The following is a 288,358-nucleotide window of genomic DNA, read 5'->3' on the forward strand; positions in this document are numbered from 1 at the left end:
CGAGGTAGATGTTGAACAAGAGGGAGCTGAGTGCCGACCCTTGTGGAACGTCACAGCTGATGACTTTGGGTGTTGAAGAGACATTCCCTAGTGCCACCTTCTGTGTTCTCTGAGACAGATACGAATGTAGCCACCCCAGTGCTTTGTCACAGATGCCTGTCTCAGCCAGTCGCATCAAGAGCCTGGCGTGATCGACCGTGTCGAAGGCGGCCGACAGATCCAGGAGTACCAGTATCGCTGAGCTTCCTGCATCCATCGACCACCTTACTGACTCTGCCACCTCAATTAGTGCTGTCTCCGTGCTGAAGCCAGGACGAAAGCCTGATTGCGTCTCATGTAATATCTTGTTTTTTTCAATAAATCCACTCAGCTGGCGCTGTATTATTTTCTCGAACATTTTTCCTGGAGCGGCTAACAGAGTGATCGGGCGAAGATTGCTGAGGTCTTCTGGATCCCCATTGGGTTTTTTTAAGCGGGAGGAGGGTTGCATGTTTCCAGATGTTCGGGAATACCCCCGAGACGATGGACAAGTTCCAGATTTGTTGTACCGTGGGGGCCACGAAGTCAGCTATGGTACCCCAAAGTTTAGATGGACATGGATCGTCCGGCGAACCGGATTTGCAGCGGATAAGTTCTTGTCTCACCGCATGCAGAGGTATGATCTGGAATTGGGTTAGGGTTTCACCCATCATCTTTGATCGCTAGGTCCGATTTCAGCGTTTTTGTTTCTGGCCCAAAGGATTCGTAGACTTGTTTGATTTTTTGGTCAAAGTACTCAGAAATGTTTTCGCATAGAGTGAGTGACTGGGGAATCTCCCTTTCAATGCATTTAGGTTTAAAAGAAGACTGTACCACCTTAAAAATCTGCCCACTCGACTGCTCTGCCTGCTGGATAGAGTCCGCATAGAACTGTTTTTTTGTTTTTCGAATAGCTTTCTGTAGTTTTTTGGATGCTTCCTTGTATTTGGCTTTTTCTGCGAGCCCGTAGTTTACTCTCCACAGTCTCTCCAGCTTCTTGCAGGCTGCTTTCTCTGTTCTAAGGTCCTGAGAGAACCAGGGAGCGGAGGGAGAGTGTCGCTTAGATAATGCTCGTGAGGCTGGAGCGATGGAGGACACCCTATTCCGACCCAGTCATTAAGTAGCTGAGCGTCCGTGTTAGCGTTAGAGGTAAGAGATGGGATATTCTGTGCCAGAACAGGGCCCATAATATCGGGGACTAGTTTTTTCCAATGTCTTTTCAAGAAAGAGCATTTGCTAGACGCTGGACTATCATGTGCCATATCAAGTTTAAATGGGATTAATGAGTGGTCTGACCAGGTCAGCGGTAGTGGTGTCTCTGGCTTCACAGCTTTGATATTAGAAAAAATGAGATAGAGCGTGTGACCCGCTCTGTGCGTCGGGCCATCATTAATCAGCCTCAGCTTGGCCGTATTTAGTGTGGATCTCAGCAGCTCTGCAAGAGCGCAATCCGTTTTGTCCATATGGATGTTAAAATCCCCGACCACGATAAATTGAGGGTGGAGGAGGGAGCTCTGAACAATCATATCTAGCAGGGTAGATAGATTGGGATCCTCACCGCCAGGCGGGCGGTATATTACTAAACCTGCTAAGGAAAGCTGAGGGCTCACCTGAAAACAGAAGTGTAAGCCTTCGATTCCCTGAATCATGGTGGGGGTCGAGGAGGTTAATACTAGCTGTTCTTTAAAAATAACAGCCACACCACCACCTCTTTTAGCGCCTGAACGATTGGAGAGGCATATTTTAAATCCCAGGGGAACTGATAGAGCAATAGCGGTCATATTATCTTCCTTGATCCAAGTTTCTGTTAGAAACAGAACATCCCACTCATGTTCTTCTAGTAATAGCCAAATATCTTCAGAGTGTTTAACTAGGGATCTGCAGTTCAACAGACCTGCTCTGAGACCTTTGTTGGTAGATGGCTTGGATTTGGAGGGCCTCGTCGTGTCTCTGGAGCCGAGAGATACCCCACAAGTCCCACAGATCTGAAGGTGTGTGAGAGACTGAGGATCTATCTCAGGAGTGCAGCACTCAGATGTGGTATTAAGAGCCCATAGGTCCTCTCTTGACCACACAATCCTTCCTTGGCGCGCACTCTCACCGGCAGCATGCCTGGCCCCGGCCGCGGACTGGTCGCGGACGGGCGCAGACGGGCTTGCCTTAGGCGCGCCTTCGGCACGCAAACGGCGCTCCCGCTGCGCTCGTCCGCTGCGCTTCCGTTGGAAGCACATAATAAATAGGCGGTGTAGGCAGGGGCGTGGCCTGACAGGTGGTGGGCGTGGTCTGCGTGTCCCGGGGGGTGGCGGCAACACCAGGAAGTATCCCGCGGCAGCGTTCCAGCAGCTGCGCGGGAGTGCCCAGGGGAGAGAGGTAGGTTTAGTATCACAATCACTAAATTACACTCAAATACGGTAAAAAGCTGTTTAAAATCACAGTAAATTACACTTTTAAAATAATGAAGAGCGACTCTCCCGGCTTCCGCCTCAGGAGGTCAAAGTATTCAGGCTCGCGTTTTGCTTGGCGCGCTTTTAAGCGTTCGAAAAAGGGGCGTGGCCTGACAGGTGGTGGGCGTGGCCTGCGTGTCCCAGGGGGGGTGGCGGCAACACCAGGAAGTATCCCGCGGCAGCGTTCCAGCAGCTGCGCGGGAGTGCCCAGGGGAGAGAGGTAGGTTTAGTATCACAATCACTAAATTACACTCAAATACGGTAAAAAGCTGTTTAAAATCACAGTAAATTACACTTTTAAAATAACGAAGAGCGACTCTCCCGGCTTCCGCCTCAGGAGGTCAAAGTATTCAGGCTCGCGTTTTGCTTGGCGCGCTTTTAAGTGTTCGGAAAAGGGGCGTGGCCTGACAGGTGGTGGGCGTGGCCTGCGTGTCCCAGGGGGGGGTGGCGACAACACCAGGAAGTATCCCGCGGCAGCGTTCCAGCAGCTGCGCGGGAGTGCCCAGGGGAGAGAGGTAGGTTTAGTATCACAATCACTAAATTACACTCAAATACGGTAAAAAGCTGTTTAAAATCACAGTAAATTACACTTTTAAAATAACGAAGAGCGACTCTCCCGGCTTCCGCCTCAGGAGGTCAAAGTATTCAGGCTCGCGTTTTGCTTGGCGCGCTTTTAAGCGTTCGAAAAAGGGGCGTGGCCTGACAGGTGGTGGGCGTGGCCTCGTGTCTCAGGGGGGGTGGCGGCAACACCAGGAAGTATCCCGCGGCAGTGTCCCAGCAGCTGCGCGGGAGTGCCCAGGGGAGAGAGGTAGGTTTAGTATCACAATCACTAAATTACACTCAAATACGGTAAAAAGCTGTTTAAAATCACAGTAAATTACACTTTTAAAATAACGAAGAGCGACTCTCCCGGCTTCCGCCTCAGGACGTCAAAGTATTCAGGCTCGCGTTTTGCTTGGCGCGCTTTTAAGCAATCGAAAAAGGGGCGTGGCCTGACAGGTGGTGGGCGTGGCCTGCGTGTCCGGGGGGGGGGGGGGGGGGGGGGTGCCGGCAACACCAGGAAGTATCCCGCGGCAGCGTTCCAGCAGCTGCGCGGGAGTGCCCAGGGGAGAGAGGTAGGTTTAGTATCACAATCACTAAATTACACTCAAATACGGTAAAAAGCTGTTTAAAATCACAGTAAATTACACTTTTAAAATAACGAAGAGCGACTCTCCCGGCTTCCGCCTCAGGAGGTCAAAGCATTCAGTATTATGTAGTTATAAGCTCTATGGTGCTGTCCTGTCATTTGCGCTCTCTACTTGCATGACAGTAGGCAGCCCGCTTTATAGCCCCCTCTATAGTATTGTTGTCTTAGCCACAGTATTGCCTGTTCTGCCTTGTCACTATGTAGTGCCTTGAGTTATTATCTTACTAAAGTGAGTTGGTGCCATACACATTTCATTTAAACACTGTTTTATGGGCCCTCTCCAGGTCTCCAGCCTTGCTCTCAAGCTTTCATCTTTTATCACCTCACTATGCTGAATCGTGCCACCTGTGATATAAATCCTATTCGGATAACTGTTATCAATGTGTCCCACAGTATCTGGATGGTCATGTCAGGGATATCATTATTTCTGAGAAACTCTACAATGCTACATTAGAACGTGTCTATCACTGGCTCATGTTTCAGTGGATTGTCATTAAATCTCCATGTTCGTATCAATGGGTACCACACATAATTCGATGGTGATATGTGGGCGGTCAGGAAAGGTGAATGTCTCAATGTTGGCTCTTATGATTTTTGTGCGGCTCTTCATGATTCCCAGGAAATAAATCCTCCTAGCATACGTCTGATGGTATGCTGGAAAGAAAATATTGTCCACTTTGCATTGGGTGCAGGTCATGTCATATATCAACTAACCCCAGGCCCTGCAGTCATTAAAGGCTTGTGCTCGTGGGGCGCCCCGGTCTGCCCCACCCTTTAGGTGGATGTGTCTAGGTTTCATTCTGTAACTATGTTGATAACCCCTCTGTTCTTGTCTGGGGATGCTAGGACTTGAGCGAATTTGAGGAGTGAATCCTGATTGGTGTTCTGGACATATATTCGGCCTAGCATGAGGGTGGTGGGTTCAAACACAATGCAGCTCACCATGAGTCTTCTGGGTATGTCAATCAGTGTGTCCATCAATTTTCCAGTAGTCAACAAAAAATTGCAACGCCTTAGGCTTTTTGGGTCCCGAGGATACTAACTGTCTAGTGAGCCAGCCTGATTGGATACTTGGCTAGTCTCATTTTATAATGTGTTTTTCCTGCAGCTGTCAGATGTCACAGTCCATGCCCCACAGAAAAGAAAGCAATGCTAAGTGCTTAATCGGGTCATTTAGTCCTCTCACTTTAAAGCTTAGAACCTTCACCATTGTGATCTCAAAGAGACTGTGTCTAAACCTCTGAGTGTTTCAGAGCATAATGTATACCCATGCATGACTATGCATGGTAGGCGTGTAAAGATGCATTTGGTGATATTCCTGGATCCATCTTCCTTCCCCTAGTAACTGCACACTAGCAGTAAACATAATTCACTCCCCCCTCTGTGGAGCAACCATGTTCCCAATCAAGCCCCATATCTGGGCTCAAGAAGTCATAGTCCAAGGCCTCCAACACTTACCCCAGCGCGTCACACCACCAATGCAATGAGCTTACCATGACCCACGACACTTCCACTTCGGGTGCAGATCGATGCGGTTGCAGTTTGTCCAGCACGCAGCAGCGCTGGCTCCCCCACCATGCAGCAGCAGCTGAGTTAAGTCCGCCTTGATTATATCAGCAGCTTGTAGTTTTTTCAGGATTATTTGCTGTTCTTTATGTATTTCAACCTCGAAGGGATGATGGACATGCGGCTTGGTTTGCATTTTGGCCTAGCATACCTGATGTCAGCTGGCTGTGAACTCTCCAGTATGTCATGTAGGGCCATTACTGAACATGCCTCGGCTAGGGTGCGAACTGTACGTGTGGAGCCAGAGCTGGCAAAGGGGAGGCTAACCAGGCAGCACTAGTGATATTTCACATCCTTCTCCGCGAGGGTTACCATTACTGGGTGGAATTGTCATAGACATTGAAGGGTGTTGGGGGAAAGATCTTGGTAGAGATGAACTGTCAGCCCTTCAAAAGACATCGTTCCAGCAACATGGGCAGTCATCATTATTGCCTCTTACTGTTTAAGGTGGTGTTCACAAGTGATGACATCTAGGGGGTTCTCCTCGATTCTGATGGCCTGCCAGCTCATGAGTGCATTTGAGCTATGACCTCCTGCTCAAGCCCGGGGAGGATATGGTGAAAGAACGGTTTCAAGTTTTCGTCAATGGCGGATGCTTCCATGTTGCTAGGGATCCTGTGAATTCAAACGTTAGATCAGTGGGATTTTTTTACAGGTCGTCCAAGTGGCATTGGAGGTCTATATTCTGGTTGTGCAGTTCGAGAACCACCTCCCTGATTGCTTCAATTTCTTCTTTCCTGGAGTCCTCATCATTTTCCCACATACAGTTTTGCTGCCCCCAAGTCCCCCAACCTGTGTCTCATCTCCTTTAGGTCTTTAGAAAAGTCATAGTGCAGTGCAGTAATGTCATTGCATAGCTTGCTGAAGAAGTCCTAGATAAATGTGCCACCTACAACAGCCTGTTGGGACAGGAGTCCCAGATGCAGTCTCCCTCACTGGTACCATCCCACCTGCCTTCCAACTTCTTCAAGGCTGCTTTTGCAAGGATGTCCTTCAAGTTAGCATCTTTTTTGTTCCTGAAGGGCACCATCCTATGTACGTTCCAAGGACAGCTTGCCCGGTCTGGCTCCCCTTTGCGTGGCCAGGGGCATGGGCCCAGCCACTCCTTCCTGGAGCAGTGCTCGAACTCCCCACTTCTCCTAGGGGGGCATGTCCAATCCCTAGGGGGCCACTCTCGTCTGTGTCCCTCTCCTGCCGTGGACTGGGTGGTTATTTGCTTTATGGGCCTTTGAGGCCTCACCCCCCACCATCTAATCTAGGCTGGCCACAATATTACATCTGCCGGCAGAGGGGGAAACAAGGTGAGGGTAAGTTTCTAGTCCTCAATAGTGAGCCCGTAGTGTAGCTGTGCCTCTTCACCCCAGGGGCAGCGCGATACCTCCAAGCCAATCCGCGCCTCCTTAATCACTCCACGTGATGTTTGCAGACACTGGCACCACAGGAGCTCACGGGGTCCTTGGCCCAGACCTTCACCACCGCAGTCACAGGTCCTGGCCCAGCACGAGTTCCTTCTTCGCAGCAGGCGACCGCTCCCATGCACACCACTGAGGCGGATTTTGAGCACTGTAAACTGCAGTAGCGGGGGCTCACCATAAGTCTGCAGGCCAAGCACCCCCATGACAGCTCCATGAGCCTGGTAGGCAACTTTTTGAGGGTTCAGCAGGGAGAAGAAGCTCCTACTCCATCGCCAACTCGGACACAAACAGGGTATCTTGTTCATGGATAATGTTTATAGTATGGCATTCTGAGTCCTGGAAGTCATTAATGATTTTCTGCAGTTCTCCTGAGGGGAAGTTTCTGCTTGAGATGTGGGTTGTGTATTTAAGTCTCTTCACTTACTTATTAGTGGCTAATCACAAAGCCTTATAAAGGAACCCTTAAAAAATATGTTGGCAAAGACTTCCCACTGTGACTTCATTTCTAAGAACCTTGAACAGCCCACCTTATCCTCCAGTGACCCGCACATCTTATCCAATGTCCCTTTACTCTTTCCAACTGACATCCAAAATAGGAAGTATCAAGTAAGGCTCAAAGGACAAACGATTTTAACATTCCTTGGAAACCCACAGCGGAGTGACTAATGTAATCTTCCCATCTCTAGTGGCAGATCATACTTCTATGATCAACACTTCCTTTACTATGGAGTCACAATAGACACCTTGAAACACACCACCTTCACTTTCCTGCTAAAGACACTGTCCACCAGCCTGAAAGTCTTGATCATGCGCTGATAATCTCCAATCTCCATGACCCCACAAGAAAATGTAAAAAGGGGTTACACTATTTACATAGAACTTAACCTCAGTATTAGAGAAAAGCTGTTGCCTTCCCCAGACAAAAGTTAAAACCCAACCATATTGGTGTTAAACCTTTTAGTAGCCTAGTAAACTGTGGACCATGAATAACTGCTGAGTAGACTCACAGAATGGCTACATTCTCTTGCTCTAAAAAGGAATGGATTGTGTTTTTACTTTCCCACCGCACTCAGCAAGCCCAGGTCTCAAGGAAATTGGTTCCCATAGACTTCTGTGGTCTGGCCCTGGTTATATGTGCTCGTGCTGGACACGTCATCATAGCATAATTAGCTAAAGGCAAAAGGAGAGCTCTACCATTGAGGACAAATCCAGGAAGGCCCCAGGTCAGAAAACGACTAAGTCTAGACTCCTAAATATAGGTGCTACTAAGTATGATTAAGCAGCCCACCACAATACATAAAGCCATAGCAGGATCAAAGATTTACTACATATTCTATGGTCCCACGTGGGAGAAGAGTGCATTTGTGCATATTCCAAAATTACTCTTTTTTTTTACAGGGGAGTGTCTGCCAACATAATATTGACCCCTGGTGAACCGTCGGGCAATGTTGAGAAGCCCTATTGAAAGAAGGCCACTCTCGACACCCATGCACAGACTGAAACCAATGCATTACCTGCTTTCCATGCTGAAGGGCAGCAGTGGGGAAAGCATTAGAAGCCAGATCTCCACCCAGCTGCCCGAAGCCAGTGCCTGATATTGTGAACCTGCAGGACTGTCTGGTTATGTGACGCCATCACACAGTCCTGGCCCGAGGTGAAAGGAATTTGAAGAGTCAATGATTATAGCACAACAATGAGGTTGGAGGTTATCGAGCATAGAAGGTGGTGGCTAAGGGGATAGGTTAGCCATCTAGTACATCACTGCATTGGTAGTTCCTGCCCCGTTGACTCCTTCTGGGTCTGTGCTAATCTACCTGCACAAGAAGGCACCTGTTAGACCTGGTACCATTGGCCTGAGTCTCCCTTCTATTTTTTACTGTTTGCCTCCTCTGTTTTTGATATGTTTTGCTGGTTTAGATGCTTTGGGCACTGTGCCACTGCTATTCAGTGCCACAATGCAAGTGCTCCCTATGTTAAGTTGATGTATTGATTAGTGACTCCATGATTGGGTTATTTGTTTTACTTGTCAGACCCAAGTGCAGTGCACCATATGTGCCCAGGGCGTGTAAATCAAATGCTGCTGGTGGGCTTGCAGCACTGGTTGTGCCACCCACAGAAGCAGCTTGTAAAGTGTGTCTCAAGCCTGCCACTGCAGAGCCTGTGTGCAGTCTAGTACTGCCATGTCGACTTGGTAAGTGCACCCACTTGCCAGTCCCTTAACCTTCCCTATTCTTCATATCAGTCACCCCTAAGGTAGGCCCAAGGGCAGGGTGTATTGTAAGTATAAGGTGAGACATGCCCTGGTGTGTGTGGCATGTCCTAATAGTAAATTACAGCCATTTTAATTTTTCACTATTGCAAGGCTACCAGTCCTCATAGGCCAGAATGGGCAGTTTGAATATAACATCTTATAATCCTAACTGACCGAGGGAACATCGTAGAAATTCAAATTTAGTATGCCTGAACTGAATGATAAAATATATCTTTTAGTGAAGTTGGTTTTAACATTCTGTGTTTGAAAATACCACTTTTAGAAAGTAGGTATTTTCTTGCCTAATCATCCAGCCTGCCTCTACTAGCTTGTGTATTGTGTGTCTGGTTTTGTGAGTGACAGGGGCTGGGAGATTCCAGGAGACATGGTGAGTCAGCACAAGGCTGAATAGACCTATCTGCATGCCGATGGGTGGGAGGAGTAGCACCTGGTTCTGAATAGGGCTGTGCCTGCCTTCCACAATGCTGGCTCCACTTCTTGTGGTGTGTCTGATGGCGCTGGCCCACCCTGCCAAAAGAAAGCAGGAGTCATGTAAACAAAGTGCTCCAGGACTGCACAAAACTGGTTTTGACTGGGTACAGGACCCTCTGCCTTCAGAGGACAAAGGATTTGCTAGTATAAATGTTTGGACCCAGACCCCAAGACTTTAGATCACTTCTGGAACAAGACGAACCTCTGCCAAGGAGAAGAACCAAGGAAGATGTAGGAGTTGGACTGCCCCCCTGCCAGTGTGCTGTGTTGCTGGGTTGGCCTACAGTGGTGTCTTCAGTTCCAAGGAGAGGAGAGGGAACTTTCAAAGAACTTTCGTCATCTTGCAGAACATTACTCCAAGGGCTTGAACTTGTGTTTGCCTCCATTTTGAAGTCTCAGGGACAACAGACGTCACCACCAGCTCCCCTCTGAAATTTCTTGCTGGGAATTCTGTCTGCAGAAGCCTGCGTGTCGCTGGGAGCTGGAAGTGTGACTTAACGGGAAAAAGCTTGTCGCAGTTGCAGCTGTTGATGTCGCATCGCCAGAGAAGGGTGTCGCTGCCGCATCACCAGAGAAGCATTCCTTCGTTAAAGCTGTTACCCGAGGCATCACCAGAGAAGCGTGTCGCTGTCGCATCACCGGAGAAGCTTCTCACAGGGCCTGTCGTGGCTCCAAAGCTACAGAGCTCGCCGCACAGCCGCCGGGCATGCACGCATCGTCTTCATGTAGTCACATCAAGGGCGCCATCTTATTGCATCACTCGCATCGAGGTGCATCTTGCCGCATTGTAACCGGACCGCTGTACGAGAATCTACACATCACCCCCTCTCCGGTAAGGACTAAGACGCATCCCCTACTCTGCGCAAGCATTGAGGCGCGAAGCATCTTCTCCCCTAAAGCAAGGAACCGATGCATCTCCCACTCTGTGAGCCTTTTGTATTGTTTTGCGTTACGCATCCTGGTACTTTTGTGAGAACTGTGTCGCATTTATCATCAACTTGAACTAAGTGACTTCTACCATCTTTAAGTCTAGTTAAAGTACAGTATTGTGGATTTTGTCATTTGTGGTCTTGTGTTAAGTCTATATAAAGAATACTTATTTTTATACAACCTGTGTTGTGTCCATCTGTAGTGTTTTCGCTGTGTTACTGTGTGTGTTCACAAATGCTTAACACACAGCCTCCGAGATAAGCCTATCTGCTCGTGCCAAGCTACCAAGGGGGTGAGCAGGGGTTATCCAGTAGTGTAATCCCCTTTCCCTGACTTAGAAGCAAGGGTCCCTATTTGGTCAAAGGTGTATACCATTACCAACTAGAGACCCCCTGTTCTAACAGCACCTCATCCTTTCACCCACTGTACTGTGTGCTTGCTGTGGTTTTTCGCTACCACCTACATTCATTCCCAGCCTTCACACTTGAGTTATTTTTCCTTATCCAGTCTCTTTGTTCCTTGACGTCTGCTTCATCTAGCAAGTTTTTGTTTTTTGCTGTGTGCTGTGTCTGCTTCCTGCCTCTGGTACTGGTGCTTGAAATGTTGACTTTTGCTGAGTTCTTGGAAGTGTGTCCTTGTGTTGTATAATGACTATCATATAAATAGAGGTGTACTGGTAAAAAAATCACTAATTATATTACTGGTATTCCCTCAAAGTGTGGGGCATTCATGTGTGATTGTCAGCTGGGTTTTAACTTAAGGTATGGGTTACCATCCAGTATACGCTTACCTTTTGAACAACATCCACCACGATGGAGATCTGCAAGCATCCAGTATTTATTTATTTTATTTTGTGAAGTTTTCCGCAAACTACACCCGAAGGTATCAGAGCGCTTTACATGAGCACCAGTTTAGTTACAGACCGACACATACACTTTTTTTTAGGCATGGGGAGATAAAGTGATTTGCCCAGAATCACAGGATGTTGAGCGTTCCTGCCCAGACTCAAACTCGGTTACCAAGCTTCGAGGTCGACGGCCCATCCTTTCCCCTGTGAATTATATCCACCAGGAGGGAAGTATCTGAATGTCTAGTAAGTCTTTACCCCTATCCACCATGAGAGAGGTCTCCAAAGTATCCAGTATGCGATTAGCTTCTGAACGGTGCTCACTGAGGGTTGATCTCCATAAATTATCATCTCTCGCTCTCTCTCTCTATCTCTCTCTCTTTCTCTCTCTCTCTCTCTCGCTTCTAAACGCTGCTCACTGAGGGTTGATCTCCATAAACTATCATCTCTCTTTCTCTTCCTCTCTCGCTCTCTCTCTCTCTCGTTGGGGAGAAGAAGCAGTCCATGAGTCATTGGGTCAAAAATGTGCATATATTCTATGGTTCCACAGGAGGAATAAGATGTCACAAAATGTGTTGGGCCACCTAGGAGGAATAAGAGAGCTCCCCTTCATGCCCTCAATGCAGTGTGAAATGAGCATCCATAGGTATTCCGGGGAGGGGTGAATTAGTGAGTTTCGAGAGCTGGGTTCTGTAAGAAGTTGTTTTTAGGGTTAATATTTTGTGTTGATGTGGGAGTGTGTGAGAATCTTTAATGTTAAATGCCCTGAAAGATTTCTGGGAACCCTGAAGCTAAAGTAACAAGCATTTGCCATGCAAATTGGTCTCACATTTGTGAGAGTTAGAGGTATTGGCGTTGTAAACTATAATGTTTTTTATAAATGTGTTTTGGACTGGAGTGGAGTGGATGTATGTGGTGTGTTTAGGAATTATCTGGCTAGGATTGGAATTGTTAGTTGTGGAGTTGTGTGTGGTGGAATTGTGTTGTGTGGAGTGTATTTGTGTAGTGGAATTGCGTGCCATTCTGTGCAGTGGAACTATGTGGATAGTAATTATGTGGTATTGAGTGTATTGGAATTATGTGGAGTGTTATTGTGTTTTATGGAGTGTAATTATGTGGAATAGTATTTTGTGTTGTGGATTGGTATGTAGTGGAGTTTAATTATGCGGTGTGCTGTCGAATTCTGTGACATGATATGGAAATCTGTGGTGTGGATTGGATGTATGTGGTGTGTTGTACAATCAATGTTGCTGAGTTGAACTATGGGTCCTGGTCTTGAATTATGAGGTGTGGATTGCCAAAGTTTGGAGTTGAATTGTGTGGCTTGACACTGTGTAGATAATGATATGCACAGAAGGTTTCATAAGTGCACTCCGTTTTATCCATTTTCCCGTAGTTTATCGTTATTCTAAAGTTGTAGCGTGCAGCCAGATCGTGGTCTGCCCCAGTGCCATGTGTTAGAAAGTACTATAGAAAGGTTGAAGCATCCATTAACTCAAACTCTCGGACGCACTGCGTAATCCAAAGTGCGCAACAGAATTACACCAAATTCATCCCGATTTTAGTTCATTTATTCCTTTTATCAAAAGTTCATTACTTTTAATCATGTTACAAGGTAAACGATAATGTGTGTCCCAGAGTTGGAGTTAATGGATGCTTCAACCTTTCTATAGTACATTGTAGATAATGAACACTAACTTGTCAAAAGCAGCATACCATGGAAGCAACCATGTCTAACAATCACGCAAGATGACCTATGCCAAACAGAAAGTAATGAAGTATACACACACACACACACACACACAAAGGCACACATATAACGGATACAACTCCACTACCATAACCCTAGCACACTGATCCTCAACTTTTTGGTGTGTGCATATCAGAACTATGTAGCGACCCTTAGACCAGGCAGCACATAGTACTGCTGCAAAACACATTGCAGACAGCTCAGAGCCATGCCGCACACACAGCTTAAAGACTGCAAGAATAAATATGCCAGTAACATAACATCATCCAATGCATTTCATTCTGAAGGTGAAACATGTCGCTGTTCCCAGTGCTTCAATTAGAAATACAGAAGTGTAGGTACGCATTATTCAGAGTACCTGTTTGCTCCTGAGAAGTGCAAGTATGTTCCAAATAAATGTATTGCAGAAGTACTAAGAAGTGATAATATATATGGACATTGGATGGCAGGATTGGACAAGGGGTGGTGTAAATTTTTTGTGTGTGATGTGGACATCTGGAAGAGGAGAGGCATCTGTTAATAAGGGAGAGGGTGCTGAGCAGTGCCTTTACCTACTTGTGCTGAGAAAGTTGTGTGTTTTATGAAGTGCCACGTGTGCTGCGCACCCAAAGCGCAAATGAATACTACAGCACAGATCACATGCTCAGTGCATCCCGGTGGCACCGAGTAAGCATGCCAGGTGCATTTAATTGTAAGCTGTTCACTTAGCGCAAGGCAACCAACCGCTGCACTACTCAAGATTGCAAATATGTGCACTGATAAGAGCAGGGCATGTCTTTAATTTTCCAGAGAAATCCAGAACTGCCCCAATAATCCTGGTGGCTGGCTGTGACAGACGATGGTGAGTGGCAGCAGGAGTCTGTGTGGTATACTCCTGTACTTTTATCCAACAAATACTGCTCGTTTAATGTGCACATACAATTTACAGAGTGTGGCACACTGCGGCCCACCCAGATATTAACACAAATGATTGCATGTTGTTTTTTGGAAACCTGTAACAAAAGGGACTCTGACACATCGTCAATGTTGTCCCCATTCTGTATCACTGTGAATAGATAGTTGCGATACACTGTACTGTGTTGGCAACCCGTAGTGCCTACTGCAAAATAACTATTCCAAGGCACTGCAGCAGATGCCAACACTCAGCCGGAAAACCTAGGTTTGCAACCTGGCTGGTTTTTTACCTGCATCACAGCTAGTCCCCTGTCACAAAAATAAGCAGCAATACCTAAAGCCTGTAATTTAACCCCTTATCTGTAAATATTTCAAACAACTCCTATATATATAGAAAGCCCTTCTAAATGTGTTCCAAAGCTGTGTTAATGGCCACTGATTAATAATTAAAGGAAACCAAGGCAGAAAGGTCATGTTATAAATAAATACATACGATTCTGATTAAGTCCTATGTAGTATCATGTCCGGGCCTCTTAAGACAACAACTGGACAGAATTTTTAGGTCGAGCCTAGCGGCAGTGCGCATGCACTGCTCACTCTGTGAGAGTGCTGTAGTAGAGTATGGGAGGGAAGCCGTGCCCAATCTCCACCCATATTTTTATTGGCTTGTGTCATTGTCTTTTGTAAATGCTGCCTTCGGATTTGTTATTAGGCTTGTTGGTCCCTCCTTAGTACTGCCTTGTCTTCTTTTGTAACCTCCCACGGCTACTGACCCCTTTACTTCGGTTGTTACATGGGGCCTGTTATGTAGTCTGTAAGCACTATTTACTTGTTTGAGTTTCTCCTACTGCAGGTGGGACATGCTCAGCTTCAGCTGAAACTGCTTGTGTTTTTTTAAGCATCACGGCCACCCCCATAACACAGGCGCCCACTTTCAATCACTTTAACCCAAAATTATCTTGTGCCTGCTTCCACCCCTCCACTAAGTAAAATTGATTTAGAAATGATTATCAACTTAAGTCATGTGAAATCTAGGTAAACTGGGCTGAAGCTGACAACAGAACATCTGTGTTACATGTCATCTGTACTAAACCCACCTGATGGGTTGTTTTCAAAAGCCTGTTTTATTAACAATAACACCACCCCCAATACCACCACCAATTCCACCAAAACAACCACCATTACTGCCACCAATACCACCACCACCACCACCAATGCAACCGCCACCAATACCACCACCACCAGCAATACTACCACCAATACCATCACCACCAATACCACCACCACCAATCCAATACCACCACCACCAATACCAATACCACCACCACCAATACCCCCACCAATACCACCACCACCACCACTACCACCACCAATACCACCAATGCCACCACCACCAATACCACCACCAATACCACCACCAATACCACCACCAATACCAGCACCACCAATACCAATACCACCAACACCAATACCACCAACACCAATACCACCACCACCACCACTACCACCAATACCACCACCAATACTACCACCTCAGCACCTCTCGCTCACTAGTAATAGCAGGAGCACGGTACGAGGCCAGATGTGCAGCTGAGATCATCCCTCCTCTCCTCCATGCCTGCCATAAAGCACAGCCCGCACTGCACCAGGAGGTGAAGCCAGGGCCCTATCACAGCTGGAGCGTTGTTAATAGGACAAAGATAGCAATGACATTAACTATGCCACACTGCACACTCAAATCACGGAGAGGGCAGGAAATAACCCCCCTCCCCCTCTGAGCCGCGACAGTGTAATCACAGAGCAAAAGGTGTTGGAGTGCTTTGTTAGTGTTTATAGCTCGGATCATATGTAACTCTCAATTCACACTTTGTGTCTGTGTAATTTACAACACAACTTCTTCACTGCACTATTTATCACTACTTTGAAGACGTCGCACGCTGGTCTCTTCCTCTGATATTTACAATCTAACAAGCGGTCGAGAAGGCCCTTTATTGCAATGCAATAGGTCTTGCATTTGCGAGAGTTTAAGCTATTAGTATTGTAAATGACAATGCCTTTTATTTATGTTTTAAAACCCAAAACATAAATAAAAGACCTTGTCATTTACAATGCCAGTAGCTCAAACTCTCATGAATATGGATCTATTGCATTGCAAATGCTTGTTCTCTTAGAAAGGAAGCAACCCTGGGAACTGCAAGGAGGCAGTCGTTCTAGAGCAGGAGGGCTTTAAGGCCTGACAAATGCTCATCAGATAACGAATTTGGAGGAGGAATAGTAGCAAGAAATTTTACAGCTGTGGTTCGGAGACAGAGAACTATCTGTCTTCTCTGGAACATCCAAAACTAAATGATCAGCAGAAACACCCGACTAGGTGTTTAGCGCCGGATATTCCTATCACAGGCTGTGACTAATTCACAAAAGCATTTAAATGTCAGAGAGAGTAGTTTAGATTCAACTCACGAACAATGTGCGAAGCAACCCTGATCGATCTAAGGAAGGCGTGAACAAGTGTGCGTTTCTTAAACCAAGAAATCCGACTGCCTGTAGCATGGTTTTTATTAAAAAACCTTAAAATTCCTCTCTGAGAGCAAAGCTCGGTAGCATTTCAAACAGAGTTAAGTCCCATACAAAAATACCATTTTGGAATATATCTTTGTAAACAAGTCTCCCTTACAATGATCTATAAATGTCACCACCTTCCCCAGCCCACCACACTTACACAATGCATTAGAAAGTGTTTTCATCAGTCCAATATCAAAGTGCAAGCAGTGAGTATGGAGCGTATCGTTTACGTTCCAGGCATTTGCGCGTAATAGCATGAAAGGGGAAGAGTCACTTTCTACCTCGGCTTCACTTCCGGAAGGTCTCCTAAAGCACTTACAGCTAGATTCATGAAAGACCCGTTTTGCGAGTCTATAATAGCGATTCATAAGGAAACGCTATTACAGACTCGCAAAACGGGATTCATGTAGGAATCGCAATATTTATTGCGATTCCCACTGATTCCTTATTTGCGATTAGCTAATTGCTAATCGCAAATAAGGAATAACTCCCCATTCATTCCTATGGGCCTAAACGCCCATAGGAATGCATGGGGAGTCATTCCTTATTTGCGATTAGCAATTAGCTAATCGCAAATAAGATTGCGATTTCAAGGGTGCCAGGGTGTCCAAAGGACACCCTGTAGCACCCCTGATATGCAAATTTACACAGGTGTTGCGCACACACATGTCCAAAGGACATGTGTGTGTGTAACATGCAATTGAGAAAAATCCACTAAAGTGCTTTTTTCTATTTTTTTGCTATTTACCAGTAAGTCAGACTTTGTGGTAAATAGCGACCAAAAATTGCGAATTCGCAATGTAAAAATGGTTCATGAATTGCATTTAAGGAATCTCAAATAGAGATTCCTTAAATGCAATTCCTCGCAAATGTGCGAATTCTTTATTAGCGAATTTTGCATTTGGGATGATGAATACCAAATGCAAAAAATTGCACTCGCAAAGGGCCAGAATCTCAGAATCTGGCCCTTTGCGAGCGCAATTGAGCTTGATGAATCTAGCTGATTCTCCTTTTAAAAAGCATTAAACAGGAAGAGTGAGCGCCACTAGTTTTTGTGAGCTTTATTTAATTTTGACCCCTGTCTAAAAGCATTTATTTGTAAAATATGTATACCTCCCAGCTGCGGTCGTCAGTAGGAGTTCCTGCAGGGTGGTGACGTGGGGAGGGGGATGGGCAGGGTGGGGGTAGTAATGTATGGATTACGGAGTTTAACAGGTAAGTAAATATATAAATAAATAAAACGAATTTCGTTGCGTGCACTGCATCGCATTTGGTGATGCAGTGCGCGCAAATAAATTTGTTTCATTTATTTATATGTTTACTTACCTGTTAAACTCCATAATCCATACATTACTACCCCCCACCCTGCCCCTCCCACTCCCCACATCACCGCACTGCAGGAACTCCTACTGTCGACCGCGGCTGATACCTCTCCACCTCGGATAGTCGCTCTTGTATCTGCAGTGCACCCCCAGTGCCTCATTGCAAGCTTTACAGCCCAGCTGCAAATTTATATCCGTCCTCTCAACTCTATGTCTGCACTGTGAGAGTGGCTGTGTCTGAGCCAGTCTGTCCCCAGTGCTAGGCACAGCAGAAAGCAGTCAGTCATGCTACTGATGCCCTGTGTGCCCCAAGAAAGACACTCTCTTTGGTTAGAGCACCGAAACCCTCCAGTTACATATGTAGCACACCATATGCACTAGGCCTGAGCTGTGATATCCGCTCCGTTCGTGGAGTTTGTGGAGTTTTCTACACTCCGCGGAGCTTACGCAGTGCAGAAGACTCCACTTCATGTAGTGCAGCAGAGTTTTTTCCCCGCTCGCAAACTGTAAGTTCGCGAGCGCAAGCCTACCCAAGCAGCAGGCAGACCAGCGCGAACAGCAGTTCGCACTGCACTCTGCCACTTGCGGAACTTCGTGGAGTTTTTTTGTCACTTCACTGAGTTCCACATAGCAAAACTCAGCAAACTACGCCCAGGCCTGATATGCACATGCATGATGTGTGTTCTGCAGAGAAAGGATGAATGGTTGGAAGGTAAGTGGCCAGGCGCTATGTTCATTATGGGGGCGGGCGGAGACGGTGCATTTCATCTTGGTATAGATTGGGCAGGTGAGAACTAGCGTGTCTGTGGTCATCCCCAGTGCTGAGACACCCAAAGAGTGAGGTCTGACCCACTTGTGTCCCACGTGAAGGGCGGGAGTGCTGCTACTAGACCAGGACTCACCCTGATCATACTCCAAATTCTCCTGCTCTCGAATGCGCCTCCCTCCCTCTAGCTGCCCTGTTCCATGTGCTACTCTCCAAGGCTCAGGAAAAGAAGAGAGCAGAAAGGTTTTTAACAGTGGACTGAGGCAGGCTTGGGAAAAGGGGCCTTCTCTGGGCACCAAGAGTAACACTGCACTGAGTCAATGGGAAGGCAGCAAGAAGGAGCAAAGTCATTTTCTAATACAGCAGGTCTTACACAAGCACATGCGCCCTGCCTAGGCTCACCCTAAAATGTGTTCTAATTGAAATATTCATATTTGTTAAAAATGGATTAAAATCAATAGCTCTCGGAATTTTTTCACAGCAGCTAAAATATATGGATGGAATACTACTGAGGAGCAGTGTTACTGCTACATTTATAATTCCGATGGACATGGTAACTACTGTTATCAGGCCCATCTGTCTGTGCTGACATACTCGAATGCTTTCCATCAGGTTGTCTTGGTGTATCGCCGTCTACTCATCAGTGTCAGGGGAGTGAGAAGCTTCCAGGTCTAATCTACCTGGAGATGAAAGTGCTTCTAGAAGGAATGCAGTCCCTTTGGGTCCTATTTGCACTTGTGGTACGCATTTCGGTATCAAAGTGAACAATTTTCCTGTGAAATGTGTACCCCACCTTACTTTTACGTAAGTGGGAAGGTGCAAAGAAGGATCCAAGGAGGTAGCGAGGAGCTCCAGCACAGCCAATGGTCCATATACAGCGTCCTGGAATTTAGCATTTCTTATATTCATGCATGTTCAGTGCAGACAGGGCCAAACTGGCCGTAGCGGGCACTGGACGTTGTAGTGACCTGCTGGTCACTGGTCTAGTTGTTTGCTGTACCAGCTACTCCCGAGGGCTGGCTTACACCCCACCCCACCCCACACCCATCTACTACACGCATCACCGGACATGTGACCCTGCCAATAAAAGGGACTGGGCGAGCGTGCTCTGGGCAAGTTCTACTCAGTATCTCATGGTGTCTGTGTGACCATCATTTATGCATGAGGGCATAGGGTCCTACACCATTACAGGTGTTTTCCTGGTGGGCCAGAAGAGTGGGGCCGGTTTTCGACTGGTGGGGGGTGTTTTTCTTACTGGGGGCTAGTTTTGCAGCAGTGCTGCAAAATTATCCCCCTGTAAACAAATGCAGCAGCAGTGTCTCCCATCAGCACCCAACACACCCCCTCCCCGGGGCCAGTCCTACCTAGTTGCCAGGGCTGGCTGGTTTGTACTCTCAGTCCGGCCCTGAGTGCAGAGGTTCACCAAAATGAGTATTTAGTTCACCATATAGAAGTCTTGAAAATCCCTTAGCTGAGCGGTGGGGGGACTGAGGTAGATTACACAAAATTAAGAATTACATATTTGGACGATCAAAGAGTAGTTCATGAAAGGCTGGAGCTCGATGTGGACTTGTGGCTCCAAATTATAACAGACAAAAACAAATATAAAAACCTTGGGTCTATTTTGTGCAGAAACACAAAAAAAAACATTTTAATTAGTGAAAAACTGTAAAGAAGCCCCAGACTATAACACACAGACCTAGCTGTGGGAAATTCCCTTTTTAGGACTGAATCCCTCCCTCACCAAAGGTGACATGCTTCATCATATGGGATTCTCCTCTCAAAGGAAAAACCTAGTTCCTTTGAGGGCTACTACCCCCTCTCTGAGAGGGAGGAGCTCAGGGATGTTTTCAATATCTACTCTATTAGGATATTCTAAATCCACATGTGATGAACAAAATAGTGTGAGTAAGGGCGCAGCGCAAAGCAAATGTCTAATGTGAGGAATGTGAGAATAAAACTAGCTAGAGGGCGCACCGCTCTCTCTGTTGGTTGCAGGCTCATTGTAGCACGGAGTACCGACGGAGAGAGCGGTTCCACATCCTGAGCTGTCGCTATGTTGAGGTGGAGTTCCCTACCCAGCAGTAGCGGCTAAAGTCACCTTCCGGAGCAGACGAACCACGAACATTTATGGTTCCCGTATCCTTTTTTCGTTTATCCACTTGAGCACTTTAGCAGCAGCATCCATATAGGTCCAGACGAAAGCCTCGCCCGATTGGGGGCTTCTAGGCAGAAACATGTTGACCACTACCTTCTACCATACCAATGCAGCTTAAATCCATGCCGTTGGTGCACTGTTTTTAATCCTGGCAGTGGGTGCACCTGAATAAATCTTACATTCTGCACCCTCTAGCTAGTTTTATTCTCACATTTTTTTTACAGTTTTTCACTAATTAATATTTTTTCTTTGTGTTTCTGCGCAAAAGAGACCCAAGGATTTTATATTTGTTTTTGTCTGATACTATTGGGGATATAATCCTTTGCAGGTCTTTAACATTTCCCTAGGACCCTCCTGCTTAAAACTTGTTGTTGTGTTAGTAGTCCAAATGATAACACCCAGCAGGCTTGGCACCGGAAGAGAAGAGAAAAGCGTGGTTATTTATACTAGTGCAGGCATTATCACACATGTGTGTATGCTCCATGATGCATCCAATGTGGCATGATGTGGCCACCATTTTGAGTTTTTTCAATGTACAGTTCTGAGATGGTCGCCTCCTATCTTGGAGACGAATATAAAATGAATAAAATGTATGTATGTATGTATTGTATGTATTTCGATTTATATAGCGCACTAATCACCCAGGGGTCTCAAGGCGCTTGCTTAGGGAACCCGTCCTGGTATTCCCCTGTGAGATACCCCGGCAGGGTATTCACAAGGTGAAAGCCAGGCATCCCGCCGCGAGGGGCCGTAGTGGAGATTAAGCAAGCTATTGCCCAGAGTCGCAGAGTGTGATCCCGTGAGTCGAGTAGGCACCGGAGCGAGAATTGTCGAGTCCGTGGAATTTTTGAGCCCGAGACCCGCTGAGGCGGGGAATCGAACCCTGGTCCACGGCTGATCTCAGCTTCCGGGTCTGCCGCCTCTAACCACTGAGCCACGCTTCTCCACTGTACGTGAAAGCACCTGTTAAGAATGGAGATGTCCCGCAGCTAATTGCAGATGCTTGGCCATCTAGAAAAAAAACATGGGTAAAATAGGGATGGACAAGGGAGCAGCATTTGGGGGAAGGATAGTAGGCACATATCAGTAGATCTTAATAATGGAATTCATGATTTACCACCACTGAGATGGTTGTCTATAAGGCAAAGAGGAGAGTTTGGGCATGTAAATCATTTATCGTGGCCTAAAGGACTTTGTACGATTCATTTTATTGATTAGGTGACATATTCAATATCTCAGTGTTATGTGAAAGGAGCCGTCCTAACAGTTAAAGGCAGCAGCATGGTGAGCAAAGTGGAAAAATGCCACATTTAGTTAATATTTCAACTGTTGCTAGTACACTTGTATGATTTGTATCTCCTTGGCATTCCGTTCGATGGGTAAATCTTCACTGACAAAGTGCGGGATTCTGTCATATATTCAGCACATTCTTAGAACGGGCAGTGAAGACATGGATGGGGTCTGACCAATGGCTTAATGCCACAATATTGTCTTGTTGCCTGGAAAATGTGGCAATATGTTGCGTTGCTTTGAGTTCTTGGAAGCAGGCTTTGGAGTGCCTCTCTAATACAAGAAAAAGGCACAGAGCACCACCACACTCTGCAGCAAAAGACTCCAGACTATCACTCAAAACAATAAAGATAACGTGGGACCTGCTACATGAAATTCAGGGCATCCGCCGCCATGGTAAACTGAGAAAGATGCAGCATCTCTTACGCCACACCAACTTTGCATGCAGGGTAATGGCACATGGCCTAGGATTTTATGGGCAAATGGCTGAGCGATGGCAGTGCTGACACCTCATTATAGGATCAATAGGAAGATGGACTGGAGATAGGTGAGGCGGCAGATATTTCTAAAAGGGGAGAGGAATGTCAAGCATGGATGACATTTAGGGGTCACTAAAGGAAGCATCAGGTTGCCCGGCTTGCCCCTTGTGAACAATATCACTGCTCTAGCGAGCCATGACCTCAGCATTGGAAAGAGCAGTCTGTAGAACAGAAGGTAAACTGTCTCCTGATGAGCACTGATTATTTTCAGCAGCAGTCATTAAAACATTACATTTTCAGTTTTGTAAAGAAATATACGTTTGGAAGTGCAATGTGCACTTTTGAGACTGCATCATAAAATCAAACAAATTTAAAAAAACACATTTAATAAACTTGTTGCCATGCTTTCTTTTTGTGAATACATGAAAAATGCAGCGATTGAACACAATCTTCACCTCTGCTTCATCGAAGCAATTATTCCATAAAAGTGATCAAATATCAAAACCTTTAACAATGATAAGATGTAAATGAAGGCATAGTTCATATTCAATACATGACCTGTATGAATTAGAAAAGGGGGGCATGGCCCCTATTCTTTTTCTGAACACTTATTAATACTTTTTTCTGTTGAGTGTATTCTATTGTTCAGGTATGTCTGTTATTGTGATGTTTTCAGATTCAAGGTTATGTGGAATTATTTTCTGGAATTCAAGGTTAAAACGAATGCGATGTTGCTTCCTGCATTGCTACTGAGATTAAAGTGTGTGAGATGTCACTTCCACTGCCATTTTAATGAATCGATGTCCATGATATGGCAAAGTGATTTCCAACAGCCATGAAGGGTTAAATGTTTTCAGACACAGCAGTGGAACATCAGCTATTATGAAGATGGCCGGTCTGCCGACAAATGGCCCAGTACTTGGCTAACCAATAAACACTGAATTGAATGTACTGAATTGTTTCCCATTGACCTGTGCTCGTGAACCAGCAATTTGTCTAATCAGTGTGAACATTTTCATTTACAATGAGACAAAGGGGGGTATATTTATAAAATAGTCATGCAGCACAGTACAGCAAGTCGCCTTGCTGTGCTGCATCACAGGGAGAGGGCAGGAATGTGCTGTATTTTAACCCCCTGGCTGCGTCCGGAATTCTGCGCCTGTGCGGCACATTCCGATCGCGGGCGTGGTCATGACGGCTCCCGACCGTCATCAGCACACGCCCACTGTAACTGATGACGACCGGGAGCCATCATCAGCACCGAAGGGGTTAACAAATACGGTGCATTCCTGCCTCTGTCACTGCGCTGGAACTGTTTTGGCTTGCTAGCGCCAATGCAGGCACTCTTGCACCACTGTGCAGGGCGCCTGTGTTGCATGCAGGATTGTTTTTGTGCAGGGAGGGTCACCTTCACGCAAAAAAGCAATCCTGAGAGGCATATTCCTCTTTTTTTCTGAGTTGCAGAATGTAGCACACATAGAAAGACGACGTAAGCGGAAAAACTAAGATATTTCTACTCATTACGCTTCATTTGGGAGTTCATATCTTTTTCGCTCATTCCTAAGTATACCACTTTTGGAAAATCTGGGAATGCATAAAAACCATGGGAGTTGCGTGGGAACACTCACTCTCCACACAGGGAACGCCTTCCCAGGGCAGAGTAATGCAACAGAGAGATTTGTGCTGCATTGAGTTACTCCAGATTTATGAAGCCTCTCAGGTCGACCTAAAGTGGCCTTGTGTGGCTTTGTAAATCACATTTTTGGTGTGCGTCACACTTACATCACGGTGCATAATGCAAGCGCGACTGAAACACCTTCATAAATATGCCCGAAGATTAATATAATGAATAAGATGGCCACAAAGAGTCCTGGGATTTGAGATTACCGAGGATGTTGGCTTTCCTGGCCTAAAGCCTAATATAATGTTTAGGGAAAACACATCCCAGAACATTAGAAAAGCATAACATATTCTGTAATGGCTGACATGCCATCATTGGCCCCAGAGACATAGAGGTGAACATTCCTGGTATCAGGGGACACATGAAAAATGGAGAGTGAAGGCACCTTATTTCCCCAGATTTTTCAACAAAGAGATTGTTAAAACAGACAAAAAAGTTTGCTAAAATAAGAACAGGCGGAGTACACACCACCATGAAGGGTGTGACGCAGAGGAAGAACAATACTGTGGCATTTGTAATGATGTGAATAATATGTTTGTGTCTTAGATAAAATCTTAGAAACGCACTGAGACAGCTTTCCAAGGAAAGCATAATGAGGATATGATGCATCTATACAGAAATGTGGCAAGAGGAAATGAAAAAAGGCACTCTAATTCCAGTTTTGTGAGACGTTCTAACTCAGAGGTGATAAGTCAGTCCCACTTCATCTATGCACAAGGATCTGGAATTACATCCTTGTATCCATCAAGACCTCCTCAACCTTGCCACAATTAAATGAAGTGCAGAAGACACATTTGTTTTAAAGAAAAGCTTCTTTAAAGAACACCACTTCACGATGCATTGAGTCCACTTCCGCTATCAGAATCCAGCTTCCCAGTCAATCAGTTGCAAAGTGTATCTTTGTGCTTTTACCTACCAAGTGTATTGGTGGCTTTCAGCTAGGGTTGACAATACAATTGCATCATTTATACATATATATATTCACTGAAAAAAAACAAAGGTTACAGGGACAAAGGTTTCACTCCTACAAAACCAGTGAAATTCAGTTTTAATTACCTGAGCTAAATATAACTTACACCCCCACAATGTACTGCTTATGACCCAACATATTACATCACTCATGACATGATCAGTGACATCACTGATTGTGTCACTTATGACATCTCAAATGACATCACTGATGACATCATTCAGTCAGTGTAAGTATTTTCTAAGAGTTTTTGGGCATTAAACATATATACTAACCTAATCCAAAAGTAAAATTAGTGTAACAGGTGCACTACTATTGAGTGATACTACTTCTAACATATATTAGGGAGTGGCTGTGTGGCTATATGTGTCCTTGTGTGTATGGGTGTTTGAGTGGCTGTATGAGTTTATAAGTGGATGTGTGAGTAGCTGTGTGGATGAGTGAGATGCTGTGTGAGTGGCTGTATTGGTGAGTGAGTTGGTGTGTCAGCAGCTGTATGAATGACAGTGTGAGCGGCTCTATGGATGGGTAACTAGCTGTGTAGTGGCTGTATGGGTGGTGAGTGGGTGTCTGAATGGTTGTATGAGTGAGTGATTGGGTGTGTTAGTGGCTGTATGGGTGAATGAGTGGCTGTTTGAGTGGGTATTTGGTTAAGTGAGTTGGTGTGTGAGTGGCTGTATTGGAGAGTGTATTGGAGAGTGAGTTTCTGTGTGAATGGCTTAATGTGTGAGTGAGCATATGTGTGAGTGCTTGCATGGATGTGTGAATGTGTATATAAGGGATTGTGTGGGTGTGTGAGTGAGTGTGTGAGTGATTGTATGGGTGAGTGAGTGGCTGTGTTGAGAAGCTGTATGGGTGAGTGAGTGGGTGTGTTAGTGACTGTGTAGGTGAATAAGTGGGTGTGTGAGTAGCTATATAGCTGAGTGTGTGGCAGTGTGAGTGGCTGTATAGATGAGGGACTTCTTGTATTTGAGTTTGAGTTTTAAATTATTTATAAAGCGCGCGTTCACCGGAACGGTTCCATGGCGCTATGATGGGCCAAGTCCTCAGAGACAAGAAAACGGAAGGGGGATAGGCGGTGGTTTATTGGGGGAAGGCTTTGATGAATAAAAATGTCTTTAAAGCCTTTCTAAAGAGAGAATATTGGGTAGTACATCTCAAGTGGACTGGGAGGGAATTCCCAAAAATGGGGGCAAGAGTGGAAAATTTGGAGCCTCCCCATTTCTTACGGCGGAATCGGGGGATGGTCAGCAGATGTAGAGTAGAGAAACGGATTGTATTTGTAGCTGTATGGGTGAGTGAATGGTTGTTTGAGTGGCTGGTTGAGTGAGTGGGTGTTGGAGTGGCTCTATGGAGGAGTAAGTGGGTATGTGAGTACTGGTATGGGTCTGTGAATGGGTATGTGAGTGGTTATATGGGGGTGTGAGTGGTTCTGTGGAAGCTGTCATCAGTGATGCCGTTTGAGATGTCACTGACCATGTAATGAGTAATGTATTATGAGAGGTCATAAGCAGTGCATTGCGGGGGCGCTAGGTATAGTTACCTCAGGTAACATTAACTGGTGAATTGTTCCTGGTTCCGTACTATAGCTTCCCAGTAACCTTTGTTTTTTTTGTGAATTTCTAAGGATTTTTGTAATTTATTTTCCTAACTATACCGACCCTGTAAGTAACCTCTGTTTTTTTAAGTGAATTTCTATGGTTTTTTAAATTCCATTTCCACATATAACATCCTTGTAACCTCTGGTTTCGTACGTGAATTTCTATGGTTTTTTAACTAGTAGTCATAGCTGCAGAGTGGTGGAGAAAAGGGCGGGGCCTCCGACCAGCTCTCAGGAATCCTGCTGTTGGATTTACTGGAAGTAACAAGAGGGCTTCTGTGCCCCCAAGAACCCTTAGCATCCAAGAGGACGTCATCCCCTAACCAGCAGTGCGCCAAGAGGCACGTTTGCAGAGTGGTGGAGAAAGGGGGCATGGCCTCCGAAGTCCTCTCAGCAACCCTGCTGTGTGGGACTTACTGCAGTTAACAAGACCGCTTGTTGGCTCCCAAGGACCCTCTGGAGCAACGGGATTTAATCCTCCAACCAGCAGTGCACCAGGAGGTGCATTTGCAGAGTTGTGGTAAATTAATTTAATATTACCTCATCTCAGAATTTCTATACTTAATAATCATAATTTCAGTCAAAGCAAAGAGAGGAGTCCGTGGTTCTCGAGTACAAAAAAAAGGGTCCAGTAACTCGAGTTAAGGGGAGAGCTCCAGCACCAAGCGGGTACAGGAGTGGTCTGCAGCTTTATTCACACATCAGAATATTTATACAGTTTTCAGTCAATAGGCAAAAGAAGAAAAAGAGAAGTGACAAGAAAAAGGGAAGTGACAAGCACTAATTTCCAACAGATGTGTCAAGGTAGGGGCGTGTCTTGTGTCTCGTGAGAGGGCATGCAATGTGTGGAAATGTGTTCTCTTTCAGTTGAAGGCCCTTCCTCATTCGGGGGTTTATCTCTGGCTTAGAGTCAAGAACAGGAACTATCTTGCTGGTTCTGGGAATTGGCTGAACCACAAGAGTCAAAAAGAGGAACTATCTTGCTGGTTCTGGGAATTGGCTGAACCACAAGAGTCAAAAAGAGGAACTATCTTGTGTAAAACAGAGACCATCTGCTCTCTGTCTTACAGTTAAGAACAGGAACTACTTCTTAAAACAGGAACTATCTGCTGCTGGTTCCCAGAATTGGCAGAACCACAGAAATGTGTGGTCAATGAACGGGGGTGCCAGAGGCAGGGTGTCTTGCTTGTGGGTCTGAAGACAAAATGGATGTCACACACAAAATGGGTGCTTGTCTGAATGAAAAAAATAGCTGTCAGGCAGAAACAGGGAAATGATGGGGCACAATTGTCAATTTTATTTCCACATTCCCTCCTTGCCCCAGAGTGTACCTACATTATATCTCAATTTGCATGAGATCATCTATACATTCTTGTAGCATAATTCTTTGCCTTTTTCTCTGCTGGACAAGTGGTTTAGGAATGCAGTTTGCAGCGCATAGACTGCACAGGGCAGGACCACATTGGATGCAAAGGCAGCATCCAGTTATTATCAGGAATATTATACCTGCTGCTGACAGCAGTTGCCATCCCCAGGACGATATTATCTTCCAGAACCAATCAGACCACGTCCAAGTGCCAGGTTCTTGATGTAAACTTACGGCTATCTTGTGTAATTTTGTTATGGCCGTGTATACAGATGGGGAATTATCAGGAATACATATACAGCAGCTAGAGCCTATAATTTTACAGGCTCCACCTCTGTCAGCCAGGATGATGTCAAGGACAAGGCGATTTTGGAGAGTAACCAATCGTATGGCGGACTGCTCCTGGGTTAAGCTCCCCAGGGCAGACGCCGTCTGGTTTACAACAGCCTCTAAGGTCCTTGTCAACCTGCGTATAAGCTTGCTGTTCTGTACAGGGCCAACAAAGAAGAAGAACCCTTTGTTCAAATCTGTGTACTGTTCCCATGAGGTTTCTGTTTGGTCAACCAAGGAGGTATCGATCGTTCTTTTATGTCTGACATGGGGCACTAGGAGGTCTCAGTGGTAAGTGGATGGGGCCACAAAGACAGGGGGTAACAGGAATGCTATATAGCAAGTTCCCCCCCAGTTCAAGGGCAGCTGCACATAGGCCGTTTGGCCACAGACGAAATAAGTATGGCGAGATGCTAGAAATGAGGACTTTCCTCTGTCTTCAAAACTTATAGTGGTATCACAGTCACTGTGTCCTAATGGAACAGAGCCATTTTTCTGGATGCACAGGTGTCCTTTTACTGGTGAGACCGAGATGGAAGGGGGACCAGCATTCTTTTTAGGTTTGGTATTTAACATCTTGTAGGACATGGTCATGTTCCCTTGCTTGTATTCTTCACTTTCTAGGACTGTACCTGTCGCCTGAGGATTTCCATCCTCATTTGGGTAACAGGCAGCATTAAGAACCTTGTTTAAGTCCCCCCAAGGCCACCCATTCTTGCATGAATTATTTCTGTCAGGGCAGGAGGTGGGGGTAGTATCGTCAGCTGTTATTAGGGCGAACCAGGCTTCACAAGTCCCATTATAGGAAAATGGAAAGGGGAAAAGAGGCATCCCTCCCTTTTTCTGATGAGGTGGGAGGCGGCCACATATCCAGCAATTTGTGCTATTGCTGGCCTGATGAGTGTAGTGTAACATCTGTATAAAGGTATTGTTTTGCAAGGCTAGTCTATGGGCTTGTTCATGAGGGGGTAGGTCATGATATGTGTATTCCTGAGTGCTGTTGGGTGCATGAGAGGTGTGTGGTGTTGGAGGAAAAACAGTGTGGAGGATCCAACCAAGACACGTCATAATGGTTATGAAGAAAACCAATATCATTAAACATATGATAGAACTACTACGCAATTTCTTAAAGTTCTTGTTTCTGCGTTTCATTCTATCTTTTCCCCACATAGTCAAGGTGTTTAAATCCATCCCCATGCTCCAACCGCTTCACCACTGGACCTGCGCCCAGTGGGCTTAATTAGCCAGAGTCCGGATGGCAGACCTCAACTTTGATTTATAATCTTGTTGTGGGGTCAGCTCCAAGGGCACAAAAGATTGTTCTGTTACAATGTCACTAGGGTTGGCAGTGTTGCCGGCAACAGTGTCTCTTTGTCCAAAATATTTCCGGCAGTGGCTCGCGTGTAGCCAGCCCTTCCTGCCTTCGACCTTCATCGCCGTCTGCGTGGTTAGGAGCGCGAGCTTCGGAGTCTTCCACCTGGGCTGAAGAGGACTGGTCCTGTCGAAGTTTCTTATCATCACCCAGTCGCCGGGTCGAATGGTGTGTTCTCCAGGGGCGGTTTTGTCAGGGAAGGCTGCAGCGACCTGTGAACGACAAGATTGGAGTGCAGACATCAAGGAAGCCAGGTAATCAGTCAATATTCTGCTGTCTACATCAGTAATTCTTTTAGGCATTGGCGTACCCCACATATTTGGTGGTCTGCCAAAGACCACCTCATATGGAGATAGACCGGTTCTGGAATGTGCTACCATACGCATGTAGAAGAGGGCAACCGGTAAGGCTACCATCCAGTCCACGCCTTTGTCTGTACATATCTTGGCCAATTTTGTCTTCAAAGTCTGGTTGTGTCTCTCTACTAGACCTGCTGCTTGAGGAAGTCTTACACAGTGAAATTTCCAAGTGTACCCTAACAGAAGAGACACTTGCTTCATGAGTTCAGAGGAGAAGGGCTGGCCGTTGTCTGAGTAGATGACGCGGGGCAACCCATATCTCGGGAAATATTCTCTTACTAGTTGCTTAGCAGTTGTCGTTGCAGTGTAATCTGGGACGGGATAGGCTTCTGTCCATCTGGTCAAAGCACATACTACAACTAGCACATACTTGTGACCTCTACATCTCTCCATCTGGATTTAGTCCATTTGGAGAACTTCAAATGGATGATCAGGGGGTTGGAATCCACCCTGCTCCACCTTTGTGCCTTTACCTGGGTTGAACTGATTACAAATCATGCATGTTTTACATTTTTGTTTTGCTGCAGCTCTCAAATGTTTGTTGTGCCATATGTTCTGTATGCTGTCTAACATTGCTTTTTCTCCCAGATGCGCTGGTCCATGTATGGTGTTTATTATAACCTGTACCATAGCATCCGGCAGAAACCATACTGCTCTTTCAGGTGTCATCCAACCCTGATCTGTAAGGACCCCTCCATTTTCCTTCCATTCTAGCAGTTCCTGTGGTGTGGTGTGACTTTGGACATCCTGGATGTCAGAAAAGGGGTCTCGTATTGCGTATTGGCGGTGTAGTATATTCAATTCTGTGTTTGCTGCTAATTTGGCTGCACTGTCTGCGGAATAATTTCCTTTTGATATTTCATCGGTTCCTTTTGTGTGCGCTTTACACTTTAATACTGCAACTTTCGCTGGTAACTGACTGGCCTCTAAGAGGGCAGTGATGAGTGTAGCATGCTGTATTTTAGACCCGTGTGATGTGAGGAATCCTCTCTCTTTCCATAATGTGCCGAAGTTGTGTACAACCCCGAAAGCGTACTGTGAATCAGTGTAAATGTTAACTGATTTTCCTTTTGCTACGTGACATGCTCGTGTTAGTGCTATGAGTTCGGCTGCTTGTGCCGACAGTATCTCTATCTTTTGTGCTTCCAAAGTGTTTGTACCATTTGTGACGGCATAGGCTGCTGCTAGTTCTCCAGTGGGGAGTCTCATGCAAGAACCATCAACAAAAAGTGTAATTTCTGCCTTAGAAAGGGGAGTATCTTGTAAATCTGGTCTGGGTTTGGTCACTAAATCAATTATGTCAATACAATCGTGAAGTTGTTCAGTAGGAGAGGTCAGTGGCAACAGTGTTGCTGGGTTTAAAATGTTGCATCGTCTAATCTCAATATGTGCTGAAAAAGCGTCATCTAATATCCGGTGAGTCTGGCTATTGTCAGATGCTGTGTTTGCGTTCTGTTTAGCAGAAGTTCTACAGCGTGTGGGACCTGGACTATCAGATGATGTCCCAATACAATAGCATTGCTTTGTCTAATAGCTTGTGCAGTAGCTGCTACTGATTTTAGACCTGCAGGTAATGCTTGTGCTACTGGATCTAATGTACTTGAAAAATAACCACATGGTCTATGTCTGTCTGTTTGAAGTTGGGTCAGGACTGATAGTGCTGTACCTGAGTTTTCTGTTACAAACAAGGTAAAATCGTTTGTGTAATCAGGTGTTGCTAACACTGGGGCTTGACACATAGCCTTTTTAAGAGACTGAAAAGCTTGCGTGTGTTCATCTGTCCAGGGTAATTGTGGAGTAGCGCCAGCTTCGAGTGTTGTCAGCTGCACTAATGGTTTAGAAATGAGTGCAAATTGCGGGATCCACTGTCTACAATATGAGGTGAGACCAACAAAAGCTCGAACTTGTTTCTGTGTTGTTGGTTGTGGTATTTGTTGTATGAGCTGGATACGTTCCTGTGTAAGCTGCCTACCCTCCTTTGACAGCAAGTGCCCTAAGTATGCCACTTGCTGTAAACAAAATTGGAGCTTACCAGGGGAAACTTTATGGCCATTCTCAGCTAAGAATTTTAGTACCAGCAATGATGCTTCAGCACAGGCTGGGTCAGATCTGGCCGTAATGAGGATGTCATCAACATACTGCAACAATGCAGTGTCAGGGGGCATTTCAATAGTATACAATTGTCTTTTTAACGCTTGGCTATATACATTTGGGCTTTCGGTGAAACCTTGGGGAGCTCTTGTAAATTGGAAGCTTCGTCCTTGTAGGGAGAAGCCGAAAAAGTATTGGCTGTCTGGGTGAATGGGTATACTGAAGAATGCGTTTTTTAAGTCAATGACAGAAAAATGCGTTGCTTCTGCATCTATGGCTGTGAGTAAAGTGGAGATGTCTGGGACCACAGGGTGTTGTGGAATGACACATTTATTGAGCGCTCTCAAATCCACCACTAGTCTGTAGACAGGTGGTGTTCCTGGTTCCACTTTTTTATGAACTGGTAAAACAGGGGAATTGCAAATGTTCGAAGTTGTTTCTTTAATCACACCTGACTGTATTAGGTCCTGAATAATTAACATTAATGCTTGTTCAGCTTGAGGTGGAATTTTGTATTGTCTTATACGTGGCAGTTGGGCTCCCTCTTTCAGTGTAACCTTGTGAGGTGTTATTTCCATACATCCTACTGTGGTGGAATCAGTGGCCCAAAGGGTGTGTGGCAAATCTTTCAAACGCTCGTCTAATTCTCTACTTGTGTAGTGGCCCTTAAAATCTCGTAGAAATAAATTGACATATTTAGGTGAGCAAACAATAACAGCTCCTAATTCTTTCAATGTTTTTATACCAAGCAAATTTTCTGGACATGATTTTGTCAATATAAGATCTGTAGTTGTCGTGAGGGGACCAACCTGCAAGGGCAGTGGTTTTGACGTGGCGTTTGTCACAGGTTGTCCGGAGAAACCCAGAGAAATACTTTTTGAACCCGAGAGAGGAGCCTCTGGGACCTCTTGATGGCTTATTGTTGTTTTACTGGCCCCAGTGTCTAGTAGAAACTTTCTATCCTCCCAAAGAAGTCGGACCTCTATAAATGGACCTTTCTGATCTACTGGGATGGGGATTAGGGGCAGTTTGTCATCTTCTCTCCCTGGGCAAAATCATGAAAAATCTGGGTAGTATTCAGTGTAGCCGCTGTCTATAATGTTCATTTGGGCCATTTGTGTTGTCGGTGGAACTGAAGGTGTTGAACTGCCTTGGGAAACATTCTGTTTTGGCTGATATGGACGAGGCTGTGTCTTACCAGTAGCCAAATTGTGCTTTAAGAGAGGGCAGTCTTTAACAAAGTGTCCCGTTTTTTTTGCAATAATTACAAGTGCTCTTCACGTTTGTCTGGCTACCTGGTGTCTGTTGGCGCTGGGGTGCAGTTTGGGCTACTAATGCTTTCATCTTGGTGTCTTTCATGCGTTTCTTATCATTTTCTTCTTCATCCCTAATGCGATTTTGGTGATATTGTAGCATTTGTAACACCTGTGGTGGTGTATGTGCTTGCCAGGTACTTTCTACTTTTAGTACTCTTTCCTTAATAGCTGGCAAGGTGTTGTCTACTAAATTGGAAACAAACAGATGCGGGTAAGCTTCGCTTGTCGGCGTAAGACCGCTATTTACCGCAAAACATTTTTCAAGTCTGGTGTAATAATCTCCTATATCTTCACCATGTTTCTGTTTGCAGGAGGAAATGGTATCCCAGTCCTCCTTTTTCACTGTCATTAACTGTGGTAGCACCTTTAAAATAGTGCCAGGAAGTGATTTTAGTCTGTCTCCTATACCTTGACCTGCTACTCTAGTATTTTCGTCATTCTGAAGTTCGGTCCATCTAATGTGTTCACCTGCTACTTCCCAATCTTTTTCTCTTAGTTTGTCATATATACCCGATGGCAACAATCATTTCAGAATTGCTGTGATATCAGAAAGAGTATATGTTCCCATCATTAATACATCTCCTAATTCTTTAAAGAATCCAGCAGGATCCTTTGAGTGGGAGGGAACCATCTCTTTTATCCTTAGTAACTCAAGTTTTGTCAAGGGTACATAAATAAAAATGCGTTGTAGCGCGCCATTCGTGTCAGCTTTGGGGTGGACCTCTCTCATGGGGAACTGACGTGTTTGAGGAAGTCTATTAATTGGTCCACAAGTATTATTGAAATATTTATATTCAGTCGTTTTCTGGTATTTCTGTCTAAAATCTATAAATGTGTTGAGAAAAACTGAACTATTGTGGAGGAACATGTTATCAGCCCAGTCAGACAGAAAATCTTCGAGTCTTGGATCATGTTTAAAATGAGTGTCTTGAGTGTGATGAGTTGTTGTACCATGTAGAGACTTGCTAATCTTTGATGTGAGCGTGGTAATGCTAGAAAAAGTTGGGCTATGAGATCATTGTCATATATCTTATATTGAGAGACCCATAGGGTCGAAGTTCTGGATATTTCCTCCTCCTCCGGTGTAAGCGGAGGTTCCTGGTCTAAGCAGTAGTCTAATGCATTGGATGTATTTTCAAATAACTCATCTGGAGATGCCCGTTCAGAGTGACCTTGGAGGAATGTAGGCGGGAGTGTTCATGAATTAGGGGCGGAAGAACGAATGGGTAAGACTTTTTCAGTAGGTTCAGTAATTTCCTCCTCAAGTTTCCTATTCTCTTCATTTGTTTGCAAGTTTTGCAGAATACGGGTCACCTTACGGGTGAACCTGTCTAGTGCATCATTTATAAGTTCTAGACTAGTGTGGTCGGATGCGGAATCTAATAAGTCAAAAAGTGACTCTGGTACATTTCTTTCCTCTGCTTGTATGTGTTTTAAGAAACAGCAAAGGAGGAACCTATACATGTGCATTTTTACAGGGTGTGATCTTCTTGTAGTCATAGCGTTAATGGCTCGTGAGTTCTCTCCAGTACGAAGAAACTCAGAGGCCGCTTGAAGAAACGTGTCAATTGCTGGTAGATGTCTTATTTCTTCCCAGGAGTCATGAAGTATTTTACTTATTCGGCCCGCCTCCCCTGTGTTGCTCAGAGTCGGGTGATAGGGGCAGTCGGGAATTGTTTTACCTGGGTCTGGACCTATGGCACCCCCTTCTGGAGTGAGAGGTGGTGCGTTATGTTGTAAAAGGGGTGGCGGAGGCAGAGGGTGTTGAATTACTGGAACCTCATATAGAGGTGGAGTATCTAAGAGGAAATTGGTGAAAGTATCCTCTGGTGATGGGGCGGTAGGTTGTGTCTTAGGTGGTGCAATGTTAAGGTTTTCAGGTGCAGATGGCAATACAGGATAAAAACCAGTAGAAATGGCTGATTGTTCCCTTTTATTCCTTTCACTAACTACTTCTTTCCCTATTTCTTGTAACTGTTCTTTCTTGGCCTGCTCTGACATTCTCTTACCCTTTTCAACTTTATGCAATTCCTTCTGTTGCCTCCTATGGGCTTCTTTTCTCCATAATTCCACCGAGTCACTTTGTGACTGGCGGACTCCCTTTTTCTTCCACAACAGTTCCTCTAATTTTATAATACATTCCATGTCAAAAGTACCATTTTCAGGCCATCTATATCTGTGTTCTACGTTTTTAGTATAATCCACCCATAAATCACAATAAATAATTGCACCGACACCATGTTTTGCATACATGAAGTGTCCTGGAGTATCCCGAGGAGGAAGGGGAATTTCCTTCTCAAGAATACTCCTTTTGGTTGCTATCCTACGTATTTTCGAGAAAATAGGCATGATGGCAAGACTTTTCAAAGATTTAGAATTGAGAGAAAAAGAAAAACAAACAGAACATATATGTTTACCGTACCCACGAAAGTGGTGAGTCCGTCTTTTATACTAGTTTAGCAGTCCTCACAAAATAAGTGAGAAACCAACAAAAACATGTATCTTTACCGCACCCACAAAGTAGTGAGTCCGTCTTTTATACTAGTTTAGCAGTCCTCACCAAAGATAGGTGAGAAACCAACAAAAACATGTATCTTTACCATACCCACAAAAGCTGCGGGTTTGTCTTTATACTTTTCAGCAGTACTCACCGAAAAAAATAACTGGAAGGCCTCTTGAAGATCTTAAAAATGCGCGCAGCTTCTAAGGTGGGGCTCGCAGAACCTCGGACTCGTCTCTTCACAGGTTGGGCTCTGGTTCAGGACGTTCCGCAATTTTCCTCACCGCCTCGTGTGGATGCCGGGCCGCTGTCGGTCCCCCTCTTCGCCTCGAGGGAGTTAGCGGGAATTCCCCACGTTTGTGCACTTTGAAGTCCGTCAAAGGTCAGGAGAGGACAGTACCGGGTCCAATATAGCCGGTGCGTGGGGAAAAGGGAACGTACCTATTCGGGCGCCAATTAATGTGGTAAAATAATTCAATATTACCTCATCTCAGAATTTCTATACTTAATAATCATAATTTCAGTCAAAGCAAAGAGAGGAGTCCGTGTTGCTCGAGTACAAAAAAAAGGGTCCAGTAACTCGAGTTAAGGGGAGAGCTCCAGCACCGAGCGGGTACAGGAGTGGTCTGCAGCTTTATTCACACATCAGAATATTTATACAGTTTTCAGTCAATAGGCAAAAGAAGAAAAAGAGAAGTGACAAGAAAAAGGGAAGTGACAAGCAGTAATTTCCAACAGATGTGTCAAGGTAGGGGCGTGTCTTGTGTCTCGTGAGAGGGCATGCAATGTGTGGAAATGTGTTCTCTTTCAGTTGAAGGCCCTTCCTCATTCGGGGGTTTATCTCTGGCTTAGAGTCAAGAACAGGAACCATCTTGTGTAAAACAGGAACTATCTTGCTGGTTCTGGGAATTGGCTGAACCACAAGAGTCAAAAAGAGGAACTCTCTTGCTGGTTCTGGGAATTGACTGAACCACAAGAGTCAAAAAGAGGAACTATCTTGTGTAAAACAGAGACCATCTGCTCTCTGTCTTACAGTTAAGAACAGGAACTACTTCTTAAAACAGGAACTATCTGCTGCTGGTTCCCAGAATTGGCAGAACCACAGAAATGTGTGGTCAATGAACGGGGGTGCCAGAGGCAGGGTGTCTTGCTTGTGGGTCTAAAGACAAAATGGATGTCACACACAAAATGGGTGCTTGTCTGAATGAAAAAAATGGCTGTCAGGCAGAAACAGGGAAATGATGGGGCACAATCGTCAATTTTATTTCCACAGAGTGGTGGAGAAAAGGGGCATGGCCTCGGAAGTCCTCTCAGCAATTCCGCTGTGTGGGACTTAAGGGAGGTAAGAGGAAGGCTTGTTGGTACCCAAGGACACTCTAGAGCCAAGGGGATTGAATCCACCAACCAGTTTTGCTCCAAGAGGCACGTTTGCAGAGTGGTGGAGAAAGTGGTAATGGCCACCGAAGTCCTCTCAGCAATCGCACTCTGTGGGACTTTCAGGAGGTAACAGGAAGGCTTGTTGGCACCCAAGGACCCTCAGCATCTAAGGGGACTTCATATCGCAACCAACAGTATGCCAGAATGTGCCTTTGCACAGTGGTGGAGAAAGGGGGCCTGGTCTCTGAAGTCCTCTCAGCAATCACATTGTTTGGGACTTACTGGAGGTAACAGGAGGGCTTGGTGGCCCCCAAGGACCCTCTGCAACCAAGGGGACTTCATTCCCAAACCAGTTGTGCACCAGGAGGCACGTTTGCAGAGTGGTGGTGAAAGGGGGCGGGGCCTTCGGCTAATTGCTGGTCCTGATTTATATTTATTTATTTTTTAAGGGAGGGGGCCATCCCCTAGGGCCCAGCTTTATTTAAAAAAAATATTAATTAAAGTGTGGGCGGCTGAGTGGCCCCGCTCCCCAACACAATTTCATCCCTGGGGACCCCATCCCCCGTGGTCTGCCTTTTTTTAAATGTATTTATTTATTTTTAATTAAGGGACGGGGCCACTGTGACCCCCTTCCGCGCCGACTTCAACCCCAGGGACACCATCTGCCGGGGTCATGCCTCTCTTCTGGGTGCCCTGGTGCCACCCTGGGTGCCCAATAGTTAGTTGGGGACCACAGGGGGAGCCTAAAGGCCTCACAGTCCCTGTCAGTTCCCTGCCTCCTGCAGGAGCCAGCATTGCTTTTACGCATAGGGAGCTGCTAAACATGCAGCTTACTCTGTAAAAGCAATTTTGCGCTGCTTCTAGCAACCAAGAGTTTTTTTTATGCTCTCACTTGCTAGAAGCGGAGCATTTGCTACAGCTTGGCGGGAGCGGTAAAGCTCCGGCCAAGCCACAGCAAACAACTATGTCCCAGGGGTGGGTACCCCGGGACATAGCAGGAGCCCGCCTTGGGGGCTGGAGATCCCCAGGGCTAAGTAGGGCTCCAGGAGGGGGGCCGCCTTTCTTAGAATGGACCTTGAGGAGGTGGTGGTCCCTGGGCTGCAGGAGGGGTCCGGGTGGCCTCCTGCCTTAATTAAAATTAAAGCTATGGGAAGTAGCGGCTCCCAGGGATGCAGGGGTCCACGCACCCATAGAATTAAAGCCCTGGGGAGGTGGTGGTCCCCAGAGCTGGAGGGGATCAAAGAGGCACCCCATTGATAAATAAATAAGCCCCAGGGAGGTGGTGGTCCCCAGGGCAGCAGGGGAACCTATACGGGCCTCCCCTGCATTTTTTATTAAACAAGCCCCAGGGAGGTTGTGGTCCACAGGCATCAATAAGCCCCAGGAGGGGGGACCCATGTGCCATTTTATACAATTTTGCTGTGCATCCATCCACAAATTCACTCCCAAGTGTATTTAGAAAATGCTTTTAACCCCTGTCGGGGTCTCTGTGGGACCCCCCTTTACCATATCTGGAGGTTCAGGGTATTCACATTCTTCCCCCTTTTCTTTATTTTTTTATATTTTTGGCGCAGCTCGGCTTCAAGCCGAGTCCCAAGATGGCTGCCAACTATTCCTGGTTGAAGTATCAGAAGACAATCAAATTTCAGCATGGGGACTTCGGATCCGCGAGTCCACTGCAAGGATCCACGTCCCCAGATATCTATGATTTTTAATCTTAAATAGCTCTAAAACTACACAAAGACTGCTTTCTGGACTATCATCTAGCTTTCTGACAAATTAGGTATAATTCCATTCAGTGGTTTGGATGCTAGTCATGGACAAATTCACTATGGGAAAGTGCATGGGGGAAACGTGTTTTGGGACTCCGCCTTTTTTTCTTTGCCCTCGCTTCATGGATTACCCCGAAACTTTCAACGCAGCCGCTGAACCAACTAAAGTAAATTTTTTGAAAATGTTGTACATTTCGTGAAGATTTGTCAAGAGGTGTCAATGTTATTGGCAAAACAACAAATGCTCTTCCAATGATAACTAGGTCCTAAATATAACTTCCTACTGGTGACCGCCCATAAGTAGTATATCTATCTATCTATCTATCTATCTATCTATCTATCTATCTATCTATCTATCTATCTATCTATCTATCTATCTATCTATCTATCTATCTATCTGTCTATCTATCTATCTATCTCTACAGTTTTCCAATATCAAGATAAGAAATCACGCGCACTCCCAGCAGATAATTGCAGATAGTGATTATATATATATATATATATATATACACACACACACACGTAGAACTTATTTCAATAATTGTTGTCAGTGATACTATTTGGGCATTTAGAATGTTTTCAATATTTAAAGAAAAATCTGTTTGTTACATTTTCTGTTTAATCACAACTTTCATAATACATAACATAAATGCGTATACATCTGCATGCAAGTTACATGCAGTAACACCTGACTTCTCATCCTTCACAACAATGCTAATTGTTATTTGTGCTCTGAGCGTGGGGTAGGCAACCCTCCCACTGCTATGTGTTTGTCATGTAGTTCAGTGGACTTTAGTTTCTGGACTGGTACCAATACCATAAAAAACACAGATTTACGTTTACTTAACTGTTCTAAGTTTAATAACCAATCTAATGATGCAGGAACTCAGAATAGGACGGTCACTAGTATTAGGTCTCTTACAGTTCAGCATTTGTTGTCCAATTCTCTCATTCTGTGGTCTGCGGGATCAGTTTGCAGGCTCCTGCTCATACAGATCTGATTACACCTTCAACTATTGGGCTAGGACTAATTCTGGTGCCAGGTCCTGGCACTCGAAAGCTGTTAATAACTCTGCCCAAACCTCAGTGATCGGATATAACCTACATCCTCTGTTTTCTTGCTTCACAACTAAGAGGCAGATTTACAATAAACTAAAGCAGCGCGATGCAGCTAGTCATTTTGCTGCACCACGCTGCGTTAGTTTGGAAGCACAGGGATGCAACATAGTGGGGAGTGGGGGAGAGAGAGAGATTGGAGGGATGGATGGAAAAGAGAGATTTGAGTGAGGAGATGAAGGGAGCGGGCCAGGTTTGAGTATTTTTGCCAAGACATCTTTTGAGTCAGGCAATGGGTCAGAAACACCTGATATATGCACCACGGACAGGAAGTACAGATTAGAGCTTGGAGTCCAGCAAACATAGGTGCCATGGGGATAGCAGTAAGCTGAATGCGAAGGAAGTACTCATAGTGCTCTGCGAACACTTACCGCCTTCTGGGCAGCCCCAAATGAGTCATGTTTGCAAGCATGGCAGGTGGACCTGGCAGAGAAGGACAAGGGGTTTTGATAAGACGCAAAATACTCCTGTGAATATGGAGATGGAGCTCTGGCAGATTTAAAGGGGTTGTTGGCCACTGGCAAGGCGGAGGCATACAGCTCGAAGGAATGCCAGTGTCTTCTATTGCTGCTGTGGTCGACAGCTACACTACGTGGTAAACTAAAGGTGTAGATGTGTGGCTATCGATTGTAAAAGGGTTCAGGGGCCAAAGTGAAAAGATGTAATAGAGAAGAGAGTTGTGCCTCTTGTAGACGTGCTGGTAACTCAGGGGGCGGCTCGTCCGCTTTGGTGGGGGAGCATCGCCCCACTGCTCAAAGGCAGCAGACAACATAAAAATAAAATGACAACACAAATATTTTATTGTAATTTTATTTTTCACTTGCAGTCGTGGAGTGCAGGGCGGGGCGGGTCGTGTTGCAGCTCACACAGCAGGGGGAGGAGGAGTATTAGGCACTGAAAGTCCACGGCCGACCAAGCTGAGATGCGTACTTTGATATCTCCAGGCTACCTTAGAGATAGTAGCAGTGCTCAGGAGCTCAGGCTGCCAGTCCCTGCTGGAGCGTACACCGGGCCTACTCCGGCCAATCCCAGCACCTCTCTCAAGATGGGAGTAATAGCATGAGAGCAGCGCTGGGATTGCATGGGGAGTCTGAGAACCTGTCCTCATGGGATTAGAGCAGTGGTCTTCAAACTTTTTTATTCCGCATACCCTCCCCCACCCCGCCACCCCCAAATGTAGAAAAACAATTCGCCAGGCCCCCCCTCAAAATATTTCACAATTATTTTATTTAACTGGCAATGTTTAAATATGTCTAGACTTATTTAAACATTGCAGTTAAGTTCTGTCACTGTTTTAGAAATGCAAACAAATACATGATTTCCAAACATACTATTCCGGTGAGGCAGGCCTTATAATGTGCAAAGGATCCAGTGTGGTTATTCCAAATGGCAGTGTGGGTCTTGGAGAAAATTTGAAGTCCCTTCCCTTTTGACACCTTCTCCCAGTCAAGATTTAAATGACAAAGGATGTGAATGATGGCCCATTACAGACGTGCTTACTGCTGCACATTTTTTTAGGCTGAAAACAAAGCATAATGTTTCTTTTGGCCAAAGCCTGGCGCCCCCCCTGGGATCACTCGAGGCCCCCCTAGGGGGGCCCGCCCCCCAGTTTAAAGACCTCTGGGTTAGAGTGTCAGGAGGAGCGAAGCGCGGGAGCAGAAGATCGAGCCCGGTGCGGTGAAAGGTACGGATACATTTCTTTTTATAATTTTTGTAATTCCCCTCCCCCCTGTGTAGAATTAACAGCAGCTACTGCTGCCAAAGGGCTAGGAGAAGGAGCCGGTAGTTGAACACACGGGTCAAATTACAACAGTAATGCCCAGACCGGATCTCATTTTGAGACACCTGGAGCAGTAGATAGAGCTTAAATTGGCAGAGCATGCTAAGTAGGTTTTACTTGGGAAGCAAATATATGGGGTGAGCCAGAAGAGGTCTGAGCCTAACTACTGCCTTCAGAGTTTGGACAGGAGCCCATAGATCTGTGGTCATTGACAAGAAAAGCTGGCAAGTTAGGTGAGGTCCAAAAGTAATATAAACAGAGACTCATAGGCTGTGTAAAGCAAGAGCATAGATTTAAGTCTGCCCAACTCAATAAGTAAACAGGATCATTGCCCCGCACTACTACTCTCAGTCACAGTGGCTACTCTCCGTTGCCTTTATAAGTAATAACACAAGCACTCCAATAGCTCTCGAAGAAGTGAACACAACAAAACCTTAATTCATTCTTTCTTCAATTAAAGTCTTTTTTATTCTTTTCCTTCCCTATAAAAATGTACTTTGATGTTTATCATTGCGTTCCACACTTTACATTGACATAACCATCCATTACATAAAACAACTGGAACGACATGAAAGAAAATTACTTTTTAATTAAAGAAAGAGGGAATTAAGAATGTGTTGTGTTCAGCTGTCAGAGAACAACTGGACAGTTTGTATTGATTTAAGATTATGTTTAAGCCTTAGAACTGAGGCAAGATACAGAGAGTATTTCTTCTTTGGCAACTGAAACTTATTTGATCAAATTAGTTTGCAGAAGGCAGAATTTAGTGAGCAGAGACTGAAATAGCATTCCTTCTATTTCTGGAGGAGCAGTGGTTTGCCACCTGGAAGTGCATCAAGTTTGCAGGTAAACACGTGGAGTCGCGGCTGCATACATTTTCAGGTAAAAGAATAGGAAAGCTTGTTTTGCATATTTTGAAATTAAATTGTTTTAGAGTCGAAATTAGGGTTAATAGGCCCAGTACTCCTAACACGAGGCGCAGGGAGGCAAAGAAGTCTTAGGGCTCTACTGTAATGTGCTGTCAGATAAAAGGAAAAGGCATGAAAAGCTGCCTCCTCTTAGTAGACGGGGAGCACTCTAGTTGCAAATTTGCTATTTTTCCAGGAGTGTCAATTATTATTGCCCCGCTGGTGAGCATGAGGATAATATGAAATATGCACCAGCTATGGGATGGCTCGCAAAAGGCTGGTGAGTTCATTGAAGGGAGCTGCAGATCAACAGGAAGTAAGTATCAGTAGGTCTGATGAAGGGCTGGTGGACCAAGAAAGTAGACAAATGCCCAGGAAATGTGATAAAGTGGTGGCATTAGAGCCAAAATGGCAGAGGTAAACTTTATTTAGGGGATGGGAATGTGCATAATAAGCAATGTGTTATATCGGTGTATAGTGTCACATACATGCCATAAGAATTATGTGATCACAACATGTTCTGTATAATTATGAATTTGCCTCACTTGCCACATAACTCACCATCTGCTCCAAAGCCACATAACTCACCATCTGCTCCATAATTTTCAGATTTCAACAAAAAACGGTGCTACTAGTGCAAATGGATCAAAAGTTACAAAAAAATCGCCACATCGTGTGCTATTCAGTCGCAGAACGTTTACAAAGGTTAACTGGTCACCTTTCAGGTACTGATTGAAGTATTCATGAATAGAACTGGTGTTAATGAAGAGAAAGATTTGCACAGACAAGATTAATGTATGTTAAAAGGGCCAAATAATACTGGCCCAGAATATGCTGCATCATATGCCATTTCTTGTTGCATAAATTACTCAGCCCAACCACATAATTTGGTTGTTCATCCAATTTAATGCAGTTGCCCTCACTGCTTGTTTGCATTAAACCAGGGAATTAATGCACTTTTGCAACGCAATCTGTTTAGTTGCACATTTTTTTAATACAATTTGTATTGAATATTTTAGCTAGAGGCGCGGGTAAACGAAGGGGCATATTTACAAGTATTGTGACGAAGCAGTTTTCACACTGCTTAGCGACAATTTTTTCTTCGCTGCCATTCGTCAAATCCTAACGCCATGTTTGCTATGTATTTACAATACGGTGCTAAGTGGCGTCAGGATCAGCTAGTGCCCGGGAAAAATTATGCTAACACTAGCGTCAAGGTGTAACAAAACGGCACGTTAGCGTGAAAAAAGTGCCTGCCGGCAAATCAGCGGCAAGAAACATCACGCTAGTCAGTCTAACATCATTTTTCAGCGCCCAGCGGGAAAAAAAGATTACAAATACGCCACTAAGGGGGGAAAAAAACCTGAATGCAGAATGGACCAGCCAAGACCAAGTTCAGCAGAGGACAACAATCCCTCCCCCTCTAACAGTCAGGATTACCAGCCAAAGTCCGAGGGGAAGATGAAGAGGAAATGCGGAGGAGAATGAGATCCTTTTTGCGGGGGTGATGAAGCATCAACACCAGCTCTTCGTAAGCACCAAGGTGTCATTGGCGACCAAAAACACTATATGGTAGTCCATAGTTAACAAGGTGAACTCCATTGCAGAGGTCAAAAGGACAGTGACGGACTGTAAAAAGCACTGGCATGTTGCCAATCGCAAGACTACGGAGAAACTGGCTAGCAATCGCTAGGCAACACTGCAGACCGGGGTTGAGAGTCCAGCTCCACAGGAGACACTCAATGTCTTGGAGGACGAGGTGTCTGCAGTAATCTGTGAGGAGTTGAGGTTGGGGCAAAGGGACAGGACAGGGCTGACTATGACCAATTACATCAACATCAGGATAAGTAACAACAAGGGGGGAAATATGTCATGTCGTACAATCCAGACACTTATGCCTCAGCACTCCCACACTGTGTGCAGGTCAAACAATAGCCACCTAGGCACACTGGGGCTTATTCACAGGTCCTTTATGCTGCCAGTATGTTACTTTTTCTTTATCAAAAGTGACATACCGGTGGCTTGTAACTAATCCCTTCATGCGTACAAACAATGACAATTGAACAGTCATGTGTTTCTTTTCAAATGTTTGCATCAGGCAGTGTTGCAAGTCACACAGTCAGCCTATATTAACACACATTGTTATTGAAGTCATGTGAATTGTTGTCAAGATATGGCGCTTTCCTATACTAACTACGGGACATATATACCATAATGTAGCATAGTGTGGTGTTACCCCAAAATTGGTAGAACGGTGCTCCGACAGAACAGAAATGCCGTGATGTACTGTATGAACAAAAAATACAACACACCCCTGCAAGTGCCTTAGTGCTGTTTTCCTTAAAATTGAAGTGCGCCAGCGCAGTCACCCTTATGCCATGTCTGGATCTTTGTCTTCAACGCACAGAGGGATCAATGCATACATAAAAGTGTGTGTAAAAAATACATAAGATGTCTCACGCCCTGCAGAACACCTACTCTGCACATGATGAAATATAGTGGACGTCAGTGATTCCCAAATGATGACTTGGATAGGCCGTAGCCACTTAGTGTTGGCACACAGTGCTAATGTCAAAAACTCCTGACATGTAACATTCATGGGCGGTGTAATCTGCCATACACAGCTTTGTGTAACAGGTGTACCATGCATGCACTTTGAATGTCAAATGCTTAACAACATGTCAACATAAAACAGACAACAACAATAGTATTTGTCCTTTCATTGCAGAGGATGAAACCTTACCTCCTGGTCAGCACCCTGTCCCAGACATCAACAACGATGATGTTGAAAACCTTCCAACCAAACACCAGGACACCCTCCAAGAGCTCCGGGAATCCACAGGAAAACAATCTCCAGACCTGGTGAGGGTCAGCAGCATTGTGGCATCTTCACATACCTCGCCAAACAGCCAACAGGCACCACTTACCACCACAGCCACAACCCCGGACTTTGAGGTCCCATAGATCTCTTTCCAAAGGAGTGTGGTAGGAGTCCAGCAGGAGTTGGCAGATCAGGTGCAGGTGGGGTTGTTGGCCTTGGCAGCCACAGTAAAGGGGTCGTGGATGACTCAGTCCCAAAAGGGACAGCTCTGTTGCCATCAGAGGCACCTACCCTCCGCTCCGTGGCCTCCAGCAGTCCCTGGCTGACATCACTGGTGTCATGAGGCAGAGGCATCAACAACTGCCCTGCTAAAGTGACACCAGCTATGTGACCAAAGTGCTGGGAGCAATCTGCGAAATCTTGGAGACCATGGAGCGGAAGCAGGACTCCCACATGGCTGACATGGCTGCCGATCACAGCGACATTGCTGCTGTGTTGTAAAACCAGCACATCCTCCTCGCTGCAGTGATGCCTAATGTGTTGGCACAGATGAATGCTGCTGCAGCCACAGCATCCACATCTTCTGCCCCTGATGTGTCTGTGTCTCCCTTGCCAGCTGCATGTACCACAGCACCCTCATGGGAGACAACACACACATCAGAGGAGGAAGATGTGGATGGTACGTCTTTCCAAAGGAAAATCTGGTCGCAGTATTCATCTGTCAAATGTCCAGTTACTGCTTAGCCCTGTGCTTACCATCATGCCTCGGAACATCTATCTTGACTTTACCATGTTCACCATGAACATTTGTGGAATGCCAATGTGGCCAATACTCCCAAATGACACTCCAATCATCCTCCTGACTTATATTTTCTAATTACTCTGCATGTTTCTTGGCATGTTACCCACAAGGACTCTGTCTGGACATCAACTGCCTATATACATCCTTTGGGGTTGTTGTCAAATAAACTGGCCCAGTGTGAACAAGTGGGTTTTGCACATGTAAATACATGAACCTTTAATTGCCAGATGTGTGTTGTCTGTCACCATTTAACAGGACATGTGTCAGCAATGGCTAATCTGTATAGCTCTACACCAAATACAGAGTAAATTTAAAACGTTGGTGTCCCACAGACTCTGGGACCCTGATAGTCAGTGAAATGTCAGAACACAATGTCTGATATACCCTGAGTGCTAAATCAAGCTGACCACAACAACGTTTAATTGGAAATGTGCTCTCAACATGTATATAAAAATCAGTATATCGGCAAGTACCATGTCCAAACATAGTAACCAGTGAAAATATCTCATTAGGGTGACAAGCAAATGTAGAGATTGTCATAGATCATGAGGCAGCAAACTTAGTATCACTCAACATAACAACATTACATAAAGAAGTCAGGGTGTTCCATCCCTTCAAGACTCCGGCGGTGGTAGGTTGAAACGGTCCTGACGTCAGCATGTGGAGGAGAGCAAGTAGCTTGTTCTGCGGAGGGATGTTGGGGCATCGCTGAGATGTGGGCTGCGCCTTTGGCGCTATCTGGTTCAGGAGATGGACATTGAACCCCCTCCTGAGCCTGTAAAGGGCTATGACCTCCTCTTGCTTGAGGTGAATGAGGGTGATCCTCTGAGGGTAGATCTGCGCCCTTTTCCAGCGCCTCCTCTGTGGTGGTGGTCTCCTTGGTGCTCCTAGCTGCAATAGCAGTAGAGCCATAGCATAGTTGAGCTTGCAAAGGATTAATTTGCAGTGTTCTACCTTTATACAAATGTGTTAGCATCATTTTTAAGACCAGGTAATTCCTAGCGGTAAAAAACTGCTGCTAATTACAAGGAAATCCTTGTAATTATCACGTTGTGTGTTTTGCAGAAGTTTTACTGCGGAAACCGAACTGGGGATGTTCAAAATTGTCTCTAACTGTGTAAAAACGTCGCTGAAAGGGCTTTGCAACACTTTGTAAACATGGAGAGAAAAAAAACCTGCACGTAGCATCAAAAAAATGATGCTATGGAGGGGATAAATCATTGTAAATATGCCCCTAAGTGCCTGATTTAATTATTTACAGATGCCCATTTCTCTGCCAGGGCAACACAATAAATTACTCCATCGCCCTGACGGAGCTGATACCGGCCTAATTTATAACTGACTGCCAAACTGGCGGTCATTTATAAAGCATTGGAAGGAACCACCATCTAAATAGATAATACCCCCTCGCCATGGGACTCATCTCCCATGACAAGGGGGTATTTTTTTGTTTTATTATTGCCCCTTACTGCCAGGGTTTGCCTGCCAGTGACGGACTGTAAAAAAGAACTATATGTCTCCCCATCATAATTGGGTGGCCAGACAACTAGTCAATTCTCTGACTGCTTTTCATATGCTTGGCTTTCAAAGGCGGTTGGCTGCAGGGATGACAGAGTAGTCACCCCGTAGCCAAACCTATGGTCTGCCAGTTGCAAAAATCGGGTGGGTGGACCACATTGGTAGGAGTTCTCTCCCCGCCAGCAAATACATTAGCATCTAAGTGAGTTCCCCAGAATCGCAGGACTTTGTGAGACATGCTGGGATCCGAACCTGATTTCATAATTCCAAAGCCAGCAACTCTTACTCATCTTCGCCACATCATCTTACTATACGAGCATATTTCATTGTAGGTGTTTGCCTGTCAACGTTAAAGTGCGGTCATGACAACCTCAAGGTGTGTCATTATCAGAGGCAGCTAAAGAGGAGGTGCGTCGCCCCACTTGCAAAAAGAAAAAATAAATTACAACAATGCAATGTTATTATCATTTTATTTTTCCGCATTGTGCCAGTTTGATTTTAGAATTGGGTGGGGCAGGGCTGGGCTATGTCACGGGGAGAAATGATTGATGCACCATAAGTGCGCATGACGGTTTGGTCCGCCGACTAGGGCCGGTCAAACCATTATGGGCAATTTAGTATTTCTCCACCTGGCTGTCTTGTACAGCCAAGTGGAGAACGGTCTCAGGGTTCCAGCCTCTGTCTGAATGGTAAACCAGGCCACTCAGACCAATCAGAACGCTGCTGTCATGCTGGTGACAGCAGCGTCGTGATAGGCTAGCAACGTCTGTGTGCTTCCTGCTTCCGTGCTCTGCGGACAGAAGAAGCACAGAGGAGAGGCGGAGGCCCGCAGGTAAGTGAAATAAGGTTTTCTTCCCCCGCCCGACCCGTACTATTCAGTAGCAACCTCCACTGGTCATTGTTGATGTCTGCCCTGTCCCAATGTGGTGTAGACAGAAATGTCTATTTCCATGTATCATTCTGGGCACGTGCATGAATATATGGCTCTGTGTATTTTCATTTTTTCGAAATGGTGGGAAACAGTTCAGAGTGGGTCACAGACTGTGTTTGAGGTCGTAAAATTGCTAGTTAAGATATACAATAAAGCAGACAGTAGGCTGGCTGGCAAAAGATATGTATTTTTTACGCATATCAGTTGTCCTCTGTGGTCGAGACCACAGCTTGAAACCAGACTATTTGAGTGAAGCGCGTACAGCTGCTAACCCCTAGGCTGAAAATATCCTGTGATGAGGCGATTCTTAGAAATACATTTTGTTCTCAGAAAAGCATGACTGTTGAGTCATGATTCTGCGAGGTCTGTACAGTTTCCTTGATGACGATTCTGGTGCCCTCATTCTCACACAAAGTTCATGTCTCAGACATTATCTGTGACACTCTAGGAATTAACTATTTGTTGGACAGATCAGCATTCCGCCTTCTCCGTAGCGCCTAGAAGCAATTCAGTACTTCAGTCTGTGTGTGTCTACATATTGTATGATACGATGAAAAAGTGTATCTTGTAAATGTAAATTATAAACGCATTAATGCCATTCTGCAGTCACCTCTGGGCCCTAAAGAGCAAGGTATTGAAGGCGAGGAATATTGCTACCAGCCATCACATATGCAGTTCTTTTGTCAGCACGCACTTTCTGACATGGACTGCCCTGAGGCGCAATGGGTGGGAACTGACGGAAAGATGCACCAGTTTCAAGTGCTGTTTTAATATTGTTTGGAAACAAACAAAATGTCCGGGCAGATTGTTCCATTTACATTCAAAAGGGACCCTAGACCACAAATTCTAAGGTTCCAAGCTTTATTCAGCTTAATTTGAATTATTTTAATACATAAAACAGTTCCATTTATTTATACATGTCTTGAGATGAAACACGTGTTTGAAGACCACAAAAAAAAAGAAAACTGATCTAGTGGTGTCAAACAAAGCTCATCATGACCTAAAACACAACATATTTGTGAAAAAGAAATTACAAAAAACATTTGTGTTGAAAAGTACATATGCAAACATGAAACAGCTAAACCAGTCCTAGGTTTCAGAATAAACATTTGCGGACACTAACTCATAACCAGGCTACTGCCTGCTGTCCTAACTGTGATTTGAGCATAGGGGGTTACACAGTATCAAGGTGGTGCCTAGAAGAGGGAAACACAGTTTAGTTCATTCCTCATAGCAAACCCCATTGGAAATGCCCCATGCTCAAAGGTCAACGCGTTTTAAATCCCTAGTTGTTTTGGAATTCTCATCAGGGCTCGGACATGGTCGCAAGCACTACAAAAACAAATAAAAATAATATTATCTAATAACTGACTGAATCTTGTTTGAAACACCTTCATTAAATCTACCTTGAGAACAGTGTAGAGTGAATCCACTAGTTGTGAAGAATAGTAGGGGCATATTATCAAGAAACAGCGTTAAAATTATCGCCGCTTAAGTGGCAGAAAACTGCAGCTAAAGTGGCGATAATAGGCTTGATATTATGCCCTTGAGAGTTCCAATAGAAGCCCATGTTCTGGTGTCAACATGGGCTTCTATTGGAATTCTCAAGGGCATATTATCAAGCCCATTATCGCCGCTTTAGAAGCAGTTTTCTGCCACTAAAGCCGCGATAAAATTAACGACATGCTTGATAATATGCCCCAGTAGTTCTCAATCGTCTGAGAGTGAAGGGCTACAAAAAATGAGAAACAATAAAGGCACCTCGTCAGATTCTGACTGGTGTCTAAGCCACTGAAGTCTGCTGACTTTATAAACGGAAAATAGTTTCCTACATTCCAAATTTTAGTGTAAACAGGATACCGGTCAATTGATGTAGATCCTCAGTCCCTTCCAATTCTAAAATAACAGATACCAAAAGGTTAAAATGTGCTTACTCTGGCATATAACTGTAATTCATTCTAAATGCACAGATGCTGTGAGCACGTGGCAAAACACAGGATTCAAAGTTTAAAACTCCTCGTTACCTTGAAGCTGTTTGAAAGGCACTGATTTCTGTTGGTGTGGCTTCGCCGACCTCAATGCAATGGAGTAATCACTCTCCCTGCAAACAATAAATCAGCAGCTCTAATAACACTTGTATCACCCAGCCTTAGAGTTAAATTGGTGGTGATTATAAACATAGGGGCCTATTAGCAAGAAATAGCAATATGTATTGCTAAAGGTGGTTAGTGACTTTTTTTTATAGCTGGCTATTGTTGGATATTTTAGCGGAGAAAACATGCTATTAGCAACGTTTTTCTCCAATGTGTTAAAATAACCAGCGATAGCGGCGAAATGCGAGATTATTGCTGGAAAGCCAGCGAGATTCTCGCATTAACGCCAATGGGGGCTTAATCTGATAATCCACCCCCATTGACTATACAGGTAAGTCTACTTTTTAGCAGGCATTAGTTTATAGCGATAATCGCACTTAGCACAATTTTATTTATCGCTTCGCCTGCCTTGCTAATAGGGGATAGCTGTGTTAGCGACTGTTTTCAGTCACTGACAGTTTGGGTAAGCCCACTTTGCATGTCATTAGCGATAAATATCGCTGACATCCAAAGCGGGCCCCAAACCTGTAGCTATCGCCTAAAAGCTGTTGCTAACTGCTGTTAGCGACAGCTTGCTAATAGGGCGGGTCTTCAAAACAGCTGACCACCTCACCTGACAGAGAAACACTAAGGGGTATATTCACAAGAACGTGTGATAACTGCCACAAGAGTAACGCAACGCAACTTCCAACATCGCAGCCTATCGTGGGAAAATAACCCCCTGTCAACGTGGAATTCACAACACGGCGGTAGCATGCAATAGTCTGCCGAAACCGCGGACAATGTCCGCGATACAACCACCTTGATTGAGACAAAAACACAAACCACAACACCAAAAAACCTGCAATGGGCCAAAGCGCGATGAGGAAACCAGCAATAAGCAGCGCCAGGCCTGCAACACACACCTGGCAGGTGGGAAAAATCACTATAAAAGTAGAAAAAACACCCAAACACAAACTGACCAACACCCAAGCACCATGGAGGCAGCCGGAGCAGGCACAGAGGATGAGCGCAACACCACAAGCACCCCGGGCGACCAGCCCGGGTCCTCGGGGACAGGGAAGGGCAGGGACAAGAAGAAGAGGAAGTTAGCTAACAGGATCATAGCGCAACCCCACAAGCACCCCGGGCAACCAGCCCGGGTCCTCGGGGACAGGGAAGGGCAGGGACAAGAAGAAGAGGAAGTTAGCTAACAGGATCATAGTCACGGAGGTGATGGAACACCATCAAGAACTGTTCTTCACCTCCAACATGTCATAGGGCACCAAAAATGGAATATGGTGGGACATCGTGGACAAGGTGAATGCCGTCAGGGAGTACAAGAGGACAATGGACGAGGTCAAGAGGCGATGGAATGACATCAAGCAGCGGACCAAGGAGAAACTCTCCGCCAACCAGAAGGCAGCAACGCAGACTGGAGGTGGGGGCCCAGCGCCACAGCATGAGCTGGATGACATGGAGGAGCTGGTATCGACAGTCATCACTGTGGAGACTGTGGCCGGAGTCGGGCGATCGGACACTGCTCAACAGGACACAACACAACTGCAACAGGGTGAGTGACCACCAGCTATGGGTAGAGATGGGCACAATGGCGCACATGCACAATCAAGCAGAGCACAGTGCACACCCAGAATGACTCTGGGTCCTCGCCCAGATCTACAGACTGTCACAATGTACAATGCTATGCTGTCTGAATGTCAACAAGTACCATGCAGCTACATACATTTGGACACATTCTAATACACTATCTCCCCTTCACATTGCAGAGGCACCTTCAAAACTTCCTGCTGAGCAGTCCAAGCCACTTTTCACAGATGACGAGGAGGACAACACCAGCATCGACACCCAAGCTATCCAAGACATCATTGACCTCATCCGCCACTCACCTCCAGGATAAGGGCAGCCAAGCTATGATGAGAAGACCCCACCCACTACCCAAACAACCCAGCAGGAGGCACCCACAGCCCCGGCACTCCCCCAAAACACCCAGGAACAACACATGGCCTTCCAACACCGTGTGCTGGAGTGCCAGAGGGAGACCACAGAGGAGGTGCGGCTGCGCTTTGGCAACATGGCAACCAAACTCGATGCCATCCTTGGGTGTGTAGCCCCACTCCATGGTCTCCAGCGAGCCCTGACTGACATTGCTGGAGTCATGACGCGAAGAGAAGAACACCTGTCCGCTCAGAGTGGCTCCAGCGATACCAGCCGTGAGCTGCCACACATGCGGAGGCTCATGGAGGACATGGTGCGGATGGAGGCGGAAAGGATGGCAGCCACCGCTACACATCAGCTGGGATCCACCATGCCCTGCAGATCCTCATCATGGCATTGCTGCCACAAGGGGTGGCAATGTTGAATGCTGCTGCCCCCACACCTTCCACATATACACCCCCTGGTGTGCCTATGCCTCTCTAACCCTAACCCCTCCGACACCTGAGGTGTCAGTGGCACACAGTGCGGCCGACAGTCCACCCCCGGCACCTGAGGTGTCAGGTGAGGCCACCCACAGGTGAGGCAAGGCACACATAAGGGGATGAGGACGTGGATGGGCATGTGATCAGAAGAACTCAGTAGCATTCATTTTCGCCGCCTGGCCTGTTCCTGGTTTGGTCCCGCACATGGCCTCATGACCTTCCACTGACCCTCGATTCACCCAGATGCACTCACATTGGACAACGACATGGACCGCCACATCCTGTTTGATGACCAATGTCATGGCGACCAGACTGGGGACTGCATCCCTCCTCTTCCGCAGTACTTGTCTTCCACGGATGGACTCTGGCTGACCCTCCACGGGCCCATATTGTGTAATGTATTCGGCAGTGCCCTGTCCCGCTCCAGCTGCGGAACTGCACTGAATGTGCAATAAACATCCAGTGACGCACTGCTGTGTCATGTCTTTCATCATTGATGCATGTATGTTTGGATGAATATAGGGACAGTGATTTCCCTTGCGTCGATGATGCTTGCTGTGGGATGCCAGTCAGAGGGTGCTACATAGCAATTTGTGTCACGGGTCCCATGGACACCACACCAGGGACATAAGCATCTGCCACTTTCTTTTACGGACATGGACTGAACCACGCCCAGTGCCCACGAGTCATTTTTGCAAGCCCTGCACTGTTCCGGCATACAGCAGACTAGAGCACTCTGCTCACGCTCCCAGGTTGGGACCTCATTGCTACCTGTCGCAAGCGCTACTCACTGGTGGTGTGCAGGACACTGGTCTAGTTGTCAGGATGTCACAGCCTCTCTGTGAGGACAGGTTTGCATGGACACCACACCCACCCGGCACAGGCATCACAGGCCATGTGACCACACAAATTTAAGGGGCCGACGACACCACATACCGCTCTGCCGGTGGTGACTAGATGACGGACCCCATGCCTTGAGGCCGGCATGGGCCTACTACCATGTGTCACTGACTGGGGTTGAACAGGGTTTGTGGCACAAACTGCATTGCGGCTGGCACAGGCACCCCGCCATGGGACGCTGACTGGGGTTGGGCAGGGTTTGTGGCACACGCTGCATTGTGGCCAGCAGAGGCACCCTGCCATGGGACGGGACTTTGGGTGCACTGAGTCATTGGCACCTTGAGCTGCTGAGCGTGTGTGCAGCCCGCGATGATGCTCCGTCCCGGCGGTCCGGACTGCTCAGGATTTGTGTGCCTTGCTGGACCGCAGTGTAGGCCGCACCAGCGGGCCGTGCGGGCCTGCCGCTACGTGGCCTCGCTTCCGGGATCACAGAGTTAGTGGCACCCATTGGGCTGAGCGGCTGTGCAGGCTGCCATGTTGCCGGGTGCCCTGGTTTGTCCTATGCCATGGTGTAATCAAGTCCCAGCATCAGACGTGAGACCTGGTGGCCAGCGCAGCGTGGATGCATGGTGTGGAGGGTGCCATGTCTGCAGGCCCCGGGCATGTGGCTTGCAGCGGAATGTGGTGGGACCTGTAGTCTACACGCCGGTGGCAGAAGATGAGCAGTGAGGCCCGGGTGTGCATGGGCAGGCATGCTCCGATGGGTGGTGGGAGGGGCTGGGATGCCTCTGTGTGGGTGTGCATGGGCGGGCGGGCAATGTTATCTTGTGCAAGTGTGTGTACTGTGCCAGTTATGTCTCTGGACTGTTTAAGATGACAGCTCTGTCTCAGATGTGTGACCTGGTGTACTGCTATACATACCGGCAAGTGGTTGGAGACACACCGGTGGCAGCAGGTGAACAGTGTGACCTGGGTGCGCAGGGTCACTCTCTCTCTTCCCTCTCTTCTTCTCTCTCTCTCTCTCACTCTCCCCCTCTCTTCTTCTCTCTCTCTCTCTCCCCCTCACTTCTTCTCTCTCTCTCTCCCCCACTCTTTTTCTCTCTCTCTCCTTCGCTCTCTCTCTCTGTCCTTTGATGTGGGCAGGACACACCTTCTCATCATGTTTTTTGTCTTGCAGGCTGTGTGCCGACGGATTGTGTCGAGGGGAGCCGCCATGTGTCTTCATTTAATTTCTGTGTTAATTTCAATAAAGTTTCATTGTTTACTTCGTAAGTGAATGTGTGATGCTCATTTCTGTAACAAGAAAGGCATGTTACCAGTTGTGTTTGTGTGACATCAGGCAGACTATTGCGTACATGTTTCGGTGTAGCTGTCTTTCTGCAGCGGGTGCCAGGGAGGGGTGGTCCTGGGGGTGGTGTTGGTGGGTGCTGTGGCCTTCTTGGGTGTCCGTGCAGCATGTTCAGTTGCTCCATGGCATCTGTTTGTCTTCAGGTGTGGCTGTGAGCTGTGCGCCCTTTTGTGATGCAGGCTGTGGTCCGACTTTACACCAGGTCAGAGCAGGTGTTAATTTCATGCTGCTAATGTGCATTATCTCGTGTTTTTGTGTTCCTATCGCCAATCTGGCTGGTCGTTGTGAATGTTAAGGTGTGGTGTTGTCACGTCTTTTTGCACGGGAATGCCTACTCTGCAGCTCATTAGCGATAGTTGCGGGGGTCCTCTATGGCAATGTTTTTTGCGGCTGCTATCACAGGAAAACTGGTGCTGTGGGCTGTTAGCACCAGCTTGTGAATGGTGGGGTAAATTTATCACGACTTTGGCTGCGATAGAGAGCTGTTAATTCAGCGATAGCTCCTTGTGAATATGCCCCTAGAATGTTTGGGGCATATTTACAACGAAATGGCATTTGCGGCGTTTCAAGCAATTTAGCTGTGCTGTATGGCGTCATTTCAAAAATGCAAGGATGCACCAAAATACGACTCTCCACTGTGTTTTCCCTTGCACCGGTGCTAATGGAGCTGCCTAGTGCTAGCGCAGGCACACTCTCACCATGGTGCAAGGGAGCCTGCTTTGCAGGGATGATTTTGTTTGCGCAGGAAGGGGTACCTTCCTGCACAAAAACAATCAGTAATGGTGATTTGCTCCTTCTATGTGTGCTGCAGAAAGCAGCACACCTAGAAAGACCAAAAACAAGGAGAAATTAAAGTATTTCTCCTCGTTGTGCCACTCAAACGCCCCCTCTTGAAAGGTGTTCGTTTTTGGTGCGGCCTCAGATTTACAAATCCTTGTAAATCTGGGGCAGTGTCAAAAAGCAATGGGTGTTGCCTGGATACGCCCACAGCAACACCCATGTACACCCTTTGTCTCTGAAAACTGCGGTGAGGAGGACCATATTTACAAGGCGGTGTTAAGCCACACAAAGTGGCTCAGCGCCACCTTGTAAATATGGAGTAGGGCATTGCACCACTGGAGCATTGGAAAACGTGATGCTCCGATGGCGCAATGCCCTTGTGAATATGCTCCTATGGCAGCACACATAGAAGGAGCAAAACAAAATTAACCCCTTCAGTGCTGGCCACGTTCAACGGACGTTGCGTGCACTACCTCAGTAGTGCTGCGCACGTCCGTTGCACGTCGCGGCCCCGCCCACGCAATAGAACGTTCCGCACCAGCGCAGAACTTTCAGCAGAGGGGTTAATGTTTGTTTTTTAACAAGAAAGTGTCCCTTCCTGCACAAACACAATCATTCCTGAAACGCAGGCGCTGACAGTAGGCAGCTGTTTTAGCACCAGCGAAAGGGAAACCACAAGGGTGCACCGTATTCTTGTAAATACGGCGCATCACTGCATTTTTTAAATGACCCAGCGTGGCACAGCTAAATTGCTTCCAGTGCCGCGCTATGCAGTTTCATTGTAAATATGCCCCTTTGTTTCTTGTCTCTCACTATGGCATTTGCCCAATTATATCTTATCGTGGCTGTTGGCAAAGTTTAATTTACCTACGTCATTGACAGCTGGTAATTGTCAATCAGAACAATTCTAAACTTGTTTCAGTAGAATACGTGTATGGCTTCCATAATTGGTATAGATGGGGAAGACAAAGTAGACACATTTGGGCATTGTTGTATGAAAATTCATAAAATAGCCAACATCATATCCGAACTATGTGCACTTATCAAACATAACTGGAATTGTCCTGGCGCTTAGTTGTTTTGTTTGTTCTGTTTGGGTGGAATGTGCCAGAATAGGGTAATTTGTAGGTCAAGTAGCAGTAGCTACTTGACCTACTATTGCAATTCCTTATTTTGCGATTGCATTTAAGGAATCGCAAATTGCGATTTCTTAAATGCAATGTAAGTAGCAGAAAATAAAGTGCACTTTAGCCTTAAGGAATCGCTAATTACCACCAACGTTAAGTTGGTGGTAATTCGCGATTTCCTTTAAAAAAGCACTTTTGTGCTTTTTTAAAAGTGCCATGTGGCACACATTCATGCCCCGGGCATGTATGTGTTCCACATGTGCACACATGCACATTTCAGGGGTGCAACAGGGTGTCCTTTTGGAACCCTTGCACCCTTGAAATTGCGGCCGGAATTTGCGAGTGCCTCTTGGTTACTCGCAAATTGCGGGCGCAAATCCGATTCATTCCTACGGGCCTCTTGGACCATTGGAATGAATGGGATGGTATTTCTTAATTGCGAATCTTAATTTGCCATTCGTAATCAAGGAATATTAAGGAATCGCACATATTTTCGCGATTCCTACCTACATTTAATTTTGCGAGTTCTTAATAGCGATTCGGTAAAATTCTCTAGAAAAGACTCACAAAATTGAATTTACCTACATCTGTCCCTTAATTCCTGCAACCAAATACCTCATCTTCACTCATCTATCAGTTCATCCCCCAGCCATTGCATGAACTCGTATTAATTTAATCTACCACACAGAAACTGGAGTGAATACATTAAATGATTTCCTTGATAGCAAAAGACTAATCGCACAAACCGATATGAGCTTATAACCAATAACAACAAATGATAACCACTGGATTACACACTAACCTTTAGTTCAAGAGTAGCATTGTACCCACCTTAAAGTGCTTCAACACATTTTCAGGGGTAGCAGGCGCTGTCTAAATAAAATTATAATAAATGCAATCCACCAAAATGAATTGGGCAAGTGGTCTTGAAGCAGTTTGGTATATCTAAGTCCATACTACACAGAGATGTGGCTATGGTTGTTCTAACTAGACCGGGGCAGAGTTCGCAGAGTTCTGTGTAGCAGAACCCCACAAAGTGACCACAAACCTCATCCACGCTAAGCGGAGTTCTGCAAGTGGCAGAGTGCGTTAGGTTGTGCCACCGTTCACGATGATTTTTAGCACCGGGTGTTTGTCCTGTGTTGGAAAATCAGCGCAAACGGCACAATGTGCAGCACAAAAGAGCGCTGCTTCTATGTGCCGCTCAAGTAGATGTTCTACTCGAGCGGCAGCTTCCTCAATGTGAACAGAAGGTTTGTCAACGTGAGCGGGTTCAATGCATGGCTCAGAGGTTCAGAAAGTCTTGTAGCACTAAACTGTTGTTTGGACTACCACACCACCATTTTGGAGGCTTGGAAGGGGAGTCCGGAATGCAGGAGGTGACCAACTCAGAACATGCGACTGGCATGCAGTCCAAAAGAAAGAGAAAAGTAAGTTTCACAGAAGAGGAAAGACAAATTTTGATCACTGACATATAAAAAAAATAGAAACTTTTGTTTTTCACCTTAAAAAGACCATTAGCGAAGAAGGGCGCATTGTGGCAAGCAACAGTGGACAAGATAAAGTATGCAGCACTAACCAGAAGTAATGTAGTTGGATGTAAGAAAAGGAGGCATTACCACAAATGCAGGAGATAAATGAAACTGGCCAGGAAACACAAGGCTGCAAAGAGGATTGGAACAGGAGCCGAGGTCCAAGAGAAATCGACCACATTGGAGGAGCAGGTGGCATCACGTATTGCAACTGAGTTGGTTGCCAGAGTTGAGGACTGGACAGTGCTGGGCAGCGCTGACCTTGAAGACCAGCTAAATGTAGAGTGAGTTATAACATAATGCATGTAATATATATGTGTAAAATGCCAGTATGAGTATTTACAAACAGTACAGAACCATTATATGTAAGCACACATAGGACAACATAGGGCAACAGTGCTAGTCAAATAAGCACCCCAATATAATTACACCAATTGCAACTTCCAGCAACTAACTGTAGAAATTCCAATATGAATCAAGATGTGTGTATGTGTAGAGGTATACTTTAACACAGAGGACAGATGCGTATGGGTCTTAGTAACATTTCTCCACACCATCAGCTCATTTGTGAAGTACACAAATGTGGCTTCACTCAAACACAGGGCCTAGTTACTACTTTGGCATGTAATGTAGGCATACAAGCCAACTGTGAGTGTTCTGTAATTTGAAAGGTAGTGTAAAACAGTGAATGACACAGGCACAAAATCCATATATCAGCTAGCCATGGTGCATAGTATGCTGCCTAGGTTCAGGTCTTACACTCACACCCCAAAGTGAAAGGATGTCTGCAATGCAGGCCTGTTTGCATGTGTAGTATTGTGTAATAGCTTCACAATTTCCAAATGTATGATAGACACACAGAGTTGATAATAGTAAGTTCTGAGAGCTGCTTTGGCTGATACTCACTCATGACATAAAAACGGGATTTTTAAGATAGATGTCACCAGTCCACAATGGCACAAGTATGGATGTGTTGTAATGAACACACCTAGGTATACAGGGTGGTAATTGTATGCCATTTTAATATATCGGACGGGAGATAACCTGCCCTCCTAAACCACCACAATTCAATAATACAACATTTTGAAGGAGAATCCCTGTGCATCTACATGCACAATTACTCCCAATGTTGTGTAAAAGGTTCCATCTGAACATATCTTACAACTCACTAAGGAAATCAATGCAAATTGTAGTGCTGCAGTGCTGGAAAGTTTGAGGAGCTTCAGTTAGCACAATGTATTCATATTTTGTAATGGCTAACATCCATAATGATGCTTTACTGTGTTGTGAAGAAAAACAAATGTAGGACATGTTTTGAAATATGCTGGGCTGTGTGTGTAACGTTCAGAAATGTGAGTGTATGTTGAGACTCCAGTTTCATTGTTCAATTATAATGTGGAAATGTATGACGGGATACAAACCCACTCATGCAAAGTGGTATGGATTCAAATGTGTTTTCATTCCTGCTATCCCTGCATTATCTTTTTTTACATTATATTACATGGTTTTCTTTTTTAAAGGAATGGATGGGTGAAAGAATGGTTGGAAGAAAGGGTGGATATAGAATGGATGGATAATGGATTGGAAATGTTGATGAAAGACTGGATGAGAGAAAGTAAAGCTTAATCATGGTGGCTATGGGTGAATTAGAATAAAAGGATGAATGCATATTTGGATTGTTTGGATGACTAAGCAAGCCAGCTCTTCTCGTGGTAAACTGGGCCCCAGTGCAGACAGTCCCCCTCAACCTCCAGCCTCCCGGCAATTCCATCACTGGTGCTTCCACCTGCTGACATCAACTACTGCCACCCCCTCCCACACTGACAACCCCAGGCCATTGCTGTGGCATGTCCTGCAGCACGGCTGGACACCATAGAGAGCCAGCTCACTACAATGGAGCAAAACCTGGACCAGCTCCAGACCTAATTCTAGAATGCCCCCTTTTAACCCTTTTATAAGATTTTTGTTTTAGTGGAAGGGGCTTGTTGTGGCAAGGGAGTTGGGACCGGGATCTTTGGGCATGTCAGATTTTGAGACATTGGGCTTGGGCCAGTTTGTTTTTGCGAGCGGGTGGGCATGTTGTGTGGGTGAGGAGGCTGGGATTCTTTGTAAAAAATTAAGTGGAAACTATATTTTATTGCAATATATGCCTGAAGTAGTTTGTTTTGCTTCCACTTTGCACTGCTGGATTCAGTTTTTATTCAGCCTGTTTATGTGCCTGTAAGAGAGAGTGTACCGCTTAGTGATTGAGTTATGCCTCTTTAACTATCTTGACCGTAGGGGGGATGCTGCTATTATCTATATTCTCTAAAACAACCTAGATAAATGATTACTTGTTATAGCAGTTAGTTACTTACTAACTTAACTAGTTCACTCCCCTCCATAGTTGTCTTACCTGAATATAGATGAAACAATAACAGGGAAGGCATCACAACTTCACAAGCGAGGTCCCACTTCTACTCAGGTGAGCTTCAACTATAGGATTAATCAGAAAGATTATCCATTGTAGGCAATTACATGGAAATAAAAACACAGAGTTAGTGGGCTATATCAAAGCCTTACAAAGAATTGACACCAGACTACTACATTATGACACAACAAGAATTCCTAATAGTGATAAAATAAAAAAAAATAGAAAAAGTAGTAGGTTGGCTAATGGGGAGCTACTAGTAACTTCTAAAAACCTCGAGTCATAAAAAATTAACTCAAATTCTGGAGTAGACAAGCTTAGGTTACATGTTTATGGTTACGCAACACAAGGCCTGAAAATGATGCTGCCGACTGATATTCTTCATTCTATATCTAAAATATGGATACCTTTTTAAGCGCAGGTGGGTAAATGGGGCCAGTGTGGGCTATTGCTTATAAGATCCTGCAGTGCGTTTGTGTTGCATTCACCACATCTGCCCCACCAAGTGTATGATTCATTGATGGTGTAAACGAAGCCGTACCTCAATAAATCACATTGCCTGGGGTAAGATGGTTTGGGGTTTGATGAATGGATGGGAAAGGGGATTTGAAGAAAGGTTTGACAAAGACAAATACTTTACAAGGACAACATTTATTTGGGCAAAGGCAGCAGATCATTCATCAGCTATCTGTTATGGAAGGAAATAAAGAAAGGAGTATGACAGAGTACAGTTAAATACATTGCAGCAGTCCTTCTGCCCTGAGACCCAAGTTATCAGATATCCAAATGTTCTGTCTCCTAGGTTGGCAGTGAAACCACCCACATAGTACTCCAAATATGATTTCTAAAAGAAAAATGATACTATATTACAAAATCAGGTGGTGTATCTGCATTCTCCCTGGAAATGTCCATCACTCTTGGGTGCCTGTCTGGACTTGTCCGATAGGCAAGCAGGAGTTTAAGCTCAGCTTTCACCTTTCGTTTGTGCAGGAGACTAGAAATCCTGAGGATTGTAAAACAGAAACTGTAGTTTAGAGTCAAGGAGAAGGACAGAAGAAGGTAAGCTTCATGAGGAGTGTTTCAAGAAGACTCAGAGAGAGCAAAAAGACAAGAAGGGGACTCAAGTTTCACTTTTGTCACAAGTGCAACACACACACACAGAGCATCATTTTACAAATAAACGCACTTCTCTCTGTTCAACATATCTGAGTACTTGGCCTCAGACTCTTGGTTTGACTTTGAAGTCGATAACATTTTGCTTTTAGCTGTTGATGAGGTAGTCCTGAGGCTCTCACCCTGAATTCTTCCATCCTCCTCCTAACTCTGAGTAACTCCGTCCCAGACCAGTCATGACCTGATCAACCTAGACGTGTGATGCACTGCTGCGGTTGAAGAACAGGTAGAGAAACAGAATTGCAGTATTTGACATGGATTTTTGTTTGTTAACTAAAGTAAGTGACTGTTCTGGTCTCGGAAGAACCAGAAACAAGGAGAGGACCCTGCAAGTAAATTTGGCTAAGTGTGAAAGGGCCATTCAGCATCTGGAAAAAAAATATTGCCCATCACTCAAGGCCAAAACATTGCAAATCAATCGTCTCAAGCAAGTTCCCACATTACAGTTCAACACCCTCCCTTACTGTCTGCCACCAGATGAATCATCACTCATAATTATTCGATAATCAGATCACTCATCGGTGCAATGGCTACCTGTTCCAATCCAAGCATGGTGGTAGGTACACCATCTCCTCTTTGATGCAAGCAACAGTTTGGAATTTGGCAGTCTTGTAAATCAAATGGTTGTCTGAGGCAGTCATCCTAGATGATGAAAAAATATAAGGATCATAGGAGTGGACCATACAGGTTAATTAATTCTCACTAAGTAAGTATGTAAATACCAATAACCTCCAGGTTAAAAATGATCGCCTATCAATCAGGCACCAGACATTGCAAATAAATCAACCCTCCCTCACTCTCTGTCACCACATGAATCATCAATCATCATCACGCACACACACACTCACTCACCATTGAAATAGTTGTAGATATCTCTTCCAATCCTAGCATGAGTAGTTTAGGTAGTAGGTATTAATCTTTGACGAATGCAACCCATTGGAATACTCTTGTAAATCAACGATCTTCTAGGGAAAGCTTGCTAGTACTAAGTGATGCAAAAGGGGATAGGCAATAGGCATGCGAGGGGTGCAGGCATTGTCCCCAATGTCATGAAGGAAATGTGCAGGATTCTTCAATGTACACTGGTCAAACTGCAATCCGGCAATACATGTGACTAAAAATGGTGGGGCAGCATAAATCTGACACAAAAATAATAATGTTCCATTACCTAATTTTTTATGTTGCAAAGGTAGAAGTTCAACAAGAAATAATTTAAAAGTTCTATGGAGGCACTGGCATACTTAGTCCGGGAAGTAGAGTTCGCCCTCAAACTCAGGTGATTCACCAAGAAATTCATCAGCTATCACACCGGATTCAATTCCTGGCCCATCATCCTCCTCCTCTTTCTGTGCTGTTTCAGAACTAGTGTAATTGTGTGGTATAAAATGTTGGTTCATTTTGATCATAGTCAATCTCTCTATGTTTTGAGGTGAGAGAATGGTCCTTCTCACTGTAGCAATCACAACAGCTGCACTGAATGCACACTCAGCAGGCACCCTGGCTACAGGACAATCATGAGAGGACCATGCAGGTTAGAGCAGTGATGCAGTGGGGCGGGTTGGGGGCTATTCAACAGATGACCATGAGGAAAAGTTAATAAATAATGAATTTTCTCTCATCTTCTTACTTTCACAGGCCCCAGCTGAGGACAAGCCGGATACTTTATTGCCAGTCGGCTGAGCTCTGGCCATTGGCGCATCTTCCCATACCAATACATCAATGGATTGTGATCCACATAGACCTCTTTTGGATCACCCAGATACTCCTGGAACATCCTGTAGATGGCCACTGGTGCTGCCACTTGATAAACATGTTTTGCTATCACCTCTGCACTTGACTAAAGCGCTGCCAATTGAAACCAATTCAATTCAGAGGTTGAGTCTGGTCCTTCTGTTGCTGTTGTTGCCAGTGTTTTGGTTTATGGTGCTGTTGGCTGCTGTGAGACAAGACTTCCCTTTCTGGAAATTGAAGGTGGCATCCCAGAACTGCGGGGTGGGACTCGAAGCTCCAGCTATCCATCTTCCAAGCTTCCAGCTTGCTCTACAATCCACCTCTTGCATCATTTTAAAACATCCCCTTCAGAACAAGGAATGAAAGATGGGCAAAAAATGTTTGTACCGTGGATCAAGTAGTGTGACACAGATTTACAATTTGGATGCAATTATGCCATGATGCAACCTTGTATTACAAGCCAAGCAAAGGATTAAGCTCTCAAACGAGACATGAACTTCTGTGTTTTCATTCACACCTGTGGTGGTGAACCTTTCAGACACCATTTTTACCTTGTCCTATAGCAGATGCAACAGTGGGATAGCTTGGCCCATCGTACTGTCCTCCTTGCTACCTTCCCATATGAAAACCTCAAAAGGGAGTACCATCCGTGTCAGGCATTTGACTGGGCACCATTCATAGCTTTCCCAACCGTATCCCTTCCTCTTAGAATGGCATAGTCATTGATCTGTTTGTACTGCTCAAAGAGACATTGCAATATGTAATAGGTCGAGTTCCAACGTGTTGGCTCCTCCTGTAGCAGGGCTTTAACTGATGCTTTATTATTTTGCTGAATAATCCACAAATGCTTCTGGGCTTTTAAAGAATGGCTGAAATGAGTGCAGACACTTCTGCAGGTAGTGAGTATGTTGCTGACTATGTCTTTTTTTTGGAGAAAGTTTTGCACTACCAGGTTGATGCAATGGGCCAAACACAGGGCTCTGAAATAACACCTGTCGGACATGGTCTTGACTATGTCACTGCAAAAAATCCAATTCTGAGACCTCTGGGTTTCAGCCATTCATACACCTTGCTGTTAAATTCGTCCAAGATGTTGAGCTGTATGTGATTTCTCCGTGGCAAACATGGCCACTGTTGCATGCCGCTAAATGCTCTTAAAGCTTTCTTCAGGGCCAAGACCTGCAGATATTTAACCCTAAAAAAGAGATCAAGTGTGCAATGATACACATGTAATCAGTCACCTGACAACTGATCCACATGTCTGACGTCAGGTTGATAGTGTGAACAACAGTTTGTTGCAAAGCTTGTCCAACCAACTGCAGCACATCGTGATGCAGTGCTGGAACAGAAACTCTGGCAAAATAGTTCCAACTTGGAACCTTCCATTTCGGGCTGATGGCTGCCACAAATTCTAAGAATCCCACTCCTTCCACACAAAAAAGGGAGGAGGTCAAGCGCTAACAATTTTACCAGCTTCCCATTGTACAAACGTGCAGTTGGGTGGTCCTGTTCATTGTGCCCCTCCTGCCTAATCATGCCAATAATAGTAGCCTGGATTTTCTTCTTTTATAGGGCCACTGACCGAGGCATCTTTCAAGAAGTAAATGGCAGTGTTAGACTCAATGGGGGTTGTGGTGGGGCAATCACTGTATGCCTTGATGTCTCCATCTCACTTTAAGTCTTGTGCCATTGTGAAGTCGCAGAGGTGGGTGACTCTTTTGGTGCACTGCTGGGGAGGGCTGCTTTGCATGAAGATGTCACCCTCTTCTTCCTCATCATCACCTCCCACTGTGATTGGACTTGTAGCTCATGTTCCCCGGCTCTCCTCACCACCGCTACCATGTTCAGGAATTATTTTAAGGTGCTCCTCCCACTTGACTGTGTGGTGTTTTTTATATGGGCTGTTTGGTCTCCAGTACCATAATGTGTACCAGGGTTACCTCAACGAACATTTGTTTGGCAAATGCTGCATACTGCAATGCGCTCCAGCTCTTTGCTACCCGTAAAAAAAAGTCCCAAACTGGGGAGAAGTACTCTTTTAAAGTGGCACTGCCAATGTCTGAAGAAGAACTGAAGGTAGGTGGGCGTGTCGTTGACTGCCTCTCTGCTTCTTCTGAGGTAGGGGTTGGTACAGGTCTCATCTGGGACTTTTCAAATATGGGAGCTGGTGGTGTAGCTGCGCAACATCCCTTGGAGCAGTTTGAATAGCAATGTCAGTCTCTTCTGTGTCACCTTCCACAATGACTGCCTCATCGTCGTCATCCTCCTTACCATCCCCTTTCATAAGTCTAAGTCTTTCACAAACTTTTCTTTTCCATTCCCTCTCCTGTTGTCTTGTTGACTCTGCATGGGTCCACTCCATGTCACTATCATCATCAACATCAAAAGTGGTGCTTGGAGAAGATGGTGGAGTAGCACCCTTCTATTTCCTTGCTAGAGATCTGGGAGGCAATGATTCTGAAAGAGGAGATTCTTGCAAGGAAGGAAACTCAGCCTCCTGTTCTGCTCCAAGATTAGGAAAAAAATGTATTATTGCTGGCTGTGGCTTATGTCCACTTTGCTCTCTTTCCTGAAATGATTGTGTACTACTTTGGGAAAGGGACAAATCTAATTCAAAGGCACTACTCATTGGCTTCAACATGATTGCAGTGGCTGTCTCACTGATAGATATGATCCTGGGCTTAGGTTGGGGTGATGGTGTTGATGTAGGAGTGCTGCTCTGAGCTTGCTCCCTGTAGGCCGATGCTGTGGTGTAGTTCCTATATCCCTAATAGGCTCTGCGCATTGGAATAATATACACTATAGATTTGGCATAGGACTGAGGTCCGTATGTCTCTATCGAGTACATTAAACATAATTATGTGTGCCAGCTAACTCAGAGGTCACTAGAAAATTCTTGAATGAACAAGAAGGGATTAGTCTCTGACAACCGCATAAACATGACAACTTTGTTTCCCTTAGAGTCGGAACAATATCTTCAGAGTCGTGGAAACAATTGATAGCTATTTTACTCAGTCAATAGTGTATGCTTCGTTCCTTCAGAGTTGCACAGAAATAGAGAGACGGGCGTTTCAATAAAAAGGGTTTATTCAGCAGTCTTCTATCTCATGCAAGAGATATGAACTGCTACAATTGTGAGACAGAATACGAAGTATAATGCGTACAGCGTAAACAGTAATATAAAATAATACTGTAATAGCATGGTCTGTTGCTACGACATATATAAAAATACATACATAAATAACACAGGCTAAAATACTCAACTGGTGCTTCTAAAATACGCCTACCCCAATGTACCTAACCCAGGTCTAGTACGACGGAAGAAGTAGGTGCTGGTTTAGCATAGGTTTAGTTTTGCCAAGAATTGCCAAAGGTTTCTCTAGTTTCTAATCAGCTCCATACCTTAAAATGAGAGCGGTTGGTATCTCTTTCCCAGTACTCGATTTCCCATCACCCCTCAAGGGGAGTCAGAAACACTGGAGCTGGATTCTCGGCAGGAGGATGACAGCTTCTGGTCAGTGCGTCAGCTCGGGAGTTGGCTTCCTTTGGTACTTACTGTGGCGAGCTGCGTCGTGCAAGTAGGTAGTCGAACTGCACCGAACCACACCGTGCTTTGCCATAGCAAGTGAAGGTATATTAATACCTTGAAGGTGTTTAGGAATGCCAGTATTGACGTAAGATTTGGGCATATTAAAGTCATGAATGAACCTCTAAAGGATTAGATGTTCATGCATAATAATGAGTTTCTTGGAGAAATCAATATTCAAGCAAGGGGATGTCCCTAAAGGCTTGAGAGTCTGGTTTTCCAAGAAATCGTGGTGAGGTAGATGAATGGATGTAAGTAGCCATGCCTGTATTAGGTTAGCATGGCCTAAATAAGGACTGGGTTTCTATGCCTACATAAGGGCAATGTGAATTGTACCTCTATAAGGGCATGAATTGGGAAATTCATAAGGAATCTAAATCGATACACAACACCCACTCCACTTTCGTATGTACGACGTTACTAAATTCTAAACATGATAACATATCTAAAATGTATCTACACACGAAGTGCGTAAAGCATGTTACAAACATAATTTTTCAAACTATTGCATTGGTGCTGTACACATTAAAGCAAGCATTCATTCATAGCATATTTTTGACATTTTGAAATGCAAACATGAAAGAATCATACAAATATACATTTATGAAATGGCTCGTAAATACAGAAGAAAAAGGGCAGAAAACATTTCATGTCAGATTACATAAAACTGTTTGTTTGTGGACAAGGTCATATATTGCCTCTGGAAGTATTCAAAGAATTCTTGTTCTCTATGAATAGTTCTACTATAATCAGATTACTTTGTGCCAAAAAGCAAAAATACAAATTTGGAGAAAAAACATTAATCATAGGAAAAAGTTCTCTGTTTTGTAAAAAATGAAGGTCACATTCAAAGTCTCTCAGAACACTGTGTGCCAAAATCAAAAGTCAATGTTAGGGGGGGGAGGAGCCAAGCTCGCGTCCGAGATGGCCGCGTTTTAGCTCGGCTCCGTCTACTTTCCTGTTCGGAACATAAATCCTGCCTTTATCCTGCCCCGGGAAGAATTTTTTTTGCTGCGCTGTGGATCTAAGGCGATTTACAGGCACTTACCGTCTGCTCCGGTTGTCTCTGGGTGCCGTGGATCCGGAATTGTGCCCTCGCTCGCTTCGGGGCCTCCGGAGCGGGCTGGCCTGAGTTTCCTCGGCGGCGCCCGGACGGGGCGGAGCGCTATGGCCGGCCCTTGATGGCGCAGTGGGCTCGGCCGACGAGGCGGTTGTGCAGATAGGCCGGTTGCGGCTTTCTGGCCTGGTCCGGCGGTCCCGCGGCCTGGGGTGAGGGCGCTGCCTTCCGTTGACGGGGCTGACCGTATATGTGGCTTGTCCCCCCCCCTTTGTTCTCCGGTCCGGCCATTTTGAGTCCCTCCGCCCGGACTCGGAGAACAGGGCCGGTGGCATAGGGGGGCCGGCGAGCCTCCTTCTTCTGGTGGCCCCCCTTCCTGCTCTGGACTTGCCTCTGCTGATGGTTGGCTGAACTCCGTTTGCCTTGCTGCGGCCCGGACGGGGGTCGGGGATCGCTGCGTCCCCGCCGGGCTTCCAAGATGGCGGCCAACCTGGTATATCTCAGCCGTGCCGAGATGGGCGGCGGTGGCCCACTGTCTGGCACGGAACCCGGATACTGTAAAGGTGTTCCTACACTTGCCGACATCCTCGCCGCCCTGCGCTCCTGGGGTGCTCCTGTGACCGCACCCGCCGTTACCCTGGAGGAGGCTCGTTTCGCTGGGCCGTCTGAGCCCCCCCTTGCGTGTGCGGCTCCGTCGCTGCTGGGTACGGCTAGAACTGTTCTGGAAATCGTGGGCCAGGTGGCTGCCGTTTCTGTGGATGTGCGGGGTTCCGCTGGCCTTCATCGTGCTGTGTCCTCGCCTGTGCTGTGGGTCGGTGGGCCGGGTCCTGTCCGGACCGATCTCGATAGTTCTTCCTGTCCTTCATCGCCTCGAATGGCCGACCGTATATCCTGTGCTGACTCCGCTGGGTCGGTTTTCCTCAGATTGTCTTCGGAACTGTGCCTGCTTGGTGTCCAATGGTCTCTGACTGTTCCGGATCCTCCGAGTTGTACTCGAAACATCTTATGCGGATTGACATTTGACCTCCCTGTTCTCTGCCTCCTGTTCCTCGTGGTCCGGTTCTTCGTGAGGCGGACTGCTACAGAATTGGAAAAACAAGGACAGGGATGAGACGATCTTGCCTTTGTGGACTGTTGTCTTGTAATGGTTGGATGATCGGCCTGTAACGGTATGACCATGTCGTCTTTTTGTCGTGTTCCTGGAATGTATCCCTAGGACTTTTGTCTTCCCGAGGGCTCTGTTGTTTCGGACGGGAGGGTGGGAGCCGACGATCCTGTTTTATGGCCCTCTCCCGTGTTCTTTCCTCCCTTATCCCTTCTTTTCCCCCTTTTTGTCTTTATGGTTCCGTCTTGTCTTTGCTCTTCTATATTTCGGGTTCTGATTAGGGCGACAGGCACGCTGCTGGGGGGTAGGCCATAGCCTTCTGCAGGGGTGCAGGGTGGGCTTGCGGGGTTCCCCCCCCCCCCATTTTTCTCCCTTTTTTGGTTCTATGGCTCTTATGTGTCCTCTTTTTCGGGACGCGGTCTCAGCATGTATCCCCCTGGGGGGGTTATTTTTGATGCACGGGCCTTTCGGTCTTGCTGTGACTTTGCCTCACTACGTAGTTTTGCTCCGGTTGCTACCGGTTCCGTATATTGATTTGTGGTTTCCTGTTTCGTTTGCCACGGGGCGCATGCTTGAGACGGCGTTCTTCTCTTCACCTTTTGTCCCTTTCTCCCCTTTTTCCCTCCCTTCCTCCCCCCTTTCGTGGGGGGGTTCTGTCCTTTTCCCCTGGGTTGTGTGACGGAGGGCTTTATGTGATAAGCTTTTTCAGTTCTGTTTGTTGTGATATGTTCCTGCTGTGGTGGGTGGGCGCTGGACGGCGGACTCCGTTGCCTCTTACGGCGGGACTCCCGTCCTGCCTTTACCGATACGTATTTGTCATTGTTGCTTTATCCTGTATATGATACTGCTGCTTGTTCGCGGCCCACCACGGCCCTCCGAGACTTACTACCTGTCTTTATCCTGTTATTCCCGTTCTTATATTAGAAAATCAACCTTCTCGTATCCTGCCCCTGCTGGTTGCTCTATGGCTTTTAGCCTTTACTTCCTGTATGGTTTGTGTGATATTCTGTATGTGCTTCTGTACTGTTGAAGATGTTCCTTACTTGTGGTGGCCGGCCCGCCGGGTTGTAGGCCCGTATTTGTGAGCCTTCTCTGTACAATAAAGGTTTAAAAAAAAAAAAAAAAAGTCAATGTTAGGGCTGGGAGAAAACATGAAATCTTCTATGTCTGTTGACAAAAAGTCATCTACCATTGTAGGCGAAAGTTGGATTACCTCGTTTAGAAGATTAACCGCACATAAATGTGAAGCATAGCCTTCAGCATTGGTCACATCAGCAATGTTCAAATTGGATGGTATCTGCGTGCCTATTATTTCCTCTCATACCTCAGCATCAGCATTTTGCGTCTGTGAGATCTCAATGAATGCCGTCATCAGAATTGGTAGCCGCTGGGGACCCCGTTACGGGGTTCAGCAAAGTATCAACATCCGTTGGCATGACTGATGTAAGTGTCAGACAGGTGTCTAGCACGCATTCTTCTCCGCATAGCAGGCAGCGTAGAACAGGTAAGATGCAATCTTGCCAAATTGGGATGAATGACAGAAACCGTGTGGTATTTAATTCTAGTAGACGAGGTAAATCCAGAATTTGAATGATGCGCTCATAACACTTCATCGCCAGTATAGTTGTCTCCATGGAGAACTGGGTGGCTCTGGTGATTTGGCTTTCCATATCGCAGCAGTAGGAGCAGAAATAGTATCCCTGCAACGAGTCCAAAAAGCAGTGGCAATCCACCAAACACAGAGTGCACGAAGTTGGGAAATATTCCGAGGACTGCTTGAAAAGGTGCGAACAGTCCGTACTTAAATAGATGTACAATACCACTCATATCAGACATGTTTAACATACGACTTAACATTTCTGAGAAATGTATAGGGCAGTTTGTATTCAAAGGGGCATGTATCTCGGCAGATATCCTTGCAACTTGTAGATCATAGGTTTTCTTTGGCCGAGGTCAGTGGCACAGTTTTTTGCAAAAGAATGGCTTTCATTCTGCTTAGAGTATCAATTCGTATAGAAGAGATGTCAGTGAAGGCCATAGAGGTGACTCCCTGACTGTCTTGGTTTTTGGAAAGAATACTTGCATTCAGCAAGTGACCGTGCATGACAAAGTTACCAGATATGGTATACACGGCAACATGCCACAGTAGCTGTGATAGTTCAACATGAGATAACTCCCATTCGAAAGTTGTCCAAAAATTGGGTCAATCACTGCAGCTGGTGAACCTTGCAGGTGACAGGATAAGTTGTTAGAGGAACCATCACAGGCCCCGTGTAAATTATTACCCTGACAAAGGAGAGAACCGCTTAGTGCATTTTCACAGTTTGAACTGCTAAGAAATACCTCACGCCCCCGTGTGCGTATCGTAAATCCCAGGATGTCTTGATGTATTCTTTACCCAACCTTTCATATTTGCCTGCTGGTATGTGTTTTAGGCAATACTGAACATGGAAAATCGGAACAGGCTGAGTGATTATTCCATGTATAATCCATTCAGTAGCTGTTTTTTCTGCCACTGTGAATGGTAATCTTTCCAGTTTTTTAATTCTCAGCACCGTATAGTCTGCTCCCCTTTGTGTCAGTTTGATCTGTTTGTCAGTGAGATTGAATTCTGAAAACAGTGACGTAGTATTGTTTAAACGCCAAGGCACATTGCCTGAACGAAGGTTTTTGTAATGTCCAGCTTAATAGCATATTAGAACGTAGTTGCGACTGACCATGTTGCAACATGACCAAGTCTTGTTCCATGATGTCTATTGCAGAAGACACTATTTATTTATTTATTTATAAAGTTTTATATAGCGCAAACAAGATCCCGAAGGATATCAGATCGCTTTACAATAAATTGGTAGAGAGGACAAGATGAAGTAAACATAGTAATTGAGAAAAGGAGAAGAAAAAAAAGCTAAAACAGTAAACAAAGGAACAAATATAAGGTATAATATTATGCAGAGGGTATATCTGTGACTGTTAGTTGTGCCATGGAGCGAGGAACAAAGAGATAGATGCCTTACAGGTGGTGTCCAATGAATATATACTGGACGACAGAGTCAATATCCCATTGTCAACTACAGAGAGAGATTTCTCTAAATTAATACGATCAATTTCTCGTATTCGTTCTGCAGTCTCTGCTTGCGTAATCTTCCATATTTCATTATATGCAGCATATATACCGGCATATATGAAACGTTTTTGACGCAGTTTTCTTGGTCCTAGCAAGAATTCCCTAAGGTCTGCGCCATCTTTAGGTAAAGATAAGTGTTGCTTTACATCCTTAAGTGTAGATCTTTGTAGCCAATCAAGGCAGGGCTTCCCTACACTGTATGTAGTTACTATTCCAGGATGCTGTATTTGAACATATCTTGGGTCTAGCCTATTAATTTTAAACCCTTGTGTTTTGTTCAGGAATCTTATCTTGACAGTTGTTTGTGTCTATGGGCCAGATCAACCATTTATTCCAATCTGGATCTGTTCTGTTGTGTTGCAAATAGTATGCCCGTCGACCTCCCCCTCAGAAGTTTTATCACTCTCAGGTGTAGGTGTAGGTATGGACGATTTGTTCATGTCTTTTATCTTGGCTAACCCAAGGCAAGACGTCTGTTGGACAGTGTCATTCAAAAACATCATTTGCTCTGGGATAATATAGGCTCTAAACATAGCTTATATCCTCTGCACTTGCCAATCCTTTGAACCCCAGACTGTTTTTGTCTCAATGTTGTCTTTCCAAAAGTTGAAACCCTGTCTAGACAGTTGGGCATAAAAGGCTGCAGAATAAATCTGTTTTGTATTGGTCAACATACTTTTCATTCCTGCTCTGTTCACATTGCTAAAGTAAAATGTTTCTGGATTGGATACATTGAACCCTGAAAAGAATGGAAATTTCATAGCAAATGTTTTTGAGCTACCCTTTTGTGGCGTAGGACAATGTTCCCATTGGTTATACATTAATACTGTTCTAGGACTTTCAGATTTGTGCAAGAAATGATGACCATAATGGTTATAACAATACATTTGTTCATAGTCTGAAGAAACGTCTAAATATTTATGATTTGTGAATACTGCAGACATTTCTAAATCTGACATCATATTATTAACAGTCTCAAAGTCCGAATCATCAGAAAAGGTACTAGATGAAACAAAGTCACTTATTGAAATCTTGAATAAAGGTGGAATCTTCAACAGCTCCGACGGGCCAAAAATGTCATATTCTGTTTTGTCCCAGGCTATACCATCAGATATAGGAACGGCTGTGATGTTTACTTCTGACAAGTCTCTTCGGTCACGATGGGATGATTTGTGTGGCTTGAGAAGTAAGTTGATGTTCTTACTTGCTGTGTCCATTTTGACATATCTTCCATTTATCAACATATCCAGAGTTATTACTAGAGTCAACGAAAGTAGAAAAAAAATATTCCCAACAGAGTCCAAAGTTAAATCCATTGTGAAACCAGATAAGTCTTTTCCAGGTGATGAAAAAGTTCAGTTGCTGGTTCTTTGAAAGTTATTTTTGCTGGCGTCGTTTCAGGCTCGCTGGGATCCTCAGAAAACGTATCAAAGTTAATGAAATAGCCAGAGGCAGTTCTGTCAATAGTTGGGATTGCATCCGGATTTGTTGAAATCATTGGAACCACTTGATCACTTGTTACTTCGTTATAGACAGGTGTTTCATGACAAACTGTTATTTGGGTCTCAAGAGGAATGAGTTCCATAGATTTATTGCTTAGTCCTTCTTTTCTCACTGCAGATTCTTCAATGGTGATGAGTCTCTCAGTTTGAACCTCTTGGATTGTAGCTAGAGGAGTGCGTCTGCTACTTGGTCGGAGTCCACATGGCCTACTGCTTAGTATCGGCCACATAGTGTGGTTTGATCAGGTCGATAGACACAAACCTGTTCTCCTTTTTACCATCAAGGGGCAGCAGCAAAACTGTTCTTGATCCGTGGATTGCTAGGACAGGCACTGGTTGTCTGTAGGAAGATCCAAATTCCTTCTTGTCCGCAATCTTTTCTCTGACTAGATCACCAAGCTTTGGGATCCAGAGAGGCCTTGTTGGGACGGTTAGTTTTTCCCCAGTGGTGGTTGGCTTCAGAAACATGTTGCTTTGTTTCGTTCTTAGTTAATTTAAGTCCTGTAAAACAGCCAAACGATCTTTGATATCAAATGTCTTTTGTTCCACCACGGATGTGTGACAATCAAGGTCCGAGACCAACATTCTTGTCCCAAAAAAGACCTTATACGGAGTGATACCCTAGAGAAATTTTTGGCAAGTTGTTAAGACTATGTTGGACACTTATTAGATGTTTGACCCACCCGTCACCCAAACCTGATACCCTAGCTGTTATAGATTGCTTTATGTTCCTGTATTTTCTCTCCACAACCAAATTTCCCTCAGGATGGAATGGACTAGAATACTGCAATGCAACGCCCAAACTGGCCATGGCCTCTTTGTAAGCTCGAGAGCTGAACGCAGGACCCTGGTCAGAATGTAGCGTGCCAATTGCGTATGTGCCGATATAGACTCGCAAATCTTTTATAACAGTTCGAGCGCCAGCCGAGCACTGAGGCCACATCCAAAGGAACCTTGAACACGAATCCACTGCGACCATGGTATATTTATAGTTACATCCCTTTGTAAGGGACCGCAGTGGTCCAGGTAAACACGTGCTAATGGTTTATCTGAGATTAACAGGGGCGTCTGCGCAGGACGTATCACAGAAAAGACTTTCATCTTTTGACATATTTCACAATCCAAAACATAGTTTTGGGTTTGTTTCCTAATGCTTGGCCACCAGTGCCGTTGTTTTAATAATGATACTGTGGCGGAAACACCTGCATGAGCAGAGGCGAGCCCTTCATGTGCTGCAAGCATTAGTCCTAATCTATGTTCCATGTTTGGAATTACCCTATCCCCACTCCAGGGATTCGAGCAAACCGAACATTGTTTGTATCAGTTATACATGAGTATGTGAGTGGAAACCCTTTTATGTAACACTGCACCGCTGCCTTTGCTTGTAGCATTGACAGCCAGCATTATTTCACTGTCTATTTTCGTTTTTGAACGAGTGATTGCAGCTACGAAGCCGTTTGCACAGCTGCCTTTGCGGCTTCATCAGCCAATGAATTCCCTTCAGCGTGAACGCCATCACATTGATGACTCAGCGTGTTTTTGTAGTCCTTCTCATAATTGAACTACTTGTTCCCAAAGCGTTTTATGCTTGATTGTGCCGCCTTTTGCATCTTTGAAACCGTTTTGAAGCCAATTCTGTAAATATTCGTTGTAAGATTAGACACAATAGAAAGACTCGCACACTATGATTGTGAGGAATTCACGATCTGTATTTTCAAGCAGTACAGTGAGCTTGATTCTAGGGAAATGAGAGGGCTAGTAAATGTAGTGTTGGAGATTTATATACCATATTATATATTTATTTGCCATTGGGTCTGCATGTGTTCTTTGGTTTCCAAGACTCTTGCTTGTTGTTGTGACCATTTGGCTGGTGGACATTTTGTGTAGGCAGCCAGTGTGCGTTTGCCATTGGCATGTATGTCTTCTTTGTTCCCCATCCCTTCTTGCCCAGTGTTGTTGTTAACCATGTGGCAAAGGCTGTCAGCCATTCTGTGCGACCAGCCAGTGTGCCATTGCCATAGGCTTGCACGGAAGAATGGGATATCACTTCATTAATATGCTTGAGGATATTTTCAATTATTGTTAATTTTGTACTTTAATTATTTTTATATATGTATATATATATATATATTTTAAATGTATGTTATTTTTTTAATTTTTATGTATTGTTTTAAAATAATTAAAAAAATTATCACATTTTTTCAATTAATTTTTTCCCATTTTATCTTGGTCGATCCATCATCCATCCATCATAGGCGCACAGCACCGCAACAGCATTCAGTTTTTTAGGTATACAATTCAATTTCCTCCTGAACACCCTGGCTGCGGTGCACTTCAGAGTAGACCTTAGCATCATTTATTTGTGTAATGATGATGATTATTACTCCATTCCCCCCTGGACCACATTGCCTGCCAAGGGCTGACACTAACCTCCATTTTTAAAAAGATTACTATTCCATTTACCCATTTAGCCCTCTGAGTGCCAAAGGTGTCTCCTTTAGAATGTATGGACATAAAAGAAAGAGGGCTATCATTCTGTATATTGTGTGTTATTCTGAACTACGCAGAAAGGGTTGAACCTATCTATGAATTAATCAAACCTGATTTTAGTACTGTAAATTGGACACAACACGCAGAAATGTTGTGTTTGCTACAAACAGACATGTTAGCAACAACACATTTACAAACATGTGTATACGTAACTACGTAAGCAATCTAGTGATCCAAATCATTCCGGGTCAATGCGGATTCACCTACTTAACTTTTAACGAAGGTGAAAAAGTACCAATAGCATACAAATCACATTTGTACACACAACCCGAAATTAAATTCACTTCTCCAGAAAAAATTAGGACAGCTGTTCAGACCGCTGTAGCAAGAGACAGAGCTCTAGCACAAGGGACACACATTATAGTCGTAACTCCTGTACCTGCCTTAGAGGCAGTGACAAAAGTGAGCATTCCAAATGCTAAAGCTTGACATCCGAGATGGATACAATGGGTTAATTCTCTTACTGCAACTGATGTTGAATATGTTTTTGATCCTTATTTGAAAACACAAGCATTTCTACAATACGAACAAGAATGTCCTCTGCCTACTGAAATTCTGCCTCTAGACCAGTATGAATGTATAATTTATACTGACGGATCAGCACAACCCGCTACGGAGGATAAACAAGCTTATAGTGCTGCATGCGCGATCCTTAAAGGTTGTATGTGCGATGGCAAATTCAGACCAATGGTCACAAAAACGCAATCTCTAGGAGATTGTACAGCTCAGCGAGCTGAACTACAAGCAATCGAAATAGCACTTGAAAATACAGATCGTGAATTCCTCACAATCATAGTGTGCGAGTCTTTCTATTGTGTCTAATCTTACAACGAATATTTACAGAATTGGCTTCAAAACGGTTTAAAAGATGCAAAAGGTGGCACAATCAAGCATAAAACGCTTTGGGAACAAGTAGTTCAATTATGAGAAGGACTACAAAAACACGCTGAGTCATCAATGTGAAGGCGTTCACGCTGAAGGGAATTCATTGGCTGATGAAGCCGCAAAGGCAGCTGTGCAAACGGCTTCGTAGCTGCAATCACTCGTTCAAAAACGAAAATAGACAGTGAAATAATGCTGGCTGCCAATGCTACAAGCAAAGGCAGCGGTGCAGTGTTACTCTCAATAGGATTCTGACAGGGATCTAATTTTATAGCACTGGCTCATTAGGGGAGGTGGAAGTGTGATAAGAAATCTGCAGAAAGATTATGTATCAGACAAAGGGATAACTTTACTTACCTGTAACAGTCAGTTTGCAGATAGTAGTGCTGTAGATCACATGCTGTGCAGTCTGCTGCCACCTAGATCATTGGGTGCAGACATTACAAACAGTTTTTCTTGGTAGTAACTTGTGCTACCTCCTGTGAAACCCACAATGCATCAGGGCACAGACTCCACATTGTGTTTCTCCCCTACGGGTAAGAATAAGTGGTCCAAAAATGTGAAGTAAAGTGTATGTGTATTGTTAGAGCAATATGACTAAGCCATCCTCTCTATCACATTTGTTGATAGTTCCAACCATATTAGTGCCTTAATGTCCCTTACAATGAGCCCAGGCCAAAATGACCAATAACCCTTCCTGGAACTAAAGAGTATGTTGATGTGCACAGAGAAAGCTCCGCACCTCTCTCTTTAGTGTGTGGCCCTTCCCAGCCCCCTAGGAATCCAAAAATACACATCGCCTGTCAGGGGGTTGTAGTCCTCACCTCTCCAGTATCTCCAGGCCCTAGACTTTCAAAGTGGAACCCACAGGCCTCCATGTTATGTACTATGCACAGGCACACACGTGCAAATCAGCTTGCACATGCAAAAGTTTCATATGCAGTCTGACTCTAGACATACTTCATGCAGCCAAGGGGTTAGTAAAACACAAATCCATTGAACTTAACATTAGTTGGGCAGTTTGGCCCACTCCTGTGGCACAGGTAATTGGCCAGTAGGCCCCACTCTTGTGGCACAGGTAAAAAGGGTTGTTCACAGTTCTTTTCAACACAAACATTGGTATGCTGCCACCTCCATGCTCATATCACTTAGCTGTAGGTAAATGCCAGGGACTTTTCCGTCCCAACAATCCCAAGATATGCCAGTGGCGTCACTAGGGGGGTGCGGGGGGTGCGGACCGCACCGGGTGACACCGTCACATGGGGTGACACCGTCAGTTCCCGTCCACACTTTCGAAGCTGGTTACATTACCTGTTTCCCATGTCCGATAGGGGGGCACTTGGTGGCACCAAATTATACAGCCTTACCTGAATCTGCGCTGCAGAGTTTGGTGTGGCTCGGTGAAAAGTTTGAAACATTTACAGTGTGTTTGTTATTCGCCGCTAAAACCCGACAGGACCTCGGCTAAGCAGGAGTGGCGCGCCCATAGCTGCCAAGGTTTCAGAATGGATTGCCATGTATGACATTTTCATAATTTCTGTGTAAACATGAGTGACAATTTAAAGACTACGAGTGACACTTTCTCATTAGCAAAATTAAGCAATGAAGACGAGGGAAATAGATTAATATCAGAAATTACATCAAGGAACTCTTACAAGATTAAACACCAGAAATGTAACGGCACTAACCTGCACTTGTGTGTCGAGGTTAGGAGGTCGAAAACAGGTGTTGGCCTTTCTGTAATTTAACTCTGCCAGCACTGGAATGCAGCAGCAATTCCTGGGGGCCCCTGCAACGGGCAGGAAATTGAAATAATTAAATACATCGTGCCATCACCTGCGCCTACGTGATTCTCCTCACGCAGCATCACGAAAGTCAGTGAGACTTTCTTAAAGTAAGACCCGATCTGTGATAGCCCACGAGACACTGGCTTTATTATTGTATGGAAGTAGCAAAAAAGTTTTGTGTGATTATTCGCGCAAGAAATCATTGTCCACATCTCTCTTTTAGGAGCAAAAAAAGGCCACTTTATTTTAGGACAGGTGCATCATAATTTTCACGAAACACATTTCATTATTTATTTATTTACAACATCCAACTCTACAATGATCTTACAAAACCTGAATCCCAAAACCCAGAACGAAACTCCTACCTACTACCCCTAACCTACCCACGCTACCCTTCAGGATGGCCAACCCGCTCCAGGCTGCCCACCCCCACTACCAAAAACCCGCCTATAAGTAAAACAAAGGCACCCATCCTAACCGTGGCAAACCAAGAAAAAGGAGCAGCACCTAGGGTACCACGGAGGAAAAAACACCCCCCACCCAAATGGAAAAGAAAAAAGAGGGAGGGTGGGTGGGGCAAAACAAACCTCCCTACTAGCCTCCCGCTACGCAGTTACCCCACTGCCAGCCTGACCCCTTTATAACTGTTCCCTAATTAGTCCACCTGCTTCCTGCTTCTCGCGCGAACCTACCCAGGGAGAGACCGGCTCGCGCCTGGCTCTCCCTGGGTCCCCCCTCGCGCAAGAAATCATTGTCCACATCTCTCTTTTAGGAGCAAAAAAGGCCACTTTATTTTAGGACAGGTGCATCATAATTTTCACGAAACACATTTCATTATTTATTTATTTACAACATCCAACTCTACAATGATCTTACAAAACCTGAATCCCAAAACCCAGAACGAAACTCCTACCTACTACCCCTAACCTACCCACGCTACCCTTCAGGATGGCCAACCCGCTCCAGGCTGCCCACCCCCACTACCAAAAACCCGCCACCCAGGAAAACCTTTAGTGTTTTCCTGCCCCACCAAAAGGACAGGAAGGAGCACACCATAACTGTACCTGAAGAACCTTACTAATCAAATCCCTGAGTTCTAAAAGGTAAAAAGAAATACCCAAAGCCGAGAGATGCACACCGTCCTCACAAAATAAATGATGTTCAGAGACCTGTAAATGATAATGATTCAAACAGTATATACCCAAATTATGACAAAAAGGTCGCATTGTCCTGTTCACTTTTCTCCTGGCCTTTTCAAGGGCGGAATGGTTCCTCGCTCCACGCCATTGCAGACGAGGCACAAACTCAGTCCATATCAGCATGGTGCTCACCCATGTGGTTTTGATAATTTCCAGATCTTGCTTCATGAGTTTCAACAAAGTTAACCCAGAGAGAGAAACCAAGTCATTCTCGCCCAGATGGAGCACCAGTAGATCCGGAGGGCCCCCCAAACACTGGGAAACCAAGGCAGCTAAGGCGGGAAAAAGCCCACCCCACCGCATGCCCCCTGTTCCATGCCAGGAGACTTCGTGTTCCGCGCTGTTGAGACCAAGTGATCTCCCACAGAGCTGGGTGGCAGCGGCGAAAGCTGCACGTTTAATAAAAGAGTGCCCCAGTATCCACACCCTCCGTTTGCCTCCGGGGGCCGACGGCCAAGGACCTAGGAGAGAAAGAAATGTTAGACAATCCAAAAATGCACTATTTCCTCACATATTTCTCACAGCACTTGGAACGCCAACGACCAATGCGTCGGATCTGGGACCAGTCCCACCCCAAACGAGCGGCCTCCGTCGCCGCACCAATTCTGAAAGAATGTGTGCCAAACTGAACCGGATCCTTCCCCAAGCGCAACAAAACTTTGCGCAAGACAGCCAGCAATTGGGAAGCCACAATGGGACTACCATCCACATGACAAAATATAGACCCCTGGAGAAAATGTGGAGATGATACAAAAACTTCCCATTCCCCAACCGGGCAACATGCAGAAACACCACTCCTGCCAAGGAACACCCACTTACCCCTCCCCAACTGGTCGGTTTTGGATGCCCTCAGCCACAGCCGCACCCTGTCACTCTCCAACACTACCTCACTGCTAGTCATGCCTACCCTACCCCGTAACCCCAACAATTCCGAAGCCCGAAATGCCCCAAAGAACAACCAAATGAAACACAAACGAAATTTGGCACACTCAAAAGCATCATGACAACACAACTCCAACTCTGGTAACAACAACTGAAGCAACTCAAAAGTCACTGGCTGCCGTAGCTGCGGACCACCAGCCCGAAGCCGAGCCAAACCTTTCAACATTTTACGAACCAACACCCCCCCAACCGGATCCCTCCCCCACCAAAGTAGCCCATAAAAAGAAATCCCAGCCAACTTGCCCGAAATGGTAGTGGGCGACAGACCTTTGTCTGCCAAATGCAACACAAACTGTAAGATGCCACGTTCATCAGACCAACCAGCCCCAGCCGGGCCCACCAAATCCTTACCGAACTGCAGAAACTCACTCCAAGCCTTCACATACCCCCGCCTCGTGGAGGCAGCCACCGAATGTTCGACTAATTGGTGAACCCTCAATCCCCCAGGTCCCATACGTACTGTGGGATCGCTGTTGGTTCCAGGTCCGCCCCAGGAGCTAACTTGCGGAACTCGGCCCACTGAAATCGAGACAAAGAGTCAGCGATGCAGTTAGAAGTACCAGGAACATGCCGTGCTTTAAAGACAATATTTAATTGCAGACACCGCAGCATGAATGCGCGCAGGAGTCGCAACACCCGCAAATCACGAGCCTTCTGGTGATTGACAAGATGTACAACTGCCAAATTGTCCACATGAAACAAAACTGATCGATTCCGAAACTCATCCCCCCACAGATACAACGCAACCAGCAGTGGGAAGAGCTCCAGAAATGCTATGCTACGACCTTGGTCCTGCCAGAGCGCCGGCCAGCCGGCCGCGCACCACCGACCGTCCCAAAAAATTCCGAAGCCATGAGCCCCAGAAGCATCAGTGAACAACTGTACTTGCCACACCATGTCCTCATCCGCAAAAAACAAGGACACGCCGTTGAAATCCTGCAGAAAACTAAGCCAGACTGTCAGATCAGCACGGACAGCGGTGGTAATGCGTACCCGATGATGGGGAAGGCTCGCACCGGACATGGACAGACCCAGACGTCTGCAGAACGTCCTGCCCGCCCGAACAACCCGACAAGCAAAATTGAGGTACCCCAACAGCTTCTGGACAGTTTTCAAAACTACTTTCCGCTCCCTCAAAACCAGTTGGATGAAGTCAGACATTTCCGTCACTTTAGCTGCAGGCAATCGCGCCATCATAGACAGCGTGTCAATTTCAATCCCCAAGAAAGTCAGGGACGTACATGGGCCCTCAGTCTTGTCCTGCGCTAAAGGAACACCCAATTCCTCCGCCAGGGCCTGAAAGCTGTTCAAGGCCGACTGACACTGCCCGGAGCGACCTTCCCCAATGAAAAGAAAATCATCAAGGTAATGACATACCAGGACGTGACCAGTAACAAAAGTGAATCTCCACTGCAGGAAGGTACTGAAAGTTTCAAACAGGGAGCAGGACACTGAACAGCCCATGGGCAACACACGATCCACATAGAAACAACCATCAAACTGCATTCCCAAAAGACTGAAATCCCAAGGATGGATGGGCAAAAGCCGGAAAGCCGACTGAATGTCGCTCTTCGCTCGCAATGCCCCAACACCTGCCATGCGCACGAGCCGTAAGGCATCGTCCACCGAGGCATAAGTAACACTCGAGTCGGCCGGATCGATGAAGTCATTAATGGAGGAACCCTCGGGCCAGGACAGGTGATGTATAAGACGAAACTCTCCTGCCGCCTTCTTGGGCACCACGCCCAGGGGTGAAACAATCAAGTCAGGCAGAGGACAAGATACAAAAGGACCAGCAATCCTACCAGCCGCCAGCTCGGCATCCAGTTTTTTTCGCACCACATGGGGACTCTCCCTCACAGACTTCAAATTGTCCGACCACCTGCCCACCCTGGGTCCCTGATACCCAATCCGAAAACCAATTTTGAAACCCCAAGACAAAATCTTAGCGGCGTCAAAATCTGGATAATCTACCAGCCAGAGATCGAGAACCGTCTGCCTAATAGGAGTAGGAGCCCTTGTAAACAGACTGTTGTTGCTGTCCCCTACCCCCGGAACCTCGTCCCTGATCGCCCCAACGTTGTCCAGGAAAACAGAGGGTGAGGGGGTGCTTTCCCCCACACTGGGAACACTCATGCTTGTACCTACAGGCTGGCCTGTTACAGGAACCCCGGTTAAAGTGCCAGCAAGTGCCAGTGGCGGCTGCTTGACCTCTGCCCCAAACCCCCGCCCCAGACTGAGCGGGGCGAGCTGAAAAGGGCCGATAATGCACCGGCTGACCGCTAGCCGTGTGGGTCGTAGCAGGCGGATTTGCCGATGCCATCCACTGTAACCATAATTCGGAATCAACCTCACCCCACGAACGCTCGGGGAAAGCGCTCATGCGGGCCCTAAATTCGTCATCATAGGACAACCATGCAAAGCCACCAAAATAACTGTGAGCCTTGCGGACGATATCTGCATATTTAAACATAGCAATTGCCTTCTCAGGATGACGTTGACAATAAACACTGGCATAAATCAGAAAGGCTGAAGTCCAATTCTCTATAGACTTCGGAACACGAGGCCTCCGAGCCAGTTCTAATTCCTCCTCCTTCGACCCCTCTTTTGCCTGAACATCTCTATGGAGAAGTCGAAAAACATCCACAAATGCCCCAGACCATATCAGATTCTTTGTTTTTTCGGACAAATGAGACCCCAAAGGCATCCCCACCCCAGAATAAGGCAACTTTTTCGGTAGGATACTATCCTCCGCCACCTGTGGGGCAACCATTCCACCACTCCCAGCAGTAGAAACCTCTTTGGCAACTTGCCCCGTAGAAACATTCGAAAATACCGGCCGCTCAAGCCTCGGTGCCAGAGCGACTCGCTCAACCACAACCCCATCCCCCGTAGAAACATTCGAAAGTACAGGCCGCTCAAGCCTTGGTGCCAGAGCGACTCGCTCAACCACAACCCCATCTCCCGTACCAATAGATCTCGTACTCTTCACAGGGAGACTCTCCCTAGGTTGCCACACAGACCACCACCCATCCTTACCTCTGGGCAACTGCTCCGACTGCAGTGTGACAGCCCCACGCTCCTTCTGCGAAGGTCCAGACCTCACTGCCCCTCGTACACCTGCATGGTCCGCTCGAGACTCCTGCGAAACACGAGAGACAGGGGGTTGCCCCAACCCACCCCCCCCGGCCCGTGCTGCCAAAAGCCCAACATTAGTGTCTCTCAATTCCCCTTCCTCCAAATCCTCCTCACGAAAATTACCACAGAAAGCTTCATCAGAAAAGAAAACTTGGTCACTGCCACTGGGCATAGCCCCATCACCAATACCCCCATCATAAAACTGCCAATCAATAGGCTGAAAACTGTGCACATTGAAAGCTGTGGAAGAGCTATCCGCTCCAGACAGCCCCCCGTGAAGCCCACCACTGGAAACAGCCGTGTGGACAGTTCCCGGGCCCGTAGAGGCAACCGACAGCCGCCCAGCCGAAGGCGCCGCATGAAAACTGCGGCCGCTCGAGCCAGATGAGGAAGAGGACCCCAGAACAGGCTCCCTGAAAACAAAAACGCCATCACCCCCCGAGGAACTAGTCACCGACGCCAAACCATGGCCACCCACCGCCCCAGGCTCGGGGCCCCCAAAACGGCCACCCGGCCGACCCCTGGGGACCGGGAACAGGGAAGGACCAGGGCCTGCGGGCGCCCCCCTATGCAACAAACCCCTCCCACCCGGAGCCAAAGGAGGGGGGGTGGCAGTTCCCAGGCCAGGTACACCAGCGTCCGTAGACTGTGCAGGCGGGGGTGGCAGCCCACTGTGAGCAGCACCCGCAGGAGGAGTAACAGCAGCAGGGGGCGGGGCTGCAGGGGGGGGGCAGGCCGGCAACGCGTCCGGCAAGGGCCGTACATCAGCCCCACCCTGGGGTGGGGGGCCAAAAGAGAGGTGAGGAGCAGCACCAGGCCCCGGCACAGCGGGGGAGAGCAGGAAACACTGCCCGTGCAACCAGAGGTAAGGCGAGGCCCCGTCCGGCAATGGAGGAACCACGGAGGGGGGGGCAGGGGGCACCGCTGCAGGGGGGGGGGGCTCCACACGCCCAGGCACCTCCAGGCTCCGCCCACGCTTGGGTTTTGGGCCCGACGGAGGCTTACCCGACTTCCCCCGCACCAGCCCGCTGGGGCTCGGGACCTGCCGGCCCACCGAGTGACCCCTCCTCCCCCCGGGCGCCCCACGCATGCCAGCAATAAACAATGGCAAAGCACATACCTGCTGAGGGGCGCCCGGGGCATCCAGTGGGGGCTCCACATCGACGGCGGGCGAAACCAGCCCAGGCCCGTCTGCCGGCATAGCCGCTTCTCCGTCCTCCTCCTCCTCCTCCAGGCCCTGAGATAAACAGGCCTCAACCGCCCTGGAGACGCCCTCAGACGCCCTGCGAGGGGGGCGGGACAACCCGACCCACGCCTCCGCCGGAACACCCGGCCGTAGCAGGTCTTCACGCCCCGCCTCACAAAGGATCCGAACAGCCCTCCGGACCTCCGCCGCTTCCTCCATGACCCCAGGACACAAGGTAAACACGAGCGTCGCAAAACAAACCTCCCTACTAGCCTCCCGCTACGCAGTTACCCCACTGCCAGCCTGACCCCTTTATAACTGTTCCCTAATTAGTCCACCTGCTTCCTGCTTCTCGCGCGAACCTACCCAGGGAGAGACCGGCTCGCGCCTGGCTCTCCCTGGGTCCCCCCTTACACGGTCATCCTCTTGTTTCTACTGCGGTAGAAGGTGAAGCTGCCAAAAGGTCGCTGGGGTTGGCACCAGTTCCTTGCCGGAAAGTAGCAAACGTCAGGGAAGATGCCACTCCCGGATAAGCAGTGTTACGGCCGGCCGGCAGGCCACGTCACTAGGGCAGTCACAGACCGAGGCAGCCGACTAGGTGAGGTCTCAGCTGCTAATGCAGTCTGAGACCACTGTAACACAGTTGATATGTGCAGCGGAGTGCATTGCTGCTTGCAGACAGTAAAGCGTGCCTTCTTAAGTTCTTTCCAACAAGGCAAGCCGTCCTTACCTCCAGCCTCCTCAGGAGGAGTGGCGCTCTTCTTTAATTATCCTGATTCGCACTCTGCAATGACACTCTCCGCCCGGTACATTGGCAGCTGCTGGAGGTGGCTATGCGAGGGTTCACCAGGGTGACAGGGAGTGGGTTCAAGTACCTGGCTCCACGGAAAGGGACTTATGTGGGAAAGGGACTTATGTGTGACACGGTGCAGCAGGCGGTGTGGCTGGTACCGGGGCCAACCGTCTGCAGCTGAGTGTGAGCATGCCTGCCAGCACTGCCTTCATTCACAGTGGGATCCCCATAGCCTTTGGGAGCAGAGCGCGTGTAGTGCACACCACGGGTGGTGCGCTGCCAGCTGCTGACTTGAGCTGCTTTCTATCAGTGACATAGACACAACAGAAATGCGTAACAATGCATTACAGTGCGGTAATGCGGAGTACCACACTGAATGCATTGGTATCACGCCTGATGCGTGATACTTGGCAGTACTGCCGCCTCCTTAGTAAAACAGAGTTCAGGGCTGGCAAGAGGATCCACGTCATGTGATCCCCATTGCTTTAAATGCAGCGTTTTTAGACACACACCTTTATTGGTAACTGCGATGTCTATAATGCAAGGCGCTGCACAGGGAAGGGACATCCAGGAATGGCTTAGTATGTTATGATTGGCAACTAAACACAGTGTATTCACCTTTAGAGACGTGCAACTGAAAAGGCGGCAAACGATGCAGGACAGACATCACATTTTGCATTGAAGAAGAAATACGTCGTCTGAACACGAGCAAGTGCACGCATGACAATGTGCACTGTCATTTGTCACTAACACAGCCCTCAATCACATTCATTTACACACATTGGTCAGATCAATTTAGTTGCATTCAAGAGAAAAGAACCACCTTTTTTAAAATGTTACCTTATGCCAAATATTTTGTGTTGTCTTCCTGCTCTCCTTCTATTCATTTTATAACAGCAGCAAGTTTTCTTAGGATGAACTTAAAACCAAGGGAACCATTACTCTATAACTTCTCTCGTGTAACCACAGCCTCTCCCCATTGTGTGATCTTGGGCAAATACAGTTACCTGTCTCAGACAGTCGTGAGGGGGTGACACCATGAGTTACCCGCACTGGGTGACACCAACCCTAGTGACGCCTCTGAGATATGCAAATATGTTATGTGCTGTTATTGTAGCTACCATTGGTGTACTCGCGGTTAATCTACGCAAGCATCTGTGTTATGTGAATAAAATTAATGACCACCACACATTAAGGCAGGACAGAATGATTTAGACTTGACTCTCTAGAAATAACTTTCATATTTTTCTATTCTAATCTTAAGGTATATTGTCCTTTGCACTATTTTAATTGCTCTTATTTTGCATATGCAGCAAAAATATCATCATCGGTATACATTTATGTATTTACTTTTGCCCTAGCCACTGCAAATGGCAACCAAGCCAACCAGCAATGAATTAGCAAAAACAAGTAACAACTGGATCAGATTTTATAGATAGAACACAGGAAAATAGCACAAAAACTATCACTGAGATTAGATGTATTTTGTGTATTCAATATAAATAACAAATAAAGTTGTTATGAAGAAAAATACTTTTTTCTTCAAAAGAACTTCGCTTTTTTAGTGAAAAAGATAAAAAATATACTACATTTTGTTGCTAACTTAAAGCTTCATCACAATAACCTTTTATAGATCGATCACTCAACCCATTAAGAGTGGCTTTATTGTTGTGTGCAGAGCTTTTAATTTCTGATGCTTGACACTTTCAAACACATAACCCTTGTTTGACTTATTTAATATTATACGGATTAGTCCATATTACTTTTTCATCCTCTGAATCACTGGCAGTCTTAAAACCAGGCTTCTTTCTGTCTAGTGTAAAAATAGAGAGATTTCTCTTGGATAACGACTCATAAAAGGTCAGATTCCGCCACATTCAACCATAGAGGACATTCAAGTAAACTTAATCTACTCTCAATTCGGAACACATAAGACAATTATAAACACATGAAACATAAACAAATCATACGTTTGCAGCTAACAACTTTAGTCGAAGGCTCTATAAGACCCAGGCTGCATTATGTTGGCTTTTCCAAAAACTGCTCTTTTAGTTCCATAACAGAAGGGATGGCATGAATAAGGGAGACGGGAGACAGCATTAGGAGAGAGGATAGACATGAATGAAGGAAGGGAGAAGGCAGGAATAAAGAAGTAGGGGTGCTGAAAAGTGACCTGTGTAAGGACTGAAGGGATTGGGGAGACAGAAATGAAGAAAAAGATGATATAGAAATGAGACATGACATGAGACATGAAGAATTGTGCCCCAGGTGCATGGAGGAGCAGCTCAACTAGACCTTATAGCTTCTGGGAGTTTTTAAAGGGTAGAATATTGAATGTACTACAATCTTTGCAAAGAACAGAAAGGTTTCTCTAATCTATCAACTTTGAAAACATTATCACCATATGAAAGGTGACAGAGGGGCCTTGGAGGGGGAAGGGACTTAAGTCCTTTAGCGTCTTTCCTCCATGGAGGTGCTCTGAGGGTGAGGGCCATGGAAGAAAGGTGTGGCTTTATGCTGAGGTCTGTCAGAGAGGGAAATAGAACAATAGCTACCTAGGCTGCTGCCAATGTCCTGGATATTCTTATATCCCACAAGGACATTGCTGTGCAGAGCATCCATATAGGAGCTAGAATCCCTGTCTGTCTGGGTTTTCAGCTCATGCTGTCTTACACCATGAGATATCAGTTCTTTACTGGGTGACTGTGTGGCACACAATGACACCGCATGGGTTGCAAATCTAGTTTCTCCAATGTCAGAATTCATGCTCCTTCTAATTAAGAGGAATTAGCCAATCTGGCTAAAAGCAACTGTCACTGCAGATGTTTTGTCACTGTAATATCATCCTTTTTCTCAATATGGTGTCAGACTAGGCTCTCTCTCACACAATTAGAGGAGAGTTATCTATTTCTCTCCACTGGGCAACCTTTGCCTTTATGGCCCATCTGTCTAGCCACTGAAATTACAAGTGTACCAGTCAGGCTCGGATACTGTATCTCTTATTCCAGCAGGCAAAGTGCATCAGGATGGCCAGCCAGGACTGTTAATGCAAGGCCTGTTTGCAGTTGGACGCAGCTCTGCTTTTTTTAGGTATATATCATCTTTATTCAACAGGCAAAAAACAGTTGGCAAATTACAATGTAATGACGCAGCAAGAAATACCACACATTTCTGATTAGTAAATCCACCAATAGCCAAGCACGAACATTACAAGACAGGCACCCATATGGTTCTATGGAGGAAAGAAAATGGAATTGCACAGGCAAAGAGGCAAATCAACAACATCCCAGATGTAAGTCAACACTATACCAAATCCTCTCATCCCCTTCCACCAGAGGAGTTCCAATCATTGTGCATCCAGATCATGACGACAATATGCACCCTATCTCTAAAGATCTCACATCAAGAATACACAGGCCTTGAAAGTACTTCACATCTCATCCTCTGTGATTCACTCTGTCAAGAAAGAGATAAGAGGTTTGATTTAGGAAAACACCAATTATATGGCATGGCACAGAGGCCAAGATTATGCAAATCTCCTTTATGGCCACAGCTCAGCAGTAACAAGGAAGAGAATATAGAACTTCAAAACAACATTCTATTACAGTATATAGTCATTGAGCATGCAGCCATCTTCCTTCTGTGTTGCTGCTGCTCACAAGATAAGTACCCTCATTTCAATCATGCTTATTGTGTACGTATGTACTTTTATGAATGATTGTATGTGTCTGTATATTGCATGGCTGGGTCCTATTGACCTTACCATGCGATTGTTCCTTGTAATTTTTGACTAAGAGATTGTTTTCTCTCTGTATTCACATGTTATTTGCGTTGTAGCGTGTGTTACTTGTGTGGGTTTCTAGCAAGCCTTCAGTGACCCCCCTTGGCCGTGCCCTTGCCACGGGTGGTGCCCCTAGGCATCCACACGATGGGAATCTAAATATTTCCCTCTTGCGACCTTTGTAAAAGTGCGGCAGCACTCCAGTTGCCTGGCAGCACTCCCAGCACGAGACAGGCATACGTGCTTCTGGGGCTGCACTGCTCACCGCAGTTCTGATCGGCACCTGCGAGCTCCTGTCCCCTCCGCTGCTCCAGCCTCACGGGACGGGCTCCTCTTGCCGTTCAGGGACGCCCGCCACAACCCGTCTTCTCCCACCACGGTGCGGACTTCATACACGTACCACGGAGGGGAAAAATGCTTAGAGGAAAAGCTGTAAGAGGCAACTACGCATGTCAAAGAAGTGCGTAGTTGCCAAAGTAACAGGAAGCAACAATTTGGCAGTTGCTGCTGCTGTACAGTTGTTTTATTCTTCACCGGGAAAGAAATTCAACACGGACATGCCCTTGCTTCACTATTTATTAGAAAAAAAGCATATTTGTCAAACGCTCGACCCCTACATTAACCCTATTAGGTTATAGCCATATTTAATGAAGTAATACCTTACCTTTTAAATCAAATAACAGCTCAAAAAAGAGAAAGAGGAGACAAGCTGTCAATGACCTCATACAAACATAGTTAAGGTATATAAAAAAGAGGAAGGGGAATGGAGGGCCCGATTCACAGAACTAACTTAAGACAAAATCCTAAACTTACTACCATTTTCGTATTCACAGAAGGCACTTACTCATTTTGGTATTCACAGAAGACACTTACTCTTTTCGATATTCACAGAAGTTAGGAGTCCTAACTTTAGGACTCCAAAATGACTTCTGTGAATACCGAAAGTCTTAAAATTACGATTTTTCTCAGTTTAGTAGTAGTAAAGTTAGGACTCCTAACTTTTGGACTCCTAAATGCCTTCTGTGAAGACCGAAAGTCTTAAAATTACGATTTTTCTCAGTTTAGTAGTAGCAAAGTTAGTACTCTTAACTTTAGGACTCCTAACTTTAGGACTCCTAAATGCCTTCTGTGAATACCGAAAGTCTTAAAATTAGGATTTTTCTCAATTTAGTAGTAGTAAAGTTAAGACTCCTAACTTTCGGACTCCTAAATGCCTTCTGTGAATACCGAAAGTCTTAAAATTAGGATTTTTCTCAGTTTAGTAGTAGTAAAGTTGAGAAAAATCTTAATTTTAAGACTTTCGGTATTCACAAAAGGCATTTAGGAGTCCTAGAGTTAGGACTCCTAACTTCTGTGAATACCGAAATGAGTAAGTGCCTACTGTGAATACCAAAATGAGTAAGTGCCTTCTGTGAATACCAAAATGGTAGTAAGTTTAGGATTTTGTCTTAAGTTATTTCTGTGAATCGGGCCCATAAATTTGATTTATTTTTCCCCATAGTCTCTCAACCCTGATCTTAACCTGGAAGGTAAGATTGAGTCTATGGTCACTAAGGCCATGGACAAAGCATGGACTCACTTGATGAGACCATTAGTAAAAAAATGAAACACTGTAAAGGGCATGGCCCTCTACCAGTACCACGCATACTACTTACGCCAAAGAAGGGGCAGTAAAGGCCCCAAAGAAAAGAACGGCACCTGAGCACCCTGTAAAAGCTGGAAAAAAGACAAGGAAAACAGGGAACGCAGCACATTCACGCTTCTCAGGCGGTGATAAGAATGATACAGACATTGAGGATCTGGGGGATAAAACTTTGGGAAGCTCTGAAGAGGCAAGCAAGACCTCAGGCTCAAAAATGAGCATTATTGATCCCTTCGGGAGGATATGTTTGATCCCCTTTTAATTAAACACCCCCTATCTCCAGAATGGCTACCTTCCCAAATTGTAGCACACTACATTCGTTTCTGGCTGAGAAGGGAGATTCCAAAGGAAGTCAGATCAAGATTGAGGTCTGAGTGTCCTTGCCTATCCCTTCCAGATAAAATTGCTATGGCCCCTGACCTTGACCCTAAGGTTGTTGCTTTTAAAGCAAAGGGTGCAAAAGACCCTAGGAAGGGGATAGACAAGAGCCTAAGGTCATGTCAAGAACGTCTCTTGATCACCATTGGACCCCTAACAAAAATGCTTGAGATGCCTGAAAAAAGCCTACATTGATGGAACACATATAGACCCTAAAGAACTACATGAGTGGGTCCAACGGACCATCTGCCTCCTTGGAAATGCCAACACTGCCATCTCTAATGAATGTAGGATGGGCGTTCTCCTAAAATAGATCCAATGCTAATACAGTTGGCAAACAAGGAAGGAGGACCAACTTCATAGAGGCTCCTCTTTGGAGAAGATTTCATTCACAACATGGCTAAGTATGTTGGGGCCTTTAGCTTGTTTCAGAAATCGCAGCTTGATATTAAAAAAGTCTCTCAGGACAGAGTTTTTGGAAGGGCCGGGAGAATGCGGGGTCGGATCCCCGGCCATGGACAGTCAAGATCAAGAACCTTTCTGGGATGCAGATCAAAGTTCTAGCAATCATCTTTCTATGTAAACCAATCGTTCTTCCCACAAAGACAGAGGAACCACGGAAGATCATTCTGGGGCAAGAGAAGAAACAGAGAATTCTCCACAGGTAGGAACATCAAAAGACCCTTCAAGAGGGGCGCTAGCACTTTTCTCTGGGAACTGGACCGTGATAACACAAGACCATGGGTTCTAGATACAGTCAAGGGTTACAAAACAGAATTCAGGGATAACCCCTTTCAATTAAAGAGACCTCACGAGATAACCTTCTCTCAAGAACAGAGAAAACTAGTATCACAAGAAGTAAGGGATCTGTTAACAAAAGGGGCTATAATAGAGAGCTTGGAAACAGGCTTTGTCAACAATAATCAATCAATCAATCAAAGCATTTATATAGCGCACTACCCACCCGGAGGGTCTCAAGGCGCTGGGGGGGAGAGGGTACGCTACTGCTCGAACAGCCAGGTCTTGAGCTGCTTCCTGAAGGCGAGGTGGTCCTGGGTCAGGCGGAGGTGGGTCGGAAGGGAGTTCCAAGTCTTGGCGGCTAGGTAGGAGAAGGACCTTCCTCCTGTGGTGGCTCTTCGGATGCGGGGGACGGCGGCGAGGGCGTGGCTGGTCGATCGAAGTTGGCGTTTGGGAGCGTAGAAGTTGAGGCGGCTGTTGAGGTATCCTGGGCCTTGGTTGTGAAGGGCTTTGTGTGCGTGGGTGAGGAGCCGGAAGGTGATTCTTTTGTTGACCGGGAGCCAGTGCAGGTCTCTCAGGTGTCCGGAGATGTGGCTGCGGCGGGGGATGTCCAGGATGAGTCGTGCTGAGGTGTTCTGGATCCGCTGGAGTTTCTTCTGGAGTTTGGCGGTGGTCCCGGCGTAGAGGGAGTTGCCGTAGTCCAGACGGCTGGTGACGAGGGCCTGGGTGACCGTCTTTCTGGTCTCGGTGGGGATCCACCGGAAGATCTTACGTAGCATGCGCAGGATGTTGAAGCACGACGAGGAGACGGCGTTGACCTGTCTGGTCATGGACAGGGAGGAGTCCAGGATGAAGCCCAGGTTGCGTGCGTGGTCTGTGGGTTTGGGTGCGCTGCCCAGGGCGGGGGGCCACCAGGAGTCGTCCCAGGCGGAGGGTGATGATCCCAAGATGAGGACTTCCGTCTTGTCCGAGTTCAGTTTCAGGCGGCTGTTCGACATCCATTTGGCTACGTCTGTCATCCCTTCGTGCAGGTTGGCTCTGGCTGTGGCGGGGTCGTTGGTGAGGGAGAGGATCAGCTGGGTGTCGTCGGCGTAGGAGATGATGTTGAGGTTGTGCTGGCGTGCGATGGCTGCGAGGGGGCTCATGTAGACGTTGAAGAGTGTTGGGCTGAGCGAGGAGCCTTGAGGAACGCCGCAGATGACTTCGGTGGCCTCCGATCTGAACGGGGGGAGGCGGACTCTCTGTGTTCTTCCGGCGAGGAAGGAGGTGATCCACTCCAGTGCCTTCTCCTGGATTCCGACGTTGCTGAGGCGCTGTACTAGGGTACGGTGGCAGACAGTGTCGAAGGCCGCGGAGAGGTCCAGGAGGATGAGGGCCGCTGTTTCTCCGTTGTCGAGCAGGGCTCGGATGTCATCGGTAGCTGCGATCAGGGCGGTCTCGGTGCTGTGGTTGGCCCGGAAGCCAGACTGCGAGAGGTCGAGGGAACCGTTCGTCTCGAGGAAGGCGGCCAGTTGCTTGTTGACGGTCTTCTCGATGACTTTTGCCGGAAACAGGAGCAGCGAGATGGGGCGGTAGTTCTTGAGGTCGGTGGGGTCGGCTGATGGTTTCTTAAGTAGAGCGCTGAGTTCGGCGTGCTTCCAGCTCTCCGGGAAGGTCGCGGTGTCGAAGGAGGTGTTGATGATGTCCCGCAGGTGGGGTGCGATGACAGCGTCGGCTTTGTTGAAGACGTGGTGAGGGCAGGGGTCTGTCGGAGATCCGGAGTGGATGGAGTTCATCGTGTGGACGATGTCTTCGGTACTGATCGGGGTCCAGGCGCGGAGGGTGGTGGTGGGGGGCAGTGGTTCGGTCGTGGCGTGCGTCGGTTGAGTGCTGAAGCTGTTGTGTATGTCCGCGATCTTGTTGTGGAAGTAGGAGGCGAGGGAGTTGCAGAGGTCTTGCGAAGGGGTGATGTCGTTGTTTCCGGCGTTGGGGTTGGAGAGCTCTTTCACGATGTTGAAGAGTTCCTTGCTGTTGTGTGCGTTGTTGTCCAGTCGTTCCTTGAATGCGGTTTTCTTGGTGGCGTGGATCAGTTGGTGGTGTTTTCGGGTGGCGAGCTTGAGGGCTGTCATGTTGTCTGGTGTTGGGTTTCTGCGCCAGGTTTTCTCGAGTGCTCTGCAGTTCTTCTTGGAGCTCTTGAGTTCGTCGTTAAACCATGGGGCTTTCTTGCTGCCGGGTCTGCTGGGCGGGGTCTTCAGAGGGGCGAGTTCGTCTGCGCAGTCGCTGATCCATTTCGTGAGGTTGGTGGCCGCTTGGCTGGGGTTCGTTGTGCTGGTGGGAGGGTTCTTGCTCAGGGAAGTAGAGAGCTGGTCTGCAGTGATCTTGTTCCAGCTTCTGCGGGGGGCTTGTATCTGGTGATGGTGGAGCGTGGTCCTTCTGAAGCTGAAGTGGACGCAGCTGTGGTCCGTCCAGTGGAGTCCCGTGGCGTGGCTGAAGGCGATGTCCTTGCTGGAAGAGAAGACCGGGTCGAGCGTGTGTCCGGCGTAGTGGGTGGGGGTGTTGACCAGCTGCTTGATTCCGAGGTTGGCGAGGTTGTCCAGCAGGGTGGTGGTGTTGTGGTCGTTGTTGTTCTCCGGGTGGAAGTTGAGGTCCCCGAGGAGGATGTAGTCAGCGGAGAGGAGGGCGTGTGGGCTGATGAAGTCGGCGATGTCTTCGCTGAATTGTGTGCGTGGTCCTGGGGGTCTGTAGATGAGGGTGCCTCTGAGGGTGGTCTTGGGGTTGATGTGGATCTGGAAGTGCAGGTGTTCAGCGGGTGCGAGGGTGTCGTCGGTGTTGGTCGTGATGCGGATGGTGTTCCTGTGGATGATGGCGATGCCTCCTCCTGTCTGGTTGACGCGGTCCCTCCGGATAATCTTGTAGCCGTCCGGGATGGCGATGGCGATGTTGGGCGCTGAGGAGGCGTTCATCCAGGTTTCCGTGAGGAAGGCGACGTCTGGGGCTGTGGTGTCGAGCAGGTTCCAGAGCTCGACGGCGTGTCTGTGGACGGAGCGGGTGTTGAGCAGGATGCACTTCAGGTGGGTGGTGCTGGAGTTCGGCTTGGTGGGTGCTGGTGTAGCGTGGGTCCGGTTGCAGGTGAACTTGCAGGAGTGGCAACTGAAGGGTCCGTGGGTGTGTCTCGGTGTGGCTCGGTAGCAGCCCGGCGTTCGGCCGGTATTGAGAGCGATGAGTTCGGTGGCGTCGTAGGTCCGTCGGGTCGGCTTCCGTCGGTGGGGGCCAGGGGTCCTGGCACTGGGCGCGGTCCAGGCGCGGACGGGCGCAGACGGGCTTACCTTTGGCGCACCTTCGGCGCTCAATCGGTGTTCCCGCTGCGCGCGTCCGCTGCGCGGTCGCTGAGGGGGCGTCATAAGTAGGAGCCGGGAGGGAGCCCTTAAGTAGGAGCCGGGAGGGAGGGTCAGCCGGGAGGTGGGAGGCGGGAGGACCAATGGGAGAGGGGGGGAGGCGGAGCTACGGGTCAGCGGCGGCGGGAAGCGGCGGGAAGCACGGGGCAGCGGGGCCAGTGAGGAGCGGGGGCAGAGGCGGCAGGCTGCGGGCAGAAGGCGAACCTGAGGCAGATGCGGAGGGCAGCGGCGTAGAGGAGGTGAGCGGAGGTCTGCAGCAATCTGGGAGCGGCCAGGCAGCAGGAAAGTCAGCAGGCAGGCAGGCGAGCGGCAGAGAAGCGTGGAGGGAGCGACCGCCTGCGAGGGCACAGGGGTAGAAAAGAAAGACAAGGGACAGAGACCTGTCATAAACTTAAAGAGCCTAAACGAATGGGTAACGTACCACCACTTCAAGATGGAAGGGATACACCTCCTAAGGGATGTCTTGAGAAAGGAAGACTGGTTAACATGTCTGGACTTAAAGGATGCCTACATGACCTTCCCGATTTGGTCCCCACACAGGGAATTCCTCCAATTCTCATGGGAGGGAAAACTTCTGAAATTCTGCACCCTCCCCTTCGGTCTATCTTCAGCTCCTTGGTCCTTCACCAATGTCTTGCGTCCGGTAGTAGCATGGCTAAGTGGCGTAAGACTAATATTATATCTGGACAATATCCTTATTATCGGTTGGTCCAAAGCGACAGTATCTCATAATACAAATCTTACCATCTGCTTACTGGAACACTTAGACTTTGTAATAAATGCAAAAAAGTCATGCATAACATCATGCCAGGAAACTCAGTTTCTGGGTTTCATGGTGAACCCAGTGACTGCAGAACTGAAATTACCAAGGGAAAGGATAAAGAAACTTCGCAAGTAACTCAGGGAGATGCTATCAATGGAAGGCTTTCCCTTGATTCTCTTATCCAGGATCCTGGGTCTCCTTTCCTCAATCATCCGAGCAATATTCCCGGGACCTCTACATTACAGAGCCCTCCAGAGACTCAAACGAAAGCTCTCGGGTCAACACTATCTTACTCACTAATGACATGCTTGGACCAAGACTCAAGGAAAGAGCTGTCATAGTGGAAATCTGAGTCCATCTTTCGTGGAGGCCTGAAAACCTGGCTTTACCAGTTATAGTCCTGTTTTCCATCTAACTCTCGCTGTAACTGCTTCTTAGCACGGGGACACACCAGTGAATGTAGCCAGGCACCTTATGAGTTACTTATTATTATTATTATTATTATTATTATTATTATTAAAGAATGCAGAAGCTTGGAATGGCAGAGCCATCTTTGGAGAAGCTCCAGATGCGAGTCTAGAAGGATGGGTTGCCACATGTGGCGACTCATCAACAGGGAGTCGTTGGACACGCCACGAGAAGGAACTACATATCAACTGCTTGGTACTACTAGAGTGTTCTTTTGCAGTTCGAAGCTTCACCCAAAATTCTGTGAAATGCTGTATAATGCTGACCATCAACAATGTCTCTGCAGTGAAATATGTCAACAAGATGGGGGGACCACATTCAAAGGGTCTTACGGAGATAGCAAAGGGATTCTGTAGCTATTACTTCAACAAGGGACTCTCCGTGACAGAGGAGCACATCCCTGGTTTGAACAATGTTGTAGCGGACTGGTTCTCCAGGAATTTCAAGGATTCCAGCAACTGGAAGTTAGACAGGGAATATTCATGGCAATCCAAGACAGATGGGGTCCTTTCGGGACAGATCTTTTCGCAGACAGGCTGAACACACAGATGGAGAGTTTCTTCCGCTGGAAGCCGGACACTCAAGCAGCAGGGGTGGATGCCTTCCTCCAAGATTGGCAGGGCTTAAAGCCATATGCCTTCCCGCCGTTTGTCATGTTTCCTCGTCTTCTCTTACATGTTTGTCAGTACCTGCAGAGCATGGTAGTGATATCACCTCTTTGGAGGTCTCAGGCCTCGTTTTCAGTCATCTTGGAGATAACCATGGACTTTCCACTTCTAATACCACCTTTCATGCAAGAACTCCTGGGTCCAGTGGGCGAGTCGCACCCTCTCATAGTCCAATGTCTAATGGTTCTGACGGCCTGGAAGATTTCAGGCGACAATGCCAAATCCTAGGGCTTTCGCAGGATGCTTTCCAACTCATATCTGAGTCTTGGGCATCTGGAACAGGGAAGGCATATGGACTGGCATGGAACAAATGGGTTCACTGGTGTCTTCAATGACACTACGATCCCGTTTCAACTGATTTAGTTCACGTAGAAAACTTCCTATCAGAACTCTTTATTTCTGACCTATGTCATAGAACTGTTAATGTCTATAGATCAGCAATAGCTGCAGAACATTCCTTAGTCGATGGTGTCTTGGTGGGACAAAACCTTTTAACAAAGAAGATTATGAAAAGCATGGAGGTTCTTAACCCTCCAACTCCGAAATATACTGTCTTATCGACGTAAGAAACATAACACAACTTATTTCTTCTTGGGGAGATAATGATAACCTCTCTCTCAAGTGTATTTCCTATAAGTTTACTGTGTTACTTTGCTTTGTCTCTTTCAGACGAACCTCAGATATTACGGCATTAGATGTTACTAGCAGGGCTTATCAGCCTGAGGCAGTTTGTTGTTATCTTAAGAAAAGAACCAAAACTATGTCATCCTCTATCTTCTATCCTTTCTTTCCTCTGAATGAAAGTCTGTGTGTTATCCAATGTCTAAAAGAGTATGAAAAGAGAACTGTAAGTCTGAGAGGAGTTGGAACTCAACTGCTGATCTTTCACAGATCTCCTCATAAAGCATCTCTCACGCTTAAAAGATGGGTCAAAGAAGTGACGAGTGAAAGTGGTGATGAGGTTTCTATTTTCGATGCACACTCTCTTAGAGGTGCATCAGCTGCTAAAGTGCTTATTAGGTGGAGGGCTTCAAGATATTAGAAGAGCCACTGGCTTGTCGAATGAGAGTAAGTTTAAAAAATGTTACTTTAGACCAATCAATAATGTGATTGACAACGTACTTCATTCACTTTAAACTTGCATAATGTTGGCCTCTGTATCATGCCATAAAATGTAGATTTTTCACAGCTGGTGGAGAGAAAATCCGGATTTTATTAATGACATGCTGAAGTTATTTCCTTTCTTTCTGCGTCTTCCGATGCAGATCTGGAGACTGCTCCCTCCCTTTTCTGTTAACTGAAACATTTTATTTTGAGAACATTTGTTTCTCAAAATGTCATCAATGTGCATATGTCATCAACAAAATACCAGTGTTTAAACTATGTAAGGATTGTCACAAACAAATGTTTGTGACTGACCATTACCAAGAGTTTCTCCAGTGTCTCTGGCCCTTGCATCACTCAAAGTCTTGCAAACATTGTTCAAGAATAAATCCAAAGGCAAACAGTGAATGCAAAGTGAAACTCTACTTTGCAGAACATAGTCACAATTGAAGCAAGATTTTTCCCATTCAAAGTCAAGGGTGCAGACTTGTTTCTGTTAACAAGACCATTCTTGCAAAAGATTGTCATCCTACCCCAGATCTTTAGGTGAGTCCAAGTCTAAAAAGAATCAATCAATCAATCAGGACACTTATAGTGCGCACTACATACCCGTGAGGGTCTCAAGGCGTTTGGGAGGGGGGAGGGGGGGGTGCTGCTACTGAACGAAGAGCCAGGTCTTGAGGAGTCTTCTGAAGGCCAGTAGGTCTTGGGTCTCCCGTAGGTTGGTGGGGAGGGTATTCCAGGTCTTGGCGGCGAGGTAGGAGAAGGATCTGCTGCCGGTGGTCGTTCTTCGGATGCGAGGGACTGAGGCGAGGCCGGCAGAGATGAGCTGGTGGGTGGGGGTGTAGAAGCTGAGATGTCTGTTGAGGTATGCTGGGCCGTTGTTGTGGAGGGTTTTGTGTGCGTGGATGAGGAGCTTGAAGGTTATCCTCTTGTTGACGGGGAGCCAGTGCAGGTCTCTCAGGTGGGGTGTGATGTGGCTGGAGCGGGGGATGTCTAGGATCAGGTGTGCCGAGGCGTTCTGGATGCAGTGCAGTCGTCCCAGGAGCTTGGCTGACGTTCTTGCATAGAGGGCATTTCCGTAGTCCAGCCTGCTGGTGAAGAGGGCCTGGGTGACTGTTCTTGTAGTTTCGGTGGGTATCCACTTGAAGATCTTGCGGAGCATTCGGAGGGTGTTGAAGCAGGATGAGGAGGCGACATTGACCTGTTTAGTCATGGAGAGGGTGGAGTCGAGGATGACCCCTAGGTTGAGTGTGTGGTCGGTGGGTGTCGGGGCTGTTCCTAGTGTTGTTGGCCACCAGGAGTCGTCCCAGGCTGAAGGGGTGGAGCCAAGGATGAGGACCGCCATCTTGTCTGAGTTCAGCTTCAGTCGGCTGTTCCTCATCCATTCGGCGACTGCTTTCATGCCTTCGTGGATGTTGGTTTTGGCAGTGTAAGGGTCTTTGGTGAGGGAGAGGATCAGTTGGGTGTCGTCGGCATAGGAGATGATGTTGAGGTTGTGCTGTCGGGCGACATGGGCGAGGGATGCCATGTAGATGTTGAACAGCGTTGGGCTGATAGAAGAGCCCTGGGGTACGCCGCAGATGATCTCCGTGGCACTGGAGTGGAAGGGGGGGAGACGGAAGCTCTGAGTTCTGCTGGAGAGGAAGGATGTGGTCCAGTCCAGGGCCTTCTCTTGGATTCCTGAAGAACCAAGAAGTTGCTAGCCCTTACAATAATTTTTTCTCTTTAATTGTTGAGAATACAAACAAAGAAGAATGTTCTGTTTGTTAGGGTTACTTTATTTCAACCCTTTTGAAATTTTGAATCATTTTTAGATATATTTTTTTTCATGGGTGAGAAAAACACTTTACACAAAAACATTTACAATATTTACAACTATCATACAACTGACATATATACAGATAAATCAACATTTATATGCCAACTTCTTTTACATGAAACAATGGCGATTGTATATCCACAAATAATTAATCTTTGTGAAATCTCAAACCACTATAATGCCCAAAAGGTCAAAAACAAGCAAGGCAACAAAAAATTGGATTTAACTCTTTCCAATTAATTTAGAATGATACATAATCAACTAAGGGACTAGTGAATTATGATGCCTGTTTGCCGTTTGCCGACGCGTTTCGAATCTGGGAAAAATCACAGATTCTCCTCAGGGCTCTTTCAATGTAGTAATCTATGAAAATAAAGGAAGTTTGTTTTAATAACTGGAAGTTAAAATTTGAAGTCCCCTGAACATACTGATAGTCACTATTTTGGTTACCTTCACAGGTTGGTGGCACGGACCCGCAGTCCAAATATTCAACTTCCTTTATTTTCATAGATTACTACATTGAAAGAGCCCTGAGGAGAATCTGTGATTTTTCCCAGATTCGAAACGCGTCGGCAAACGGCAAACAGGCATCATAATTCACTAGTCCTTTAGTTGATTATGTATCATTCTAAATTAATTGGAAAGAGTTAAATCCAATTTTTTGTTGCCTTGCTTGTTTTTGACCTTTTGGGCATTATAGTGGTTTGAGAATTCACAAAGATTAATTATTTGTGGATATACAATCGCCATTGTTTCATGTAAAAGAAGTTTGTATATAAATGTTGATTTATCTGTATATATGTCAGTTGTATGATAGTTGTAAATATTGTAAATGTTTTTGTGTAAAGTGTTTTTCTCACCCATGAAAAAATATATCTAAAAATGATTCAAAATTTCAAAAGGGTTGAAATAAAGTAACCCTAACAAACAGAAGATTCCTCTTTGTTTGTATTCTCAACAATTAAAGAGAAAAAATTATTGTAAGGGCTAGCAACTTCTTGGTTCTTCAGTTATATTAGGTCCAGCTGCCCCTTAGTCCCAGGACCAGACTCCGTTGTTTTTCAAATTCTCTTGGATTCCGGCATCATGTAGGCATGTTCGTAGTGTGCGGTGGCAGACCGTGTCGAATGCGGCTGACAGGTCCAGGAGGATGAGGGCCGTTGTTTCTCCGTTGTCAAGCAGGGCCCTGATGTCATTGGTGGCGGCAATGAGGGCGGTTTCGGTGCTGTGGTTGCTGCGGAGCCAGGATTGGGACAGGTCCAGGATGTTGTTCTACTCGAGGTAGCGAGTCAGTTGCTTGTTGACGATATTCTCGGTGACCTTCGCCAGGAACGGGAGCAGGGAGAGGGGTCGGAAGTTCTTGAGGTCCTTAGGGTCCACCTTGGGTTTTTTGAGTAAGGCGTTGATCTCGGCGTGCTTCCAGCTTTCTGGGAAGGTTGCTCTCTCGAAGGAGATGTTGATTACTTTCTGGAGATGGGGTGAGATGGATGTGCAGGCTTTGTTGAAGATGTGGTGAGGGCATGAGTCTAATGGTGATCCGGAGTGGATGGTGTTCATGATCTCGCTGGTGTCCTCATCATTGATGCTGGTCCAGGAGAGCAGGCGCTTGGTTTAGCTGGTGGTCGGGGGGCGGTGGTTGCCGGGGCGGTTGTGGCATTGAAGCTGTTGTGGATGTCGGTGATCTTGTGGTGGAATAAGGTGGCCAGCGAGTCGCACAGGTCTTGCGAAGGCGGGATGTCGTTGGTGTTGGAGCTGGGGTTGGAGAGTTCCTTCACAATGTTGAAGAGCTCTTTGCTGTTGTGTGCGTTGTTATCTAGGAGTTCTTTGAATGAGGCCCTTTTGGCGGTTCTGATGAGTTGATGGTGTCTGCGAGTGGCGTTCTTGTGGGCTGCGTAGCTGTCTGGTGTTCGTTCGCGGATCCAGTTCTTCTCCAGTTTTTGACATGTTTGTTTGGAGGCCTGGAGGTCTGTGGTGAACCAGGTGGCTTTCTTGCTGGTGTGGCTGTTGGAGGGTGTCTTGGTTGGGGCGAGGGTGTTGGCTCAGTTGTTGATCCATTGACTGAGGTTGCGGGCGGAAGTGATCGGGTCGGTGGGGTCGGCGGGTGGCTTCTGGGCGAGGGTGGTGGTTAGCTGGTCTTCAGTGACTTTGCTCCATCCGCGTTGAGGCATCTGTTGGGTGCGGTGGTGTGTGGTGGGCTTCCTGAAGGTGAAGTGGATGCAGTAGTGGTCGGTCCAGTGGGGTTCAGTGGTGTGGTTGAAGGTGACGTGGGGACTTGCGATGAAGATAGGGTCGAGCGTGTGGCTGGCGGCTTGGGTGGGTGTTGTCACGAGCTGTCTGAGTCCGAGGTTGGCGAGGTTGTCAATCAGGGTGCTGGAGTTGGTGTGGTTGTTGTTCTCGAGGTGGAAGTTCAGGTCCCCGAGGAGGATGTAGTATGTGGAGGCGAGGGCGTGTGTGCTGATGAAGTCGGCGATGGAGTCGCTGAACTGTGGTCAGGGTTCGGGGGGTCTGTAGATGAGGCTTCCTATGAGGGTGGTGTTGGAGTCAGTGTGGATCTGGAAGTGCAGGTGTTCGGCGGTGCTGAGGGTGTCATCGGTGTTGGTCGAGACTCTGAGGGTGTTCCTGTGGACGATGTCGATTCCTCCACCTACTCCATTGGAGCGGTCCCTGCAGGTGATCATATAGCCTTCCGGGATGGCTATGGCGATGTTGGGTGCTGAGGCGGGGTTCAGCCAGGTCTCCGTCAGGAAGGCGACGTCTGGGGCCGTTGAGTCGAGTAGGTCCCAGAGTTCAACGGCGTGTTTGCGGGCGGAGCAGGTGTTGAGGAGGATGCATCTGTGGTATTTTTGGTTCTTTCCTGGATGCAGGTTTGGTGGGGCGGATGTTGGTGAGGCTGCAGGTCTGGCAGGTGAAGGGTTCTTAGGTGCACTTCGGGGTGGCCCGGTAGCAGGTGTGTTCTCCTCAGGGGTTGAGTGCATGAAGGGTGCTGGCATCATAGCGGAGTCGGGCGTTGTGGCGTTCGCGGGGGCCAGGGGTTCTGGCGCTGGGCATGGTCCAGGCATGGACGTGCACAGACAGGCTTGCCTTAGGTGCGCCAGCGGCGCGGCCGCACAGCGGCCTCCATATAAGGGGAGGTGGGAGGTGGGAGGGAGGAGCAGCTGGGAGGCGGGAGCTGGGCGGCATATAGGCGAGCGAGGGGGCGGGGCCGCATGGAAGCTGCGGCGGATACGGAGGGCAGAGCGGGGTGCTGGCAGCAAAGGGGTCAGAACCAGTGGCAAAGCAGAAAATAAAAACACAAAATACCAAAAAGGGATACAGAAAGAAAAGTGGGCACCAATAATAAAATTACACAACAGGCACTATGTAGAGCAGAGGAGCGGCGAACTTATAGCAGCAGCGGGGGAGAGGCACAGACACAGCGGAGGTGCTGTGCGGCATGGGGAGCGGCCTGACCTGCAAGCAGGGTCAAGGGTCGCAAGAAGCATAAGTAGTGGAAGTGACACTCTCCCACATCCTACCCCTATCATTCTAAGAAGGTAGTAGGAAGTAGAAGTTATGTTATGTTATGTTATGTTATGTTATGTTATGTTATGTTATGTTATGTTAAAATTATTTATAGAGCGCACTTACACCAGGCGGTTTCATGGTGCTAGGAATGGAAGGACGGCGGCAGGGGGTTACAAGAGTTTTATTCATAGGCTTGTGAGAACAAGAGAGTTTTAAGAAGAGTTCTGAATTGAGTGTAGCTAGTTACCGATCCCAGCTCGGTTGGGAGGGAATTCCAAAAAACGAGGAGCCAGAGAAGAAAACCTGAGACCACCATGTTTTTTGCGTTTGAAGGTGGGGATAGTGAGCAAGTTAAGGTGGGAGGAGCGGAGTTCACGTGAGGGAACATATCGGTGGATCCTGGAGGAGATAAAGGCAGGGCCCTGACCAGCGGGGGCTTTGAAGATGGTACAGCCCAATTTAAATACACAACTTTTGGCTACCAGGAGCCACTGAAGGCTCTTCATCAGGGGGCTAACGTGTTGATGCTTGGGTTGACGGGAGTGACACTCAGTCCTGGTCCCGAATGCCTACCGAAGATTCCCCAACTAGTCCCAATGCTTCCCAAGTTCCCGGGGCCATTAGTGAGGCATCAGCTGGTTAAAGCCTGCAAGGAGGTCATGTTGTGCATTTTCGTCACCCCTCTGGCTCCATATGGTGCTCTTCCAGTCACCACAGATCTGAGGAGGCATTCAGTCAGGTTACCACAGCAGGATGTGTCCTGACTTAACAGCAGTGCAACAAGGCACTGGTTCACCTAGATTTGATACCACGGCCAATGGACCTGATGGCGGAGGAAGAACTCATTGTGCTATCGGACTCAGAATCCCATCTGACATTACCTTACCCACAGTTGCGTTGCCCACCAAATTTGCCTCAGCTAATACAGTCTCTTTCGTACTCGGTAGGACTTCGCAATTGCCTCAAAAAAGAAATTCCCCTGCAGAATGACTCTCTTGGATTCAGATCACAGCCCGAATGTTCCTGATGATAATCAAGAGGTCATATTTGAGCCAGTTTATGGTGAAGATACTTTTTGCATAGATGCTCAGAAGGCCAGCATCCTTGATACTTCTCCTAACAAATTGTTGTATTCACCCACAGTTCCTCAACTGTGTAATCAGCCTCTTTCACAATGGTTAGCCAATATGGTGTGAAAGTCCTTGACCCTTAACTACCGTCTTTGGATACTAAAGCCAACATGCTCATGGTACTTCCGCAAACTGAGGAGGCATTCTTTTGAACCACACTTGCCCTTCAACAATGCTTTGAGGAACACATTAATGGGTAAGTAGGCCAATCCCTATTCATGCAAGTGGCCAGAAGACATAGACCCTCTCCAGTTGATCCAGTGGAAGGTTTGGTGGTTCAGGCGTCCACTACCAGACTAAATCCCAATTTCTTTCCCACTACTATTTCAGTTACAGAGTCTAATTCAATTCAATTCAATACATCTTTAATCTACTATGAAATCGCCATAAAAGCACACAATAAAATGGAATAAATATACATTAAAGATTAATCATATTTCAAAGTGATTAAATATTTAAAAACATTAAAAATAGGAAAGATCAATAATCTAATATTTTTTTCCTAGAGGATACAGCAGATTGAAGAAACTTACTGCCAGATTCATCAAAGACCCGTTTTGCGAGTCTTTAATAGCGATTCATAAGGAATCGCTATTAAGGACTTGCAAAACGGCATTCATGTAGGAATTGCAAAAAATATTGCGATTCCTACATGTTCCTTATTTGCGATTAGCAAATTGCTAATCGCAAATAAGGAATAACTCCCCATTCATTCCTATGGGCCTACAGGCCCATAGGAATGAATGGGGAGTTATTCCTTATTTGCGATTAGCAATTTGCTAATCGCAAATAAGGATGCGATTTCAAGGGTGCAGGGGTGTCCAAAGGACACTCTGTAGCACCCCTGAAATGTGAATTTACACTGATGTTGTGCACACACATGTCCAAAGGACATGTGTGTGTGTGTAACATGCAACTTAGAAAAATGCATTTAAATGCATTTTTCTAAGTTTTCGCTATTTACCACGAGGTTTGACTTCGTGGTAAATAGCGGTCCTAAATTGCGAATTCGCAATTTTTAAATGTTTCATGAATAGCATTTAAGGAATCTCTAATAGAGATTCCTTAAATGCTAATCCTCGCAATTTGCGAATTCTTTATTAGCAATTTTTGCATTTGGGATGATGAATCCCAAATGCAAAAATTGCACTCGCAAAGGGCCAGATTCTCAGAATCTGGCCCTTTTGCGAGCGCATTTCGCTTGATGAATCTGGCTGATTGTTATGCAACAACATGTTTCATCATCAGACAGGGTAAGTAGGAAGCGATATGCTTGCACATACATGATCTTATCTTTCTGGCCCTCATAAATGGTATAAGAAATTTCCGGGTATATAACAGAAAAAACACAGAAAAAAAGAAAATGCAGCATATTTTGTTTGGAATAGTTATTGCATGGGCATGTCCTTAAATCAAGCTCCTGTTGATACCCACCTGGGAAGCATAAAAGATATTTTATCGTGCCACCCCAAAAACTAAACAATAGGGACCGTGTCCCACTTCTTTTCGTGTTCCATAAATACTCTGAACTAAGCTACCCTAAATTAAAGTGCAGGTAATCTAAAACACTGCTTTTCTTACTCTCAGCCCGTAATCTGTCTGTTTCAGCTTTCTCTATTAATAAATGCTTCACTTGCTTCCTACAAACGGCACTCTGTGGCTTTCTTACCAAAAACGTATCTATTTGGCCCACACTTTCCAAGGATTTTTACATAGGCCAACTGGGGAATGGAAAGGCCCTTGTCACATGCCAGACAACCTTTGACTGTACTCTTTGTTAATGTGGCACCTTCTGAACATATGCCCGTACCATAGTTTGCAATAGGCATATTTGCAGTAAGGGTTTCGGGGGGCCTTCCTCCCTTTGATGTTGGCAGACTGAGTAAAACGTGGTGGTTTTCAAGTAGAAGAAAAGAAGAGAACATCAAGTGAAAGCAGGTGGGTTTTATTAAACCTCATCCACGAACCAACAGCAGTCAACTGACAGCAGGAATCACAGTATTCACAGTATTCCAAGAAAGAACCCATGTATTGAGTTCCATGGACTTAAAGGGAAAGAAACAACATATTACACATCTTCCTTCCTAACAATATAAAGACAGCGAAAATAAAAATTACAACATGAGAAGGATCCATACATAAGTAAAAAGAAAAGAATCCATACATAAGGGAAAACAACATGTGAAGGATCCAAATATAAGTAATTAAATATAGTCTTTCAAGTAAGCGGGAGTCTTGCGAGCTCTTTGACACCTTTTGTATGATGATAACATGTTAGAACCATTAGCAGAAGCATCATTGAGATGATGAAATTTGCTACACCAACCAACATTATACTGTGAGGTATCAGAAACAGAAGACTTGGGATCAACTACCACAACACGACTCTTATTCCATATCCTTCCATCTTCTGTCTTAATGGCATTTCTGAAAATCTTAATAACAGCCCTAACATCAGTGTATTTAGACCACGGTTTGCGTCCCACAGGTGTCTTAATTTTTACAAAATCACCCACTTTGATCTCTTGATAAGATACACACTTTCTGTTATCAAAATATTCCTTGCGAGCAGATTGTTTATCCAACTCTTTCTTTCTCCATTCACCGATAGTATTATCAACCAACCCTTTATTGTTTTTCATCCAGCCTGGACACCATAAAGTATTCGGTACTCTCCCTTTGAATAACTCAAACGGAGACCTTCCAGTGGATGAATGAGGTGCAAGACGATAAACATTGATCCTGTCTTGAAGAGTTGTCTTCCAGTTCAAGCCAGAAGACCGAGCTAACTGTATTGACTCTTTAAGAGTCTTATTGACCCTTTCAACTGCACCATTTGTCTCAGGGTGATACAAGGAACACCTCTTATGTACAATCCCACACCTTTTTAGGAAATCAGTAAACAGAGTAGAACAGAATTGGGGTCCATTATCGACAATAGACTATTGGGAAAACTTTCCTTGTTAAACACACCTTCCAAAAAATTGATGACAGAACCAGAGGTAATTTCCCTGACAGCGGACACCTCTATCCATCTCGAATAAAGATCTATGAGAACAATTAAATATGGAGTATCTGAAACACCAGATAATGGACCCATGATATCAATCGCAACCTCATCCCAAGGGTGACTCGGCAAAACCCTTTTAACCATTGGCATTTGTTTATTCTTTAAGATTGTGTCACTAGCACAGCATTCAACACAATCCCTGACCAACCTCTCTATCTCTAAATCCATGCCAGGCCACCAGAATTGCATACGAAGAATCTCCTTTGTTTTCACAATGCCCAAATGACCACAATGAGCATGTGACAACAATTTCTTCCTTATACCAAAAGGAGGAACAAGTTTTGTACCACGAGTTAACAAACCTTCAGTAACAGAAAGTTCATCAGAGACAGACAACCAAGGCTTTACTAAACGTGAATTGTTTTTTAATGAAGAAATAACACCACAAATTTCCTCAATTCATTCATCCACTCAGACTCTTCTATGGCTCCATCAGTGACTTCACACACATTAATGTATTCATTCGACTCACATGTATCTTCCTCATGAAAATTGTCACAATCTACCAATCTGGACAAACAATCCGCTGGCTTATTGGCTACACCTGGAATAAACTGAACTTCAAAATCGAATTCTTGTAGAGAAACAACCCATCTCCTGATCCTTGAGGAAATGGCATCCAAACCTTTCTTCAAGAAAACTTCTCTTAAGGGCTTGTGATCAGATAGAATGCATACCCTAGATCCCCAAATCAAGTTTTTAAATTTTCTCAAAGCCCAATAAATTGCAAGAGATTCTTTCTCTATCACAGAGTAATTAAGCTCTGACCCTTTTAGACACCTTGAAGAACAACAGATAAGGGAATCAATACCATCTTTTCTCTGTACAAGAACAGCACCTAGTCCCTTGTCACTTGCATCTGTAAATAAAATAGTAGGAAGACCAGGAACAAACGCATGAAGAGAGGGAGCCTTATTTAAGTCTTTCTTGATACTTACAAATTCAGACATGCACTCAGGAGACCATTCAAAAACAACATTCTTGGCAGTCAACCTTCTTAAATTGTGAGTTTTGTCCGCAAAATTGGTGATAAACTTCCCATAGAACTCAACCATACCAAGAAAAGAGAGCACCTCCTCCTTATTAAGTGGTTCTTTTACCTTGTCAATAGATTCTACCAAATCCTTTTTCGGAAAAACACATTTACCAGTAATGCGATGTCCCAAATAATTGACTTCCTCTACCCTAAATTTACACTTTGTCTTTTTAAGAGACATGCCCGCCTCATCTAAGCGTTTCAACACAGCACACACACGCCTGTCATGTTCTTGAATATCATTACCATAGATCAAAAGATCGTCCTGATAACATTTGACCCCAGACAACCCTTTCAAAATTCTAGACATAATCCTTTGAAAAACGGAGGCAGCCGACACAAGGCCAAAGGGCATTCTCTTAAACTTAAAAGTTCACATGGGTGTAATGAATGCAGTTAGATCTTGTGAGGACTCCTCAAGCTCAACCTGGTGGTAAGCGGAAGCTAGATCAAGAGTGGTAAAATACTTCGCACCATCAAGAGTACTAACAATCTCATCTATATTGGGAAGAGGAAATCTATCTACGACCACCTCCCTATTTATAGACCTTAAATCAATACATAGACGAATTTCCCCTGTCGGTTTCTTAGCAATCACAACAGGAGCGAGCCACTCAGTTGCCTCAACAGGCTCAATTATTTCGTTCTTAACAAGTTTCTCTAACTCTTCCTGTACTTTGGCTTGCTCCATTAATGGGATCCTCCTTACCTTTGCTACAACAGGAACAGCATTGTTTTTTTAATCTGATGCGATGTTTGTACCCACGTAAACACCCCAAATTTTCCTTAAAAACATTGGGAAACTTTTCTGCTAAAGCATTAGACAAGTAGACATTACTCTTGACTTGAGTGGAATCAGAGACTTTCTGTATTTGTACCTGTGGTGAAGCATTGGGATCAAGTTTCACACCAAGTTGACGTTGATGTAGCCATCCCAATAATGCATCACCTTTCTTTGCAACATAAACTTTTCCTACAATGATGTGACTTCCCAATCCAATTTCAGCCATAAAATAACCTAACATACTTATAGGTTTCTCACTATAACCCAATGGGGAAATATCACATTTCAGCAATTTTACCTTTTTAACCAAGAATTCGTTAAATAACTTCTCATCAATTATTGTTATCTTAGAACAAGAATCAAATTTAAAATTTACCATTGAATTTTCAACACTAACTAAATGAGAGGGATGATCCATTCCATCACTGGTTACTTCAAAACAAATAGATCTTACCTGAGGTTGTGACCATTTCTTTTTAGAACTATCACCTTTATACACTTTTGTCCTACAAAATTTGGCATAATGCCCTCTTTTACCACACAAGTTGCAAACAACTTTTAAAGCAGGACATATAGGTGAATTAGCTAAATGAGAGACTTGACCACACCTAAAACAAGAATACTTGTTATTTAAACTGAGATCAGAGGTGTTGGGAAAGGTATTATGTTTTTCTTGTGACACAGTGCTCTCTTGTTTCTTTAATTGACATACAGTCTCCTCTACCTTTGCTTCTTCTTTCGAGTCAGAAGACGTTTTTTCTTTCTCTTTTTTTAATTCACCCACACATTTAGTCATATGTTCAACTTGTTTTGCAATGACAAGAACTTCTTCAAGAGGAGGTTCATCCTTAAGCCAAAGTTCCTTTCTAATGTCATCATGTGCACATCTTAAAACAAATTGATCACGAATTCTTTCATCCAAGGTCTGTCCAAAATTGCACGAAGAGGCCAACTTCCTTAGAGAAGATACATATTCTTCAACAGTTTCATCTTTTTTTTGTTCTCTCAAACCAAAGTGGTACCTTTCCATTATAGTGCTGAGTCTCGGCAAATAATGTCTATCCAACTGAAGAATAGTGATTTCATACTCATTTAAGTTTCTTTGCTCAGCAGCAGTTAAGTCTGGCAAATGTTCTAAAACATCTTGACCTTCCCCACCAAGACAATGTAATAGAAGAGAATGTTTCCTTTCCGCGCTTAAATTTGTTCCACAAACTCTTGCGTAATTAGCAAAACAAAATTTTCATTTCTTCCATTTCACATTTGGTTCTCCTGGGCTCGTTAAAAAAAAAGCAGGTTGGGTAACATTCTGCATTTTATTTTGTGCTGCTTATTATTTTTATTATTTTTTAAATGGTTCAGATATTTGCATAAATTTATTTTAATGAAGAATAATTATTCTCTAATATATTGCCCTTTTTTTTTTAATCAACTCTTCATAAACCCATTGTTAATGATAACTGCGCAGTCTTTAACCAGGAGGTAGACTTTGTATAATTTTTTGTAAAAAAAATTTTTTATGATGTAATAAAGCCGGTGTAGAACGTTCTCTTGTTCCCTTCAATTCAGAACATTTACTTTAGCTTTGAGGAGAGATGCGCAATACATCATAAAGGAAAGCGCGATGGGATCAGCTGAAATAGACGCGCATTCGATCATTGACAGAAACGCAGACAGTAAGCTGAAACGCAGCGCTCAGTTGAAACGCAGCGTAGCGTCCTTTCTTAACGTGGAAGCGCAATATGAGGCTAGAACAGCTTACGCAGAGTAACGTCTTTCCTCTAAAGCTGGAGCGTAAGGATAATTACGTTAGGCTTGAGTAGACAGTCTTAAGTCAGCAAAATGCACGCGCTTAGCTTACGCGTTATGCTCCATTAATTTACTTTTGTGGTTCTGAAAATTCTGGACTTGAGAATAAAACTTTGTCGTAACATGACGAATTTAGTATCAAAAGACCGAAAATGACGAGTACACTATGTACAAGCATTTTCGTCATATTCCAGTGACGATTTCACCTCGAAATCGTCATTTTCGTTCTGAACCCTTGGCTTCCATTTTGTGTACGGCAGCCATTTTGTGGGTTGCCCTGACATAGGCTTATAATACAGCTAAATTCGATTCCAAAGGACACGTACACCTTAATTGACTTTTCTCTGACCTGGGCAGGTTGAAACCATTGCCCCAGGCCGAACCTGTTTGGTCAGTTCCTCTCCCAGTGGCCGAACAAGATAGCATCAAGGCACAACAGGCCATAAACCCATTACATCGCACACACACCCTACCGAATCTTGCTCACACCTGTCCCTGCTCTTTTCTCTCTCACTTGCTTTATGATGGGGAGGTGCCCGTTTTTATTGGGGGTCCATCGATATCTGATGAAATGTTGGGCCTTGCCGGGTGATTTGTTGTGGGCTGGACGAACTGAAATGTGGGCTGTCATCATGACTCTGCTTTTCCTTTGTAGCGAAAATATTTGAATGGTATACTAAAATTCGAAGAATGTTTGCCTAAAGCACAATATTTTGTATAAAAAAAGAAGCCTGACTTTGTAAGTTTGAGCAGTCTCCTGAGAATATACATCCCGTGTGTTGTACTTCTAGGACGCTTGTTTCTTGGTTGCAGCCAATAAAATCGATCCTTGACTTCACCTAGAAGACTCTGAGTTTCTGTGGTCTGAATCAGGAAAGTACCCGAGGTCTTTGGGTGTACCCTGGCACCGCTGGGTTACCGGTTCGGTACCGGTTCTGAAAAACCCAGTACCTCAGTTGGCGCCCAACGTTTGGGGCCATACCAGCGGTTCCAGTCCAGCCAGAGGCTCGTGAGGAGCTTGGTGTGAAAATTCTGGAGGAAGGCCATCCACTTCATCGACTCCTGCATGTCGACGTGGTCCGAAAGTCTTTGCTGCCAGGTTCCCCGCTTCCCGACGGCTACAAAGGACTGCTGCCCTGGCTATCTCCCTGATTTGGACCCTTGAAGTTTGGTAGAGCGAAACGATAAGACGAGTCTTCTGGTGACGTCATCGATATCTCAGTTAAGTATAAGTGGAGCGTCTCCCAGTCCTTAGTTGGTCTTAGTTTAGGTATCCCCTTTGGGATCACTTTATTTGGAACTTGCAAGTGCCAAAACCGAAGGACTCGTGTATACACGAGAAATATCGTAATCGATAATCCTTTGAAGTTTGAAGCTAGACTAGAGAGCGAAGATGCCTGGTATTAGCAGACTTGGAAATTTGTTTTGTCTTGGTTGTAATAATAGGGATTCCCGATTGGAGGACTCGTGTCCGGTTCCTCCGATTGGAACTCCAACTTATGAATTATATGTAAAACATGGCGTGGGCCCCATCACATATAATGAAGTGTGGATCAAATACACCAGAAAAGATGGTGTTTTAAAATGGCCCCAATATGGTAGCTTTGATACAGAAATCTTAGATAACCTCGAAGTTAAACTTTTCAAGAAGAAAGCCCGGCCGGCAATGTTTGACTCTTTCCGCCTATGGCGTAAGGAAGCCAAACAGAAGGAAATTAAATTAGCAAAGAAAAATAAGAGAGAAAAGGGAATTTCGATAATGCAAGCTGCTATGCAGTTTAAAGACAGTGAAGAAGAACTGATGAGCGAGCAGTTGCACAGGCAACGTAAAATGGTGATAGATAAATGCTATCCAGTTTTGCCGCCTCCTCAGCAAGATGCAGAAAAAGGGCTTGAAAAAGATCCGTTAATGGCGCATTTATTAAGTTCGCCACCCCTATGCGCAAAATGCCACTGCACCTCCACAACCTTTAGTTGCGCAACCTGTGATTGCATTGCCTCCTGTTCCTCCACAGCACCCACCAGCTGTTCTTCAGCTGGCTCCTGCTCCTTCGGTGCAGCCTCCTCAAGGCCCACCGATCACATCTGCTTCACCTGTGCTTTCTACGACTTTGCCTAGTGCACCTTCTATTTCTCCTAATGATCCCGCTGCTATTGCCTCTGCCCCTGCCTTATCCACCCTGTTTTTCCACCCGTTCTTCCGTCAGTTTCTCCTTCCGTTCGACAGAGAATGGCCAACACTGTTACTAATCTTTTCTCACCTTTTTTCGGGTCGCCTAATACGACCCCTAACATGGAACGAAGACAGTTGCGAAGTCAACTGCCTGACTATCGAGAGAGAGATTTACTGAATCGTTTAGCGCATAAATGGGTTATCGATGCTGTAAGGTATGATGTAGAGTCTGTCATGGAAGTCTTCCGTCAATGGGAAGCACCGATCAGAGATATGTTTTTGAACAAATGTGTGTTTTTCTCTGTGAAGATTTGGAAGACAATGATCTGGAATACAACCCGCCCAAGTTGTGTCGTGTACGGTTCGAGTTTGCAGAGGGCATGATCGTAGGTCCCGATGTCGAGAGAGCGGTTGAGACATTGTTGTCGTATCGGAGTAAGGGGGGCACTTCTCGATCACTATTTGAGCATGACGCATCCGGTAGGAAAAAGGCGCGACAGTACCCCATGAGAGAAGTTCCTCCAGTATGGAAGGAAGAAGTAGCAGCTGGTCCTGGTAATGTTCCACCACTTGTGCCAGCACATTTCCAGCGTGTGTGGGTACATGTTCCTTGGAAGCGAGCTGAAGTTTTGGCCCTAAAACAGACATTGCCTGATCCCCGTAAAAATCCCGCAGGGTATTACAAAGAGTTGTCACAAACTGCTGGGTCATGTGTCATGAATTTAGCAGACATCGACATGTTGTTTGGGAACGTTGGACCACAGCCTCTATGGGGAAAGATTCGTCATGCAGATCATGATCAGGAGTTAGGTGACTCATGGGCTAATATTACTGCTGCAGATGCCCGACAAGTTGGTGGTGCTAAGCCTGAGCTTTTAGTAGCAGATCTCCCTGGTAGGATTATTAATTACATGAAGACTTTAATGCCTGCCATGCGAGTAAATTGGGATAAGTTGTCTGCATGTAAGCAGAAGAAAGATGAAACGGTCTCAGATTTCTTCACCAGGTTTGAAGAGACTTTTGTCGACCACAGTGGTCAAGATATGAGCACAGAAGGTGGTCAGTGTCGATAAATTCGTGCACAATCTGCTTCCCGAGTTGTGTAAAAAGTTGAAAGATTCTGAGAGTTCTTGGGCAGTTTCCTCTTCAGCACAGATATTGGCTACTGCACAGTACTATGAAAATTGAGACAAAGATGAGAAAGATAGAGCAGAGAAGAAAACTAAACAGTTGAAAACGAAGGTTTTGTTACAGCAAGCATATCCGCCACGTGGTGGTGATGGCCAGAATAGTGGAGGTCAAAATAATAGTGGTCAGAGTAACTATCAGAATAATTATCAGCAGCCTCAACAGTATCAGAGGAACTCGCAAAGAGTCGAGTATACTCAACCACGTGTGCCTGTAGGCCCCAATCAGTGTTCATATTGTAAGGAAGAGGGTCATTTCAAGTATAGTTGTCCTATTTTATTACAGCGTGCAAATGGTGCTTCTGGTGTAAGAGGTCGAGGTGTTCAACAAGCGTCTAGAGGTAGAGGACGTGGAAATATTCCCCAGAACACACAGTCTCTTCCACCTCAAAATTCAATGAATAGGTTCGATCAGCAAAATAACGCATCTGGTAGGACAGCTCAGTACTATGCTGATGATTACTATACAGAAGATGAGCATTGGGAAGGTAGTGATTACTAGGACAGCCATAGACAAAGAGAGGGAGTTGTTTCAGTTCCAGTAGATCAGAGTGGACCTTACGTTGAGGTGATTACATCAGGTGTGTCAGAGCCTTTTCTGTTGGATACTGGTGCTACAAAGAGTTCTATTATGCACTCCAAACTCCCTGGTGCACCTTTGTCTGGCGAAACGAATGTATCAGTAGGTTTTTCTGGTGCCCCAGTTAGAAATCCGATTTCTGACCCTTTGTCCCTTTCTGTTGGACCTTGTGAATTCGAAGCACCCCTTATTCTGACAACAGGTTGTGGTGAAAACTTGTTGGGATTAGATTTGCTGAAAAGATTGTATGCAACTTTGTACTGTTCTTCTGGAGTACAACTTACACTGGGTAAGAAAGTGGTTTCTCCAATGTATTTGTCAAGGGATAAACTTCCAACAGAATTGTCATCTCTCCCTAATATTCTTTGGGCTACTGGTCCTAATGATTTGGGTCTTTTGGAAATACCACCATATGTTGTAACATTGAAAGCCAATGTTAAAATGCCACGAATTCCCCAATACAAAATCTCTAGTGAAGGTGAAAAAGCTTTACTAGCGATCGTTTATGATCTGATTGAAAAAGATGTGATTGAAGAGACAAGAGGCAACGTTTGCAATAGTCCTGTTCTGCCTGTTTTTAAGCGAACTGACCCTTCCCAGCCACTTGTTTACAGATTCGTGATTGATCTTAGAGAGGTGAATAAAATAGTTGTGCCACAGTTTCCAGTTGTTCCTGACATTACTGCCCTATTGAATATGATTCCAGCTTCTGCCACCTGGTTTTCGGTGATGGACTTGAAGAATGCTTTCTTCAGCATCCCGATTGCTGAGGAGAGTAGGGATATTTTTGGTTTCAGTTTAGGATGTCACAGCTTCCGCTTTAAACGTGCTCCCCAGGGCTACTGTGAAAGTCCATCAATATATAGTCAAGCTTTAAAAACACAGCTTGATACGATTGTTTTACCTGATGGCGCTACCCTCATTCAGTATGTAGATGATTTGCTTATTGCTGAAGATACTGAGGAAATCTGTAAAGAAGCCACGTTGTCATTGTTGCGTCATTTGTGTGATTTGCACCACAAAGTGTCTCTCTCAAAATTGCAATATTGTCGACAAGAAGTGACCTACTTAGGTCATCTCTTATCGAAGGAGGGAAGGAAACTGACCGCAGAAAGAATTCAGGCAATAGCGAAATTGAGTGTGCCAAGAACACAGAGAGAAGTGCGTGCTTTCTTGGGTATTACATCATATTGCAGGCAATGGATACCAAATTTTTCGTTATTAGCCAAACCTTTGGTGGCATTAACATGTAAAGATACACCCAATCCCATTGATTGGTCTGAAGAGTGTCAGGAACGTTTTTCTGAATTGCGCACAGCATTATGTTCGGCTCCTGTGTTGGGTACCCCCAACTACAGTAAGCCCTTTACATTGTATGTCCATGAGAAACAAGGTTGTGCATTGTCAGTTTTGACTCAGTTGTTTGGAGACAAGCAACGTCCATGTGCATATTTTTCGTCGACTTTGGATCCGGTAGCTAAAGCATTGCCGAGTTGTTTAAGAGCAACAGCGGCAGCAGCTGTTTCTATTCGACAGTCTGCTGGTCTAGCGATGAATAATATGCTAGTTGTGATGGTTCCACATGCAGTGGACACGTTGTTGAACAGAACCAAGACACAGCACTTAACTAGTGCTCGATTGTCAGGTTACGAATTGACATTGTTAGCGAGTCATGTGCATATAAAAAGATGCAACACTCTAAACCCAGCTACGTTGTTGCCAATTGTAGAGGAATTAGATGCTTCAGAACAGCATGATTGTTTTCTTAGAACAGAAGGAGAAACGAAAGGGAGAATAGACCTCCAGGACACTCCTCTTGCAAAGTGTGATGGTACAATATGGGTGGATGGTTCATGCTTCAAGCTTCCGAATGGTGACACGACTGCAGCATATGCTGTCACGACTTTGCATACAATTGTTGAAGCTGCACATATTCCACATAATTCAGCTCAAGCAGCAGAATTGATTGCACTTACAAGAGCATGTGTGTTGTCTAAAGGAATGAAAGTGACTATCTATACCGATAGTCAGTATGCGTTTGGTGTGGCTCACAGTTTTGGACGATTGTGGAAAGAACGTGGGTTCCTGACTTCGCATGGAGCTAAGATTCAGCATGGTCAGTTGGTGAATGAGCTCCTCGAATCACTGACCTTGCCTCTGCAAGTGGCGATTGTGAAATGTAGTGCTCACAAGAAGGTGACTGATGATGTTGGTCGTGGAAATGCATTTGCTGACGAAATCGCGAAAGAAACTGCAAGGAATGTAATGAGCCGAATGTATGTTGCAGGATGGGTTGGTGATGTTGGAATGCGTGAGGACACGATAGAGAGTGTGAAGTCTATTCAAGCTGAGGCTACAGAGAAAGAGTTGAGCATGTGGAGAGAAAGTACGGGTAGAATGGATGGAAATGGTTGTTGGATTGAATTGTCAGAGCATCAGAGATGGTTGTTACCCGATGCATATGTGCTTGCAGTGGTTACAATGGCTCATGGAATGGCTCATATCAGTGTGAAAGGGATTTGCAAGTTGTTGGCTCCAGTATGGCAAAATTCAGGAATTCCCAAGTGTGCAGAGAATGTCGTTAAGAATTGCATGGTGTGTCTGAAACACAATCCTGGTAGGGGAACCCCAACTCCAGCTGGTCATTTTGCACCTCCTACGTATCCGTTAGAGGTTTTGCAGCTAGATTTCATCCACATGGAGAGGTGCAACAATTTAAAATACGTACTCGTTGTTGTTTGTGCCTTTTCAAGATGGGTGGAAGCCTATCCCCTAAAAGACAACACTGCCTTATCCACAGCTAAAGCCCTTGTGAAAGAGTTCTTCCCCAGGTTCGGAATGCCTAGAATGGTCTGGAGTGACAATGGGAGTGAATTTGTGGGTCGTGTGATGAAGAGAGTATGTGAAGGGCTAGGCATTCAGCAAAAGTTCCACGCTGAAAATCACCCCCAATCAGCTGGATTAGTAGAATGCTACAACGGCACTTTAAAACTTAAACTGGCCAAAATCCAAGTGAGCTCTGGTCTTAAATGGCCTGACGCTCTCCCTTTAGCACTCCTATCCACCAGAATGACTGTGCATTCACGAGTGAAACTTAGTCCCTATGAAATAGTCTTTGGCCGCCCGGCCAACATATGGGGAGTGCCAAGACCCACCAAGTTCAGTGAAATTGAACACCCTGTTTTACTTGATTATCTGTACGAATTGACGGCTAAATTGCGTGTTTTACACCAACAGGTGCATAATTCACTGCCTCAAGTCTCTGAAGCTCCAGGACACCAGATTGACCCTGGATCCTGGGTGCTGGTCAAAAACTTCCAGCGAACCAAGAACGACCAGCCCAGGTGGACCGGACCGCACCTCGTTCTTCTTTCCACAAGATCAGCTGTTCGAGTGGAGGGGAAGAAATCCTGGATCCACGGGATCCACTGCAAGCGGATCCCTCTGCCTTTGCCATATGACCGGTGGGTCCAGGAGGGTGTCGCCGACTCAGAGACTGAAACCGTGCCACGTTTTCTGCCTTTCAGTGATGCACATGTAAAAGGAACACTTACTGAACAGGAGAGCGACGATATTTTGCAACCAACTGTATCACCGTCAGTCCGATTGGACAATACAGAACCTGAACTCCTTTTCAAAGACCAAACAGTACCTGGGAAAAAGCGCTATAATTTGAGGCCGAGACCTATGGACAAATAAATAAAATTCTCTTTTTTATCCTGCTATTTTTTGAAAAGTGCAGCTCTCCCATCTGAGAAACTTGCTCATTTTTGTTTTTCGAACCGCCATCCGGGTTCCGCTGCTAGGGCCGCGATTGCATTCTTTAGCAGAAACAACCTCCCATCGCGGGCAACACTTTAGAGAGGATGGAGTTTTCCGAGATGGAGAGACCTGCCAAAAGAGTGAACTTTAAAACCAGGATCTGTAATGAGGCAGATTCTCCAATCGTTGCCAATAAAACGTGGTAGTTTTCACGTAGAAGAAAAGGAGAGAACATCAAGTGAAAGCAGGTGGGTTTTATTAAACCTCATCCACGAACCAACAGCAGTCAACTGACAGCAGGAATCACAGTATTCACAGTATTCCAAGAAAAAACCCATGTATTGAGTTCCATGGACTTAAAGGGAAAGAAACAACATATTACACTGAGCAATAACCCACTGGATCTTGATAACTTTACTCTGCACTGTGCTATATGCTGAGACCATGAGCCTGAAGTGTTGAAATTAATTCCTAAGTAGGAGAATGTGCTAATGCGGGATAAAGTGCTTGATAAAGTAATATAGTGTAAGTTTGTGTGCTTAGGACCACATGACATTTAAAATGATTTAGTAAAATGTGTCTACAAGTGAAGATTAGCCATAAGATTCACAAAAGAGTGAGTTAAAAATAGCAAGGCTTTGGGGGTTCGGACAATTAAAGCTGCATCATCCACTGCTGGTAGGACAGGAAGGGGGTACCACATACTAGTTACAGAGTCAAAACGGATGGAGCCATTTGGAAAAAGGATGTTCTCCTCTGTCAGCTTTGCCTTAATATCAGTCAGTGCCAGCTGTCTCCTGGAACTTAACTCACATAAATTGTGGAACACGGTTGGCAAGATCTTGCTAGCTGTCACAAAGAAACACAACACCAACTTGGCAAAGATTATCCAAGATGGGCAGGATGCAGCAAAGTACATCATCCACTCAGGACTGGATGGCATCAACTGTTTGGGTAGGATGGACAATACCAGTGTGATGCTTCAGTGCCATTCATGGATGAGATTTTCAGGCAATGTTCAGGCATACCTGATGAACATGTCAATTAATGGCATCCAGATTTTTGGTGACAAAGTGGATCCAACTCTTGAATGCTTTAAAGAAAACAGGGCGACAGTATGCTCTCTAGGCCTCTCAGCACCCCTTTGGCTGTATTGCCAACAATGTTGCCGCTTTTAAGGCTTCAGCAGTGGGTATCAACAGCAGAACCATCAAACCGTGTGAAGTCGGATTCAGGGATCAGTCTCACTGTGTCCAGACTCACCCGCCCCTCCTTTGTTGCGACTACAAAACCATGTTAATTTTCTCCACATTGCAAGTGATCAACCAACCTGTTGGAGGCATTGTACCATCATTTCTACAAGGTTAGTAGAGCATCATGCCAGATCCATGGGTGTTCCAGATCATTCAACGAGGATACACCTTACCATTCTTTGTCAATCTGACACATATTACTCCCGTTCCAGACCAATTTTCGGGGCACCATTTGTCCATCCTCCAGCACGAAGTCTATGCTCTTTTAGCTAAAGTAGACAGCAGGATTAGATGCTTCTCCTATTATTCCCTGGTGCCGAAGAAGGACATTTGCCTTCATCCTATCTTAGACCCCTATCCTTTCAACTTATTTCATCAACATCCCTGTGCGGTTCTGGTGGGTCAAGTGCATTTTCAGTTCTCAGTACTCCCCTTCAGTCTCAGCAGTGCCCCTTGGGTGTACACAAAAGGGATGGTGGCGGTCACAGCACATCTTGTAGAATGGGAATACCATTCTTCCTACACCTTGACAACTGGCTGCTAAAAACAAGTTCACCACAGTCATTTGTTGACCATCTCAAAAAGACGGCAATCCTCCTCACCTCTTTGGTGCTCACAATCAACATTCCAAAGTAACACCTGACTCCTTCTGAGAGGCTCCCATTCATCTGGGCTCTTCTGGATATGGTGTTTTTTTTAGCTTTTCCTCCAGATCAGTAAGTCCAGGGCATTTGGGCTATGTACCAGACATTTGTTCCTTTGTCTTAGGTATCAGAGAGAGTGGCTCTGAACCTTCTCGGCCTTCCCACCTCATCCATTGTGCTTGTAGAACATGCCAAATAGCACCTATGGGCTCTGCAATGGGATTTGTAGAGTCAATGGATTCAGAACCAAGGTAACAAGTTGGATGCCATGCAGGTGTCACAGACAAAAGATATGCAGTGATTGTTGATAGACAGCAAATTAACCAGAGTCAGACACCTCTCCCTTCCTCACCAAGAGTTGACAGTGGTGAAGAATGTGTCCCTATTGAGTTGGTTAGCTGGGACAGTCATCTGGGAGAGGGGGGATAAGAGGAGTGTGGTATTTGGTGGAAACTAGCTGCCCATAAATTTGTTGGATCTTTGTGCCATTTGCTTGGCACTAAAAGTCTTCTTGTTATCTATCAAAGGAAAGCTGGTACAGGTTCACATTGACAAAAGCCCCAGCATGTTCTACTGCACCAATCAGGGTAAACTGGTGTTTTGCTTCTGTAATTGGCTTGACAGTCAGGGCATTTCCCAGATCGTCAACCACCTGGCTTGATCACTAAATGCCTGTGCAGACTAAATCAGTCATCAATGCATCGCGGATCGCAATTGACAACTACATCCAGAGGTGGTAGAAGGCATCCTCCCACAATTCTAAGCACCATGGCTAGATTGCTTTACCACTGCAGAGAATGCACAGGGTCAAAACATTTGCGAATTGGAGTTTGCAGGAAGTCTGTATTTTTAGAGTGGACCACAGAATACCTGTAGGCCTTTCCATCACTTTCTTCCCTGCTCAAAGTTCTGAAAAAAGAACTTAAAAAACTGTGCCCAAGTCATCTTGACTCTGGATTGGGCTGGGAGAGTATGGTACCCAGAATATCTGGGCCTGAGCATTTTCCCCCGATCAGGCTGCCGCTTTGGGAGGATCTTCTGTTATAGCAACACAGAGAGTTCTTCATCCTGGCTTGCCCATTCTGCATATCAATGAGATTGAGCGGTGACAGCCGATTGCTTTTTCCCCTCATATAGGTGATGTCACCATGGCAGCCAGGCATCCATCTACAAATAGGATCTATGGTGGATGATGGGAGAACTTTTTTACTTGGTGCACTTCTCATTGGGTAAAGATGATACCAGACAAAGTTTCTGATTTGTTGCTTTTTGTCCTCTCTATAGTGCAGCTAGGAATGGATGTATGACATTACAACGCATACTTTTACAATGCATGCCTTTACAACGCATTTTTCACAACGCAACATCCATTACAACGCATTCCTTTACAACGCATGCCATTACAACGAATTTTTAAAAACTAACTTTACAACGCATTCCATTACAACGCATACTACCTTTACAACGCATACCATTACAAAGCATGCCATTACATTGCATGTATGGTAAGTATTGGGTAGTGTAGGGGTAAAAATTACTATTCTAACTCCAGGGGGGTTCAACAGTAGGGTAAGTGTTGGATAGTGTAGGAGTAAAAATTACTATTCTAACTCCAGGGGGTGTAACAGTAGGGTAAGTGTTGGATAGTGTAAGGGTACTGTGCATTGTAATGGTATGCGTTGTAATGGTATGCATTGTAATGGTATGCCTTGTAATGACATGAGTTGTAATTGTATGCGTTGTAGTGTCATGCGTGGTAATGGTCGCATTGTAATGGCATGCGTTGTAAGGGATGTTGCGTTGTAATGAATGCGTTGTAATGGTAGTGCTTTGTAAAAGTTGCGTTGTAAAGGTTGTTTCCCGCAAGGAATAGCTGTGGCCATTGTCAAAGGTTGTCAGCCTTGTTATGTTTAGTAGGCCAATCATTGTTGTCTAATTCATCTGTTATGATATGTTTCTTGAAAGGGCCAGTCAACATGTCTTCACGCTAACCTTTTGTAATACCGCAGTGAGACGTTAACTTAGTTCTCATCTATTTGATATGCATTGCCATTTGCACAAATGCACAACTGCTCCCTATGCCTTCTGACTTTGAAGATAGCCTTTCACATGGTGATAACATCTGCTCAGTGTGTGAGCGAGTTACAAACACTGTCAGTCCAGCAGCAATATACCTCCTTCTTTTGGGGTCAAACTGGTGCTGCGGACTAGGGCAGCATTGCTTTTCAAATCAAACTGTGTATAACCCTCCACCATTCTTTGCGCCACCCAATCCCTTAAAATAGGACGAGAAGCTTTGAGCTTTTACTTTGATCATGCCAAGGACCATCATGTGGCTGATCAGCTCTTTTTGGGTTCACAAGCTCAAAGATGGGTAAGGTAATTCAAAGGAGAGAAATTTCAAGGTGGTTAGTTCTCTGCATCAAGATCAGCTATGCACTGGGCTAGAGGCGGCACCCAGATGTCTTCAGGGTACATTCTATCAAGGTCAAGGTGACCACCACTGCGTTGGCATGCGGCCTGCCTAATTGGAAAACCTGTCTGTCTGTGACAGGGGCGCAAGTTCATGCATTCATGAAACACTTCTGTCTTGATAGTCAGGTCTGTTGGGATGGACACTTTGCTTATTCGGTCTTGCTGGAAATTCTAGGCAGAGCAGCTTTCTCACTAACACTCCCACCTCCCAGTTTTAAGGAATAGGCTCTATCTAGTATCTAAATGACAGCCCAATTTAGGAATATGCACACTGTCAATGCCTCTGCATCCGACGGTACAGAGAGAGTTCAGAAAGAAACTCATTTCAGTGCACAGGGATGGTGATTATATGTGGATTCAGCCTCACTTCTGGTACAACATGGAGTAGACATGGAGCCATGCGACACAACTGACCAGGACAAGAGGGAATTGCTGAAAAATCACCGTTAATATTGCAGAACATTAAGATGTCATGCACTTTCTATGAGTAGTTAAGAATGTAGAAGTACAGTTAAGTTGCTCTGGTCAATGCAATTCTGTCCTTTTTCCTTTTAAATGGCTCTCTTCTTCCTTTGCATTCTCTGCATGCCTCTACCCTCTGAGAACAGTCTTTTGTAAGTCACATGAATGTTTGCTTTAATCTCTATTAATTTGTTTCTGAAAATCACCCAGAGCTCATTAAAAAAAATCACAACCTCTCCATGTTTGGTAAGTGAAGCCCCTGCAAGCTAACACTACCGAAAATTCTCTAGCTCATCATCTATTACCCACACCAAATATTTGTATGAACTCACATACCTCCCTTTTTCCACTAATGATCACTCCCAACTCCTTTCACTTCAATATACTACAAAGAAACTGGCATAAACCCATATAATGTTTTACTTGAGTAAACTAGACGAATACCAACAATAACCAATACTGCTTGTCCAAAAACTAACCTTGGGTTCTGGAGTAGCAGGTTGCCCGGTGTAAAGCCCTTCAACGCCCTGTGCGGGTTGTATGCACTGCATGAATACATTTACATTTGTAGAACAATGCACCAACTACTTCTAACAGGCTGATATGAGGAAGCTGCCCGAGAATGGCCTGTCTTGCTTATTTACCTGGTGTTTGATTGTGTATGGTGTGTCCATGGTATTCAGGATGGTATGAAGAACCTTCTTTGTGTAGGCTCCAAGTACATGGTGGTTTACTGGAAGTAACTAATGCAAAAATGGGATAGGCCCAGCAACATGGCAAGGACTTGCACTGGCTTGGAGTATAATGAGATTCTACCAGATTTAATTCTGTGTCTGTCTACCTGCCCATCCTTCAACTCATTTGCTTTCCTTCTATACTAGTGGTTGTTGCACAAGTCCTTGTCAAATCACCTCGCCGCACAGCTTCGTGACATGTCCCTAGTCTTATCTTGGTGCATACATATAATTTCTCTCTATGTCTCTATACAAATAGTGCTTTCTGTTAGTTAGCTGTACTCTTGTCTCACTTCCCTTCTGACGCCCTTGATCTATTTTCTCTCTATTTTGGCATGCACCCTCAACCCCCTATCTCTACTCTAGTTTAGCTCAGTTTACCACATCTTTACAGAATCAACATGCATCATGTTCCTCTTTCACTCTTGTTGCTCTCTCAGTTGTTATAACGTAAAAACTATAAGGCACACCACAATTTAATGGGGGCCTGGGCTCCATTTCCAGTTTTTTGTAAAATCATTAACCTGTCTTCCTTTGATGCACATGTCGTCTGTCCTTATCTTTTCATGAACTTGTGAACGTGTCTAGTCACTCTGATATAGACATCAAAAAGACACCTGATGCGACATCTGTATTGAATAAGTGCCTTGTTATCTCAATTTCAAGGTCAAATAAGAACAATAGCCAAAACAGTGCAGTGTGAATTATTGTCTTTTTCCTTATTTGTTTGAAAGAATACATCCTAGACTAACATCTCGATGTTCATTGGTTTTTATCAAACATTCCTAAAGTAATGTTGGAAATTCCATCTTAGATAAGATATAGTATAAAAAGACTGCCACTTGACGAGAGAGGTCCTTCACCCCAGAATATCGTGAGCAAGATACTGCAAGAGAAGATCCTGTATGCCAGAGATGAAGCCTTATCCCACTTTCTACTGAAAGCTGATACCGAACTTGAGTCCGAGAGCAGCTGATGTTGATGCAACATGTGATCCCTGAATCCTGATAATTATATATAAGTTCTGCTATAAACAGGCATACAATGCACTCATTCTTCCTAAGAAATCTAGATGCATGTAATTCTACTCCATGCTTTCCTAGCGCACAGCATAGAAGTGGATTTTAGGATGTTAGCTTTTAGATGACATTTTAACCATTGTAGAAATATTAATTTTATTCTAGTTGTTCGAAAAATGAATTTGCGCTGTTTTAATCATATTCTGTCTGGTTATTGTAGATATGCTGAGCAACAGGGAGCACCTGTTGAAATAAATATGCTTTTTAGTTGTGTGTTTCTCTTAGCACAGTTTGTGTGTGTGGTATTGGAAAGAACAAAAGAGGTATGTTTCTAATCACCATGGTGTCCCTGGATCCCTGCTTAAGGATTTTTAGTAACCCCCAAAAACTGACGTCACTATAACTATGAATTGGGAGGGGGTTCTATCGGGTTACAAAAACCTGTTTTTCAATATCCAATCGTTGCTGCATTGAACTAAGTTCACTCATGTCATCCTTGGGTGTGAAAACAAACCTTGTACAACTGAGTCAGTGACTCAGTTAACACAACTCTTCTTCCTTTTCTTTGTACCACTTGTTTGTTATCTCTCTTAGTATTTGCCCTACGTTATGTTAGTATTTGTTTGCCTCTTCCTTTTCTTTATGTCAGCACGTCTAGACTTCATTGCATATGTTCATAACTTCTGTATCTAGCTCTTTTTAGGGCTCGGCCTACGCCCCCCCAGCGTCAGCAGGGGGCGGAGCTCCGAGCCCCTTTTGTTAAGGGCTTTTGAATCTTGCAGGAAAAATTCCTCAGTGCGCAAGCTTTTTCAGTCCTTTTTTTTGCCATCTGCATAGTGATTCGTCTTTGCTGTGCTGTCTTTCTAGTAGCCTTCACGCAATAGGCCATGTGTAAATCATTTAGGGCACTTCCGCCATATTCTGTGTGGTTACGCGCGCAGGGGAGTGTTATAAATTTCAATTAGGAGCTGTCAGGGTGCCGCCGTAATAGAATCCAGATGGTCGGGCGCGTTCATCAGTCTGCAGTGAGTGGCGCGCGTTTGTGATTGTTCTGTGTCTCTCGTTTCCTCTTTTCATGCAGATCTGGTTTTCTTTACTGACTACAGCTGTGTTTACATAGACGGTGGCTTCAGTTGTGCAGCAGGTGCAGTGGCACCAGTGTGGTGTAGCTATCATTAGTGGAGCAGGGGCAGTGGCACCAGTGTGGTGTGGCTATTATGAGTGTAGCAGGTGCAGTGGTACCAGTGTGTGGTAGCTACCATTGTGCAGCAGGTTCAGTGGCACCAGTGTGGTGTAGCTATCATTAGTGAAGCAGGTGCAGTGGTACCAGTGTGTGGTAGCTACCATAGGTGGAGCAGTTGCAGTGGTAGTGTTGCTTAGCTCAGGTGCAGTGGCACCAGTGTGTGGTAGGTGGCGTTGTGTAGCAGGCGCAGTGTTATCAGTGTTACTTAGCTATGATTGTGCAGCAGGTGCAGTGGCACCAGTATGTGGCGTAGTTACCATTCGTGGAGCAGGTGGGGTGTTATCAGTGTTACTTAGCTATTATTGCGCAGCAGGTGTAGTACCACCAGTGTTGCGTAGCTACCATTGTGCAGTAGGTGCAGTGGCACCAGTGTGGCATAGCACCATAGGTGGAGCAGTTGCAGTGGTAGTGTTGCTTAGCTATGATTGTGCAGCAGGTGCAGTGGCACCAGTGTGTGGTAGTTGGTGTTGTGCAGCAGGTGTAGTGTTATCAGTGTTACTTAGCTATGATTGTGCAGCAGGTGCAGTGGCACCAGTGTGGCGTAGCTATCATTGGTGCAGCATGTGCAGTGGTACCGGTGAGTGGTAGCTACCATTGGTGGAGCAGGTGCAGTGGTAGTGTTGCTTAGCTATGATTGTGCAGCAGGTGCAGTGGCACTGGTGTGTGGCGTAGTTATGATTCGTGGAGCAGGTGAGGTGTTATCAGTGTTACTTAGCTATTATTGCGCAGCAGGTGTAGTACCACCAGTGTTGCGTAGCTATCATTGTGCAGTGGGTGCAGTGGCACCAGTGTGGCATAGCACCATAGGTGGAGCAGTTGCAGTGGTAGTGTTGCTTAGCTATGATTGTGCAGCAGGCGCAGTGGCACCAGTGTGTGGTAGATGGCGTTGTGTAGCACGTGTAGTGTTATCAGTGTTACTTAGCTATGATTGTGCAGCAGGTGCAGTGGCACCAGTGTGGCATAGCTATCATTGGTGCAGCATGTGCAGTGGTACCTGTGAGTGGTAGCTACCATTGGTGGAGCAGGTGCAGTGGTAGTGTTGCTTAGCTATGATTGTGCAGCAGGTGCAGTGGCACCAGTGTGTGGTGTAGTTATCATTCGTGGAGCAGGTGAGGTGTTATCGGTCTTACTTAGCTATGATTGTGCAGCAGGTGTAGTACCACCAGTGTGGCGTAGCTACCATTGTGCAGTAGGTGCAGTGGCACCAGTGTGGCTTAGCACCATAGGTGGCGCAGTTGCAGTGGTAGTGTTGCTTAGCTATGATTGTGCAGCAGGTGCAGTGGCACCAGTGTGTGGTAGATGGCGTTGTGTAGCAGGTGTAGTGTTATCAGTGTTACTTAGCTATGATTGTGCAGCTGGTGCAGTGGCACCAGTGTGGCGTAGCTATCATTGGTGCTGCATGTGCAGTGGTACCGGTGAGTGGTAGCTACCATTGGTGGAGCAGGAGCAGTGGTAGTGTTGCTTGGCTATGATTGTGCAGCAGGTGCAGTGGCACCAGTGTGTGGTAGCTACCATAGGTGGAGCAGGTGCAGTGGTATTGTTGCTTAGCTATGATTGTGCAGCAGGTGCAGTGGCACCAGTGTGTGGCGTAGTTACCATTCGTGGAGCAGGTGAGGTGTTATCAGTGTTACTTAGCTTTTATTGCGCAGCAGGTGTAGTACCAGCAGTGTGGCCTAGCTACCATTGTGCAGTAGGTGCAGTGGCACCAGTGTGGCATAGCTCCATAGGTGGAGCAGTTGCAGTGGTAGTGTTGCTTAGCTATGATTGTGCAGCAGGTGCAGTGGCACCAGTGTGTGGTAGATGGCGTTGTGTAGCAGGTGTAGTGTTATCAGTGTTACTTAACTATGATTGTGCAGCAGGTGCAGTGGCACCAGTGTGGCGTAGCTATCATTGGTGCTGCATGTGCAGTGGTACCAGTGAGTGGTAGCTACAATTGGTGGAGCAGGTGCAGTGGTAGTGTTGCTTAGCTATGATTGTGCAGCAGGTGCAGTGGCACCAGTGTGTGGTAGCTACCATAGGTGGAGCAGGTGCAGTGGTATTGTTGCTTAGCTATGATTGTGCAGCAGGTGCAGTGGCACCAGTGTGTGGCGTAGTTACCATTCGTGGAGCAGGTGAGGTGTTATCAGTGTTACTTAGCTATCATTGCGCAGCAGGTGTAGTACCACCAGTGTGGCCTAGCTACCATTGTGCAGTAAGTGCAGTGGCACCAGTGTGGCATAGCACCATAGATGGAGCAGTTGCAGTGGTAGTGTTGCTTAGCTATGATTGTGCAGCAGGTGCAGTGGCACCAGTGTGTGATAGATGGCGTTGTGTAGCAGGTGTAGTGGTATCAGTGTTACTTAGCTATGATTGTGCAGCAGGTGCAGTGGCACCAGTGTGGCGTAGCTATCATTGGTGCAGCATGTGCAGTGGTACCGGTGAGTGGTAGCTACCATTGGTGGAGCAGGTGCAGTGGTAGTGTTGCTTAGCAATGATTGTGCAGCAGGTGCAGTGGCACCAGTGTGTGGCGTAGTTACCATTCGTGGAGCAGGTGAGGTGTTATCAGTGTTACTTAGCTATTATTGCGCAGCAGGTGTAGTACCACCAGTGTGGCGTAGCTACCATTGTGCAGCAGGTGCAGGGGCACCAGTGTGGCATAGCTACAATTGTGCAGCAGGTGCTGTGGCACCCGTGTGTGGTAGATGGCGTTGTGTAGCAGGTGTAGTGTTATCAGTGTTACTTAGCTATGATTGTGCAGCAGGTGCAGTGGCACCAGTGTGGCGTAGCTATCATTGGTGCAGCATGTGCAGTGGTACCGGTGTGGTGTAAGTATATTTGGTGGAGCAGGTGCAGTGGTACCAGTGTGGCATAGGCGTAGCTACCATTGGTGGAGCAGGTGCAGTGGCACCAGTGCGCCACTTTGGTGTAACACACTCACTACCACACACTCACCCCCACAGACTCACCACCACACACTCACCACTACATACACAACCACACACACAACAACACACCACCAGCCGTCAGTGCACGCTTTCACCAGGGCCAAACACCACCAGCCATCAATGCACGCTTTCACAAACCACAAACACGACCAGGCGTACAACACCAGCCGTCAGTGCATTCTTTTACAAGGTGCACTCACCAGCAACCATCATGCACGCTTTCACCAAACACACACACCATCAGCCATCTGTGCACGCTTTTACCAACCACACACCCACCAGCCGTCAGTGCACCCTTCCACCAGGCACACACACCTCCAGGCGGCAGCGCAGTCTTTTACCAAGCACACACACTACCAGCCATCAGTGCACAATTTCTACAGGCAGTCACAAACACACCACCAGCCATCAGTGCATGCATCAATTGTTAACGCATCCACAATTACCTATTGTAGCAATGTCAGTATGGTACACTTTACTTTTAAACATATTCAGGTACGGCACAGCATGCCACCATTGCTACAATTCCAATCTAACTCACATAATTCCACTACACACCACATGCACACACTCCATAACACATGGCGAAAACACATTGCCATTTACAATGCCATTAGCTCAAACTCAAATAAATCCGAGCCCGATTGCATTTCCAATGCTTGTTTATTTCTCCTATAGTTTCCCCTGCTCCTCTCTGTTATACCTTTCTCCAATTGCTCGTTTTGCCTTTTTCTTCCTCCCATTGTTTGCTCTGTGCCTGCTTGCTAGTCTTTTCTCCCCCTTATTTGCCTTGTTGCTGTCCCCATCCCCATCATCCCAGAATTTACACGTTAGCCTCTTCAAGTAACCATTGTTTTTTGTTTTCAACATGTTCTCTTTTAGAACTTGGCAGACCACGGACCTCATGAACAAGGGTGTCTGCATTGTATGCACCTATTTTTTGCACATTTGGAGTAAAGGAAAGAGGATGATGACCTATAGAGCAATTCTGATATGTAGCAAGATAGAGCTGGTGACTTCTCTCTTGGGTTTGATGTGGACATATGTTTGCTCCTCATTTTCTTTCCCAATATAGTTAAGATTAATTGTACAGACTCTTTTGATTCAAAAAAGCAAGCCCAGAGCCCCAGTAAATGTAATTTTAATGTTACAACTTCTTGTCCAATGATGAAATGTATCCTCCTCAGTGACTGAAAAGTAAAGATAAAGGAAGTATGTTTCTGAATGCAAGCCCAAAACCACAATAAGGTGAGACTATGTAGGTGCCTTTGGGTACCACCAAAAGGGGGTAGTAGGTTGTAGGTGGCCTCTAGCATTGTCCTGTTGCTTGTGGATCTGGAGCCCATAAAAAAAATCTGTGAAATACAAAATGTAATAATGGTTGCAGGTTTCCAAACACTTGGTTATCCCACAATGAAGCATATATGTGCCAATCAGAAGCAGCTAGGGACTGTAGCAACAACTGCTGATTTACCCCCTTGGTTTCCATGGAAACACATCTACTATCCCTGGTAATAGGGTTGATGAAGTAGCGGAAGTGAAGCCTGATCCACATATAGCCATAAACTCTGCGTGCTGGGCCTCCTCGATAGAATGACATACTTCCAGCCGAGGGCAGCTTTGCAAGCACAATATGCATCGTTTCCGGTCGCGCCCCCAACTTTCCACATTCGGGAAACATTTTTAAGGAATCCCTCACCTCAAAAACGTATGAAACATCTCTATTCTGGCATATAGCATGACTCCCCAATAAACATACCACCCTGCCCAGCGGGAATGGGAGGAAAGTCTGGGAACCCCGTTTGAGGAGGGAGTATGGGCCTTCTGCTGCGCGCAGTCAAGAGATATGTCACCCAATTACAGATTGAGGCTTATTCATTTCAAGTACCCCCACAGACTTTATAGGCCTCCTGTATGGATGCGCAAGCTGGGCTGAGCATGGATGTGCGATGCTTATGCTGCGGAGTGCCTCAGGCCTCCTTCATGCACTTGGCCTGGGACTGTATGAATGTTGCGAAATATTGGGATTGTGTTTTTGATGCGCTGGAAGAAATGCTGGAGTGTAGGTTGGAGCGTTCTCCGCTGACTGCCTTGGTAGGATATGTTAAGAACATTCTGGCAAATTAAGAATGTTGGCAGCCATGATGATGCTATTGGCTAAGAGGCATGTGGCTATCTGCTGGGGCCGTATAAGCGATTACGAGGGGGGCGTCCCGGACATTGGCGCTCCCTTTCCTCCGATTTGACCAGAAAGATATACCTTCCCATCCTCCTTCCCCCCCCTCCCACCCCCCCCCATGACCCCCGCTCTAGACCTCTTTCTCTATTCTATTTTCTTTCTCCTTCCTTTATGCTGACATGCGGCCGCTGCCCCCAGACTGATTACAAACTGGCGAGGGGATATGCAGATTACAGAACATTGTACGTATTGCTGGATTTTCACTCCTTGTGCCTCGATAACTGTATATCTGAATGTACACATACAACTACTTTCCTTTCTATGTATCTCCAGCACCACTTACGCCCAGTGCAGTTTGCCGCTGTCTGTATTTGCTGCAATTTATAAATAAAGTTTCAACAAAAAAATAAAACCCTGCGTGCTGACATCAGGTCCATTCTTCTCTGCCTTCTGACACTGATCCGGAGCTCATTGTTCTTACAGTGACAGAAGATTATTATCAAAAACTACTATCTATATACCTGTAAAGTGTGCCATGAGCAGAGGTCGGTGATTCAAGGGAAAAGTATCCCTCAAAAACAACTGTCTATATACCTGTAAAGTGTGCCATGAGCAGAGGTTGGTGATAGACCCATACAAGGTTTCTGGTGCCTAGGCTCTTCCCACAACTCAATATCATGTGATGGAGGTTCTCCGAAGAACCTGAAGGCTATCTGAGACTGTGAGAGCAAGCTCTACATTGCTGATCACCTGTGGAACGTGAGTAAACGCGTGTCACACTTGCAGTTAAGGATGTGATCTCGTGATCGATCAAGAGATGTACTCTTCACACTACAGGTAAAGTCAAAGTAAAAAAAAAGCAAAGAAATCAAAACGCAATTCCCCTCCTTCCCACCACCCTTGTCAATGGAAATCAGGCTGAGAACAGGGTGTGGCACAATCTTGGTCCTTGACCTCAGAACCTGTTCCTAGGGGTGGGCTATAAATTCCGCTCCGCCAGCAGAGTTTGCTCACTTTGCATTATACTTGTAACGTGGAGTTCCGGCAAAAGTCCCCCAACCGCCACGTGATGGAGTTGGCAAGCGTAAGTGAGAATTGGCAACACCTAGCACGATTTTCAGGTGCTAGAATGGCACACAGCAGGATTTTCTCAATGCAGGCGGCCCAACTGTTTGCGGTGAGATAGCTGCCGTTCAAGTAAAAAATCTACTTGAGTGGCAGCAAAGAAGCTACACCCTTTGTCGTGCTTGTTGTGCAATTTGCACTGGTTTCGCAGCTCAGAACAAACTCCTGGTGCTAAAAATCAGCACGAAGTACTGATTCCCCTCCCCCCCTCACTGTGGGAGCTCTGTGGAATCTCAATCAGTTTTTATGTAACTCCATTGAATTTCACAAGTGAACCTCCTTGGGTTCAGCCCACCCCTACCTGTTCCCCAATTCATTCTAATTCAGCACAAATTCCTGGATCCATCAGCTACTGCACAACAGGTTGAAGCCTTCATATGGGCCTCGTTGCGCATCTTCGGTACCCTTCAGGTTCCTTCTGGGGATCACTGACATAAAATCAGACAAAAAAATATGGGAATTAAAAGTCGATAAAGAAACATATCGACTACCTATACTTAACTGGTAAAACCACAAATATAGATGTTACAAATATTGATTTCTATCTATCAAAAACAGAAATATTGTATACAAAAATAGCATTACCTTTAAATAAAAATATAATACATCAAAAATATCGATTCACCGAATATCAATTACAATATTAACACCAAAATAATTAAATAATCATTAATAAATATTAAAAAGAACACTTTTTACAAAAAGTTACTTCAAATACACTCAAAACATTTTATACGCATACTTAAATTAAATAAAAAATGTAGTACATCAACTAAATCTTTTCTATCCGCCTCAAAAAATATATAACTAAAATTATAACAATACAACTTCAAAAAATATAATATTAGCATGAACTCTACAAACATTAAAACTGCAATATATATATATATATATATATATATATATATATATATATATATATATATATATATATATATATATATATATATATATATATATATATATATATATCTCAATATTACCTTCTGGCGGTCGCCAGTAGGTAGTTATAGTTAGGACCTAGTTTCCATAGGAAGAAATTTTTTTGTTTTGCTTATAACTTTGGCGTCGTTTGATGAATCTTCATGACATTTTCAAAACCAATTCTTTGTTGATATCAGCTACTATGTTAAAAGTTTAGGGGTGATTCGTCAAGGGGAGTTCGAGAAAAAAGGGGGGTCCCAAAATGTATTTTCTCCATGTTAATTTCCAAAGGAAACTTTAGACAAGGCTACAGGTCGAACGGGTGAACGGAATTACCCCAAATTTGGCAGGGGAAGGGTCTTGGTCTAGAAAGCACGTTTTTGTTTATTTGGGGTAAATCCGTTTGGTAGTTTTTGAGAAATATCGAAATGTACAGATATCAATTTCTGGGAATTCTGCCATCTGATTGGCTGAGGCGTTATGAGCACGAGCTTGCTGCTGTTTGGCTGCGAGCGGTTGCAACTAGGAAGTGTTGGCCGCCATTTTGTGATTCCGTTACAGCACGTAAGTGGAAAAAGGGTGAAAAAAGTGGGAAAGAGGAGGGTAGGAGCACTGTAACCTCTGTGTGGTGTTTAGGGTGTGCTATACAGGGGGTGCAAAACTAACTACTCATACCTAGCGGTCTGAAAGTGCTGGGCTATGGAAATTAAGTGAAGTATTGGTGATGCTGCTAAAGTGAGCTGGTGCGGGAGTCAGGGATTAAAGTGTGAGCCCAAATTGTGTGTCTTATGGAGTGAAGTCATGTGCCATGGTCGCTGCACTACACCTGTGGAAGTAGTGTCAGTATGTGTTTATACCTACTACGATGAACTTTTGACCCGTACTGGTCTGAAAGTCCTGGGGTACGGAAAATATGTGAGGTATTGTCTAGATGTCTCATGGTGCTAAGCTGAGCTGCTGGCGGACTCGGGGATGACAGCTTGAGCCAAAAATGTGTGTCATATACTGTGAAGTCATGTGCTCTGGCCGCTGTGACACATATGTCCAAGTAGTGTGAGCATGTAGTTATACCTACTCGGATGAACTTTTGTTTCGAACATTGTAACTTGTGTATGGTGCTTAGGGGGTGTTATACCGGGAGTGCGAAGGTAAATTTGCACGTATCAAATTAATTCAGTATTTGTGAAGTGGAAACTATTTAGTCCTACGGGTCTGATGGCACTGGGGATGCAAGCTGAGCTGCTGACGGACTCAGGGTAAAGTCGCTGAACTACTGACCCCTTTCGGTCTGAAAATGCGGGGTACAAAAATTAAGTGAGGTACTGCCTAGAGTGTCACGCAGTTAAATTGAGCTGCTGCTGGACTCAGGGATGAAACCGTGAGCCTCAACTGTGTGCTATGCTGAGAAGTCATGTGCTCCGGGCGCTGTGCCACACCAGTCCAAGTTGTATATGGTGCTTAGGTGGTGTTGTATAGGGAGTGTGAAGGTAAATCAATACGGTATTTGTAAAGTGCAAACTACTCACGCCTATGGGTGAATAGAGTTGGTGATCAAAGCGAGAGCTCTGTGTTGCAAAATGAGATGGTGTGGCCGCTGTTGCACAGCTGTGTGGAGAATACATTTTGGCGAGGGTCCGAGAGTTGCCGTTACCTGGCCCTAAAATAGCAGGCATAAGTTGTAACTTATAGGGTGGCTCTAAAAAGAGCCCTTGTGTTCATTAGTTGGAGGTACATATAAGTGAGGATGCACAGCTTCAAGTTATTCAGGAAAACTCGATTTCCCTGATCTGTGAAGTGTACTCCATCACTTCTGTAGATATCAGCCATATCAAAACGTATGTTGTTGTTGTAGATGGACCCCATTTTGTGGTCTCTGAGGTATGCAAACACAGCTTTGTAGACTTTCTTCCTAGATTTTTCAATCAGAGGACAGATTGTCTTGACCATTTCCACTTCTGTCTTTGGCATAAATTGGAATATACAAAGACAGTTTGGGGCAAAAGTAACATCAGTTGTCCAAAGGTGTCCTTCATAAGCATTTCCAAACCTACCCCAGTCAATGTGCCTAGGTCGTTTCCACCACAATGCACAATCATGAGGTCAGGGTGTTGGAGATGCAAACAGGTTTTAACCAAAGGCAACAATTAATGCCACTTGAATCCTCTCTGTGGAAACCATTTAATGTTCACATTTTGTAAACCTAGGTCTAAGTCAATACGTCTCTGTTCTGCATACCTCTTGCACCAGAAAACATAGCTTTGTCCTACGATCCACACTAGCATTTTGAAGGTATGGCTGGAAGGTATGGAAAGATGTCTGTAGCTAATGCAGTTCCATCGTAGAATAAGAGATATGTTTAAAGATGGGGAAGTAGTTTTTTTCAGATACTAAATAATACCTTATTGGGAGATGAAAAGCATTGTTTTTAAAAGTAGGGTTCACATTTGTTTGGTGAAAAAGCATCTTTGTGATTGGTTAAGAAAAAGAAGTTTGAACGTGGAGTACATATTATAGGATAAAATGTGCTCAACTCAACCACACCTGCTACTTGCATTTGGAAGGCACTGTTCGTACTTAAAACAATCGTGAACTTTTGAACTGCACGTGCCGTTAAATGTTTGAGAAAATGTTGCAAAAAAATATTTTTAGGTTTACAAACATTTATGAACTTTTAACCTGCACGTGTTGTAGAATGTTCTAGAAAGTGTGTTGATAGAATACGTTGCACTGCTGACTTCGATGTGTCGTTGAATATGAAAAAAACTGTTTAGAGGGAAATTAAAAATAAACTAATAGAGATAAGTTTTGAAAGGTAAAAGAATCAAGGAAATATTCTAATTTGTTCTTTACATGTATTTATGTATGGAGGAGCAAAAGTATAGAAACAAAGGCAGCAGGAAGAGGAAGAAGCAGGGAGTGGGGGACGGGGGAAGATGGGCACAATGTCACACATGTACAATCAAGTATAACACAAGTATAGAGAAACAATGGCCAAAATGAAACACGAACACGGCACATAAGTTACACAATCCGGCAACATCACACCACTGAACGAGCATAGAAGTAAAAACCACTCTGCATTCATACAGGATGTGTACAAAGGCCGGTCATGGGTGTTGTGGGATGTGTGCGACCGTGGTCATCATGGATGAGATGCCGAGCACGTGGCACATGGGCGGGTTCACTGTGTGTTATGTTGCCAAACAGCTGCTCCTCCCTCCCACGAGCCCCCACACTTTTGTACAGTGCGCTGTTGTATCCTGTACACTTGTACAGCACACATTGTAATGCCTATTTGCTCATGTCCTGCTGCATTCCGACTACACCATGGCAGTGCCGTTTGGAGGTGGTGCATGACACTTTATAACATCTACTGCTGCGGCCCTTGTGGCAGGTCACACCAGAACACAGAGACACACTTACCATACTTCCTGCACATCGACATGTCTGAGACAGCCCGTTTCCCTTGCCGGATAGTCACACACCTGTGTACGCCGGACCAGCACACGTGTGTTGTGCTACCAGGAGGATGCGTGCGTAGCTACATGTCCAGGGTCACTGCCAAAGCTGAGGTTACATGGTAACGTCTGCTGAAGACAGCACACTGTGATGTTGCAGGGCCCCTGCCTATCATGCTAACACAATGACCACACGGACACACTTGCTCAGATGCGGGTTTGGGGCGTTGCTGGTCATGGGGTTGTTGCGATGAGTCTTGTGGCCCTCATGGGTATCCCTGTATTATGCTCATTGACTCTATGGCACCTGTGGATGTTCTGGTGTGGCTCTTGGCTGTGTTTCATTTCATGATGCAGGTAGTCGTGCTGCTTAACACCAGCAGTAAGCAGGTGTAAAATTCCTGGTGGTAACGTGGATTATCGCCGGAATTAATTTTGCATTGCGGCTGTGAAAGTTGTGATGTCATTTGTACGTGTGCAGAACAATATACAAACTGGGCAGTGTATCCCGTCAAGATCCAGCACCTGACGCACTATTCCTAATCAATATAAATACAATGAGATTTCTTAATTGATTTTGTGTGTACACTCTAAGTGCAGACACTACCTCAATGCAATTCAATACAGGATTTTAGTATTTAGAATAAATCTCAAAGGTGCACCTCGTGTGTTTTTGCACGGCCACGGCTACTCTGCATTTCATTATCAGCACTTTAATGCAACTAAAGTTGAGATAAATCTAACACAGTATTCAGAAGTTGGTGGAAACTCCAGAGATCACCAGTATTCCCACGATAAGTGATCCAAAATATAACACTATGGTGGATACCAGCAAATAACAGTAATAAGAACAAGAGTCACACAGCAGTTAGGAAAGCAACCGAAAAGGTTAATAATTTATTTTTGTAAGACTTTATTTTCTATAAACCATAAACTATTCTTACATTTATATATATATATGTATATATATATATATATATATATATATATATATATATATATATATATATATATATATATATATATATATATATATATAGAAGAAAGAGTTGCCCCTGGGTGGGATGCACTTACAGGTAGGAATTAATGCCAATGCAAGGGCGCGAGGCGCGAACAAAGTCCTTTTCCTGCCAGATGCGTTTCGAGCCAACGCTCTCTTCAGTGGCAGACCATGTGACATGACGGCAGGCTGCAAGCACCAGTAAATACCCACAGTAATTATACACAGGTGTAACACCTGAAGCAATGCTTTCTGGGACTGGTGGTTTAGTAGAACCCAAGTGGGCCGCCGCCGTCATTCACATGCAAAAAAGTATTGGCAGGAAAAGGACTTTGTTCGCGGCTCGCGCCTTTGCGTTGGCATTAATTCCTACCTGTAAGTGCATCCCACCCAGGGGCAACTCTTTCTTCCATATATATATATATATATATATATATATATATATATATATATATATATATATATATATATATATATATATATGTATATATATATATATATATATATATATATATATATATATATATATATATACATATATATATATAAATGTAAGAATAGGGGCAACTCTTTCTTCCATTTGTTAGCGGCCAGCCCGGTCGCGGGTTTGCACTACTGCGGAAAAACTGCGGGTCCACAGCTACCTCATTTGGGTAGCTTACTGTGGTACGGGAGGTGCCTTTTACTTGCGGGGTGCTTGCGGGGACATTGGCAATCCTTTTAACACTTTTTTGCATGTGAATGGCGGCGGCGACCCACTTAGGTTCTACTAAACCACCAGTCCCAGAAAGCATTGCTTCAGTTGTTACACCTTTGTATAATTACTGTGGGTATTTACTGGTGCTTGCAGCTTGCCGTCATGTCACATGGTCTGCCACTGAAGAGGGCGTTGGCCCGAAACATGTCTGGCAGGAAAAGGACTTTGTTCGCGGCTCCCCCCCTTGCGTTGGCATTAATTCCTACTTGTAAGTGCATCCCACCCAGGGGCAACTCTTTCTTCCATATATATATATATATATATTATTATTTTTTTTTTAAACCTTTATTTGTAAATTTTCATAACCTTAGCACAGATGCAATTTTACAGGTATCAAAAACAGTGAGATTACAGCTCTGCATATTTTGACAATGATAGATCAGACAGAATATACGCAGGAATCAAAAGAAACTTGTGCAGCAATAACCTGTATCTGTGAAAAGCAGCATTATTTGTCACAGTATACACTGTCTTATTAATCCACCCCATCAACATCTTTTGCCATTTATTTGATCAGTCCTCATATTCAGTTCTACACAATACTCATAGCATACCATCGGTTAATCATTATTCGTAATCGGAAGCCTGACAGTCCCATCCACTCGCATGCCTGGTATCGAATACTAATCTACAACACAAACATGCATTGTTCGCATTCAATACAATATGGATCCCTATCCTACCCGTCCTTGGCAGTATCCACATCTTCCCGGCTCCCGTCTTCTGATGGATCTGTGGTAGCCGTCAAATACCTCCTCAACGGTTCCCATATGTCCTTAGCCCTATTACGTAGCGGTTGTGTTTCTGCATATACAGCATTCTGGTCCTGGCAATAAATGATATTGGTCAACCAGTCCTTAAATTTCGGGGCTTGTCCCTCCCCCATCGACATGCAACTCTTCGTTTCGCTAGCAATAATGCTATGTCAACAAGCTTCCTAACGGACTTAGGTGTCTGCATTGTGTATCCTAATAGCATAGTGAGTGGATTCCTATCAAGTGTATCGCTCAGCATCTCTTGGAGAGCTGTGTGAACCTGGGTCCAGTAGTCATATATCACTGGGCAGTCCCATGCTAAGTGTAGGAATCCCGCCCTCTCCACATTACACCGCTCACATCTGTCATTGTCCGCTAATTGGAATCTCATCTTTTTTTCCGGTGTGTAATACATCCTCTGCAGGAACTTATAATGAATATATATATATATATATATATATATATATATATATATATATATATATATATATATATATATATATATATATATATATATATATATATATATATATATATATATGTATATATATATTATATATATAAAAAATAAACCAATAAAGAAAATGTAACAAAAATAATTAAGTATGGGCGAATTTTGCGAATTCGCGATTCGCGAATTCACGTATTTACGAATTCGCAATCCGCAAAATTAGTGAACTTTCGCGAATTTGCGGATTTATTTTTGTGTTCGCAAGGGTTTCTGCCAGTTCGCGAGGGTTTTTTATGAGTTCGCAAACGCAAACTTACTTGTCGGGTCGCAACGGTCGCGACCATGTTGTTTCTACATCTGGTTCATCACAGCACCCTCTGTTTCACCACTGCCACCCTCTGGTTCACCCATGCCACCCTCTGGTTCATCACTGCCACCCTCTGGTTCATCACTGTAGATTATGGGGGGAAAGCACACCTGCCCTGCCTCAACTGACATGAATTAATTTGGGGCTGATTAATGTGTCACTGAATTTGAGCTGGCACCTGCTTCCTTAGCTGTAAGTGCTTCCTGATTAATGATGAGCTTGAACTTTTGCACCTGTTAAGTGCTTTCAGTTTTGCAAAATTCGTTAGCACACCTGCCCTGCCTCAACTGACATGAATGAATTAGGGGCTGATTAATGTGTCACTGAATTTGAACTTCCAGTCTGGCACCTGCTTCCTTATCTGTAATTGCTTTCTGTTGCAGTGTAATTTTTTTTAACAGGACCTTTGTGGCATACTTGTAGCTATTCTCTGAGCTGCTGTGAGGGTCAGAGCAGGGTCATAGAATAGTTGCAAGTAGGCAACTGAACTCTGGAGGGGCCCCTCAGGAAGCACCACAGGGAATGGTTACTAATGATGAGCTTGAACTTCTGCACCTGCTGAGTGCTTTCAGTTTTGCAAAAATCGTTTTTCTGCAATTTCGCGCGATTCGCGGGGTGCGAATTTGCACGAGATCGAATTCGGAAGCTGCGAATTTGTGCGAATATGCGATTTGTTTTTTGCGGCCTGTTAGTTCGTGTGGTTTTTTGCGTTTTCGCGAGCCGCTTGTAGCGCAACAACGCAAAGTTACCCTAGCGGTCGTACATGGGCGCGGCCATCTTGTTTGCGTGACGTATTTCCATTTCCGGGCGCTATGTGTAATCTCGCAAAGTGTGCGGCTCGCTAGTACAAGTTTGCGTGTGATCGCGGGGGAAATCTCGCGCGAACTTACCCACGCAGTCGTGAACGGGCGCGGCCATCTTGTTTTTCATTCATTGCTATGGTTCTGGGCATCCTTTCTGTATCCTCTCTCAATCTCTGCCATCCTTTGCTTGTTTGAAGTTTTTTTTAATCTATTTTACTTATTATCTATCCCTCTTTTTTTCTAGCTCTATTTTTTTGTGTTTTCTGCTACTTTTGGTTAATTTTAAACTACTTTTTTAAACTCTTTTCTTATCTTCTTCCCTATTCTATTTCTTATTTATTATTTACCTTCCTTTCTGCCCAGACCATGGTAAAGAGAGCCGGGAAGCAGCCCGAGAAGGGGAAGGGTCCCGCACCCCGTGCCCGGTTCCCGTGCGGGCGTTTGAGGGGTGAGCTAGTGATGCCACGGGAGATCTTTAGCGCGGAGGAGGTGGCCGCACTAGTGTACTATGTACAGCGCCGCCTCCCCAGGACCATCGCGGCAGGCGGCAGGATCGCAAGCGGCTACGGGATCCGGGAGCGCCGTAAGCGGTGGGAGAAGGTGTGCCGGGCCATGTATGAACACTCTCGGGTCCGGCGCACCTACAATCAGGCCACCCACCGTTGGACGGATCACCTGGACCGGGAACGCGACCTGCTCGACCTGTTCGGCGTCGAGATCCCCGGGCTTGGTGAGTAGTAGTAGCTATTTCATCACTACTCTGTTTTCTCCTGCTCTGTGTGTTATTATATTGCACATTTTTGTTTTTTACCAAGAGCAATAATGCTGCCGATTACATTGTAGGTAAATTATATTTCAAAATCTTCTGTGCATTTCAGGTGCACTGCTCTCCTTCTCAGTAGCGTTGCTACTATGCTTATTTGTTTTCGATTTTGTGTTCATTTCATTGGCCTGAGAAATTATGTATGAGTGTAGTTTACAGAACTGCGTAATGCTAGACACTAAGGGGAAGATTTGCAATTACCGGCGCATCCCTGCAAATTATCAGGGATGTGCCAGTAATTGTGCGCCACGCCACCACCACCCATGGTGCGCCGTATTTACAATGCGGCGCACCATGGGCCCAAAACATCACCGAAGCGTTACGCATCTGTGCCGTAAAGGCGGCGCATTACTGGAGTTGCGTCGCAATGATGGCACAGCTCCAGCAATGCTCTGGGGTGCCCTATGCTGCGTCAAGCCGTACATCTGCTTCAAGAAGGCGCAGGGTTTGAGTGATGCATCATTGTCCTAAAAGTGACTGATTAAAATCTTGTAGATTTCCCTCAGCCACATTTAGGATGCGTTCCTGTGCAGGAACGCCCTCCCTTGTGCCGGAACGCCCCCCGATGGCGCAGGGCTTTACAACGTGATGCATCTCCCATATGCGTCACGTTGTTAATATACGCCGCACCATGGCGCCTCTTTTGTTCTGCCGCTGCGTCACAAAAGTCACGCAACATTGGAGCAAAAGAGCCGCAAGGGGCTTGTAAATCTGCCCCTACAGACTCAAGTCCAGTCCTTCCTTTGTACACCTGGCAATAAGAAGAAATAGTGGTGGTGGATTGATAGTTTGAGTATTTTAATGACTGGTTAATGTAGTAGGAAACTTTTTAGTGTTGTCACTAATGTGCAATCACGATGGAGTTTGTCTGTCACTTCGCGTGCTGCGGACTGCTGCGTGCCAGTCCTAGGCGAACCTTTTTGGTAGTTTGTTTAGTGAGTTACATAACTTTCCAAGTCGACGGTCCGCAAATCAAGCAATACTAATATCGTAGTAGACCACATGAGTTAGGTCAATATATCCCGTGGAATAGTTGTCTATTTGCTATTTCGCCAAAATATTTTGTTATTGTTCTTTTGAAATGTTTGATTTGGTTGACAACAATCATCCATGTTTTCGGGTCTTTCTTTCTTTCATGTTGTACATCAGCTCCCCCCAGGGGCAAGAGGACAGAGGAGGAGGTGGTATAGGCTGCTGCTGCTGTGGAAGGCCAGGATCGGTCAGGCGAGGGCTCCTTTGCTGGCCCCGGTAAGTTTTCATTTTAATATAGAGTACCTATTTTTTCCTAGCGTTCCTCATTCGATTTTTCTAAATCATCTTTGATCTTCTTGTAGACTGTATCTAAATTCTTATCCTGCCCCTACTATGACTCCCTGTGGTATTACTAGATTATTCTTATTAGTCTGTCTGTGTAGCTAACTAAGATTGCACAGTTGGCAAAAGGTGTTAAACGAAACTCCCATTCTAGTCAGCAATAGCTCTATGCACTGAGTGCAGTCCTCTGGGATTGTCCATAATGTCTTTTCAAGTTCTCTAAATGTTTATGCTTTGACAATTCCCAACAATAAAATGTGAATGACCACCAAGAAAGAATAAGATACTACTTTACTTTTGGTTTGGATAGGAGGACAATCCATACTACTACTGTTGCAGGGACAAATCTGCACAAACAGATCTATGGACACTAAATAGTGCATTGTTTATCAATTATAATAGGCGCAGGTAGACTTTCCACATACCTCAGTGATAACAGACTTTGAAGAACCCCCAATCTCCTTACTGACTAGATAGTGTGGCAGAGTCATTTAGCTCCCGAATTCATCGATGATTGATCCCCAATGATGATTATCCAACGCAGGGCAAGAGTACGGAGTCAGAGTCCAGAAGTGTCAGAGGCACGGACTCATGCTTGCAAATTGCAAAACCTTTTGCTCAGTCACTCTTGACCAAAAACCACAGTCTATTTAAGTTTTAAAGCTTTATTAAAAGTAAAAACATTTATTAAAATCAAGTTTGTCATAAAACATAAACGGTTGATTAAAAATGGAAAAGTGCTTAGTGATTTATTTCACACATTTATTGTGGGCGAGCCGAGCCCTCACCTGGTTTGAACTTTAATTTTTCTTTTTGGTGCTGAATCGTTGGTCACTCCGTCCTAGTGATGATGATCTGATCTTGCTCTTGTTCTTAGAAGTGAAGCTTCTGTCTGTTATGAGAAAAATGGTGCAGGTTAAAAAGCAAGCATTCAGCAGTTGTGCCAAAAAGTGCAGCAAGACAACACCCTTCCCTGGAAAAAGGGAAAATTTTACTTTAGAGTAGACAGTCACAAATTATTAGATTGGTTTCTGTATTCACATTTCTTCATTCCTAGACAAAATACTAGTGAGTGGTATATGTCTATGACATCTAACATTCTTAAATGTACTTTGTAGGTGGAACATCTGGTGCCGGGGCCGGCGCGGAGGTGGAGGAGGACACTTCTGGGGAGGAGGCGGTGCAAGTGCCGGAGGAAACTGCTGTGAGGGTTGCCACGGTAGTGGCGGACAGTGGTAAGCTCTTATATTCCTTACTTATTGAGATTGCAGACTGCAGAGTGTGCTCTCTGCAAGGGTGTAGTATATATGTCGTACAGTTAAGTTACGATACTGTTAAGAAGACTTTCAAATTTAGAACAAAGGGGCCGATTATGATGGCGGATGGACCTGAGTCCGTCCGCCACCATAGAGCAGGAGGGAACCTCCGCATTGCCTGCGGAGTTCCCTCCTGTGCAATTAGGATGTGACCGCCACCCTCGCGGTCACATCCTCTATTTTTACCATTGCGGCGGGTGCGGCTTCAAGCTGCATCCGCCGCAATGGTAAAAATGCATACATTGCATTTGTATGCAGAAAGCGGCAGGCACCGTGTGGTGCCTGCCGATTTCTGCATACAAATGAAGGGGGGTACCTAGCACCCCCCACCCCCCCTTCACCTAGGGGGCCCGCGACGGGCCCCCGCAGTGAAGTTACACATGCTTTTCCACGGCAGAAAACCCGCCGCGGAAAAGCATTTTTTAAAGCCCTTCCTAATATGGCAGACGGTGTCTGAGAGACACCGCCACCATATTAGAGCTTTTCCGCCGCGGTTGTAAGCCAACCACGGCGGAAAAGCTGCGGACGGAAACCAGGACCCACCAGCCATCCTAATGTGGCGGTGGGTCTTTGGTGGGTCCGCTGCGGTTTTTCCGCATCCTCCGGGCTGGCGGTGGCTTCCGCCGGCCCGGAGTATGCGGAAAAACCGCAATCATAATAGGCCCCAAAGTTTTTATCAACCAGGTACTAGCCTCCTCTAAATTTACTTCAACTCAGCGGTGAATTTTTTTTCGAGAATCCAAATCAGATCTGAGATGAACTTGATGGATGGGATGAACTAAAAGCGAAAGAAGGGTGTAAGTAAGTGTGGAAGGACGAGCAAGTTGAAAGTAATGATGACTGACAAAGAAGAATGATACGTGTTTGATTGGTGCCCGAGGTGGCTGGGAAGGAATATGATGCATGGCTGGGTGAAGGATGAAGCAAGGATGGGTGGAAGGAGAACAGCCTGGGTGGGTGAAACAGGAACTGTATGTGTGCGCAATATATCCTTTGGTTGAAATTCAAATGCAAGTCAAGCGCGGATGTATGGCTTGTGGTTTCCCAAATAAAATGAAAAGGTTGTTTTCCTGTGAGAAAACGTAAGGTTTGTCCAGATGAGAGACATGAAGAAGAATGATTGATTTATAGTTTGAATGGATGGATGCCTGGATCATGGTACTATCTGACTCTTAGATAGCATATGTGTATCTAGAGAGATTAGACGGTCACTGGATGAACTAAGTGTTACTTTGAAGAGCATGTAACACCGCACACGCACGTCCGTTCCAGTGTAGGAAAGGCAAGGAAAAGTAGTTTTAATTTTGTCCGAATACAACCATGAATAGTAGCAGTAGTTTGTATTGCAAGCACAGCATATATCCAGCTATTACGATGGCCACTCACTACCTCTGTTAATAAGTTTAGTAGAACTCAGTCATTCATGTGTGGATGTATCACTGTTCACTCAATAAAAAGCAAAGCACCTAAAGTCATCCCATATGTAAGCAAATACATACCCTGTGCAGTGATAGATAATCAGATTATTTATCTTCTTCATTTTCCTTTTCTACTATTCATTGGCACTGTAGGGTGAAAGTTAAATTAATTAAGCAGTAGCCCTTGTAACAGAGTATTCTCAGTGCCACCCGTAATAGAAAAGTAAGAGCATCACCACCTGCATGTACTGGACCGGTACAGTAACGCAAGTCTGTCTCACTCATCATGGCGGGCGTCTGTTTTTCTTGGGTGCAAGTTGACTGCGCTGGCATTATGCTGGCTTGCAGAAGTTAACGTACCAATTTTGCTAAACACGAGAGAAGAAGAAGAATAAGACTGGTGTACTGTCATAGTCGACTCTAATGGAGTGAGTCCATAGTGCTCGTAGAATTGATTCCTTAAACTCCCACTAATGTTAGAGCAAGGATGAAGAAGTGGGAGGTTAGATAGATACTGTCCACAATAGTTATGTACTGCGCTTGCAAGTTGCTAGTTCTACTGTGACACAACTTTCTGCTGAATCATTTTGTGTTAATCTTAAAGAGCATTGGTTACAGACTATGTCTTTCTTTCTTCATATAGATGCTCCTTCCAAACCAACACGGAAGGAGCTGGCTAAAAGGGCCCGGCACCGGAGGCTGGAGGCGACTGTCACCGAATATCGGCGGCTGGTGGCCCAGGAGGAGGGGGACACGCAGTCGACCACAACATCGACCGGGACAGCTGCATCCTCCTCCGCGCTCCTTGGGTCAGCCAGTCAGCGCTGCAGGTCTCAGCGGTACAGAGCCGGGGTACCGCAGCCACCCGCCACCGCCGAGCAGCAAAAAAATCAGCTGCCCCCCACAGCAGTACCAAAAAAAGGTTGCACCGCCTTTCACTCAGGGTGTCCTACCTCGAGCAGGAGCTGTTGAACACCAAGACCCTGCTCGAGACCCTCCGCAAGGAGCATGCCGACCTGGCCCGAAAAGTGATCAGCAGCCAGCAGTAGGAGGAGACTGTCCCTTGCCCCTTTTTTAAAGACTTCTGGGGGGTGGGAATTGGGAGTTGGGTTTTTTGGACTTTTCACGGACATTCGTTGGGCTTAGGGAGGGGGGGTGGGTTGGGTCTTGCGGGAGATTAGTTATGTTAGGGATATAAATATACTTTAAACTTTATCTTAGCATACGTGTTTTTTACTGCTTTTGAGGCTGGTGGGTGGGGGTTTAACAGTAAGTTTGTTTTCCTGCACTTAAGTGGCATCTTGATTCAAGTTGTGTAAGTAATTACCCAAATGTTTTCAAAACTAAGTGCCTCTCACAGAGTAAGTGAATTCAATAGTCCTAGGACTTTACTAGTACTACCATCAGTCTCTCGTCTCTCCTAATACTCCATTATACTACCTCCCCCCAAACGCTTATCTTACCTGTAATTTGTGTTTGGAAATAGGGCTAGGCACAGGGCTGGCTGCACGGGAAATGGTGATTAAGGTTGGCAATCCTGGTCGGATGAAATGTCATCATTGCGGTGGTACTAGTGGTGTTACACAGTGGCAGTTGCAGCGTATGAAAAAAAAGAAAATGAAACCTTGTTTGTCCTTACCGTAGCATTAGAACGGTACGATAGTGAATATAGCAGGTGACAGTACACTAGAACAGTGCCACAATGTAGCCTAACAAATGGTAAAGTATTGAAAGTATAACTACTACTTGCGTTGAATTTCTTTGACATTGGCTACTACTACAAGAAATAGTACTGAAGGTGAAGGACACAGCAACATAATCATTTGCCACGTCTAGGAGGATGATGTTCTTGATGATCAACCAAGTTGATGGCGCACATGAACATCTGCTTTCATTTGCCAATAGTCATGGGTCTGTGTCAAGCTGAGTAAGAATATATCCTCGGATTCCTTTACCAGACTGTTGCTATGACCTTATCCTCCCCAGCAAGTGTGTGGAATTATTGCTGTCATTTAGTCACACATCAATCAAAACCACACAGCCAGGGGGAAGAGGGTTAGGGTTTGGAAAATGGATGGGAATGGGGTTTTTTGGGAAAGTTTTGTTGAGAGAAGAAAAAAAAGCACAGCATGGACAAACAATAATTGAAGATAAACAAATCTTTGGGTACAAAGCTATCCATAAATCTTTTACGTGACATAAAGGAAGTGCATGCACTACTGCATGCTTAGTTATTGAAAAGTAAGTAGTACTTTCGACAACCGTGAATTAAAGAATGCGACAGTACAGGGCTGCAGTAATTATGCGTTTTCACTTGCCTATCTCTGCACTCAGAGAAACACTTCGTACATTAAATTAGGTTTGAAACATAGCAGAAGTAAAACCTATACAATGGCTATAGGGATGAATTTAGAAGCAGAGATCAAAGAAATGCAGAGTCACACTCATAGAAGTTCAAAGCAATAACATTACTTAAAAGATAATTAGAAAAGAACAGATACTGTATCTGTATGTTGTTGTAGTTGTCCTGTTGAATTTGGGAAGTTGCATGCATCCAACCATTCCTCTTATTAGCGGGACTCCTCCATTCCATCTGACGCTCCGTCCATCAATGTTGGTCACCAGAAGACACTCTGTCCACTGCCTGCCTGGCGGATGCTGAATTGCGGCTCGCTAATGTGAAGCCTGACTTCATCCTTTTTTTCCCATTGCATAGGCTGAAACCCGGCCTCTAATTATTGATGGAAAAACAGGAAGTGATATTAGAACACCACTGACAAATAAAGATAAGGTATGTACGCTGTGTAGTGCAAAAAGTCACACTTTGAGTTTCCTAATAGTACAATATTTTTGAAAGTGCGTACTCTGTCTGAGTCTCCTTTTGAAGGATAAATAAGTATGGGTGAATTAATTTAGCGGATCTTTCCCCTCAAGCTAGGTGTACTGTAAACTGTGTTTTAGAACAAAATTAGACCTTCCCAGCAGTGCTCCCAGACCCTTACTAAACCCAGTCGCAAAAATGTAGAGACCCCCAATCAGATCTCATAAAAACGTGCGATACTGCTACCTGTCAGAGGCCTAGTAGAAAATGGTGACAAAACGTACTTTGAAAGTAAAGTAGGCCCAAATCCCCCCTTACCCACCATGGATTGTATTCAAACCACTTGCAATCAAGCAAAAGTATCCATACCCAGCATTGCTCCAAGACTCGCAAACCCCCCCACAAACACCAAGAACCCCCACAAACAGCCCCCCGAAAACGGTAGAGTGAGCGAAATCTCAGAAAATGCAAAAACTTTTTCCCCAGGGATTGTCTCCAAAACACTTTCTTTCGGGTATTAGACCTTCCCAGCAATGACCCCAGAACTGTCAACCTGGGCGAAAACAAGTTTAACACCCCCAACAATCCAAAAGGCAAAACCCGAGAAAAGCCACACTTAGAAAACTTTGGGCCTACCTGGAATTCAGTCCAAATGCGCTCTGCAGCTAGGCCCCAACTCCATTTTTCCACCATGGATTTCCTGTAAAACAAATGCAATAGACATTTGAATGTGCCAGCAGTGCTCACAGACCCCAAAATCCACCCCCAACAACCTAAAAGCCCCCCAAAACAGCACCCCAAAGACAGACAAGTGATCAAAAGCGCAAAAACTTTTTCTGCTCCGATTTTCTCCAAACCACTTTTAGCCGGTATTACACCTTCCAAGCAAGGCCCCCAGACCCGTGAACCCGGGCAAAAACAAGTTTCACCCCACCAAAAAGCCGAAAAGCAAAACCGGGAAAAGCCACACTTAGGAAACTTTGGGCCTACCTGGATTGCAGTCCAAATGAGCTCTGCAGCTAGAACCTAACTCCCCTTTTCCACCACAGATTTGCTGAAAAACAAATGCAATCAACATTAGACTGTGGCAGCAGTGCTCCCAGACCCCAAAACCCACCCCCAAAAACCTGGAAGCCCCCAAACAGCACCCCAAAGACAGGCAAGTGAGCAAAAACGCAATATACCTTTTCACCTCCGATTTTCTCCAAACCACTTTTATCCGGTATTAGACCTTCACAGCAATGCCCCAGACCCGTCAACTCACCCGCAAAGAAGTAGAACATCCCTACAAGTGCAGAGTCTTTCTCCATTGAGCGTAATCCAGCCATCTGCTTTGAGGGAAATAGGAGTCTGGAGGAGGAGGATAGAGGAGCATGTTATTGTGAACTTATGAACCTGAGGAATGCAGACTGCGGCACCTTCAAATCAATAAGCAAATAAGTGAAGACAGTTCTGCTGATGGGCTTGTTTTTGTGATTAGGTGATTAAAGTTTTTTTATATAGATTTTGCAAAACAAAGAAAGACAGACACACCGGAATAAAAGTGAATAAGGACGAAAAAGAAAGTTAGTGATTCATTGACTCATTTTCAGGGCTCGGTGTCAGGGAAGAAGAGCTCGTCCTCAAACTCTGCGAATTCAGACAGGATTAGGTCAGTTAACAGAGAAGAACTTCCCTCATCTAAGTTGGTGTCCTCCTCGTCTTCTTCCTGCGTGCATTCTCGTATTTTGTAATCTGGTGGTATGAAGTGCTGATTCATCTTGATCATTGTTAACCTCTCCACATTTTTGGGCGAGAGGCGGGTCTTTTGGAAGTTACAATGCCACCAGCAGCACTGAAAACACGTTCAGAACACATGCTTGCGAGTGGGCAAGACAAGTAATTTATAGCCAGGTTGGTGATCTCTGGCCACACATCTCTTTTCCCATGCAAATACGCCAATGGGCATGATGAACATAGACCTCTGTTGAGTCATTCAGATAGGCCTGCACCATCGACTCAAGGTTCTCCAGGGTTCCTCCACTTTGCTTACTTTTTTCTGGGACCTTTTGAGAAGAAAACCCAAGCTGAGTTAGCCAATCCTCTTCTTCACACAATATTACTGTTATGTCTGGTGCAGATGATACGGTTGCTGGTGTCGTTAACGGCTGAGAGGGAAAATCACTCACTTCTCCCACAGCCACAGATGCAGAAGTGGATTTTTGGGACTCCGGATGGCCTGCTGATGCTGATGTTCTGCCTTTTCCTTCAATTTCCTGCCGTTCTCTTTCAAACCGAGTGGCTGACACAGCTAGCCAATGTTTGTACTTTGTAACATCTGCGTCATCAAAAGGAAAGAATACTCTTCCTGCCACTTCCTTTTTGTACCGTGGATCCAGAATAGTAGCAGAAATGTAATGCTGTTCTGTGTGGATCTTTTCAAGACGTTCATCGCGAAGTAGGTGCTGTAATAACTTCTCCACCAACTCAAATGCTTCTTGCTTTCCATCTTTTTGAAACGTAGAAGACACCGCCTACACTTGGTGCTCTAGCATGAGCAACAATGGGATAGCTTTTCCCAAATTACAGTCCTCCCTGCTGACTGCACGCGTGAAGACCTCAAAAGGACGAAGTATGTCTGTCAGGCTTTTAACTAGCTCCCATTGCTCCACCTGTATCCTCAGGTCTATCATAGGTGTACCCAGTTTAAAGAAATACTGATCGACTACCGCATACTGCTCATACAGACGCTCAAGCATGTAGAAGGTTGAGTTCCAACTTGTTCCCACCTCCTGGATGAGTGCTATCACTGGCACTTTACGTTCATGTTGCAGGCACCTCAGCTGCTTCCGGGCCTTAAAAGAATGGTTGAAATGTGTGCACATTTTTCGGCAGGTGGTCAGTAACTCATAGACTGGACTTTCTTCACGCAAGAATTTTTAACAACCAGGTTTATACAGTGCGCCAAACACGGCACTCTGAAATAGTTACCGTTATCCATGGCCTTAACTACATTGGCGCCATTATCCGTGGAAACATAACCAATCATGCGTTTTCTTGGGGACAGCCATTGAAAGACCTTTGTGTTAAACTCATGCAAAATGGTTTCTGCTGTATGAGTTTTCTCCATGGCAAACATGGCTACTGTTGCATGTTTCCGAGCAGCTTTATAAACTTTGTCCGTGTCAACACCTGCGTTTAGCTTTGCTTTAACCCCTGAAAAATAGACCCAGTGTGCAGTGATACACATGTAATCAAGGGCTTGGCAACTGGTCCACATGTCTGTTGTCAGATGTATAGTGTGAACAGCACTCTTCTGCAAAGCTGCCCCAATCACCTCCAGCACATCTTGTAGTGCTGGAACCGCAACCCTGGCAAAATAGAACCGGCTAGGAACCTTCCATTTAGGGCAGAGCATTGCCACCATTTCAAGAAAACCCACCCCTTCCACAAAAGAAAAAGGGAGAAGGTCCAGCGCTAGTATTTTAGCCAGCTTAGTGTTATACAGATGCGCCGTTGGGTGGTTGCGTTCAGATGGCGCATCTGAAAACAACATGCTTCTAATGGTGGGCTGGACCATTTTACGGGATGATGATCACTTCTTCGACCCAGTTACACTCAGTGATGATGATGAACTTTTTCGCATTGGTGTCTCACTCTCTCCCACACTCTTAGTGTGACTCATATATCTTGCAGGGGTGTGCTGCTGACAGGGGTACTGGGTGTATCTGAAGTAATGTTTGACGCTTCTTCCTCCTCGTCATCATCAGATGAAACATAGACGGATACAATTTGTTGACTTGCAATTCGGGCTGCCTTGATCTCCCTTAGGTGCGCATGCCATTTGACAGTGTGCTGTCTTTCAAGATGACCTCTCTGGCCTCCGGTGCCATAGTTGTTACCAAGCTTACCACGACTAACTCGAACCTTACAAATGGTACAAATGGCTATGTTTTCCCTTGTTGGGCTAACACTAAAGAAGTCCCAAACTGCAGACTTCAAATGTCTGTGGGGGACAGAGGAGGCCATACTGGGAATGCTAATGCCAGATGAAGTGGAGGATGTGTGTTGCCGAAATTTACTACGTTGTGCACTTACAGCACCACTAACTGAGGAAATGGAGATCGAGGTGGATGAAGGTCCCTTCTGGCGAGAAAATATGGAAGCTGTAGGTGGTGTTGGTGTACTAGTTAACTTCATTGGTGGTGGTCCCATTGCCACGTCGCCAACATCACACTCAGCAGCATTTCGGGATAGGGTAAAAATGTCTGTTTGCTGCATGCCCGCTGAGGCTGGAGTGACGTCTATGATGACTGCGTCATCGTCGTGAGAGTCTTCATCAGCAGGAGTATACGCCACTTCTTGTTCAGCCTGTGAAACAGTAAAGGTATCGGATCCTACATCTGACCAACCCGGATCTCAACAATAGGAAAACAAGCATTGGCATAGCCAATAGGTCTCGCAGTTGTTAGAGTTTGAGCCATTGGCATTGTAAATGGCACTGCCTTTTATTTGTGTTGGTTTTTAAAACGTAAATAAAAGGCATTGTCAATTACAATACCAATAGGTTTAACTCTCGCAAATGCAAGACCTATTGCATTAGTAAGTTGTTGGATGCAAAGTTACCAGACAGAAACCGCCACAACATTTCCAACAAATAATGCACTGCTAACCATGCCTCAGAAACAATCCTGCAAACCTACATTCAGAACATGCGCCGTTGTATGCATAATAACGTAAGAAGGAAAAGTGGCCGGTGGATATTGGGAGTGCATTCTCTGCTTTGGGGGTAGTTGGGTTTGGCGTCTGCATGCGGTCAGGTCGGGGTGTGCTCATGCTCGAGGGCTGCCTTCCAGTAGTGCGCATTGAAATGCAGTGCGTGCATCTGCCATCGACCGGGTGGCCCTGGGAATGAAGTCATCGCTGAGTGCAATGGGTGCACGCCCCGGGATTATTAATGGCCTCCACTCACACTGCAGGCAGGCGAGCTGGGTGCATCCGTGCAGTCCGTGCATGCCACCGAGTGGGGAGAAACATGCAGGCTCCCGACAGAGAACACTTGGGACACAGGGGTGCCACCCTAGCCCCCCAGCACTGATAGGGGAAACATACCATGTTGTAAACATGAGGAGAGGAGAAAAGAAATGCGACACGGCGGGCAGGGGAGGGGGCTGGAGGGGGAGGTGTGCTGGGAGAGAGAGTGGGGAGGGGGCGGGTACAGGGGGCGGAGCAGGGAGAGCGGCAAAGAGGAGAAAAGAAATGCGACACGGCGGGCAGGGGAGGGGGCTTGAGGGGGGGGTGTGCTGGGAGAGAGAGTGGGGAGGGGGCAGCAAGCTGAGATGCGGAAAGACGTGATAAAAAACAAGCTGAGATGCGGAAAGACGTGATAAAAAAAAAACAAGAGAAAAGCAAACTTGATTTGAGGCACTTCATCGGCAATTACTGTTCAAAACAAATTGCGACGAGAGGAAGGCAAACACTGAAGTCGTGCAAATGTTTAAAATAAACAAGACGGAGGTAAGGAAGAGAAGGGGAGGGGGGAGGAGAAATGCGACACGACGGGCAGAGGAGGGGGCCGAGTTAGAGAGGCCTGAGGCAGAGCGCACCATATGGAGAGGGAGGGGGGTGGCAGTGGGATGGTGATTGATGGGTGGGGCAGTGCTGGGGAAGCCTTTGATGTGGCCTGGCGGCCGTGGAGAAAGTGCCCTGAAGAAATGCGACACGGCAGACAGGGGAGGGGGCGGAGCGGGGGTGTGGGAGGAGTGCGGCTGAGGGAAAAGACATCCAGGCGGCTGGGGGCATGTGCACGCGCTTTTAAGCTCAATGCACATGCGCATTGAGCTTAAAAGTCACGGGCACTGCAAGGAATCGCCACGATTCCTTGCTTCTTAGTTAAAGCTTGTTTAAGCCGCAATAGGCTCGCAAGCTCGATGCGCATGCGCATCGACAGGCGAGACCTAAACAGAACAAAGTGGCTGGACAGGATTATTCGCAAGACAATTCCCCAGACACACAGTCAATCTGTACCATGTGACCACTGGATTTAATTTTCCAAACAAATTTATTTTTCTTTTTTATACATTTATCAGCAAAAAAAATTTGAAAAACAGGCGCAAACAGAACCACTGTCAGATCAAAAGGTTCATATATACAGTATCTACAAATGTACACATTTACAAATTTGCAACAAAAAATCAAGCAAAAGTGGTTTGACACACCAAAGAAAACCAATAACATAAATAATAATCCATATAAATGGTAATTATATACAGTGCAAAGATTAGTCCATAAACTAAAAACAGGCACCAGTCCTAGGGATTGAAAAACCAAGTGACAGGCGGGATTGAGATCGAAAACAAGCCTGCCTGCCAGCAAGAGCCTGTGGTATAATGTTTAGTAGGGTTGCGGGGCTAGGGTACAGAGTGGTGATATGATTTACATCCTAGCGGCACCCTTTGTTGTAGCCACAGGGTGGTATTGTCGACGCGTTTCGAACCTCAATATTCAAGGTTCTCTTCAGGACGGGGACTGGGAAAAAGATTCTGCACGAGGGCACAAAGATTGCCGCAGTGTAGGTATATCTTGGTTCGTATTCACACCTGCAATGAGCGCAGAGCAGGACTTTGAGCGTGGTGTCAGGCTTCAGGAGCATTCGGGGATAAGAGCAGCTCACATTGTTTGTGCGCGTGTTGGTCTGGAGTTGTAGACCACGGAGGGGAAAGCGACCGGTCACTGACCTCAATTCAGGCCGGCAGGCAGAGATGGCCCGTTCTATGTAGGAATTAATCCAGCCTCAGAAGGATCGGTATGGCTCACTCCCTCCCAGTGACAAGCAGTCTGTAGGTCATTGCAAGGTCATCAACAAAGGGTGCCGCTAGGATGTAAATCATATCACCACTCTGTACCCTAGCCCCGCAACCCTACTAAACATTATACCACAGGCTCTTGCTGGCAGGCAGGCTTGTTTTCGATCTCAATCCCGCCTGTCACTTGGTTTTTCAATCCCTAGGACTGGTGCCTGTTTTTAGTTTATGGACTAATCTTTGCACTGTATATAATTACCATTTATATGGATTATTATTTATGTTATTGGTTTTCTTTGGTGTGTCAAACCACTTTTGCTTGATTTTTTGTTGCAAATTTGTAAATGTGTACATTTGTAGATACTGTATATATGAACCTTTTGATCTGACAGTGGTTCTGTTTGTGCCTGTTTTTCAAAAAAAATTTGCTGATAAATGTATAAAAAAGAAAAATAAATTTGTTTGGAAAATTAAATCCAGTGGTCACATGGTACAGATTGACTGTGTGTCTGGGGAATTGTCTTGCGAATACTTCTTGTTCAGCGTCATCATCACACTCCATAACTATGAGACTTTCGGGGACCTTCCTTTTACGCTTAGCTACCTTTGTCAGATCATGGTGTGCCTCACTCTCAGACAGCACTGGTGGTTCCCAATTTTGATCCATATCATCAGAAGGAAGGGGGCTTGAAGAAGATGTAGACACCATCCTTGATCTTTTCCTTGCTGGGGATCTGGAAGACAATGAATCATCAGGAGGAGTGGCTTCCTCAGATGATACCTCGGCTTGAATGTCGATTTCCTGATGTGCCCCTACTTCGGGAGGAACAACTATTGTGGGCACTTGTGCCGCTCCATGCACCTCTGCTTGCGCCTCTCCTTGCTCCGCCTCTCCTTCCACATGTACTTGGGCTTGTACTTGCAGCACATGTTTTTGTTTTGTGGGTGTGGTTGTTGAACACTCGTCAGATGACTTACAACAACCTGTGTTGATTGAGTGATGCTGCTACTTTCTTGCGATGAGCCAACATCATTAGTCGATGGTGATTGAACAACTATACTGGCTGCCTCTGCAGCACTCAAGGGCTTGGACCTAAGTTGGCGTGGTGGTGGTGGCACTGAGCCCAATGGAGCGAAGGTGCTGCTCCCAGCTTGGTCCCCAGCAGAACCCGCTGCTGCTGCAGGCGTACTTTTTTTTCCCCAAAAAATGTGGCGGTCGGCACACCAGTCTCCTTGGTGAGTGATGCCACTTGCTTCTTCTGCTCCTTACTGGCAACTTTCTTGCTAGAGGAGCTACGGGCAACTTTTTTTGGGGCCATCTTCTTCAGATGTCAGAACAGCAGGCCACAGTTGCACAAGTTGCAGAGTTGTCTGTGGCCACACGTGACGTTGTGCTGCACACACCGCAGCAGGACTTCTTCCTGGCACTGATGAGGAACAATGAGGCTGATGCACCTAAAAGCAAATGAAGCGAGAGAAACATCAGTTAAATAAATGTTGCATATGTAGCGCTTCAATTAATAGTTTGCAAGTAAGCATTTTTATTATACCCACCCCCCAAAATGGAAAGACCAATAAAATGCACGACTGACAGAGTACCCCTGGGCATAATGGATGAAAGCATGGCAGACTGGGTGCAGGCCCCCACCCACAGGGACAGGCCCAAACAACACCCCAAAAAGTCGGAAAACACACAAAAATCACCACAATCCAATGCCATCCATGCCCTCAATCATGTTGACATTCAAGACACCCCACAGAAAGACTCGGTCCATGCACCACTGAGTACCCCTGGGCATAATGGATGAAAGCATGGCAGACTGGGTGCAGGCCTATGGCACAACAAAGCACACTGCCTGGCTTCAAAATGGCCCCTAGACCCACACCCACATGGCCAGGCATTGCCTGGACCAGGCCTCAAAATGGCCCCCACCCACATGGACAGGCCCCAACACCACCCCAAAAAGTCAAAAAACACACACAAATCACCACAATCCAATGCCATCCATGCCCTCCATGATGTTTACATTAAAGAGACCCCACAGAAAGACTAGGTCCATGCACCACTAAGAACCCCTGGGCATAATGGATGAAAGCATGGCAGACTGGGTGCAGGCCTATGGCACAACAAAGCACACTGCCTGGCTTCAAAATGGCCCCTAGACCCCCACCCACATGGCCAGGCCCTGCCTGGACCAGGCCTCAAAATGCCCCCCACCCACATGGACAGGACCCAACACCACCCCCAAAAGTCGAAAAACACACAAATATCACCACAATCCAATGCCATCCATGCCCTCCATGATGTTTACATTAAAGAGAGCCCACAGAAAGACTCAGTCCATGCACCACTTAGTACCCCTGGGCAAAAGGCCCCAACAACAGCCAAAAAATAAAAAAACACACAAAAATCACCACAATCCAATGCCATCCATGCCCTAAATGATGTTGAAATTCAACAAAACAGTTGTATCATGCACCCATAACTAACCCTGGTCCTACTGGATACTGTGGCTACCCACAATATATTTTATTTAATCTTCCAAAATTGTAGTTGCAGCAACTGTAATGCCCCAAACAAACAACATCAACTTACTTGTGAAATTTCTAATCCAAAAGTGATCCAAAGAAAGTCAAAAGGCCTCAAATCCAAATATCCAGCAGCATCCACAAAAAGTAATCCTTCCAGGTCAAGATCCAAATCAATGTGACCAGGACATGAACAAAGCACTGGGAGGAGCCTGCTGGACAGGAACAGGAAGTTGGAGACTGTGGGGCACTTCCTTCCTCCCACCTCCCCCCCAAAATGGACTCCTTGCAAAAAAAAAGTGCAGGCAAATGTCAACCTGAGGAGTTATTCTGATAAAAATAATTATTTTCAGAAGGTTTATGCTGCCTGCCGGTGGATTTCTTGTGCAGAATTGCAAATTTTGCAAATTCGCGAGCGCAAGATTGTTGCTGCCCGCCGCATCTACGTGATCGCAATTGTTTACTCCCGCGATGCGCGATCGCGGGCCTTTATGACGTACTCGCGTTGACAAACTCTTGCTGTGCAAGGTGGCGGGCCGCGATGACGTAAGCACGGTTGACAAACTCCCGCGGGATCACGCAGCAAGATCCAAAATGGCGCAGCACACGCAAACATGGAGAAAAACAACTCTTCAAATGCTGAATGATGATAAGTTAACGCCGCGCGCCGCAATATTGTATTTGTCAGGCGCGACCAAGCAAAAAAATCCGCTACGTGCGAATTTGCACATTTTCGGCAAATTCGCGAGAATTCGCGAATCGCGAATTTGCCAAAAATTAGCAAATTCCGTGAGCGGAACGGATTTTACGCCCATTAAAAAACAAGGTGGAAGACTTCTGTGGGGACCATGGATGTCGATGGCAGAGACTGAAAAATAAAGCACAAAATAAGGCTGTGTGTAATGGATATATCAAAGGACTGAGAGAGAGAAACAGAGAAGGAAAAACAAGGCTGAGAGAAAAAGAGAGGGAAGGAAAGAAAGGGAGTGTGGAAGGGAGAGAGAGATAGAAGAAAAGGACTGAAGAGAGAGCGAGAGGGAGAGAGAGAGAGAGAGAGAGAGAGAAGAGAGGGGAGAGAGAGAGAGAGGGGGGGAGAGAGAGAGAGAGAGAGAGAGAGAGAGAGAGAGAGAGAGAGAGAGAGAGAGAGAGACTGTCGCCTCTGTGCATCCATGAGCAAATAATTACCTGGTGCCGGCGGAGTGTGCAACAGTGGGCGGACTCCTCGTGCCCGTCAAAACCCCGCCGATTTCAGATGTGTTGCTGAGTCCTGAGTCATGAATGGCGGAGACCACATCAGATACTCGCCGATCTCGGATGTGTCGCTAAGTCCTGAGTCCTGAATGGCGGAGACCACATGAGATTCTGTGTGGGTCTGATAGAGGTCGCTGAGTCCTGAATGGCGGAGACAACTTTAGCTGTTCCGCGGATGTGATAGATGTCGCTGAGTCCAGAATGGTGGAGACCACTTCAGCTTCTCCACGGCCTGGCAGATGTGAGACATGTCGCTGAGTCCTGAGTAGTCAATGGCGGAGACCACCTCAGGGTTTGGTGCCGCTAAGCCTGTGGAACTCAAGTTTGTGCCACATAGTGGTAGGCTCCTGATGGCCACATGAGTTTGAGGTGGTACTAACCCTATGCATATGAAGTCAGCGCCAAGGGGATGGTAGGCCGCTGACGGCCATACAGCTGAGGGTGCGACTAACCTTCTGCACAACTTTTCAGGGACTCTGAACCGTGATCCCATAGTTCCCTCATTCCCAATCTGGATAATAGGGTCCGAATGGTCTTCAGCCAGTGTATTTTTTTACAAACATCCTTAGCCATTATCTCCCTCAGGCCCTGTGCATAGTGCTGTAGCTCATCTGTGGTCCATAGGCGGGGCCAGTACAGCAAAGGCCGCAGAGAGGAAAGATCTTGATCCGTTTTTTTCCCAAGATCCCACATAAAAGGTGTTAAAGGGGTACTTATAGGAACACTAGCTGCTTTTCGCAGAAATTCATTTTCTGCTAGCGTCAGGTTTCTCAAATTCTGAAAACCCCAAAGTTCGGCACCATAAAGGCCGAACTTAGCACCTTCATCCCATAAACTTCCAATAATGGGCTAATGGGCTTTGTTGTTGAGGAATTAAACCTTTTCAGAAGAATGGCAGCCTGCTGGCGGTGCTTTAACACTGCAATGTCTAATTGGCTGGTCCACCCCAGATCTCTCTGGAGGGTAACCCCCAGGTAGGTAAAGGCATCAACCCGCTCCAACGGGGAGCTATTCATATATATCATCCCTCTGAAGGGTCTAACAGGCCCAAAAGATGTACGACCACTAAGAACCATAAACTTTGTCTTTGCCGTATTTATTTCAAGGCCTCTCTCCAGACAAAAATCTTCAAAGCGCTTTAAGGCGCGCTGGAGCCCACTAGGCGGTTTTGACACTATCAGGGTATCGTCCGCGAATATGAGGATCGGGACCTGCTCACCACACATCGCAGGGGCATCAGTCGGGATCAGGGAGAGGAACTCCGCCACCCCGTTCACGAAGAGCGAGAACAAGGTAGGCGCCATGACGCAACCTTGCCTCACTCCCCGCTCAACAGGGAAGGTTTCCGTGACCTCTCCCTGACGCCCCCACCGAACCCGAGCGAACGTATCCTCATGTAAGCGGAAGATTAGGCTCAGCAGCTCAGGTGCCATCCCTAGCCCTACAAGAACTTGCCACAGGATATTACGTGGAACAAGGTCAAAAGCCGCCCATAGGTCGACAAAAACAGCATACAGGGTGCCTTTCTCCAGAACCACAGTACGCCAGTATAACATAATAAACCGGAAGACCTGGTCTATGGTGCTTGTTTTCGGTCGAAAGCCAGCCTGGAGGTGACTCAGAATGTTGTCATTATCCATCCAGGACTGGATTTTTCCCAATACAAGTCGCCCCACAATTTTTTGGATGGAGTTGATCAGACTTATTGGCCTATAGTTACCTGCTGTCGACTTATCCCCTTTTTTGTACACTGGTACTATTTCTGCACTTTTCCATGATTTAGGTACTTCCATCCCTTGGGCTATGGCATTTGCCACATACAGAATATAAATCCGCCAGCGGCCTCTATTGTTTAAAAATAGGTCAGCGGGGACACAGTCCATGCCTGTAGCACGTCCCTCATTAACTAGGTCAAATGCCCTGTCCACTCCTCCTACAGTGTAGGCAGCCTCATTGTAAAAAGTATGGACAAACGTCCCCTCACTATTGCCAGCTACACTGCTAGCATATTGGGGCCTAAAGTAATCGATCCATGAGTTTCTGTCAACATTATTTTGGGGGCTCTCTCGGTGCCATTTAAAAATATTCCAAAAGAGTTTCGGGTTTTTAGCCTTGCACGCCATTTTAAGGTCTTGCCACCTACTCTCTTCCCAGTCCTTTTTTTCTATAAGTTGCTTATGCCTATAGTTTGCACGGGCCACCTTTATTTTGCTTAAATATTTAGTCTTTAATGCATGGCCTAGCTCTCCCCTAGCTTGGCGGCAGGAGCCATCATACCAGCTCTCCGCTTTTCTAGTTTGGGTTCTATTACCTAAGCTAGGTTTACAGAAATATATTTTCAGTTTGGCAAACAGCCTGTCGTGAGCCTCTATCAAAAGTTTATGGGAAGGTCCACACATGTTGGCCTCCTCCATAGCTGCTAATGCCCCTTCCAGATCTACCTTGATGTCAGCAATGATTTTCTGGTGCCCACAACCTGGCACCACTTAAGATGACCCTCGTCGTTTGACAATACCAAATCAGGGAGAATAATTCCCCCAGTGGCCTCATCCACTTTGTGTAGTCCCAGATTAAACACAGCGGCGAGGGGATTGTAGTCACTCTCAATACGAACTACTACCTCCATATCAAGAAGAGTAGACCACAGCTTAAGTGGGACAAGTAAGTAATCAATATTGCTGGCCCTTACACCATTATCGAAAGTTTCCTTTCCCATTTTGTCTAACAATGTGCGCCCATTGGCAGCCCTCAGCTGGTTCCCCATACAGGGGCCCTGCATCTGTATTGCGGCCTCTGTCCATTTTTTTATAGGTTTGATACCCAGTTGAGGAACTCCCCACCTACCATCCTCGTCCTCTGTTAGGTGCGTATCATCCAGACCAAGGGGTTCGAACCTGGTGTTAAAATCCCCCGCAATCAGTGGCAATATATTGGGGGGAGTTGCCTGCAGCAATATATCCAACTGTGTAACAACATCAGATTTCTTGCCACCTGGAAGCCCCCTTGCATGAACATTATAGATATCAAAAATAAAATTTTCTGGGACGCTGAGTCTAACGGCAAGAATATCACTACTCGTCACAGTTAGCAACTGGGTATGACATTTGAGGCTCTGCCTGACCCATATCACCAGGCCCCCCATAGGACGCCCCTAGCGTTTTTTGACAGCCGGAACAAAAAAATTCAAATAACCCATTTTGAATACAGGATCAACCGCCCAAACCTCCTGAAACCGGCAGACATCAAATCGATCAATGAATTCCAGCCAAACAGGGGAATTGAGTTTGGTCCCCACTCCCGCCACGTTCCATGAAATAAGAGATGTCTGACATACTGGCCCATTAGGAATTGAGATCGAGTCTCCCCCTACAAGAGAGTCACTAGGGCCTTGGTATGCAGCGATCAGATGCTCCAATGGGTGAACCTCATTATCCACCTCTTCATTTACAGCACATATAGCATTTTGACCACCATCGTCTTCCTCCACATGCCAACGGCCCTGTGTGGACACTAGCCCTAGCCTCAGATCAACCACCTCCCTATTCCCCCCTACTCCACTGCATGAAGTGGGCCTTAGGTGTGCATGATGTCAATCGCAATCCCTCAACCCTGACAGAGCCTGGAATCTATTAAACAGCCTTACGTTCCCCAATGGGCAGGGGTTTGGTGTAGTACCCTGTGGGAAAATATCCCTCTCAAAGGAAACTGGAGGGCCATAAAAGTAAGCCAGGGGGAGCGCTTGGATCCCAGGGGAGTGATCATTTTGTGGTCAGTTACAAATGTGATTAACACATCTCTGGTCTCTAAAATTAATAATAATACAATCCCCTGCCACGGTCTTACATCCCCTTTCTATCCAGTTAACTCTCCTAGCTCCCAGGATCTCTGCTCGCATATTAGTTGGCAATGGGCGAAACTTATTAAGCCAAAAAATACACTTGTGCTTAGGGTCTAAATAAGATTCCCGCATCCCCTGGGATACTGGTGGAACCCCAGCCAAAACTACCACAAAAGGGGCTGATTGGGGAGGGAGATCAATATAGGGTAAGGGGGTGTCATTGTATGCCATAGGCAAAGGAGGCAAGTTTTGCTGTCTAACTTCCCTACTGCCGCCATCTCCCTGGATTAGCCTATTGCTCCCTGTTGAGGACCCAGCCCCTGTCTTGTTTCGAACCGGAGGTAAGACATTGGTTACTGTGTTGGCCTGGGGAGTTCTATTAGTCTGTGCTATACTCCCACCCCCTACAGAAGCAGGAGGCCGAGGGATAGTAGGGGGCACCCCTTTACCAGACTGGATAACATTGTCCCTCCCCGCTATCACAACACCAATACTAGAATCAGTTGTGCTATGAGCTAATGGTGTTTTCGGCCGTCCAATTGTGGCACTGTGCCTTAATCCTGCCTGTTTTTGGACTTGTGCCAGTGAAAGTTCAAGACACACCAGCCTATTTTCTATAGAGTCCAGCCGATCATGTATTGGGTGTATATCTTCTTAAAAGTGCCCTCCAGTCTTTTCCAGAACAGAGGGCCCAAGTCCAGGTGTGCTTCCTCCCCCACAGTTTCCGGGTGGCTACCATGGCCATCTTTACCAAGCGGTCCAGGTTGTGTAGAACTAGTTGGTGGAATTACCACCAAGTCCTCTTCGGGAACGGTGTTTTTTGCACTTTTTGCTTTTCTCCCCCCGGCATGTGTTTGGGCCCCAGGAGGCTTTCTTTTTGCTGTCGCCCCCCCATTCTGCAGTACCAATCCTTGTTTTGCTTGGCATGCCGACCGAGTTTTTATATTAGGGGATGGGGCTCTATCTGCATCACTCTCGTGACCCCTACTCCTGGGAGAGATCTCGCATGTATCCAGAATGATTGCTGGCTGAGATGATAGGGTTCTCGCCTCCACTCCCGACGGAGGAAGCGTCCCCTGGGAGTCAGCATGTTGGCTTATCGGCGACCTAGCTCTTGCCAGGGGGCCCAAGGTAGATCTTTTGTCAAAAGCTGTATCCAAGGAAGGCCTTTTCTCAGTGAGTTCTATATCCTTGGCCAGGGCTGAAGATACCCTAATGAGGAAGTTATCTAAAGTGCCCATAAGTGAGCCCCCAGTAGATTTCCTTCCAGCTGTTCCTTCTTCCGGTATGGCAGCCATGCTTGCTAAGACTGGGTATTATTCTAATGTATTGACAGTCAGTATATTTTACACCTGGGGTCTATTGTAGGGCACTAACCTTATGATGATACATCGGCCATTAGAGGGTTTGGCCCGTTCGGTCCTTGTCCGGTCTTGAACGGGCTTAAATGGGCTCGAAGCGGGGCTCTGCGCCGATATTGTACGCCTCCTGGCGCTGGCGCGTCGTCACAGGGGTGCGCCGCCGCTGAGCCTGCCGGGAAGTTGTGGTCCCGGGGCGGCGGCACGAAGTATGGCGTGGGCTGACTCTGGCCGGTGGCGACGTCCAAATCCTGGCTGCGGCGGCGATTACAGGTACCGTCTAGTGCTCCCCCGTAAGCTGGCATCTGTCTGAGCATTTGTGAAAAGATATCGGAGTTATTTCTGTGAGTGATACCCCTTTGACGCTCCTTCTCCCCACATTACCAACATACCTCCAACAGCATTCTTGGGCCCGGAAGTGTCCTTGTACGGTGGGGGAAAGAAGAATCTTAGTCATGTATAGATTTAAGTATAAAAAAATGTATTTAAAGAAAAGAACAACAAATAAGATTAAAGGAAGTCTGGTGTTGTGGTCGCGGCCACGAAGTTGGGGTCACTGCAGTTCAGGACTCAGGACACAGTTACACATGTGGGATTGCTTTGTGGTAAATAGGGTTAGTGACTCCAGAAGCATTGAGACTGTATGAGCCTGTTATGGTGCTTGGTGTGGACGGCCTCACTGGGAGTAATGTGTGTTGCCTACTGGACTGCATCTTGTGGAATTAGGACTCTATCTGACTTGTAAGCCTGCTGACCGTAGTGTAGGCCAGAGGTAGCGATCAGGAAGGACCCACAGCCATGTGCATACGTTGGTGGCTCGAGTGCAGGTTCTGTGTCACCGCTTGTTGGCAGACTTCAATCTGTAAATACTCCTCACTAATCGAAGGGAGTGAGGTGCTGTAGTCGCTGCCACGAAGTTGGGGTCGCTGCAATTCAGGACTCAGGACACAGTTACACAAGAGGGATTGGTTTGAGTTAAAGATGGTTAGTGGGACTAAGTGTAGCCAGCCTTGTATATCGAAATATGCCTCACTGATCGAAGGGAGTGAGGTGCTGTGGTCGCTGCCACGGACTTGGGGTCAGTGTGATTCAGGACTCAGGACATGGTTACACATGTGGGATCGGCTTGTGTTGAACAAAGTTAATGGCACCACATGTCGCCGCCGTTGCATATGGAAATATGCTTCACTGATCAGAGGGCGTCTGGTGCTGTGATTGCTGCCACAGACTTGGGGTCCCTGCCATTTAGGACTCAGGACAAAGTTGCACATGTGGGATCGGCTTCTGTGGAACAGAGTTAGTAGCAGCACGTGTCACCAGCCTTCCATATGGCAATATGCCTCACTGATTAAAGGGAGTTTGGTGCTGTAGTTGTCTCATGCAGTTGGGGGTCACTGCTATTCAGGACTCAGGACACAGTTACACATGTGGGATCGGCTTGTGTTGAAGACAGTTAGTGGCACCATGTGTCTCCGGTGTTCCACAGTGTACGCCAGAGGTAGCGGTGAGCAAGGGCCCACAGTCACGTGCATACATTGGTGGCCCTACCGGCCTGCGTAGTGCAGGTTCAATGTCACCGTGTGTCGCTGGCCTTCCATATGCAAATATCCCTCAGTGATTGAAGGGAGTCTGGTGCTATGGTTGCTGCAAAGAAGGTGGGGTCGCTGCAATTGAGGACTCAGGACACAGTTACACATGTGGGATTGGCTTGTGTTGAACATAGTTAGTGGCAGCACGTGTCGCCAGCCTTCCATATGGAAATATGCCTCACTAATTGAAGGGAGGCTGCTGCTGTAGTTGTCTCACGGAGTTGTGGGTCGAGGTCACTGTTATTCAGGACTCAGGACACAGTTTCACATGTGGGATCGACTTGCAGTGAACAGGGTTAGTTGGCACCACGTGTCGCCGGTCTTCTACAGTGTAGACTGGAGGCAGCGGTCAGCAAAGGCTCACAGGCAGGTGATGTTTACTTGAGCTGCATAGATTGGGAGCATTTGATCTTCTTAACCCATTATAGTCTCTTGCACAATTTGCGTCCCTACTTATCTTGAATTGTGAACCGTGCAACCCCAGTGTAGGGAATAGGCAGCGGTCAGGATGAGCGCAGTGCCACGTGGCGTTGAGTTGAGCTGCACAGTTAGTGGCACCTGGAGCACTCAGCGTGTGGGCACCCTGCGATGATACGTGGTCCCGGCGGGCCGCACTGGGTTCAATGTCGTGCCTTGATAAGGCCACGTGGAGATGACTTATAGTGCAGCGAGTTAGTAGCACCTGAAGCACAAAGCGTGTGCATATTCTGCGATGATGCGTGGTCACGGCGGCCGCACTGGGAGCAACGTCTCTTGTGAACTGGACTGCGTCATCTGGAATCGCCACTGCATGTGAATTGTGAGTCCTGCTGTCCCCCGTGTAGATCAAAGGCAGTAGTTAGTATAGACATCGAGGAATGCTTTTTGTCACTTCTTGACAAAATCCGAGGACATAGAGTACAATTCTCTGTGGAATTAATAAATCAAGGCTGAATTCAAATTGTGAACCCTGCTGCCTGCAGTGTAGATCGAAGGCAGTAAACGGTACAGACATAAGTCTGCGGTGCTGTTCCGCTGGGTTCGCAGGGGGCCTGTGTTGAGGAGGCCCGCGGTCATGGCGGCAGCCACGTGCCAGGGTGAGGGCCGCTGGCCTCTGGCAGGCTCGTTGGTTTTCCCCGAAGTGAACCACGCCTAGGGCCTGGTCTATTTATTCATACTCCTACGCTGGAGTGGCATACGTTGGATCATACCACTCCGCTTCCACTTCCAGGGGGGGACAACACAACTACATGACCAAGATCTTCCCCACTGCCTGAGGTAACAAGGTTGCGTCCACTGTGCACTACAGCACAAGTATTATTAGTATATCTCCACATGGAGATGTTTGTGGTTTGCATAGTGAGTTCTGTGCAGCACATCAGCGTTACAGTTGGCATTGTGTGCATTATTATTGATGAGTGACTTGCTTTCTTCATATATAGTTGGTTGCCACATCTCCCAACATTCAGCTATTATGCGGCTGAGGGGCCATGGTATTTTGGAAAGGTCCGTTGTCCTGTTTTGCGCTGCCTTGGTGGTAGTAGCGGCGGGTGGTCCGGGTGGGAGGTTCTGGTGGTTGTGGCACTGGGTGTTGTGGTCTTGTTGGGAGTCGGACCTGCATGATCAGTAGCTCTATCACGTGTTCGTCTTTAGATGTGGCTGTGAGTTGGGTCTAATTCACGCAGTAGAACACTTTACACCAGTTAAAGGTTGATGTTAATTTGTTACTACTAACCCGGCTTATCGCCTGCTTTTTAGATCACATTGCAGATTTGGCTGGTTGTTGAAAATATGGGGAAGTGGTGTTTTTGTGGTTTTATTTCACAGGAACGCCTACTTTGCATATTATTAGTGTTAGTTGTGGCTCTCGTTTGTGGCGATTTTGTTGGTGGAAGGTATCGATGGCAGAGTGGTGAGATTTGCAGTTTTCACCTGTCTGTATTTTAGAGTGGGTGTATGAAGTCTTATATTAAGGTCCGATGAGGTGCATCAGATTATCACATGGATGAGGTCATCAGTGATGTCATCAGTGATATCATTTGAGATGTCATCAGTGATGTCACTGACCATGTTGTAAATGATGTAATATGTGCCGTCATCAGCAGTTCATTGCGGGGGCGCGAGTTATAGTTAGCTTAACTAACTATAACAGCCGAATTTCTATCGTTTTGTATGAGTGAAATGTCAAACTAACTATAACGTCCCTGAAACCTACGTTTTTTTCTGTGAATTTCTAAGGTTTTTTAAATGCTAATTCCTAACTATAACGTCTCTAAAACGTATGGCTTTTTCAGTGTATATATATATCGATAGATAGATAGATAGATAGATAGATAGGTAGATAGATAGATAGATAGATAGATAGATAGATAGATAGATAGATAGATAGATAGATAGATAGATAGATAGATAGATAGATAGATATCGATATAGATATAGAGGTATATGTTACCTACTGGTGCTCACCAGAAGGTAGTTATAGTTAGGATCTTTGGCGTCGTTTGACTTATCTTCATGCAATTTTCCCGAAAAAATTGTCATAGTAAGTCTTGTTGTGAATAGGAAGTTTCAGGGTGATCCATTAAGCCGGCCACGCTGCTGACCCACTCTGAGACCACCAATGCCAAAATAGACTGCCCAGCAGAGTATGATTTTTAAAGTCTCTGGCAGGCAGTTCTTTGTCTGTTCCACGGCAGTGCCTTGTAAACAGACACTACAATGGGATCGTCAAAGGCAGTTCCTGCAGGGTATGGACTGTTAAGTTCATGCCCTGCAAAAACTGGGGAGTATGCATACAGGGGGGCAAAACATGTGACCCCCTGCACGCACCCCGTAGCACAGAGGCAACAGGGTGCCCTGTAGGGTCCCCTTTGTTTCCTCACTGACACACTTTTCATGGCGGGCTCACCGCCATGAAAACTGTGGCAGTAAGAAAACTAGTAATATACTTACTGAGGCTGCAGTGCCACCCCCAGAATATTACCAGCCTCATATTGCTGCAAGACTGCCAGGGATACCAGGTCCCTGGCGGCAGCAGTGGTTCTGTGGCAGTCCAACTGCGTAGCCAGAATATAGCGGGTGTATTGCCAGTCTGGCAGTCCACTGACCGCCATCACGACTACGGTGGTCCAATGGACCGCTGTAGTCGTAATGTGGCCCTAAGCCTATTGGAAAAGGTGTTGGAAGTTAAAGAGGTGAAATTTACAATATCAACTTCAATATAAAATGTATTAAACAAGGTAATAAATATTAAACAACTTTAACACAATTAATACTGCATACTCTCACACATTATTTTTACTACAAAATGATTTTTTTTTTTACTCTAAAACTGTCCTAAAACTACAAACCTATATTTACAATTTAAATATTAACATTTGTTTAAAAATATTTTTTTTTATTACTATTTAAAATATTTTTGAGTTTTTTCTTAGATTCCTAAATTTTAAACCATAAAATAACAAATAAACTATTATTCCAAAATTAAGAATCCTAAAATATTTAAGAAAATTGTATATTTTTATTCAACTAACAAATAATTTTGAAAGAAAATTATAAATTTAAAAGAAAAAAATGAAAAAGTGTCTGCAATTCAAAACAAATTTTCCCACAAATTATAAAACTGCATAAAAATATATCTAAATATTTCATTTTATTAAAAATGTTATATTCAAAAGATTGTAACTTTTTTATTTCACACCATTGCTATATATCTTAATGAACATGAAAATGTTAATGTATTAAACATAGTAATATAACGATATATATTTAAAAATTCTAAAATATTGATTTTCATACCTTTAAAATTAACATACATTTTAATTTAATGTATACATATATTTTTATAATCCCACACTTACCGCCTAAAAATCAAATATCTTGCTACTAAAAAAAGTATTAAGCAATTATGTGTATACATGAATACAACTAAACATAGAAATTTCATGACTAAAAAATTATCTTACTAAAAACAAATAAAACAATATAAAAAGATACATATAAAACTCAGGACCATAAACTACATACTAACTAACACAAACTATATTACATATAACTATATTTGGAGCATTGTTCTTTTTTTTACAATAATATTAAAAACAATATTTTCACCTTTAATATTCCTATTGACAATATTTTTGATTTCCAAATATTCTTGACACAATATTTTTGTCGCATGATATTTTTTTCTGATATTTTCTTCAAACACCCTTTTTGGCACACCCGTGGGCCCAAGGATCTGACGATCCAAAACTGACACTGACAGTGCCTCCTGATCCCGATCCTGGGTTAGTTGTGAATTGTACAGTGACACAAACGACGCCTGAAGAACTGCTCAGTCTCAAACAACTAATGCAGCCTCATTCAGACTCAGTAGGGACACTTCCTTTTCTCACAGGGTATCTCTGACCCTGAACACCATGATGATGATTATTATAGAGACAATGAACCTCAAGTGGATGAAGACTAGGTTTTATTTTTGGGTCTCCAAGACACTGGTGGCCTCTGTATTTAACCTGACACTGGCCTGAATCCTCCACCTGCACCTTTCATGCAGGAGTCGGCATCATTTGCCATGATTAGTAGGAGTGCTTCGGAAGCCTTTGACCTCCAACTGCCATCAGTGGAGGTAAACATAAATGTTCTAAGGGAATTCCTGCCACCAGGGCAGTCGTTTTCAGGCCCTATTCTCTAACTCAACCAGGGAACCTGTTCCAGTGGACCCATCTGTCCTCCTCCAGCACCCTACTTTGAGAGTGTTTTGGTGCAAACATCAATTAGCAGGTTGAACCATATTTCTTTCCCTGTGACAACTCCGGTAGAGACTGAAAGCGCATAGGGGCTTTTAGAAAATGGATGTTCTCATCTGCCAGTTAAGCCCTCAGGTCAGTCAACTCTAGTTGCCTTTTTAGAATGCTACACACATGTGTTATGGCACATGATGAGCGAGATATTGCCGGCGGTCCCAGGTGACCTTTATGGCAATTCGGCACAGATTATTCAAGGCGGTCAGGAGGCAGTGACGCACCTCATTAGGTCAGGGCAGGGCATTACTAATGATCTGAGTAGGCATTCGGTACCAACTTGGTCCTTTGGCACCACACATGGATAAAATCAACAGGCATCTCCAGTGGCATACAGATGTCACTTATGGACATGCAGTTTAACTGCACCAGTCTCTTCAGGAGCAGCAGAGAGCGATTTCAAGGTGGGTAGTACCCTGCATTAAAATCTGCTATGCACAGGCTACAAAGCAGCTCCCAGAGGGTTTGAGGGTGCATTCCACTAGAGCCAAGGCTGCTACCACTGTGATGGCATGCTGTCTGGGTGCCTGTCTTGGACATCTGTCAGACTGCAACATCCGTCACAAAGCAATACTACATTGACAGCCAGGTCTGGCTGGAAAGACGCTTTGCCTGTTCAATCCTGCATGGGTTTTTAGTCTGATCCAACTGTAGAGAACCTTTTTGGTTGGGAGGTACTACTTTGGTACCAATTCTAAAGGTATGGAATCTGCAGTTAGAAGTATCCATAAGAAGAACAAGTTACTTACCTTATGTTGAGCTCTTCTGGTGAATACTCTATCTAACCAGAAATATTCACTACTATTGCCCGACCTGTGAGTGGTCTCCTTTTGTCATCTACAAAGGTCCCAAGTTAGAGATATGGTCACTGTTATCTGCGATTGTTTTTTAGTGCTCCTCATCTGAGCATGCAGAAAGAGTCAGGCAAGAAACTGATGTTGGTGCATAGGGCTGTTGATTTTATGCGGCTCCTCTCCATCGCTTTTATGGCAGAATAAGGCCAACACAGTGGTTCACAATGCCACCTAGCATCACACAGGGGGACTGCTATGAAAATTTCAGGAGGCAGTCTGGTGCCTTGGAAATATTCTGCATTTGAGGAATCTGTATTTAGAAAAAGTACCCACCAAAAAGAGAGTTACCAACGGCAACCAGACACTTACACCATCTGTACCTGTGATGCCTTTTCTAGAGGTTTCAAAGACAGATGATCACAGTTATAACAAATGAGGTTGTTTACCATTGGTGCCCTGGGGCCACAATACTGTTGCACTGCAAAATGGATGACCAAATACTTCATTTTAGCCCTTGCCACTCATATCGTTGGAAGATCAAGCATGAAAAGATTAATCAAGGAGATGGTGAAGAAGTAGCCACTCAGAATTCAGTAACACACATAGTAACAGGCAGTTCTTTACTTAAGAAAATAAAGATCTTTAATTACTTATAAGACTAATGTTCTGCGCATTATTATATGATGCACAGTGAAATCCAAAAGTGTCTATTATCTTCTGTGCCTGGAATCTAGTGACTAAGAGTTTTATAGGTCCAAATCGATAAGCAGTTGGAAACTATGTATTATTAAAACCTGCAATGGCTTGTAGACAGTAAATGGGAGAATGTTCAGTGGACTGTCAAATACACTGGAAAAAGCACATGGGCTTTCCAGAAATGAGATCTCGGAAAGAATATTGACGGCAAAAATATTGCGTGGACATACTATCATATAAAAAATATTGAGGATCAAAATATCGAGAAGGTAAGTGCAAATAGGTAAAATCAAAAAAGTGGGTCACTCTTCCTGAAAGATAAGGATACGAGAATCATATCTAGGTTCTGGACAGAACATTGGGGACAGTCAACAAGACTGTTTATTGTTGCCCTCACACATCCCTAGGAATGTCATGCTTCATCATCGGGTGGGTGCTCCTCATTGGGCCGGCACTATAATGCCCCACAGGTCCCCCGAATGGTCACTTTAGCAGAGAGCTTTTTGATTTTATCGCGCTTGATGAGTGCAAGGGTGTCCTTGTGGGACATGTTTACATGTTTCCTACCTCTGGGGGATGCAATACGGATGGTTCTGGTGCACATGTTGCACCAGCACTATCTCAAGAGGGCGTTCTCTCATTTTTATGGGGTCGTGGCCCCTTGCAGATGAGGCACTCTCTTTACCTCCGCTCCTGCGCCTTATTATGGAGGTGGGCACAAAGGCAAAGGAGCTACCAGGAGGCGCACTGACAGAATGCCATAAAAAGGTGGTGCACTGTCAGTGCACCCCCTGCAGGCAGACTTCTGGAGTGGTCCAAGGGTGACACTCACTGCAACCACCTGCAAGGGGATCGCTCTTCCTCCGGCAAGAGGATCTCTCTCCCCTCTAAAAAGTGCAGACAGATTGCAGCCTGCACAGTGGAACACGAAGCAGCTTTAAACCAGCTGCTCCATATTTTACTTGAATGTGATGCCAGCTGGGCAGCACAAGTTTACGGCTGCTCAAAGGTCAGCACATGCAACATAATAGGCCACACTTACCCTGTTTGCATGAGACGCACCATGTGTGCCCTATATGTAATAGTACCCCAAGTGACTTAAGTAGACTACAGATGACTCAGCAGCTTAGAACTTGGTGGCAGCAATGCCCCTGCATCACAGCCAACACTTTCTCCCTTGATTCAGCACCAGTACAATGATATGGCCCAAGGACTGTATGAGGGATCAATAACTCTCAGGACCTGCAATTTGGCAACATAATGCATTCCTGGATCTTTCTGACATCTTGTAGGACTTACTCGTCACTGAAAGACTATCCATCATTGATACAGGCCAAATACTCCCTTCAGAGTTTTAGTTTCAGCCTTGGCATCATCTGAATCATAGGGCAGATCATTTGGGGTTCCTGGGCAGCACACATGTTGACTAAATTGTTAACAGCTGAGATTTTATTGAGCGCTTTGTAGTAGCCACACCACTTGTCCTCAAGAGAATCGTGAAAAATAGGCTTGAGGATTCAAACTTACTGGCTTTTTTGGTAGCCTAAAGGGTAGCCTTCTGGGCATGCCACTGATTTGTGAGCTTTTGGCGGGCATGACGTTTGCCCATAACTTACTTTGTGAGTAGGGCATATTTTTACAGAGGCCCTGCACAGAGTCCACCCCCTCATGTAATATGGTGTACTAGAGTAGTCCTTTCTGTCTTCCTTTGCTGTAACGTGAAGGCCTGGAACTGGGTATCTCTTTCTGAGGTACCTCCATGTAATCACAAAAATAATCAGACAGGGGGACAACCAAAAAGACTCTAGCAAATACCCATCATGCCAATCAATATTTTATTAACCATTTGTGCTAACCTGTTGGTCTGTGGTGGTGAGACATAGAGAAGTTGTAAGCCACCCCAACCTCACCCGACGTGGATTTTAGGTACTCTGTCATGATGCTGGTTCCCTGTAAGAAGCCACAGTCCTGGGGATTTGGACTCATGTAAACATACAAAGTTGTGCTTTGGCAACAAAGGGGGCTCTAGTGCTTCCCATGGGCGCAATCTATGGGTACCTGGAGGCATGGTCTAATTCAGCAAGTATCTACTCGTTATCTGAAGTGAGTGGAGATTCGAGGCATCCTACATTGTTGAACCTGAGCCTTTTAAAGGGTACAACTATTACAGGTAAGGGTACCTCTATGCTCTGGTCTGACTACCTAACCTGACACCAACTTGGCAAACTCTGAAAGTAGTGCAGAGCCTCTCTGTACATTGTCCCACATTGGGCCAATAGAAGACAGCTATCAGTCTCTTCTTTTCATTTGACTATTCCAGAGGATCCAATTAAGAAGTACCTCATTAGTCCGCTGCACCCAGATATTTATGTCAGCTTCGGGAACTACTAGCCTTTGCCTTGTTGTAGGTTCAAGGTCAGATGACTCATTGCACAGGAGGTCATCCTCACAAGGGACACAGAACATGTCTGCTACTTTTCTAGTGGGCTGATCCTCAACCAGTTTCCTAAGGCCAACCAGAGTGAGACACTTTGTCTGGGCAAGCAAAAACTTAGCCTTGGGTGGCTCTTCAGCAATTAACAGTTCTTTAAGCTCTTGAAGGGAATCCATGCTACAACACCCTTCCTGCCTCAGAACACTGGTACTGTCTTCTGTCTAGAGCAGATAGTAAACCTGACACAGAGTTGTCTTGAAGAATATGTTTGATCAATCATGATCTTTGACCCTTTTAGACTGCTACTTCAGTAGAAACCATCATCATCATAAAACTTTATTTCGGCCGTAAGACCCTAAAAGTGCAAGTGCATACAGTTCATACAAATATTTAAGATCATAAAAAATACATTTGTGGTCAAGTTAAAAATATTGCATCAATGATTAGTCTAATAATCATGGGAAAAGTCATAAACACATAAAAGCGCCTAAAAATCAAAGTCAGCAAAAGCCTATGCCTGAACAAAGGTGAACGTCATGTCATGCCATGCTGCCTTAATAATAAGAAATAGCACCATGATCAGGTCCAGATAAAAAATATCACTAGCACATGGACCAATAACATTTAAAAAGCACCATAAAAAGTACTTAAAAGAGATACACGATAACAGGTGCATCAGTCTTAAAACACATTTTCAAACAGACCTTCTAATTGCCCACATATTTCCGAGAAACTTTGCAACCGTGGAGACTACCATTGGGCTAAAGTCAGATTTTAAGTTGCAGAGTGCTTCACGGTGACAGCGGGTGTCAAGCTGTTTACAGATTTGTACAAGCCATTTAACTCTTGGATGCAAATACTTTGGGCAAGCAAACAATATATGACCAATTGACTCTATGGCAAGGACACAACCTGGGAAAGAATGAGATGAAATAGAAGGCTGATTCCAGGAAGCTATAAAAGTGTTCAGGGGGAGAGAACCATATCTAAATTGCATGTAGAGCTCCTTGTCCTGAGGAGGCGTGATGAGCTACAAATAATGTTCGTAGGAACTAGATAGTTTAAATTCCATAAATTCAGTGGTTAGGCGGCCCCAGGACGGGTAAGTTAGTGAAGTCTGCACCACCCAATTCCAGTATTGATTCTTAACCAGGTCTTTACTAGGCAGCTGTACTGAATCCTTGACAACACAGGAACCCTCTAGTCCTATTGCAGTGAGCAAGGATTTCACTTTACAGATCCAGCCAATCTTCTTAAAGTGGTCAAGTGCTCTCACTTTAAAAAATGGCAGCAGCATACAGAAGCAACTCAGGGGGGACCTTAAGCGCAACCAGAACAATAGGGGGCGTAACTTGGCCTCCTCAATGATGGAAGCTCTGCCCAAATCCAGCCTTAGCAGGTGGAGAGGGGTGCTCTGTGGGAGTGAAACTTGGGATCCGAAGAATTTATTCTCAGAGGTCAAGAGGCCACCCAACTTTTCAAATCCAAACAATTCCGCACCATAAATTACAGAGCCTTTAGCCCTAGAGTCAAATATGTGGAGAGGGGCTGCTACTGGTTTGCTGTAGGAGGACTTATGTTCATTGATCAAGGCCCCAGTTATCTGTCTATGGTGGAGAGTCGGCTTCCATACATGGGGCTTCCATGACATGTCCTCAGAGAGAGTGATCCCCGATAGTCAAAGGTACTCACCTTCTCCAAAGGAACCCCTCCTAGTATTAGCTTGCCTTTTGGATTTATGGGGGTTCACCATTAAAAGTTTTGTCTTTGAGGTGTTAACCTCTATGCCTCGGGAATCACAATAAACCTTAAAGTGATGTAGCAGCAGCTGGAGTCCTCTAGGGGTTTTGGAGACCAACAGCGTGTTGTCAGCATACAACAATGTTACCACTTTTGCCCTCCCCCCCCCAAGCTGAGAGCATCAGCAGAGATGTCAGAGAGGTACTTGACCACTCCGTTTACAAGGAGCGGGAATAGTGTGGGGGTCTCTACACAACCCTGGCAAACTCTTTGTTAATTTTAATCGGGTCAGTAAGCTGACCATGGTTGCCCCAGCGAAACCTTGCGAAATTTGTCTCATGGAAGCAAATGACAAGCGCTAGAACCTCTTGGGGAGACCCATCTCTTTTAAAACACACCAGAGCTTGTTTCTTGGGACAAGATCAAAGGCAGACCTTAGGGTAATGAATGCTATGTAGAGGCTTCCCTCGTCAAAGACACTCCTCCAGGTCAATAAAAAGAATCAGAACACTTGATCGATGGTGCTCGTTTTTTGTCGAAACCCAGCTTGAAAAGGGGGCAAGATTTTGTGGTCACTAATCCAAGCATGTATCTACAGTGCAATCCGCGAGTGAACACCTTTTGGACACAGCCAATAAGACTGATTGGCCTAAAGTTGGAAGGTGAAGATCTGTCGCTCTTCTTGTAAACTGGGATAACCTCTGCTCTCTTGCAAGAAGAAGGTAATTGGGCCCCCGCTGCAAACCCATTGGCTAGTGCCAAGGTGTAAGTTATCCAGTTCTCACAGTCATTCACAAAAATGTCACCTGGGATGCCATGAAGTCCAGGGGCTTTATCGCGTATGATGAAGTTATTGCTGGACCTGATTTCATCTTTGGAAAATAAATCAGTGGCAATAGAGTGAGCAAGTTCAAAGGTGGAGTCTATGGTGTCTGAGTCGCAAGGCCCAAGGAGAAATGCTCAAACCAAACTGGGATGGAAATCTTGTTGGTCAGTGGTGGGGGCCTATTTGCATCCCCCCTGGTTACTAGAAGCCAGAGCTGCTGTGAACCTTTCCTGGCACAGGACTCCCAAATTAGCGTACATTTATTCTTGTGCCATTCCCTTTTTGATCTAGCCTGGGCTGACTTGTAGGACCTCCTCACTTGTCTCAATTCAGCCACGTTGTTTGCCTTAATAGCGAGGGCAAGTTGGCGCCTGAGGCTTCTGCACTCCTTGTTAAACCAGGCAAACTGTGGCCTAGTCTTCTTACCGGGATCCTGTGGACACAGTGTGTCTCTAAAGTATGTAGCCAACTGCTCTAAAAGATGATTGTGGCAATCTGGAAACTCTTCTAGCCCTCCCAGGAGTTGAGCTAACCTATGTAGCTCTACGATACTTTCCAACCAATTATGCTTAATTGCTTTGAGTTTGACTACATCCAGGGCTACCTGGGGCCATTTAAGTCGTCTGTTGTCATTTGGTGGGAGTAATTCCCTTGTCTTAAAAGTTAAATTTTGGAGACTCAGGTGGTCGTCCCAGGGAGATCCCAGGTAGAGTTCCAGAGGATTATGGTCACTGTCTGTGGTAGAGCCCAAAACCATGTTGATCACTCTGGGCCACAGTCTTAAATCCTGCAAAAAAATAGTCAAGGCGGCTAATGTTGATAGTTATAGTATAGGTGTTGGTCCCCATTTTATCTGATTTTGTGCGGCCATTTGATGTACTTAGGCCGAACTCCAGAATAAGGGTGTTAAGCTGTAAATGCGCTTCGGACCATTTTTTGATAGGGGGTTAGTCAAGGTTGGGGACAAGCCACATCTCTTCCACCTCCCTTGTCCTACATATGTCATCCTTCTCTATAGGTTCAAAAGTGACATTGAAGTCACCAGCTACAATCAGTAACAGCTGTGCAGCCCTATCATCCAGGAGTACTTCCAACTCCTGCAGAGTGGTCGACCTCCTACCTGCTCTAGTTCCTCTTGCGTAGACATTATAGATGTCAATTAAGGTACCATTCTGGCCCTTCATTTGGACAGCTAGAATGTCAGGACTATTGGACTGAAGTTCCTGAATCGTACACTGTAGTGCAATTTTAACCCAAATCAACAGCCCGCCCGCTGGCCGGCCCGGTTTGTTGGTACTTGCTGGACGATGGAACATAAGATAAACTGGTATATATATGGGGGAGATACTCCAGCTTTCCTGGAGAATGCAGATGTCAAAGGATTCAATACATTGAATCCAATGCAAGAGGGCCACTGTCGACCTCACCACTGCCACATTCCAAGACACCAAACTAAACCTGCTAGGCTTTTCTTGGCCATTAGTAAAGATATATCTACTGTCATCTTTGGTGTTCTTTACCTGGACCTGGGGCTGAGTTGTTGTTGGAGGTGAAGCCCCTCCGCCTAGCTATTCATTTATACACAACTGCTCCTTTTGGTTCCTGAAGCCATTGTGCGGGGGGATTAGGGAGCGAGAATCTTTGGGATGGCTGTCATTAGTCGTGACAGTTTGGGTACTATAGAGGTTAGCCAGTTGAATTTCTGTATAAACAGAATTGGCTTGATGCACAAGTCAGTCATTAGTTGCTAAGTTGGAGTCTGGGCCCAAGTGAGTGACTGGGCGTTAGGCAGGAGACAGCGATGGGAATTGGGGAAGTCTATACTTGAGTTGAATACTGGTAGGAATGGTAGAGCTCGACCTAGCTTCCAAAACTATCAAACTGTGGGCCACCTTTCCATCAGCCAAGTGTAGTTCTATACCGTCAGTACAGGTAATGGGGCTGGTTACCCTTTTAGCACACAGGATATCTTCCCTTATGACTGAGTGACAGCCCCTCACGTGGCAGATCCAGTGGATGGTTTTATTAATTAGAGTCTTCGCCTTTGTGTCTTACATGGGAGGGGACTTTGGGCATGTTGGTCATGTAGATACACTTAAGAGGCAATTGGACTTGCTCGTGCCAGACAATAAAGTTGCTTGGGGGTTGTCAACTCTGGGCAATCGGGGAAGGTGGTCAAAAATTGGAGGAAGGCCCTGATGTACAGAACGGCTTTTATTAACTTGTAACCATACATTGGGTACCCCCTTGGAGCTGTATGTGTGACAGATGTCACAGGGTTATTCTTGGTGTTTGTACTAGCTACTCTTGTAAGGTGTTGAATCTGTTGATAGGGTTCTGTCGATGGAAGGTTTATAGGTTGGTATAGTGGATCACATTTACTGGCTGAGTGGAGGTCTGCATGGGGGGGTTGGACAACAGTATCAACTCTGGCTAGTAAGAGTTTAACTTGTTCAGTAAGGTCTTTGACTGCAGATTGCAGCATCCTGACTTCTAACCTCAGGTCAGCTATAATCCTAGAAGCAACGGGGTTGTTCATGGCAAGCCCTTCTGAAGGAACCTCACCCCCATTTGCAATACTAGCACATTCCCTGACCTACATTGCTGCCCCATACTCTGTAGCATCATCAAGATCCCCTATCTCCTCTCCTCCCGTTTGGGTGTAGCTCAAGTTCTGAAGGAGTAGAAATCTATTGCTGTGAATAAGATCAGGGTCAGCAGGGCCCTGGGCTGAATCAATAGAAAGTGGTTCTGGGATCATGGACAGAGAAACTGGGAATGAGACACCATTAGATGACCTTCACAGCCGATTGCAAAGAGACACTATGTGTTCCGTTTCTGTGCGAACTTTAAAGGAAGCAATTCTTTTTACCGATTTGTGAAATTGATAGCGGTGCGGCGCTGTTCAAGCTATATGTTGAACCGACTGTGAGCTGAAAGGAATCATTAAAGAAAACATCGCTGGCATGGCAAAAATCGTCAAACCAAAGTACGTTTCCATTTAACCGACAGCAAGCATTCTTATACTCTTTGTAAAAGCACCACCCATCTGGCGCAAACCGTGCCATCCACATTTTAACCTGCCTCTTCTCGCCTGCAACGTGCAAATGTATTTCTCTATTCAATCCGATAAACCAGTACACACCCTGAAGAGAATCCCACAAATCACCTTCGGAATCGAAACGCATCGGCATTAAACAACGCAGGGACTTTCGCTTCTAATTAAGTTTTCCCCAGTAGAATTAGTTTACGAATTGTCTCACTACTGAGCTTAATGTTTCTCTTTTCCCCGTGGGTAGCAGCTGTTTGAATTTGTTACACAATGTGGATGCTAAAGGTTGTTCTAGTAGCTGCTCCGTTTGTGAACTAAGACTGGTGTTATAATGTTTAGATAAATGTATCACGCTTCATGTATTGTTTGTTACATCATATTGTTTCATTACCAAGTTTGTATGTCTTTGTTTTATTTGTTGCCTTAATATGTATAATTTGTTCGTGATTGAAACGTATCCGCACTACCTGACCCAGATTAAATGTGAAGTAAAGTGCACAGAACGACGTAGCAAATAAATGCTTATAGTCCATATCAGTTGAATTGATGGCCTTTAGTCTGTTAAATTGGTTTAGCAGCATTTGAATGTGACGGCTAAGACAAACCCCCCTTTCTCTTAGTTTACTACGGCCCTGTCCAGCCGCCTAGGGCCAAACCCCTTGTTGCTATTACGGATCATTGGCTCAGCATCAACAGTAGTGATGGGTAATAGGGAGTGACTAGGGTGAGGAATTTTGCTACTGTGAGTAGTCGGTTTATGAAACATTTGGGGAATGCGTTTTTGAGGCTTCAAGTTAGAGCTAATTTGGAGGTCAGTTAAATGTAGGGGGACAACTGGTACAGTCAAATCAGATGGGACAAGGATTTCCTCACATTCAACTAAAAAGTTGTTGATGTGGTCTAAGACACAGTTGCTCCCTGCAGACTTTTGTGCCTGTTTAGCTTTGTTGGCTCTTGCCCGAACTTTCCCACTCCCACCGTCAGTCGACTTTCTTTTCCCCATATCTGAACTTGGGCGCAGATTTACAAATAGGTTATTTGAAAGCAAGGTTACTGCGGTCGCTCTGCGCCCAGCAGTAGCTTATACACCTGGGCAGTATATTTCGTTCTGCTCGCGGAATTTGTGGAATTTGGGCAATTCCGTGTACCGCGGAGAACGCGGAATTGCCAAAAATTACACGATCCGCGGCGTCGCGGAATTTCTTCCTTGTTCGCGCTTTCAAAATTCATGTTCGCGCACGCAGGAGCAACTTACCAGGATCCCTGCATTCGCTGATGAGTTTTGCAATCTGTTTGCGTGCGCCACGAGATTTTAGTAGCCAGCCACGTGATACCACAAGAGTGTGCGATCTGGAACACATCATTCAGACGCGCCCACGTTCGCAAACAGGAAACACGCATCGCAAGCCGGCGGGACAAGTGGAACAAGATGGCCGCGCAAATTATCGACCGCATTGGCAAGTTGGCAAGATATTTCCCCCCGAGCACGCAAACAGCGTTAGCGAACAGGAAAAACGCATCGCGAACGGCGGAACAAGCAATTCCGTGTGTTCGGGGAACTCTGCGTGCTCGCAGAGATTTTTTACCGTTTTGCAGAGCTTTGCGCAGCGCAACTACACAAATTCTGCCCATCCCTGTTATCCACCAGAACTCCCCCGCCCCCCAATAGCAGAGAACACCAGCAGTTGGCCTGGCAGCAGACGTATAGTGAACCAGTAATAATAAAAAGAAATAATAATACAAATACGTGTCGTCAGGTGAACAGTAGGACGACTGCACGTCTAAGAGACTCTCATTCGGCAATAGATTACCATGTAGCACAGGGCAGGGACAATGTAGGACAAACAGCCCAGTCACAAGGGGTATAAGAGTACTTGCAACAACTCACAGTTCCTTGGGGTGGCTTCATTCAGACCTGGAACTCTCAGTGTTCTTTCTGTCAATCACGGGCAAGGACGGGCCCGCCCGGGCTTCGGCCCGCACGCGTCCCGCACTGCAGGGCTTGGGACATTAATTTAGGCTCCCCTGCGTCGGAAGGATCATTGCGGCCCCTCCTCTTGTGAAGGCAGGCAGTATGGGAGATGCAGTCTCCCCAACAGAATTGCCTGTCTCAGAGTCCCGTGCAGTAGGGGTCAGGCAGTAAATTTAGGTGCTCCTGCAGAGTTGCCTGTCTCAGGGAACCAAATCAGGAGGGGTGGTTGCTTAGCAGGCTGTGCTCCAGTGTAGAGAACAGACAATAGTGTTGGAGCAATAACAGTGTGCTGCTTTTTCCTTACCCGGATGTTCACAATGGCTATGGTGCCCTTGGCTTTCACCTCCATTCTGGTTAAGGGGTGTTCCATGTCATCTCCACTAGTCAACATAGCTGGGCATCTGCTATAAGGAAAGAGTCTGGGCTTCTCCTCATGCTGAGAGTGCTGACAATTGCTATGATCATTGTCATCAGGCTTCCGGCCATGCTGCTAGAAACTCTTATGCCCATTTGGCCTAGCGCTATAAGCGTCTTGCTCCTTTTGAACAACACTTTTCACGAACCCATGTCTCTGCAATGACAGAAAGCAAGTAGTTTGGGGGTCTCTCTTTCTGATCGGACAAGTATTGGCTGCTTTCTGAGTTACTTACCCACCAAAGGGTGGTGTAAATGTGCTTAATTGTTTGCCACCATCTCTTTCCCCCACCCTTCTGAGCTTCGTTGAACCAAATGCTCCCTGCTTCCTAAAAGGTCCCATCCTTTTCAACTCTTTTCTTGGTCTACTCTTCACTTTGTATTGAACAGAGGTCAGTCCAAACCTTCTGATGTCAATATCATTAGCAATTAATCCAACTGCTCACTATCAACCCAGCTGGTTTATGGTCTCTGGCCTCGCAGTGAAGAAACAAGATAGTCATGTCTTTGCCATAAATCGCATCCTTATAGACTTTAGAAGGGAGCTCATAAGCCTACTTGTTACAGACAGTGATTGCAAAGGGTAACACTTTATCCCTGATTACGATATTGAATCAGGGGCCTAGCTGAATGGGCCTTTGACTCAGCCAGTCATGGTCAAGATTTTCCAGCAGCAGGTAACCTGAGGAATTGGCGCCACATGCACACTGGCTACAAGAAAGACGAGAGCCTTCCAACTATCCTATCCTGTTGCTCTATTGAAACACTTACTTACAAATACATAACCCTAGTATTAGAACCTGAAAATGGCCTTTACTGCAACTCTGCACTGATCCAAAAATACAACAAAAAAAAACAAGACAAATCCCCTTGCACCATTTTTCGTTTGTGTAATGGGTATTGGGGTGTGCACCCTGAATATTGAAACCAGAATATCAATGGCACATAATATGGAGGACAAAAATAAAAAAATAAATATCGAAGGTAAGTGAGTATAGATTTTCTATATCTAATTCCACAAATATGTACCTTGGCAATATATATCTTCAAGGTAGGTAGATGTGGAGTTAGAAATACTACATCTATACTTCTCTATGTTCACTTATCTTTCTATATTTTTCCAAGACTAGAAATTCTTGCACCACGACATTTTTGGGGTTGATATTCACTAGTACAACTGGAAATTGGGAAAGTGGAATTTCCATAATGCCTAAACATGTTGTAGGATTTCTCACATTTGCCATGTTTATGGCATCAAAATCTAAAAGAACAAGCATTTACAATGCAATAGGTCTCGCAGCATTAAAGTTTGAGTTATTGGCATTGTGTATGACAATGCGTTGCATAACTTTTTTAGCAAACTTTGAATTGGTGAGCAGTCAGAGTGTGTGCAAGAGTATGCTGTTCTTGAAAGCAGTGTGGTACAGAGTGCAGGAATTTGGATGACCTGAGCAATGTGGATGATGCACCTCACTCACGGGGCTGACGCAGTTATTATTCACACAGCTCTGATCCTAGAATTAATGTGTACGATTTCCCTTAAAATGTATGCTGCAAATTTACAACAGCAAAATGGAATTAATGTTAGCAACCGTATTGTAAGGTATAGTGGGAGAAGAAAGATGTGGAAGGGGCTACATTTTCCAGTTGGAGTTTTTCTTACCATAAGACATTGCTCTCAGGATTCCATTATAAATTAAGCATCACCAGTTAGTGTAATTTTTATGTCAGGTGCATGTTCTGATGTGACTTCCATAAGTTGCTGTGGAAGCAGCCTTGGTGGCGAGCACACGCCTTTTGCAAGCGGTTTCATACTGCTGCCTCAGATTCTCGGCATATGATGTTCCTGCTACAGACCGCCTCGAGAAGTTTTGAGTGGTCCTGCTGGTATTCGGTGCCACACGTTCGGTGTGTTGCCTCTGAACCTCTTATTGCTGACAGCTTGCTATATAGACACCATGTCTGGCTTCTTATCCTCTGTATCAGTATTGATTCTTGAGTTGATCTCTTAGAATCTGCCATGTTGGCTAGTTAGGTCCCTTGAAAATTCTTCAAACAACTCGGATGTAGAGAGACTTTGCAGTTATGTCGATTAATATTGATGTGAATCATGTAGTAGCCCAGATATTTATAATTGAAATATATATATATAGTGTAGAATCAGTGCAGCTGTTTTGGGGTATTCAGCATTTCCAGCATGCCAGGCAAAGGAGTAGAGAGATACTAACAGTGACAGTGTAGCACAGTATGAGAAACCTACCATTCATGAAAGGGGCAAGAAATAAGTACATGTTAAATTACCCCAAAACTGTCGCCACACCATGTGTCAACTTATGCTGGCATAAAAGAAGATCTTTTATTCCTGTTAGGTTTACCTTCAATAGAGAGGTCAGTGACTGGAACAAATTAGGTGACTAATGTGGTCTGTGTCCCCACCGTCCCAAGGCACCAAAAGGCTTAACACTTCAGGAGTAAATACAGAAGCCAAGAGGAATTCTGTATACAAGCAGAAGTGGAAGAAACCTTCAGAAACACATGCCAGCCCTCCTGTCAGTTTCTTCCAATTCAGAAAAGATAAGAAAATGTGAAAAAGAGAATTAGTGACCTATTTGAGTTCAGTAGAAATGAGCTGACAGGGATACTATTGCAGAGGATAGTTTATTCCTACACCCATACTGTGCCAGGTGACACAAAGGGCAACTTACACAGTGACAAAGAGACCCCGTTGCACAACAATGAATTTTTATTGGATTTATCTAAAGTATTTGATAACGTGGGCATGGCCAGAGGGGCCGCAGATAACGGGCCTTACAAAATACAGATGTAAGAGGGAGAAGCTATAAAGTCTGAAAAAATATGTTTTCAAATTCTGTCAGACTACTTTAAAAAGGTCCGCATTTAGCCCACTGTCTGAAATAGAGTAAAAAAAATATTAGAGAAGGAGGAAACGCACTCTCAAGAATGTAATGCCTTTATATTCTCACTTAGTTATTCGTGTTTTTAAAGGAATCTCACCCACTAAGACTGTTAGTAGCATGCTTCATCATTTAGTCTTTGCCCAGATAAAGTCAGTATCTGGACGGGCGCTACCTTGACTATCAAACAAACACCTATGAGGGTGCGGGGATGTAAGAATAAAATTCCCTAGGGTTTACCCCAGTTGTAACCTGTCATTTTATTAAGGGGTCTGTTTGCAAGACCTAAAAATGCCCCCTGGAATTCCGCCGCGGCCGCACCGGAAGTCAGGCAAGGTCGCCTGTGACGGGGGCGGGGCCGCGTCCGGACCGGAAGAGGAGGCAGGCGGAGTCAATGCGTCTCGCGCCCCAGGGCTCCTGTAGGCGGTGGAGAACCCCGGGGCCGCGCCAGCAGGAGGTTGCGCGCCGCGTGCTGAGAGCAGAGTCCCCCGAGATTGGCCAGGTAAGTTCAAAAGGGCTGGGGGGGCTTGGTGCACTCGTGTGTGTGTGTGTGTATGCTCGTGTGTGTATGTATGTGTGCGACGGTGACGGTGGCGGGGGGGGAGGGGGGGGCTCGGTGCACTTGTGTGTGTGTGCGCGCATGTGTGTATGTGTGGGGGTGTGTGTCTCTGTATGTATGTGCGTGCGTGTGCCCTTGTGTGTGTGTTTGTGTATGCGCATGCGTGTGTTGTATTGGAGCTGCGCGCATTGAAAGAAACTTGCTACAGCGCTCGTACTTGTGCGCCTGCAAGTTTGAAATCGCCTCCAAGGAGATGCGCGCAGCCAGGATTGTCTCCTGGAAAGCAGACATGGCAACAATAGGTTCTTGGCGAGAACGCGCTCCCGCGCGCTTAGCCGAGACCTAAAAAACGACATTTTCAAATATTAACACTGCGAATAAAGTTGAGGAAAATCAGTTCCTTCCATTAGACGTCCATAAAATTGTGAAATAATTTCTATCCATACGCTTTAAAGAGCTATTTCTGCACACCTAAAGTTATTGAAGCAATATGGAAAACAATTCTTCCACTGTGCATTTTCTCCAATTTTGGCTTAAAGCAAATCCATTTCCTTAATATGAAATCGGTCAGAATTTCTTTGCTCTATTTTGTATTACTCAAGTGGCAAACCACTGCAAACTTGTGTCCCCTATTTTCTGTATCAGTGCAAAGTTTCTGTAATATGACCCCTAGATCCACACAATTTATAGGGTGTGGGCAAGTGCTCAGGGACCCAATCTTCCATAGGCCCCGTGAGTAAGTGAACTTTAGCTTAATTTGGACATTTTCTGTTCTATTTGTCTACCTAAACATGTCGCCCTCTCCCTCCCTACCTTCACCTCTGGCACTGAACTGATCTATCTACCCAGTGTCATCTTAAGGATATTTGGTCTACTGGCAAAGGCATATTTCAATTGCTTTTGTGTGACCAGTTCCTGAAAGCTTAATATATAACTCAGTGCTGTTTGGCATCATGCAGGCTTACATTATTGGGAAATGGGCCACGGATGCCATTTTTAGGAATAGTCAGGGGTTGCAGCTGTAATCTCTAGCTTTCTTCCTGCTATTCATGTTACTTGCATTTCGACTGCTGCCTCAGAGGGGGCAAAACCTTTGTCTCTTCTGAGACCAGGGGAACCCAAAGGATGTGCCAGAAGTAGCAGGGAGCAAGCTAGAGGTCACCTTGCCTCCTCTGAGGGCAGGGGATCGCAAATGAAGTGCCAGGAGTAGCAGGGAAAAAGCTAGAGGTCACAGCTGCGACCCCTGATGTCCATTAAATGGGCACCCAAACTCCTTAAGATGACACTGATAGTACCATCAATCTAGGTGATCAGACATGATTTAAATTCATCAGTTTAATAAGAAGTACTCAGTGAGTCAGTGGAGTGCAGCAAAGAACAATGGACCAGATGGAATAAACACTGGTTGCAATTTGTGACCCTTTTTTTGTGACTAGTGTGTTATTTTGCAAACTGGCCTATGTCCTCATAGGTCAGTTGGCAGAATACCAAAGCATAGTGTATCACAATTCAACCTACCTCATGAATATTAATAAGGTAGGTAGTAAATTGCTTATCACTATGATTCTCGGCCATCACAGGGAAGAAGGTCTGGTGGGGTCAGCAGACTACCATGTCTTTGATTGCTTTTAGATAAACTAATCAATTTTTTAAGCGAAGACCATTTTTCTTAATGGAAGACGGGATGTGTTTGAAAAAAATAGAAAGAATGAAAAATGAACATTTTGTCCACTGCCTACATTAAAAAAAAAAATTCTCAACATTGAGAAGGAATCACTTGGGGATCCCTTCCCCTTTGTGAATGGGTTACCTCTACCTTTGTGTAGCTGGTAATATAGTAATGTTTTGCAACTGAATTTTGGTTGCAAAACATTAATACATTCCATTCCGAATTGCATTTGAAAGGGAGGTCTTCAACATGCCCCTTCCAAATACCAATTTGTATGTAGTCGCAAACTTAATTTGGCAATCAGTATTATGTTATCAAATAACAGTTTTGGTTTGGTACATACCAAAGTACCATTTTGTGGTCGCAAATGGCCTGGCTTTGCAAATCAGGCCCTTTAAGTGCCTTTGTACATTTGGCTCTATTTATAGTAATCATTAACAGCCTTATTCATCAACGGGCCGTTTTGCGAGCCCCTAATAGCGATTCATAGCGAATCGCTATTAAGGACTCGCAAAACGGTATTCATGTAGGAATTGCTAAATAAATAGCGCTTCCTACACATTCCTTATTTGCGAGTAGCAAATTGCTAATCGCAAATAAGGAATAACTCCCCATTCATTCCTATGGGCCAAAAGGCCCATAGGAATGAATGGGGAGTATTCCTTATTTGCGATTAGCAATTAGCTAATCGCAAATAAGATAGCGATTGAAAGGGTGCCAGGGGTGTCCAAAGGACACCCTGTAGCACCCCTTAAATGTAAATTGAAACAGGTGTTGCGCACACACATATCCAAAGGACATGTGTGTGTGCAACATGCAACTTAGAAAAATGCTTTTAAAAGCATTTTTCTAAGTTTTTGCTATTTACCGAGAGGTCTGACCTCTCGGTAAATAGCGGCCCAAAATTGCATTTTCGCAATTTTAAAATGCTTCATGAATTGCATTTAAGGAATCTCAAATAGAGATTCCTTAAATTCAATTCTTCGCAAATGTGCGAATTCTTAAATAGCGACTTTTGCATTTGGGATGATGAATCCCAAATGCAAAAATTGCACTCGCAAAAGGCAAGATTCTGAGAATCTTGCCCTTTGCGAGTGCAATTTAGCTTGATGAATCAGGCGGATAGTGCTGTGGCAAGGAGAACATGTTATTTAAAGTTACCAGTGTAAATGGCTTGCACAATGTTAATAATAACTTCAGGGGAAGTCCTTAGGTTTTTGGTTACCTGTACTTACTGTCTGAGGCACGTAATTAGGAGTATGAGAGTATGACAGGAAAGCTGGATTTCCACATGAGTGGAAACTTTTTTATTACATCTCATGATGTAAAACTAAATCCCACCTGAAGAAAAATACATCACAGAAATATCCAGTGCCCTAGCATCTAAGACCCTCCAAAAGGATACCACACGTAATAATGTTACCAATTTAGCAAACAATAACTTGAATGATAACTGTCGGTTATCATCCCATCATTGGAATAATTGCAACATCAAATTAACATCCCACATGCTAGAGTACATAGGTTTGCGAGAGTTCATGTACCTGACCCCTTTCCACAATCTACAAACTGACAAATGTTTCCCATCTTTTCATGTCCTGCCGACACAGATGACCCATAACCATTGACTTCCCCATACGACACCTACGCTGCCACTAGGCAAGCCAAGAAATTTAGCACTCCTATGATATATGATAACGGGGGATCCAAAACCCGTTCTACACACCAGCCACTCCATACTTCCTATGTGGAACTATAGACTTTGTCTGTTCCCCTTCCTCAACATGCCTGGATGTATCCAGATTCCAGAAGCAGATTTCAAGAGCCCTGGCATGTCTGTGAACACCCTAACAGATTCCATGCCATCAGTACCAGTTTTCCCTGAACTGGAAGGCCGTGACTCAGTCCATAGGGTCTCCTCGGGAGTTAAGGGAACAATGTGAGATAGATCAGGGCGTCCTTTGATATTTAAGTAAAATCGGGTACAGGGCTGACCATTCCATACAGGGCTGGCCATTCCATAATGGCGTCACCACCATTGAGTAGCCTGCCTGGGTATTTGGGCAAAATACCGTGAGATCAAAGCAAATGGAGACAAAGAGTAGTGATTCCTCCCAGACCAGTCTTGGAGAAAAATGTGTGTTTTCATGACTTACGATTCAGGGGGCAAATTTACGAAAGGCTGGCATTGCCCTTGCCAGGCACAAGTCATTGCAAGTCTTTAAATGGGATATAGTAAGCAAAGCAAAGGCACCGTGTGTGGCTCTGCGTGGGTTAGTAAATCCAAAGTAACGCAAGACAGCGCATATTGCTGCCTTGCGGTACCTTGTGGCAGGGAGGCATTCCATGGGTAGAGTGTGGGCATTTAGACGCATCCACCTATGTTTTTCTAATTAATCTCAGATTTACTAAGGCCAGTAAAGCTGTATTTGCCAATAAATACTGCCCCGACCGAAGCGTAACAAAGAGAAACATCTTTATTTCTCCTTGTTGCTTCTTTTCTATGCATGCTGAATTTAGCAGCACGCATAGAATGCGGAACATTTCTCCAAGGATTGGTTTTGGGAAGGAATTTGTCCTTTCCTGCAAAAAAACAATCCTGCTGCTAACACAGGCACCCTTGCCGCATTATGCAAAGGTGCCTGCACCAGTGCTAGGAGGCAGGAGGAATGCACTATATTTTAGTAAATATGGCGAATTTCTGCTGTTTCCCTTTCACGCAATGCAGCAAGCTGCATTGCATTGCATGAAATGTTAGTAAATCTGCCCCTTGGTCTCCAACTGAAGAATTTCCCAAACAGAGTTGTCAATTCTTGCTTAAAGGACTGAAGGTTTGCAGACTAAACTCCATTAGTTTCGGTCATCTAGATTTCTTGAGCGCTAATCCACCACCATGTTGGAGCGCCTGTAAAGGGCTCTGCTATCAATAATACTACCTGCTGGAGTCAGATCACCCACAGAGGTTTGGCTAACTTTGCTAGGTGCTTTGACCGTGTTCCCTTTAACGAGTTTATGTACCTGACTGCGGTCAGATTGTCCATACGAATAAGCACCACACATCTTGCTCTGCTTTTCACAAAGCTCTGGATTGCTAATAGACCTGCATGAAACTCCAAAGAATGTATGTGCATTGAGCTCCAGTAACGTAGCAAAACCACTAGCAGCCTCCGTGGTACAGGGGGGTACCCAGCTACAGGGGGCCACCCAGTAAAAGTGGTAGGTGATGAGCCGGGAAGGGGGGCCCCTCAATGTACTTTGCAGGGGGACCCCTTAAGTTTCATTACGCCTGCAGTCAGGAAGGTTGGTCCCCCTCCCCATGTGCAGAGGCTTGCATCTGATTTTAAGACTAGGGGCCAGATGTAGGACACCAAATACCGGTCGGTAACGGCCGATTTCGGCCGTTACCGACCGATATTTGACATGTAGGGGGCCTTATATTTACAGAATCGGTATATTTACCGATTCGGTAAATTTACCCATTCTGTAAAATTCCGAATCTGTAAATTTACCGAATCGGTAAATACAGATGTAGGTGGCACTTTAAACAGTGCCACAGGCCCTTACCGATTCGTTATTTACCACCAAATACTATTTGGTGGTAAATAGCGAATACCTGTGTACATGCACATCTGTGCATGTACACCTGTGCCATGTGGCACACATACATGCCCTAAGGGCATGGATGTGTGTCACATGGCACACAAGCCAGAAACAGGGGTGCAACAGGGTGTCAAAGTGACACCCTGTCCCCCTTGGCAATTCGGTAATTTTACCGATTCGGTAATTACCGAATCGGTATTTGCCATTGAATCCTATGGGCTTCAAGGCCCATAGGACTCAATGACAAATACCGATTCAGTAATTACCGAATCGGTAAATACCGAATCCTACCAATTCAGTATTTTTTACCGAATAATTACCTACATTAGATTTACCGATTCATGAATACCGAATCGGTAAAATTCGGTATTTATGAATCGGTAAATCTAATTTACCTACATCTAGCCCCTAGATCTGTTATTATGGGAAGATGGCCTGTCCATTCCAGGCATCTATGAGGTCTAGCCACCAATTCACTTCAGCCCTTGCTTTCAGTCTAGTGGAATCCGCTCCGAGTAATTCAAGTCCATGAGTAAATGTCTGCTATTTTGTCTCTGTAATGCCCAGTGATGAAGGGGACCTGAATAGATGAAGACAGGAGGCTCGCTGGCCCTGGGGTAAATAACCAAATACCGTCATCAATGAGGAATGGCCTATGTCCAGTGATGCAAATGCTAGAAAATAGCAGCCAATTTCCTGTATGAATTTGTCCCAATGAAGAAGAATGAGCATTCCAGGCACCCTCTGACCTAACTAGTTCCCCCAGTCTAGGGTCTAGTCTTAGCAGTAATACTTCCCTTTAGTCACAGGACAATCTTGAATTTGCGTTGCCCAAAACACAGACCACCATCTGGGCCTACCTGGATATCACCTCTGGATCTAGCGGTTAGCCCAACTTTTTAGCCTGCTCTGCCAAGCATAATGCTTTAGTCAAAGGTCCCAAAATGTCCAAATGCTTGTCTTGGCTGGAACCCCAAGTCCTAGCAATTCCCCGATGGAGGTCTCTGCTTCATCTACCTAGAAAGCTCATAATCTTGACATCAAGCATAGAGTCCAGGACCATTTTATCTGAAATGGAAGGCGTAAGGCACCCTCCCTCCTCCTGGCTCTGGTGGCCCTCTCCCATAGGACTTCTACCCCTAGTTATAATATAATAACCCTTAAAAAGAAACAGGTGCCATTCCATTGAATTTGGGTGCTGCAGAAACTCAGGGTCAAACACTGGATTGCCTTTCGCATCCTGGTTCACTGTTGGAGACGTATCAGGCTTTTCCTTTTTTAGCCACGTTAGGGTTAACTTCCAGATCATAATTACGGCTCCTGGTCTTATGGTATTTAGTTTTTCAACATTTCCGTCTGTATTTATCCATATTTTTTTTTGGGCGCCATCTTATTGGTATTTATCCATATTTATTTTGTGTTTTTGCGAATAAATGAAGTTGTAAAATGGTACGCTTCCACATTTATTTAACTGATTAACATGCACTCACACTTTGCTGTCTGTCACATTTTAGAAATTAAGCAGACAAATATAGCAAAACACTACACCTACAGGTAAATATCAGCATTATAATACAAATATATGTTAACATACGCCTGTATTTAGTGAAATCTTAACCTATGTTTAAGTCCCATGCTATCTATCTGCTCAGCTGTTGTCCTGGAAGTCATAAAAAAACAGCATGGAGAGTCGCCCACAAGAAGCATAATTTTCTGTATTTTTCCACTTTTAAAAAATAAATACAGACAGGAAACACATTGTTTTCTGTATGTATTTATCTGTAACATCAGTTAAAACGTTAAACTTGGAGCCTTAATCATAATACTCATCAATATTATAGGTCATACAAACACTTATGATGACCATCAACCACATCTGTATCCAAATCATGCTCAAAGGAATTCAATTCAATTTCCTAATGCAGAATTGAACCACCACCAAGACTCCCCTTGCTTCTGTACATTACCAGACACTACCCCATGCATGTTTTTCATTCATTTATTATCCTAGACCATTAATTCCAGTCAGGGAATTGAACCACCAGCTTAAATCAAATTTTACCATATACGTGTTTATATCTTTTTATCTGTTTAGGAGGAAGGGCTCCTTCAGCCAATATTAGTGCTAATTAGCCAAGAGCCAACATGCTAAAATTGTCAAAGAGAAGAAAACATTTGTAATGTAACCAACATCAAGTACTCACAGAATAATCACATTTGCATAGCTAATAATCATAGCAAATAAAACAGTCTTCTTAATTTGAGCAGGCGAGACCTGAGCTCTAACCTATAAACCCCGTATAATAGCCCACAGAGAGGAAGTGACGTAAGGGCCAGAGCTGCCGTCTTTGGAACTGGGAAACCAGGTTTGAATACCTAGCAAAAATGAACGTGTCCTTGTGTAATGTAACCGGAGCACATGCAAAGCGCTCCAGTCAATAAGTTCGGGCCAAATTCGCTCTATATTATATAAATCTGAAAAAATAAATACAAAATAAATCCCAGCCGTTAGGCCACATGTCGTTTTTAAACACTACCCGTTCAAGCTAAATAAAAACTTAAACTAAATCAAAAGAGAATCAGATAAACAGAACCTCATCTTTTGCACGTGTCCCAAATTATACAATGTATTGAGTCCACTAAGAAGCGCGAGCACAAGTAACTAAATACACAAGCTGTTACAAAAAGGAAACCAGCTACGAAGTAGCGAGACACACGGGGTGACTCCATATAACCCCCTGGCTGCGGCCAGGATTCTGCGCCTGTGCGGCACATTCCGATCATGGGCGTGGTCATGGCGGTTCCCGGCCGTCATCAGCACACGCCCTCCGTAACTCATGACGGCCGGGAGCCGTCATCAGCACCGAATGGGTTAAAAACATAAAACCCTCGCTCCTTCCTTACAAAACACAAGGCTTTAGGCCATGAAACACAACCCCATGCCGCAAAAACTGATCTCTTATGACAAAAAACAAGGGCAACCCATATGTCCTTGTGAACTGGGTGTAGCTATTTAGCCAAAAAACAGTTGTTCACAAGGAACTCATTGTAGTATAAAAATGGAAATAGACTAGGAGCATTAATTCCTTCAACTCAACACTAGAATCTGACAAGGTAGCAAGTCGTGGCCTAACTCCAGGGACAGAAGCTACTCCCTCCCCCGCGCAAAGGGAGCCCAAATCCAACCTACCAAAGAAAAAAGACCTGCAAGGGCCAAAAGGGACTAGACAGCAAAAGTACAAAGTTTATGCAGGTTGTCATTGTATTCCTAATAAACTGCGGCCAACAAATGACCACCACAAGACAAAGTGTACGTTGGTTTCTTGTGCAAAATGGGGAATACAGTAAGGGGAAATGTACGGATGGGGAAGTATGGGGCAAGTGCGAGGGTTATATACACAGTAAAGAAAAGTCAAGAAACGTGACTGATGTGCCCTTGTGTAGTGACCATAAACAACCATGGAATAATTTACAGTGAAAAAATGAAGAGAAACAAATGGTTATTGTATTGGTAAGGGAGGTCCTATGAGAGATTAAGATTCTATTATATCATTATTCAGGGATTCTCCCTCCCTTTGTAGTTGACGAAGTTTTGACCCTCTCTGGATGTGGGGTCACAAAGCAAAAACGTATCTCAGCAGCATGAAAAGAATACGGTACTTGTGGGGCTGCCCTATTTATAAGGTTAGGGTGTATGTTTTCTATTTCATTGCTTCCTAACTAAGGAGGATTATGGGAATTGTAGTTGCTTTAAGTACTGTACAGTAAACAGCAAAAAAGACAGCATAATAAGATAAGAGTCTCCAGTCTTGTAATAAGATCAGGAGATTTCCTCACAGGATGTGCCTTTAAAAGGTTTGTATTTTCCAAATGCTGGATTAGAGCACGAACCAGCTCTCTCCGTCCAGAGGGAGTACCACTGCTGTTTACCTACACAGGGGACACGTGAATGGCACCCACAGGTCCGGCTTTAGCGCTGGTGGCGTCCGGTGCGACAGTCTTTTTGGCGCCCTTCTCGTCGGATTCCCTCACTACCACCCAGCAAAAGTGCCACTCATCTCTCCATCGCCCCTCTCTCACACACATTTAATTTGTTTTAAAGCCCTGGTAAAGGCTGGCCTCATTAATCCACTCAGCTATCCACATAGAATACAGATCTGGTCTTTGCAGCAGGCATATTAGCCCTCTCTGCTACTTTATGGTGAAACAAAACTGCCCCTAGACAATACTCTGAACTCTCTTCAGCAGGAAGATTAATCACAAGAGTTATCTTGACATTTTTATTGCTGCCTGAAAGCTGAAGGCAGAAGGGACTCTGCAGCGGGTGCTTTTTTATTCATAATTTATTGCTAAACACAGCGCCCCCTCCTCCGGAGGTCACTTCAAATGTTACTAAGAGAGTGATGAACTTTGATGACGTGGTTTGGCTTTATCAAGCTCTGTGATATGTAAGAGGTGGCGGTCTATGTATGCTCTGCAGGAAGGTCAGTGATATCTGTCTGTGTGTATCATTCACTAACATTAGCCACTGGTATATCTTTATCTAATGCCAGACAGCCTATTACTACCAAAATAAACCTTTTCTCAACCTAAGCATGATGAAAGTTTGAGAAACAATCAGCAAAGTCTTAAACTTATGCATTTCAGGGCACATGCAGCCATTTGATTAGAGTGCAAGTCACTGGGCTAATATTCCCTGAATCGTAACTTGTAACTCACAGATAGTACGAGGCTCTAAGGGTCAAAAGCACTATTGAACTTAGCCAGCTACATAAACTACATATCTGTCAATTTCTCGTTAAACACTAGGTGCTGCAGCAGGCCCATTAACCATCTGAGCTTTAATTTATTGATTGAGTCAAGTGTATGACCAGTGTACTCACACAGTTCTCTCTAATAAATGCATGAACCACAGAGTTAGCTTTCCACTACTTTATTTAGTATACCAGTTGTATTTAAAGTGTTGAGCACTGATAGCTCTAGTTCCATAAAAAAAAACAGTAACAAGAGCATCCATACAAAACCAGGCTTGGTTACAGATTGTCAATGTGTGATCTTTCAGCAGTTTCTTGAATGTAATTACATTGGTAGTCTATCTCGCACACAAGTGCAGCTCAGTCCACACTTTAGGTCCCAGAAAAGCAAAGGGATGAAACTGGGAAGCAGCACTGAGGCAAGGGCCATCATCAGCAAGCATTAAGGAGCTCATCATACAGTGACCACAGAATGGTACGGGTGAGGGGGGGAATAGCATTTAATTTACCTGGCTGCCAGCCGCAGCCTCTCTTCCGTCCTCTTCTGTTGACTCACACAGGCTCCAAAACTCCCCTAAGCCAATCACGACGCTGCTGTAACCAGCATGACTGCAGCGATGTGATTGGTCTTGGCGACCTGGTTCGGTGCTCAGACAGGGAGTGGGATCCTGTTCAAGTTCTCCGCCCAGGCTGTGCAATACAGCCGGTGGAGAAAATGCTAGGTGCTCATGACTGTTTGGCTGGACCAAGACACCCGGCCAAACCATCATGTGGACTTAATTGCGACAACCACTCCTCCCCCTGCTGCCTGTGATGGCAGCCCAGCCCTGCCCCTTAAAACTGCCTCAGTAAGTAAAAATAAAATGACAACATTGTGTTATTATCATTGTATTTTTCCATTTTGCACTGCTGAAACAGCAGTGGGCCGTGCACCTCCAATTTAGCGGAGGAACGCCGCTGCCATCATAAAGCAGCTGGATAAAGTGGTGCCAGGAAATAAAGAATGCGGGATGCATGTAGGAGCCAGGGAGCCAAGCACTTGGATACCCTCTGAAGGAAGTGGCCTATTTAGGGTCACCCGGGTCACTTGCGACCACCTCTCTGCCTTCCTCACAATTGAAGAGTTGGTCAGACAGTAGAGAATACAAACCAAATATATGTTTATTCAGATACACTCAAGTTGAGCCCCGTCTGCCCAGTCGCTTAGGGGTGCAGCAGAGAGGACTGACATCAAAAAACATGGAGATACATTATGTACAATTTAGAACCAATGAAGGCATGCCCATATTTGAATTTTTCAAGCAGATGCAGCTGAACAAAGAAGTATAGTAGGATAGGTTTCCACTCTGAGGCCGGGCACACACTAACTTCACCCAAGGTCATTCTGCCTGTGCCCGCCACTAGACTGTTGGGAGAAGGCATCTACCTAGCAGGATAGGTATGCGCTAAAACAGTGTATTCATTAGCAAAGCAAGGCATAACCTTGGAAAAATGAAACTTTCCACAACCCGTTGTCTCGAGGAGGCAAAAGGTAGTTGAGAGCATGATTCAAAATGGCAACTAAACATAAAATGGTGTCGCAAATGCTAACTTACATGGAACAATGCACAAACAAAATAGCAAGTACATTTTCATTCCAACACCTCTCTGGTGATTAGTGAGCTATACAAATCAATATAACATAGCAGGGAGCAGAGGGCGAGAAGAAAGACTGATATCTGTTGTATGGTGTAAGAAAGTGCCCTCTTTTTGCATGGTAGCCCCCACTTTTTGCCAAACTGCTGATGTACTTTGACTAAGTGTGCCCTGGGTTCCTGCCAAACAGGTACCCGTGGCCTATGTTCTTTCTCTAAACTGCATTGAGACAAACCCCAATTGCCACTCTTTGGCCACAGGTCAGTCCCTTGTAAATGGTACTACAGGTACCCAGGGCACTGTGGCAAGAGAAGGCCTGCAGCACTTATTGTGCCACCCTTAGAGGCCCTGTACCTTTACACACACACACAAACACACACTGCCATTCCAGGCTGCGTGTTTTGGTGCAGAACAAAGTGAAGAGTAGACATGACACACATCCTTGTGTGCCATGCCCACAACCCACTGCCCTGGCATAGGTCAGCCACTCCTGTAGCTGGGTGCACTATACCAGTGGTGAGGGTACAGGTGCATGAGCCCTGTAACCGTACAGTGTCTAAGCCAATTCTTAGACATTGTAAGTGCACTAATGCCATTAAGAGTATATGGTGCTGGGAGTTGATCATTAAGAACTCCACAGCACCATAATGGCTTTACTGAAAACTTAGAAGATTGGTATCAAACTTCTCAGCACATTAATCCCACAATGATGCCAGTGTGGGATTTAATGAAAAATGCACTTAGAGGGCATCTTAGAGATGCCCCCTGAAAAGAGATCTAAATCTAGTGTTCTAGCTGAGTGGCTGCTTGCCAGCTGCCACCACCAGACATGTTTCTGGACCCCTGGGTCGAGAGCCTGCTACTCTCGGGGGTCTGAAACAACACATCCTGGGATGATGTGCCAAGCCTCCTCCCCCAGGATGGGCAGAGTCCATGAAGGGGAAGCTTCAAAGGCTTGCTGCCTTTGTGAGCTACCCCAGCCCTTTGCTGCTTCCAGCAATTGGCTCCCACCGGTTCTGACCCCCACTATGGGTGGGAAAAATGGCAGGAAAACCAAGTGAGGAAGGAAGATGTGCCCACCTTTGCCCACCCCACCCTTCAGGTGGGGGAGGCAAGGTAAAGAACAACTCTCAGTCGCAGCCATCTTGCAGATGAGGGGATTCATCCAACCAGAGAGTGGTATGTGCCCCCCTCCCACTGTAGGGCGGCATAATAGGGAGTGTACCCATGCCAAGGAAGGGACCCATTGGTCCCAACCTTTACTTACCTGTTATGCCCCTGAATCTAGTATTTGGGGGCAACGCCAAACCTTCCCTCCTCCGACAAGAACCACCCAGAAGAAGAGAAGAACGACCGAAGAAGCAGGTGAAACGAAGGAGAGGAGGACTCCCACTGACTTGGCCCCAGCCATACCAGCCGGTCCGCACTTTGAACCTGCTCCAGCGAAATCCCAGTGTGTCCTGCAGCCAGCAGCCTCAAGAACCCGAAGGACCTGCCCTGCCTTCCAAACCCAAAACTTTGTCTCCCGTGAGCACAGGATTTGCTCACCAACAGACTCTGGCCCCAGGCAAAACCACGAGTCTGCACCAGTCTGCACCTGACACCCTCAACCCAAAATCGAGTGACCCAACACCACGAGGAGGTCTGCCTGGCGATCCTGACCTGAGAACTGGTGATCTCTGACCTGCCTCAAACCTCCAAGCAAAGCCTGCAGCCCCTTTCTAGAGGATTTCCCCCCGACCACGACCGGAGCTGGTAGGAAAACCTGACGCCTAAAGACACCCCTGCACCCGACGTCCCACAGCCTTGGGTGGCCTAACCGATGGTGTCCCAGCATCCTAAGGCATCCCAACTTACCTCACCAACTGGTGGTCACCTCCAGAAGATCTTCGTCCCGAGCCTGCAGTCTTTGTTACAACCGGAGAATCCCCATTGAAATCAACAGGGTACCTGATGCCAAAACAGCACTCTGCACCCAGCCGCCCCTGCACCGCTGCGGGTTTACTTTAGGTGCTAACTCAGATCCCCCTTTGCCCAGAGCCAAACACCAGGAGCTTTGCTCCCACAACCTTGTGGCCTGATCGTGAGCAGCCACCAACCGGAGGCCCCCTATCCCCCATTGGATAACCTTAGGCGTCAGCATTCGGCAGCCAGCCGCCCTAGTGCCGCTGAGGGTGTTTCAAGAGCACATCCGTAACCCTGGTTCTAACCCCAGAATACGAACGCCCACAAATAACTACTTACCTGTAAACCGATAACTCAGCTTCCTCCCATAGGATTGCATTGACTGTTTTTCTTGAAAATTGATTTAAGTGTGGAGTTGGTTTGTATGGAATCTTGAAAACTGCATATGTACTATAAGTGATTTACTAACCTCTTGTCTAGAACAATTCTCAGTGTGATATCTATGCATATCACAATGATTAGCAAAAGTAGTCTGAAAAGTAATGTACATGGTAATCTGTAAAGTAACAAAAAAAGTAATTCCAAACTCTTGACTTACCGGTAATTCAACCAACTTCATTTGAACCTGCTTTCAACTGTAAAACACTGATAAGATTTTGCAAAGCATTTATTTGACATATTTGCACCAGGCTTGGATTGGTTCTAGAAATAAAATAACTAAATAATATTTTTCATGCAAACAAATTGGTCTGAGTTCAGTCTTTGAGAGTGTGACATCATTTGCTGCCTGGGTGGGTACAACAAATGCTTAGCACTACCTTCTGATAAGGCCTTACTACTCGCCCACACTACCGCAAATAGAGAGTAAGGTGCTATCTACTTTTACCTCTGCCTACCTTTGGGGTTCCACTGGACTCTGTGAACAATATGCCTCACGCTGGTATAGTAAATTCAGAGCCAGCTTCCTACCTATGGGGCTAGGCGGTCGGGCATAGAGGGCACGAATAACTGATGTCTGTGGTCTGGGTATAGGATACATGGAGTGTAGGGTGGGAATGACTGACTTCTGAGGTGGGAATGTAGCAGGAAAAAGAGTAGAAGGTAGGAAGAATGACTGATGTCTTGGTGGAAGTCTAGGAGACAGGGAGTCGAGGGTGAGAAAAATGACTGATATGTCGGATGGAAGTATAGGAAACAGAGAGTAGTGAGCGAGAAGACTGACAGACAGCTAAGTTGTGGGTATAGCAGAAAGGGAGTAGAGGGTGGAAAGAAGTATTGGTGTCTGTTGTAAGAGGATATTCTGTGGAGTGAGGAGAAAAACGGATGATGTCTGCGGCATGGGTATAAGAGACCGGGAGTAGAGGGTGGGAATGACTGCCTCTGAGGTGTTGGTATAGCAGAAAAGGAGCGGAAGGTGTGAATAACGTCTGATGTCTTAGGTGGGCGTGTAGGCGACAGGGAGTAGCAGGTGAGAAGAATGAGTGACGTCTTAAGTGGGAGTATATGAGACAGGGAGTAGTGGTGAGAAGAATGAGTGATGTCTTAGGTGGGAGTGTAGGCGACAGGGAGTAGCAGGTGAGAAGAATGAGTGATGTCTTAAGTGGGAATATGTCATACAGGGAGTAGTGGTGAGAAGAATGAGTGATGTCTTAGGTGGGAGTGTAGGCGACAGGGAGTAGCAGGTGAGAAGAATGAGTGATGTCTTAAGTGGGAGTATATGAGACAGGGAGTAGTGGTGAGAAGAATGAGTGATGTCTTAGGTGGGATTGTAGGTGACAGGGAGTAGCAGGTGAGAAGAATGAGTGATGTCTTAAGTGGGAGTATATGAGACAGGGAGTAGCGGTGAGAAGAATGTGTGATGTGTTAAGTTGGAGTATATGAGACAGGGAGTAGTGGTGAGAAGAATGAGTGATGTCTTAGGTGGGAGTGTAGGCGACAGGGAGTAGCAGGTGAGAAGAATGAGTGATGTCTTAAGTGGGAATGTAGGAGACAGGAAATGTCGGGTGAGAAGAGCGACTGATGGCCGAGATATAGTATAGTAAAAAGGGAGTATGCCTATTGTTTCTTATAACAGGCTAGGCAAGGTGGAGTAGAGACAAATGCCTGATATTTGTGGTATGGGTATAAGAGAGAGGGAGATGTGGCTATAGCCGAAAGGGAATAGCGGGTAGGAAGAATGACTGAGGTCTGTGGTAAGAGTGTGAGAGAGAAGGAGCAGAGGGTGAGAAGAAAGACGGACTTCTGAGGTTTGGGCATAGCAGAAAGGTTGCAGAGGGTGGGAAGAAAGACTGTTGTCTGGGGTATGAAAATAGGAGACCGGGTAGAAGGTGGGAAGAATGACTGAGGCCCGGGGTACGAATATAGGTGAAAGAGTAGAGGGTAGAAGAATGAGTGATGCCCAGGTATGAGTATCAGTGACAGAGTAGAGGGTGGGATAGGTGACAGAGTAGAGGGTAAAAGAATGAGTGATGTCAGGGGTGCGAGTTTAAGTGACAAAGTAAAGGATGGGAAGAATGACAGATGTCTGGTGTATGAATATTGGAGGGTAGATGAATGAGTGATGCCCGGGTCTGAGTATAGGTGACAGAATAGAGAGTGGAAGAATGACTGAGGTCCGGGGTACAAATACGGGTGACAGAGTAGATGGCGGAAGAATGAGTGATATCTGGGGTACGAGTAAATGTGACAGAGTAAAGAGTAGGAAGAATGACTGATATCAGGGTATGAGGTTAGGATACCAGACACACAGGCTGATAAGAATGACTGTGGGGTGGATATAGGAGACAGAGTGAGAAGGAACACGGATGTCATTTGTAGTGGGCTCAGCAGTGGGCATGTTGTGCAGATAACAGGAGTTAGTAGGGAGAGGGTGAGAAGTTGGCGGGATTGACATAGGACATGTGGGACAGGGGAGGAAAAAAATGAGTGATGTATTTTGAGTGGGCACAGGAGAGAGGATGGGTAATAATTGACTTATGCTGTCTGCTCAGCGTTGGAAAGGAAGCAACTTGAGAAAATAAAAAGTGCCATCTCGGTGATGAGAAAGGGAGTGACAGACAGAGGGGAGATCATCGACCTGATATTTAAGTGATGTAAAATGCATTAGAACATTGGAATGTTGGGAGCTCCATTGTAGACAATGGAGTGCTCCCTGCTTCTATGGGTAAAGGCCCGCAGAGCAACATTTCAATGTGCGACAAAGGCCTCTCGGAGCTCGAGGGGATTTAAATCCCCTCGAGCTTCGAGAAGCTTTTGTTAGAACATTCAGCCCTCTAGTGGCAGAATGTTCTAATAGCCTTATAGCCCATCATAGCAGGGCTATACCGGCTGTTAAAGTCCCGGCCCTTGTTAAAGCCCCTCGCCTTCGACTCGGGCCTTTAACGCGGACCTTTAATAGCCGGTATAGCCCTCTACGGCGGGCTATGAGGCTATAGTAGTAGTGTGTGTAAGCAGTAAGGTCGCTGGTGCGGGCGAGGGCTGGTTCCCAGGTGCAAATGTCACCCGGCGAAAGCTGCAGCCAGCAAAACCAGGACCTCCCCTTCCAGCCTGGGAAGAGTGATGTTCTGTTGACTCAACAAGATTGTCAGGGCAAGATTAGTTTCATGGGTTCTTACTGGAAAAAATTCCAATCACGCACTGTTTTTTTTTTGTTGGAATTTAGTTTATGATAGTACGGTCACTCTATCCGTGAGAGTGAGTGAAGATACAGCCAACACGTGTTTCACCCGTTTACATGGCCATCCGGCCTGGGGCTTCCTCAGGGCGGTTGCGTAATAAGAGTATCGATCAAGTCGTCTTGGTCTCAAAGGTCTTCTCAGAATCAGGGCATAATGCAGGTCCGGTTCCTTGCAGTACGATGTTCTGTTGACACTTGACTTACTCCTGCATTCCCTCTGAGTATTTGCTTTGGTGTGTCTGTCGTTTTTTTCAAACATATTATTCATGTATTGGGTGTAGTGTGAAAAGAGACACTCCTATGCAGCTGTGTGATTTCAGGTTGGGGTGGGCCACGGTTGAGATCTGTGGTGTTCAGATCGAATGCAAGCAAATTTCTCACAGTGCTGGTCAGTGGGACATAAAAGAGTCAGATAGGGTGACCACATTTTCAAAACTCAAAACCAGGACATTTCACAAAAATAGAAGTAGGACTACAATTTCACATCGATCAAAGGGCACAGAATGATTTCAAAGACCCAAGGGTATTTGTGCGCTTAATAAATCGCTTAAATAAATAAATAAAGACAACGCTTACCAATGTAGAAAACAGATATAGAGGCACTAAGGGAAATAAGTTAAGTACAACTTTTGCACAGATTACTGTAAGTGCTAATTGGATTGGTTTATGAAAAGCCTGGTACCAAATTCTGCAGTAGAACACATAAAAGTTTGTGCAGTTTCCCCTTTCTGAAAACCGGGGCAGTAACTTAGTAAATTTGGATTCAGCCAGGACAAATGATCAAAAACTGGGAGAAATCCGGGACGCTTGGACACCCTAGGTTTGGAATACAAACTCATTCAATCCATGGCTTCTCTGAAGATTGCATAGAGCCGTGGACAGCTGTGCCAATTGTGTAATTATAAGAAAAGTATGTGATGGGGGACACAGCTGTCAAGAAAGTGACATGGTGAAAGTTAAAGAAGCATACCGCGAGTTCTGTGAGTGGGAGCATTGTGAGTGGGCAGGGAGATTAGTGGATTGAGGTAAATGCATGGAAGTATACGCAGGAGAGAATGAAAAGAGGGTGCAGAGAAGAGGTGTGAGATATGCGCATGCGCACGTTTATGCTGATCGCCCGTTGTGCGTGCCTCGGACAGGTTTTTTCTGTGGCCCCTTGTGTGCCGTCTAAAAATCACATTTAGAGACGCCAAGCGTGAAATGAAACAGTAGCCCACCAGGGAGCGGCGCTCCTCATCACGGTCGAGTTGACACAATTGTTCCTATGAGCTGCGGATATATTGTATCCCTCCACCCCCAAAAAAATCGGTTTCCCATGAAAAAAAGCCTCCCTCCCCTCCCTGCAGGTATATCAGTGGTCTAATGCAGCCCCTGCGGGCACGGGCGTTTAACTTCATAATCACAGGTTCAAACGTGTCGGATGACACCACCCTTCATTCTTCAGAGGTCGATGCAAAGAGTACCGGAGTCTAAAAACAGTAAACATCGATTACCTGTGTTTTGTTTTGTTTTTTGCAGTTTTATACAGCGCGAACACGACCCGAAGCTTTACACGAGCACTAGTTACATTACACAAGGACACATTCGTGTTTGGTAGGCACGGAGAGATTGCGTGATTTGGGCAGAATCACAGAATGTTGAGTCGACGCCGAGATTCGAACTTGGATCCCCAGTTCCATAGTCGACAGCTCTGGCCCTTACGACACATCTTCTTCCCATAGCGCCAAAACGCGCCTCGGGGTGAATGCGCGCTGCACAAATAGAGGTTTATGATCTGTTTCTTCGCCACACGCTCCTCTCTCCCCTGTGTATAGAGACGAGAGAACAGTATTTACTAGCTCTAATCGATTTCGGGTGAATTCACAGTGTTCCTGCCTTTTACACACTAACCCTACTTGAACATTTAGCACCACACAGGTTCTCCGAACCCCAAAACCCTTGCTAAAATCATATTATGCGTCACAGGGCTGAGCCAGGTAACTAGGCGCCCCTTAATAAATACTTCCATGTTCAGCGTGAAGCGCCTAGCAACCCCTGGGGACAGGCCCGTGCTACAAACTGAAGTAATGTAAACGAAATTATTTAAAAATATAAACACGCGACACCCACAAAGCTATCTCTCAAATTTTCTTCATTTCGTCTGCGACTTTCAAAAACTTTCGTCCAGACGAGAGCGGTATAGTACGAGAACATATTGAGGGAGGAAAAGTTAAAAGCTTTCAATTGCGCATTGTATCGAGTTAAAATATATGTACTATTATTCATAAACATGACAGTACCCTGCATTTTTATTATATGTGAAATTGTGTTTTAATGGAGACATATGTTTATGTAGCACTCTGACGCAACGAGCTTTAGAAAACGTAAGAAAAACACACTGAAATCAAATTAAATAGGCATTTCGTGACGAACACCGTGAGGGGGAACGAAGGACCCGAATTCTATAAAATGTAAGAAAAACAAAAAAAAAGTACATTCTGCATGGGTGTGTCTGATGGCTGTGTGACGAGGGAAGTCAATATTTATTCAGTGCAGGGTGTATTATGACGACAGGGCGAGACGAAAACAGACGGATAGGGGTGCACTTGTGTGTCTGACGCTAAGCGCCCCTGTGATCTCAGACACGTCGCTATTTCGTCCGTGAAAGGTGAACGCAGTGTGTCTGCACGCTTCCCGGAGCAGCGCGGCCGTCGTGCCACGTCGTGTCCCCGGGGGCTGGGCATTACCTTGTTTTTTTTTCTTTTGAATTTATGAAGCATTCTGCCGCAGGAGCGGCGTGACCTGCCCCCTTCCTGCTCACGGCGCTTTCTATGAATCCTCTGGAAGGAGGGGAGGGGGTGCGCGGGAGGGGCCGGGATGCGGGCGGTAAAGCGTTTTCCTGGAAAGCGTATCCCGCTCCCGAGGACTTTGCGCAGCGATTTCCAGGAACAGCTAAATCTAAACACAGCTGTGATTCCAAGAGCAAGGCGTCCCCGGGGAGGGGGGAGCGCGGCGGAAGGAGGCTGGCGTGGGGGGAGGGGGCGAGAGGCAAGAAGGATGGATGAAAGGAGGGAGTGGTTAAGGGAGAGTGTGATTAGAGAACAAAGAGAGAGAAGGGGGAGCATCGGGTGGGGGAGGGGGAGCGGTGACAGAGGCCAGTCGGTCGGGTAATGGAATTACAGGAGGGTGGGGTGGTTTGAAGGGGTGGGATGGGGGAGGGGGGCGGGTGGAGAGAGGAGGCGATGAGAGGAGAAGAGAAGGGAGCTGGTGAAATAGGTGAATTTGGAGACAGAGGGAGGGTACGAAGCAGGGGCGTAATCAAAGCCTCTTTAGCGCGTATCCTTCAGGGGACCTTCAACCCTTGGGGTGGGTGGGCATTTAACTGTGAGATATGGGGGACTCAGTATCCCTTCTTCACATTCTGCAGGGGGAGGGGTGGTGAGTTTAATTTTGTGTTGCATTTCGTGGGTGCTGCAGCACCCCCAAAAGTTCTGATGGCGAACAAGCATTAAAGATGACCATACAGTTTGTCTTTATCTTGTCACGTTTGCTGTGCATCAAAGACAGAGATCAAATGCCAGTCTAGGCTGCTGACAAACTGATGCTTATTCTTTTGACATGGAGACCGGTGTTTGCTTTTCTTTCTGTTACTGCAAAGTGCAGTGCTTTAAATGGGCATTTACTGTCCGGATCTGAGTGCTTGCACTTAAGGGTGAGTGCCTGCACTTCTCAACACTGCTGCAAAACATTTAATAGGATCGTGCCAGCACTTTTTTTTAATAGCAAACATGTTTTAAACAGTGAGCACATGGACTTCTATATTTCCATCTAAAACCCTGACAAAGTGTGAATATTTTGCAAAGTGAATTTTGTGGCAATCTTGCTGGATGGGAAGACTGTAGGTTATCCTTATCTTTTAAAAAACAAACAAATGTCAGTATCTAAAGGAACTCAAATGTTTCAAAATAAATTAACAGGAAAGCACAAATAAAGCGTTTTTTCAAATTCTGAAGTGTGACGGAGACAAAGTTTTTAAGGGGATCAAAAGAAATCGAAGCACTTTACTTAGTGATGTGCAAATTACAAATATTCACTGAAACCCAATTTCCGCATATATTATCTGTGCGATTTATATTTTGATAGTCAAACTGTATGTTTGTGTGAATCTAGTTGTCATTTTTGTGGAAAATTTGCTGACTGTTAATGACAGTGATTATCTCACCATGTTTTAGTACTATATTTGTGACAGTGTGCTCCTATAGGAAACACCAGGTACACACACTATTACCACTCTCCTGCTGAGTGAGCCTGGCTCATTTGTGGCACTTGTTCCTTGTGCAAGGCTTGGATTTTTCACAATCCCTGTGACATCAGTGATGTAACATTGAAGGCAGCACACCGAAGTGTAAATGAATATTGTTCCATAACCACTGGCAGGGTAGAGGGTTTGTGAGAAGTGATGGGAGAGGGGCAGAGAGGAATGGAGAGATGGGAAGGGAAGGGGAGGGACGGTGGGGAGAGGAAGGTTGGAAGATATGAATGGAGGGGGTGGAAAGAGGAGAAGAGAGAGGGTGGAAAGAAGATGTGAAGGGGACAAGAAACGATGAGAAGACAGAGGGGAGAGCAGGCTGCGGAATTTACATGCGTTGGGGAGAAGAGGTTGCGGCCCAGAGGAGAGGTGGATGTGGTAAGAGAAGAGGATGAGGAAATGAGAAGAGAAGAGGGAAGGGAAGGGGAGAGTCGGGTTTGGAGACGAGGAGATGGTAGATGAGAAGTGAGGGGGAGAGGGAAGGAGGAGTGGGTGCGGAGAGGTGGGTATTGTAAGAGAAGAGGATGAGAACTTGAAGGATGGGTGGGGAGAGGAGGCAGTGGAGAGAGAAGAGGGTCAGGGTTGGAACGTTAGGAGAGAGACTGGAAGGGGAGAGGAGAGTTGGGTGAGATGGGATGCGAAGGGGAGATGTTAAAAGATGAGGGAGAGGAGGGGTGGGGTGGGGGAGTGGGGTGTGGAGATCGTGGAGAAAAGGAAGAGGGATTCAGAGGAGAGTGAGGAACTGAGAGGTGGAGAGGGGGTGGAAGGTGAGAAGAGAGGGTGGAGGATGGGGAGATGAGGAGAGACCTGGGCGGGGAGGGGGGGGGGTGGCTGGAGGAAGACAATGAAGGGGTGCGTGCAGGTAAAGTTGCAGCAGGAAGATTCAAGATACAACAGTTAACAGGCGGGAGACCGAGGGAAGCACGCTCAAGCATGGCGAGGCGGCTAGTCTGGGTGGAGAGAGGGGAGGATGAGTAGAAAAAAAGAGGCAACGAGGTGGGAAAAGGAGGAGGTAGAGGAGGGAGAGAAAGGAAAAATAGGGGAGAGCTGAGGAGAGATGGGGATACTGGAAGGACGGCGAGGGGTTGAACAGAAGAGAGAGAAGAGAGGCGATGGGTGGAGAAAATGACGGAGGGATGAACAGAGCAGTGGGAGGAAAGAAACAGAGAAAGGCACGATAAGGAAAACGGATGAGAGAGAAAGTAGCACCCCCAAGCTCTGGGGACCCACAGAAAGGGCGACGCATGGTGTGGGGTCAGAGTGGAGTGTAAACAGGAGAGTGGGGAGGGCAGCGGTTGGAAGAGAGCGAAGGCCCAAAAATGCGCAGGGAATATGAAAGACGAGTCGGAGACACGAGAGCGATTGGAAGAACGAGAGGGGGAGAGAAGAAAGACAGAACTTCAACAACAGAGGGAAAAGAAAGAGGCGATAGGGAGAGAACGAGGGATAGAGAGAGAGGAGGTAGAAAGAGGCAAGGGGAAGAGAGAGAAAGGTAGAGAGAGATGAGGTAGAGAGAGGCAAGGGGGAGAGAGAGGTAGAGAGAGAGAGGAGGTAGAGAGAGGCAAGGGGAAGAGATAGAGAGGTAAAGAGAGAGGAGGTAGAGAGAGGCAAGGGGAAGGGGGAGCCGAGGAGAGGAGAAAGGGAGAACTGCTACTAGAGAGGGAAGAGAGAGACGAAGAGAAGAGAGAGAGAGGGGAGGTATGAAGAGAGAGGAGGTGGAGAGAGAGAGGAGGTAGAGAGAGAGAGTGAGATGGGGTGCTGGGAGATGGACGGTAGGACCGTATGAGCGAGACCGTCGGTAGGGTGGTGAAAGGGTGTGAGAGGCATGATGGCGCGTGAATCAGAGTTCCTGGAAGCCTTCAGGTTGGCCTGCGCCTCCCCCCACCCACCTCCCGCCTCCCCCGCACCGTAGGCATATCCGAAGGTCTGCATCATGCACGCGGCCGTCTCCGGTGACTCCAGGAATGCCCGCGCGCCTCGGAGGTGGCCGCGCGCAGCGCTCCCATTAACTCGAGCAAGCCGCGTCCCCTCCTGTGCCCAATGCACAACACGGAGATGCGTTGCGGGGTATTGAAAAGGAAATGCGTTCTGGTCATTTTGGGGGTTGCACACTCCCTGCCGCACTGACTGACAGGTTCCAAGGCTCGTTTCCCGGTTCTAAGAGCACAAACTAAAGATGTGTGTTAGGCCTCGGCACGTGCCCTTGTTGTTTAGCTCCTATGTGGAGAGGTGAGAGGCTGAGGTGGAGCAAAGAAACACGCCACTCACAGGACCAGTTTAAAACCCTTCTTTCCTTCCATCCCCTCTCTCTCATTTTCTCCTCTCTTCTCCCTCTGGTTGCTTTCTCTCTACCTTTTCCCCCTTCCTCTCTTTCACTCTCTCTGTGAGCCTCCTGTAATGTGCGAGAGCCCTTAGAGTATTGGGCTCGCGCACAAGCTAACAAAGAATGTACGTGGGGCCCCGGCATACAGTGAATGGTTGTGGCCAAGAGCGATCCTTTATGTATAGCCTGTGGCCAGTGCGTGCTGCGTGGCTTCTCTCACCTCGAGGTCAGGTGGCACTCTACATCCCTCCCATATTAGTTCCCTTTCGCGTCACCCATGTTGGGAGGACTCACCGAGGCCCACACATAGTCCTTGAGGTACCTACTGTGGTCTTTTGAGGGCTAGTTCCATCTCTCTGCCTGGCTATATCGAGAGTTCGTGTTAGCGGGTCAGGACCAGGTTCTTGTTGAGGGTGATGCCAGGTTTATGGTGGATGAGACGCCTCAGGGTGGAAGATCTGCAACCTTGAATGAGTTGTGCGCGAGCCTCCTTAGGTTGGTTGTCCTCCCCACATGCACTGGCAAGCTGTTGCAATTGGGCGCGAAAAGCATCAGCATTTTCCTCTCTCTGGTGCGCTTGACACAGTTTGAACCTTTCAAAGTCCAGATTGAGTTGTGGGTCAAAGTATGCGTTCAGGGCCCAAACTGCCAGATCATAGTTGTCGTCACACCTGCTTCCGGTAGGGTCACAAAAAGCTAGTAAAGTTCTTCCCCTCTGAGTGCAGGAAGAGCGCCCGCTAAACCGTGCTATTGGTTTCCCGTGTCACATGGAAGTAGTTGTTGAGCCGTCTGTTCCATGTGTGTCAATGTGATGCAGACGTGGCAGGGTCGGCCAGGGTGCTGAAGGGTGGAAACGACGTCAGGGATGAGTGAGGTAGGTGGTTCTGGGGGGCAGGTAGGGTGGGGGCTACCACTTGGTGGTCATCTGCCATTTTGTGTGCTCAGTGGGTGACGTTCTTCGGGGAAACAGTGTTCATGGTGAGGAGCTCGGTGAATCAGGCAGGGATGAGCCGGTCTGAAGGGCGGTGTGTTGCAGGCCTGAGGGGGACCCAAGGATGGCGTTGGATAGGGGAAACATCCATTACAATGCAGTCATTACAACAACCTACCTTTACAATGCAAGTGTTACAATGCAACTGTCTTTGCATCACATGCCATTACAATGCATGCCATTACAACGCATATCACTACAACGCATGCCATTACAACGCATACCATTACAAAACATGCCATTACAACGCATTATAAGGTAAGTAATAGAGTTTTTTTGGGATTAGGGTGGGTATGGGTTTTAGGGTACACACGAATAGTAATTTTTACTACTACACTATCCAGCACTCTTCCTACTGTTGCACTCACTGGAGTGGGAATAATAATTTTTACCCCTACACTATCCAACATTTACCCCACTGTTGCTCTTAAAGTATTATGCGTTGTAATGGTACTTTTTAAAAATGTGTTGTAATGGCATGCGTTGTAAAAAGCATGCAATATAATGGTAGTTGTGATGTAAAGACTGCATTGTAAAAGCATGGATTGTAATTGCATGTGTTGTAATGTCATATATTAGTTGAATAGTGGCAGGCTGGGCCACATGCAGCAACAATGGAGTAATCAGGCGGTAGACACAATGTTGGCAGGGGGGGCCCACCAGGGAGCTCTATGGAAAGTTGAAGCTGCGGGGGAAGGCTTATCGTGTAGGAGGTGCCTGCAGACCCTGGAAGTGTCTATTGGGTGGTGCCAGCAGATGAGGGGCCTGGGTGGTTGCACTCAGGTAGCCGAAGCGGGTGGGGAAGCTGCCAGCTGACAGTAGAAGATCTAAATCTCCGGCTCTGCTGGCCAGGCATTGCAGTGGGTGGGTGGCTCAGTGTGTCACAGATGAGTTGGCTGCCTACAGAGCTTATGTCTTCAGATGAGTGCTGCACTGGGAGATGCACAATGTGGGAGGTGGGCAGGAGCACCGATTCCACAGCTGGGAAGCATGCAGGACTTAGACAGTGTGAATGGCCAGTGTGTTCAGCTGTGCACCGCCACCATGGAGCGATGGGAAGATGTTGGGAGGAGCACAGCCTTCATCACCATTGTAATGTGCGAGGGCCCCTATGGTATGGGCCTCTCATAAAAGCTCACAAAGTAAATGCACAATGGGCCCCAGCATCCTGCTTATGAGTGTGGCCACCAGTGGTGCTCAACCTCTTAATTTATACCCTTCGGCCGAGCCCAGCCTCCAGAGTGTGTGCTGTTTGGCTTCTCTCCAGGTAGAGCCGGGTGGTACTCTACATCTTTCAGTTCCTGCTGCAATTAACATAGGGATGCTGGGAAAAGTAACTGAGGCACCAGGAGCAGCGTACTGCCCTAAAGGCAGACCTCAAGGGGCCCCAGCCAACTTGGGAAATGCCCAGTGGCAGGGCTTTAAGTGGGATAATAAAACCAGGAAGGTCTCGCGTGGGGGCGTGGCCAATGTAATTGAGAGCGTCGCTTAAAACACGTAAGCTAAAAATTTATGCTTAGCGGTGTGTGCCACAGACTGGTATTTTGCTGTTTCTGTCATTGCATCCAGATATATGATAGAACAAGTAACACCATACCTACAACAAGTCAGGACTATTGGCTTTCTCAATGGCTGTTAGTTGCATAAGATAAATAACCAGCAACTGTGGCTTGTATATAATATTGAAAAATCTTCCACACAAAGCCCTCGTGACACCACGACAATGTTGCTACTCCTGAGTTCCGAAAAGAGAAGAGAAATCCAGACAGAAAATGACTCTCTTTAAAGGATTTCCCTTCCCCTATAACGCTCGGAAAAAACCGACCACCTGTGCCAGGGCACAAAACAGAGCCCGATAGAGACCCTTTTCGAGGCCTCCTTAAAAAAACTGCCGGTGCTCAAACCCGGTGAGACCTGGCCCACTTAAAGCCCTGCCCAATGGCATAGAAGAACTGTCCGGCCTGGTGCCATGGCTGGAATTAGAATATGCACATTTTAGGGCTTGATCATGACGTCATGTGGCCCACTGGTGAAGGGCCAGGGCATTCGAACAGCCCGCTGAACCGTGTCCATTTAAGAACAGCTTTTATGATATAGCAATTCTGTGTGCCTAGGTGCTATATATATATATATGTCACGGTTGCTGTAACAGAATTAATTGCGCTTATTTTCCAAACTCAGAAAAGCTCAGGGCTCCTGTTCAGGGGTCGAACCCGGGACATGCGTAACAGTAGATAAATTAGTGGAAAGCACTTAACCACAGAGTCAGCCTAATGGCGATGAAGAAATTATGAGGAAAGTGGTGAGGGTAGGGCTGCATGTCAAAGACACCTTGGTCCATTGTCAGAAGGGAATTTAGCACTTGTTTTGGCTCAGCTGTGCTCTCAGCTCCTTGCCTTAGGATTTTAACGCTTGGTCGTGAGCTTCCACGTGCCATACCGCACAACCGAGGTTCGCCCTACATGGGACAAAGAATCTATTTCATTTCTTGACCTCTTTTTTCTACAAAATATAAATGAGTTGTGCAGTTCCTCGTGAAAGAAGACTAAGGTCGATCGTTACAGGGAGAGGAATATGCTCCAATAAGAGCACAGGCCCTCGTGCACCCATACGGGTGTCATGCTTCATCATTGGGCTAGCTCCTCATTGGGCCGGCGATTCAATGCCCGACGGGCACCCACAAGTGGGATCTTTGCCGAAGATCTTTTAGTTAGCCGTACAGTGAAGTAATGGTGTGTGGCTAAAAAGGTGTAGTGTGGAATGGTGACGTAAGTGAATTAAAATAGGTGTAGTGGTACTCAGGACCATTAAGACCAATCAATTCACCAGGCTAGCTAGGAAGGTATCATATATATTTTTAATTAAGCTTATTCATTAAACTGACTGATCCGGAGTACCACTGCACCCTTTTTAATCGATGTCAGAGGGATTTTTTCATTAAAGTGGGTCCGTGATTATGCACTTGGGAATGTCTAGTGCTTCATAACATTAAAAAGCTAATGGAACACCAATCCCTTTGACATCAATCCCCTTGTTAAAATGGAAAGCGCATCCCCAAGATGGCAATTGAGGTTGGCTTTCTAGTGTGTCGCCCTCAGTCGCGTCTCCCAGTGCTTAATTTGAGCCGGTGGTTTCCGGTGCTCGGCACAGGCACTTAATTGTCAACACCAACACTTGGTGAGAGTCTGCCACATCATGGACTGTTTGTCTAATTCAGAGACGAGCAAAACAACAGTTGTTGATTAATTCAAAATTCTTTAAGAATGATTAATACTTGCTGACAAAGTTTTGTGGGTCTGGAATAGTCAGACATGTCACAATTGTAGGAGTGAGACTGTTATCAGATGTGTTGTTACTATAGTTGGCAGTGCTGACAGTGGCAATGACCAGTGCAGACTAAGTGACCTCCTGATGAGAGCCTTGGCACTTCGATTTTTTACAAATTAAGCACTGGGTTTGCCCGTGTTCAAAAGTCCCATCCCTCTCCGGGCTTGCTTCCTTCCTAGGAAGTAGAGCCAGGGTAGGTCTTACAGTCAACGCTACTGCACTTCCAAGTAAGTATGAATCAGCGCCTTTGATACTAGAGTGAGACCAAGGTAAGACGCTTGCAGAGTTTAACACCTTGGCCGAGGCTGGAATTCCGCGCCGGTGCTGGACATTCCGATCGTGGGTGTGGTCATGACGGCTCCCGGACGTCTTCAGCACACGCCCACCGTGACTCATGACGGCCGGGAGCCGTCATCAGCACCAAAGGGTTTAAAAGCCTTCCACTTCCCCCCCACGTGGGACGCAAGTAGGTCTTTCCTCTGCTACTAACTCATGGGGTCTTATTCGATACCCTAATTGTTTAAGTTTAAGGCTATCAAAGCTTACATTGTTTTTTAATAAGCCCGGAGCACCACGATATGGTTGTTGCTGCAATTGGATGTTTTATGCTCACCCTGTTCCATTAGTAAGCCCACAGCACCCTGATATGTAGGTTGGTGCTACTGTATGTTTTATGCATCACTTGCAGTCATATTCCTTTAAGCATGCATTGGTTTGCACATGATAAGCTGTTGTATGATATATGTGATATGTTTCAATGTTTGTCCTATTTTTTTATGTTCAAGGTTACTTTACCCAAGCTAAGGTACAATATTACTTTCTGTCCTGTTGTGTGACTGATTACTCTAATACCAATCATCTTGATTGAATTCATTCAGAATGTAGTGTGCGTGTTTTCTGTTAGGTCCTGAAGAATCGCCACATGATCGTTTCCTGACACGTTGAGTCGAGAAGCATGTTGGCCTTGTTTTAGACCAATTTACTCACCTAGCTATCTAGTACCCTCATATCCTAAATTAGCGTTACATTTTATTTAGGCTAGTGAGCTCAATCATTAAATAGTCTGACCCTGAGCATCACCATACCTATTTAAACCACCCTTTTACTACCACTCTACACTTAACACTTGAGCCCACACACCCCAACTTCACCAGACAGCTAAGTTAAAGATGTTCAGCAAAGACCCCCCTAGTGGGTGCCCGTCGGGCATTGCAGCGCCGGCCCAACGAGGAGCTAGCCTATTGATGAAGCATGACACCCATTTGGGTGTGTGAGGGCACGTGCTCCTATTTTAGCACATTCCTTTACCTGGAACTTGAATCTCCCACACTTTGCTTGCCGCAAGGAACTGCACACCACTTTTTTCAAAAGATTTCTGATACTTGGAGCATGTGTGCTGGACCTGAATAGCTCTCTTTGTTAAAGAGACAAACAATGATCTCTGCAGCAGGTGTCTTAACTAACCCTGGGCGTAGTTCGCGGAGCCGCACTCCGCGGAGCTACGCGAAGACGCAGTTGCACTCCGCGAACTTCACGTAGCTCCGCGGACATGCGTAGTAGCTTGCTAGACCCGTTCGCGCGCCGTTTTTCGTCTTCGGGAGCGCGGTGCGCGTGTTCGGGGCGCTGCCTGCATGCTCGAGATAGCTGTGTGTTAGACATGTTGGGGAACTCATCTTCTCGTTCGCACTGCCAAAGTGCGTGATCGCGTCAAATATCGCGCGAACTTACCCCGGCGCACGCGATAATGTTATTCAGCGCGCGAGAACTACGCTACGCACCGGATCGCGGAGTAATCGACAGCTTCGCGTTCTCCGTAGAACGCGGAGTTGCCAAAACTCCGCAAGCTCCGCGAACGGAGCGTAGTTCTTCGCCCAGGGTTAGTCTTAACCCTGTAAGATATTTTAAAATTCAGCTTCTTTGGGACCAATTAAGTAATCTAGAACAGATTTAAAGTAACATATGTACCTCTCACCAATTTTTTTTTGCAAGATTTAAAATAAATAAATTTGTAAGATGACTGTCAGACTATGCTTTTTAAGCTCCGCCCCTTATGACTCTACCGCCTTTCCTCTGCCACACGTTGACCCCCAATTTGTGTGTTTCTTGGGGTAAATTATTTCCAATTCCAGCACTGGGCAGCCACCTCACTACCAAACCCCATTGCCGCCTGTCCCCTGAGAGGCTCATCCGACATCAGGTTGGTCTTCGGGCCTATCCAGTGAGACAGGCGCTCAGGTTTTCCTTAAACATATATACTGAGACACCAAATAGTCTGCTAACTGTGCATGGAGGGATTCCTCGGGTCTGACTCTCTGCTGGCAAGGCTGACATGTAGCGCTGTTACAGTGTGTTACTTCTAGTGAAATGAAAAAGGGCTGGCACCCAGTGTCACGATGGAAGCCCTGTTGGCATGGAATCCCTTTGTACAGATGATTTACCAGCACTTGCATTGATAAATTAATCCTTATGTAGTAAAGCTGTGTTTTGCTTGAGTCACTGACAGCTCTGAGATGGGAGTCTTTTTTTTAATTCTTTTTTTTAATTTTATTGAAATATACAACAAACAACTAAACATAGTTCACAAGGCAAAATTACAGTAATGGTGATCCTGAGTCCATGTGGGAGCAGCTCCGAACAACACAGTATGCACAGTTTGGTTAAAAGCAGTAACGAGGAGGGGGGGGGGCAGTGAGATGGGAGTCTTGCTTGGGTTTTGCTAGCCATTAAACAGAAAGGGCATGGTAAACTGCATGCGAATAGGGCTACACATTTGTTACAAAGGTCGATTTGCTCTCGCAGTCTTGAATTTCACTGTGACTTGTGATTTAATGTAAAAGTTCTCCTTTGTATGTGATTTAGTTTTGTATGAAATAGTGCTCAGGATGAGGCTATGTTAAAAATAGTCATATGACCCCTGAGACTATAAATGGTTGTGCCCATTCCCCCTTTCCCATGCTCTTATTGAAGGGCTCTGCACTACCCTTGGGCTTGTCCAACTGCAAACATGTGCCTATGTGTGCCTTTGTGTGTAGGAACGTCTGGGTTCATGCATACATGTGTGGTCAGACAAGGCCACGCGCAAAAGGCTTGAACCAGGTTGGTGAAATGGTGTTTTTTGTTGTTTTTGTTTGCTTAACATAAAAACAATGGATTTAGGTCCAGGTCTCTGTACTGGGGTGAATGTATGACATTGTTCTGCATTCTGTCCATCAATTTTTCTTATTGCATTTGTCACCCCGAGTGGGACGGGTATGCCCAGACGTGGGTCCAGTGCTCTCCATGCCACTGGAGTCAAGCTATCCTGGCTGATGAGGGTTGAAAGCCCAAAACCGGTCCTAGGATGCTTGTTTCCAGTCCAGGGAGGACCTGGCCTGGCAGTTCGGGCTGGACTGTTCCCATTGGACGCAGGGTCAAGACTGATTTGCATAGGGCTGGGTCCAAACTGGAATGGCATGGTGAGAAAAAAACGATGGATTTAGGCCCAGATCTCTGTACTGTGGTGAATGTATGACATAGTTCTGCATTCTGTCCATCAATTTTTCTTTTTGCGTTTGTCATGCGGAGTGAGACGGGTATGCCAAGAAGTGGGTCCGTGCTCTCCATGTCACTGGAGTCAAGCTATCCTGGCAGATGAGGGCTGAAAGCCCGAAACCGGTCCTAGGATGCTTGTTTCCAGTCCAGGGAGGACTTGGCCTGGCAGTTCTGGCTGGACTGTTCCTATTGGGCGCAGGGCCAAGACTGATTTGCATATCGCTTGGTCCAAACTGGAATGGCATGGTGAGCAAAAAAAAATGGATTTAGGCCCATATCTCTGTACAGAGTGAATGTATGGCATTGTTCTGCATTCTGTCCATCAATTTTTTTTCTCGCATTTGTCACCCCAAGTGGGACAGGTATGCCCAGACGTGCGTCCCATGCTCTCCATGCCACTGGAGTCAAGCTATCCTGGCTGATGAGGGCTGAAAGTCCAAAACCGTTAATAGGATGCTTGTTTTCAGTCCGGAGAGAACCTGGCCTGGCAGTTCAGGCTGGGCTGTTCCCATTGCGCGCAGGGTCAAAACTGATTTGCATATGGCTGGTTTCAAACTGGAATGGCATGGTGAGCTAAAAAACGATGGATTTAGGCCCAGATCTCTGTACTGGGGTGAATGTGTGACATTGTTCTGCATACTGTTCATCAATTGTTCTTTTTGCATTTGTCACCCCGAGTGAGACAGGTATGCCCAGACGTGGGTCCCGTGCTCTCCATATCACCGGAGTCAAGCTATCCTGGCTGATGAGGGCTGAAAGCCGGGAACCGGTCCTAGGATGCTTGTTTCCAGCCCAGGAGGACCTGGCCTGGCAGTTCGGGCTGGACTGTTCCCATTGGGCGCAGGTTCAAAACTGATGTGCATATGGCTTGGTCCAAACTGGAATGGCATGGTGAGCAAAAAAACGATGGATTTAGGCAAATATCTCTGTACTGGGGTGAATGTATGACATTGTTCTGCATTCTGTTGAGGTTCTGTAATTCTCGAGACTGACTCCATTTTATATTGTGCCACCATTTTGTGTTGCCCTCACATAGGCCTGTGAAGGTAGCCTGGCGAACAAGTGGCCTGGCCTTCTGAGTTCATGTATACATTAACTCGGTTTCTTTCTGACTCTGGAATGAACTGTAAGAAACTGACCTCTTCACCTGAAACTGACCTCGCAAAGCCAATTTCCCTGATCGATCTTTGTCTGAGATTGGCAATCAATGTTCAGGACATCGTTAACTTTTAATTTCCTTGCACATGTTTTATCTTGTTTAGCATCTATTACTGTTTCCTTTATGTTCTGACATTACATGGGTTATGCTTTCAATTATAGGTTTGTCCGGCTTTTGGAGATTGAATTTGGGACATTTCTAATGATTAACTTTTGGGTTGGGATACTGTACATGTAATCATGCCATGCCCTGCAGTGCCATCTAAATCAGATTATCCTTTGTGAACTATGTAATGATAATGTTTTGCCCATATCCTGCTAAAATCCCAAAGGCTACTCACCTGCTGACCCTCCAGATTTTCCATTTGTTTAGGAATGTAATTGGTACAACTCCCTTACATGCCTGGGGCAGGATAAAGAGTATATAATATGTGAAGTAAGACCATTCTAGCAGACTGCCTCATTCAGTTGCTAAGGCTTCTGTGTGACGTAGTCTCACTCATTTGAGTTTAATAAAAATGTTCTTTTATATTTTCAGCTTCTGTGTCAGATTCTTCTTTTGTATTAGTGAGACCCCTGAGAATGAAGATTTGAGTTTCTTCAAATGGCACGGCCAACGCGGGCCTCATCAGAGAAGTGACTTTCTGAGGGAGTGATCTTGTCAGAAGACAGAAATCTACTGAGGAGGACAGGACAGGACTCTACTAAGGAGGTACTCTGTGCACAGGGATTCTGGAGATTCTTTGTCTCTGAAGCCCAGCATATTTCTGATCTTCCTGATTTTGATCCTCCACATGATGTCACTCCTGACTGAGAACCTTTTTTGGCATGAGTATTTTTTTAAAAAAAAGACCGTTAGGTGATTTAGAACTTGGCAGTTAGAATTTGGACAACTATTTGTTTGGTATAGCTTTGGAATTTTGGAATTTGTGTTGGCCAACTTTGGATTTGTATAGGTTTATATATGCGAATTGCAATTTGTGTAGGCAGGTAATGAGGAGACTTTTCTCTACTTTGTATAAAATTTGAACGGTGCACGTACGAAGAGTACTTTAAGCACTACTTGGGGTATAATATTGTATATTCTGCAATATTTTTGGCATGCCTGTTTTCAAGCTCACATCGAAGAATGTGTTGCTTTTTTGGAAGGTACCATAGTGTGATGTGAAGTAAATTAGCCGGCTCCCCTAGAGGGAATATCTAAATAGGTTTAGATTTAAAAACATATTTCTTCCTTGGTGATTCTGTATCCCCAGAGAATTAAAATATGACATAATACAAAACAAGGATCCTTTGTTCTGTGCAATTTTTTTTGAATGAAGATATGCAGAACGATTTTTGGTGTTCTGCCAGCTAAAGCTTGTGAATTGAGTGTATCTTGGCTTCTTGGAAATAAAGGTCTGTGGGGCTGTTTTTGCAGTCTTTTGGAACACTATTGAGAAGCGCTTCTTGTAAATATGACTTACAACTAGTATTTACAAATGGTTTGGTTTAAGTACAGTCTGTGGGCTGTCCTTTGTTTCTGTCTTGAGTATTGATCTGTGGGTTAAATGTGTGTTTAAATGTCTATGTGGTTTTCCCTTTAGTGTAACTTCTGTAAGTAAATAGCGATGGCGCTATTCATGAAACAAATGGCTAAAACGCTGTATTGTGTGTCCTGAGTGTTTGACACCTTTCTGTTTATGTCTGAAATGAGCTCAATGTGTAGTTGTGGTTTTTCTTGATGTTTTCAGTCTATTAAGCAAAATGTCCAAATGCTTACAAAAATAAAATTAAAAATCACATTCATTAGGAATATAAAAGGCCTCAAAAATCAAACTTGTGTGTTTTGTAGAAAAACGATCTTACAGCATTTTCCTTAGGTACATCGTATTAGATATTAACAGGCAAACACATCATCTGAATACATTGGATTTTGCTGTATTGCACACGCATTTTGAAACTTGAAATGTCTTAGTTTTAGTTTTAAATAGACAGCCACTGTGCCCACATTTTCACCACTAAGAAACAGCTGTTGCTGCCGCTAAGCAAGCAACACGAAGCAATCACGAATAGACAGGAATGTTTACTCAGTCAGGACTTTCCCAGTTAAAGACAGGTGAACCTTTGTATTTCAGAATAGTGTTTTAAAAAGGTTACAAAAATAAGGTTCATTATTTTGTATTACAGGAAAACATTTCAATTAAGGGTTTCCTTTCTTTAAGCATTTTTTTTAAGCACATTTTTGGTTCTAATATTAAAATAACTGTCCTTTTAAATAAAAGTGGCGCAAAATGTTGTCATGTTTCAAGTTAGGCTTCTGTGCTTAGGCTTATAAATGAATGCGTCTAAAATGATAGGCAAGGGATGCAGCTTGCTTTTATATGTGGTATTATCAAAAATGATTGGGTTTATTAAAAATAATTATTAATTATGAAAAATGATTGTTAAAAATAAGTGCTTTTAAAATCGTTTTTTAATATTTATAAAGCGTAATACTCATACTATGACCTCCTAGCATTAAAATTTAATTTAAGTTGTGTTGAACCGCAAAAATGAGAACATTTGCATATGGAATTTAACTTGGGGCAGGCGTAAAAAACTCATTTTTCTAAGGATTTACATGAGATATGTCTAATGTCCAATCTCTGTAATCTGTAAAGAACATTCTGAGGATGATTAATATGTAAAATAATTATAGGATATTAATTTTTAAGTGCCCCAAATACCAAAGTCGAAATTGGGTAAAGAAGACTATTTAAACAGTATTCTTGCCATTTAGAGTAGCTTTTAAGGTGCCTTAAGCTTCAGTAAATGCATACATTTAGGTATAATACAAGTTTCCAGGTTGTTCTTATTTGGGGTTGCTTTTAATGACTTAGTGAGCCAATGTGCCCGGTGCAGAGGTTTGAGTTTGATATCAGGGTTGAAGGTTCTAACTCTAGCTGGACGTACTGAGACGTTCATCCATTTAAGGTTGATGAAATGAGTACCATTGCATGGGGTGGTAACAAGCATTTGTTCTAAAGCTGGTATGTTGTGTTGTTGTGTTCTGCGAATTATTCACAGTAGATGTTTTTGAGTCTGGGAATAGGAGTGGATTGTGGCACCTAAAGGGAGTAATATATATGGTATGTGGTTTTGGATAGGGTTGGTTATTGCAGGTTAGAAAGAGTTGGAAAGGCTTTTTTTGTCTTTGACAGCCTCAGGGTGAGGAAACAGGGCTGAGGAGCGCAGAGCGCGAGGCAGATTTTGACCTTGAGGTCTGTCAGGTGGGGGTTAGGAGTAAGTGAAAACAGATGTTCTGCTGAGGTGTTATTCTTAGCTCTTGGAGGACTGTGCTAGGCCTTCATGTATGTCGACATCTGCAGCCTATTAAATCAGGGCCTTGTCTCCGAGAAGTGCATTCCTGAGCGGCCTCGCTCAAAGCAGGGCCTAAAAGGGGGTCATACATTTGTATTTCTGTTTTTGAAAAATTATATCCATGTAAGTTGCTTTCATTTAACAGAACAAGAAATGTTGCATTAGTTTTAAAAGATGGATGGTTACAGTTGATATTTTGTGCGTTATGTGCAGTGTCAGCAGTATGTTGAAAAAAGATGTGTTTTTTTTATTATGACTTCTTTTGAAAAGAAATGTTCGTGCGTTTTACATATTTTTGCATTTTATCCTTTTATGAATTGTTCCTGCTGGTCCTGTGTGTCATAAGCGACACAGTAAGTCGTATTTGACAGCCAATCTCCACTAACTGGTGATCTGCTGTCAAAAGGAGGGAAAGTAAAAGAAAGTGTAATTTTGGTGTAATTTTGATTTTAAGCTTGACAAATTAAGCAGGCCCGAATATTGGGTTTTGGGCTGCAGGTTCACAGTGCATGAAGTGCGTGCGTCACCGCTCATTTACATGTGCTATTGTAATTTGTCTATGCTTTTTGTGCTTGGTATACAGCACGTATATCTGATGGCTTGATATGTGCGTTTTTTATTTTATGCATGTTTTTGTTTTATGTTGCTGCTTTTGATACTATTACAAGTACCCCTGTGTTGTGAAGGGATTTGCATGACGATGTATATCGCTGCACAACAGTTGGGTGAATTTGCTCTGACACTAAATTTCACAGATATGATATTTTCTTGCTGTGAACAACACAGACAACACTTCATCAGTGTATGTCAAATTTGGCCATAATAGTATTGAAGTAAAATAAAAGAGATATACAGGATCAAAGTGTGTCACCTGCAGTTAGTCACATTACTGCCCCTTCCCTTAACACCTTGCCTGCTAAGGCAATTCCCGCTGGGTGCTGAAATCTCCAGATATGCATTGTTCATGACAAGGTCAGCTCGTCATAAGCACAGCTCCAGTGTACTGCATGACGAGCTGACCTTGTCATTAGCATGGAAGTGGTTAAGGAACAGGCAGCCCTAGATTTATGTTTCCTTGATTGGACCTAAGGATGAAATTATAGATTTGTGACTCTTGTACAAGGTGACCTAATTTCTATATTGCCTTAGTTAATCATGTTCTGCTTCCTAAATAGTGTATGGCTTTGTTCCTCAGAGGGAACCAAGCTTCATTTTTTCCCTGAAGAAGGAACTGGAACATTAGCTGAGGTTACCGTATATGGTTTAGCGGCCAGTGGTAGAGCTAACATTTGTGAACTATTTTTGACTTTTGTGTATCACCCATACCCTTGGTATTGTGTCACAAACTTGACTATCACCTGAGTAATTTCTTGTTCTTCCTATAGATTTTTCTTTTGCCGTTTCTCCCCTGATTGATGTCGCATTGTACCTAGTTATTGGGGATTTTAGCTGTGTCCTAGTCCCATTTCTCTTTTCCATATTCCTTTCACTAGTCAGCTTTTATGATTGTTGGTGTATTGTTCAGGTTCACACTTCCAGACTGCAGTAATGTACCAGAGACCCCCATATTATGTATAATTCCCTTTTGTATGACCAGACTGGTTTTCAAGAATTTTCTTCAGGCCTACTTTGATGTTTTCCAGTCTGACTGTCAGAGTAGTGATGGACTGGTTAACTGACTTGATACTATAGTAAGACAAGTTTTCCACCTCAATAGGAGATACCTTACGTTTATTTCTTGAAACATGGCATAATTACAATGCCTATTTTAGTTGGTTTTTACCTTTTTGTTCCTGCTGCTTTAATTTTTTGGTGGGATCAGATGTGTTCTAATCATGGAAATACTAGGACTCTCTAGTCCTTGTCTTTTGTTCCCACATTTTGATCATTAGCCTGTATTGCATCATGCACCTAATACACCATTGGTAAAGGGAGGTATCTGTATGCCTCTGATAAGTTGTTTCATACGTTTCCCTTTTTGATATGTTCTAGATAAGAATTGTAGGAGTACATAGATGTAGTATTTCAAAAAATGTTTACCCCATTAGACAATGCCACTATGTGTGAGGACATCCATTCAGCTTGAATTCCCATGTAGCTATCTACCCTTAGATGGCAGAGAATAATGAAGAGAACCCAATTGAAGAGGCTAGAGGCACTGTTTTGCCTACTGCCTTTGTCTTTGTATTCTATGAGAATGACATTGTATTTTAGATCACAATAGTCCCATGGTGTATGGCCATTCCTTTGAAGATTGCAGGCCACTTGCTTGCAGTCCCCTTGTTAAAACACTGAACTGTTTTTGTACTAAATTGAAGAAAACTAACAACTGTGTCACATTTCCTACATCACTAGGTTCTGCGGGATCTTCCAGAGTCAAAGGAAGAATGATACCCTGCAGAACGGTGATCAAGACGAATCCTAACTCCCATCAATGATAGCTACAGATGAGAGGCGGATGTCTTGGCCCTACAGTCTCAACACCCAGAAAGTAACAAAGCTGGACAGCGATTGCCAGTGCTTCATCAACTGCATCTCCAGAGCATCGTGCTTGCTTCATTAGACGGCGGTGGACTCCAGAGAAGAAGGAGGCCTGTTCAACGCAGAACATGAGTTTCAGTGCAAAAGAGCGAAAGAGAAGGATCCCTGTTGTTTTGAGGCTTGAGTTTTCTACCTGTCATGTGCTGGTAACCTCTGACAGTGTGCAGTCCCTTGAGCCCCTGGGCCTGAGTTTTGGCCACCCCCCTTTTCCTTTGCTCCAACGGAATGGCAGTGCACCGGAGGATCTACGGTTGGCAAAAGGCACTACATTTGTGGTACCCATGAAACAGCGGCCCGAGCGTCCTCTGACACTGAATAGTGAGTGTTGGAGCCTGAAAGTGCTGCTGAGCGTGAAAGTCTGTTGCTCTTTTTGAATTAATAGTACTTGGGTCTGCACGAGATGATCTGTGCCCATGTGTTCCGTTGCCGACCGGCCCAACACCGCAGGAGTGAAGAACGTCCCAATCCTCTACCCTCACCGTGACCCCCAAACACCCACAATCAAAACGGATGGTGGAGAACACGACACCGGGAGAAGGTGGGTAACAAAACAAGGGAACCCAAGGTCTTGGGGAACACAACTCGTCTCCTCTGGCTTCTTGGCAGCTGACAGCTTGACACAGACGAGAATGCTAAAATGAAAGAAAGAGACAAGATTAAACACACCCCTACTACTATTACCAGTGCCAAGTACACACACGAACCACCGACCTCCCTGCTTACCCCAGATAACAAACGGGAGTGGCTTGATACGAAACAGGAATTCTTCCACTGCAATCGTATTGGTTGTTTCTTGCGTAACCCCAGACCAACCACGCCCCCTCGGGAAACACAGAGAATGACAAAGGGGGTGGAATTCACAATTCTTAGGACAAAAAAAGGACAGGGGAAAAATGGTATCAAAGGGAATACGAAAGACACCCAAAAAAACCTGGAATCTAAAAAAGAACACAAAGGTAGCACAAAAACGGCCGTTATTCAGCTCCTTCGTGAAACCACCCAAACACAGCGTATAACAAGATGGTTTGGATACAAAAAAGGGATAATAACGGGACGTTAAAACTCAAAGGAAACGCAGCCGCGAATCCCAGAACATCACCGAAGATCAAAAACAGGTCCCCAATAAAGGGTTCGGAAATGCCAAAGGGATTAGGAAAACGAGGGAGCAGGGGAAAAAGGGGATCAAAACCCAGCACTAGAAAAGACCGCTGGAACGGAGCTCGAAGGAAGGGAAACAAGGTAGAACCACAGGAACAGGAAACACACGGCAAGGGACCAATAAAGAAACCAAGCACCTGTTTCCTGTTGGCAGCCCCCTTTTAAAGCGAGCTCCAGGGAGCGTCCATAAATTCGCATATGCACTTGGCACTTTAAAGAAAAACCGCTAACGGGGAACTAGACAGAAGGAACCAGGCCCCCTTGAACCCCAACAGTACCCCCTCCCGAAAGCCTCCCTACAGGCCTTGGCTTCCCAGGGTGCAGGCGATGAAAAAGACAAACTAACCGGGCAGCATGAACCCTACTTGCCGGAACCCAAGAACGGTCCTCTGGGAGATAACCCTTCCAGTCAATTAGGTAATACAGCCGTCCCTTCATCCGCTTGGAATTCATAACAGTTTTAACCTCATACTCCACGTTATCATCTATTAAAACGGGAGGAGGAGGTGGCAACTCTTGAGAAGTGGTGACGTATGGCTTCAACAAAGAGGTGTGAAATACAGGATGAATACCATACTCAGCCGGTAAAGCCAACCTGATCGCAACTGGATTCACCACCTTCTGGACAGGAAAGGGACCTACAAACCGAGGCTGTAATTTTCTTGGTCCTGGCAACTTCAGATTCTTTGTTGATAGCCAAACCCCATCCCCAACTGCATACAGAGGAGCTGGCCGTCTATGCCTATCTGCCTGTACTTTCATGGCTTTCTTGGACTCAAATAAATGCTGTTGGGCTTTCTTCCAGATTTCAATCAAACCCCTACTCAGGGAATCCACTGCTGGTACCCTCTCAGATGGCTGAATAGGAATGGTCTTGGGATGGAACCCCATTGAACAATAAAACGGTGACATGCCTAAAGCTGAGTGCATGCTGTTATTATATGCAAACTCAGCCACAGGAAGGGCTTGTACCCAACTGCCCGTCAGTGACGTTAGCAAACAGCGCAAATACTGCTCCATGGTTTGATTGGTACGTTCTGTTTGCCCGTCGCTTTGTGGATGGTAAGCTGTTGACAAACGTACTTCCATCTTTAATGATCGACACAGGGCAGTCAAAAAATGTGAAACAAACTGTGCCCCTCTCTCTGAAACGATGGCAGTAGGAACCCCATGCAGTCGGATCACTTGGGCCATAAACACATCAGCCAATTCTCTAGATGTAGGTAACCCTGGCAAGGGAACAAAGTGAGCCATTTTTGTGAATAAATCCACAACAACTAAAATGGCCGTAAACCCTGAATCAAGCGGCAAATCGGTCACAACGTCCATACTGACCGTATGCCAGGGGGAAGGAGGCACTGGCAATGGGTGCAACAACCCAGACGGAGACATGTGCGAGGACTTACTAACAGCACACACCGGGCATGAGGCCACAAACACCTGTACATCATGGGCCAGAGACTTCCACCAAAACCAACGCATACAAAGCTCTTTGGTCTTATTGACCCCCGGATGCCCAACCAAGGACGATGAATGACAATATGTAAGAACCAGTGTACGCAATTCGGGGGGCACAAACAACTTCTCTGCCTGATACAATAACCCATCCTTTAACGTGATTCCAGGTTCCGACAGCCACGGAGCCAGATCTTTTCCCCTTTTCTTTCACTCATACGATGGTTGAGTTTGACAACCAAATCGATGAACTCAACACAATCTTCAACACAATCTTCAGGGGGGTCTACAACCTGAGAGACTATCAGCCTGATTCATGAAGCGAAATTGCGCCCGCAATGGCTGCGAAAATGCAATTGCGGGTGCAAAACACGGAATCGGCATTCAAGTACAAAATAGCGAATTCGCAAACACAGAATAGCGATTTAAATTGCGATTACGCTATAATAGTCGCAGACTCCGGGTAGTCGAGCATTAGCGATACGGAAATAGCGACCAACCACGGAATCTGCGAAATGAATAGCGAAACGCAATATTGTCTCAATCGGCATTCATGAAAATAATACAATAGCGAAAAAGCGCAAATTCGCACGTTTGCGCGGCGCAATTTAAGGACAACTCAAAGCAGGTGGTAACCATAAAAGCCATGATTAAGTAAAATTTGAAAAACTGTTGGCCAATCACCAACAGGTCCAGGCCTGACCAATCACACATAAGGACATTCAGCAGCAGCAGTAGGCGTTCCACAATGCCAGGGATGTACATGGTGGTGAGGCGGCGAAGGCTACAGCGAGCAGCACGGAGGAGACGCATGAGGCAGGAAAGGATTTACCGGCAGCGGGTCACCTTGCTGGGCCAAACCAGAGAACAGATTTATGCTAAATACAGGCTGAATGGGGAAATGATCACCTGGCTGATACAAGAACTCGACCCCATCATGCAGCACCCAACAAGGCGAAACAATTCTGTGCCTACACATGTGCAGGTATTGTGCAGCCTGCACCTCCTGGCCTCCGGCAGTTTCCAGGGCATAGTAGCCGCTGCTGGGGGGATATCCCAGCCCACCATGTCACGCTGCCTCCACACTTTTGTTGACGCCATGCTCAGCCAGCTCCACCGCCACATCACATTTCCCACGAGCCAACAGGAATTGGACCTGACAAAACTACAATTTTACAATGTCGCCCTTTTTCCCCATGTCCTCGGCTGCATAGACTGTACCCACGTCGCCATCTGCCCACCAGCTGCCACGGAGTATATGTACCGCAACAGGAAGTCCTACCACTCCCTCAACATACAGATGGTCTGCAATGCCAAGACCATCATCACTGACATTGTGGCCCAGTACCCAGGGAGTACCCATGACTCCTTTATCTTCAGGCACAGCGGACTCCACACACGACTGCTCAGGGGAGAGTTTGGGGAAGGACACCTACTTGGTAAGTACACTTTGTCGACAATGTCACATTGCTATGAAGTAACTGCGCTGCACAGGCAATCAACATCTGCTCCTCTCATTCAGGTGACAGTGGCTACGCCCTACGGGAATACCTCCTGACCCCTTACCTCAACCCTGCCACACCTCAGCAACGGCGCTACAATGTTGCGCACATCCGGACAAGGAACTGTATAGAAAGGACATTTGGCCTGCTCAAGAGCAGGTTCCGTATTCTGCACAAGACAGGTGGGGCGATTTTTTACAGTCCTGCAGCGTGCTGCCGCGTTGTGGCTGTCTGTGCAATGCTTCATAACATTGCAACCAAGCGCCGGATACCTGTTGACATCTCAGGCAGTGAATCTGAGGGGGACGACCGGCCACCAGCACATGCGCACCATGCACGCGGGGAGAACCCAGCTGAAGGCCACAGACATCGCAACCACATCACAGCGAACAATTTCTAGCCCACCCTCTTCCCCCAACCCACATATCACAATTGCATGCAAAATGTAATGATTACACAAGGCTAATGTGTGCCGCAAAATAAATGTATTTGTTTCATTCACAAGAATAAGGTTATGGTTTCAACTATTTACAAATTACAGTATTCCTGCATACTGCAGTGTGAAGAAGGTTCTTGGCAGGCTTAGCGTCAGCCTGTGGCAGTGTCCCTCAGACAGTGTCAAAGGCGCCTCCGGCGCGTAATGCCCAGGCGCCTGTGAGGCTCATCCTCATCCTGGGCAGCTGTACCAGGCGTTGCCCTGGTGCTGCGCCTAGGTGGCGGGACCTGCGTGGCAGATTGGCTGCTCACGCTGGAGGCACCCTCACTGGCATCGTCTCCCCCTACAGTGGCCGGTAGCACAGGTGTGTGAAGTGCCGTCACGGCGGTGGTTAGGTGCTCGAGGACCCTGGTTATGTCCTCGCAGCACTGGACCAGTTGGTGCTGCTGGGTGAGAGAGCGCCGCGACAACTGGGTGGTGGCATTTGCTGCCACATAATTCGACCTACTATAGGACGACAGCCGGCTCATTAGCTGGTAGTGGCGCCTGCTTGCTACACTGCGGTGTTTGATGAGCGCAGCAGTGTTATCCTCCATGGCTGCAGTCATGCGGCACATGGCCGCCGTCATGCGGTCCATCTTGTCTCCAACTCCCGCCACATTGCGGCCAATTTTATGCAGCTGGAGCTGGATGGCTCCTTGCTGCTGCGACTGGCGCTGGTGGATTCTGAGCATGCGCCGCTCGACGCTCATACAGGCATGGAGATGCCCATTGCCCCTCCTGCTGATCGGCCGCTGTGTTGCCGCAGGCCCAGATCTCGTTGCACGAGCTGCAGGTGGTGGCGCAGCCGGTGTTGCTGGTGCGGCAGGAACTGGAGGCACATTGGTGGGGTGCCTGGCTCTGGCAGCCGGTTGGCCGGCAGATGCAGGAGCAGGTACGGTGGGGGGCCTGGCCTTGGCAGCCGGTTGGCCGGCAGATGCAGGAGCACGTACGGTGGGGGGCCTGGCTGCAGGTGTTGGTGCAGCGGCAGATGCAGGAGCTGGTACGGTGGGGGGCCTGGCTGCAGGTGTTGGTGCAGCGGCAGATGCAGGAGCTGGTACGGTGGGGGGCCTGGCTGCAGGTGTTGGTGCAGCGGCAGGGGCTGGTGCCTGGGTTTCGGGTAGTGATTCCTCCTCCTGGGCCTCCTCATCAATCTGCAGCCTCTCGCTGTCACTGCTATCTGCGCCACCTGTGAGGGTAAGTGGATACTTATTAGTTGCATGTGACTGTCAGACGTGCAGATGTTACATGCATGCTGGGTGACATTCCCTGGATGGCTGTGGATTTGCGTACTTTGGAACCTTTCTGGCTGCATTGTGGTACTACTACATTGTGGACATACTACATCTCCCACAATGCTTCAGGGCATTTCCTGATGCACAACATAGGCATGACTAAGGGCCAATGAGTGAGCCTATTTGGTCAGGGACGGTCATAGGGGACAGGGTCGCAGTCGCATGCCACTTACCTTGGGTGTCTTGGGTGGGGCGGGAGGAGTCCAGAGGGGTCACGCCAACGCACGCCTCCCTCTCCAAGGTGTTCTCAACCTGGTCCTCCAGGGGTGTGTTGGGTGGGACTGTCGGTCCGCCACCTCCAGTGCCCGAAGCCTCACCAAGCCGCTCCGCCACCCTCTCCTTGGCACGACCTCGGAGGTCGTACCAGCGCTTCTTTAACTCCTCCAATGACCTATCGGCCACACCCACCGAGTTAACGCTGGAGGCTATCCCCAGCCAGATCCTCCGCTTGTCCTGCTCTGGGACCTTCCTGGAGTTCAGGCCGAACAGCCTGTCATGGTTGGCCACCACCCCTTCAATTAGGTTCTCGAGCTCCTGCTCTGAGAACTTGAGCTTGCGCTTTCGTCCGGCGCTGTTGCTGGGGCCAGGTTTCTCAGACATGGCGGTCGCTATTTCTGGCGTTTCTGGAGTCGCTATCGGTGGTTTGGCGTCTGCTTTCCGACGTGCTCCCTCGTAGGTTAGCGTCACTGTGGTGTTTGGGGGTGGGAACTGCCTGCTTCCTGGTTGTGATGTCATCACGGTGCTCGGAATGCGTCTTCCCGTTTTCCCGATCGCGCGAGAATGCGAGTCGCATTCCCGGTCGCACGGGATTGCGAGTCGCATTCCCGGTCGCACGGGATTGCGAGTCGCATTCCCGGTCGCACGGGATTGCGAGTCGCATTCCCGGTCGCAGGTAGCCGGGAATAGCGATTTTTCTGCGTTTTTAGTTGGTCGCTAACGGCTTTAGCGCCCGCGTGCGAGTCGCTATTTTTTCCCCGAAAAGTACATGAATGCCGTTTTGCGTTTCCTCTATAGCGAGTCGCTATAAATCGCTATTAGGGACACGCAAAACGGCCCGTACATGAATCAGGCTGTATATCCTTTAAGTCCTCGCACAAGCCCTGATAAAACAAAGAGGTTCTTTTTGCCATGGGCCATTGTGTCTCTGCTACTAGGCGATTGAAAGTAGCCACATAACCCAAAAGATCCTGCTTACCCTGCCGGAGCTTTAAGAATTCAACATCGCTTGCCTGCATAAAAGCATGCTTAGCAAACAGACTATGCATCTGGTTCTTGAAGGCCGGGAAACTATTCAACACAGCGTCATTGTTTTCCACTAAGGGGACCGCCCAACTAGCTGCAGTACCCGAAAGATATGAGATCACAAACGCTACTTTAGTAGTGTCGTCAGGAAAAGCGGTTGGTCGACACATGAAGTGCAAATGGCACTGGTTCATAAATATAGCATATCTGCTACTATCCCCGGAAAAACCTCTCTGGAGCTGCTAGAGGCACCGGCACGGGAGTGTTCACTGTAACGGACAAAGGAGAAGGAGACCCACTCTGCCCCCCACTCCTCTCATATTGAAATGTGGCTGGTTGAATCAATGGGGGCTTAGCTTTAACGGAGGGATCCCTCCCTCTTCTTTTAGTGCTTTCCTTCACCTCACTCAGTGTCCCCCGTAACTCCTGATTCTCCTGACGCAGGGATTGGACTTCACCCTGTATGTGCGCTAAAGCCTGCATGATTTCCTGCATCGAAGAAGACCCCCTGCTGCCTCCTCAACCATTCTTCACTCGGGCGGTGTGTCAATTCGTGGGCTTGGTTTTCTATTCCGTTGCCGACCGGCCCAACACCGCAGGAGTGAAGAACGTCCGAATCCTCTACCCTCACCGTGACCCCCAACACTCGCAATCAAAACGGATGGTGGAGGACACGACACCGGGAGAAGGTGGGTAACAGAACAAGGGAGCCCAAGGTCTTGGGGAACACAACTCGTCTCCTCTGGCTTCTTGGCAGCTGACAGCTTGACACAGACGAGAACGCTAAAATGAAAGAAGGAGACAAGGTTAAACACACCCCTACTACTATTACCAGTGCCAAGTACACACACAAACCACCGACCTCCCTGCTTACCCCAGATAACAAACGGGAGTGGCTTGATGCGAAACAGGAATTCTTCCACTGCAATCGTATTGGTTGTTTCTTGCGTAACCCCAGACCAACCACGCCCCCTCGGGAAACACCGAGAATGACAAAGGGGGTGGAATTCACAATTCTTAGGACAAAAAAAGGGCAGGGGAAAAATTGTATCAAAGGGAATACGAAAGACACCCAAAAAAACCCTGGAATCTAAAAAAGTACACGAAGTTAGCACAAAAACGGCCGTTATTCAGCTCCTTCGTGACACAGCGTATGACAAGATGGTTTGGATACAAAAAAGGGATAATAATGGGACGTTAAAACTCAAAGGAAACACAGCCGCGAATCCTAGAACGTCACCGAAGATCAAAAACAGGTCCCCAATAAAGGGTTCTGAAATGCCCAAGGGAATAGGAAAACAAGGGAGCAGGGGAAAAAGGGGATCAAAACCCAGCACTAGAAAAGACCACTGGAACGGAGCTCGAAGGAAGGGAAACAAGGTAGAACCACAGGAACAGGAAACACACGGCAAGGGACCAATAAAGAAACCAAGCACCTGTTTCCTGTTGGCAGCCCCGTTTTAAAGCGAGCTCTAGGGAGCGTCCATAAATTTGCATATGCACTTGGCACTTTAAAGAAAAACCGCTAACGGGGAACTAGACAGAAGGAACCAGGCCCCCTTGAACCCCAACACCATGATCAATGAAGAGCACACTATCTGTAGTGCCTGCCGCAGAGGAGAGATATTGGTGCACTCCCATGAGACATTGAGACTTTCGAGTGAGCTGTGAGTGTTTGCCAGGAGGGTACTCCAACTAAACAGTACTATTTTCATGAAGAGGCCTGAATTGAGAGGCCCAATGCGGAAGAAGACAATGGAAGCAGATTTGATGGACGATAGAAGCCTGCCAGAGAGGCTTTGAACGGACTTTGGGCACAGTTGCACAAGCGGTTCCAGTGCAATTGTATAAAGTAAATGTTAATTAAGTTCTCATTTGACTGAATTGCCATGGAAGAGGAAGTGGCTCCGCCTCTAGCATCCAAAAATGGTCCACCAGAAGTGAGTTTTTGTGCTACTATGTGTGTTCGGAGACCTGTCCCGAGAGGAGTAGAGAATAATAAGATGATGTTACAGCAACACCTTGACGACCTAATAAATATCGCTATAGACCTAGATTCAGATTCACATGAGTCTTAGGTTATTGCCTACGTAATGGCAAAAGGAGGGTCTGAGGTTCTGTAATTCTCGAGACTGACTCCATTTTATATTGTGCCACCATTTTGTGTTGCCCTCACGTAGGCCTGTGAAAGTAGCTTGGCGAACAAGTGGCCTGGCCTTCTGAGTTCATGTATACATTAACTCGGTTTCTTTCTGACTCTGGAATGTAGTGTAAGAAACTGACCTCTTCACCTGAAACTGACCTCGCAAAGCCAATTTCCCTGATCGATCTTTGGCTGAGATTGCCAATCAATGTTCAGGACATCGTTAACTTTTAGTTTCCTTGCACATGTTTTATCTTGTTCAGCATCTATTACTGTTTCCTTTATGTTCTGACATTACATGGGTTATGCTTTCAATTATAGGTTTGTCCGGCTTTTGGAGATTGAATTTGGGACATTCCTAATGATTAACTTTTGGGTTGGGATACTGTACATGTAATGATGCCATGCCCTGCCGTGCCATCTAAATCAAATTATCCTTTGTGAACTATGTAAATATGTTTTGCCCATATCCTGCTAAAATCCCAAAGGCTACTCACCTGCTGACCCTCCAGATTTTCCATTTGTTTAGGAATGTAATTGGTGCAACTCCCTTACATTTTATTTTATTTATTTATTTATTTAGAGTTTTGTATAGCGCGAACAAGACCCGTGGGTATCAGAGCGCTTAACATCGAGGAAGGTTACACATTTCCAGTACGGTATCGATATACAACAGATAAATAAGAGATAACAGAGACTATGGCTATAGACAGTGTCTAACTATATATATTCCAAACACATGTGCAATTAGCAAAAAGAAGTGATAGAGACCTAGCTTGTATCACGATCCTTATCAATCGATAAGTTGAGGTAGAGGTTATATAGTTTATATGGTTTGGCGGATACAGCCGAGGCTTGTGTGTGGCGTCAGTCTCCTGTCAGAGATAGTATTCATGGGGAGGCCACCCTTCAGTTGATGTAACAGTTCATACCAGCGATCCGTCGGCTTCCCTATGCAAGGTATGTACTCATCATTAGGCTTTTCATTTCACGTTTAAATTGTACAATATTTTGAATCTTCCTAATGCTAGGGGGGAGTGAATTCCAGACTCTGGGGGCAGCTCCAGAGAATGCTCGGTCATAAGTCTTTTTCTTTCGGAAGAAGGCTGGTCTCAACAGCAGCTCCTTGGCGCTTCTCCCTGGTCTGTTTCCTCCCGATAGCTTAATTTTCTTGGCTAGATATCCTGGCGTGTTATAGTGCACCGCTTTGTGAGTAATACATGCTATCTTCATTTGAACTCTGGCCTCATAAGGTAGCCAGTTTAGTGCTTTCAGGTGGGGAGATATATGATCAAATTTCCTAGATCCAGTGATGAGTCTTGCCACAGCGTTGAGACAGGCTTTTAGTGGTGCTGTGGAAGTTTTAGGTAGGCCAGTTAAGGTAGAGCAACCATATTCGATCCTGGATATCACTAGGGATTGTATAGCCAGTTTTAGATCTGCTTCTGAGATGAAAGGTTTTAGTTTTCTTAGGTAGTTCAGATGGAAGCGGGCACTTTTCGCCATTGAATTAATGTGGGCTTTCATGTCAAGTTTCTCATCTAATGTGATTCCTAGTGATTTGGCTGAGTTGACTAGGGTAGGTGTGCAGTTTAGCGCAGTCACCAATTTGGTCCATTCCTTTATTTCAGGGTGGCTCCTTGGAGGCGAAATTAGCAAGAATTCGGTTTTCTGGGCATTTAATTTCAGATGATTCAAAGTTAACCATTGTAAAGCCATCCTTAGTGTTTCATTGATTAGATCTATGTCATCAAGGGAGGCGATCTTTAAGTATATTTGCGTGTCGTCTGCATACATGTGGTAGGATATCTTTGATTTCCGAAGAATGTCTGTGAGGGGTTCGACATACAGGTTGAATAGATCTGGGGATAGTGTTGAGCCTTGCGGGACCCCAATTGCATTAGGACATGGGGCTGAGATTGCTTGGTTAACCATGAATCGTTGAGATCTGTTACTTAGGAAAGAGTTGAACCATCTCAGGACGTTTCCGGAAAATCCCATCCTGTCCTGTAGCCTGATCAGAAGTGCCTTGTGGTTTACCGTGTCGAACGCAGAAGACAGGTCGAGGAGAATCAATAGGCATGCTTGATTTTGGTCTAGGGCTTGTAGCGCGTCATCAACAATATGCAGGATCGCTGTTTCTGTGCTGTGCCCTGTTCTGAATCCTGATTGGCATTCGTCTAGTAGGGAGAATTTGGTGATGTGTTGCTTCAATTGGCTCTGCACGCATTTCTCAATTAGTTTGGCCAGTAAAGGGATGTTAGTTACTGGTCTATAGTTATTCGGATCTGATGCATTCGCCGTCGGTTTTTTGATTATAGGAACTACTTGTCCTGTTTTTAGGCAATCAGGGAGGATCCCTTGTGTAAGTGAAGCGTTTATTATTTTGGTCCAGATTGGAACCACAATGTGGCTTATTTCTCTTACACATTTTGCAGGCAAAGGGTCATGATAGTGGTTATTCGGTCTGATTTCGGACAGCGTTTTGGCGATCTTGTCATGGTCATATAGTTCAAATGTGTCCCAGTTTGCTTTATTTTTTGTCTCACTTTTTGACTTACTCTCTGTTATCATGCCGGTCTCGCTCGTCGGTCGAGGTTGGGTCGGGAGGATACTTGCGGCCTTTGCGAGCTCTACCTCTAGCGCTTTGGTCTTCTCTGAGAAAAATGTGGAGAATTCCTCGCAGCTTAAGGGAGTTTTTGAGTTCTCTTGAGTTGATTTGGCTTGTTTATCGGATTGCTGCTTTAGGATCTCGAAGAGTTTTCTTGGTCTGTTTTTGGCATTGTCCAGTTCTGCTCTTATAAATTCCTTTTTGGAATTGATTACCTTTTTGTTATATTCCTTTCTGATTTTTCTGAGGGCTTTCAGCTCTGGTGAGGAAGGGTGTTGTCTCCATTTTCTTTCGGCTGTTCTCAGCTTGCGCCTGTCCTCATTCAGAGACCCACTGAACCACGGATTCTTTGGCTTATCTGTGGTCTTTTTCAATTTTAGTGGCATAGTTTCATTGACGATATTTCCAATTGAGGTTAAGTAGTGATCAGTCAATTCGCTTACATTCTGCACGCCGATGGGTGGCTTTAGGCCTCTCTCGCATCTTTCAGCCAATAGCTCAATGTTCGCTTCTTTTATATCTCGGATCAATTTTTTGGACTTGTGGGGTTGCACAGTCCTACCCTTTTTCACTGTGGGAATCACGAATGTTATGGCGTGATGGTCAGACCAATCACATGGGTCTATAGCGCGGATTGATGCCTCTTTGTTTCTTGAAATAACCCAATCTAAGGTCGCTCCTTGCGCGTGAGTTGGTTGGGTGCATGCTTGTGTGAGGTTTAGTTCGGTGAGGAACTCTTTAAGCAAATTAACCAGTTTGTCATTGCCGTCGTCCCAGTGTAAATTAAAGTCTCCCAGGAATATGTTGTTGACTTCTGGATTGGAATTGGCCGTTATGATCTCTATTAGTTGCTCTGTGAACTTGGCGTTATCTCCTGGTGGATGGTAAAATGCATGCAAGTTGCATTTTTGATTGTTTGAAGATTTTATATTCAGACCCAGATATTCACATGATTCTAAGGGGTCGGCTTGTATCAGGTTGACGTCTATCTCTGATCGGTGAATGCAGGCTATACCTCCTCCTATTTTCCTTTGCCTATCTAATCTCACAATGTTATAGTGAGGTGGTACTAGGAGATCAATAGCAGGAGCAGATGATTCCTTTAGCCATGTTTCCGTAAGTATTGCCAGGTCGATTTCCTTACTGATGATGAGGGCTGCTATGTCTGATGCATGTTTAGTTGCTGAACGACAGTTGAGTAGAAGGCAATTCAAGGGTTTATCCGAGTTAAGGAGGTTCCCAGTTTCGGATTCCGTTGCTGTTAACTGGATATGTTGTAGATTGAGGTGGATTGCTTTCCTATCATTCTTTCTGGATGTTCTATTAGAATCAATTGGTACAGTTTTAATTCTTTCCTCCCTCTCCCAGGCTGGTTGTTCATAGGTTCGGAGTAAGGCCAAGGTTTCTTCAATTGATGAGGGGTTTATCCTGTCTGGTCTGTTGAGCCTATTTTTTTTAGACAAGGCCATCTCGTCATTCCTTTTTTGTGCGGAGAGTACTAGATCCTGGATATGCGAGACCTTGGAGTGCGTGCTTACCGTCATCTCCCATATCTTTTCGATTGCATGTGAGATTTTCATCGAGCCTTGTGCCAGGTTGCCTACTATTTTCTGAAGCTCCTTAATTTCTTTCTGTTTTCGGGGTGATTTCTTGGTGTGGATAGACCTGCCAGTTCGGGTTGTGCATTTTGTTCTTCTCCGTGACTGATCTGTTCTCATTCTCACAGTTCCATCATTTGCATCTTCGGTAGGGTTGTTGTTCTCGATTCTATTTGAGGTGTCCTGAGAGTTATCTATGTTGTGTGGTCCAAGTAGTAAATTTGTGGGTGGGGATAAATTCGACTCTAATATCAGATTTGAGCGAGGTATCGAGTCATGTAGTGACTCGCTAGGAGCTAAGGTGTCTTCATCAAGCAGATTTGCACCGACTGGTGGCGACATCGGCTCTTCTCTTTGGACCTGGCCCTGCTCTTCATTTACCCGCTTGGGAGACCTCTCTGTTCTTTCTGTCTTATTCTCAGGGGTTGCATTTGCACTTTCAGTTATATCTCCAAAGCTGGAAGTTTGAGTGTTGTGGCCCCCGGGTCGGTTGACGTCTCTAGTTGTAGTATCACTGTTGTCACACGTGACTTCATGTGGGGTCATGGGTAGTTGGTATCTTGGTATCTCCAGAGTTTCTTTTAGTGTTAGGAAAATCTTTTCAAATTCCTCAAGGTCACTGTTGGCAGCTTGTATCAGCACTATTCCCGTTTTGTATAAAGTGATGCATAGTTCAGCATTGCAGCTTCTTGATTGCGAGGTCATTATTTTTGTGCCATGCGGGATGTTTTTCATACTTCTTATGAACAGCATTTCTGTGATGGCATTGCGCCATTTCGCTGTTTTATTTGTGTGGAAAATCAAGTCATTCGTTATGCTGCCTTTAACTATATCGAAGTATGGGTCGGCGAACAGTATGTCCGGGTTTTTTCTCAATGTGTTGTGTTTAAACTTTTTAGCAGCATTTTTGGATAGGGTAGAAGGATACTTTATGCTCTGCGCTTTAGGGCCAGTCGTCCCTCGGTGTCTTTCATCCATTTTCACTTCCTGTTGCCAGTCTTATGATGATTTGATCTGAGTTGGTCCCTTACCAGTGTACAGTGGTAGTCACAGTATTGGTCCCAGTATTAGAAAATATATCCGAAAATATATCAGGTACCAATATTTCGTGGTGAGTGTTGTTTCCTCTGCTATACTCCAATTATACCTTTATAGTTCAGTTACCGTGTCATAGGTATTAAGTTAACTATCCCTTAATGAGTTAAGAGAAGTCTGGTGTGGAGCTAGCCATTACAAGATGTCCGCCGTTTCTGTTTCTGTAGATGTTCTGTGGGGGAGTGCACTTTCTAACTATCCACTTCTGTAGTTAGTTCCCTTTTGCTTTGGTATGTACACGGTCCCCTTTCAGTGTCTATGCCCCTGCGTTAATGTTTATTGGTGGTGTTGTGTACACAGTCCCCTTTCAGTGTCTATGGTCCAGTGTTGAAGTTCTTTGCTGGTGATGTGGCGATTAGACCATTTCCTTCCCCTTCTCTTTCTCTGCTCGTGGTCGGGGACTGCTCCTCTCACCCTCCGTATGCTCAACCCCCCACCGCTGTTCTCTCTTGCTCGTAGTTGTGGGCATTGCCGAGGGGATCGTGTGGTTAGGGAGTGTCTTCAGCGGCCGCCATTTTAGAGTCAGGCGTGCCGCTTTCTCCGTCTGCTCTCAGTTCCCCCGAGTAGATCTACTCAGAATGTATTAAAGGGGGTCGCCGCGCGATGGGGCAGGGGCGCTCGCACCTTGTCCGTCGTTCTCCGATGTTGTTCCGCTCCTTCCAATTGCCGTGACCGGGTCTTGTCCTCCGACGTCGGAGGTGCAGTCTCAGACACCTCGCATTTCCCAGCGCGGAAGCCTCCTATCTCTACCACCGAACAGCCCAGGTGACATCGGGTGGCTCTCAATGCCCTCGCCGAGGATCCGCCCTCCTTCCGAGTGTCCCAGCCGCAACATGCCTGGGGCAGGATAAAGAGTATTTAATATGTGAAGTAAGACCATTCTAGCAGACTGCCTCATTCAGTTGCTAAGGCTTCTGTGTGACGTAGTCTCACTCATTTGAGTTTAATAAAAATGTTCTTTTATATTTTCAGCTTCTGTGTCAGATTCTTCTTTTGTATTAGTGAGACCCCTGAGAATGAAGATTTGAGTTTTCTTCACTGTCCATCAATTTTTCTTTTCACATTTGTCCAGATGTGCGTCCCGTGCTCTCCATGCCACTAGAGTCAAGCTATCCTGGTTGATGAGGGCTGAAAGTCCGATCCCGTTCCTAGGATGCTTGTTTTCAGTCCAGGGAGAACCTGGCCTGGCAGTTCAGACTGGACTGTTCCCATTGGGCCCAGGGTCAAAACTGATATACATATGGCTGGGTTCAAACTGGAATGGCATGGTGAGGTAAATTATGATGGATTTAGGCCCAAATCTCTGTACTGGGGTGAATGTGTGACATTGTTCTGCATTCTGTCCATGAATTGTTTTTTTGCATTTGTAACCCCGAGTGGGACGGGTATGCCCAGACGTGGGCCCCGTGCTCTCCATGCCACTGGAGTCAAGCTATCCTGGCTGATGAGGGCTGAAAGCCCGAAACCGGTCCTAGGTTGCTTGTTTCCAGTCCAGGGAGGACCTGGCCAAGCAGTTTGGGCTGGGCTGTTCCCATTGGGCGCCGGGTCAAGACTGATTTGCATATGGCTGGGTTCAAACTGGAATGGCATGGTGAGCTAAAAACGATGGATTTAGGCCTAGATCTCTGTACTAGGGTGAATGTGTGACATTGTTCTGCATACTGTTCATCAACTGTTCTTTTTGCATTTGTCACCCCGAGTGAGACAGGTATGCCCAGACGTGGGTCCCGTGCTCTCCATGCCACTGGAGTCAAGCTATCCTGGCTGATATGGGCTGAAAGCCGGGAACCTGTCCTAGGATGCTTGTTTCCAGTCCAGGAGGACCTGGCCTGGCAGTTCGGGCTGGACTGTTCCCATTGGGCACAGGTTCAAGACTGATGTGCATATGGCTTGGTCCAAACTGGAATGGCATGGTGAGCAAAAAACGATGGATTTAGGCAAATGTCTCTGTACTGGGGTGAATGTATGACATTGTTCTGCATTCTGTCCATCAATTTTTCTTTTCACATTTGTCACCCCAAGTAGGACTGGTATGGCCAGATGTGCGGCCCGTGCTCTCCATGCCACTGGAGTCAAGCTATCCTGGTTGATGAGGGCTGAAAGTCCGATCCCGTTCCTATGATGCTTGTTTTCAGTCCAGGGAGAACCTGGCCTGGCAGTTCAGACTGGACTGTTCCCATTAGGCCCAGATCTCTGTACTGGGGTGAATGTATGACATTGTTCTGCATTCTGTCCATCACTTGTTCTTTTTGCTTAACATACACCATAAAGTGAACGTCCCCAGTCCTTTTGAGATATTGTTCATCTATATGACCATTGGGATGAGAGTGTTAAACATTAAAAAAAATGTACTACTTTCTCCACACTGCCTGCCACGTGTTCTGTTTAGTTCATGTGTGACATTTTCATGTTTTCAGCGTGTTTATGTGTGGCATTTCAATACAATAAGTATAACACTATTGATGGCACTTTATTGCGAGAAGAACAGAACAATTCTTTCCTGTCACGAGTTAAAATACAGAAATGACTCCATTTTATGGAAGGTACCAGTGCAGAAATGTCCTCTTAACGGATTAACATCCTTCTGTGCATATATAAGGTCACTCGCTTACCTCTCTTTTCCCAACAAGACTAGCCTGGATTTAGCAACGAGGGTAAGTGGTGTGGTCTGTAGAAAACAGAGCTATGTTGAGAGCTCAGACTTAAGTTAGTGTGCCATGCCTCCTGAAAACTGTAAAACAATGTATGCAAATGCAAGGAGAAAACAAGTAAGAGGTGCTGATGTACAGCAGGCAAGAGGAAGCAATGTATGTTGTTCTCCTTCAGACCTGCACAATCGTGAAGTCCATCTTGATCTTGTAATACAACTGTAACTGTAGATAATGTAGATACATTTTCACCCCTAGTGTTGTTCAGATACATCCTTTTATTCTTATAATGGTTGCTAATGCCTAGCAGAGGTAAAATAATAACGCGATGAGCTGAACACATCAACTGTTCAGCTTTTATGTTGACATGAACATGTAGAGATCCAGCATAAAGATTAACTTCAGAGCTCAATGAAGCACATGTGCTTAACAGCATTGGCTGCCAGAACTCTAACCTGTGTAACTCCCCCCACTATTTATACCCACGTTGCCTCCTTTCTCGCACCCACTCTCTTTTCTTACTCTTCCCTAAACTCACCTTTCTCACATTTCTCTCCACTAATTTTTCCTCTTTCCTTTCCCTTCTCTGCCATCCACTCTCCTTTCTTGCTGTCCCATGCACTTTCTTTTCTTGCACTCTTGTCTCCTGGTCGTTTTCGTCCTTCCCTTTTCTTCTCTCTCCTCTTTACCTACAGTCCTCTGTTACACATTTCCTGCCCCCCCTTCTGTGGTAATAATTTCTCACTGGATTTCCCCATTTTCTGCACTTTCTTCTTTACTAGCTCTGTTTGTCCCCTTCTTGCTCCACCTTTCTCACGCTCCTTTCTGCGTTTGCTTTATCTTATCCCCCATTACCTCCTTATCTCATCCAGGTAATAACAGAATGAAGTGTCTCCACTTGTCACAGATAGATTTCACTTTGCTACTATAGAATTCTTCTATAGAACCAGATATTTGCCCTTCGCTCCAGCAGAATACCCTGTTTTTAGGTCTCGCCTAGCGACGCAGTGCATGCGCTGAACGCCTTGGCGAGCTCTACTGTTGTGGGTTTTGCGTCGGAAAGGGGACTGCCGATGTGCACGCCTAAGGCGTGTCTTCTCTGCGATCTCAGCTTGCGCCAGGACAGCAGATGTGCACGCTCACTCCGTCTTGCACTCTCCCACTGCGCTTTCACTTTAGTGCGCTCAAACAATGCCCCCGCTGCACTCGTGACAGACTAGTGACCATATTAACATGATGGCTTTGTTCCTTTAGAGCTCACGTTCCTAGAGTGACATCCAAAGAAACTGCTGATGATCCATTTATTATTTTTTTTTAAACTCGCACTGCTACGTTCCCTCCGTGACTCGCATTCTGCTATGTTCTCTTTGTGACTCACTTCATTTGAATTATTGTAATACCGATATGTTCCACTAATAGTGCCCATTTATGTGGATGACATTCTTCTTTAAGCAAGGCACCTAATGTGAATTTGTCATCAATAGTGAAGGAGTTTGTACGATTTGAAGGGATATCCCATCTACATAAATTGGAATCAATTGAAGGTTTTTCCGCTGACGCCCATCACAATCTGTCCCCAGCTGGAGGGCTTTCTTCATGCTATATAGCGGAGAATCTGTGAGGTATTTGGGTGTTACAGTTCATAGGGAATGTAACATCCCTCATTTGAGATAATTATGGGGTAGCAGTTACTAAAATACTGGAGCAATTTGAAATGTGGTCATATTTCAGAAGCTTCTATGTTTATTTAGTATCTCTACGCTGCAAGCCCAAACATTCTTCCGCAATATTAGGTCATCCCAGACCACATTAATAAGGCAGGCAAATGCAATTGTGTGTTATTCGGGAACAACGCTCCCTTTTATATAAGAGGAGAGATGAAAGTGGCTAATATCGAACTCTACTATTAGTGAGCACAAGTCGATTTTACGAGATATTGGTACCCCGTGGGCTGCCCAATTTAGTTGTGCAGCAGGAAATAGCTGACTGTCGGATTACTTGTAATGGGACCGGGAGCCCAGCAAATGAACAGGGTGGCCTGCATGATATGGATGTGGTACAGGCTGGCACAATATAATACTGCTGCATTCCTTTTAAAAACAAATATTTTTATATTTTTATTTGCGTTTTAAAGCAATATAAAACAATAAGCATGTCACATTTGATTACAGTCGTGCAAAGACAGTTATATACGATCCACATCATAAGACATATCACCTCCTCCCTTCTTCAGGTTGGGGAGATCTGTGGTCCCCCAGCAAGTATTAGGTCTAACAAGGCCTTGCCCACAACACTCGTCAATAATGCTGCATTCTTATATTCGCCTGAAGTCCCACTTATGGATAGCCTGTGGCCACCAGTCTGTTGCATTATCACAGCTGGACAGATTGAGACTCATCAGACAGGCTGAAAAATATCTATTTGAGGAGAAGTTTCTGTAACTGACTCAATTTACAAAGATTGCGAGATGTCAAGTCTATTCTTTTTTTCTGTGTTTTTGACTGCAGCAAACACCCGAGGCAAGTAATCCGAACCGCCAGAATGAATCTGTTGTGTACCCCTTTTGTACCGCTTGGTTCGCCATAAGTTGGCAGGGTATGCTCAGACGTGAGTCCCTTGCTCACTTTGCCACTGGATTCAAGCAAGCCTGGCTGAAGACGGCTGTAATGCCAGAAACCGGTCCTAGGAAGCTTGAATCCGGTCCAGGGAAGTCATGGCTTGGCAGTTCGGGCTGGACTCTTCCCATGAGGCACAGGGTCAGACTGATTAGTATATGGCCATGTCTGAACTGGGGTGGCAGAGTGGGCTAAAGAACGGTGATGGATTAAACCCAGATCTGTGGACTAGGTGTGAGTGTTTGATTGGTTCAGATGCTGCGTCCATCACCAACCCTTTTTGTACCGCTTTGTTCGCCTTAAGTTGGCTGGGTATGCTCAGACGTGAGTCCCTTGCTCAATTTGCCACTGTATTCAAGCAAGCCTGGCTGAAGACGGCTGTAATGCCAGAAACCGGTCCTAGGAAGCTTGAATCCGGTCCAGGGAAGGCATGGCTTGGCAGTTCGGGCTGGACTGTTCCCATGAGGCACAGGGTCAGACTGATTTGCATATGGCCATGTCTGAACTGGGGTGGCAGAGTGGGCTAAAGAACGGTGATGGATTAAACCCAGATCTGTGGACTAGGTGTGAGTGTTTGATTGGTTCAGATGCTCCGTCCATCACCTACCCCTTTTGTACCGTGTTGGGGGCACTGGCTCATCTAATTTCTACCCAGGACCCATGCCTGTGTATCATGTCTCTACACAGGGATACCCGCCCTAAGGTAGGTCCCATCGAGCTCGGACCCATTGTTATCAGAAAGGCACCTCAGAGTAGAGTAGTGGTAGTACTTCTTCACCCAAATGGGACTGTGATTCAGATCTATGCCTGCAACACTTTACAACAGGGCAGTCGCAGATTGTGCAGTGCTAGACTGTAGCCACTGAACATCTACTGTGGAAACTCATACTACTTATGTAAGGTGAATAATGTGGAATAATGTTATCGACCTGACCCCGTCGATATTCTTAGATCGTATTTTCACTTTCCAGGCCCATTTTTAGTTCGAGCCTAGAGTCCGCGCGCATGCGCTGCGAGACTTGTTGTAGTAGAGTATGGAATAGAAGCCCCGCCCACTCTCCGCCCATATTTGTCATTGGCGTGTGTCATTGTCCTTCATAAATGCTGGCTTCTGATTCGTAAGTCCCCTTTCTAAGTGATACTCTGGCACTATGCCCATTCGTGTTTTGGTTGAAGTGTTGGTTGAATCAGGAGTTATCTCTCAATCATCTAATTCTAAAAGAGTGCATGTCTCTTGATAACGTTTCAAGAATATATTGGCCTTGTTATATCAAAAGCCGCCTCGATGGGTTAGGACGTGCTGATCTATATTCTAACCCTGAAACTATTGTAAAAAATGACGTAGAGTTAATCAGGTAATCCTTTCTTACATTAAGGATATCGGAAAGGGATGAGCGGAAAATCATGAACCTGAGTGTTCGCACTTTTTTAATGCTCAAAACAACCCCTTCTACCGAGCCTTACCTCCTGGGGTCTTTGTCCTCACATGAGTGTTTTTTACTGACGAGGTTTCGCATGAATCTTTTTCACCTCTTGCTAGCCAGGCCCAAAGGGTGTAGTAGAGGTCAAGTGTTAGCACCCTGTGGCTGCGACGGACAATCTCCACAGGACTTGCTTCATTTTATGCTTTTTTGTAAATTTTTTGTGATCCCTCGAAGGTATTTTTTAGTCCCTATTTTAAAGAGGATGAATTTTACCCAGGCTCGCCTGGCCCTCCTCTACCTTCAATTGTTGAAGGAGGATTATATATTTTTTATTGTAGACTACCTTAAATCCACCATGAAAACTAGGGTTTGCTTGAACATGAATCCATCTTCTTGATGAATCACCAGGGTCTGAGAGGTCGAGGAGGTCTAGCACATCCTGGAAGGAAAAATCCAACCTAAGGGAGATGCTTTTATGGCACGATGCACTTTATTGTCTGAGATTAAAATGGGAGGGTATGCATTGGATTTTTTTTTCTTCATTTTTCTTATTTCATTAAGTGTGTTATTTAATGAATTTATGTTTTATTGTGTTATGGATGTTACACAACGTTTATGGTTTTACCTGTGAAACCGAATAAAGTTTATTTGATTTGATTTGATTCGTAAATAGGTTTGTTAGTCCCTCCTTAGTACCGCCTTGTCTTCATTTTTAGGTCTCGCCTGTCGATGCGCATGCAAGCGAGACTATAGGGGCTCATCTACTCTTTATCTAACTTGCAAGGAATCGTGGCGATTCCTTGCAGTGCCCGTGACTTTTAAGCTCAATGCGCATGTGCATTGAGCTTAAAAGCGCGTGCACAGCCGCCCGCATTCCTCCGACACCTTTGAAGTGAAGCTTAGCTTCACTTCAAAGGCCCGGCTTCTTCACACCCACATGCCGCTCTGCCCCGCTCCGCCCCCTCCCCTGAGTCATCCTGCCTGCCCCTTCCCGCCGTGTCGCATTTCTCCTCCCCCCTCCCCTCTCCCCTCTCTTCCCTCCGTCTTGTTTTCTTTGATGCTGGTATTTCCATATCTGGCAGCTTCCTGCCCTCACCCCACGCACGCTGTTTATTTATTTATATTTAATATGCAGGAGATCTCAGTTTATTTAATTTATAATTAATGATGCCGCCCACGCTGAGGCTCGAACCCTGTTCTCCTTCTCCAAAGTCGGCATCGTTATATGTTGAGCCACCTCTTCGCACCGTTTGTTTGTGCTGACTTTCTTGCTCTGCCGCTGCTGGCAGCGGCATTGCGCTTGGAGGGAACATGTAATTGACCCGTCTCGCTTCTTTTCATTTGAATTTTTTTTACATTGTCTCCTTCCTTCCGCCCCTCGCAGTTTGTTTTCCTTGCACCGTCCCTTCTTACAGTCCCTTTAACCATTTTGGTGTTGCTCAGCCCCAACTAGCATGTTATTGTCAAGCCTCCAAATATGCAGCACAAACACGACGTACAAAGAGATTAACGTGTTGCCTGGAGCACATTTCGGGAATAACATTAAATGAAAGCCCAAACCCGCTTTACCGCAACTTGCTTTCACTTGTTGTCTTTGTTTCCAGTGCTATTTTAGAGCTTTGTGCAAACTACACTCTCGTTATTTTGCTGGTAATAACTTTGAGGGAATAGCGTATTTTTGTTTTTTAAATAGCTGGCAGCTTCCTGCCCTCACCCCACGCACGCTGTTTATTTATTTATATTTAATATGCAGGAGATCTCAGTTTATTTAATTTATAATTATTGATGCCGCCCACACTGAGGCTCGAACCCTGTTCTCCTTCTCCAAAGTCGGCATCGTTATATGTTGAGCCACCTCTTCGCACCGTTTGTTTGTGCTGACTTTCTTGCTCTGCCGCTGCTGGCAGCGGCATTGCGCTTGGAGGGAACATGTAATTGACCCGTCTCGCTTCTTTTCATTTTAATTTTTTTTACATTGTCTCCTTCTTTCCGCCCCTCGCAGTTTGTTTTCCTTGCACCGTCCCTTCTTACAGTCCCTTTAACCATTTTGGTGTTGCTCAGCCCCAACTAGCATGTTATTGTCAAGCCTCCAAATATGCAGCACAAACACGACGTACAAAGAGATTAACGTGTTGCCTGGAGCACATTTCGGGAATAACATTAAATGAAAGCCCAAACCCGCTTTACCGCAACTTGCTTTCACTTGTTGTCTTTGTTTCCAGTGCTATTTTAGAGCTTTGTGCAAACTACACTCTCGTTATTTTGCTGGTAATAACTTTGAGGGAATAGCGTATTTTTGTTTTTTAAATAGCATGCACGAAAACAGTATAATTTCAATTTGCACCACTTATTTCCCATGTTTGTGTCAATGTAAAAATCGACCCTGCACACCCAGCACCAGGGCCGTGTGCCTCAATGATGCAGTACACGCACCAGTAACTGAAATATGACGAAAGACTGAAAGGAGTAGCTACAAGCTGTGCTCTAGTTCTGCTCTCCAAAAAATCAGCAAAGAAACAAGCAATTAAGAACATTTCATTGAAGAAACCATTGAGCAGGAAACAGAAGGAAATCCTACAGAAAGAATCCTAGAGAAAGAAGCTTGAGGTATGTAAACACTTTTATTATGCAAAGGACGTCAATTTCAGGATGCTCAGATGCTCTCATTGGAGTGAAGCGATGGCTTACGTTGAATGAAGAAGCAGCTCTGAGCACTTCAAGAACAGCTGTAGTTTACCACAAGGCACAGAGGCTCTGGCAAGCTTGCATAATGTGGCGGTAGTCCACATCTCGTCATCTAGTGCCCCTCCCTCTGACCACATTATAACACGTTTGTGCCGAGTTGGCTCTATGGTTTATGCAGGAATGAAAAGAAACAAGTAAAATGCATCAGAGATGAGAAAATAAAAAACAGCGAATCTTTCGTACTAAAAAGATGTATGTGAAATAGTTACGAATCTGTTAAAATATGAGCGACAATCCTCAAGTCATCCACAACTTACACTGGTGCTGTTCACTGAAGGGTTCACACTCTGCTTATTCAATTGTTGGCCTCTTGCTGAGATGGTGAATAAAAAGCTATTTAGTGTTCATTTGTATTAGAGCATGAATTACAAGATCAGCGAGTAGTAGTGAGACCACCCAACAATTCTCCATCAGTTGGCAAGTAAGGGGCCATTCTAAAATGGCAACACCCAGATCCTGGACTGCCTAACTCTCGGCCCACCCATAGTATAGTCTGGTAAAGATGATGCTCACGAGTGCCTGTGCAGCAACAAAAAATATCAAAAATGCATAATCTCGCCGGCGCTGAACTATGGATCGATAATTATTTGTCAAATACATTTTTAAAACATAAATGTTCCTCTAAGGCACATGGCAGATGCTATCTGTAGCCTTGAAAGTCCATAGGCCCTGAGAAGTGAAAGGTGATTGGTGAGGGCAAGTTGTGCTAAGACATACTCCTAAGCTTGTGTGCTCACCCTCACCCTCAAACCTTCACCCTCAACCCCTCACTCACCCTCACTCTCACTCACCCTCACTCAGCCTCAACTACTCTCACTCACCCTCAACCCCTCACCCTAACTCACCCTCACCCTCACTCACCCTCAACACCTCACTCACCCTCACCCTCACTCACCCTCACCCTCACTCACCCTCAACACCTCACCCTCAACCTCAACCCCTCACCCTCACTCACCCTCACTCTCACTCACCCTCAACCCCTCACCCTCACTCACCCTCACTCACCCTCACTCACCCTCACTCTCACTCACCCTCAACCCCTCACCCTCACTCACCCTCAACCCCTCACCCTCACTCACCCTCACCCACTCTCACCCTCACCCTCACTCATCCTCAACCCCTCACCCTCACACAGTGCAATAGGTCTCAGACCATTTCAGTTAGAGCTTTAAGAAATGTTTATGGCTTTTTTTATTTGTAATTCTTTAGCATTGGCTACAGGAAACAAAAATGCTAAACATTTACAAAAAAAAACCATAAACAATTCTAAAAGCACTAACTCTAATGGTGCGAGACCTATTGCATTTCCAATGCTTGTTTTAATTATTATTATTATTCTTAATTATTTTGCAGCCTCCCATGGTGACTGGCATTTTTACTTTGGTCGTTACACGGTGCGTTATTTACTCTTGTAAGCACTTATTTTTGCTTTGCCTCTGCTCGTGTACCAGCACAGCGGCCTCTTCATGGACGCCGCACTGTACATTTTGGATTTTCATTGCTCGGTCAAATGCAACATGTCTAATGCTGTTTTTTTGGATTTATGGAAGTAGCGACAAATTGAGACTTAGTTTAAAAAGGTCGGCAGAGACAAAGAAGGTAACGTTCTTAAACATCTTTGCATGAGCAAATCTCACTTTGTGTAGTAAGAGCTCTGTTGTTGAGCGTTTACTCCGTTTAACTTGGGTGCAGCTTGGACATGTCAGGTCAGTCCCTCCCATCCTGCATGTAAATCGGAAAGAGTCATACGGTGTTTTTAAATGGTACGTCATGATTGTTTTCAGGTGTATGTTCAAATAGACTAGGGTGGAACTAAATAACATAGACGGAAGACTAACCGCAATGTCTTTGTGGTGTGTTCACAAAGACTCGTGTTTGCATATACGAGCCCAATGTGTGCCCATGTGATAATAGTAGCAAAAAAGTTTGAAATATTCAGTAATCATGGTAAGTTAATTTTTGTCCTACCCATTTTATCTGTGTTAGTTATAAGACCAGGTTATGCCATAAATAAATAAGTTGTGAAGCCCCATTATTTATTATGCCTAATGACATTGGGGGGAAAAAGTGGTGGGGTAGGGGGTAATTCTCTCCAGGGGCGTAACACAGGCCCCCGCATCCCCCGCAGTGCGGGGGGGGGCAGAGGCGGCAGGGGGGCCCCTCAGCACTGTCCTCACGCCAGAGAGCTCCGGATTAAATCCGGAGAGGGCCCCTCTGCGTACCTTGCAGGGGGGCCCCTACGACTTTTGTTAGGCCACTGTTCATTTCGCGAAATATACTCTCCTATGACTATTCGGTTTGGTAAATTGTGTCCAGATATAGCTCTAAAACTCGGTTATATATTCAATCTGAGGTGTATACTCTGGGGGTGCACTACCCCTATAATCGAGAAGATTTATAAGGGCAGTGGTTAGTAATATATCCTCCTGTTACCATGTGCGAGCATACATAATAGGATATTTATTTCTGCATTCCAATTATTCAAAAAGCTGCAACAGCATGTTATGAGGCTGAATTGTATGCACATGACCTGACCCACGATTACATAATACCACACGGTCAGAGAAGTGAGCACGCAAAATAATTTTAGTTCGTTGATGGAATCTGCTGCCACCGGGGACTCCTTTCATTGATACTTTTAACAGCCGCATTTGAGCTAACAAACCCACGAGTGCACCAACTTACTCGGTGTAATAAGGTACACCTAAGCGAGCACGTTTTATTTGCAACATGTTTACCCATGATTCCCTTCCCGGCCTTATTGTGTGCATAAACGCCTGCTCTATAATAAAGGAGATCTAGTTTTTAGTTGAGGGCATGATTTTTTCATGAACATTTATGCTCTTTTGAGTGAAATTACACTGAGATTTCGTGGTGCTCTTAAGTCGAAGCGGGTCATAGACTCACTTGCTTCAATTACATTTTCTCTACTCACACAAAACGCATTATTTCATCTGCATGTATTCTCTCATTCATTTTATATTCACTTATACAAAAAGTATTGCTTCATCAGTATGTATTCTACCAGTTTTTACAATTTCAAACTAGATAACTATTCTACGCCAGCCAAAACTGATTGGGCAATAGAGTGAAATGCAGACAGATGGTCACTAAGGGTAATAGTGCAATTCACCATTTTTGTTTGTGTTTTCATAAGAATTAATATTACAGCACACACAACTAGATCAGATGCTGTTGGACCTCATTCGGTGTATAATCCAATGATTATATGTCCGCGTACTGCTCTGCAAGACTTGTTGTAGTAGAGTATGGAATAGAAGCTCCGCCCATATTTGTCATTGGCTTGTGTCATTGTCTGTCGTAAATGCTGGCTTCTGATTCGAAATAGGCTTGTTAGTTCTTCCTTAGTACCACCTTGTCTTTAAAAACCAAAACATAAATAAAAGGCATCGTCATTTACAATGCAAATAGCTCAACCTCACGTAAATGCAAGACCTATTGCTTTGCAAAAGCTTGTTATTTTTAGGTATTCAGGTATGGAATTTAAGCTCCGCCCATTTTCCCGCCCATCCTTTCTATTGGCTCCTGTTACGGTCCATTGTAAATAGAGCTTTTGATTCGCCAATAAGCTTAGTAGTCCCTCCTTCGTACCTACTTAAGCTAAAGTGCGGGTGCCGTGATTGCTTCAAAAGTAAATAAATAGAAAAAAAGCATTTGCAATGCAATAAGTCTCACATTACTTAAAGTTTGAGCTACTGGCGTTGCATTATTATTAGCAATGCCAATAGCTCAATCTTTCAGTTGCATTACAAATGCTTGTTACACTCTGCCTTGGCAGACGAGGTAAGCCACATGTTCTGTTTACTTTATGTATTTTAGCCGTAATACGCCTTACATGATTCTTTAGTTTTGCTGTTGCTGGGTGTGGTGGCTATAATGAATTTATGTGCTGATCTGCAGTGAGCACCATGCCTATGTTCTGGGCTTGCATTAGAAGGAGTTAAATGCTGCAGTCCGGGCCGCTCTGGAACCGGCTACCCAATGGCGTAACATAACTTGAGATGGCCCCCTGAAAAGTACATAGAAGGCCCCACCACACTCCGGACCCAGACAGGAGCTCTCAGGCCCGGGGCCCACTGCCTTTGCACAGTGTCAGAGGGGGCCACCTAGAGATCAGGGGCCCCTCCTGCACCAAAGAGGCTGCAGGGGCTAATGTTACACCACTGCGGTTACCAGCAGTATCCTGGTCTGCTTTCGATTCACAAGCTTGCATTTCTGATTGCAAGAGGCAGCAATGTTTTTGTTTGGAGACGGGATTCTACCGGACACAAGATCTCATTGCCAAGCAACTACAAAAGCAAGTAAAAGTGGAGGGGTGTAAAGCAACGGGAAATCAGCATAAGGTACAGCTACAAGAAGACCAGGAGGAGGAGGTCCTGCACTTAACGAGGACCAGTTTACAATCCCTTATTAAGGATGCTGTGGACTCTGCTCTGTTAAAGAGCTGGAGAAAGAGCCAGAAGAAGACCAAAGGATCAAGTACGTCCAAGGCTCTCATTTATATTAGAGAAGTTTTTGGTTTAGGTTGGTTTTGAAGATAGAAACTCTCTTGCGGAAATGTTTTACTTCCAATAATGTTCTACTGATGCAGATGACTTACCCCTCTATAATGTCATTAAGGACATTTTGTTGAAGGAGTAGAAGGATCTACATAGGGCAACCATTTCTCCCTTTCTCAACAAGAGATATTGCCTGAAAGATTTTAGAAAGACTTTCAGCTCCTTTATGACTGCATTCAGAATAGTGACATCAAGCATATTTTGGCGAACATGGAAGTCCTACCAAAGTTCCTTTCAGATGTGACTTTTGACGGTCGTTGGGCCTCTAGTGTATCTCATGGGAGCTGTTGTGGCAGGTTCTACGCTCTTGTGAAAGTTGGAATCAAGTCAGAATATCCTCTGTCCTTTGCAAGTCCAAAACGAAATGGAGCTGAACTTGATTAAATAATTTAGAAAACGGCAGAAGAGCAGAAAATCATGAAGTCCTTCAAACTGGTGTCCACTAACAAGTTATTCCTTTCCAAACTCTTGCGACTGAACTGTCATTATCGTTCCTTTCAGGGCTGGGCCCGAAATCGGAGGACCACATTTGGAAATAAAGCCTTACCCACGAACATTAAAGCTCAATCTCAAAAACGATTATCCATAAATTGGGGGAAGGTTAAGTCAATTTTTATCTCCAGTGAATAGCTTGCATTTCAGATCCCTAATAGGATTGGTTCAAAGCTGCCCCATTTCCAAATGATCAGTCAAAGTCTCAAGAAATTTTCCTCGGCAGCCAGGCCCTTCTGGAAAGAAAAGCAGTGGTTCCGGTTCCTTTTCAGCAGAGAAATACATTATTTTATTCTATCCTTTTTCTTGTCCCCAAAGGAGAAGGGAGATAGAGAGCGGGTTTGGATTTAAAGACCTTGAGCAAATATGTCCTAGAGGAAACGTTCAAGATGATTCATTTACAGACAATCACTCCCTTTATCTCAAGATGATTGCCTAGGGACATTTGACCAAGAGGATGTGTACTTCCATGTCCTGATTCATCCATCCAGCCTGCAGCACTTTCGGTTTGCACGGGAAATCTATCACTTCTAATTCCAAACCCAGTTGTTTGGTCTCTCGACTTCCCCAGGGATTTTACTAAGGGAATTTTCCCAGTTGTTGCTTCTCTTTGACTGTCTGATGTTTCTATTTTTCTGTATCTCAATGACTGGTTGTTGCCTGTCTCCTCTTTCTTAAAGGCTCATGAGGATGTATGCTGGTCCTGAAGATCCTTCAAGATCTGAGAGTTTTGTCAATTTTCAGAAGTTTGACTTGCAGCCATCAGGAGAGGTCATTTCAACAGCTGGGTCAAGTGTTCCCCTTGCTCCTCCTCAGAATGTTGTATTACAACAGATACTCATGTGACTTCTCACTCAGCCCACAGTAGGAATAGGAACTTGATTTAGAGTGCTGGGACTGATGGCAGCCCCGATAGCTGTGGTTCCATGGGTTTGCTTTCGCCTCAAGCCCTTGGTGAATCACATTCTCAGTTCTTGGTCCTCAAACAAGAGCTTGATTCCTGTAATTTCTCAGATAATTCTAAAGTTGCAATGGTGGTTAGTGGAGAAAAACATGTCAAAGGAATTCCTTTTCAGTATTGTGTTCCATTAAATCTAACAACAGATGCCAGTCTGTGGGGCTGTGAAGCCACTCTGGGGGATCTGGAGATGAAGGGCCCTTGGTCTCTGGAAGAGAGCCTCAATCCCTCCAATGGAGGGAGTCGCCCACAGTATAGAAAGCTTTGCAGACTTTTGCCAGTCAGTTGGAGGATCAGAATGTTCTAGTGAGAACAGACAACCATGTGATCAGGTGCTATCTCAATCACCAAGGCGGTGAAAGAAGTAACCCAATTAGGGTCACCCGGGTCACTCACAACCACCTCTCAGCCTTCCATACAAATGAAGAGTCGTTCAGACAGTAGAGAATACAAACCAAAGTTATTTATTAGTATTGCGCTTGGGCGGAGTCCAGTCTGACTAGGTTCCTAAGATGCTACAGAGGGGACTGACCCTCACCAACATTACATCAGATGTTATGCATTTCCAATGCCCAGCAAGTCCCGCCCAAAACTGGAAATTTCCAGTTGGAGCAGCTTAACAAAGGAGGCACAGAAGATGAGCTACACTCCTGGGATCAGGTACATTTTATCTCAGCCTCAAGGTTACTCTGCCCGTGCCCGCCACTGTAAGCATGAGAACTGGCCTATCTAACAAGGAAGACATGTAAAGGCACATTCATGTATTCATTGAAACAACGAAGCTCAGCCTTGGAGAAATACCCCAAAAATTTTCGAAGCTGCTTTCTGCTGAGGCAGACAAAATGAGACAGAAGTTAATTTTCGATCCTCACAGACAATGGCGGCTAAATGCAAAATGGTGGCGCAAATGCTAACTTTAGCATAATGCCAATAGGCAGAGTCGATTGGAGGTACTTTTCTAGTCCAACAGCGGTACAAAGTGCAAGGCATTGAATCTGCTAGGGGATCAGATCTTCACTTGGGTGGACCCCACCTTGTCGCATTGGGAACAGAATACGTCCAGGGATGCTTGAATTTTCAGGTGGACAGCCTCAGTTGGAAAATCCCATTCTCGGTGTGTTACCACCTGACGACTTGGGAATAAAACTGTATATATGTAAGTTGCAGAACTCCTTAGATAAAAATGTTTGCATCACCACTCGAAGCAGTGCTTCCAAACTTTCCGTTCAGCAGAACCATGTCCCTAAGCTTTGGCAACGAATGCATTCTGAATATAATGGCCCAGGAGGCTTCTGTATGCCTTCTCTCTGATTACCCTCCTTCTAAAGGTGTTTCATAAGATTCCACATCAGAGTAGTACAGTGCTGGTGATTGCCCCATTTTGGCCACATTACACTTGGTTTTCCATTCTAATGTCCATGTGCAAAGATCCTTCATACATCTCTCTCACCAGCCTTCTCCACTTCAGTTGCTTCGATCATCACTCCTTCAACTTTAAGCACTCAGGTTGGCAGCTTGGTTTATGAATAGACAGTGCTTGAGGAAATAGATTACTCCAAGTGGTTGCTATGGAAATACAATAACTCAGCATTAGTATCATATAAAAAACACTGGGCCTCTTTCCAAAAGTGATGCATGGAAAAAGAATTGCCACTTTGTCAGTTAACCTATTCCAATATCTTTAAAGTTTTTAGGGAAGATTTCCCAAAAGGTTAGTCTCCATCCACTTTAGCCGCTTAGTGGTCAGCAAGTAAAACTCTAATGATTCACTTTGACTGCTCAAAGCTTGCCCCATTTGTGTTTAATCTCCTGAGAAGTTTCATACTGAAGAAATCACCTGTCCATGACCCTGCTCCAACCTTGGACCTTTTCATTGTTCTGAAAGATTTACAGCTTAATCCTTTGACCTCTAGAGCAGGCAGATTTGTAATGGATGTGCTATAAGATAGCTTTTCTGATCATTTTTACTGTTGAAAAAGGTGGGCGCACTACCAACCAGAATATACGATCCCTAAGTATTGCCCGGCGGTGTCGCCTCTTGAACCCATAAAGAAGTTAAACTATTGAAGAGGCAGGCGCTGGAGACTGGAAGGCAGGAAACAAGATTTTTATTCTCTCCGGAGGAGAACACAACGAAACGGACAGAAGGTATCGTTCTGAGGTGCTCTAGCTACATTTCTGAGGCCTGGCCTCTTATACACTGTTTTATGACTTTATTGCAGATTACATATTCATGTTAAAGCTTTGATGTATGGAAAAGACATTCCCGGAACTCCCCTTTGGGCCCGTTCCCACACATATTTACAGTTGAAGTCCCCACCCTAGTCACAACAGGTGATGAGTATCGCGCAGCTGGATATTCCGCCGATTCACGGAATGTGGGGGGTTTGATCGGATCTCATGGAGTGGGGGCTTTGATCAACCCGGGGATCCTTTGGTGGGGGAAGCTTTCTATTGTACGGGGAGGGGCAAGGAACAGTATCGGCAGAGCTGGGTGTCGGCTTGGGAACGAGGAGGACGAACGGGCACACGGGAAAAGGGGGTTTGCATCAAAGGGCCGGGGATCATAAATGGGAAGAGGGGAGGTGTTGCGCTGAGAACAGGACGAGGGCCCGGGGCAGAGCAGCGCTGAAGAGGGGTTTTATGATTCGCGGCAGGTGCAGGCAGGGGGTTGTCAGTATGCGGGGGGTGCCGGCGAAGCTAGGAGGGGGAGAGAGGCGCGCTGGCTCTCGGCGAGAGCAGGGAAACCATGGTGTTCAAAATGGCGGCTGTTTTACGCGCACAAAAAGGTTAAGGAGAGCAAGAGGGCGCCGATAATGTTGACGGTCTCAGCCCAACTTTCAACAGTCCCCCCTTTTCAACATATCTAGCCAACTTGCTTTACTCAATGTCAATTTTCATCAAATTCCTAACTTCGGTATCATACAATGCTCTCATGTGTTCGCTTCCAAAGTCCACAGTTTTGGGAAAAATACAACTCGCACATAAAGAACACATAGGTGGCAGACATTGAATTCCCAAGCACAGGCCACATATTACAACTACGGGAATCATGATAATGGTGAGCAGTCTCCAGCCCCAGCTTTTGACGGTGTCCCAGAACCAACCACGAAGCGACCATTCTTCTTGCTCTTGGTGAACTTCCGAAGAGAGTCTGTGAAGATGTTCGATGGCTTTGTACACTGAGGGTGAGTTGTCCGGTATGTATGTGCAACAACTGGACCCAATAATGCGGCATGCTCCTCCACGGTCCGCCAGAACCACATCTAGAACGAGGCGGTTCTGGAGAGCCACCAAACGGACCGCTTGGAGCTCGGCAGTGTTGTTGGCAAAGATGCCCGCTGTGATGTTCATGGTCGTCTCGACTGCCTGAGTCAAATGTCGGATGGCACGGCTGTTTGCCATCGGGCCCCAGAGGGGGACAAGTCCTTTCATGGCATCGAGGAACTGCGCCCCTGTTGAGTCGGCTTGTTCAATGTCTTTGGCTCGTTTTTGCCTGTGGTGATTCGCTGGGGCTACATAAGTCGGAGGAAGGACGAAGGAGATGTAGCAAGTGCCCCCCCAGCCTTTGGGGAGCCAGGTGTAGGCCTTCGTGCCGCAGATGAAATACATGTTTGGGGATGACACAAAGGAAGGTGGATCCGTGGAATCCAAAGTTCTGGTAAAGCGGCAAGCGCTGCGACCCACCAGCTGTGTCCCAAGTCCTTCTACACACATGTGGCCTGTGACGTTGATGACCGACAGGGCCACAGTCAGAGTGGCAGCCGTTCGTTTCCGCAGATAGGAGAAGGTGGGTCTGGTTGGATTGTTGAACACCTGCATTTCGATTCGTTCTTTAGCCGGGATGTCCATTTGGATCGAGTCGCTGGGGGTCAGCGGGCAGAAGTGTGTCTTTGTCTTGTTTCGCCCGGCCCCGTGAGAAGAATGTGCTGCAGTTCTGCTGGAGGTGGCATTGCCCGTATAGCTTTCTTGCAGGAGGATCAGCCAAGCAAGGCAGGAGCCGTGGACAGAGAAGGGTGAAGGGATGAATGGTATTGAATGTCCAGTGGCATGGGGTAGCAACCCACAGATCCAGCAGTTGGTGGTATTGGTGGCAAGATTGTGCTGGTGAAGTAGCTGCACGAAAGAGTTGTTCCAAAACTCCTTTCGCCTCTCTCTTAGTTGAGGAGAGAGCGAAATTAGATAATGGTCCTTCATGGTGGTAGGCTGAGCAGTGGTTAGGAATGTTTCGTGAGCAGGTGCATGTTCTTCCAAAATCCAGAGCGTGGTCATGAGGAGAAAACAGAAGAGGATTGTGATGAAGAGTGCAATTGTCTTTGAGCTATGGAGTCTGTCTGTTCTCGGATTTCTGTAGTGGGTATTTCCTGCTGTCCCCGTCGGCTTCTTGTTTGGCGCTTCCATCATCTTCTTATCTGGCGCTTCCATCATCTTCGTTTTCAAGGTGCTCGGTAGTGGGCAGGACCACAGACTTAGTTTTAGCTTCTCTCCAGGTAACCCTTGGTAGTTTGGGTCACCGTTCTGAGATCCTTTAACCTAGTCCGTGGCCTACTTAGCCGAAGCTCCCTCCTTTCGACGCAGGAAATACCCTTCTCGAGATGGCACAGTGGGGTCAGGATGTTTTGAAAGTTCAAGTGTCTCAGTATCAGGATAGCAGTTCAACGATGGTCGGTCCTGGTTCAGGAGCTCTTCTTGGGTGTTGACGGTGTCTGTCGTGGCCAGGGCTGGAGAGAAATTTTTGCAGTGATGAGCGTGCAGCCAGTGTTTCTTCCCCTCCACTCGAAGTGCGGTCCGAGTGGTGATCAGCACTTGCCAGGGGCCCGTCCACCGGGGTTCCAAACTCTTTGATCGCTGAAAATTTCGGATCAGCACGAAGTCCCCCGGCTGGATGGCGTGACCCGGACCCCTGGAAGCATCGGGGATGGCCTGCTGCACCTGCTGATGAAGGACAGACAAAGTTTCTGTCAATTTGTACAGATAATCAGACATTAGGACGTCCGGAACGTCATGAATGGAAGTTGGTTTCGGGGCAGACCAGACGCTCATGGGTCGACCGAAGACAACTTCATAAGGGGTTAAGTGATGTCGGGTGGGGGTAGAGCGCATCGATAGCAATGCCAATGGGAGGGCGTCTGGCCATTTCAGGCCCGTGGTAGCCACTATTTTGGCCAGTTTAAGCTTTAGTGTGGCATTGTGTCGTTCGACAAGCCCAGCAGATTGAGGGTGGAAGACTGCGTGGAATTTCTGTTTAATACCCAGCCCATTTAGGATGAGCTGGATAACTTTGGCTACGAAGTGGGGGCCATTATCACTCCATAAAACACGACAGAGGCCATAACGGGGGAAAAACTCCTTTAACAGAACCTTTGCAGTGGCCATAGCGGTGTTGTCACGGGTTGGATATGCTTCCACCCACTTGCTAAATGCGCACACCACGACGAGCACATATTTCAAGCCTTGGCATCTGTCTAGCTGGATGTAGTCCATCTGCAGGACTTCAAATGGGTGGTTTGGGACCCCAAATCCCCCCCGGGGTACTACAGTTCCTTTCCCGGGGTTGTGTTGCAGGCATATTAAGCATTGTTGGACCAGGCGTTTGGCGGAATCTGGGATCTTGTCATTGTGCCAAACCCTGGAGACAAGTTCGATCATGGGGGCTGATCCTATGTGGGCAGGGGAGTGTGCCATGGTTAATATGGGAATCAAGTATGAATCAGGTAGCAACCATCTGTTCGTGTCTTTTGTCCGCCAGCAGCCTTCATCGTCTTTCAATCCCACCCGTGTCCATTCAGTCAATTCGTGTTGTGTGCTAGCCGTTTGTATGTCTCTAATTGTGTCCTTGGCGTCAGTCCAGTTTTCTGCTTGTGACCTGGTCACGTACATACGTGTTGTCGTTCTATTTTCAGCTGTCGTTCGGGCGGTGATGTCGGCTAGTGCATTTCCCTGTCCAATAATGTCTGTCACTTTCTTGTGTGCCTGGCATTTGATAACGGCAAGTTTGTTGGGGAGGAGGACAGCTTCGATTAAGGCGGAGACTAAATCCCCGTGCAAAATGGGTGTGCCGTGTGAGGTCAAGAATCCTCTCTCCCTCCAGAGGAGCCCAAAATGGTGAACCACCCCGAAGGCATACTGGCTGTCGGTGTAAATGTTCGCTGTGGTTCCTGTTGCCAGGATGCAGGCTCGCGTCAAAGCAATCAGTTCCGCTGCCTGGGCAGATCGCTGGGTGATGCGGGCTGTTTCTACTACAGTTCGAGCCGTGGTGACTGCATAGGCAGCGGAAGTGGTACCATCGGAGAGTTTGATGCAAGAACCGTCCACCCACAGCTCCCCGTCGGGGTCAGGGAAAGCCGTGTCTCTGAGATCGACCCTGCTCCTGGTCTGTTCGTCCGTAAGAGTCACGCAGTCATGTACGGGGTGCACATTGGGGTCGTTCTCTGGCAAGGGTAACAGAGTTGCTGGGTTCAGTGTGGTGCATCTTTTCAGGGTGATATGGGGGGAAAGCAAGGTCAGTTCGTACCCAGTCAGTCGTGCACTCGTCAGATGTTGCGTCTTGGTTTGGTTCAGGAGGGTGTCGACTGCATGGGGTACCAGTACCGTGAGGGAATTCGAGAGTACAATCCCCTCACTCTGTCGGATAGAGATTGCAGCAGCAGCTACAGCTCGAAGGCAGGCAGGTAAGGCTCTGGCGACAGGGTCAAGAGTGGCAGAGAAGTAAGCGCACGGTCGTTGCTTAGGGCCGATGGCCTGGGTCAGGACAGATAAAGCGCACCCCTCCCTTTCGTGAGTGTAAAGGGAGAAGGGCTTTTTATAATCAGGGGTACCTAGGACAGGGGCTGAGCAAAGGGCATCTCGCAGTTCTGTGAAGGAAGTTTGACACTCAGGGGTCCAAGGGAGTGGGAAAGGGACGTCTTTGTTTAGCAGAGAAAGCAGTGGTTTTACAATGAGGCTGAAGTTTGGTAACCATTGTCGGCAGAAGGAGGTGAGGCCTAATAGGGAGCGAACCTGCTTCTGGGTTTTAGGGACAGGGGTATCTAGAATGGTTTGGATTCGATCAGGGGTGAGTTTTCTTCCATCTTTGGACAAAAGGTGGCCTAGGTAAGTGACCTGGGGTAGGAAAAATTGCAACTTCTTCTTGGAGACCTTGTGGCCATTTTCCGCAAGGAAGTGCAAGAGTTGAATGGTGGCGGTAACCGCTAGAGAGGTGGTGTCAGCTGCCAAAAGGATGTCATCGACATATTGTACCAACACCACTCCGTCGGGTAACTGGACTTGGTCTAGTTGTCTTTTGAGGGCCTGGCTGTAAATGCTAGGGCTTTCCGTGTAGCCTTGAGGCGCTCGGCAAAACCTATATGAGCGGGCTTTTAGGGTAAAGCCGAAGAGATATCGGCTGTCTGGGTGGATGGGGATGGAGAAGAATGCGTTCTTGAGGTCGATGACGGAAAAGGTGGTGGCAGTGGATGGAATCAAAGTCAGGATGGTGGTGATGTCTGAGACCACAGGGTACTGGGGTACCACCACTTTGTTGATCTCTCGGAGGTCGATGATAAAACGGTATGCTTTCTCATCTCCCTCTCCCTGCTTCTTGATAATGGGCAAGATAGGGCTGTTGCAAACGTTGCTAACCACTTCCTCTACCACTCCTGCGTCTATCAGTGACTGGATAATCATTACCAATGCCTTCTCGCCCTCTGGCGATATCCGATATTGTGGGAGTTTTGGGAGTGTTGCGTCTGGTCGGACAGTAATGTGCACTGGGTCAATTAACATACGCCCTACGTCCGAATCCGCTTTGGCCCACAGATACGGAGGTAGAGTGTCAAGCAGGGACGCGTCAACGTCGGTGATGGAAAACATGTGTCGGGGAGAGCAATGTCTAAGCAGAACGGGGTTGTCGTAAAGAAACACTCGAACTCCATCTTGAGAACACCTGATCGTCGCTCGGAAGTGTTTCAGTAAGTCAAGTCCCATAATGGCGTCAGGGCTATTGGAGGAAAGCAAGAACGTGGTGTCGGTGGTGTTGTTTTCTACGTCAAAGAGAATCGGGGCAGACAAAGGGTTGGTGGAGGGCGTTCCATCGAAACCTGTCGATGTTATGAGTGAGCCAGACAAGGGTGCCCTTGGAATCAGTCGTTTAGATAACGCACTACGTGTTGCGCCAGTGTCTACCAGAAATGGAGACTTGGTACCCAGGACCTTAGCAGTGACATAAGGGCCCTGCTGGTCAACATAGAGCTCGACTGGATCCCTCCCTCGCCCTTGGCTGTCCTATGCGAAGGTGTGAGTGTTGTCATAGTCAGATTGTTGATATTGGTTCTGCCTGGGTCGATCGAACGTATTTGGTCTGCTTGATCTGTCGTTAGTCGCGTCATTTGGGGGCCCTCGTTGTTGTCCCTTAGGTCTCGGTCCGTTTGCTACATCCCTGGGGTCTTTGTTTCTGATCATTTCCAGAAGAACTGGGCACTGGGATTTCCAATGGCCAGTCCCTTTGCAGAAAGCGCACTGGTTTTCTCTAAGGTCTGTGCGTCCACTGTAGGAAGTCAGAGTGCGGTCCTGGGGAAATGTAGTCTTAGGGACGTTCGTCTGGTAGTTTCCCCGGTATTGGTCTCGTCCTATAGTCACCCCTTGCAGTTTGGCAATCATCACCCTCTCTTTTAAGTCCTTCTTCTTTTTCTCTGTCGCCCTATCGTTTTCATTTTTCTGATGCTCATAATATTGGGCCATTTGGAGAATCGCTGTAGGTTTGGAGGCTGCCCAACTACTCTCGCTGGCCTGTAGTTTCTGGGAGATTTCCGATGATAGGCCCTTAACATAATTCTGGACAAACAGATGGTGTCCGGTTGCAGTGGTCATGTCCTGGCCGCTGTAATCGGAGAACACCGTTTCAAACCGGGAGAAGTATTCCGATACATCCTCCTGGGGTTTTTGGCGACAGGCTGTTACTATCGACCAGTCCACTTTCTTTTCTGGGATTAGGGTTTTTAATTTCTCTACGATTTTATCTGGGAGGTCTAGAATGGATTTCAAAGGCTTTTGTCCTGGTCCCCGTTGTTTATCCAGGTCATTGAGTTGTGACCAGGTATGTCCAAACAGCTCAAGGTGGTCGACTTTCCGGATTTGCTTCCACACATCAGCTGGTAGACATAACCCGAAGAACAAGTCGATGTCAGCCAGGGTCATAATCGTTGAGCCCAGGGCTGTACCCAATTCAGTATAGAAGGCAGTGGGGTTTTTACGTAGGTCGGGTAGAGATTTCCGGAATGTCAGTATCTCTTGCCGGTCCCATGGCTGGTAGACCCAGTTGTACACTACCCTTCCCTTCGCATCTTGGTTGTTTGCATCATCGTGAGTCCCTGTACCCCGAGGAGGAACCCAGTAAGGGGCAGCCTCTCGTATCGGCATCATGGTGTTAGATTGCTCGGTTGGTGGTTCGGTCACTACGGAGGTTGCGGATTTAGTTCCCGGCTTTCGTTCAGTGAGGTGGCGGAAAACCTCAAGCGTACGCGTAAGGAGGTCCGACACATCACACTCGCCCTCATCCCCGATATCGACCTTCCGGTACAGAGTCCTTAGGCTCTCGGGACCTTTGTCTCGATATCGGTCCTCGTATGCATTCAAGACATGATAACACAGTCGTACGGTAAAATGTCGTCTGTGACTCCCTGTATACGAGCTGAACATATCTGTGATGTACTCTTCATCATCCTTCCTTTCTACCAGTGTCCTTGCTATTTTGTCGATCCCCGCTCGCTCATCTTTGTCTAGTCTGTTTGTTCTTGCAGGGCCAGGCCCTCGAGTCTCATGGTCGTCTAACGTTGTTGTTGATGCGGGTTTTAATACAAGGGGTTCGGCTGGCACAGAGGCCATTGGGGCCGACGCTGTGGCGGTACCTTCGTTTGTACCTGGGGGTGGCGCGTGCTGCGCCAAGGGTTGAGAAGGGGCATATGGAGGGGGCATGTAGATGATAGGAGGACCTAACAGCAGGTCCTCATTGGCTCGTTGTTTCGAGGGTAAATCAGGGTAGAGCATGGAGGGAGTTCTAACCGGACACTGGCTTGGCGTTTCCATTTCTAGTTTCTGTTTAGCTTTCTCTCTTTCCTTTATCTCTTTTTCTAGTTTCTGGGCAGCTAGGTGGGCTGCTTTTCGCAGCTCTTTTTCCAGCCTACTCTCAGTTTTCTTTTTACGTTGTTCAGTTTCTTTTCGCCACATGCCGAAACTGTCAAGCATAGTGGGTGTTGTCTTGTTTTTACCCAGGGCAGTTTCTAGCGTTTTTATTTTATCATCATCGAAGGATCCTATCAGGGGCCACTGACTTTCTTGACCCTTTTTCGTATATTTATGCCACAGTTTACTATAGGCTATGGCGGTCAATCCATGCTTCATGAACATGTCCTTATTAGGGGTGCCTTCCAGTGGGGCTGGATGGTCCATTTCTAATAAGCGGTCCGGGCTAAACAGGCTACTAATCAGTGGGGAGAAGACAGACATGACGGCTCGTAACGAGGGACTAAAAAGTCAGCACTGCCTATCTTATCACTAGGTGCAAAGACTGGACAGAATATTTCTATTCTACGTTGTTTGCAGGCAGTGAATACCTCATGGATCAAAATAACAAAAGACCAATAAATAACAATGGGGAGAATGAGTAGGTCCGCAAAGATCTGCGTTACCTACCCTTTTCACTGTCTGCAAAAAGGGTGGTCTCTTCCCTGTTTGCAGACAGGGAATCTCCAGGAAACAATAGTTTTGCGAACAACAGTTCATTTTCAAGTAATTATTGAGTGGGGGAGAAAAAAATAAGCACGGCTGCTGCCCTACCTATCCTCCACTGCTTGCAAAGAGAGAGCCCGTTGTTTCTCCGTTTGCAGACAGTGAATCTCCAAATAAATAAAAAGAGCAATACTAGTATTTTTAAACAATCAAGCAATCAAGCAATCATTTCGCAACTTGTCGTGATTACACGACCTTACCCGGACCGCATGGACAGTTTCTTGTCTTCCGAATCCAGCGCCCGATCGTCCTCTCTTCTCCGTTATCCTCGCGGCACTCCTTATGGTTCCCAGTCAGGACCGTAGATCACCCGAGAGAGGTCTGTTCGGAACCAGTGAAGTTCGGATGATCGGCTGTCAGACGAGGGTCTATCGGACAGACGCGTTCCCGATCGTTGCAGTCGTTCACTTTGTCGTCAGGACCTCTCCCACTGGATCCATGGGTCGCTGATGGGCCCCACGCTTGGGACGCCAATTGTTGAAAAAGGTGGGCGCACTACCAACCAGAATATACGATCCCTAAGTATTGCCCGGCGGTGTCGCCTCTTGAACCCATAAAGAAGTTAAACTATTGAAGAGGCAGGCGCTGGAGACTGGAAGGCAGGAAACAAGATTTTTATTCTCTCCGGAGGAGAACACAACGAAACGGACAGAAGGTATCGTTCTGAGGTGCTCTAGCTACATTTCTGAGGCCTGGCCTCTTATACACTGTTTTATGACTTTATTGCAGATTACATATTCATGTTAAAGCTTTGATGTATGGAAAAGACATTCCCGGAACTCCCCTTTGGGCCCGTTCCCACACATATTTACAGTTGAAGTCCCCACCCTAGTCACAACAGGTGATGAGTATCGCGCAGCTGGATATTCCGCCGATTCACGGAATGTGGGGGGTTTGATCGGATCTCATGGAGTGGGGGCTTTGATCAACCCGGGGATCCTTTGGTGGGGGAAGCTTTCTATTGTACGGGGAGGGGCAAGGAACAGTATCGGCAGAGCTGGGTGTCGGCTTGGGAACGAGGAGGACGAACGGGCACACGGGAAAAGGGGGTTTGCATCAAAGGGCCGGGGATCATAAATGGGAAGAGGGGAGGTGTTGCGCTGAGAACAGGACGAGGGCCCGGGGCAGAGCAGCGCTGAAGAGGGGTTTTATGATTCGCGGCAGGTGCAGGCAGGGGGTTGTCAGTATGCGGGGGGTGCCGGCGAAGCTAGGAGGGGGAGAGAGGCGCGCTGGCTCTCGGCGAGAGCAGGGAAACCATGGTGTTCAAAATGGCGGCTGTTTTACGCGCACAAAAAGGTTAAGGAGAGCAAGAGGGCGCCGATAATGTTGACGGTCTCAGCCCAACTTTCAACATTTACATCAGAAAGAAGGTTGAGTGAATTGCGGGCCTTAATGTCATCTTTCTTTTATGCAAGATTTTCCCCGGATCAGACCATTCTAAAATTGGATCCCAAATTAGCATATGGGTTTGTTTAGCAATAAGTCAAACATACTAGTCAGTCTGTGACACAGTTCCTTCACACATAGAGGCTTGCTTGACGAGAGCAGCGTCAGCATAAGCATCCTGGCTGAGGCTGGTGGGCTTCCATTACTGAAATATGCAGGGCATCAACTTGGTTGTCCCACCCTACTTTCATCAGTACTACAAACCTGAGCTGTCCAAGTCAAGTAGTATGAATGTTGTTTGTCCTGTAATGAGATCAGCAATTAAGTAATTATTGATGTTATTAAAGATTTTCTGCAGCATTTATTGTCGGTGCCTTTTTGTTTTCTTCACTTGGTAAATTCTCATTCTTTTATTACTGGGATGCGGAGGACATGGATGGTTCGGTTACTTAACGATAATCTTCATTACCCAGATTTGTAGTCCACCTCATCACAGTCTACAACCCTCCCTCCTTCCCTTCCTATGCACCGCAAAACGTATGGTTTGTGAGATACAGGAAATTGTGATGGAGGCAGGAGCATGTATTGGTTCTATGGACATAGAAGAGTTCTGTGGTAACAATGTCTTCGATCATGGTGTGGTGAAATCTCTCTGTCAGAGGTGGGGGTGCCTCATTCTGTTATTACTGCAATGAGGAGACAATAAATCAAGGTAATGAAGATTACCCGTAAGTAATTGAATTACTTTCTTTCATGCCTCGTGTTGTTACACAGTAGAAGGCCTTTGCAAAGGTTGACAGTTCACCTTTCAGTTGCTAATAGCTGTATTTTGGGTGTTTAAATTGGTACTAATGAGGTGAAACCTTTGTCTACTCTTGTTTGACATTCATAAAAATTGCAAAGTAATGAAATAATACAATCACAAGATTTGCACCATTATAGAGCATAAGTTCCCTTTTCTTGCTGCATAATTTAGTCAACCTTGCAGCATAAATTGGTCTTCCACTGTTGTGACGAAATCAAACTTACCTGCCAGACGCCGCCACCGCCAGGAGTCTTTGTAAGGCAGCCAGGCACCTAGAAGCACGCCGCCACCGCCAAGAGTCACTTTGCAGCAGACTACACGCGCCGCCGCTCCGGGACCACAATTCCCGGCAGCCTACGCGGCGGCGCGCCTTGTGACACCGCGAGGGCGCCAGGAGGCGCACATAAGCACCACAGGAACCGGCAGAGCGGGGGAGACGAAATCAAACGTACCTGCCAGACGCCGCCACCGCCAGGAGTCTTTGTAAGGCAGCCAGGCACCTAGAAGCACGCCGCCACCGCCAAGAGTCACTTTGCAGCAGACTACACGCGCCGCCGCTCCGGGACCACAATTCCCGGCAGCCTACGCGGCGGCGCGCCTTGTGACACCGCGAGGGCGCCAGGAGGCGCACATAAGCGCCACAGGAACCGGCGGAGCGGGGGAGACGAAATCAAACTTACCTGCCAGACGCCGCCACCGCCAGGAGTCTTTGTAAGGCAGCCAGGCACCTAGAAGCACGCCGCCACCGCCAAGAGTCACTTTGCAGCAGACTACACGCGCCGCCGCTCTGGGACCACAATTCCCGGCAGCCTACGCGGCGGCGCGCCTTGTGACACCGCGAGGGCGCCAGGAGGCGCACATAAGCGCCACAGGAACCGGTGGAGCGGGGGAGACGAAATCAAACTTACCTGCCAGACGCCGCCACCGCCAGGAGTCTTTGTAAGGCAGCCAGGCACCTAGAAGCACGCCGCCACCGCCAAGAGTCACTTTGCAGCAGACTACACGCGCCGCCGCTCCGGGACCACAATTCCCGGCAGCCTACGCGGCGGCGCGCCTTGTGACACCGCGAGGGCGGCAGGAGGCGCACATAAGCGCCACAGGAACCCGCCTCGCGTGACGCGAGCGGGACGCCCGGGGCGAAGCCCGGGCAAAGGGTGGGCCCTCTACGGCCCTCATCGGCAGGAGGAGGCAAGGGCAGGGCCAGAAACGCTGCAGGAAAATTACCTCAAGTAAGACTTATGGTTTTAAGTTTCTCCTAAGTGATAATATAATCGTACAAAAGTGAGGTTGCGTGTACATTGTAAACATGTCTACAAAATCTAAGGAAGCCCCGCAAAACACTCTTGACAATTACCTTGTCCAAACTGTTAAAAAAATAAATACGCAGAGGAGAAATTCTCTGGGTTTGAGCCAATCCCCGGACCTACGATGTCTGTCCCCCTCTGCATCTATTTTGATTGATGACACCATTCTGCAGGAAGCTCATCATGAGGGCATAACTAGTGGCCCTACTTCTCAAGGAACAAGTGGCACACCTGTTAATGTAGCCCCGGCCTCTGAGGTTTCCAATGTAGAGGCTGAGAGTGACATTGACATTGACTCCGATCAGGAGAAACAGACTCGTGTCTCATCTGACGAGCAGACACCCAAAGGGCGTGCCACCAGGCCAAGACGATTATGTACCAAAAATCCTCCTAAGCAGGGTGGACCACGACCGGGGATAAGAAGGAAGAGGGCTATTACCCCAAAGCCAAAGCAAGTGAACACTGTGGAGGACAAACTAAATCATACATCTGAGGATGCTTTTTTTGAAAGAATAACTGATTTTCTTGAGTTAAAAATCAACGCTATTATTAAACCCCTAATATCAAAAATCGACAAACTGCAAGCGGATATTAAGAAATTGGGTGGACTCCATACTACGGTTGCAGGTGGGGTAGAAAATATAACTATGTTAGTCACAAACTTGAGTAATAACACAGGGGGAAATGTTGTCATAGAGGTTGTAAGTGATGGCGCAGGGATCCAGTTGCCAGAAGAGAACTTACCGCCTAATCCACCAACATCGACTGTTATCAGCGAGGGTCCACCATTAGTCAACATTCTAACAGATAGAACCCCTTCTGTCAGCATCCCCCCAGTAAATGCTCACTCAACAGACCCCCTACAATTTATAGTTGAAGCAACACCAGTGGTTTTAGTTTTAGCGAATGTCCCTCCTCTGGAAGGGGGAACAGCGGAAAGCTCCACTTCTCTCACAAGCAAGGCCTTACACTGGTTAACCAGTAACATGCGGCTAGCTCCAGGGGGAAAGTACCATCTGGCAAGTGTAATCAAGTCAGCAACTAGGGTCCCCTGGTTGGGAAACCGGCCGATAAGTTTAAAGGGGACTGTGTGGCAGTGAGCTTTTCAAATCAAGAAGCCCTTCCCAATATTCTTGCTAACTTATTCCCTCCCCAACGCAGACAGGGTACTGTTGTTTCCTTAACCCTAAAGTTTTTTTACGGTGAATAGCAGAATGTTACCCACCCAAGGACTCCTGCGCCAGGGTGGGATAGAAATTGGGATTCAAACCTCAGATGGGGGCAGGACACAAGGTATAACGTAGCAGCCCATCATTCCCATTTTGCACCGCACAATCCTTTTGTAGAACCTCTTCAACTGTTTAATCGCTATGCCCCATTATCCTTCATGGATCAAAACGATTGACTCTCTCCCAGACAAGACAGTAATGGTGAGGGTCTCCCGCTTGTTTCCAGATCACTAGATCGGAACTCTACAGGCGTTAGGGCCTGCAGAATCATGAGCTGGAATGTCGCTGGCCTCAGAGCCAAATACAACAATAAGAACTGGCTAGAGATAATTAGACCCAACGACATTCTTGCTTTTCAAGAAACCTGGGAAACGTCAGACAGACTTGCTCTGGACGGCTTTTCCCATTTCACTGTACCGGCAGTTCCTAGTAAAACAGGAAGGGCAAAGGGGGGCTTGGCTATATACATCTCCTTAGATATTCAAGGAAAGCCAAGACAGATAAAAACTAATTCAATAAATATCTTAGCGGTTGAACTAACTACATCAAATTCACAGCCTAGATTACTTGTTAATTTGTATAATTCTCCTGTCAGTCAAATCCCGAATGAGCATTTGGTAACTCTAGAGGAATTCCTGTCTACCCACAGTGAGAATAGTGTCCATGGGTTTGAGGTGATCCTTATGGGTGATTATAACATTCATCCATGTCATGTGGATTGCCATGTGGAACACGAGGATTTCTCCCCCTATTCCTCTACACCGCATTTCGAACACTCATCACGTGGAGAGGCTTTGGAATCGCTCCTAGCAACTTTTAATCTTTATGAATCACATAGCTGTCACACAGGCTTGAGGTTACCAACATACGAGGGTAACAACACAGGCACAATTGTAGACTATATTTTTTTATCTTCTAGTATTCTGCCTGAAGTGTTTAATTATAAGGTAGAAACTTCAGTTTTTAGCGATCACAATCCCGTAATTTTAGAGATTGTATCACAGGGAGTTTTGGGAAAGAGGGTGATTGAAGCTTTATGTGTGACAGATTTAGTCCTGAGAGATCAGAATCGCAGACTGAAATGGGATCAAGTAACCCCAATCACCTTTTTACAGGATACTCTGGCTAAAGTTGAGGGGGAGGTTGCAATTTGCTTGGATAATAATAATTCTGCTACTACCATGATAGAGGCTTTTAATGTTATCTGCCGTCAGGTCAATTTAGACCTGACCGTAAAGAAAAAGCCTAATATGCTCAGGGGCCACAAATGGTTTGACTCAAATTGTTCCAAGGCTCACTCAATCCTCCTGAATGCCCTAAAAAATAAACCAAGAGATAAAGAGCAGATAGCATCACTGAGGAAACGATACAGTTATGCTATCAGGACGAGGAAATCTGAGATTAAAAAGGAGGCCTGGAATGACTTATTGTCGCCTGATATACAGAGAGACAGCGCTAGATTTTGGGCAATAATAAACCATCCTTATTTCGTGGGACTAGAGAATCAGGGAGCAGACTGCATCATACCTGACGAACAGTGGGTCACACATTTCAGTAACATTTATAGCTGTCCTGATATCACTCCAGGCTGTGAAATGCAATCCACACAAGTAGTAACTACCATCTCTCCTTTTAGTATAGAGGAGGTGAAAAAAGCAATTAATGACACACTCTATAAAAAGGCACCGGGGCCCGATGGGGTTCCCGCAGATTTCTTTAAGAGTGCCCCTGAATTAAGTGCCAAAATTCTCACAAATATTTTTAACGCTACAAGGGATCTTATTTTTCCTACTAGTTGGGCCAAGTCCACGATAATACCGATCTTTAAAAAAGGACAGAGAACAGACCCGGCCTGTTATAGGCCAATCTCTCTCATTGATTCCAGTGTCAAAATCCTGGGAAGAGTCCTTTTAGGAAGACTGACTCAGCTTTTAGAAGGGAAGGGTGTCCTATCAAATGCACAATATGGTTTTAGAGCCAAAAGAGGAACTTTAGATCAGTGTCTAAACCTAGAACTGATCATAAATAAATACGCAATTGCCAAGGGGGGCTCTCTGTACATGGCCTTTATGGACCTCTCTTCAGCTTTTGACCTGGTTAACAGGGCTAAGCTGTGGGGGGTCCTTCTGACCATGGGCATTGACGCTCCTTTGGTCGGGTACCTGGCCGAGTTACACAGGGATCTTATGACCTCGGTCAGAGTGACCAGGGAAGGGAGATGCACTTGCCACTTTAAGTCAGAGAGGGGGGTTAGGCAAGGGTGTATCCTTGCCCCCCTCCTCTTTACTCTTTATATAAACGATCTTGAGGCAGTCCTGGCAGCTTCCCACACCGACATTCCGCGTGCAGGTGAGACAAAGATACCCGTCCTCCTGTACGCGGACGACGCAGTCCTCTTGGCATGGTCCGGAGTGGCACTAAATAAACTCCTTTCATCCTTTGGGGATTTCATGTCCTCGTTGGACATGAAAACAAACACAGATAAATCTCATGTAATGATTGCAGGAGCTGCAGGCAGGAAAAGAAAGTCAAAAACATTTTTTTGTGCTGGGAAAGAGGTCAGGAGAGTTCCATCTTTCTCATACTTAGGGGTGACCTTTGATGAAAAGGGCACGTGGGGCCCCCAGCACTCCGTCAAAAGCAACGCTGTGGCAAGAGCGGCCGCTGGGTTGCTTGGCTTTGCTAAAAAACTTGGAGCCCGCCCCATGGAAAGCAATAAAGGTCTATAAAGCTAAATGTCTGTCGGTTGCCCAATACGGTTCTGTTATTTGGGGGTACACTAATCATGATAAAATCCAGAAAGTAGAAAATAAATTTTTGAGAACCCTGCTTTCTGTCCCTCAATCGACTTCCATCTATATAATACATATAGAGCTTGCATTGGGCTATATAACAGACATTTTAAAACTAGCCCCAGTTATTGGATGGTTGAAAATTTGGTTCAACCAGGAGCTAACATTAAATCATATCATCTTAAAAGATTGTTTAGCCCTGGATAGAGCCCATAATATTCCGTGGGTAAAATACGTTCATATGCAGCTATTTTTAGCCGGCCGACCAGAACTTTTCTCATCTCCACATTTGATAAAGCAGGAAGATTTAAAAACAGTAAAAAATACCCTGACAAATTTTTATGTTTTGGAGAGGGAAGCCATAGAGCTAAATAAACCCATGGTCAGGAAACACTGTATGTTGACATCTGTCCCAGGAATGGAACCATACCTTTTCCTGGTAACTAAACCATACCATCGTTTCCTTCTAACGAGATTTCGTTTTGATCTGATTCACTTCATTCTGGGCAATTTTAAAATATGGAATAGACCAGAAAATGCTGAACCATGTGATTGTGATCACTTTTCCACCCAGGATACGATTCACTTTATCATGTTCTGCGGCCATTATACTGAGATTAGAAAAAAATACCTGCTTCCTATTTTGTGCAATTTGGGTTTTACTCAGGTAAAACCAGCCTTGATGTTCCTGCAACTCCTTCCTAATGTAAAAGTAGCTTTTCATGTTGCTAGTTTTTTAGTTGCAGGAGCACGCATAAACAAGCACCGTACAAGAACTAGGCATCTTATTCCTGAATATTGATTATTCTTTTATATCTTACTGATTTTAATATTTTTAATATTTTTGCATAACTTATTTTGTATATCGTGATTTTAGAGTTTTAAACATTGACTGTACTAATTTGTGTTCTGATGAAATGTTGTTATGTATTAATGCTCGCTCTTTTATGATTTTTAATAATCGAATAAAGATAATTGACTGACTGACTGTTGTAAAATTCCAGTGTTCCTGTCTATAGGTGACAAACGTTGGTTGAACTGTGCTGCAATATAAGTTTTGCCAGCCTATCTGTGATGAAGCTCGGTTTGACTCGACCTCACACATGACAGAGGATTTAGCATCCAATGACTACAGTGGGAAAGAATGGAGGAAATTTAAGGAAACTGGTGGGATACTTCCTGGGTTAAGCCTTTGGGTCCTGCCGGCAGAAGTGTATTTAACTAAAAAAGTTATCAGAACACAAAGGGCATCAGAGCTCTGCACAAATATTACTTAAATAAACAGACCCAGCCACTTTCACCCAATGTAAACAGTGATCTACCTAACAATTATGTTGTCACTTTTTAATAGGGACGCTCTCTAGGATCATCACGTTCCTGGATGTGATTAACACACATTTTAGGAGCAATGTTTATATAAAGCTCATCGTGTTGTGTCTGCTTGTAATATGTTGTAGGTGGGCACCGTAAAAAACATCTAACACCATATTATGAAAAGTAACATAACATAGTCCACGCCTTAAAACATGTTGTTGCAGTTTCAACAAGGCTAAAGCGATTAAGATAGTTGCCAGGAGTATGAGGAGAAGACATACTACAAAGTGTTCTATTTAAATCTGTCAGAAATCAGCATTGTTATAATCTGGAGGATCTCTTGTAATCAATTCTTGAATTAGGAAAACATACAAAGAGATAGTGGGTCGTGGATCACCCCCATCAATCAGTGCATGTTCTTAGATAGATTTATTTTTTTGACACAGCCCATTTTTAAGCTTAAAAGTACTGACACAATATTTTAATTTGTGGCTTTTTTGTTTAGGAAGTGTTTTGTGTTTGAATCCCTTACCTTGTCATAAAGACATGTCGCTATTCACTAATCATCCTTGCATGTTCATTTATTTTACTTTGCAGTCTTGAAATACTCTGTTATGTTTAATTTTTTTTTCACAAACTAAAGATGTGCCTGCACACAGGATTTCTTAATAATGCATTTAAAATACTGGCCCTTTGTCCAAAGATTCTACTAAGAAATATTTTGATATGTATGCCTTTGAAGTTCACACTTACATTGCAAACCTCATTTTCTGACTTCCTTTCATAACACACTTATTTATTGGCACAGTTAAACTCTGTTACTGCAGTCTGGTCTGTAGGTGGGCTTAGTCTCTCCTTTCATTAGAGTGGGATTTTCTATTTTGCACAAAGCACACCACGTCGCTGAACTGTTACTAAACATTACCCCTATCAAAAAGTTAAGCCTATAGGCTTTGTTGATGTTTTTAGGCCTGGCATTGAGACGTTAGCTGTCTCACCCACCGGATGTAATTAAAGATCTTCATGAATAAAAAAAACATATGAACATACATACGTAGGTGTGCTTTAGGATAGTTATGGTTATACATTGGTTCATTCAGTTATCAGTCACGTTTAGCTTCCGCCCACCACAGCATCAGCCTATGGTAATGGGCCCGCCCACTTCAGCCGTTGCCTTTCTTGCACTGTGAGTGATGGCATTTTTCTCTGGTCAGATGTGGACATATACTTAAAAAGAAGTACATTTCTGTGCCAGGGCTGGTGGGCCAATAGGTTTCTTTGTCAGTGCATTTTTCTATCAAGTATTTATAATTTTCCTCATTTTGAGTCATCCTTGTTTGTGTTTAAACTGTCTCTTCAGTTTACAGTATTTTAAAGACAGAAGAACATTTTCTTTCTGCCAATAAGAATCACATTTCCTTCGATGTGCAAGAAAATTAAAAAGAGCTTTCAAATGTGTTCTACTTGCACCTGTGTACTAGGAAGTGCAAGTGCTGTTTATACGGAATATTTGCATTTTTCTTGACAGCATTTTCCCGTCATATTTAAGCAGAAGCATGTTTTATTTGTTTTCCTTTTTGTGGCATATAGTTCTAATAAAAATAGTAAACATTTAATCCCCACACTTGTCGGGCCAGATCAGATGGCTTTGCCAATGCTTGTATTTTTAACGACGGAATTTGAAATCTGAGAACAACCGGATCTATGTAGATATTATTCACTTCAGAGACTCTGCTTCTCAGCAAGTTACCTTAGTTTTTTTTTTCTCAGAAGGTACATTTTTCCCATAAAGGAAGTGACAATTACATTTCACAGACACAGACTTTCAGAGTGCAGTGCGCGAGCAGGCGAATGACAGGATGTTAGGGTTTCAATTTCTGAGAATAGTGTTTTGCAGGCTGGCGACTGCCTTTGTCAACCTCCGGTTTTAGAAGTGAATATGCGGTATGTATCCTGTGTCACTTCCTCTCCTATCTGTAATTTTCTCGTCTTTGCTTTCCAAAGCTTTGTTAAACCAAGAGCGAGGTGCCTTCACCTTTTCCCTCGTTGGCGTTAAAGACTTCATGGTACTCGCAGGGTTAAGAGTTTGATAGGTATTTGACAAATAGATGACGTGAACGCGCGGCGGACGACAAGCCCACGTCAATGGAAATTCTGTACAGTCAATTTCTAAGAAATCACGAGGAAGCTGTTTTGAAGGGCTTTTGAAAACAAGGCCAATCTTGAACGTCCTCGCCTTGTGCAGGAATGAGTGAGCGCAAACAAGGAGTGCGACTGTAAAGAAGAGAGTGTAAAGGTGAAGAAACACAAAGTAAAGTTGCTCTCCAGACAGTCCTGGCAGGATTACCACACAGTTGTCAATAATTGATGGCATAAGAAAGGGCAAATTCTTTCCCAACATGCTGAGCCAAGCCACGTGACAGAGCAAAATATGTATAAAAATAATTGTAATTGTCCAAGTACCAAATAAACGCACCCTTCCCCACCAAAGGGACCCCCGTTGTTTAGCTAAGTCACGTGTGTTAAACTGTGTTCATATGTTATATTTTTGGACCACTGGAATTATGCGTCAGGGGAGAACCAAATTACGTGGCAGGGCTGACTAAATTATATGGTCGTATGTTGGAACACACAGGCATTTACCACGTCTGCCTTAACAACGCGTCCGAGCCCATGACGGCGTCTCTACAACGCATTCCTGCACCAAGTCCTTACAACGACTTGCATAAGGGAAACCGCTGGACTTTGAAATAGTATAATTTACTATTCCAACTCCAGTCAGCGCAACAGTAGGTAAAGTGTTCAACTTAAAATCCAACATCAGTTCAACAATGCTTTCCTCAAGGTAAGTTGTTGTAACAATTTGCGTGGTAAAGTAATGCGTTGTAAGGACTCATTCGCCGTTCAGACCGCTTCGTTAAGGCACAGCGAGGTTCGAGCAACGTTTCAAAGGCTGTTTCCCAAATTATAATGCAAGAAAAGGCATATTATGAGGCATAATGTGGCACATTTTGCGATAGAATTGCCTCATTATTTTGTCATTTTTGCACATTAACAGTATCTTGTCAAAGGTTTCACCTCATTAGTACCAGTTTGACAACCAAATACAACAATTAACAAAAGAAAGATGACCAGCCAACCTTTTGGGAAAGGCCTTCCGCTGTGTGGCTAGCTGTGCCACTGCGTTTTTAGTGGCTTTTGATCTATGAGCTAGAAACAAAACATTCTTTATTTAAAGTCTGTAGATTATGCAGCAGATTATATTATGTGGAAAATGCAGCAAATCAATAATTATGCAGAAATCATGGTGCCCGCAAAATCACATAACTTCAAAGGCTTTGGCTATACTGGTCTTGGGTAGATCCAAGCGTAAAGAGTTGTGCATGAAACCTCTTGCCCGCCAGGCATCCACTCAATGATAGCTGTATTTTTTTTAGCTAAAGGTGTGAATTGAAGTCTTATTAAAAACAACATTTATTGATGATGTGCTGCCATGGCATAGCACCTGTTTAGTTTGACCACTATGAAGATTATTATATATTTAGGTGCATTTGCATTATGATCTATTTCAGGTTAGTTCTGGATTTGATGAATGGATTATTTTGCTACACTCTCAGCGATGGTTAGTTGAGTAGTTTACAGTGAATACAATTATCAAAAGAAGACCCACGAGGATTTAGAGTGCACCAGGCAAGATGGCAGCAAGCCTGGTGGAGAGCTCCCATGCACCGAAAACTTCCAATTTCCGGTATTTTTTCAGTAACTTAGTGCCACCACTAGGTGGTGTCCCAAGGTAGCTGGATGAACTCGCCTTATACAAATGTTGACTTGTATGAGAAAGTTGCGTTTCTTCTTAATTATTTTTCTGCGGTGGGAATGAGTTGGACAGCACTGGAAAGTATATGTTGCTTGTTACTGCTGCAGGTCTTCCTACTCACACGGTGACACCATGTGTCACACGATATCGAGTCCCTTCACATGGTCTCCGGAGAGGAGCCGATATCAGAACATAATGGTAACAGCACCCAGTACTGAGTCTAGCTTTTACGGGGGCTGCGATATAACCTCAAGCACAGCAATAACTGAGAAAATCAATAGGTCTGCTGTTGGTTGAAGCTTTTTTGCTTTGTCAATAATTGATTTGTTTTCTCAAGGTTTTTGCAAACCTTGTAGTTTGTGAAGCTTCCAGACCCTACTCAATCTAGAAAATAAATCATTGACTAAAAGCAAGATTTTTTTTTATCTGAAAAAGTACACAATGCCATAGCAGTCCCTGGCACAGAAAGGAACCACATTTTGTTTGGCTATATCCTTGCAAAAGGGAAAACATGCTGCCACACAAATTGCAGTTAAACAATGGCTGAAGTGACCCGTCCTGCTGCCCCATGCTGTAGTGGGCAAAAACCAAATGTAACTATCACAACAGCAGACTGATAGATGAAAAAGAAAGTTGGATGAAAGTCCCTATTAGTAAATTCTATAATATCATTTCATTACAACTAAAACTTCTTAAATACTCTGGTAAAATACCATAAGGCACAACAATGCCATACTAATGGCAGACCTTACAACTACTAAATCACAAATAATCAGTACGTAACAATACCTAACCCAACACAAGTCTATGATCACTCCTTCTCCAGGCACCTTAAAATGATTTGGGCTCTGAGTTACAACAGTGTTTACAAGCAGGCCACTGGTCAACAGTGAGATGTTGGGTAGCATTCATTGTTAGCCAAGTCTAGCAAAACAATTAATTGTCTCTTTGTTTAAGCCAGATAGACCTATAAAAAGATTCAATATGTTCCTAACTAGGAAAGTGACAAGGTTTGCTTGTGTGTGTGTATTTTGGGTGAGGGAGGAGTTTCCATTGTGTCTTCAAGCAAATGCTAATTTTCTGTTTGCCCTGGAGCCTGTATTCCCTCTTGGCAATGGATGGGGCCACCAGAAGTGATCGAGAGCCAGTATTCTGTGGTGATCATTTTTGTGCTCATTGGGCACCGAGTCTACAGTCGTCACAGCAACATACTTCAAAATAGCCAGCTGTGCTCTGATTATTTTGGTGCTCTGGGACGGCGGGAAGCTGGCTGTGCTCTGATTATTTTGGTGTTCTGGGACCGCGGGAGGCTGGTTTATTGAGGGGAATGTTTACAGGGCAAAACCTCAGAGTCTAAATATAGGCAAGTGGGATTTTGTTGCAGTAAACCCCGCTATTTCTTGCCTGGTTTTTTATGCTACTTTGTACAGTACTGGATCCCTGCTGCCCAGGCTCCAAGTACCAGCACTGTTTCTCTAAAACTATAACACAATTAGCACAACTTCAGTTACCCCTGTAAGTCCCTAGTAAATTGTACAACTGGTACCTAAGGCATGGGCACTGAAGAGGGTGCTCTGGGGCTGGAGCACTGGTTGTGCCACCCCCAGAGACCCCTCACCAAGGCTATGTACTTTGCCATTGCATTCTGCTTGTCTTGGTACAGAGAAATCTGAAGTCGATATGGCACACAGCCCTGTGTGCCATGCTTCCAATAGACTGCACAAGATATAGGTAAGTCACCCCTACTGCAGGCCTGTAGCCCTAGGGCAGGGTGCACTAGAGCCTATGTGTGGACATATCAGCTTGAGCAGATATGCCTCTACAATATCCAGTCCAATTGGGGATGTTGTAAGTATACAGGGAAGCCACAAAGAGTACATGGGCTGGATACTTGTTAACACGAGTTTCATAGCTCCATGATGGATTCACTGATTTCTGAGATGTTTGGTGCCAAACATCTTGTCTTAATAAATCCTCACTGATGCCAGTGATCGATTTATTAATACATTCACACAGGAGTCTCTTTTAGAGTATTCCCTGAAAACTTACCAAGCACTAGTGTGGTTCCTGATTTATTTTCATCAGCCTGCCGCTACCAGACATGTTTCTGACCTCGTGGGGTGACAGCCAGTGCTCTTAGAGGACAGAGACAAAGTCTGCTCTGGGCATAAGTGCTTCACACCTCCTCCAGTACAGGATGGCCTTCCTGGATGGGAAGCTTCAAAGGCAATGCCACCTTTGAAATGCAACCCAGAAACCTCCAGAAGGTGGGGAGGGGGGGGGGGGGTTGAGGGGGAGTTCAAGCTCCCTTTCCTGCTCCACTTTTGGCAGGAGGAAATGTGTGGAAATTAGTTAAATGATGAGGAGGGTCCCCACTTAGCCTACACCACTGCTAGGGTGAGGCAGGTGATGTGAACCCCTCTCCTGAAAATCTTGGAATGGTGGAGAAACCTCTAATCAGTGCCTGGGTAGTGCCTCTTCCCACAGAAAGGGGTCACTAGAGGGTGTAGACACCCTAAAGTTATGTAGTCCATTTGCTACTCTCTGTCTCCCATTGTAACACCCCTAAATTCAGTATGTAAGAGGCACCCCGAGACCTGAACATCAGATTCAATGGACAAGAGTTGACCAGGACAAAGAAGACCTGCTGCGCAAGAACTGAAGCCCTACTTCAGAAGAAAAAGGCGCTAACCCTGCTTGTGCTCCTAGGACTCAACAATCACTGCTGCTGTGTTGACCCGTGAAGTCCGGTATGTTGACTTGCTGCTCCCTGACGACCTTGATGCAGCACAAAAGCAAGAGGAGGTATAACAGCTCCAGAGGGTAGGACCTGCCTACAAACCAAGTTTGGAGGCACCAGGACCTACCGGAGCCACAGTGTGCCAAGACCCATGGTACCGGACCCCCAACGGTAGAGTCCACACTGGACTCCCAAAACACCAGAATCAAGCACCCATTGAGGATGTTGAGAAACCTGAGAACCACTTCTTGAGTAGCCCAGCTGTCCTCAGATCGCCTCTCCAAGTGCTCCTGACCGTGAGGACCCCACGACGCTCGGCTGGCCTGTTCACTCTGCACCCAGGCCCCACTGGCACCAGCACCAACCAACCAGCTCTGCTTCCATGGTTCCCAGGCCCTCGCGCCCTCTTCCCTCTACGGAGACCTACTGGAAATAACTGTAAGTCCCTCTGTGCAGTGCTTTTTTAGTGCTTCGTCTTTTCACACCAACTTCCAGAACCTCAGCACCCTTCTCCCGGACAATGCGGAATTCTCCCGAACATCTCCTGCTGGAACTTTGGACATGGTCCTGACATCGACCTAAAACGAGAAGGTGAACGTCATGAAAGCATTGCCTGAGTATCTATGCATTTTCTGCTTTTCCCTCATTGTTTCCTATGTGGCGTAATTGCGCATAAAAGCAAAATATTGTCTGAACTTTGAAAAATCACAACTCCGTACATACTTACCATAGAACTATGTCTATGTTCTTAATAATTATATAAAAATCAATGCTATTTTTACAAATCGTTCTCAGATTTATTTCTGAGTGTGTGTCTAATTTATTGTCTCTGTGAGTAAAACTAATGCTTAACACTACCCTCAGATAAACCTAACTGCTCGCCCACACTACCACAAAAAGAGAGTTATTATTATCTACTTTTGCCTTTACCTGCCTTTTGGGGATCTCCCGCACTCTCTACATTGTGTGCTTCATTTTAGTACACTGTACAGAGAGGCGGTTTCCTACACTAAAGTTTCTGGATCCACTAGTCCTGGTCGAAATCTTTTATCTTGTTGGTCTCAACAGGTTGGGGCTTTTTTGTCCTGGTTAGCTTGATTCCAAGGGCAAAAGAACTAAGGGCAATCAAACAGAGCCAAAGAAATATAAATATCCTGTGATCAAGGCCCCATATTTATTCATCTACGGAGAGAAGGGTGTAGAAAGCAACACAGACTTCTCTGGAAGGTTTGGTATCAGAATGTGGCATGATTCCATTTTCACTGGTACAGAAAAGGCAAGCCCACTGGGCACGGAGACGTCAGATGCCTGGCGTATTTATCTTTTTTGATAGTTGTTTCATCTCTGTCTTGGACAACATGATCCACTCTTCTAATATTGGTCCTTGCTAATCAGATAGCAACCTTGGTCTCTTGAACTGACTATGCAATCTGTCCCATATTCCTTATTGGCACCTTTTCCTAGGGGCTCCTTAGTCCTCAGGCAGCTTTTCAAGTCACAAAAAGGAGGCAGGCTGTCTATGGAAATGGTGTCATCCTAGTTTGATTCCAGTTGGTAATGGATAGGTTACATAGGTTCGGTTCCATGTTCCAAGGTGCACCAATATGCAAGTTATACCAGACAAAGAAAGGTTACCAGCATACTGTTGTTGTCCTGAACTCAAGAATGCAGTAAGTATTTGCTTTCTGAATGCTACAAAGAAATGCAGTTTGTTTTCAGTACTAACTCTACTTTCAAATTTGTGCTCTTTCGCCTGGGATTATGTTAGCTAGTAAGCTCATCTATATATCTAAATTGCCCTATTCTTTAAATGTCATGGCATTTTGATGAGATTTCTAAATGTACTTTCACCAAATTTTTCTAGTTTCATTTTTGACTAAATTGGACAATTCACTTAAGTCATAATCAATTTCACACTGTATCAATGCATTTTGTGCGATCTGCACTTCATCAGAGGCATAATGAAACGTAACATATCCTCGGAGAATGCAAAACAAGACGATTCAAACCGCTATTCTGTCTTAGAATATCCAGTTTGAGTATTCTGTAAATGCTAAAATATAAAAAATCTATCTTCACCCTAGAATCGTGCTCAGCTAACATTTCTTGTTTTTTTGATGGAGAAAATCAAAACACCAAGATATGGTTTGTAGGTGACCAGAGCTCCACCCATAACTTTAAAGTATCTATCTTCTTCCCAGCAACGATTGGTGATTTCAATTTTATTTATTTATTTATTTATTCAAAGTTTTATATAGCGCGAACAAGATCCTTACAGATATCAGAGCGCTTCACAGATACAAGGGTAGGGGCAGCAGGACTGAACAGAGATAATGGGAGCAGTATAATAGTCACTAACATAATAGGATAACAGTAACGCACAGAAAACATATCATTATACAATCAGGTAACAAGTAATATAAGAACGCACAGGTCATTGATCCCATTACAGTAGGGTTCAGGTAAACCTTAGATGTGTGGATGGCTTATACCAATTTCTTAGAGTAGAGAGAACACGGGGTGGGGGCATGGGGAGGGTTATTCAATAAACTAAAGTGTATCATATATTGTTCGGTAGTAAGAGAGTAGCGTAGTAGTGTCACAATCAAGTAAGAGTATAGTGCCAGGAGACAAGGTGATCAATGATACAAAGCGATGCAGAGTCTCTGATCCAGCATCTATAAAGTTCAATTGTGAGGAATCAACAGGTTATATCTCTCTCTCTTCACATAGCTTCTCTAGGTGTTCTTTTATTTGGCCTCTAATGCTTAATGGATCATTCTCCACCTTGTGCAAAATTGGGACAGCACCAGGTTTTAATACAATGTTGTGCTCATACCTCTTTACAACTCCTAGTCTATCTTCAATTATAGGCGTATGTCTCTCTAATTGTTCCTCCATGGAGTTACCGGAGGAGAATATAAAAAAAACAAGGAAATGGGGTGCTCAGTGTCTGCCTCAGCACCATTCCAAAGGCACCCTGATCTCTCCATCTTATAGCTCTTCTTGGATTACAATTGGGGGTGGGGCCGCACACTACTCACACACCAGCGGGATTGCCCTAAGGACTGTGGTAAGTGTAGTTCGTTTTCCGCGATGCATCTTCTTTCGATTCTCTGCTATCTTCGCTATCTTCGCCATCCCTGGACACGTGTTTCGGGGTATTTACCCCTCATCAGGAGGGATTAGGCCGTGTTCTGGGGTTGCCGGTGGCTGCCAAATATTGTCAGGTCGAAAAAAGATGCATGCAGAAAATGGAACTACAATTACCATGGTCCTTAGGGGCGATCCCGCTGGTGTATTAGCAGTGTGCGACCCCATTTTGTGAATGTTTATGCTCCTTGGAGCGGTGTGCTGACGAGCTCGGGATCCCACACCTGCGTGCCTTTGTGTGGTACTATACCTGGTAATATTTGGCAGCACGCAGCAACCCCAGAAGATAGCCTAATCCCTGCTGACGAGGGGTAAATACCCCGAAACACGTGTACAGGGATGGCGAAGATTTGAAGATACGTGAGAATTCGAAAGAAGATGCATCGCAGAAAACTGTACTACAATTACATGGTCCTTAGGGGCGATCCCGCTGGTGTATTAGCAGTGTGCGACCCCATTTTGTGAATGTTTATGCTCCTTGGAGCGGTGTGCTGACGAGCTCGGGATCCCGCACCTGCGTGCCTTTGTGTGGTACTATACCTGGTAATATTTGGCAGCACGCAGCAACCCCAGAAGATAGCCTAATCCCTGCTGACGAGGGGTAAATACCCCGAAACACGTGTACAGGGATGGCGAAGATTTGAAGATACGTGAGAATTCGAAAGAAGATGCATCGCAGAAAACGGTACTGCAATTACCATGGTCCTTAGGGGCGATCCCGCTGGTGTATTAGCAGTGTGCGACCCCATTTTGTGAATGTTTATGCTCCTTGGAGCGGTGTGCTGATGAGCTCGGGATCCCGCACCTGCGTGCCTTTGTGTGGTACTATACCTGGTAATATTTGGCAGCACGCAGCAACCCCAGAAGATAGCCTAATCCCTGCTGACGAGGGGTAAATACCCCGAAACACGTGTACAGGGATGTCGAAGATTTGTAGATACGTGAGAATTCGAAAGAAAATGCATCGCAGAAAACGGTACTACAATTACCATGGTCCTTAGGGGCGATCCCGCTGGTGTATTAGCAGTGTGCGACCCCATTTTGTGAAAGCTCTTCTTGGATACCTAAACTTTACTAAAAATTTCTCTGTCCATGTATTTCACCTTTTCATGAAAATATCCCATCATGTCAATTTCAAAAACAACAAAGGCAACCACACGAATATCTAGTGGCAATAACACTATGTGTCATCAATTCTCCGTACAAAGTTTGTCTGTCAAAACTATGATTAGTGATCCAAATACACAGTGACATTTAATGCCACTTCCCCAATTTTAAGTTACACGCTGAATCATCTTTCATATAGCTTAATCAATAATACTACTTTTCTTTCTCTTCATTCTTCATTCTTGTTGACAAGATGTCGATCCTGTTGTTCACTGACTAAACCCATCTTTTATGAGTTTCCATACACATGTGCGAAAT

Source organism: Lissotriton helveticus, chromosome 9 (genome assembly GCF_964261635.1).
Source record: "Lissotriton helveticus chromosome 9, aLisHel1.1, whole genome shotgun sequence".
NCBI lineage: Eukaryota > Metazoa > Chordata > Amphibia > Caudata > Salamandridae > Lissotriton > Lissotriton helveticus.